The 266,632-nt window shown below is 40.0% G+C and overlaps 5 protein-coding genes and 1 long non-coding RNA gene across 9 annotated transcripts; 3 read left to right on the top strand and 3 right to left on the bottom strand.

The window, feature by feature from the left end:
• Positions 1-2,238: 2,238 nt before the first annotated feature.
• Positions 2,239-21,035, bottom strand: nr1h3 (nuclear receptor subfamily 1, group H, member 3). Of its 2 annotated transcripts, none has more exons than XM_041788972.1 (10): positions 20,842-21,035; positions 13,056-13,138; positions 12,008-12,250; positions 10,083-10,349; positions 9,710-9,915; positions 6,989-7,168; positions 6,568-6,667; positions 6,083-6,196; positions 5,868-5,962; positions 2,239-3,940 (listed from the first exon to the last, which is right to left on the bottom strand). In XM_041788972.1, the coding sequence occupies exons 2-10, from the start codon at positions 13,096-13,098 to the stop codon at positions 3,794-3,796; spliced, it is 1,395 nt and encodes a 464-aa protein (XP_041644906.1). In that variant the 5' UTR covers positions 13,099-13,138; positions 20,842-21,035; the 3' UTR covers positions 2,239-3,793. The 2 variants fall into 2 exon arrangements, with proteins under 2 accessions (XP_041644906.1, XP_041644897.1); XM_041788963.1 differs by having other exon boundaries at positions 20,847-21,035.
• Positions 21,036-28,891: 7,856 nt separating this feature from the next.
• On the top strand, positions 28,892-35,663 carry LOC121511257 (ADP-ribosylation factor-like 14 effector protein). The gene is made up of 5 exons (XM_041789864.1): positions 28,892-29,062; positions 31,928-32,123; positions 32,236-32,361; positions 34,636-34,676; positions 35,117-35,663. Exons 1-5 carry the CDS (start codon positions 28,992-28,994, stop codon positions 35,343-35,345), a joined length of 663 nt encoding a protein of 220 aa, XP_041645798.1. The 5' UTR covers positions 28,892-28,991; the 3' UTR covers positions 35,346-35,663.
• Positions 35,664-51,411: 15,748 nt separating this feature from the next.
• On the top strand, positions 51,412-60,916 carry LOC121514029 (membrane-spanning 4-domains subfamily A member 12-like). Of its 2 annotated transcripts, none has more exons than XM_041794087.1 (7): positions 51,412-51,784; positions 55,461-55,574; positions 56,102-56,158; positions 58,473-58,562; positions 59,051-59,164; positions 59,751-59,832; positions 60,708-60,916. In XM_041794087.1, exons 1-6 carry the CDS (start codon positions 51,713-51,715, stop codon positions 59,826-59,828), a joined length of 525 nt encoding a protein of 174 aa, XP_041650021.1. In that variant the 5' UTR covers positions 51,412-51,712; the 3' UTR covers positions 59,829-59,832; positions 60,708-60,916. The 2 variants fall into 2 exon arrangements, with proteins under 2 accessions (XP_041650021.1, XP_041650028.1); XM_041794094.1 differs by lacking the exon at positions 60,708-60,916 and adding an exon at positions 59,966-60,024.
• A 1,237-nt stretch (positions 60,917-62,153) lies between these two features.
• LOC121512857 (gonadotropin subunit beta-1-like) lies at positions 62,154-65,990 on the bottom strand. The gene is made up of 3 exons (XM_041792366.1): positions 65,933-65,990; positions 64,141-64,351; positions 62,154-62,430 (listed from the first exon to the last, which is right to left on the bottom strand). Exons 2-3 carry the CDS (start codon positions 64,297-64,299, stop codon positions 62,227-62,229), a joined length of 363 nt encoding a protein of 120 aa, XP_041648300.1. The 5' UTR covers positions 64,300-64,351; positions 65,933-65,990; the 3' UTR covers positions 62,154-62,226.
• A 22,301-nt stretch (positions 65,991-88,291) lies between these two features.
• kcna4 (potassium voltage-gated channel, shaker-related subfamily, member 4) lies at positions 88,292-96,881 on the top strand. The gene is made up of 2 exons (XM_041792354.1): positions 88,292-89,861; positions 96,382-96,881. The coding sequence occupies exons 1-2, from the start codon at positions 88,292-88,294 to the stop codon at positions 96,879-96,881; spliced, it is 2,070 nt and encodes a 689-aa protein (XP_041648288.1).
• A 7,717-nt stretch (positions 96,882-104,598) lies between these two features.
• LOC121512866 lies at positions 104,599-250,521 on the bottom strand. Of its 2 annotated transcripts, none has more exons than XR_005992143.1 (4): positions 250,447-250,521; positions 208,464-208,542; positions 208,131-208,175; positions 104,599-104,665 (listed from the first exon to the last, which is right to left on the bottom strand). It is a non-coding gene; the product is annotated as an uncharacterized LOC121512866 (long non-coding RNA). The 2 variants fall into 2 exon arrangements; XR_005992144.1 differs by lacking the exon at positions 104,599-104,665 and adding an exon at positions 155,068-155,151.
• Positions 250,522-266,632: the final 16,111 nt, after the last annotated feature.

Genomic DNA, 266,632 nt, shown 5'->3' with positions numbered 1-266,632 from the left:
AAGCATCTGTATTGGTATCAGCTAAATGAGTTTGGAAATATTGGCATATCAGATCTGGGTGAAAATCCAATATTTTGCATCACTAATTATATCAACGAAAGGCAAAAAAAAGTTGCTGAAACTAGCGATTAACAGCCTAATCTCTACTGGTGGTGAAAATATGAAATGAAATGTTTATATGATAATAATATTAATATTGGCCACGTTTCACTCATATTGGCCATCAAATATCTAGCTCCTATCTGAACAGATTGGGCCCTGTAAGAGAGTGTTAGGACGAATCAGGAGTAAGAGGCAGTACTTTCAGGTGCGGTGGAGTCGTGATGTAAGCAAGCAGCAACAAGAGGCCGGTGCAATTATGGCAGAAGAGATTAGCGTGGATGCTGCTAGAGTGTCCCTTGTATCAGAACTTGACAACATTTCTTTGTTAAAAGAAGAGCAAAGAACAGCAGTGAGTTGTTTTCTTTTCAGAAATGAAAAAAGTCGTGTACTGATATGTCTATAGAGTTTACTCCTCAGTAGCGGTGCATGCCTACGAGGTCACTTGTTTTGTTGCTCTGTTTGGCCCGGAAACTCCCTTTCCCAAACACAGTCTATGGGAGGTGTGAAACAAATCTACCTGGTGTTTCAGGTTAGGAAATTGTAGAAATGAGTCTGCCATTAAAACATACAAAAATAGAAACATTTCTGTAACTGCCTTTGATTATCGGTGTATTTGATCAAGAAATTATAGATATAATTTGCTTTCATTGTCACTTAAAAACTCTCAGTATAAAAACCTTGATACATAAGTAAAACAAACAAAGATAACCATAAACATTTATGTTCACAGCACTAAAAACACTCCATTTTGGCTTACAATCTGTGTTTAGAGGATTAGATTAAGCATTACTATTTGCATTTGCCTGTCCACAATCCCCCAAGAACCAGAAAATCCATTTCCTGAGAGTGGCGTGGTCAGGGGCGGAGTCAGACAGCTAATTTAAGCTTAAAGCCACAGACACAGAAACAGCACATTCTGAATAGGGCTGAAATGGAGGGGCATAGACATGCAGAATATTCAACACTGGAGTGTTTTTTCAGCAACAAACTTCACAGGCATGTTTTGGGGACCCCGAGACTAATATAAACTTGTCTTAACCCTTTACCTACTGAGCTGATGCTGGTGCTGTTTTATATGTCTGGAGTATTATTACTGTAACTCTGTCAAAGTTGGTCCGATCAGAAAAATTCCAACAGTGTTGGAAAGCTAAGACTTGTGGGCATGCGCACATATATGGCTCATTAGGGTACTTGCAAACATATGATGTGGGCATTCATAGCAAAACACCAGAAGTATCGTGAGACCGCTACACTGATTCTCAACACTGTAACTCCTCGAAAGCTTGCTCAATCTAAAAAATTCCAACACTGAAAGAGAGCTGAGAATCTGTGCTTTCCGGCAATATAAGATGTGTGGTATATATATTACGGTAATGTCGAACAGCACCGCGAAAACGGCAGCTTTGGCAGAAGACAAGTGAGAAAGGAGAGTGAAGGAAGAGAGTAAAAGGAGAGCGAGCGAGAGTGGTGTTTTGTTTTCAGAAAATAGTGTTAGATAGTGGCATTTGTGCGTGTCTGTCATGTGCAATAACAATGTGTTACTTGAGAATTTGGAGAATGCATTTTTCCACCTTTATTTGCACTAATTGTCACCTATGTATGTAGTTATCTTTTGCAGTGTTTTGCACACCCGGAGTCCTAGACTCAAGAAATGACTGGTGATTGTTCTAAACATGTATAGGTTCACATTTCAAATGTCAAATCAAAAATTCATGAGCAATAAAAAAATTTCTTCTCATAAAAGCCATGAAAAACAAATCTGTTTTTGTGTTTTTCTTCTTTTAAACTGCTGACAATTCCATATAATGTGCAATATTCATTAATCAGATGTTGAAAAGTCAAGTTCAAGCACTCCTGGGAAAAGGGACCAAAGCTCTCAGACTTAGGGCTTTATCTGACTATTTTACAGTCATAATAACAAAAAATTTCCAAATCACCATTTTTAGACTCAGTAGGTGAAGGGTTAAAGGGGTAAAATATGGGACCTTTAAATTGAGAGTATTACCCCATCTGTGATGACTTTGCTCTTTGGCAGTGACGGTAAGCCCCTGAATAACCAAAGTTACCCACTCTGGACTATAATAATCCAAGTCTTGTGTTTATACCTGGAAAAAGACAGAAACAGACAGCACAGTGTTGTATTTGCATTGACATTCCTTTATCATCTGTTATGTATTTCAAGTTTACACTGCACAGGAGATTTCATGGAAAACACATCGTCTCTGTAGTCATGACATACTATTTCTACTCATTTCTTGTTCTCTGCTTCACGATGAAGAAGATTTTGGTACAGTTTTTAGCGAGGCTTTCCAGAATCTGACCAGTTAAAGCTGTTGGTTCCGAGTACCTGTTTGAGGAACATACTCAATGACTATGGTAGACCATTAATTTAAGCTAGTTTTCCATCAGAAATTCAGCTCACAGGTATTCATACAGTATATTATCAAAAATAAAGACTGTGAAAATCTCTATGTTACTCCATGTTTGTACATTTCTTTCTTCTTTAAATGCTCGTGGAATAAAAACAAACTATGTAAGTAACTGCACTGCTTCATTATGAAATGAACAAAAGTACATCGAACATGAACATAAAAACAAACAGAAGGAATTCTTTCTAGTTTGATCTCTGTCAGTAAATTGTTTTTTTTTTTTTTTTAAAAAGCACTGTCATAAAGATGTTTACTGGACCTTTTAAAACATCTTTATATGGAATTTAGAGAAATGTCAGTACCAATTATTCAAAGGTACTTGTGCTCAAAGTAAATTAAAAAAAATAATTAGTTGCATACCATTTCCTGTAAATAAGGGGTAGAATTTGCCAGTCTCCTGCAGGGGTTTACTTTCTTGTGCGTTAGTATGTGATTGTACAATCTTGAGGATACTTTACATGTGTGCACTCTACACATTCTGCCTGTGAAAATAAATATACAATTTTACACCAAAGTTAATGGGCATCTACAAATGACCAAAAGGGTCCCTTATGCACTGGAAAGAAAACTAATCTAGAAATTTAAGAAGCCTCTGATTCCCAGAGGTCTACTTCACATTACTTTACCTGAGCGACTACATCAACTCATCGATTTCTGCGCTTACTCCAAAAGGAACACAAGCCATATTACAATGCACAATACCAACCGGATGGTCTACCGTTTTACTCAAACATCAATAAAGTCATCAGCAGATCAGGGTCTGCTCATGCTTAACTCTGCTTTTATTTCCACCTATTGCACGGCTGCAAAAATCACTATTTCAACACAAGTTGTGGCTGCAAATCTGGCGTTGGAGGCAGCCACGGCTAAGACCTGCTCAGAAGTTTGATTCTAATTTTTAGAGGATGAGCTCGGAACTGCACTAGAGATCAACAGAACTTTCAAATAGTATTTAATCACTGGCTATGGAGCCTGATGCCGGTGTTCAGTATCACCATAATAATGTCAGCATCTACCCTCAAAGAACAACAAAAAAGCTCAAAGAAAAAAACACTAGGTGTCCATAATCGTCCATATGAACTCAAACCATTCAGCAGTCTGTTTGAGAACAGAAGATATTTTTTGCTCTCCTCCCATCAAAAAAAAAAAGTCAAACATAACCAATCCCTGACAAGATGGGCAGAAAGGAGTCTTTGTTTTTGCTTCATGCCAGGTCTGTTTCAGGCTTCACAGAGATGCAGATAAGGAAGTCAGGTTCGCAGTCACTCAGTGACATCCCAGATTTCAGAGAGTAACGGGGGAAGCTTCTTGTCCTGGAGGCGAAGGGCAAAGACCTGCTCCGAGTGGACACTACTTAGTGTACGAAGGCTCACCAGCTTCATCAGCATACGGGGAAACATCAAGTGATCCTGAAGAAAACAAAGTATTTTTAAAATACAAGCACAAGGGGAGACTTTCCATTCTAAAATTAAATATGTCAGAAACAGGTAGAATTAGAGTCAGGCCAACAACTTAGCACGTTACTGGGGCTTTTAGAGATTGTTATCAGCATAAATGTTATCTGCTATGCATGGATGGAAAACTTTTATAAAGGGTAAATTATGCAGAAAAAGTTGGATTAGAAAGACATTATGTTTCTCCAGCAAAGGCATGCTCTGACTCAAAAGCCTACAATATTCTAGGCACTGTCTGCAGCAGATGTAGAAACAAAGCCTGAGCAGACAGCAGTCCAAGCTAGACTTAGCTGACAATTCATTTAACAACCATACAAGTTTTCCCTGAAGAAAGCCGCATTCTAGCTAAGTTTGCATTAGCATATTATGTGAAAGTTAGTTATAAACATTTTTTTAATCATTTAAGCTTAGAAAAAAATCAGACTATCTGCCATGTTGGTTATCAGTGAGGTTTCATCTGTTTAGCTTCAATAACTTTAAAAGGTAAAAGTATTTATTTACACTCTTTTTTTCAGTCTGAACTTATCTATATTTCAGTCTTGGCTTAAACGAATATACATAAATATTGGCAGATATCAGCAAAAATCCAATTTATGCATCCCTGAAAAATAAAAAATTTTCAGCAGCATAGCATGAATAACCTTAACATGGAAGCTTTAATCCTCCTCCATCAGCTGCGCATTGATATGTAGCCAGTGGGGGAGGAGACGGGGGACTCTACGGGCTGAAGTTAGTTATTAAAACTTAAAGAAAAAGAGATAAAGTCTCAATCATTTCCGAGAAGCAGATATATAGGACAATAAAAATATCATACTGAAAAAGGGCTCCAGCTGTGCTTTATGAGAAAATCCACGAGAAGTTAAGTTAAAGGCCAAAATGATACGTTTAAAGGCTCAAAATCTCAGATAAAGAGTCAAACTTATTAGTTATTAGTCAGCACACAAAATTTAAAGTCAAAACAGGTCAATATATGAGATAAAAAGTCAAATTCATGGGTTTAAAAGGTCATAATATGTCTTAGAATTTAAACCTGTAAATCTTACAGGTCAAAATATGAGCTAAAAGTCAAAATTATGAATTGAAAAGGTTAAAAAATTGGATAAAAAATAAAATTCAGAATCTTAAAGGTAAAAATCTGAGATAAAAGTCAAATCCATAAGTTTAAGTCGTAATTGTGAGATGCAAAATTGAAAATGTGAAATGAGAACATGAATTAACTTCCTTTTTTTTCTGACTTTTTATGTAATTATTCTTCCTCTTTTACTTTTTAGAATTTTTTGACCTAACAAGGGTATTTTAAATCATCAAGGTTAAGTTTACATTTTTATACTGGAGGAAATCTGCAGACCTCATACGAGTGGGCCACTTGGAATAAACATATGATTTTGCAGGCCGGCTATAACTACCACAAACCAGATTTGGTCCCTGGGCCTTGAGTTTGACACCCCTGTGTTAGGGGATGGAATAATGCATACAGAACCCAAGTGTGTATCTTAGCCCCCCCAAAACCCCTGTAGACCTCTAAGTGGTAAATATAAAAACGTTTTAACTGTTAATTATCATAGTTATTACTCTTTTCACATTTTGCAGGAACTTTATTGGGTTTGGAGACAAATATTTGATTTTGTTTTACACAGATTTTTAAGTTACGGTGAAAACTAACAGGGGGTAGCTGGCCTACATTTAATGATTGCAATAAAGTAAAACTGTTCCCCTTAGCCAAACAACCGCTTCTGTAACTGTGTCACCCTCCACCACCAGTCTGGACAAAATAGATCTGACCTCAGCCCTGACCTGATGTGCTTGTGTTGATGACGATGGCTAGGTTAGGCTGACATTGTCAGTCAGAGGAGAGGGGTTATGTGAACAGCAGGGCACTTACATTTGGTCTCTTTATCATGATGTAAGAGCGCAGGGCGTCCACATAGGGCTGCTGCAACCGCTCCACCAGATCGTGGTCCTGTACATTTGGCCGATCTGAGCAGAGGTGACCGAACAAAACAGGACAGCTGTTTGTGTATGGTTTTATCTTAGATTTTTTTTTAAGTAAGCATAATTGAGAATTAACTGCAGGTTCTTAAATGAGTTATTTCTGACCTGCAGAAAAGATGTTAATGGCAATCAGCAGGGCATATTCAGCCTCATCCAAATGCAGGTCATTCATTCCTTTTGAGAACTCAAAAATGGGGTTAATGAACTCGAACTGTAGTCCTGAGGAGGTGAGAGTTGAGAGACACAGAGAGAAATGTCACTTTAAAGAAGGAAATGTGGTGCAATAACACTGTAGGCTTCAGGTTTTCCTTAGTAAAGCACATATACTTATGAAAACAGTGGGGCAAGAGAACAAAGATTCTTTTTATAAACATGTATGACAAACATAGACTTGTCTTAAAGCTATATAAAGCATTCTTAAGTCATTTTATAGCACAATCCTACTCGGGTATGAACAAAAAAGGCTTTTTACACTGGATGAAAGGACTAGAAAACCATAAAACAAATGTGAAATACATGCAGTCAGCTAAAGTGTCACCTAACAGTCTCTTTTTTATAATAATTGGAGAGATTAAAACCAGTATGTTCACCTGCTTTGGCGAAATCCTCCTTATTATAGCTGAAATCCTTCAGAAATGTTATGCTATCGATAGCAGGGTTGTACCGCCGAGATGTCTCTAGCAGCATAATCTGAGGAAGACAAACACATTTTTATAAATGAAATACTAAAATAGAGGCATACTAATATGCAGGTGTCTGAAGTGGTCAGCAGGTAGCAACATATTTAAAATGACAGCACTGCTTTGGAGAGAAACGCCTGCCCTCTGCCAAAGAATTAAGAGATTTTTCCTGCTGTTCTTTCGTCTTAAAAGTCCTGCAGCTCTCTTGAAACATATTTTAATATTGTGGCTATGAAACCAATTATGAACGATTACAATGCCATGCATTTAAAGTAAAGCAAACTTGAAAACGAAGCTTCAGCAAACAGTCTTGTGATAAACCATGACAAACCTCAATAGTAGACGTCTTCAGCAGAGCGATCTGGTCCTCCCTTGTGAGCTCCAGGAAACCAGGAAGCTGCTTCGCAAAATCCACAATCTCCTGGACCGACATGATCGCGAGCTCAGTGAAGTGGGCGAACCGCTGCTGACGTACTTCTCGATTCTGCAAGTCCTGACTCTGTGGCCATGGCTGTTAGACGCACACACAAAGAAAAAGTATGAATTTATTAGCATGAAGTTAGTTTAAAATCAGCAAAGCAGTAAGCTCTGGGTCAAACATGAACAGCAGTAATAATAAAATAAAAATCTGTTTTGACTGTACGTGGAATCCAAAAAACACACTCAACATCTCTTAAGGCTTTGTTTTAATAAGTCAATTTTTTCATCTGTAAAAATAGAATATTATATTTTGCCAATCATGCTTGCATAACCACTCTGTCAGCATCTGTCCAAGTCATTTAAATGACTATTAGTATTTAGAACAGTGTCTGCAGCTCCTTCACTTTAGACACTGCTTCAACCACGTAACAAAATAGATAAATGCCAAAATTTGAAGTCAGCCACATAACAGAGAGGCGGAAGAAAAGTTGCACCATGACACCTGGGCTTGTGAAAATAACTGAAATGTATGAAAGGCTCTGTTAGCGTGGATGGACTCTGTGTTTTTTCCTTTTCAAAGAGTAAAAAAAAAACAAACAAAAAAGAATAATTTTCACCTCTTTATCTTTTATCATTGCAGTGTGAGACTATTTGCCTTGTACTTCAAATGTTTACAATAAATAGGAAAATAAATGCATCAGACTCAGTGTGACATTTTTTTATTTGACACTGGATCCAAAATTGGCACTGAAGCATAACAGACTCAGTACACAAAGGCCTTTATGGCCTGTGTCCACAGCTAGCAGCGCTCATTTTCAATAAACAGCCAATAAAGTACAGTGGTTTAAGAGTGACGCTCGGAGGGAAAACAAACACCCTCAGAGTCAGCTGTTTGTCACTGCTCTGAGCGCTCCAAAACAGTCAGAACTTTTTAAACAGAGCCGTGCACGTCAGTGTCACTTCTCTCTCACTGGCCAATCAAAATTACACTATTTCCCATGAATTACCTAGACCACTGATCATCAACTGGAGGCCTGGGGCCAAGTCAGGCCCCCCACAGCTTCCCAGCTGGCCCCCAGAAGATTATTACATTCAAAAATGTGTGGAAAATGTGTTATGGTATTTGTGTCTTTTCATAGAGCCATTGAAGGAACCCCAAAATTAAGAGAGACTGAAACATTTGTCTGGATTGGCTTGATTCTTGAAGAGTTCCACAAAAATCTCCTATCAGCCGTTATTCATGATTATTATTATTCATGACAAATTCATACTCATCAGTCCATTCTTGATTAAAGCTTCTGGTTACAGTATCTACCTACCAATTCAGGTGCTTTGAGGATGTGTTTCCTTAACTGGATATCAAAACCAAAAGACTAGTGTCATGCTTGTGTTTTTCACCAATCAGGATTTGAGATGTTTGACTCAAATCCACTGCTGAACAACGTCACAGTCCAAAAATATGTGGCTAAAATATCTCAATCGCCCCCTTGTGGCTGGGTGCCGTTTAAGCAAGAGGGACTGAATTCACAGCTAATAGCTAAAAAAAGGTACATTTCAAAGGAAATTAAAAAACATGTAGATTGAACTAGTTTGCTTATTTAACAATCTGGTCCCCACAGTGTCTGCCAAGAAAAAATCTGGCCCTTGTGCAAATGTCATTGGTGATCCCTGACCTTGACCATTGCACTCCACCATAATCTAATTTGCACCACCAATGTCACTTTTTCATAAAGCCAACATCTCTAACTGCTTGGCAGTGAATCCATATGCTGCCAACACAAAGTGAACTACACTGTGTGACTGAGCTTTAGACACTTAGGGTGAATCCCATTTCTACCCCTAAGCCCTTATCTTAACAGCAATTGAACAGCAATCAAGTGGCGTTTTGTTCCTTAAGGGAAGGTTTTCACCCCTTCACACTTTGTTTCAAGGATAAGGGGTAGATGGAGGGGAAGGGTTAAGGGGTAGAAATGGGATTGGCCCTTAAGCTACACCTCAAAACATCTCAGGGGAAACATTTGTTCCTCTCCACCTTATATCCATGAAAGTTCTGCGTATCCGTATGGATTCACCCACTACATCTGTGTCTCTCACACGGGTGTGGGCTGCATAGCGCTCTACCTACCCTATTTTAATATGGCATAATTCAAACAAACATTATGCAACATTGATATGTAATGGAGCAAGTACGAGAGTGATTTTTTTCCCTGATCTTGTTTTCATCACTGTTAGGAACCAGAAATGGTTGAGATGCAGGTGGCCTAGTGGTTAGGTCGTTCTCAATGTATGCAGGCAGCCCAGGCTCAAGTCCAGCCTATGGCTCCTTTCCCACATTTCTCTCCCACTCTCTTATCCCCGTTCCCACTATATCCACTCTCCTCCTCTCTAAAATAAAGGCATAAAAATCCCCCAAATCTATCCTTAAAAAAGGACCAGAAAAGGTTAAACCTGGGGAAAGCGTTTGCTTGTACTGACAGAACAGGCAAAATGATGTGCTTGGTTGCTTAGAGCATGATAAAATGGCCATAAAGTATCATAAAAAGAACTTGGAAGCATAAAGACATCCACAACTATGCAGTTTATATTATATAATAAAATAAAGAGGTCAAAAACCACCCAGACGTCCACTTACCGTCACTTTTGGTCGGTCAAGGAAAGACCTCTTGTTGCATTGCTTCTGCATGGCCACCAGCTTCTCAATCATCTCCTGCTGTTGGGGATCCAGTGCAGCTGCTTCCTGCGGAGGGGTGGGGGTGACCACTGTGGACGTGCGGGCTGTTTCCTCCTCCTGCTGCTTCTTCATTTTCTTCAGTCGGATTTGTTCCTCAGAGAGCACACCTACAGGTCAAAGAGGGAGGCAGATATTGACAAAAGTACAATCCCCTGACTTCAAATGTTCCTTTATTCTCAAGACTTTCACTCTGGCTGCAAAAACCACAAGCCAAAAAATGCAGTGGGTTCAAAAGTTTCTCTATCGCTGATTCATCTGGCACACAGACACTCACACTGCTCCAGCATGCCCGCCTCCCGACACTTGCGCAGGCGGCACTGCTGGCACTTGCGGCGCATGTACATGTCCATTTCACAGCGTCCGTTGTTTTTGCAGGAGTACTGGGCACTTTTAATGACACTGCGTCGAAAGAAGCCCTTGCAGCCTTCACAGCTCAACACGTTGTAGTGGAAACCAGAGGCCTTATCACCACAAACACTGCACACCTCGTTGCCCAGCATCTTTGGAGCAGGCCCCTTCTTTCTTTTCACCGGCTGACCATCTATACATGCACAGGAGAGAAATAATAAAGCACTTTCAAGGAATTCTCTGGTGTAGAAATCTGCATATTGAGAGTTTCAGTGTATGCTGAAGGCAATGTCTGCTTGTCTTTCCTCATTTGAATGAAGAAAAGGTGAGTATTTCAAGGCCTCTTGTCTAAATAGAGCAAAGGTAGAGACAGCTCTGTATGCAAAATACAAAAGCACATTCTGCAAGATAAACTATGCAAATTTATGACTCAAGCACATCCTGTCTCGAAAGTCTACACAATCTGAAGAGGAAAACAATCAATCTTAAATGTAAAAAAGCAGCAGTCTTGCTTTTTGGAGGTTGTCTTTGAAAACTTAGAAATCAGTATCAAAGCTTAAATCAAAAAACTGCTTATAAAACAACTGAAATGTCTTAAATGTCCATAAATGATCATGATGACTTTTTTCTAAAGGTTCACTCAGTTTTGTTTGACTTTCTAAATAACGCTGGTATCATAATTAACATGTTTGAATTACTACACCTCAATACTGTTAAAAGATGCGTCAAACCAGTATTTCAATTAGGGTGAGCACTGAAATCAGGTACCAATGTGGTGCTGTGTCTGATACCTACTGGCCAAATCAAAACTACGATTTCTGTGCTTCTTTTTAGCACCCTACTCTTCCAAAGTGACCCCTGCTACTCCAAATGACAGGCACAAAATACCATATGGAATTAACATGGATTATGTAGGCCTAGGCTCTTATTATTTCAGCAGAGCATGACTGTCTTTTATTCATATGCCTGCCTAGAGAAATTCAAGAATGGAACCAAAAAAGTCTGTTTACTTTTGCATGAATACAACAGGGTCCTCAGTTCAAAACAATTAAATAAAACAAACGGCTCCACTCATCATCTTTTATTGTTTTGATTGAAAGAACCTAGCAGTAGAATGTATATACTGAGAATTTAGAGCATTTTTAAAAATGATAAAAGTAGACTTTGGAAAAAACAGACAAACAATGAAAATGTAAACATTTTTAGTAATTAAAAACACCAGTTAAGACTAGAACAATGTATGTAAGTATAAAACACAGTTGAAAGACACTAAAGAGTGAAGTATAATCATTAAATCAGTACTAGTAGATCAGGATCTACAGGGTGGTGACCGCGCTGGATGGTAACTTAGTTAGGCTGCTTAAGACTGTAATTATGAAAATAATTCCTCCATTAAAACAAATTTAAAAAGTAAGTCAGCAGGCATGACACCATGAAAAAAACACCTGTGGGTAGGTGGAGATTAACAGAATAAAATACTGGTTGTTCTCGTCTCAAGGAAACCCAGTCACACACTGATGCATACTTGCAGAGACACGTCAGCGACACAATACTATTATCCCCATTTTTACTGCATCCTGTCCAATGTAATCAAGAATGGACATCATAAAAGTCTTACGTTCTCAATTAAGGCCTGTCAGCTCATATATTTTTATTTTCAGTATGCACTGAGCAAGGATGTCCTTTCATCCCCTTAACAAAGACAAATGATGGGGACAAAAGCAGGAGGATAACAGTGTAATCTTTTCTCTACCAGACACAGTCTCTGAAAGGGTTAGCAAAATTTGACATTGTTTTAATCCATTTAACACAGGACTCATGTTTTAACCAGCTGTTTAAATTGTCCCTCACCTATGCTGGCAGATGTGTCGCCTGCAGCTGGATCCAGCTTGATATCGTTCGGCTCCACCAGCAGAGGGCTGCTCATCTCCGTCAGTGCAGGGCCGTTATGAGGGGGGACGGGGAAGTCATCTGTCTGCGAGAGGCCAGCCAGCGACAGCAGGCCTTCGTGCTTCATTGTGGTGCTTCCACTGCTCTCCTCAACCATGCAGTCCAGCTGCAGCTCAGAGGCCCCGTCAAACACCTTACTCTCATCTGACGGAGGAACACAAACGCATTCATGTTCAATAACAACCACTGATTTCCTCATATGAACAACAGATGTCCATGGTTAGTGTGAGATTTGACAGCCAAAAGCTTGTTTACAGCACAGAAACCAATGCACTTTAACCAGATTTACTTTTATAAGTCTTAAATTATTGACTTTTCCTTAAAGTGCTTTTATTGTTCGAAGATGTCCTGCTCAAAGCTCTCATTGGTATGGAAGCCCAGTTCTACCAATTAAAAAAAGAAAGATGTGGAAGTTAGGCATTTTAAGAAAAGAAATCCTACTTCATAATTACATCATATTAATGAGATTAGAAAGTCATAATCATGAGATAAAAAAGTAATAATTATGAGATTAAATAGTCGCAATTATGAGATAAGTAAAGATTTATTAGATATTTATTAATCTCCTAATTATGACTTTTTATCTTATCACTTTTTATCTCAAAAGTATGACTTTTTATCTCATTATCATGACTTTTTAGCTCATAAATTAAACTTTTTATGTCATTATTTAAACTTTTTATCTCATAAGTATGACTTTGTATCCCACATTTTCGACTTTTGATCTCATTATTATGTTTTCTTTAACTCATAATTATGCTTTGGGATTTTTTTTCAAGAATTGCCTTACTTTCACTTTTTTTTTTTTTTTGGCATTAATGGGCTTCCATACATTGGTATTTCGGAACACAAGAGAATTAACAAGAGCTTTACAGCAACTTAAAGGAGAAAAAAAAGAGTATTTGCAGAGCAAAGCCTGTTCTTGACTTCACAACACAGTTCTTCTTACCATGACCAACATCTGGGATATCAGTCACAGACAGCGTGGACATCTTCTGCACAGCAGCTTGTCATTACGAAATCAACGTGTTCCTGCAGATCAAAAATCACAATCAATTATCACTGCAAACTAACAAGTACCCAGAATTATAAATTGCATGTGTAAGTAAACCACTGGTTTTTGGGATTTTCCAGAGGGAAATAAAAGTTTGAAGTGTGAAAATTTTAACTGTGTAAAGCTAAGTCTGCAACATGCTGTTTGTTTACAGCTGTGTAGGTCTTTCAGTATCCTCTGTCTTTGCCAATGAGCAGTGGTTCCACATACACACACATACACTCGTATTTAGAAAAGCTAAGGCTACCCAGGACCCACTTGGAGAAATTAATAGGTTTTTGCCAAAAGATCTATGTATGAACTATCTATTTTCTTCTGGTTATTTCAAGACTTTTTAAACTCTGAAATTCTGACTTTGGTTTCTTGTAAATAAACACCTTCATACTCTAAAAAATTCCAAGTTTTTCCCCCAAAATTAGAACTTTTATTTCTCAAAAATTCATGGATCCTCTGTTTTTTTTTTTTATCTTTTAGAGCTGGCCCAATATGCTGTTGAACATTATGTCTTTTGTCATGATTTTAAAAAAGAAATACGCACTTCCAATTTTGACAGCATCAGAGCAGACAAGGCCGCATGCCACCCCTGAGATCTTTGCTGCCCTCCAAGGGGAGCCCAGACCCCAGGTTGGGAACCACCACCATAGAGAGTTTTACTAGAGTATGATATCTAAGCTTTCAGCTTGGTGAAGTCAAAAGACTCCTTGTCTTTCAATGAAGAGTCTTTCCAATCAAACCAGCACTTCACAAGCTCTTTTTACTTATCAGTACTCCTCTGTTTTATTTAAATGCAGGCTTATGACCCAATGAGGGGCAAAAGACTGTAAAAGTAGCTCTAGCCCTTATCAGTTTGGTCCCAGCACATTCTGAACTATGAAGCAGCTGCTAACTATGTTCAATGAATATGGCTGGATTTTCAATCACATCAGTGTGTGATGATGTCGGTCTGCTGTTATGGTCTTGACGGCGCATGCCTCCACACATTCTACTGGTATACTGGTTGCACTGGTATAAATGCTCTCACACCCCCTTCTCCAGGAAAATCAGGCAACATACAAGCTTATGTGAACTGAACTACAAGCCCGTCAATTAACACAAACCTTCAATCTAGAAAATATAGAACTATTTCATTTCAAGGAAAATGTTCTGATCCACATCCAGCCCGGAAGAGTGACAAATGACTCCTTTTTGTTGTATTTTCTGCATAAATTATTTGTAGTCACTCAAGAACAGGAGTATTGTTTCAGAGTGAAGAGAATCTTCATTGATTCATGTGGTTATGTAACTACAGTAATAAACATTAACAGACACACAGCATGATTGACTGTAATAAAAAAGCAGCTATTTGATCCACTAAATGTGAGGACATTTTACATAGTAACCTTGAGTAGCCTGTTCAGAGACTGAAACCAGGGTGTGGTTCAGTCACACCAGTGAAAGTGCCATAATTATTATCTCATTCAGCATAATTGAGTTCTTCGAAAGTAGGACTGCACGATACTGAAAGAAGCTGCCACTGCAGTGTTTTTATGAAAATATACAAATCTTAAACAGGAAAAATACAGAAGTGCAGTAAAAGAAAAAAAGTTTTATGTCTACCTACTGTTTCTTATAACTTATGAAATACTTTTGTTTGCAACAAGACAAAATAGACCTGATTTGCTCAACAAAACTGGTACCAGTGATTTTTACGTCCATTTTCAGATTGTAAATTGTTGCAGCACATGTCAGCTCCAGTTCTTGTCTTTCTTCATAAGTGTTACCTAATAAATCTCCCTACAAGATACCTAAAAATTTAGAGTAAAAGCATTCTGTACACCCAAGCTGAGTTTATCTACAGAAATGCTAAGCGGTAGTCTATCAGGCTATGCTTATCATCCCTGTGACATATTCTACTGCTGTGGAGACAGATGAAGCCTGGGTGACGTCAGCCGTCTGCTTACAGTAGGCGAACTGCTTTTGAAGCCAATCCGCAGCGGCTTCCATACTGAAATCGTGGTCTCAACCGAACTTTGGATCAACCTAACAACCTGTATGGTTTTTTGAACCAGGCTGTAAACCAGTTTATTTCTAGTGTAAAAAATGGCTTTTTAACAGGTGTTCAAACAGAACTTCCTGTTCCTGCAGCCAATCCCAAGTGGACACTCGCTGTATTGCAATTTTTTGCACTTCCGCATTGGCTTCATTTTTCAGGACCAGAGTTTGTCGCTTGAGAGCAACAGAGAAACTTATAGTTTAGAAACATTATTACATAAACACATTTTGACTCTTGGGCTTCATCAGGGTAATCCAGAAACAAAAGGCAACCATATTCTACAGACACATCTGCTAAAACAAGGTAAATAAGGCTCTCTGTTATATAATTTCCTGTCTATTTGGGCCAAGAGTCACACACAGCTGATGGAAAAAAAATAGGCAAGCCTTTGATTATCAGTGCATGAGACATGAGACTCAATGCTCACACAGCCAGTCTGAAAGCCCTGATTTACTAACATCCATCAGTCCATTTTCTATACCGCTTATCCCTTTAGGAGTTGCTAGAGCTGGGGCCTATCCCAGCTGTCACTGGGCAAGAGGCAGCTTAAACCCTGAACTGGTTAGTGCCAATTTTGTCAACTAAAACTATGACTACGACAGCCTTTTATCCAAAAAACTAGACTAAGACTAACAAAAATAGATATGTGATTACTAAAACTGACAAGAAGTACGTCTAGTTTTTGTCAAGATGACAAATTTTCCACTGTGAGAGTAAATCTGTCAAAAAAACAATCCATCTGTAGCTCTTCTCCCTCTCAGCTGTAGAAAGCAGGGACCCCAGGTTTAGCAGGCTGCATAGAACACACGACCATGATTTGGTACCAGATTTACGCATGCTTGGACTAAAAGTAAAGACTAAAGCGTGAGGACATTTTATTGACTAAAACTAGACTAAAATGTTTTGAGTTTTCGTCGACTAAAACTAAAAAGGATAGAAATAACTAAAATGGGACAAAAACTAAAAGACATTTTGTCTAAAGACTAAGGCTAAAAATTAGAAATAGCTGCCAAAACTAACATTGCAGTCAATCACGGGGCTGACATATTGAGACAGACAACCAGGCACACTCACATTCATACCTACGGCCAATTTAGAGTGACCGATTAACCTAACAAGCATGCCTTTGGTGGTGTGAGGAAGCCCGAGTACCCGAAGAGAAGCCACACATGCACAGGGAGAACACGCAAACTCCAAACAGAAAGGCCCTGACTGGGAAGCGAACCAGGGACCTTCTTGCTGTGAGGCAACAGCGCTATGATTTAATATCATGTAGATAAAAATAAAAATTAAGCCATGATGCAGTCATAACACAGTCACCGTGAGCCCGGTCTGAAAGGGCCACAAGTAGCAGGTAGTTTCCTGAAGCGTCATTTGACTGCACTGACTTGCAGTGAAAACATGTGCACACACTGAAGAAATAATTTATTTGTTATTTTGTATGCATCAAGATATAATCCAAGTCTTGTGATAAGTTTATAGTAAATACTCATATTGTGATGGCATTATTAGGAAAGAAAATTTAGAAGAATATTGTTCTGCTCTATTAATAAGAGTTTAAATATGTCAAGACGTGAAATGGGCTGATGCTGCCGTGCAGGCATGTACAGGATGGCCAACTGGCATTCAAAGCAGAAGTGAAAGTTTGTCATGCGCCTCATAAGGATGCATTTCAGGAAACTGATTCAGCAGACGCACATGCATGATTTCTGGATATTTTTAACTAGCGTGCATAAAGGTACACCCAGTTTAAAAACATATCATTTCTGCAACATGGTGCAAGGAAAACTCCTGATTACAAAATTATAACTATGGAACATTTTACAAACATGAAATAAAAACATCTAGGCTATTTTATGTATCTGGCATTGCTGTTAACTGTGTTACACTGTAATCACAAGTTTCTTTTATCACCTACCCTCAAATAAAAAAAAAATTGCAACCATAAATGCAAACGTTTTTACCTATAAATAAAATTAATCAAATACCTGAAAAGTAAAGATACATATAAAAATTATACTGTTCTGTAAAACAGTCCCTGTTGGGTTGGAGGAAAGAGACTACACATCTGTCTAAACAGCATAGAAATCTTTTTAACAGCTGCTTTATTTATGTAATATCACAGTATAAAGCTTAATGTATTAAAACAAAAACACATGAAACATTAAGAGGAAGAAAAGCAGAGTTCCCATGTTTAATTTAATGCTCCCAAACACAAAGATGAGCCTCTAATCTTGGTGTTTTGATTTCTTTATCCCTAGATTTACAGAGCATGTTCAAACAGCGCTGCGCAGCTGTGCTGGGTGTCAAAATCAAACAAGCTTCATGTCGGACTTTTGTGACCCGATCCACAGGTAGTGATAATCATGGCAATAGTGATAGGAACAAGGCCAGAACTCCTGCAAATTGGCAAAACAACAAAATTCAAAAGAAGTAATGTACCAACCGACAAGTTATAAACAACAATAATAATGATAACATAAGCACTTGTTTTTGGTTTTTACTGTTTGGCTCATTTGAGACAGTATTAAAAGATTATTTGGGATACAATCAAACAAGAGCAAGTCTTAAGTCCGTCTGAAACGCCAATTATGAGAGACTGTTTACATACTTATCTCACGTTCTGCATCAACTCACTCACATTTTAAAGAACACTTCCTTTCTGATAACCGCATTATTAAAGTCTACTGAAAAGTCATAACTAGGGTGTCTTAACAGTATTAGATGCAATAAGTATTTACAATGAAATCTGCTTTATTACATTGTTTCCTTTCTGAGAGCCCCAACAGCCTGCTAGTGATTCTGAATGATGTGTAGACATGACTGAGGGACAGACCTGCTTAGCTTGTTTTTCAAAAGTGAGATAGTGGTGCATTAATAATATTCATATTCTGACTGTTGCACTCTGATGTGATCATTAATAACTTTCATTTATATATAACCTAAAAAACATGTTAACAAGTGTTTTGAGGGACAAAAAAGCAGGTCTTTCTCAGAAAGGTACCATAACGAGCATCAGTAGTGGGGCGAACAGTGTGTACTCTATGAAATTCAAATGAAGGAAGGAAGAAAATGCAAAAGCAACAGATCAGCAAGAATGAATGCATATGAAAAAGAAACCATAGGTCTTAAAAGTCATAAAATAAAGTAATGCAATTGCAGGGTATATTTGGACAATCTGACATTAATCTCATAGTTTTTACTCCTATTTTCAAGACCCTCTTCATACATTTTAGGACAATTTCTGACCTGTTACATTAGGATATGGTTTTGTATATTTTATGCTGACTGGATGATAAGAATTGGACTACATAGAAAAGAAAAGGCCAGTAATGTTTCTCATTGCAGTATGCAAGTTAAGTTTTCTTGAAGCATTTAGAAACTAAAATGTGAGGAAAAGACCTCAGTCTGATACCTTCAGGTAGCTGACAGAAGGAGGTCTAATTTTTTTTTGTTAAATGATGTAAAGTAGTCGTACCAGTGCCTCAAAGTACCTTTTTATTAGTTTTGCCTCCACTGAAACTACAAAGTACAACAGCATACATTTAGTTTTAGAGAACAGAAAATTTATTCCCATTTCAGCATACTTAAAACATTTTTAATTCACATTTTGATGCACTGTGTCCATGATGACTTTACTGTTGCAGGTGATAAGTCATACCCCACTATAGTTCAGTTATATGAATTTTAATAGTCTGGTGGAGTAGGGCTGAACGATTTGCAAAAATGATCTAACCTGATTTTTTCCCAAATATTGCAATTGCGATTTGGTATGCAATTATTCTTGGGTTAATCTTATGTATTTTGTCAAATTCAAGCAATAAATAATTCCATAAATAAGATCATGTGTATTGAAAACAATGAAATCATTTCTGAAGCAATTAATCCATAGTAGCATGAATCTGAATACGGGGGTGCAACAAGCTTTAAGCTATAAAAGGAGGCGGCTGGGGTGGGGGAGGTGAGGCTGACTACCAGCTGATCGCAGCTGGGGTCTGACTTTAGTGAAGTAATGCTAGGCTTCATCAGTTTTATTTAGAATGAGCTAACTATTTTTGCTTGTATTACAAATGTGATGTCATTTGCTTTCTTTAAGGGCATTATCATTTTTATGTCACTCATTTTGATTAAGAAAAACATACATAAAACACAAAAAGGAGGATTTCTGTAAACTATTATAAAAAATTTGACACTTGAATTTGCATAATGTGCATAAAATCTCTGTCACTGCAAAAAATGTATTTATTAAACTGGAATCCTGACATATTTCAAGTGAAAGAAATATTGCAACTTCTGCAATTTAAAATCCCAGCAGGCCATATTGCGATTTAATCTAATTTGTGATTAATTGCCCAACCCTATGGGGAGTTCCAACAGAACAGGCTGTGTGGAGCATAAGCAGAAAAAACTAATTGCAACCTTGTTTATAGTATAGGAAGATATTTTTAAGTAACACAATTTAAGACCTCATGGTCTTTAATTTAAGACTTTTTAAAAGCCTAAATTTTAGCTAAACTGATAAATCAACAACTACAAAGAGGTAAAACTTCTTGGAATACTACTGTCAATAAAAAGCATCATACTTCTGTTTCTCTACCATCTGAATAAAATCACTATGTTTGATTGTTTATGAGGTAAAACTGAAATTTGCAAAGCAGCATAGTAATAAATATTGAACTTATGTGGTGTGGACAGGGAACATCCGATGTCTCACAGAGTAAGCCATATCTGATGCTTGTGTGCGGTCACTGTAAGTGCAAAATTTATTGGTAAATGCACTCAACAGGTAGTTTATGCCACAACAGCATTGTATTCATGTAGTTTGTGACTTGCTCATCTTTTCTCCATAGTCAAAAATATTTCCATACTGCTACTTTATTCCTATGGGAGGCTTTTGCTTGGCTGCTTGCCACTGGAGGAAAGAAAGAAATACAGACTTGCACTAGGAGTTTCTAAAAATAGGCTGTCTAGAAGAAGAAGATAAGGATTGGTGTTTTTACTGTTATTGTACTTGAGACAATGACCACTTAATTAATTCACTGAGCCTTATCAATAGGCTGGACATCCCTTGTGTGTTAGCAAAAAACTATGGAAATATTGTTTTTGTCATGCCACCTTTTTTTGGCACCACTGGCAGTTTTTACAAATAATATGAACAAGTAAAGCACAGTGACTGTTCTGTCAACCAAGAGCTGGTGTAAAGTACCTGCCTGTTAGAGGGACGAAAGTGAAAATGCCATAATAATAAAACAAAACACAAAAAAGCCTGCAATAGCATGAAAGGAAGTAATTTTTAACTCCCCACGGATAAGCCTCTTAATAACAAGTAAGGTGGTTATTGTTGCAGCAATCCAAGATAAAAGCTTTCTCTCAGGAGGTAATAATGAATCTAATATGCTCATTTGTATTTAAAATGAAGAAATATTGCAATAAAATGAGGCAGGACACGGCTATGGCTGAGCAATTTTGCAAATTATCTGTGCAAAAAATAATGGGATTCATAGGGGAAAAATTACCACTCAAAACTTTCCACCCAGAACCAACGCTCTTCATAACATCTCACTGTGACTAAATGAAGTCTAAGGATGACTTTTAAAGTCTGATTAAACTGCAGCAGTGATTCTGTGACAGGCATGGTGCTGGACTGACCTTACCTCTGAAGTTGATGTCTTATTTAGTGCCTATCCATCTTGCCCACAACCTCAGTCTGTCGATATCCCTGCGCTGATGGAGGACTTGCTTTCCTTGAAGATCCTTGAAGATGTCGAAACTCCCTCAGGCTAATTGGGTGGGAGCCTATGACTTGATATCTTGAAGAGAGTGAGTAGGAGAGAAGACGAGTCCCTTTCTACAATGCCCAATGGGAGACAGGAGGGAAAACAGAGGGAGGGGAGGAGGGAGGGAGGGGAGGGTGAAAGAGGGAACACAAGAGGTTACTATTGGTCATTTGCAAGGCTCTTAAATCCCCACAGGCCTGTGCTGCTCCAGCCTTTTCCTCTTTGACTTTTTAAGACAATTTTTACTCAAATAGTCCCACTGAACACAAACACAAGAGCACTTGTTCTGTCAAAATATGACCCATATTGTGGTCTAGTATCTGCAATCCCAATCTATCCGTTCTGCTCTATTTAAAGCCTTTCTTACATAAAATTTCACATATAAAGAGTATGCAGAGAAATTCCCTTCCATACATATTGAGGCAGGTCTTATAGAGTAAAATATAAAATAGTATGTCAACTGTTATATCTGCACATCAGTCTAAGCTTGTTTAACTACAGAGAATAACTCCAGTAATCAAAGGTACCAAACTTTATTGGGTGAATCTTGATTCTGAGGCTGTAAAAATGTTTTACTCTGCCTGTGACCTCATGTCATCCCTGCCGCTATCGCTCTGTCCAAGTCCAATGTCCCCCTGCGTCTTATCAGCCAGTCACCTTTGTACATCTCTGTGTTTTGATAGACTGCTGGAAATTAAATGACAACACCAACTAAGTCAATAAACCCTACAAAATCATAAGCTCTGATTACACTGAACAGCCTACTTCACATTAATAATGACATAATCTCTACACCTAATATTCTCTCAGCACAGCCAGGATATTTAACAACAGTGAGGCAGAGCACGGCTTACTAGCCATCAATATTTCAAAAATCACGTTTCTTCTGTTAAACTTTAGCATCTAAATACAGAGATGGTCTAAGTTTTTACCCTTCACCCTCTTTAATTTTGATTCTTTCCTCTAATAATCAAACATAACCAATAATACAACTAGATTAATGATGCCAAGACAAATCAGACTACTGTTTGGGCATGCAAATGTAGAAGTAACTAATGACTACAGCAATCATAAAACCAGAATTTAAGACTTCAGGTATTATAAACAAATCATCAGTACAAGTCCTAGGCACCCAATACTGGGACATTTCTGGATCTTAATTATAAGAAATTGCAGACAAACTCCTGCACATTGTCTTAACTGCACAAGTATGGCATCAATAATTTTGCAGCAATGCTCTCGTCACATGCTGCAGCTTCTGGTTACATTTTTTAAAACAACTGGTCCTTTTGGATCTCATTATTTATCAGAAGTTGCAAAGATTATATCTATTTAAAACATGGATGGAAAAGCACCGATGTAATGAAAATGTATCAGTGATCTGAGATTATTTTTTTAACTCTAAATTTCACAAGATCTTGAAATGATCATATTTAAACAACTTTTTTCTGATGCAATAATTTTTTGCCTTTAATGTCTCAAATATGGCCCAAAACACAAGGCTGGTAAATCTTTATATGCTGGTTTTATATGTGGGTTTAATAAGCCAAGAAAAATAAGTGATAGTCAAGAATGGGAGTCTTTTGGAGGGGAAGAATCTAACATTTATCTGAGCCACACTAAACCAAGTTTTGAGTCAAGAGGGGCCTTGAGACCGAGGTGCAGCTGATGCAAGCTCAGCTTGTTTAAAGAAACTCTGCTTGTTTCTGATTAGAGATGTTTTAAATGGAAATAATCTGTTGTTTTAATTATTGTTAGCATGAATCTATAAAAACAAGTCTGTCTGTCATATCCCAACCAAAGCCTGAAAGGGGAAAGAAAAGTAGAGTGGAAAATGTGTGTATGGATGCAACATATTTGTGCAATTTTGACTGTGCAGATTTTTAGGGGCATTTTTGAGAAGGGTCTGGCTGTTGACTACCCCTCTCTGATGCCCCCTCCTCCAGACCACAACCTTCATCGGGATAGAAGTAATGTAGTTTGCTATTTTAGAAAGTGAGCAGTGGCTATCTTTTAGCTGTGTTAGTGTGTTTTCATTGAGCCCTTTTCTGTAAGCACACTGTTCAGTTGGATATATCAAATGTTTTTTTGATAGGTTTTGTAATAAAATGGGAAGTTTAACTGTCATTCAGGCTGTTCCTAACCCACCCAGCAGTAACCCTAAACCTTACTAGAGTTGCTAGTATTGGCATGATATCAGTATCGGCACATGTTGATTTAAAATGGGAGTTATCGTTATCAGTATATAAAACATTTCTGCTGTATTTACAACCAATATTTTAGCTATAAAAAATCTGCCTTTATCAGCTGTAAATTTTGGTCATGTGAACAAATAAGTCAGCAGAGTTTTAGGCTGCACCAACAGACCTACTTCAGTTGAGGACTTTCTCTTTATTCCAGAGTTCCTGCAGATCCTTGAAAAGTCTTAAACAGCACCTTTAAAATTAAAGGCCAAAAAAAGTCCTAAATATTCTGATTTTTTTGCCTATCTTTGTTTTCGAGCCAAACTTGTAAAATTTTAATCAACTTCCTCCATAAACCGTTGCATAAATATTCTCTATAATTCATTGAACTCAGTGTTGGTTGTTCTAAATTTCCTGGGGAGGACCCACAGTGCCCCTCTCTTATTTTATCTGACTCATTGTGATTAATTAAACTCTGTACTGTTGAAAAACACTAGCCCAGTTCTTTAATATCTGGGCTACCAGGTTGCCCACTTAGATATTCATGCAGCCCACCCTTTTTTTTATTTATTTATTTTTTTTTTTTTTTAACAGGTCCTTCCTGACAAAAAGTGTTATTCTGCTTTTTAATAGTGTAACTATTTATAATCAGCTCAGCACTGCAAAAAGTGTTACAATAAATTTCACCATGGCACACTGGTAAAACAGGGGCTTCGAATGTGCCAGAAATCATCAAATTTGGGACCAAAAATTTGTTTTGCCTTATACCATTTGACATTTCATGAACAGTACCTCAACTCCGAAAATTCAACCCTGGTCTGGTGTACTGAGAAATCTCATGTCTTTTTTGTTTGATCATTTACCATGCAAAAAGTAGAATAAATTGTTCCTAGTTCAGGTCTTAAAAAGGTTGTATACAGTCTTAAATTTAAATTTTTAAAAGTGTGTAGGAGCCCTACTATTTATAATCATATTTTCCACTAATTAGTATTTTGTGGCCATGAATTAGTATTTTGAGGCCATCAATTGGTGTTTTGTGGCCATGAATTAGTATTTTGAGGCCATGAATCAGTGTTTTGTGGCCATGAATTAGTATTTTGAGGCCATGAATTAGTATTTTGTGTCTAAGAATTAGTGTTTTTTGGCCACAAATTAGTATTTTGAGGCCATGAATTAGTATTTTGTGGCTATTGATTAGTGTTTCGAGGTCATGAATTAGTATTTTGAGGCCATCAATTGGTGATTTGTGGCCATGAATTAGTATTTTGTGGCCATCAATCAGTGTTTTGTGGCCATGAATTAGTATTTTGAGGCCATGAATTAGTATTTTGTGGCTAAGAATTAGTGTTTTGTGGCCATGAATTAGTATTTTGTGGCCATCAATCAGTGTTTTGTGGCCATGAATTAGTATTTTGAGGCCATGAATTAGTATTTTGTGTCTAAGAATTAGTGTTTTGTGGCCATGAATTAGTATTTTGTGGCTATTGATTAGTGTTTCGAGGTCATGAATTAGTATTTTGAGGCCAGGAATTAGTGCCTTGTGGCCATGAATCAGTATTTTGAGGCCAGAAATTAGTGCCTTGTGGCCATGAATTAGTATTTTGAGGCCATGAATTAGTATTTTGAGGCCATGAATTAGTGTTTTGAGGCCATGAATTAGTGTTTTGAGGCCATAAATTGGTATTTTGTGGCCAGGAATTAGTATTTTGAGGCCATGAATTAGTATTTTGAGGCCATGAATTAGTGTTTTGAGGCCATAAATTGGTATTTTGTGGCCAGGAATTAGTATTTTGAGGCCATAAATTAGTGTTTTGTGGCCATGAATTAGTATTTTGTGGCCATGAATTAGTATTTTGAGGCCATGAATTAGTGTTTTGAGGCCATAAATTGGTATTTTGTGGCCAGGAATTAGTATTTTGAGGCCATGAATCAGTATTTTGTGGCCATGAATTAGTATTTTGAGGCCATGAATTAGTATTTTGAGGCCATGAATTAGTGTTTTGAGGCCATAAATTGGTATTTTGTGGCCAGGAATTAGTATTTTGAGGCCATAAATTAGTGTTTTGTGGCCATGAACTAGTATTTTGTGGCCATGAATTAGTATTTTGAGGCCATGAATTAGTATTTTGAGGCCATGAATTAGTATTTTGTGGCCATGAATAAGTATTTTGAGGCCATGAATTAGTATTTTGTGTCTATGAATTAGTGTTTTGTGGCCATGAATTAGTATTTCATGCTAACGTTATAGCTATATTGTGGCCACAATCTCATTTTTTTTTGACCATGTCATATCTGGGGCTTGTAGAGACACATTTAAGGTTTAAGAAATATTGCACCCTTTGTGATTTGACAATCACAGCAGGCCATATTGCGATTCAACTTGAATGACAATTAGCTGCCCAGCCTGAATTGAGATAGTTTTATTTTCGCTAGTACTGCATATAAGTATACACATCTGGTATTGTGACAACAACCCTGCTGTGGTTTTGGAAGCCTCCTTTGCAGAATGCCAAGTGACGGTGTAAAAATACCTCAGCCTAAATGGGTGGGAAACATTCCTTTCTAAAACTCTCAGAGTCTGTCTGTCTCTACTAAAGCAAAAATGGACATTCATACTCAGCAACAACTCCTGGGAAAGCAAAGAGTCAGTGTTTTCAGAAGTCACAGGCTCTACAATGTATTCAAGTTCCCACCAACACCCTGATGGAAGAAGAAGTACATTCAGTACCCCTCGGTCTCACAGACCCACCCTGATGTTTTCACTTCTTCTCACCAGAAACATGCTCAGGTTAACATTGGGTGGAGTTGTTTTAGGGGAATGTCAGGTCATAATAAATTATGAAAAATTAAGTAGAAAGGACTCATCTCAACCTAACAACAGGTGTAACATCTGTCCAGGCTACAGCCGCCTCAATAAAGCAGTGGAATAAGAGGGAGAACCAGAGGATTTCAGTTTCACGTTATAGATTTCATTTAACTGTTTCATTTCATTATTGAAGCTGTGAGGCGTTTTACAGCATATTTAAGCAAGTTTATCATTCAGCTGTATTTATCAGATCATCACTTCAGCGCCTATACACTTTAACACCACATAAAGTTAGCAGTAGAAAAGACAAAGACAGAAAACAATCAGACATGCTACCTTTACATCTCCTTTACATTAGCATAGGTGTTTAGTTAGCAAGTTGTCTAGTGTCACTGCGTTAGCACTGTTAGCATTGTTTCGCAATGCTGTTATGTAAACATACAAAGACGAAACTTGTGTTGCCTTTGACAGTTTAAATGTTAAACGTGTAAGCTTTGTTTCTCTCTAGCACAGAGCAGACATTAACCCCAGTTAAGTTGTTTAATTGGCTAAACAGCCTTTGTTACTTAACTAGTGGCTAATCAAAGAAACGTAGCTAGCTGTAAGTTTGATATGTAAACATTAGCCACCAATGACGTTATTTCAGTGTACAGCTCCTTGACCCTCGCACAGTTTAATTATTACACGTTAGGTGCCAAAAACAAAGCGATGTTGGGGTGAAATAACCTTCGCAGTCAATCCAAACAAGGCCAACACGTTAGCTTAACACCCCCGCACTCGAAAGAAACTCCCTTTCAACAACTTCTACTTGGCAAGCTAGGCTAATTTCACACACAACACACGCGAAGAAATGCACGAAAAGCTTGACTTGCCAGAAACTCCGCCAGTTTTTGACAAGTTGCTGGTTATTGTAGGCTACTCCGTCTGTTTGTGGCTGTTGACAGCGGCTTTGACATCCGAAGCTAGCATGTTAGCTCTTTAGTGAGCGGAGTTATATCATGTGATTCAGCAGCAGGCCGGGTAGCTCAGGCTGGAGGCGGCTGCAGCAGCAGGAGGTGGATTTCATCAGGCTCAGAGGAAGGTTGGGACTTTTTACCCTGCGTTTAGTCTCACAGGCAGCCCCGGCAACAGCAGTAAGACCTCTTCTACACGTTCATCTGAACCGGGTTTCATTTAAATGCCGAGATATACTTTAAGAAGAGAAGATCCCATATATTCTATGTTCATCGTATACAAAATGACATATTTTATGGCGTTTTTTTGTTTTGATATAAATGATAACAGCTCACAAAATCAAAAATCCATTATCTTAGAATATTAGAAGGTCACAAAACATCAGTCCCAAAAATATATTCAGAACTCAGTTCTTGGTTGGAGCTCCTTTTGTTCAAATTACTCCATCTATGCCAGTGATACTTAACATGTGGCTTTGGAGCCACATGCGGCTCTTTTGTGATTATTTGTGGCTCTTTTATGTCTTAATTTTAAATATTATTACCCTAGAAAACCTAAAAAATAGGGAAACTTTTTGCCACTTTCACCATTTTTGCCACTTTTCACCCATCTAAGATATCTTCTGCCATTAAACACCCCTTTTCCCTAATTTTTTTGACCATTTTTGCAACTTCATTTTGACACTTTCCCCATTTTTGCCACTTTTATCCCATTTTTGCCCTTATCACCATTTTTTTTTTGCCATTTTTTGTCCAAATAAGCTACCTTTTGCCATTAAGTACCCTCGTTTTTCCTGTTTTTGCCAATTTTTGCATCTTCTTTTTGCCCATTTAAGCTATCTTTTGCCATTACATACCACTTGTTTCCTATTTTTTTTTTCAAGTGGCAGAAAAGTTTCAAAATGTAACAAAAAAATAACAAAAATTGGTTAAAAAAAAAGGCTAGACAAAGTGGAAAAAAAATTGTTGAACTACACAAAAGTTGTTGAAAAGGGGTGCAAAAGTGGCCTATAAGGGCAAAAAGCAACAAATATTGAATAGCAAAACGTGACCTAAATAGGTTAAAAGTTGCAAAAAGAAATGGCGAAAATGAGTTAAAGTGGCAAAAACGGGCATATTTAGTGGTATAAGGGGATTCAGAAGTGGCTGAAATGGAGCCAAAGTGCCAAAAGTAGGTGCAAATTTTGTGAAATGGGATGAAAATTGATATAAACTGCCAAAAAATGGTTAGCTGAGGCGGATAAAGTCAGAAACTGGCAAAAATGGGCATATCAAACTGTGAAATGTGGCTTAAAAAGTGGTAAAAGTGGTTAATAGTGGCAATGTGTCAACAGAGCCAACAATAAACAGAAAGTTGAAAGATCTGGGTTAGAAGTGGCAAAAACTGGTAAAAAAAAAAAGTTGTGGAAAGGCTTTAAAATGGACAAAAATGGGTTTGAAGTTGCAAAATGTGTTAAAATTTGGCAAAATTGGTGTAAGTTGCAACAATGTCATTCAAAATGTTCTTAGTTTTTTAAGGCATCTGGAGACCACCTCTCAGTGTCTTGCGACCCCCAGTGGGGTCCCGACCCCAACGTAGAGAACCACTGTTCTAGACAATAATCAAGTCAGCAGTCTTCCCCTATGATTGTGGTTGTTTGTACTGAACCAGAGTGAGAGAATGAAGGCTCAGGAAACCTTCGCAACTTGGACTTTCCCCACAATATTCCAATGTTCTGAGATAGTGGATTTTGGTTTCCATAAGTCATCACGATTGAATAAAAAACAAGTCTTGAAATGCTTCACTTTGTATGATATAAATCCATAATTTATAAACGTGTAACCTTTTGAAGTAAATCACGGAGATATATCCATGATACTCCCATTTTTTTTGAGATACACATCTGTTGTGAATGATTTTCGGAGCCACCACTAGAGGGCGGAGTAACACAAAACAAAGCCGGTAGCGGAAGTCGTAACGTCATACTAACGAAGAAGAAATGCAAAGGAAAACAATCGCCGAACAGCGGTGTGGGTCGCTTTTTCTGCATTTTCTTTGAAGATTTGTGGGATTATCGCATAAATTTACTTAATAGGAACCATGCCGGTTATATGTGCGGTATCGGGGTGCAACAATAAGTTTGTGAAAGGGTCAGAAATACGATTTTACAGGTGAGTTATCGCTGTTTGAGCTTAAGTTCTCGCTAACTCCATCAGCTTCTCTTTGAGCATGAAGAATAAAAACCGACTTAAACGCTGTGGTTTTACTTTTATTTAGTTAGATACGTTTCATTTGTCCATAGCATGATTATAATGTATGATTGATGATCTTCAGCTGGTGTATGGTCACCCACCGTGCTGAATCAGAACTAACGCCAGTCTTTGTGAATAATAATTAACAATGCCTGATTAAATTAACCCTTAATGCAGAATTAACACCGGATTTAACTATTTCTTAACTCCAGTACGATATCTATCAGCATAGGGCTCACTGTACAACTTTAACATGGTTTTCTAATATTTTTGTGACAAATACATGAATGAAAAGTACGTCAATTTATGAATTAATACGTTTTATTATAATTTTGTGAATATGAAATTGCATAATATCCCTTTCCTTTTATTTATGTCTTCTATATTTAATGATGTCAAACATGAGAAGCTAAAAGTAAATACCACCCTCTACTGGTTGAGAACAGTTGCAATTATTTTATTGATTAGTGGTTTAAATCGGCTTTAATTCGTGCCACTTAGCCTATATATTTGCATCACCAGATATTATAACACCCAGAATACTTACCCCAAAACCCTGCTATATGAAGTTGCCAGATTTGATTTGATATGTAGATTCCATGTGTTTTTATATGATACAGTTTTCATTATTCTCACAAGCGTTAATATCAGAAGTATTAAATCTATAAAATCTACATCTTTGACTAACGCAGGTGTGCTGAAGATGACTGAATCCATTAGAAACTGGAAGTTGTCAATAGGGCTGGGCAGTTAATCGCAAATTAGACTAAATCCCAATATGGCCTGCTGCAGTTTTCAAATTGTAGAAGTTGCAATATTTCTTTCACTTGAAATGTGTCAAAATACCAGTTTAATAAATACATTTTTGCCGTGGCAGAGATTTTATGCACATTATGCAAATTAAAGTGTCAATTTTTTTATAATGGTATACAAAAATTCTCCTTTTTGTGTTTTATGTATGTTTTTCTTAATCAAAATGAGTGACATAAAAATGATAATGCCCAGAAAGCAAATGACATCACATTTGTAATACAAGCAAAGATATTTGGCTCATTTTATCTAAAACTGATGAAACCTAGCATTACTTCATGAAAGTCAAACTGCAGCTGTAATCAGCTGGTAGCCAGTGTCACCTCCCCACCCCAGCAGTGTTAATTTTGGCAGCTATTTGTAATTTTAGTTTTAGTCTTTAAATGAGATACGTTTTAGTCCCATTTTAGTACTTTATACCCTTTTTAGTGTTAGTCTAGTTGTAGTCGACGAAAACTCAAAATATTTTAGTCTACTTTTAGTCCAAAAAAAGTCCTCACATTTTAGTCTTTACTTTTAGTCCAAGCATTTATTTTTTTGCCTGAATCTGGTACCAAATCATGGTAATGTGTTCTCTGCACCCTGCCAAACCTGGGGTCCCTGCTTTCTACAGCTGAGAGGCAGAATAGATACAGATGCATTGTTTTTTTGACAGATTTACCCACAGTGGAGAAATATCACGAATTTTGAATGTGCGACAAAAACTAAATTACATTTTATTTTAGTTTTAGTCATCTTGACAATAACTAAATTTAGTTTTTGTCCATTTTAGTCATCACAGATCTATTTTTGTTAGTCTTAGTCTAGTTTTTGTCATGATAAAAAGGCTGTGGACGAATAGTTTTAGTCATAGTTTTAGTCGACAAAATTAACACTGCGCCCCAGCTACCTTCTTTATATCTTAAAGCTTGTTGCACCCCCATATTCAGATTCACGCTATGGATTAATTGCTTCAGACATAATTTCATTGTTTTCAATACACCTGGTCTTATTCATGGAATTATTGAATGCTTTAATTTGTCAAAAAAAATACATAAGATTAACCCAAGAAAAATTGCGTATTAAATTGCATTATTTTTGCAAATCGTTCAGCCCTAGTTTTCAACATTTACAAAATACGATAGCAACCTTTTAGTGCCACAAGAGATCAGGAAGAATGTCTCGCCCACTGCAGGGTTCAAAAATCCAAGTTATTTATTGCACCAAAGTAGTGGCATTTCAAGCACAGTTCCCCTTCATCAAACTTAAGTACCAAGTGCATAGTGCCTCGGTATGTGCAGGTAAAGGTAATTACATGAACAGTCACATGACCATATACATAAATCATCACATGAGAACGTTTCAAAAGCCAGAGGTGGAGAGTAAATAATTACATTTCCTCAAATTACTATAATTGAGATTTTTTGCTTACTTGTACCTTTTTTGAGTGCATTAAAATGACTTATTTCTACTTAAGTAAGCCTTACCAGAGTAACTGAACTTTTACTTAAGTACAATTGTCTTGTATTTTTATCCACCGCTGTTGACCACGCAGTAGCACACAGCTAGAGAGTGATTCCACATCACATCCTAAAACAGCTGTTGTTTTTCACTTTTTTGTAAAGATGTGACTTTACCTGAAGAACCTGGATGGAGATCAATATTCTCATGTTATTGCTAGTAAGGAAAGTTAATACTTAACTGTACAACTCCTCAGTAGCTACTGAGTCTGGGAAATTACTTGCAATTTAAATTAAGTCATCATATGACCAAATGGGATTTTCAAATTGACTTTGTCAAAATGTATTTGTTACTTGTAATTTTCAAGAACTAAAAGTTTACCGAATATAGAGTCACAGTTCCTTCTATTTTAGTTGCTGTGGTATTGAAACAGATATCAATGTAATCATGTCCAAGCTAAATATTCTGGTGTAAAATTTAACTGCCTGTACAAAGTCTTGTTTGAAACCGTCGCCTCTCTTTTATGTACATCAGGTTTCCACTCAGCAAACCTCAACTTGCCAGCAAATGGGTGCAAAGCCTGGGAATGAGGAACTTCATCCCAACTGCCAACACCTGCCTCTGCTCGGAGCATTTCAGAGCTGACTGCTTCAGAGACTACAACGGGAAACAGTTCCTGAGGGAGGATGCGGTGCCCACCATATTTAACAATGGGAAGGATTCAGGAAAGGTGTGGAGTCACAAGAGATGAAGCTGTGTTTTTTTTCTAACAATTTTAATCCAAACAGTACACCATGCTTTACTTCTATGCTAAGTAATTTTTTTACTGTGAAAACCCACAGATTGAACTTCGTAAGAGAGTGGCCCCTAAAGAGACAAATGCTGCGAGCCCGGTGACCACACAGTCAGAGGGAGACAGAGCGAGAGAGGCCGCTGGTTTTAGGAGAGACAAAAGAGGAGGAATAAGGGTGAGTTACTGTCAGTGGTGGTTAATTATGTTTTACCGTGGGGTTTTAAGCATCAAATCAGAGTAGTAATGACAAAGCTCTTTTTCATATAATTGAATGAGTCAAGATCAGTGGCACTTTCCATCACTTTACTCAGATACAGGCTTTTCTGTGCAGAGTTTGTATGATCTTCCTGTGTGTGCCTGTGTTCCCCGGCTTCATCCCACTGATCAAAAACATGCTTATTAGGCTCATAAATGTGAGTGTGGATATTTATCTGTTCCTAAAGCACTGTGATCAGACGGTGGCCACTCCAGGGTGTCACCCAGTGACAGCTGGGATTGGCTTCAACCTGCCACAGCTATGTAGGTTCTAAGCAGAGGACGTCATGCAGCAGTAGAAAACGCACTGTGGGGGTCAGGTAGGGATTTCTGCATGGAGGATGTGACCAAAAAGGCCATATTTTTGGCTGTCTATGACTATGACAAGTGTTCAAAGTACAAAAATATAAGCATTCTTAATTCTTAAGCTGCTGTTGTGTCCTGAAAGTAATGAAATATTCAGGCAACAAATAAACTGAAACATCTGCATGCAGGAATTAGAAAGCCCCCTTTTAAAGTTTGGATGAGCAGTGTCACACAACACCCGTGTTTGGTCTGTTTCCAGACCTTCAGTCCAATTTTGTCATGGTTTAGCACACTTAACTTTGGGACTTCTGACAATAGTGTATAATCTGACTCATCTTTGTCTTCTTTTTGAAGGCAGTTTTAAGGTCTGTAGTGGCTGCCTGTGTCAGGGCGGGATTCCTGTACATTGTCTGCATGTCTGTGGTGTGGTGTTTCCTTGAAATACAGAAATATGAAGCACATAGAGCTATTTTAAAATAGGGCTGGGCAATTCATCGAAAATTAGATTAAATCCCAATATGGCCTGCAGCAATTTTCAAACAGTGCAATATTTTTTTAACCTGAAATTTGTGTCAAAATACCAGTTTCAGACTTTTTTTGCAGCAGAGATGATATGCGTTACATAATCATTCAATCATTCAAGTGCCATTTTTTACAGTAGTCTGTAAAAAAAAATCCTACTTTCCTCATTTTTTGTACCTTTTTTCTTATTGAATATGAGAATGACATAAAATAACCACTTGCCTCAATACAACAATTCATATCCTCTTTGGAATAAAAGTTAAAACCACAACAATAAGGGTTTTTTGTTTTTGTTTTGTTTTTTGTTTCTTTTTTTTAAATTTCAGCGGTAGTTTAATCTAGTGTTGTGTTGGTTATGATATAGAATGATTCATTGCTTATGTTTGTTGGAAAATACATACAATGAGGAACTTAAGGAATAATTGCGTTTCAAATTGCAATTGCAATATTGGGTAAAAAAGATCACAATTAGATTATTTTTCCAAATCGTTCAGCCCTATTTTAAAACCACGCTATAGATTATCCTGAGGAACGAGGGATTCATTTTTTGTAGCATAGGAATGCTAATGAGAAGCATTCTGAAATTGATATTATCAGCGCTGCCAGTGCTTAAAAATCCAGTTATGGACACAGGCCCTAAATGTTTTTTTTCTCTCCAGAATACAAGAATTTTGAACTCACATCTGACACCGGTACAAATCAAACACTATCAATAGCTCTTTTGGTGACATGGCAAACAGTGATAGGAGTCCTTGGCTCACAACACTGGGTTTGTTTTTATTTTCAACCAGCAAAAATGTTGCCTAAAAAATACTGATATGTTGACATCATAAATCCAGCAAGTTCATTTTGTCTTCTTATTCTGAATATTATTCTTTGGTTTCTTTTTTCAGACAACTAATTGTAGGAGATGTTTTTTTTATCTTGACATGTTTTGACTGTCATCTGCAGTCTTCCTCAGAAGCGTCATCTGACTGCATATGAGGACACGTTACAGCAGTCACCTGACACTTCAGAGGAAGACTGCAGATGACAGTCTAAACATGTCAAGATGAAAAAAAATCTCCTATAATTAGTCGTCTGTAAAAAGAAACCCAAGAATAATATATTGACATCACATTTGTGCCATTTAGACTGCTCTCTCTCTCGCTCTCTCTCAAGGGCAGTTTCAGGTTTAAAAAAAAAACAAAGGCCTATAGTTCTTCAACTGTTCTTCCTTCTTACTTACTTACTTACTTATTTAACTATAGAACATACAATAAAAAGATGTGCTACAATTAAACGTAGTATCAAAAGTATAAATATAAAATGTGTGATCTTGAGTCTGGATTATTCCCTTTAAATTTCCTCTATTTTTGTCCTGTAGGGCGGACGAGGAAGCCGTGGAGGAAAACAGTTCAGTGACAGGTGAGACAGTGTGTTTGTGTGTCATGCTGCAGCTTTCTGAAATTCCAAAATAAAGAAAATTCTTGAAGGATTTTTTTCTACCTCTGTAACACTGTGAAGTGAATGTTTGCTCTCTGAAACAATGAGCTCTGTTCAGTGTGTAGCCTTTCCCAGTTAAAGAAGTGTTTGATTCACTCCAGCGCTGCATATACAATACTTTTTTGAGGACATTTGATCCTAGTGTAAAAATTGTCCCTTCTGACTCCACTGTGAAACTTAAAATATGCACAAAAACATACTTTGGTAAAAGTAAAAACAGCAGTCATGCATATATGGGGTTTTGAATATAATTTTTAGCTGTTTTTACTCTTTTGAGAAGGTAAAACCAGACCCAATGAAAGCAGTTTATGCATAGGTGAACAACCGGTCATTAACATTTGTCTTTGATGTGTTGTATGCAGACAAGCATTGGCAGCAAAGAGCAGAGTTTACGACAGTAAAGGGCGACTTCTCTCCAACAATAAGGACATGTGTGACTGTCTGGACGTGGACTGTATGGGCTGCTTCTACCCCTGCTCCGAGTGCGGCTCACGGAAGTGTGGAGTGGAGTGCCGCTGCGACAGGAAGTGGCTTTACGAGCAGATGGAGGTGGAGGGAGGCGAGATCATCCGTAATAAGTTTGCTTTCTAATCAGCAGTGACTCTTTAGATGCTCTGTCATGATACCAGGGAGTCTTCTAGGAATCAAAATGTCCTCACTCCATTTATTCAGCAACTATTAAAGACTGACGCTTCAAGGAGGAGATGTTCCAGAGTGTTTAAATGATATTTATCAGAGTTTTGAAGCTACAGTCTGTGGTAGAAAGCTGTGCAGATCAATGTTAATATTCAGCTCAGTCTTGAATGTTCCTTTTGTTGCTCACAAAGATGATCCCCCTATTTCCTTCCTGTGAAAATGTTACTCGATTGTTGCTTTATTTTGTAAATAAACCTTTTTTTGTACTTTTAATGCCTGCTAATTGTTGTAGTGCTGCAAAGTCTTCTGAAGTGAGTGACTTGATCATATCAATTTAAACTTTCTCTAGCAAACTCAGGGTAAGAGAAGAACCAAAACAAAAACACAGAATTCAACCTTTAACAGTCTTATCAGAGGTCGTTACAAAAACTCTTGTCACATAATTTATTTAACAATTATTTTGTAAAATAGATCTAGTTTTACTTGTCGGAGAAGGCTCTGCTCAGAAGATGCTCCTTGGGTCAGTCAAGCAGTATGCTTTGACTTTCCAGGGAGTGCATGACTAGAAAGGCCCACATGGATCGAAACATTAATGACAGTGCATGTTAAATACAATGAAATTAGCAACAAAAATAATTAAGTTTATGCTCACATCACTACGCTGTGATTAATCATGATTGATCACAGTATATTTTGTTTTTTAGCTTTTTAAATGTTATTGTCAAGTGTTTTTATTTATTCTTTTAATTCTATGTACAGCACATTAAAGTGCTGATATGAGTCCTTATCAATACCACTATCGATACTTTCTATAGTTTGGTGGAGAGAAAAAATGAGGACAAATATTGAAACTACAAGTGGTCTTAGCTGAGTGGAGCTTGAGTTAAAAAGCTATGATTCAGTCTGTCACATCTGTTGTATATCCCTCACATATAAACACATATTCACAACTGTATTGAAGTTTCTCATCAAAAACTTAATTTTCTCATTTTTATGTGACATTTGAACACATCATAATGTATAGAATATAGTCGTCTAATTTACTGAGGTTACCTGAACGCATTATGTTTTCCGTCTTGAGCTGGTAAAGTTTGCTATTTAACTTTAATTTTGCCGATTCCACCACGGATTTCTACACTGGAATAATATTGCAAACAAACAGGACTTATTCAAAGTTTTGGAGCACTTTTAAGCATTTATCTGAGCAGCTGAAGAAGAAAACTGAAGGTGGAACTTCAGACTCGTGCTTCAGTGTAAAGACAGTTCATCACTGCAGCATGTACCCACAGTTTTGGTTTTATCTTAACTAACATTCTCCTAACCTGACACGCCAGATGGATGTGTTTCACACATCCATCTGGGAAAGCTTCAATAGGAAGCGTTTGAGAAAAGGCAGAGAATTTGAAAAAAACTCAGAGTGTGATTGGATGAATGTTCTGTCTATCACATCTCTACGGGCCAATAAGAGCAACAAAACGAGTGACGTAGCAGTTATCGAGCTGCACGTGTGCAGCTACTAAGGAACAACGTGAAACATGGCGGCTATAGACATGTAAGTACTCAACTTTTGTCATTTTTGAAATGAAAACAACTCACTGCTGTTCTTTGTTCTTCTTTCAAAGAAGAAATGTTGTCAAGTTCTGATAAAACTGGCGCTTTAGCAACATCCACGCTAATCTGTTCCTCCATAACTGCACCAGCTCTTGCTGCTGCTTGTTAACGTCACGGCTCTGCTGCGCCTGAAAATGCTGCCCCTCCTCGCTGATTGGTCCTGTCACTTTCTAATTGGGCCCAAATGTTTCATTTGGACGCTTAACAAGATGGATTTGCCAGTGAAAAACAAAGAAATGGGCGTGTCCATCTGCTTTGCAAGGTTAACATTCTCCAGCTTTTAAAAAAGAAAATTACCATTAAGCAGACCTGGGTCTGTCTCCTCACTCATCACTGCTGGCTGTGTCTGACCCTCTCACCTCTTCACCCCCAGGAACATAAACAGGCTGGAGGACTATGGGAGCAAGTTGTGGTCAAACTTAGTCGTATGATTAAATTGTGTTATTTGTTTTTAAGCATTAAGGTTTCAAGATAAATCACAAGCGTAAACGCGTTAATGTTAGTAGAAGGTATACTGTCTGTCCGTCTTTTAGCATGACTACTTTAGTCCGTTTATATCTGACCAGTTTATCTGACAGCATGAATAATCTTTGACAAATACTTGAATACCAACCTCACCTCAAAGTCACGCTTCCATCCTAGTACTTAATGACCTTCCAGATGTTACATGGAGGCTTTCAGGCAAATAAAGGCATTCTGAAGTTGTCTTTTTGAGTCATCCATCTTATAAATGAAAATGCTATTGATTTTATTTCATTACATCATTTCATCCTGATTAAAACAGACTGAACACACCAGAGGATGGTCTGTTTTTTTATTCTCCTACACACTGACCGAAGGCAGCGTGACACAGCAGTCCATCACGCTGAATAAAGAAAGAGCTGCAGAGACAGTAATGTCTCATTTATACACATCCTGCTGTCCTCTAGCTCTGCTCCAGGTCAGGAGTCATGCAGTCTGGGGTTTCTGCCAAGTCTAAACTCTGAGGAGTTTCAACGGTGGATATTTATGTGAAAATATATGCAAGAAATCCTCACTGCCACTGGGGGTGTACACAAGGTGAGCCACATCATCGCAAACATTTTTTATATTTTTTATTCTTTTTTTTTTTTTGCTAAGTTTGCTCTGCCACTGTCTCAGTAATCCATTTAAAGCTCATTTCAAAAGGGCTACTTATAAAAGCAGTTTATTAATATTTATAGAATCCAGTCAATAAGAGCAGAGAGCTAGTCAATGTAAACAAGTCATTCATCAAAGCTGCGCGAGTTTTTCTCCAAACTTCAATTCAAATTTTTTTTTCCTTTAGGGCAGAAAAATGTTTCAAACCTTCTGGTAGGAATATTAAACATATTAATCACTGCTCTGTCAATGCTGGCTGCAGATTCAGGACATTTTGCTCAGATATCACTAAGAACGAGTCCTAGACGGTGTGTCAGATTTTCAAGTTTCTGAAAAAAGTTCAGCTCAGCTTAAGTGTGACACACTGGAAATGAATCAGAATCAGAATAGCCTTTATTATCATCATACAAAGTATAACGAAATTGCAAAGAGCTGCTCCTTTCACAGTGCAACCAACATCCTGTGATACAATAGTGCAATATTGCAAAAGAAAGTGCAATGTAACAAATAATTGCGAAAATGCAGTGGGTTCACAGTTATTATGAATCAGTAATGTGAGAGTTTAAGGTTGTTATGGCTCTGGCAAAGAAACTGTTTCTGAGTCTGTTTGTCTTGGCTTTGATACACCTGTAGTGCCTGCCGGAGAGCAACAGGTCAAACAGATGAAACCAGGGTGTGAGCTGTCCTTGATAATGTTCTGTGCTCTGCTGAGGCATCAGGAGGTGTAAATGTCAGTCAGGGAGGGGAGGGGGCAGCCAACGATCTTCTGTACTGCTGTGATGACCCTCTGTAGCCTCTTCCTGTCTGCCTCAGTACTACTCCTGTACCAAGCTGTGATGCAGTACGTCAGCAGGCTCTGGATGGACGAGCGGTAGAAGGCTAGCAGCAGATTTGTGGACAGATTGTTCTTCCTAAGGACCCTTAGGAAGTGTAGTCTCTGTTGAGCCTTCTTGGTGACCGCAGTGATGTTGTCTGTCCAGGTGAGGTCAGCAGAGATGAGGACACCAAGGAACCTGAGGGTGTGGACCCTCTCAACAAGCTCCTCCTTAATGTGGGGGGGTGTCAGATCTCTGCTTCCTGAAGTTCAGGACCTCCTTCCTGTATGCTGCCTCATCCCCTCCTGAGATCAGTCCGACTACTGTGGTGTCTTCAGCAAATTTGACGATGACGTTGTTTTTGCAGTCGTAGGTGTATAGACAATACAGGAGGAGACTCAGCACACAGCCCTAAGGGGAGCCAGTGCCTAGGGTATGGGTGGAGGAAAGATGGGGGCCGAGTCTCACAGTTTGGGTATGGTTGGTTAGGAAGTCCTTTATCCAGGTGCGTGTGTCCTTTGTGAGACGTTTTACCCACAGAGGCCACACTGTGCGATGGAGGGCATGTTAGTTCAAGGTCCCGTATTTGACCCCTTTAAGACAAGTTTATATTGCTCTCAGAGGTCCTCAAAACATGCCTGTGAAGTTTGTTGCTGAGAAAAACACTGCAGTGTTGGATTTTTGCATGTCATCCAGGAGGACACTAAGCTCCCAGAGAACATTAAGTGTCTTATTTTGAAAGATGTACCTGTACTGCTCGAGTTACTTCCTGTATTTAAGGTGCCCTTCTGCTCATTGTTCACAACGCTGAAGAAAACCACGAGTCGAAATGCACCCATTGTGCCTTAAAGCCTTAATAATCTGATCTAAAGGACATTTTGAATGCTGACCTTCTCAGTTCTAGTTGATCTTGTTTTGGTCGTGCACCTAATATATAGTTTAGTATTGGGAGGGTGCTCCTTTTCCGTTTCTTTAGTAATCTTGGGGATCGCTCATCTAAATTTAATGAAATGAAATGCGGTGTTCCCCAAGGTTCAATTTTAGGCCCTACTCTAATATTTTTAAGCTACCTTTAGGAAATGCCATCAGGAGGCATGGCATCTTTTTCCAAAGCTATGCTGACGACACAGATTTTCAGTCTGTTTAATAAGAAGTAAAACCCCCTCATGAGCTTAAAGTGATGCTTTAACCTTTCCTGCATTATCAGCTGTCCAAACATTTTATGAGTTGGAGAGGTATCTAAACATTTACAGCACTACTGCCAGGAAATGTAGTTCAAATATGAAAGACACCAAGAGGACACTTCCTTATAACTTTAGAAATGCCCTGACTTTCCTCTGGTGCAGATTACACTTTCACATTTACTACTTTTAGAGGGATTTCTAGTTAATACCAGTTAGACTGCCAGTAAATCTGGTGCAGGCATTCATGCTCCCTGTGGAAAATAACTGAATAACTTTGATGAAACTTAAACCTCGTATAAAAGCATTCATAAGGTCAAAGTTCTGATTCATCCATTACATTTAGGCTATAAAGTCATTGTATTTAAGAACATTATGCATGCTGACATTAGCATTTAGCTCAAAGCTGCTCTGTGCAGGAGAGTCCCACAGAGCTGATTGTAGACTCTCAGTCTTTTAATAGACAACATCATTGGATTTGCTAACACAAATCAGTCATGTTGCTGTGGGACAGAATAAATTACCGATTAATTCTGCAGTTCTGGCATTAAACATGGCAGATTGTGGGGCCTCCTCCACACAGGTTCTCTTAAAATCCCACATTAAAATCATTCAAGCTGCAAAAGCAGGATATGTCGAATCAAATCAAGACTTGTTTTCTCCTCCAGACTCTAGGAAACTGCATATTCATTTCCCTACTCAAAGCCCTTAAAGTTGTTTATAAAAGGCTGGACTGCATGTGCTGCTCGTGACCTTAAGAAAAACTGACCTTAACTTTTATAAAAATCCATCTAAATGAGGGATTAATCACAAAGCCATGGTTCCATGGCCGTGTCCCCTCAGCAGACGCAGCAGAGCATCAGACGGCTCTAAACTTGATAAAATGTCTAAATCTTAATATTGGCTGCAGGCAGCAACATTAGTGTGGATGATGACAAACTACTTTTAAAGGACACCGATGACCTGAGAGGACTGAAATCTGGATATCCAGACTGCAGTATGAAAACTGCATGGACTCAAGGTCCAAAACAAAACATGAGCACAGCAGTTAAAGGACTGTGGGAGTATTGACAGTGGAGATTCAGTGAATGTTTTGTCCAGTGTTTCTCCAGCATAAATATGCACTAATGATATACTTTAATGAATCTGAATAAAGTGCTCTACTCACATTTATTTATAAATAAATAAACTGCGAGCTTTTGAATGTTTTGTGTAGTTCTGAATAAGTAAAGGGCTCATTAATTTTTACTGATAGTGATCAAATCAATCAGAAATGGAATATTGAAGTCAATTAAAACAGGTGTAACCAGAGAATAAGAAGTTAATAAATGACCCAAAGAAACAGGTTCATTGATTTTTAAAGATCTTTGTGTTGATTTCTGAGCAGACAAAGAAGCTCAAAGCAGATCTTCCAAGGTTAAAGGTCACATATGCAAAATATGCTTTTTCAGGCTTTTCTTACAAAAAATATATGCCCCATGTCCTGTCCACAGTCCCCCCAAGAATCAGAAAAATCCACCCCCTCCATCTTTCAGAAAATGTGTACTAAAACAAGCCGTTCTCAGATTTTCACCTCATGATGCCATGTGGGGAGTTAGCTCCGCCCCCAGGTCCGGTTGGCCCTCCCCGCTTGGAAGAAAGTTCCTCCCTCCTCTCCTGATCCTCCAATCAGCTGCCAGTTTAGAGAAGGATCAAGAGAGCTACATCCATAGATATCTATAGAACACTAGATACGCCAGCGCGCTGTAGCAGCCTGCTAAGCAACGTGCCTACGTGGCGGCCATCTTGGCGGGGGGGACGTTCTCATTAAAGGCAATCCATGTACATTGAAAATAAATCATAACTTGCTCATTTCTCAACCGATTTTCATGCGGTTTGCTTTATTGACAACGTCAAAACATGTGCTATTAATACAGAACATTTGATTAAAAAAAAAAAAAAAAATGGAAAAGGGCTTTCTACCAATGTAGCCTACAATTTTAGTTATTTTACTCTTTAAGTCCAGAGGTCTGGGAGTCGTTTATGTTAAGCCATTATATATTTATAAATGTACATACATAGACATATAGTTTTATGTATAAAAATAGAAAGATAAAAATATACATATATAGAAAATGTTTTTAGATCTAAAGATCTAAAGCTAGATCTAATTGTAAAGTAATCAAATAATCATTTATATTCATTTATTTTTCTCTCTCCCCCTCCTTATCTCTCTCTCTCTCTCTCTCTCTCTCTCTCTCTCTTTACTTATATGTTTATAGAAACAAACACACTGTGGAGATAGAATAGAGTTTATTGCCATTTGTACAAGTTAGAAACAGGTACATTAAAATTGTTGCGTGTGTCACTGAGTAAATTGTAACACTTCACTTCACCTTGGACTTAAATAACGTATATAACTATACATATAACTATAACGTATAACTTGCATAACTACTACTACTAGTAGTGGTATTACACCAACTACTACTTCTGATACTGGCACTGCTGATAATACTTCTACGGCTCTAAAGGCTATACTACTGCTGCTGCTTGTACAACTATACTACAGCTACTATTAACCGTCTGGTATTTGGCTGTCAAGCTGCTAGCTCGTGTTAGTGTTTTGCTAGTAACCAGGTAGTTACTGAAGCTCTCAACAAGATTTGATGAATGATGAAATGATGAAAAAAGAGCCAAAAACTATTTTAACCTATGAAAAGTTATTCCCAGTTTCCTTGTTTCAACCGTACGGCGTAGTGTGCAACCGTATGCAGCATAATGTGCAGGCATCCTTGTTGTTTTAGTTTTCGTGGCATCTACAGCCATGGAATGCCCCGACACTTTTGCCCCGACTAGCTTAGCCTCGCCGTGTCGTATCTACTCTTCTATATATATCTATGGCTACATCCATGAAGCCACATTCATTTCCTGAGAGGGGCGGAGTCAGGCAGCTCATTAACATTTAAAGCTACAGACACAGAAACAGCTCGTTCTGAGCAGGGCTGAAACAGAGTGGTTTTTAGACATGCGAAAATTCAATACTGGAGTGTCTTTTCAGCAACAAACTTCACAGGCATGTTTAAGGGATACTTCAACATTTTGGCAAATTTGCCCATTGCCATAATTCCTATAGTCTTAGTAATAGGTTCATTTCCTTTAGTTGTCGGTGCAAGCTGTTTCTAGATCTGGGGGGAACAATACACCAGCTGCACAGCTAATGCTATGTGAGCAGACGGTATTTTTTGCTTTCCCTCATCAAACTCATCAAATACATAATCCAACAACTCCAAAACGCTCTTGTGGACAAGTTGTGACCTGTACATTCACCACGCTATGATATAATCATGGAACATTATGAGACGGAGATGTTTTAAAGTTAAATGCAAAGCCGGAACTACACTCCAGACATGGCTGCTGCACTGTGTCACTCCGCCCAGTGGTTTACTCAAGAAATAGTTCCGAGTATTTGCTTCATGTGTTGTAATGTTACATAATTATAGACTATTATTTCATAAAATAACTACCTAAAGGGGTTAAAAGTTCTCGTATATAGATTGGAGAATATATATATATATCCCTAACCCTAACCAACTCACAGTAAGGACACAGGTTTGTTTACTGAGCAGGCAGGAGACATGGTTCCAGTTAACAAAAATATTCTTTATTACAACATAATTCGATGAATAAGAAGTACTAAAAGCTTTTTAAAAGGGAATGACGGAAAGAGAGGCCAATAAGAAGCTGAGGCTTGGGGGGGATGTGAAGAGAGGGGTATTCCAAAATAACAGAAAATAACTTAAATCACCCCAGATGCTCGTGCCAAGCACACACTCACTCTCACTGATGTGTAGGGGGGGCTAGATTTTTCTGATTCTTGGGGGGATTGTGGACATATTTTGCTAGAAACCCTGAAAATGTGTATTTTTTTGCATAATCTGTGACCTTTAACACTATAGTCTAGTATGGCCATTTACTCCAAGATGTGTTTAACTACAGTACTCAGGTAAATTTACATTGTTAGTGTCCACTGCTGAATGAACCCAAAACTGTAGGTGGTATTCCAACTATGTCACTGCTCTGACGGTATTTCACTGCTACCTTTGTCTCTCTTGTTACTCTCATTCCTTCATGTCATATTTATCTTCCACTCCTCCCCTTGCTGTTCGCCTTAGGGTGCTTAGACTACAATAAAAATGTGATGCTGTGACAGAACGGGCACCCTCACAAAGAACCATCCCCCCACGGTCCATGTCTGCACACCAGTACAGGTCAGCTTGGCCTGCAGGGTCATCATCACTCTCTTGTCTCTGCTCTCCTCCTGGCATCCAAACAACAAACTGAAAACTTGTCTGTCCAAGAAATCCCTCAGCCAACTCTCATGTGTCTCCTTCCTGAACTTTTTTAAGTTTCCTGCTCCCCTGAAAGTACAAAAAACACTTTCTGTAAACTCTCTTGAACTTATTTCTTTAGCAAACTCTCTTCTTCTTATCGATCATTCTGCTCCATTACGTTCGATCAATCATTTCATTGATTGCCCCATTTCTTAGGTGGCCCTACAATGGTGACCTGTGCACCACTGGCCGGCTGAAATATTGATTACCTTTAAATACAAGGCTCCTACAGTTGCATAAATTCAAAGTCTCTCCTGATTAGGTTTGGCTAAATTGTAATAATACAATACAGTAGTGGCTCCCAGTCTTTTTCCTTTGGAGCCCCCCCCCTTCAACTGGAGCCACCCCAGGACCCACACGCTAAAAACCATTACTTTGCTTTAAGAATAAGCATAAATTCTAATTTATTTCATTATAATCTGAATTAAAAACAATGCTTACTATGGGTCGGATATGACAGTGTATGACAGTTTGACACTTTGCCGCATCATCCAGGCCTGCACCATCTCTCTGGGTATCCTCCCTCTCCTTGATGCATGTAGCCACCTCGGTGTCTGAGCCAACCCACCAGGTTCTGGGCACCCAGTATGCAGAGAGCTGGACCAGTCTGGGTCTTCCCCAAGGTCTCCCAGACAGATGTGCCTGGAATACCTCCACAGTAAGGTGACCAGCAGGCAACCCGATCAGATCCCCGAACCACCTCATCTGGCTCCTTCCAATGCAAAAGAGCAGCAGCTCTACTCATAGCTCCCTCCGGATGTCTAAACTCCTCACCCTATCTCTAACCCTCAATTTCCACATAGGATGACGGTGCCTCGCATCGAAGCGCCGCGGGTTTGGTCAGACTGAAGGCGAGCGACCTCGCCCACTGGAAGCGTGTCTAGAATGCTGCGCCGCGGCGCACAGACCTGTTCAGCAGGAAGAGATCATGGGAGAACTGCGAGTTAACACAGGAATAGTATGTCAACAGAGGACTATTTTACCTTTGGAGCTCAATTTATCATCCTTTCCAGTAAAAGTCCATGATATTATTGCTTCCGCCATTGGGTGAGTACATTAGGGAGTTAAAAGGTTAATGTTAGCTCTAGGATCTGAGGCCTTGCCCACACGGAGATGAAAACGATATATTGCCGTTTTGTTTTGGAGAAGTTTTCTGTAAAGACGGAGTCATTTCAGGAACCACTGAAATGACTGAAAATGCTGTAGTACATATGCCAAGCCTGTAAGTGATGCTGTAAGGCTGCCATGGAAATGCACCAAAGTAGAAGAGGAATATCACAGAAAACTAACACAAACTTTCTTCTAGTTGCCCTTCTGGTTGTTCTCCGCATTGGATTTAAGAATATATGATTTATGCCTTTCACGGTGGTGGTAAAGGAGCATCAGATTTTGCTGTAAAAGCCATAACAAGCTGAGTAGCTTCTGCAGCACGAACACAACCCTGTAGTCAGCCATTGTTGTTTTGGCCGGAGCCGCGCAGGCGCCTTAAGAGAGCTACGCTCTGTGTGACGTAATCGTTTCAAGAAAGATGCAGATAGGCATCCATATGGAGACGAAACGGTAGTCGTATACAGATTTATGCACTCTGGGACCCGGTTTCAAAAAGTATCGTTTACAGTCACCCAAAACTTCGTTTCCGTGTGGATGAAACGCTGATCTGACAAAAAACTTTTGCGTATACACCTGAATTTGTTTCCGTGTGGACAGGGCCTGAGTTTTATGTAAAATTCTTTGGCTAAATGTCCCAAAAAGTTAACTTTTCCTCATCAATGGTGCCGTTGTAGCTCTGTGACCCATTGACCTCTCGGTGACCCTTTGCTCTCGCTGCAGAGTGAGACGTAATGTTGATATTGTGATGCGTTACTCTGGGAGTCCATGCATTGTGTCGTATTTTGAAAGAAGAAGCTTTTTGATTGACTGGTATTGATGCGGTTTGGCAGCAGCTAGCGATAAAAATAGACCTGCAGCGTATCTTGAACGAAGCGGAGTGAAGTGTCGGTCCAGGCATGTGCCACCGCCGGTCTGGAGCGCCAGTTGTGGAAATTCTCTGATAGACTAGAGAGGGAGCAATGTGCTCCGCAGTACGATTCGCCGGCGGTTCGCGGCGCATTCACTGTGTATGGAAATTGTAGGTAAGGCTGAGCCCTGCCACCCTCCGGAGAAAACTCATTTTGGCTGCTTGTATCCGCGATCTCATTCTTTCGGTCATTACCCAGAGTTCATGACCATAGGTGAGGGCTGATAGGTAGATCGACCGGTAAATTGAGAGCCTTGCCTCTCGGCTCAGCTCCATCTTCAGTACCATGGTCCGGCACAAAGCCCGCAGTACTGCTGATGCTGTGCCAATCTGCCTGTCAGTCTTACGCTCCCTTAACCCTCACTCGTGATCAAGACCCCAAGATACTTGAACTCCTTCGCTTGGGGGAAGGACTCAGTCCTCACCCGCTGGGGGCAATCCACCGTTTTTTGGCAGAGAACCATGGCCTCAGATTTTGAGGTGCTGCAGAAAGAAAGAAAAAGACATAAGCCTGCTTAGAAACTTTCATACCTCAAGGCAAACATTCTACACTAAACATGCTGTTTTTTGCAACGCTTTCCTGCCTTGTGCCAACTCTGACAACATATTACACCACAAATGTGATGTAAATGTAAAGCTGCTGTCACTATAGATGCTAATTAACCATCTGTCATGATAAAGAGAGAGCTCTCCATCATTAACAGAGGCCTCAGGTTTGTCCATGTCTCTGAATAATAAGATGTTACGGTAACAATCTGCTTCAGGCTGAAAACAAGACTGTTCATTATTGTTTCATAGAAATGATGCTAGTCTGCAAAGGGCCTCAGGATGACAGCGGATTTATTATCCTGCTCATTTTTCTGCAAAGATGCTCATAAATTCAGCCGGTGTGGAGTTCAGAGGAGTGTAGCTGCAGTAATTTCTTTATTAAACTAATATGAATAATATCTATGCTAATTTTGCTGATCAGGTCTGGCTTTTTTTTTTTAACCATGATGTGAAATGTTAGTGTGCATGAAAACCTTTAATGCCACTTAACAATGTACAGCTGCAGCAATGTTGCTCATTGCACACAGTGCAGAACAAATATTAGCATCATCCTCTGTGTGATGATACAGTAGTCACCCTTCATGTTTTGTAACATTAAGTATCTTCTGTTTTTTTATCTGCTACACCCAAATACTACATGTGAGAGTTGTGATGAGAGGGAGATTTTGCCCACTGAGCTCTTTTCTAAATTTAGCATCGCCCACTCACGAGAGCCGCTGATCAGCAGGCTCTTCAGAGCAGCTTCTGGATGCACCGCAAGCTCCATACTGTCATTTCCACAAGTTAGAACAGAGGAAAGGCCTCTTTTTCCTACAGATCCTCATCTGAAAGTGTGAAAAGTTAAAATCAGTGAATCATTTAATGTGTGAGGTGTGTCATTTTAGTCAGGAGAGAAAGGGAGCAGATAATCTTATTACTTTAAATTTATTCTGGCCTGTCTGCACTTTCTTACCATATGGTATCTATGTTTGAGGGATTAACTGCAGATTAAAGACTTGAATAAGGTTGTCAAAAAATTATTTGGACTTCTTTTTAATCCCACTCATTTTATAAGATCCAGTCTCTCTTCTTTTAAATCTTGACAGAGTTGAAAAGTATACGAAGCTTTAAAAGAACTCAGTTCAGTATGGTGGCTCAGCTCAGTTAGGCTGAATCCCAATTCCCCCCTTAACCCTCAATCTTACTCTCAAGCTCAGTCTTAACCCACCCATCAAAACCAAGTGTAAGGCCCATCTCATGACTTAGAACTGGGACATCCCTGTTAGGTTCTCATAAAACTGGCGCTTTAGCAGCAGCCACACTAATCTCTTCCGCCATAATTGCACCAGCCTCTTGTTGCTGCTCGCTTACGTAATGACTCGCCACTCCTGAAAATACTGCCCCTCCTCACTGATTGGTCCTGTCACTTTCTAACCAGGCCCAAACGGTTCAGACGGGAGCTTTGCAAGATGGATTCGCCAGTGAGAAACATGGAAACAGGCAAATCCATTTGCTTTGCAAGGTTAGTTACAGTCAGGAGTAGAACACGATGCAGCATCACACTGCATGGACTGTTACAGACGGTGAGAGCAAAAAAAAAGGTAGGTAACAGGTTTACTTTTATCCAGTTAACTTTAATGTGACCTTCTTATTAAGTCTATCACTCTGTGTTTGAGAGAACAGAAGGATTTCTACGTTTATATTCTAAACATCAGTTAGTATGTGAATATACACATGGAAGTGTCTTAAAATGTTGGAAATATCTGACTGGTTAGTTATTCTATATCAGGGTTATCTAAGCAACGGCTCCTGGGCCAACGTTGGCCCTTTTTCAAAAAATTTAAGTTTATTTCTATTAAATTAGTTAACATTTTATTCATTTACATCAACAAGTCACTCTTTTTTATGGTTGAATTAGTGGAAAGGTTAAAAATTCCAAAAATTAAAACTGAATTTGGAAAAAAATAAACAGAATTTGGACAGCTTTCATAGTTTCAACAATTCTCTTGGATTTACTGCAGGATGACATGAGCTTATATACAGTGTGTCCCTCAGTGAGCTGGACCCTCTTTTACCTTATTTTAAACCCACAGTTTTAGATCTTGTTGTAAAGATTGACAATGATTTTAAGTTGGATCAACAAATAAATTCTGTTTTTAAATCCAGTTTTTATCATCTGAGGCTTTTATCCAAGATTTAATCGGTTTTATCTTTTAACAACTTTGAATGAGTAATTGATGCTTTTATTTCTACACGGTTGGACTACTGTAAAGCTCTTTACGTTGGTGTTCATCAGACATTCCTCGCACGCTTACAGTTGGTCCAAAATGCTGCTGCTCGTCTTTTAACAGGTACACGAAAACATGACCACATCACTCTGATCCTGGCATCCCTCCACTGGCTTCCCGTTCATTTTAGAATTCATTTTAAAATTCATTTTAAAATTGTATGGTTTGTTTTGAAATCTTTAAACAGATCAGCACCCCAGCACATTTCTGACCTCTTAAATGTCTACACGCCCACCCAGTCCTTGAGGTCTGCAGGTCAGCTTCATCTCGTCACCCCTAAAACCCGATCAAAAACCCCAGGTGATCGAGCCTTCTCTGTGGTGGCTCCCACATTGTGGAATGAATTAACACTAGAAATTAAAACATCCCCCACCCTACCGACATTTAAATCGCATCTTAAAACTCATTTTTTATTCTTTGGCTTTTAATTCAGCATGAGAGTTACATGATATCTGTCCTTTTATCTCTTTTATGGTCCTAATCCGTGTGTTTTTTATGGCTTTTTTTGATTGTTTTATGTTTTAACATGTTTTTCTTTCATTTTAAATGTTTTTACAGTGTTCTTGGCTGCTTTTATTTCCTTCCTCCTGATGCTTTTACTTCTTCAGTGATTGTGATTTTTGTTTTTTTTTTGCAGTTTTTACAATAAAGATAAGGAGAAGAGTTATACTGAAACTCAAAGCTTGATCATCAGATGGATGATAAAAATACATATTTCATGTGTTTTTGTATTTATATCGATTATTTCTGATTAGGTCTATATCTTGTATAGAAATTCATAATAATAATTCAACAATTAGTGACACCTGGATCAACCAGTCACAAAGTGACTGGTTGATCCAGGTGTGACTGGTTGATCCAGGTGTGAACGGTTGATCCAGGTGTGACTGGTTGATCCAGGTGTGACTGGTTGATCCAGGTGTGAACGATTGATCCAGGTGTGACTGGTTGATCCAGGTGTGACTGGTTGATCCAGGTGTGACCGATTGATCCAGGTGTGACTGGTTGATCCAGGTGTGACTGGTTGATCCAGGTGTGACTGGTTGATCCAGGTGTGAACGATTGATCCAGGTGTGACTGGTTGATCCAGGTGTGACTGGTTGATCCAGGTGTGACTGGTTGATCCAGGTGTGACCGATTGATCCAGGTGTGACTGGTTGATCCAGGTGTGACTGGTTGATCCAGGTGTGACTGGTTGATCCAGGTGTGAACGATTGATCCAGGTGTGACTGTTTGATCCAGGTGTGACTGGTTGATCCAGGTGTGACTGGTTGATCCAGGTGTGACCGATTGATCCAGGTGTGACTGGTTGATCCAGGTGTGACTGGTTGATCCAGGTGTGACCGGTTGATCCAGGTGTGACCGATTGATCCAGGTGTGACCGGTTGATCCAGGTGTGACTGGTTGATCCAGGTGTGACTGGTTGATCCAGGTGTGACCGATTGATCCAGGTGTGACTGGTTGATCCAGGTGTGACTGGTTGATCCAGGTGTGACTGGTTGATCCAGGTGTGACCGATTGATCCAGGTGTGACTGGTTGATCCAGGTGTGACTGGTTGATCCAGGTGTGACTGGTTGATCCAGGTGTGACTGATTTATTGATTAAGATAGAGAATATATGTGATGTGTATGAGAGTATATGTGTATGTTAGAGAAGAATGTAGAAATATGAGAGAAGAATGTATAGGTAGGTCAAAAGGTCCAGAAGGAATTATGTTTCACACAACCCTCATAGTCACCTGCATAGTTACACATTTATTCTTAATGATGCTCTCACAGCAAATGGATAGTAGACCCGTCTGTAACACTCTGAGGGTGTCATCAAATCTGTCTGGCCCATTTTTTGAGTTTTGTGTAAAATTTGTCAATTTTGGCCTTTTCCTTCTGCTTTTTTTGTGTTGCATTAATGAAATAAACATGTTTACCAAAAACATTTGTAATTGCAACAATTCCTGGAAGAAATGGACTTTTGTCTATGACTGTAAATGACAGACCTGTAAAGTGAGTGAGCAATCAATAATTAACCAAGGAGCACATATAAGGAAGTCCTTTAGAGTCAACTCACTCGCATCACCCATTGCCTGATCTGAAGCTATCATACCTGGATCAATCAGTCACACCTGGACTGACAAATCACACCTGGAACATTCAGCTACACCTGGATCAATCAGCCACACCTGGACTGACAAATCACACCTGGATGAATCAGTCACACCTGGACTGACAAATCACACCTGGATGAATCAGTCACACCTGGACTGACAAATCACACCTGGATCATTCAGCTACACCTGGATCAATCAGTCACACCTGGACTAACAAATCACACCTGGATCAATCAGTCACAGCTGGATCATTCAGCTACACCTGGATCATAAATCACCCGGACAATGTCTTCCTCAACATCATCCCCAGGAGTTGGAGGTCAGATGGTCACTCAGGTGAACATGGTCGCCCTTGGGGTGAGTACCTGAGTGTGAAGGTTCAAACAATATAAATACACAAACACAAAATATGTAGTTTTACCAGTATTACTCTTCTTGTCTTTATTCCCTAGAATTTCATCACCCTTTTGGCACTCTTTTATTTTTTCATTTGTTTAATGTCATTAATGATTTGGTCTCTTTTATTGCTCTCATTCTTTTTACCTCTTCTATTATATGTATGCATTCTCCTTGATATTCATTTAGCTTTATTTGACTTGGATTTTTTCCCCTTCATTGGTATTTTTCTATTTTTACTGGCTCTTGTTCTGTTTCACATTTGACTGCTTTTACCTTCCTTTTATTGTTTTTTATGTCTCTCACTGTGTGTATATAATAATAATAGTAATAATAATAATAATAATAATAATAATAATAATAATAACTTTATTTGTACAGCACTTTTAAAAACATGGGTTTACAAAGTGCTGTGACATGTGCAGAACAGAGGAACAAAGCAACAAACCCAAACAAAAGACAAGAAGACAGAATGTGAGATACTATATATATATATATATATATATATATATATATATATATATATATATATAATTTTATGGAAATTTTGATTTTATTTGATTTCAGTAGAAAGTGAAATAAACATTTCAGTTTCAAAAAATGAGAATTTGAAAGAGAAACAAAGAGGAGTAAAAATAAAACAGGAGATAAATGAGAAAAGGCAGTTAAATTTAAATAAAGGGGGCAAAATCCGATAGTAAAGCAAGATAAAACAGCTCTAAAACTGCAAAAGCAGGAAAGTTGATAAATATAGCAAGGCAGACAAAAGGGAAGCAATAAAGACATAAAAGCAATACAGTGAAGAAGAAAGTAATGATTAATAACAGGCAAGGGGCAAGGGAAAAAAAACAAGGTTGACAGGGAGTAAAGGTGAGATTAAGAGGAAATAAAATAAGATGAGAAACTAAAATAGGTAAGAATCTGTGAGAAGATAAAAACCAAGTCTATAAAAATGAGTTTTAAAAAGTGATTTAAAAGATGTCAATGATTCTGCATGCCTTATCTCCTAGGGCTGGTCTTTCCAAAGTCAAGTGGCAATAATGGAAAAGGCCCTATCACCTTTAGATTTGAGTCTCAACTTTGGAACGACCAGGAAGCCCCCGCCCGAGGATCTAAGGCTGCGGGTTGGCTCAGGTTAAAAGTTCTTGTATATAGGTTGGAGCCAGGCCCTTTAGTGCTTTAAAAGTAATTAATAAGATCTTAAAATCAATTCTAAAACTAACCGGTAACCAGAGTAAAGATGCTAAAAGGGGGGTGATGTGATGTCGTCTGTTACAACCAGTGAGAAGCCTAGCTGCTGCATTCTGAACAAGTTGGAGGTGAGAGAGTGTTTTATGGGAGATATCGGAGAGGAGTGAATTGCAATAACCTAATCTGGAAAAGATGAGAGCATTAATGAGTTTTTCCAGGTCCTATTGAGTCAGTATTTTTTTTTTATTTTGGAGATGGTACATAATTGGTATTTAACAACTGATTTTATGTGACGATCAAATGAGAGATTATTGTCAAATAGCCTGCCTAAATTTCTGCCAGAGGGTTTGATGTTTGTTGCTGCTAGGGGACCAAGATGGCTGTTGATGGATGGGGGGTAGTGGGGATTAAACCATATAATTTCTGATTTTGAGTTAAGTTACAAGAAGTTCTGTGCCATCCAACAGTTTACATAATTTAAACAGTCTGTAAAAGCAGCTAGGCTTCTCGGGTCCCCAGGTCTCAGGGGCAGTTATATCTGTGTGTCGTCTGCATAGCAGTGAAAGGAGACTTTATGATTCTGGATTATTTGTCCAAGGGGCAACATATAAGTAGAAAATAAAATAGGACCTAAAACTGAACCTTGCGGTACACCATAAGTAAGGGTAGAGGTTGAGGAGGAGTGGTTACCTATGGTGACCGCAAAGGTTTGCTCTCAAAGATATGAATAAAACCAGCTAAGCGCAGTGTCCTGAGGGCTACACTATATTGCCAAAAGTATTAGCTTACTTGCCTTGACTTGCATACAAACATCCCATTCTTAATCCATAGGGGTTAATATAACGTCGGTCCACCCTTTGCAGCTATAACAACTTGAACTCTTCTGGGAAGGCTTTCCAAAAGGTTCAGGAGTGGGTTTATGAGAGTTTTTGACCATTCTTCCAGAAGCGCATTTGTGAGGTCACACACTGGTGTTGGACGAGAAGGCCTGGCTTTCAGTCTCCGCTCTTATTCATCCCAAAGGTGTTCTATGGGGTTGAGGTCAGGACTCTGTGCAGGCCAGTCAAGTTGATCCACACCAAACTCTCTCATCCATGTCTTTATGGACCTTGCTTTGTGCACTGGTGCACAGTCATGTTGGAACAGGAAGGGGCCATCCCCAAACTGTTCCCACAAAGTTGGGAGCATGGAATTGTCCAAAATCTCTTGGTATGCTGAAGCATTCAGAGTTCCTTTTACTGGAACTAAGGGGCCAAGCCCAGCTCCTGAAAAACAAGCCCACACCATAATCTCCCCTCCACCAAACTTTACACTTGGCAACCTGGCAACCACCAAAACCCAGACTCGTCCATCAGATTGCCAAATGGAGAAGTGCGATTGGTCACTCCAGAGAACACGTCTCCACTGCTCTAGAGTCCAGTGATGGCGTGCTTTACATCACTGCATCTGACGCTTTGCATTGCACTTGGTGATGTATGGCTTGGATGCAGCTGCTCAGCCATGGAAACCCATTCCATGAAGCTCTCTACGCACTGTTCTTGAGCTAATCTGAAGGCTACATGAAGTTTGGAGGTCTGTAGCCATTGACTCTGCAGAAAGTTGGCAACCTCTGCGCACTATGCACCTCAGCATCCGGTGACCCCGCTCCATCATTTTACGTGGCTTACCACTTGGTGGCTGAGTTGCTGTTGTTCCCAATCGCTTCCACTTTGTTATAATACCACTGACAGTTGACTGTGGAATATTTAGGAGCCAGGAGATTTCACCTCTGGACTTGTTGCACAGGTAGCATCCTATCACAGTACCACACTGGAATTCACTGAGCTCCTGAGAGTGAGCCATTCTTTCACAAATGTTTGTAGAAACAGTCTGCATGCCTAGGTGCTTGATTTTATACACCTGTGGCCATGGAAGTGATTGGAACACCTGATTTCAATTATTTGGATGGGTGAGTGAATACTTTTGGCAATATAGTGTATCTTCAAAGTGGTTCATCGGATCAAGATGTAAATACCTGGAAAGAAAAGCTGAAATGTTGATCTCTTGTCTTATATTCATCTTTTGATGAATCTACAGCAAAAAAGGAACTTATCTCACCACTCCAATATTTTTGGAGGGTAATGTATAATCTCTTTCAGGCCCTTCATTTAGATGTATTTTCAGGAAGTCCCCATTCCAAACTAATTAGATAGCCCAGCTCTAGATTTTCTGGGTCAGTTGGGTTCCTTGTTTTTAAAAGTCTGATGGCCTTTTGCACCTCCAAACATTTCCTTTTAATCAACATCAGCGTATACATCTTGCTTCAGAATTTCTCAACCAATTTTAAAAAACAGTCCTATTTGATTTAATTTCAGCAGGTTTCTCATTTATAAAGAAACAAGGCATTCTTATTTTCTAAATAATTGATTAAGAGACTTTGTGTAATTATATATTTCTCTGTTTGCAGGTGGTTCAGATCATGATCGGTTTGGTGGTGTTTTTGTTTGGGATCCCCTTCGCACTTGAAGGGTGGTCTATTTTGGTGACGCATAGTGGTACATTTGTTTGGGGAGCTCTGCTGGTGAGTCTACATTTTTTATAATTTATTCATAGTTTATTATCAAACATAAGATAATTAAATTAACAACTGTGTTTACGTGGGAATTAGTGCCCCAGTTATGAGCCCTATCCTGGTTTGGTCTCCTGGTCACTTAGAGAGCTTATCCTGTTTTCTGAATCAGGATATGATGTTTACACAACACAAGATACTTGAAACACCCAATCAAAACACACTGAACAGTTACTCATAGCTTCTCTAACATTGAACTTTATGATGAATAGTTCCATTATGATAGTGTTAATAGAATAGAATAGAATAGAGGCAATATCAATAAACATGATTTTAACAGATATGATGAACCATCAGCTATGTTACTCATGCACTGTGTAGCAAACATTTAGTTGATTTCTCTATTTGATATCACTGATTATATGCTCATGTAGTAATAATGTTATACAGAAATTTTAGTGGCTTGTTGAAAATATTAGACCACATTCTAACTCATATTTCATTTCTGTTCTTCTTTAAATATTCGGTTTCTGTCTCAGTACATGGTCACCGGCTCATTAACACTGGCTGCTGGGAAATTTTCTAACATCTGCATGGTGAGTAACTTCCTGTCCTGATATACTCCAGTGTGTCCTTTAAAGAAGTAGTGAACACTTAACATTTTTTTCAGCCATTCACTGAGGTATCTGACTAAACTATGATAAAACATCAATGCTGGTGTTATTTCTGACATTTGACCCAAACTGATAAAAATCAGAATTTTATGGCTTTTAATTACCAAACAGACATCTGCTTTGAAAAATCTTTCCTGTAAAGGCGTGGCCTATGTGATGTAGAAATCTACCATCGGTATAAAAGGTAGAACGTTGCCGCCTCTAACCAACTTTAGCATTCAGAGACCACTCCCATCCTCTCCTGCACCTGCACTGCTTTGGCTCTGAGAGCTCCAGCTTTAGTAATGCTAGTGCTGGAGCCAACAGCCCAAGCAGGTAGAGCTCAGGACCACCAAATTTCTGAAGTGGGCGGAGTTAGGTCTAAACTGGGGGTTTACTTACACTTTAATGTAAAACTCAGATGGCCCCTAAAACATCCGGCCTGCTCCTACTGGAGCCTATGCTGGTCCTCTTTAAGCCCAGTCCTTTAACTTTAGATACAAACTTTATAAACTTAGCACAAAAAGTTAAAAGTTATAGAAGTTATTAAAAATGCTGTCTTTGTTGTAACAATGCTTCTTGGCAATAAATCTTATACTGTTGGAAAGCCTGTTTATTACCCTTTTAAATGATGCCACATTTGTAAGGAACATGCATTTGTGGGATGAGCAGCAGAGCTGAGTAGGTGGGTTGCACCCATGAAAAATTTGCCAAATCTTCCCTGCCAATGCCAAACAGTTTATTCTGCCATTGACTCTTGTTTAGTGTTTGGTGGATTGGATGATTAAAGTTTGACAGAACAAGACATATTGACAATTTAACAATTTATTCATTTAACAAACAGGAGCCCCAGTAGTGTGTGGAAGAACCATACACAGCCACAACAGCCTGGCTCCTCCTCCTCATGCTGGTCACCAGCCTGGTCACACACTGCTGTGGGATAGCATCTCATTCTTCAACCAGCATTTGTTGCAAGTCAGCCAATGTGGTTGTGTTAGTCACTCTGGCATGAACAGCACACCCAAGCTGATCCCACAAGTGTTCAGTGGGGTTAAGGTCAGGACTGCCGGCAGGCCATTCCATCCTCTCCACTCCCAAATTCTGGAGGTAGTCTCTGAAAAACCCCAGACTGTGGAGATATGGGACTGCCACTGGTGGCAGAATCTCATCTTGATATTGCTCTGCATTGAGATTGCCTCCAGTGATGACTAGCCTTGTTTTTCCAGTGAGGGAGATGCTGCCCCACACCATCACACTACCTCCACCAAAAGATATTGCTCTATCGGTGTCTTCTTGGGGTGTCGTCTTCTTGGGACGCCTACTTTGTGGGCTGTCTCTGACATCTCCCGTTATATGGAACTTGGCCTTCAGTTTGGAGATGGTACTAGGGCTCACTCAAAACAATGCTGCAACTTGGTTTTGCAGAATACCAGCTTGAAGTTGCCCTATCATACGGGCCCTATCCAGATCAGTCAAACGTGGCATGCCGATTCTTGGAGCAGACAGCTACTGACCACTGTAGCAGGGCCCATGCTCACAGATGCTGCCAGTCAGGCACCTGATTGGCAGAGTTTTCCTCTTCTCAACTTGTAGCCACAGAGAGGCAAGTCTCTTGCCCACTGGGAGAACTCCAACACTGTGGTGCTAAGCTGGGGACTTGTGAGTATCCCCTCACCTGTCTGATGCCTCTCACCATGGGCGACTCTGGAGTACAAGAGTGCCCAACCCTTCTCCAGAAGTGTGGTTCTGGGTCCAGAGGAGAGCCCAACTATATCTAGTCAGTATTTCTCCAACTCGAGCACTAACTTTGGCACCTTCCCTGCCAGAGTGGTGACTGAAAACCAGTCTGTGCTGTCGGGGGTCAGTACGTCTACCCCCTCACCGGCTATCCGGTCTCCATTGCAAATGACCGTCATGCCTATCTCTGCAGGTGGTTGGCCCACAGGTGGAGGCTCAATGTTGCCTTTTAAGGGCCCCTATGGGGTGAAGCCCAGCCACCAGATGCCCTGATTTCCCTATTCCAGGCAAGATGACTCCAGACCATGCACTCCAAATCAGTGTATTTCTAGTCAAATTGAATTTTACGATAGGTCTAGATAGACAGACTGACTGACAGATCGATACTTTATTTAAAAGTTCAAGAAATCCAAATTTATTTATTCAAATTAGGTCTGCATCAAGAAAGGCTGTTTTGAATTTGCTCCTTAATAAAGCTTTCTTCTTTTCCATGTCCTCCAACATCTGCCGTCTCTTCTAGATGAAAGCTGCACGGAGCTTAAGCATATCTTCTGCTGTAACTTCACTGATCACAGCTGTGCTTCAGTCTGTGGATGCGTCAGTGGCACCGGTTTGTATAAAACTTGATTTCCAAAAATTTTAATACTAAAACATGACAATACAACATGACAATAGAATAATTAAACATTATAATAATTCATTGAAAAAAATTATAGATGATCATTGACTTTATCAGTGATTTTTTCCGACTACCTGATGAAGAGCTCTTTTTTACTATGGCTGTAAAAAATACTTAATGGTCACTCACACCTTCACACACATCAGAGTCTGATGCATGCTGGAAGAAACAGGTCTGGATAGAACTCATTTCAGCATTTTGTTTTTACAAAAATTTAAAAGATGTTGGACTTAAACGAGTCTGTTAGGGCTTTTCCACTCTGACTTTTGGCTGCATAGATCCAAACCAAGCCATACTGGGCGATACTGCAAAATTTAATAGTCTGTTACCAAGTAAATACAGGGCGAGTATCAACAATACTGATACTCAATACCAATACTTCACAATAATTATTTGTTTTATGGTTGTGTGTGTCACAGAGCACGGAATTCCTGGGGGTCCTTTCTGTGTTCCACTTTCTGCAGTGTGCTGTCTCAATCACGGTCACTGTGTTCTCTTTTTTAATTATCGGTGACTGTAAATGTGACAAACAGGTGAGTTCATACACATTTATTCAGTATTAATGATCATCCAAAGCACCACTGTTATTTAATAATTCCTTTGAAGGCAGCAGGAATCCTCGCCAGAACTGAGCACATGTCTATTAAAGACCCTGTAAAGTGAAATCTGAAGTTTGTGTCTTAACACACTAGATATGTTGGAACATGGTTGCTGTAAACATGGGAAAACTCTGAGACCTACATGTGACTAAATTCTAGATTTGGACCGTTAGAACTTTTTTCACCTCTTTCCTGGCTTAGTTTAATGTGGGCGAGGCCGATATTTGAGCCCACAGCAGGGAATGACCCCGCGCCTCTAACAAGCCAGTTAGAATGTCTATCAAAACCCTTTTCAGTTCTATTTTCATCTTTTTTATAGTGAGGGCAAACAACCTCCATCAGTTTAAAAAGCTTTTGGATAATCAACAACCAATAAAAAGGTTAATGGCGTACTTGCTGTATTTTGAACAGACTCAATTTATTATCTATCAGTGTAGATTGTAACGGATCAGTTTGGCTAAATAAATAAAGTACAAAAAGGATGAAACACTGAGGTTCTTTCCTTGTTTTTGTGCTGAAGGCTCCGACCATCACCTTTGCCAATGGAAACGCATCAGTGGCTGCACAGGCTCCGCCTACTCAAGCCGAGCTCCCCTGAACAGGTGAGCTGCCTACCAGTGGGAGGGGCTTCAGAACACAGCGTTCCCATCATTCACACAACCATGACACACTGATAAAAGGATGTTAGATACTGGTATTTTATTTTGTGTTTTTTGTGTTTCTTTATTAACATAGGAGGAAGGTGGATCGAGTCATTTTTCAGCATAAAAATGCTTTTACTGCAGTTGTTGAGACGTATATTTAACGAGGATTTACTGTTCCAGAGTCACTGGTGTTGAATTTGTGATTTTGACGACTCTGGATTCCAAATAACATGGAGTCACTCCGCCCAGTATTATAGGAACAAAAATAATACCAACAAAGCTTGTACATATCTAAACCTTAATGTTGACACTTGATGAGTTTATGCCAGGTGTAATTCCTGTATATTTAGAGCAGGGGTCATCAAGAACATTCGCATAAGGGCCAGATTTAGTCCCGACAGAAACTCTAGGGGTCAGAATTTCAAATACACAAAAACTGAATCAATATTTTGGGTTTGATTGAAATATTATTGTAGTAGTATTTGTATTGTCTTTCAAAATGCAGGAAATTTTTAGGAATTACCAGTGAGACTAACCAACTAACTTTGAGTTGTTTCTTTTCAAAAAGGACAAAAGTTGTTTACTGACATGTCTACAGTCGCTATGGTTTGCGTCATACAGTTCTCTGTGGAGTTTACCTCTCGTAATTCGTTGCGCTGATTGGCCCGTAAAGATGTGACAGACAGAACGTTCATCCAATCACCCTTATTTTCTTAGGGCTAAGCCCTTTCTGAAACACCGTCCATGGAAGGTTTTCCAGATGGATGTGTTTTATTTATAGTTAACTATAATAACCTTGGACTGACCTGATTTCAATGTTTTTCTTTTTCCAGATGTCTGAATGTTCAACATAAAGTTAGATCAGCTGAAGAGACCACTGATTTACCAATAATATATCATTAAAAAGAAATGATCAATACCCCATCACTGTATGGGATTATGAACATGAATAAATCCACTGAACATGCTCTCTTCATACTCTGATCACACCACAGTGGTTATTAAATCTATTAAATTTCATCATCATTCATCTTTGATCAGTTTTAACAGCATAAACATGATTTTCTGTCTTTAATATTCTTTGAATAAAATTACTTTTCCTGTTTGGATGACTGGTTTGTTTGTATTTTTTCTGCTGATGTTGAATATCATTACTTTAGGAGCAATAATAATTGGATTTAAAGCACTGTAAGGAATAAAAGAAGCAAATATATAAAAACAATTCCAATATTTTAATCATCCAGTCACTGGACTCCAAATCAACATCAATGATTTTATCACTTATAAGTCAAATATGTGATCTATATGATAAAGTGTCCCTGTGGAAAAATGTATATTGGTGAATAATATATTTCTCAAAGAAAGAATCACTGAACACAGCAGTGCTATTAAAGAAACGACACCACTAGCCTTTTTCAGACATTTTCATGAACTCAGACACCCCATGTCCTTATTGTTCTTAGGTACAGGAGCCATTAAACCAAATCTGAGAGGTGGCAACATAAACTTTATCAGGAAAAAGAGAGAAGCATTTTGGATTATTTTACTGGGATGAATGAGGATTTTTCTATTAATGGGTTTCTATAGTTATTTTTTAAATTGGGGATCTTTGTTAAGGTTTTATCTCTAAAAGCTTTTTATCGCCCAAAACTGTTATTATGGTTTCATGACAATCTTTTTATCTGTCATTCTGCAGGAGCTTTACTGATTTTTTTTTTTTTTTAGCTATAAAAAAGTTTAGCATATATGACTAAATATATATTTATATAACTTTATCATGAAGGCTTTCTTTAAATGTTTGCTCATGCAACAACCCAAAAGAATGACATGATGTCCATAAAAATCTCTAGATTATTATATACATACAGTGCCGTGAAAAAGTATTTGCTCCTTTCTGATTCCTGACTTTTTTGCATATTTATCACACTTGAATGTTTCGGATCATCAAACCAAATTTTATGTTTCAAAAGGCAACCCAAGTAATACAAAATGCAGTGCAATATTGACCACGATTAAGTAATATAATCAATAAAAGGCTAAAACCTCTTTATAGGTACTGTAACTGCTGAATCGTAGAGATTTTTTCATGGCAGAGAAAGTCATCTGTAGGACAAACTCAGGTTTGTTTTCTTGGTCAAACATGAGAGAAAATGTTGTCTTAATGGGAGTGTTGAACATTAGCAGTGCTGAGATAATGGGCTGAATGTAAATTTCAAACAGTGAAATCAGTTTCAGCTGTGATTTGTCACGTCTAAAAAAACAAAGACAAAACATGAAAGTTAGCGGACGCATGTTTATTTTAGCATCACTTTCTCTATCATCATCAGTAAATCAAGGACAACCAAGGATTCTTTAAAATGGCTGATAGTTTGGTGCGTTCCCAGTGAAGCGCCCGCAGTGTGTGTTTCCTGCATCACATGCTTTACATTCGCAGTGTGTAGCCACGGGGTAGGTGACGCTGACCGGACATCCTGGGATCTGTTTCACCTCATAGATCCAGTTCCCGTTACAGACCTGCTGCTCAGCCCAGTCATCGTGTCCAATGTAGACCGGGTCCTGTCACCAAACAACAGCAGGAGGGGCAGTGGGATCAAACACAAATATGAAGATAATTCAGTCAAGGGGAGAGAATCCACCAAATTTCTGATTCTTGGGGGGATTGTGGATATACCAGGGGCACATATAACCTTGCAAAGCAGATGGATTCGCCTGTTTCCTTGTTTCTCACTGGCGAATCCACCTTGCAAAGCTCTCGTCTGAACCGTTTGGGCCCGGTTAGAAAGTGACGTCTCAGGGTGGTGTGATTGAGCGTGTTTCATCATATAAATGTCTTGGATTCTTGATCGATGACTCTTTGACCTTAAAGCAGTGATACTCAGTGTGTGGCTCTTTAATGTCTTAATTTGACATACTAGTCCACCAGAAAACCTTAGAAAAGGGAAACTTTGACCTCAGAAATTAATCACATTAATCAGTTTGTTTTCCAGACTTTTACAGAAGGTTTTAACTGTCAAACTTAATTGTCCCATTTTGCCCCTTTTCACCACTTTTTGCTACTTTTCACCCAATTAAGCTACCCTTGCCATTAAATACCACTTTTTTCCCTACTTTTTTGCCCATTTTTGCCACTTCTTTTTAACCCCTTTTCACAATTTTTTTTGCTACTTTTCACTCATTTTAGCTACCTTTTGCCATTAAAAACCACCTGTTTTTTTTTTTCTTTTTGCCCTATTTTACCACTCGTTTCTGCTTTTGCCCATTTTAGTTACTTTTCTCTCATATTTTTACCATGTTTTTGTCACTTCTGGACAATTTTTGCCACCTTTAACTAATTTTATCGCTACTTCAAGCCGTTTTTGCCACTTTTCACCACTTAGATTGTGGCTTTTGCAAAAGTATTTTTCAACAATTTGGCTCTTTGGTTGAGCAGGGTTGAGTAACACTGCCTTAAAGCTTCATATTGAACATCTCACAAAGAAAATAAAGTTGGGGCTGGGTTTTTATTTCAGAAATAAGTCTGTTTTTTGTTTACTGCTAAGAAAAGACTTGTTTATGCCACTTTTTTGCCCCTGATTGATTATGGTGATGTTTTATACATGCATGCATGTTCCCAATGCTTTAAATGTCTGAGCCTGGACTTTTTGTCTTAAAAAGTGTGGAAAACATCAAGCTCTAAATGTCCTTTTTTTTAAGGACAAACTGGGCTTTGAGAATAAGTGTGCTGCAGTAATGCCACTAGAATTTTTAGAAATGTACTGCACTTAAAAAATAAATAAATAAATGGAAAATAAACCTTGACATTTTATGCTCAAACTTTTCTCCAAATGTAGGGAACCAAAAAGTGAAAAAAAGAGAAGTCTTCTGTGACAAAAAATAGTCAAAATATTCACATTTTTCAAAACAAAAAACAAACAAATAAAAAACTTGCACATTTTTGGAAATGGCTGATAGTGAGCCATTATTCAAAGCAGGCCCTGACTGCAGAGACACAGAGTATCACATCAGGGCATTTAGAGATTTTTTTTTTTTTTTTACATTTTACAACATTTTTTTTTTTTTTTACTATTTTTGAATTTTTACAACCATATCCTCACTTCAGACTAAAAATACAGTTAAATCCTAATTTTGTATTACCAGTAATACCCTTGGCAGTTTTATAAAGGTCTAAATGTTAGAGCAGACATTTGCTTTAATGAGTATTTGCTGAAGTTCATTCTCCTGATCAAACCTGGGTGCTCTGCGTTTAATCCTCTAATGTGCCGTTACCTTGTTGAAGCACTGTCCCACACATGCCGTGGTGGAGACGGACTCCTTGCGACCGCAGCCCTCCACTTGGATGAGCATGCTGGTGAGATGACAGCCGGAGCTGCAGACCTGCCTCGCCCCTGCTACAGCCAGCACTGCTGCCATGACAACCAGCTTCATTGTCTGTCGGGTGCAGCGCAGACGTCCGCCACAAGAGGGGATCAGGATTCACCTTAGAAGGAAAGTCACAGGGTCCAGTGTCATGTAGTTACTGGTATCTCCCTGAATAATGACTGTTTGTTATTCAAACATCATTTCACACTGGACTGGAGAATCATCTGTCATATTTAAGTCAAAATCATTCCACTTTCAATCATTTCTCTCATTCTTGCACTATTACACAGCTGCCCAGGTACAGCTTATGCACATATTTTATACCTCTGAATATGGACCAAAAATCAGATAGATATTTTTAGCTGAATGGTGATACATAAAAACATAATAAATGGTCAACAATATAACAGAATGATAAAATTTGATTTAATCCGAGTAAATTCAGTGGACTCAGAGGAGGTCAAAAAAATCAATATCCACTTAATTGTTCCATTGATAATACCCTAAAACGGCTCTACACATGTTTTTCTTTGACAGAAGACCTCCGTATAAACTACTTCCTTAGTCTTTTATCATGACTTTAATTCAAAAATGCAAAATGAATGAGGACCATCTTAAAGCAGACCAAGCCTTGTGGCCACACCGAGTCCCAGACCCTACCACTGCTCTACGTTCTGTACTTCACTTTATTTTTAATAATCCACATTTTTTTGTGTTGATCTTTTTATTAATATCAGACCTGATCATTAAATTGAATACTGATAATTTTTGAGAAATTTATACGGTGGCATATTGCATTCACTTGAAAATAATAAAAAAAAAAATCCTCCTGTTTTTACGACATAACTATCTCGTTAAAAACAGGATTTTTTAAAATTTATTTTTGATTTCCCTGTTTTGATGAGATACTCTCTCGTTAAAAACAAGAATTTATTTATTTTTGATTTTCCTGTAAAAACATGAATTTATTGACTTTTGATTTTCCTGTTTTAACAAGATACTATCTTGTAAAAACTAAAAAAAGATCTTGTTTTTGTTTATCAGAAATAAATAAATTCCTGTGTTTATGAGATAGTTATGTCATAAAAGCAGGAGGATTTTTTTTTATCTTTAAGTGAATGCAATAAGCCACCGTAAATTTACGCCTTTCAATTACAGTTGAAGTACAAAAATGTCATATTTGTTATGTAAAAAAAAGGAAATATTTTTTCACACTACATGCAAATTGGATTTCCTTGACAGGAATGATTACAGCCTTGAATATGTTACTAATGAGCAAAAACTTAAACTTGTGTACATTAGATTTCTTTACTCTAAGGTTTAAAAATTAGGAAAAAATCATGCCATTATGGTAAAATGACTAACAGGAAAAACTGTGAAGTTGAAGTAGTGACTCCAGAATGAAAGCCTGATATCATAAAACTTATGTTGTTTTACTGCAATGACTGGAGGATCGAAAATGGTGGTTTTAATAGTTTCAGGGAGACCGTGTTTAGAAAAAGTCTTCAGACTGTTACAGGTTCTGATAATTTCAAAAATTTACTGCAAAATTTAAATTATGAGCATTAACATGGTCAAAATAACAAAAGAAGGAAACAAAATATGACAAAAACAGCTGCAAAATGGCCTCAACTCTCTCTATGGGTTAAACATTACTCAGTTCATGCTACTAAAATATAAATATTTATTTGAAAAGTACCTTTAGAGTTGTGTTGCTGCTTCAGTCTGAGTTGCTGGTCTTGTTTCTTCAGCTCTCCTTGCTCCAGTGTCAGACCTGAGACGGTGGCGTTTTAAATACTGCTCTTCTTTAATCCTTTTAATCATTTTAACCCTGAGCAGGGTGGAGTTTCCTCCTACCCGTTTAGACTTCCCTCTATCTCCTCATCTCTTTCCTTCAGCTGTTCAGGGATCCCCGTTGGTCGAGGCTTTTATCTTTCGTGAAGAAAAGATGAGTATCTGACTGATACTGTGTTTATAAGACACGATGGAGAGGCTTAGATGGACACCATTAATGAAATAAAAGCAACCCCCAGATGGAAAACAGTGACACCAACACTGGGAGATGATTCCATCTTTCTGCTTTGTCAGAGGCTACAGTTCCTAAAGCACATGGTCCGATTTGGCCTACTTTACCACAAGTCACCTGCCACTCTCTCCCCCTGATTTCAGATAAAGGACAACAATTCAGAGTTAATGTGTTTTTTCAGTGAAAATTTAGTAGAGTTGGCCGCTTTCTGCATCAGACCATTTTCCTGGGGTTAAAAATTCTCAGATCACTTATATTAATCTATGTTACACTTTGTGCTGAACTTGCATCAAAAATAACCAACAGCTCACGCTCAGTTTACTTATTTCCACAGAGTACGATGGTTAAAAACCGCAGTTTTCATCCCTCACAAAGTTTTAAGCCACACTTCTATTTGCTTTCTATGTCAATAAAAGATGAAGTTATCATTTAACTTGTTGAAAAACAGCATCATCCCAGTGAACACTGCTCCAGACTGTGAGATAGAAGCTCATTTATCTCAGTGAGTCAGATTTGGAGACATTAAAGTGCTGTAGTAATGGATAATAACACTCAGGCCAGGGGTCATCAAGTACATTTGCACAAGGGCCAGATTTAGTCTTGACAGAGTCTCTGGGGGCCGGACTTCCATATAAAGAAAAATTAAATCAATATTTTGTTCTGATTAACAGTTTATTTTATTAGTATTTCTATTTTCTTTCAAAACACAGGACATTTTTAAGCGCTACCAGTGAGATCTATCCTGATCTACAATGCCGTAGACCAGAAGGAGACAGGCATGCCCACAGAATTGGCTGGAAAGAATGAACCCTCAACAATTATGATTTAGCACCAATATGAACTCATGTTTCACACTTTTCACTACTTCACTGCTTCATTCTGCCATTTCTGCAACATTTTGTGCCACTTTTATCCCATTTTTGCCACTTTTTGCTATATTTATCACTCTTTAACCCACTTTCCTGCCTTTTCACTGCTTTGCCATTGGCTATTTTTGAACTGATTTGCCAGTTTTAACACATTTTTGATACTTTTTGCCTTTTTTTCTCCCTTTAACACATTTTTTCCCATTCTGTAATTCCTTTAAGTCACATTTATTGCATATCTTATCCCACCTTTTTCCATTTCTGCCACTTTTTGTCCATTTTTGATATACTTTTTGGCCCTTTATTTCTTTCATACTAAAGCTTTGCCACATTGTAACCTCTTTTCACCGTTTTCCCCGCAAATTTTTGTCTCTTTGTGCCACTCCACAACCCATTTGGATGCTTATCACCCATATTTGCCACTCTTTAACCCCTTTTCACCATTCTATCTGGCCATTTTTTTTCCAGTTTGAACCCATTTTTGATACTTCTTGCCCTGTTTTTGCCTCTTTAACCCAGTTTCTTGCCATCCTTTAACTCCATTAAACCACTTGTCTTGTTTTATCCCTCCTATCAATTTTTGCCACTTTCCGTCTATTTTTGCCACTTTTCATTACTTTTTCCATTACATGTTATCGCAAAACAAAAGCGATATTTCTTAAATTTCAACTAAGTACAGTTGCGTTTTGAATGTGAATCCACTGAAGGGAGTTTTGGGCATGAGACTCTGCTGCAAGAAGCTGGACATTTAAAACCTGCTGCATGTTGGTATGGTTATGACTACTTCTATAGTGGTTGCTTTGACAATTTTGAACAAAAAACGAAGGCAATGGGTGACAGTTCAGAGGCAAAGTTCGTATGTACAGCAATAGCCATGTTTAAGAGTATAAGTATGATGTTAACAAAAGTCTTGTCTCCTCTTCTGTCCAGTCTAAATCTCTGACAGAGTCTGGTGTAATAAACCACTGCAGAAAACAAAGACTCTCAAAAAAAAAAGAGTTTAGGATGAACTAAGTTTAAAGAAAGGTCATGCTGGACATATTCCCTGTATTTCTGGTTAGATATTGATTAAAATGAGTGAGAAATAAACATGGCTGGTTATTAAAACGCTGATAAAACAACAAAGCAAAGGTGGTTAAAGACTTGAGCTCAGAGCTGTATAAAGTATCGAATAAAAGTGCAGAGTTAAAAGCACAAATGTAGTTTAGATGAATCTGGCAGCATACAACAGAACTGTAAAATACAAGTATCTGGGATTTGTACAATAGAAGAGGACTTTAAATGTATCTTACTTTCGTGTCAGACAGCTGAGGCCGCCTCCAGGCCTGCGACTGTCTGTTTTTGATTTATTCTGTAGACTGCAGCATTCAGTACAAAGTTAGCACTGCACCACGAGCCGGACGATCTGCAGTGACAGTACAATATAAAATACTTGGGCTGCAGCCACAGTTCATTCACCTGCTCTTCTGTCTCCCCTTTCAGCCCCCCGGGGACTCGGCTCCTCAGCAGCCTGCCTCACCTGCCTAACAAGGATGCAGCGACTTTTACAGAGTGTCACCTTTGTCCTCTAAGGCACCATTTCCTTTAGGAAACCTCAGCGGAAATGCATCATTGTTAGCGTGCATTTCGTCCTTAATTAACACCAGTCATAGTTGATTAATGCTGCATTCAAAGCAGAACACATCATTAGTCATTTTATGAGGGCTCTGAATAACAGCTGGTATTCTTTTCCTAAAATCAGCACATCTGCACTCAAACTTGATTTATTAACGATGGAAACAGATCCATTACGGCCACGTAAGCACTGGGCTGATGTGCTAATTACGTAAATATTTTCAAAAAGTCAGTATGGAGCCTGTAAGGGCAGAAAGAATTTAAATAAAGGTCAAAATTATGTTTTGACCATCAAACCAACAGGGACTGTGATACAAATACATGCACTTTAATATGGTTGGACCCCCCTCTGCAGCTAAAACAGCCTCCACTCTTCTTGGAAGGCTTTCCAAAAGATTTTTGAGTGTTTTTGAGGGAATTTGTGCCCAATCATTCTGCAGAGCATTTATGAGGTCACGCACTGATGTCGGACAAGAAGGCCTGGCTCTCAATCTCTGTTCAAGTTCATCCCAAAGGTGCTGGATGGGACTGAGGTCAGGGCTCTGTGAGGGCCAGTCAAGTTCTTCCACACTGAACACATCAAACCATGTCTTCATAGTCTTTGTGCACTGAAGCACAGTCATGTTGGAATAGAAAAGGGCCTTCTCCAAACTGTTTGCCACAAAGTTGGAAGCATAGCATTGTCCAGAATGTCTCGGTATGCTAAGGCATTAAGATTGGCCTTCACTGGAGATAAGGGTCTCGCCCATCCTCTGAAAAGAAGCCCCATACCACAATCACTCCTCCACCAAACTTCACAGTCAGGTAGGTAACGTTCTTCGGCATCCTCCAAACCCAGACTCATCCATCTGACTACCAAACAGAGAAGCATGATTGGTCACTTCTCAAAACACATTTCCACTGCTCCACAGTCCAGTGTCAGTGTGCTTTACACCACTCAGTCTGCTGCTTGGTGTTGGACTTGGTGATGTGAGGCTTGCATGCAGCTGCTCTGCCATGGAAACCCATTCATGAAGCTCCCACTGCACAGTTTTAGTGCTTGCACTGAAAAAATGGTTACAAATGACAAAAATAGTGCAAAAAAAGTGATGAAAAGAGTCTAAAAGTGGCAAAAAATAGAAAAAAGTGGCAAAATGGGGATAAAACATGCAGGAAAAGTGAGTTTAAATGGGTTACAGAATGGTAAAAAAAAATGTGTTATAGAGGCAAAAAGTAGCAAAAATGTGTTGAAAGTGGCAAAAATTGGTTCTAAAGAAAATAGAAATACCACTACAATAATATTTAAATCAAACCCAAAATATTGATTCAATTTTTGTGTATTTGAAATTCCAGCCCCCAGAGTTTCTGACGGGACTAATTCTGGCCCTTGTGCGAATGTTCTTGATGACCCCTGATCTACAGACACTGGAGACTTTTACACACCATGGCTGAGCTTCTGCTGTTCCTGAACTCTTCCACTTTCTAATAATATCACCTACAGCTGGCAGCAGGGATCAAATTTCATCCACCCTTATTGCAAAGGTGCCATCCATCACAGTACCACACTTGAAGTCACTGAGCACTTCATACTTAACAACAATTGGGTCATGCAATTTTGCATATTTTTAGATCATGTATAACTGTTACATTAAAAAAATATGTACAGTAAAATAGAATTAAAGATTCTATCATTGTGTCATTCTTAATCAGGCATATTTGAATGCTGATAAGTGTAAAATTTAACATTTTATCTTCTGGATTTAGCACCCAAATGTTTATTATCATGCTTGAGATGGCTCTTAGATTTTGTTCTTAGGTAGAAATTGTTACAGAATGAAAACTTGTCAAAATCTTCTTAAAAATATGGTTTTAAAGAGGACATATTTTACCCTTTTAAGACAAGTTAATATCGGTCTCAGAGGTTCACAATCATGTCTGTGAAGTTTGTTGCTGAAAAAACACTCCAGTATTGGATTTTTACATGTCTAAAACCTCCTCTGTTTCTGCCCTGCTCAGAGCGAGCTGTTTCTGTGGCTTTAAATGTTAATGACTCCGCCCCTGACTCCGCCCCTCTCAGGAAATGGATGTGGCTCTCCTAATCCGAGAGGAGGCTCAGGAGAGGAGGGTGGAACTTTCTTCCAAGCAGGGAGGGCCAAGTGAACCTGGAGGCGGGGCTAACTCCCCACGTGACATCATGAGGGGAAAATCTGATAACGGCTTGTTTCAGCACACATTTGGAAAAAGAGAGGGGTGAGGGAATGTATTTTTCTGATTCTTGGGGGAATTCTGAAGCCTGAAAAAGAGTATTTTGCATTATATGTGACCTTTAAGCCTCAGATGATCTTAAGAACACATTTCCTCTCAAGAATAGTTGGTGAATGAGGCCCATTGACGTCAAGTTTGAATGACTGAGGAAAAGGTTTGTGCTTTGAACATGTAGCTTTTTGGATGTTGTGTTTTCAGAACATGCAAAGGTTTTCTCACAGTTGTGCATGTTGCAAACTTCTGTTCCTGCAGCCATTTATAGAAGCTGGAGGCATCAGGCACTCCATGTGTACATCATTTCCATTTGATTTTCCTTGTAAAACATGCCTCACATCTTTAAAACACCAATAATCCTCCTCTAACGTGTATAAAATGAAATCTTCCGTACAACCTCAGACAAAAGTAGCGCTGAAGTGCCATTTGTCAGATGTCTGTTTGAGCATCTCACCTCCTTTTCCCACCTCCTTAAGTGGAGAGAGCTTCTGGGAATCAATTTGGAAATGATGGACGAGGTGAGGCTTTCACTGCTCAGGATGATTTTCTGCTTCATAACTCTAAACTCTAAGATAAAATAAGCTCATTTGGGTGTAACAGCTCAAACAAGCTTTAAATGAAGCCAGCTCCCAGCCGTACATCTTGCTGACATCTCAGTTTTGAGTCGTGGGTCATTGGTTTTGAGCTCTGGATCAAGGTCCTCTCAGTTTTTATAAACACGATATAAACAATGGCCGCCAGAACAAGACTGACGAAACCACAAACCCACTCAGTCACATCTTGTTCCCTTCTCTGCAGAGCCTCGCCTTCTTTACCGCTGTTGTCTCGGATAACAGCAGAGCACTCACCAAGGCCAAACTTCAAGAGTACTTTAGCAGAAAGTCTGACAATAGAGGATGGTTGTGGTTAGAAATACATAACAAATTCAAAAAAGATAATTAGTCAGTAATTCTTTAGGATGTTTTAGACATGGACAGAAGAAACAACTGATAAAGTCAACCCTTCTTTTACTCTATTTAAAGCTGGAGAAGACATTGAAGGAGAAGTGAATCCCTCTGCCTCATTGTTTTCCTTTTCTTTCAGCCACACCTGTCTGCAAGCTTTCAACTGAGAGCTGTAAGACAAACCAACGCCTCCACAGCTCCGCCAAGGACGACACTTCTGTTTGGTGGCTGTGCTGGCGGTTTGTGTGTGCACGCTGAGTGTAGACGTAGGTGGTTAGGTGTGTTTTATCTGTATGATGACTGTTCACTGTCCTCTGTTCTCCTCTTTCTCTGTTCTCTTTCCATTTTTACATCCATCCCACACTATATGTAAAGTTACATTTCTCTTGTTAGAATATCTCACACGTTTCTTTGTCTGTTCATGTATAATGTCTATAAAAAGTATTTTATAAATCAATCATTGTTAATTTTTATTTGGCTTTTCGACTAAGAAAACCTCTTTAATGTCAAAGTGAAAACAGATTTTTAGAAATCAGTGTCAATTAAATAAACACAGATGATGTAAAATCAGTGACTGCATAAATATTTACCCCCTTAAGTCAGTATTTAGTAGAGTCACCTTTGGCTGCAATCACAGCTCTGAGTCTGTGTGGATTCTTCTTGGCTGAACTGCTCCAGCTCTGTCAGGTTGCACGTGGATCAAGCACGTACAGCTCTTTACAAGTCCAACCACAAATTCTCTGTTAAACTGGGATCTGTGCTCTGACTCGGCCACTCCAGAACATTCCCCTTGTTGTTGAAACCATTTCTGTGTAGCTTTAGCTGTATGCTTCAGGCCATTATCTTACCTGACTCAGCCAAAAATGAGGATTTATCTGCTGTTTTTGGGAGGAAAAGTCCCAGAGTTCAACATTTGTTTCCAAAAGGATGGGGATTAGCAGAACTTTTTCTACATAAGATTGCTCAAATCCATCCATGCATTCATGCATCCATCCATCCATCCATCCATCTCCTCCCTGAGGTCTCCTCCCATCTGAACGTGCTCAGAACACCTCCAAAGTGAGGCATCCAGGAGGCATCCTGATCAGATGCCTGAACCACCTCAACTGGCTCCTTTCAATGTGAAGGAGCAGAGGCTCTACTCCCAGTTTCCCCCTGGATGTCTGAACTCCTGACCCTCTCTCTAAGGCTGAGCCCAGCCACCCTCATTTCGCCTGCTTGTATTTGCGATCTCATTCTTTCAGTCATAGCTTATAATTGCCTGTAAAAATACATTAAAACAGCAAATACAGAGGACTGTTGAGAACAACGATACATTTAAAATGATATAAAACCAGTCGATGTATTTTTATGCATATAATCCTGTTGATGGACTCAATGTTTGACTGGATTTAGATGGTAGGGCGGGGGTGTCAAACTCAATCACAGCAGGGACCGGATGCTGGATTCTGGTCTAACCTGAGGGCCTAACAGGGTCACCTTTTTTAAGCTACGTTTTTCCGTTAAATACCCCCTTTTTTCCTATTTTTTGCCCATTTTTGCGACTTCTTTTGACACCTTTACCACATTTTTGCCACTTTTATCTTTTTTTGCCTTTTTTTAACCATTTTTTGCCACTTTTTATCCAAATAAGCTACCTTTTGCCATTGAATACCACTTATTTCCTATTTTTTGCCCATTTTTGTCAATCTTGACTGCTTTTTGCCCATTTTAGCCACTTTTCACTCATTTTTTTGCCATGTTTTTGCCTTTTCTTTTTCCCACATTTTTGCCCCTTTTCAACATTTCTTTGCCACATTTTGCCCATTAAGCTACCTTTTCCCTCTATACCATCTATTTTTTGCCCAATTTTTGCCAATCTTGACTGCTTTTTGCCCATTTTAGTCACGTTTCATCCATTTTTTTGGCCACTTTTGAACAATTTTTTGCCACCTGTAACTCATTATTTTGTCACTTCTCACACATTTTTGCTACTTTCTGACCATTTTCCCACTTTTTTCTCCCCATTTTCATCCCTTTTCACCCATTTTTGCTGCATTTGACCATTTTTGCCACCCGTAACGTTTTTTTGTCACTTTAACCCATTTGTGGCTCGTGCAAAAGTATTTTTCAACAATTTGGCTCACTGGTTGAGCAGGGTTGAATAACACTGACTTAAGGCCCATTTATGCTCAATGTTAAATATGAATCCAGATATGGACGGAGCCTTCTGTCTGTGCTCTGTGTTCATTTCGTCTGTATTTCTGCACGTTTCCATAAACCTTCCGGATACGGGCCAAACGGAGCAGTACCACTGGAAACCATGGGGGCAGTGTTGCTGTCACTACCCAGATGTAGCTCTAGTGAGACACGAAGAAGAAATAACAATGGCAGAACTTTTTGAGGAAAAGGTGTGCGAGTTGGTTAGAAACACTGCCTCCATTTTTGTCTTCTATGCAAGAGGTACATTATGAATACCTCCTCCACAGTCGCCATGTTTGTTTTTGAGTTTGTTGTTGTCATAAACTTTTGACTCTGGGCTGCTCCCCCTGGTGGATGTATTGGTTAACATCCATGCCAACATAAAGGACGCATGGAAGTATGTGAGCAGTGACGGTAACATCGTTTGAAAAGGGCGTATACATTTTCGTGCGTAAAGGGAGTATAAATGGGCCTTTAGAGTCATTAGGTGACTAAATAACACTAAACAGGTCTAGGTCTATTTATCACTGACCTATCATGAGGACAGGTCAAATTCTCATCATTTCAAGGTGATGGATAAACCTGAATTGTCTACATAGTTTAGTTTGTTGATTTTTATGCAGCACTGTGAACCTTGGCTTCAGGAACCCGTACCTAAGCGAGTGAAACCTCCCAATGACGCAAGACCTGACTTTCCATCAAACTGACAAGGTTATTGTTGCATCATTAAGTCTCATACTTTAAGCCAAATGTCTCTTTCTCTCTTTTCTAACTCCATCAGCAACTTTCTGTCTCTTGTTTTGACACAAGGGGAACACAAAGGAACAATAAAAATTTATAATGGTTACAATGGCATTCATGAAAAACAGCTGTAATCTAAATGAATACATGTTATGATGAGCCTTTATGTGACACTCTGCTTGACTTTGAATGTTAAGTTTGGTTTTTAAAAATGCATCACCAGCAGGATTTGTTCATATTTAAGATGCAGTGAGATTTAGTGAACAGATGCCGCCGTGTTGCGGCTCTGGCTTCAGTTCAAAGTGCAGCTAAACTTGTGTGTAATAGGCCTCCTTCCCTGCTCACTCCATCACCTCTTATTACTACTGACCTCACAACTCCCCCTGGTGCTGACTGAGGTGGATGCTCAATGAAGTGCAGGGAGGTTTGTGTGTGTGTGTTATGGCGTGTTATGGCGTGTGCAGTGGGTGGAAGGTTGCCTACATGTTGTTCTGATGAGAAAAGAGCTGCTCTAATGTTGGAGGGGAGAATCAGCTGCACTCAGAGACAGAGAGAGATGAGTGTGAAGACTGGCTCTTCAAAGAAATGTGTGAGTGATATTTGCACCGTCAGCAGGACTCATTATTTCATAAGCCTCTGCGTTGGATTTTACATTTCGTTTCAGATTTCCTCTTATGAAAACAGCGATTGTGTAATATGTTTGAGACTGCGAGAGCAAAACTCCTACAGGAATATTACATCTAGAGATTAAACAAAACCCCAGGGAATGATCGGGGTCCCTTAGAGGAATATTGCATCAGGTTTCAGGCCTACAATAACAGCCTGTTCTTGTCCTAATTAGAGTTTTTGAGTCAAGCGGATACCCAAAATGAAACGCCTGGACTGGATGGGCTTCAGCGGCTGATTGCTGTGTATCCTAGCCCCCGGCCTGAGGTGGTACCTGCAGAAAAACCAATTATCTGCACAATCAAATTAAATCCAGGAGGTTTTAAAGGTGTAATGAATAAGACTTTTACTGTCCCATAGCGCCAAAATGATCCAAATAAATCTGAGGTGGCAAATAGGAACGACGATCAATACCAGTGAGTCGACACTTACCTCGCCAGGTGCTGAAATGTCTGGGAAGTTGGAAAAGGCTATGTGTAATTTCAACTTCTGAGGGAATGATCAACAGATTCTTTTCTACATTAGTTAGACAATAATGCAGCAAGATTATGGAGTATTCCCTGAGTCAAAGCTAAATGTCAGACAGAGACATGGTTTTAAAGATAAGATAATCATACTGCAGTGAAAGCATGAGCACCCATAATATATATCACACACTAGGGTGGAACCATTTTGACAAATTATCTAATTGTGATTATTTTGACTCATAAAAATAATCATTTATATGCCATTTTAAATTTCAATAAGAGAAAAATAAAGACAGTAGGAATTTTTGCAGACTATTGTAGGAAAAATTGAACTGACACGCCAGGTAGACTGTCTCTAGCTGCATTGATATATTTCACATTCATCTAGAAACCTCCCATACAAAGCCTTTAGGGAAGGCCAGCACTATTTAAAAATTTCTCTGAAGATAATTGGACAAAATCTCCGTCACATTCATGGCAGGGCCAATCAGAGCGACCAGACAAAATGAGGTAGGCATGTGCAGCTGCAGAGCTAACCTTAAAGGGATACTTCAACATTTTGGCAAATTCGCCCATTGCCATAATTCCTATAGTCTTAGTAATAGGTTTGTTTCCTTTGGTTGTCGGTGCAAGCTATTTTTAGATCTGGGGGGACCGTTAAAACCAGCTGCACTGCTAACGCTATGTTAGCAGACAGAATTTATGCTTTCCCTCATCAAACTCATCAAATACACAATCCAACAACTCCAAAACGCTCTCGTGGACAAGTTGTGACCTGCACATTCACCACGCTATGAAATAAAAACGTATAATTATCTAACATTACGTCACATGAAGCAAATACTTGGAACTATTTCTTGAATGAACCACTGGGCGGAGTGACACAGTGCAGCAGCCGTGCCTGGAGTATAGTTCCAGCTTTGCATTTAACATTAAAACATCTCTGTCTCATAATGTTCCATGATTATTTCATAGCGTGGTGAATGTGCAGGTCACAACTTGTCCACAAGAGCGTTTTAAAGTTGTTGGATTGTGTATTTGATGAGTTTGATGAGGGAACGCATAAATTCCATCTGCTAACATAGGTTAGCGGTGCAGCTAGTTTAATGATCCCTCCAGATCTAGAAACAGCTTGCACTGACAACTAAAGGAAACAGACCTATTACTAAGACTATAGGAATTATAGCAATGGGCAACCAAATAACATTTATAAACACCACAACCACGGACATATTCAGCTGAAAGTCACCATGTAACACAACACACCAGTTGTAACTCGTAGGCTTGTCCATGACGGCACGGTTACCGGCTTACGATTGTAAACATAAAAGTAAATTTTACGCTACAAAAAGGTAACTAATCCATAAAATAACATTTAACTAAGATATTGGAGTGGTTTTCATAATTTTTAGATCTCTATTAACATAGAAATTTACATTTGTAGCGCAATTTCTTCCCCGCATTCATCGCCATCTTTCTTTGAGTGATAACCCTCAATACCAAGGGAGCTCCAGGAACGTCTCAAAACTGAGGAAGATAAAGCCCTCAAACTCGCCCTCAACTCAACTCTCGGGATAATTGGGACAGCCCTCGCACTTCACTGGAACATGCATTTTGAGACTGAGGGTTAAATTGGAGGGTTAAGGGGAGAATTGGGATTCAGCCCAACAGTGCAACTCAACCCTCTCCTTCCCATTATGACCACAAACTCATGCTGAAGCATGAGAAAGCTTATTTCATGCAGAAATGTGGTCTAGTTCTATTAAACTGTACAAGGGCTTTAATAAATTTGATTAACTCATTAAAAGGGAGACAGCACGTTCATAAATATAAGCCCAAAAGACAAATCTGAACATGCTGGAGTTAGCAAAACTGCTATTTTACATCTCCCTATGTAGGCAACACAGAGAGATGTGAAGAGAAGTGTGCAAAAATGCAATAACAAGCTCAAAGTAAACTGTGCTGAATGAAGTGCATGGTATAAAGGGCTATTTTAAATGCAAGGAGTAGTTTTTACATGTGTTGCAGACACAGGTCAACTACAAAAGTTATACCAAATCAAAATTTAGATTGAATCGCTATATGTCCTACTGTTATTTACAAAACACAGAAGATGCGATCTATCTTTGACCTCAGATGTGTTTCCAATTGCCAGTTTCATGCTTTTTTTAGGCAGAGGTATCAATGCAAAATCTTATCTGTTCACCCACAGTTAGACTGGTATGAAAGGAGTTGTGGTCCATATAGTTCAGTCCTACCACGCTTGACGATGGAGTGGAGTATGTGAGAGGTCACCGGCTCATTATCTCCTGCGCTCAGTTTGCTATGCAGTACTGGAAGGATCTCTCTCTGTGGAATCATGGCTAAGATCTCCCTCAAAATCTCTATGACATCTTGACACGACCCAAAAAAATCTGACCTATTAACAAGGACAAGATAAAACTACTTTTAATTATGAGCATTTCTGTCCCCAGAATAAAGCTTAGGAAATGAATTCAAAATTCTTCTGCTGTACAACATAGTGAAGTTCAGTTTAGTTCAGTATTCACATTTTTATCCCAACCAACCAAAAAATTCATTTTAGAGTCTATACTTGTAGTACAATGTCAATAATTCAAAATAGAAAACACAAATAACACATTAAAAAAGTCTCAAATGCACTTTTAAATGATACATTTGAATCCTACTGTAGAAATAGTGCTACTAGCGGTAGAAGTAACACATTATGCAAAATATACTTTTTCAGGCTTTTTCAGCTACATTTGCCCCTGGCCTGTCCCCCCAAGAATCAGAAAAATACCCCCCCCCCCAGAAAAATGTGTGCTAAAACAAGCCTTTCTCAGATTTCCCCTCATGATGTTTTGTGGGGAGTTAGCCCCGCCCCCAGGTTTGGTTGGCCCTCCCCCTGGGAAGAAAGTTCTGCCACATCCATTAAGCCACACCCATGAAGCCACACCCATTTCCTGAAAGGCTGTGGTTAGGGGCGGAGCCAGACAGCTCATTACTTAAAGACGCAGAAACTGCTCGTTCTGAGCAGGGCTCAGAGGGGTTTTTAGACATGCAAAAATCCAGTACTGGAGTGTTTTTTTCAGCAACAAACTTCATAGGCATCTTCTGGGGACCTTTAAGATCAAAACAAACTTGTCTTAAAGTGGTCAAATATGTGACCTTTAATATCACACCAGCAGCATTAGGATTAGGCTGCAGATTAACACAAAAACAGAGTAATAGCACATACAACCCATTTATTAATTTATGACCTTGACCTTTAACCTAAAAATCATGTCAGTTCATCCCTGAGTCCAGGGGAACGTTTTTGCCAAAGTTTAAAGAACATGCAGTAAATCTTTCCAAAGATATTGAATTCACAAACAAGGGGTAAACATTACACCTCGTGACCTTGACACTCTACTGAAGTCCTCCAAAGCTCATCAGTGCATCCTTGAATCAGAGTTGAAATTTATGTAAAGTTTGAAAAAAAAAAAAAAACTCTTAAAAGCCTGGCCTGGACAGACGGACACCCCAAAGACATCAGGCCTCTGGCCTCAGCGATCACATTCAGGAAGGCTTTACACTCCTACAGGTCTGAGTTGAAACTCTCAAGATCAATTCAGAAGAGTTTTTGTGTTCCTAAATTAAATGGAAAAGCAAACAACTTCATTTACTAGATTAATGATTTTGCCTTTAAGAGAGAAACATAAAAATGTGTTTTCTTCCTTTATTGTTTCTCTGCTACAACACTTAGCATCACTTTTATGCCTGCAGCAAAGTAATATTCACTAAAAAATCCTTCATTCTGAATGCTTTGTAATTTTCCAGAGCATTAGTTTGCATATCTGAAACATTTCTTTACGCATTGATTTGCTTTCGATGTTTGTGCTCTTGTGACGCTCGGCTCTTCTAAAAGCAAATTCCCTCTGAAGAGGACAGTGAAGTTGGATTGTAACATAAAAGCTCATTACTTGTACAAGCAAAAGCTGATTTTACATCCGCTGAGTCACCAAATTCTCAGGGTTTGTCTCTGTTTTCTGTTGACTGAACTGTTCAGGGACTGAAGAAGAAGATATTGAACAAATAAATGCATTTCCTCCTAAAAGCAGGGACATACACCTATATGTGCCGTCTCTATACTCGCTCAAATATTAAAGAGATTGTAGAGGACGGAGGACTTTTATCTTTCTAGTTCACCACAGTGAAGCTGCATCGAACGGATATTCTCTAACGTTAGTCAAACATAGACTGAAATATCGTTCCTGGAGGAAATATATATTCAAAGAAAGAGAGAGTTCTGAAAAAAATAACTACAAATGAAGTTTTTCTAATGTTTAATATCACATATTTTGAAGATCAAATGTAAAAAAGCATGACCATGTGAGGTTTATTCTATAAGGCAGGGGTGTCAAACTCAATCAAAGCAGGGACCGGATTATGGATTCTGGACTAACCTGAAGGTCTAACAGGGTCACCTTTTGAACCATAAACTGTCAACCTCATTTCACCAGTAATAAAATATGGGGAAAAAATTAGCACTGATGATAAACGATTTAGAAATTTGAAAAATTAAAAAGATTAGTTCAAAGGCTCACAATCTGAGAAAAAAATTATAAGTTCAAAAAGGTCAAACATGAAATTAAAAAATAATGTTTTAAAAAGGCAAATCTATTAGAAAAAAAGTGAAAAACATGAGTTTTAAAGGTCAAAATGTGAAATAAAATTTGTAATCATGAAATTAAAAGTCATTATATGATTCAAAATTTAAATTGTGATTCTTAAAGGTCAAACTATGAGATTATAAAGACAAAGTTTGGAGTTGAAAATATGAGGTAAAATACAAAATAAATGGTTAAAAAGGTCAAAATATGACTTAAAGTTTAAAATTATGAATTATGAAAGCTCAAAATATGATATGAGAAGTCAAAATTCTGAGTTGAAATGCTCAAAGTACAAAATCAAAATCCTAAGTTTGAGTTTGACTTGTGAGATGCTAAATTGAAAATATGAAATTAAAACACAAATCAATTATTTTCCCACATTCCTGACTTTTTATCTTATTTTTTTTTTACTCCTTACTTTTTCAAATTCTATGACTTAACAAGGATATCTTAAATCATCGAGGATAAGTTCACATTTTTATACCTGAGGAAATCTGCAGACCTCAGACTGATGGGCCAGTTAGAACAGAAATATGAGATCATCTAGCGGGCCGGATTTAACTGTTCCACGGGCCGGATTTGGCCCCCGGGCCTTTAGTTTGACACCCGTGCTATAAGGTCTCAATAAAACTGGGGTGGGGGGTGGGGGTGGGTGGTCCTGTGACATCTGTTCAATCTACAATATAGTTTATATTTTCATTCCTTCATTTTTGCTGTAGACCAAAAACATTTGGGTTTGACATCAAAAGATGAACATGAGACAAGAGATCAACATTTCAGTTTAAAAATTAAATTGGCTGACAACAGCGTGGTAGAAAGAGTTATCTCATATATCAGTTTGGTTAGATGAAAATCTTTCACACATCGACATGCTTTTATCAAAGCTTATGCAGAAGCTTGGCTTTCTCTTTAGAAATAATTCCTGCTCTCCCTCATTTACAAGGAAAAGACGCTGCCTTCTCTTTCTGTGCGGGACTATGGAGATGTTATCTACAGGACAGCCAGTTCAACAGTCCCAGAAATTTGCTCGGAGCTGGGAAGATTTTTTAGCTTTTATGCCCCAAACACTTGGAATCTGTGCCAAAAACATTTTAAATCGTCCACATTAATACCAATGACACAGTTCCAAGTTTTAATTGCTGACCTCATTGATCTCAGCTGCCATTGCTTTTAATCTCCTTAATCATTTCATTGATTTTACCTTTTAATTGTAATCCATGCCGTTCTCCCTTATGCTGGTGCACCTTTTCCTACCACACTTTTTTCTTCCACTCAACTTTCTGAACAAGCAGCTTATTTAGCAATGACCTTTTGTGGCTTACTCTCCTTGTGGAGGGTGTCAATGACTGTCTTCTGGACATCTGTTAGTCTGCAGTCTTCTCCATGGTTGTGTAGCCTACAGACCCAGACTTAGAGACCGTCTAAAGGCTCAGGAAACCTTTGCAGGTGTTTGGAGTTAATTAGCTGATTAGGGTGTGACACCATGACGTTCCAATATTGAACTTTTTCACAATATTTTAATTTTCTGAGACTCTGAATTTTGGGTTTTCATTATCTGTAACCCATAATCATCAACATTTCAAGAAATAAAGGCTTGAAATATTTTACTCTATGTGTAATGATTCAATGTAATATATGGGTTTCACTTTCTGAAATGAGTGACAAAAATATTGAACTTTTTCATGATATTCTAATTTTTGGAGATGCACCTGTATTCATGTGAATCTCAGAGTCTGGAGGAAGATCAGAGAGGCCCAGAATCCATGGAGTACGAGGTCCAGTGTTTCCAGACTCCACAGTCAATGATGGTTTAGGGTGCCATGCCATCTGCTGCTGTTGGTCCCTGGTCTTTGTCAAGTCCAGACTTGAACCTCATAGAGGATCTCGGGAAGATGAGAGACACCAGACTCGACAATCCAGACAGGCTGAAGGCTGCTATCAGAGCCTCCTGGGCTTCATAGCACCCCAGCAACGGACTGATCAGCTCTACGACATGAGCAGAGATGCAGGAATTCATGCTGAAAGAGCTCCAAGAACTCTGGTACTGAGTGATAAATGAGCAGAATATTCCAGAAGGTCAACTTTTCTGTATTGCATTTTTTACTTGTGATATTTTAAAATTCTGAGATAGTGGATTTTGATGTTTGTAAGCTGTGAGCTGAAAAGATCAAAATCAAAAGTCTTAAAATATTTCACTTTGCAATGATGCATCTAGAATGCATGAGGTTTCCTTTCTTGAATTAAATCGGAGAATATAAACTTTTTCAGGACTTTTCTAAGTTTTTGAGATGCACATGTATATGTGAAATAGTTTTGATTAATGAGACCTGTATTTTTAACGTCATTAAGGAGCCAAAAATTGATTTAAAAAGTATAAAAAATTGTTTTTATTGACAAAAAAAAGGGTCCCTGACTCCAACAGAAAGGTCCCTCAAAAAGCCCAGATACTTCATATCAAGCTAATCCTATTAAGGTAGATCCTTGTAGACATACTGAAAAAACTGGTGGATTTCTGTGTACCAAAATGACATGCAATAAATAAAATCTACGGTTTGTGGCAGAAGAGCGGATATTGCACAAATAATGAGCATACATATTTTATTCTTACCAGTTCCACCTGGCCTGGAGACGTGATGAATTATTTAGATGTGGTGAGTGTGAGTTATGATGCCCTTCGAAGAGGTGATGAAGTACTGCTGGGTATTTGTGTATCAGATTTAGGAATGTCCTGTAGCACTCTGGTTTTCTTCACCAAAAAAAGATGCTCCAAAGTATTTTGTGCACTTGCTTTGGTTGAGTTGAGCTGAATAGGAAAGGGCCACGACATCAGCGAGTAGGAAAGAGAAGTGATCAGGGTTGCACTGATTTTTGAATAGTTTTTCCTTCATTAGAAATTTCTTTAAGCAAAATATAAGAGAGGTTTTCTTTGTCTGGAGCCTACATGACAAAATCTAACCTTGGTTTAGAGCAGGGGTGTCAAACTCACACAGCAGGGACCGGATTCTGAATTTGGGTCTAACCTGACAGGGTCAATATTTAACCACTGAGTGTCAACCTAAATGATTTTGAGATTATAAGGGCAACATGATAAGTTAAAAACTCAAAATCTGAGATAAAAAGTCAAACTTGAAAGCTTTAAAGGTAAATCCATAACATTTAAAGTCAAAATAATGTTTTTAAAAGGCAAAATATGAGATAGAATACTGAAACCATGGTTCAAAAAATGAGATAAAAGTAAAAATCATGAGTTTTAAAAGTCAAAATATGAAATAAACTTTTAAAATCATGAGTTTTAAAAGTTAAAATATGAGAAAAATTTAAAATCATCAGTTTTAAAAGTGAAAACATGAAATAAACTTTTAAAATCATGAGTTTTAAAAGTGAAAATATGAAATAAACTTTTAAAATCATAAGTTTTAAAAGTCCAAATATGAAATAAACTTTTAAAATCATGAGTTTTGAGATAAAAAATAGATACAAATCAAAGATAGGAGTTTAAATGGTCAGCAAAACTAAGATAAAATTCAAAATCATGATATTTAACAAGCAAAATATGAGATAAAAGTGAAAGTTAGGAATTGAAATGTGAGCAAAACTGAGAAAAAAATTCAAAATTATATTTAACAATCAAAATGTGAGATAAACATCAAAATCCTGAGTTTAAAATGTCAAGATATGAGATTAAATTTCAAACTCATGAGTTTTATAAGTCAAAATATGAAAAAACATTAAAAATCACACGTTTTAAAGGTAAAAAACTGAGATAAAAGTCAAAGCTAGGAGTTGAAAAGGTTAAAATATGAAATAAACTGTCAAAATCATAGTTTTAAGTCAAAACTCTGAGATGCAAAATTGATAATACAGAGAAAGCACAAATTTCTCCCATGTTCCTGACTTTTTTTAATCAATTTATTTTATTGTTTACTTTTTCTAATATTTATGACTCTACAAGGACATTACATATCATCAGGGTTAAGTTTACATTTTTATACTGGAGGAAATCTGCAGACCTCATTCTGGTGGGCCAGTTCTAATAAAAATATCATATGAACTGGTGGGCCGGGTATAACTGCACCATGGGCCGGATTTGGCCCCCGGGCCTTGAGTTTGATACCCCTGGTTTAGAGGAATTGCAAAGCAATATTTAACTCAAAATAAAGACTACTGATAAAACAAAACTGTCTCATTATCCACACGTCTTCAAACTGGGTGCATTGCCCAGCCCTACTCCACACAGAAAAAGCAGCATAAACGTCACTCTATCGTCAGTGGAGGGTAGTGTGTTACTTTTGGGGGGTAAGGACACCAGTTGCCACCCAGCAGTGCAGCTGAAGGGCAGAGGAGACTCGGGTGTGAGACTGCAGCACGGTGCGCAGTGACCGGCTGCATCCACTGGGGGAGGACCGAGCACCGCCTGCACGCGCTGCAGTACGGAGAACGACTTTCTCACCGAGCCTCTCCATCATCACTCACACACACACACACACACACACACAATGGAAAAAGATACAGGAGTATAGGTAGGGCTACAGCGGCAGACAGACAGATGTGTGATGCTCAGACTCAACCAGGGGGCCTTCTCCCCTCGCCTGCTTGACGGTAAACTTTTACCCACCCTCGCATCTTGTTTTTTTTTTTCTATTCACGATCTCACGGAGCTGCCATTGATGCCAACTCCACACCTGCTCCATTCCCCCTCCTCTTTAATGATTATTGCTGGGAGCGATGCAGCAGAAACGGGGGCTGAAGTGGCGATAGATCCTGTTGAATTGTAGACACAAGACGTCGAGACGCAGCCAAAAAAGTGTCCAGCTCAGAGTGCGTCAGAGCACGGATGCATGTTGTGGATGATATGCTCGCTGCTTGGATACCACTGAGGAGATCTGTGATATTATCCTCCAAAATCAAGACGGGGATTTGGGCAACTGCATCCTCACCTAGCCTGCCTCCTCCTCCTCCAGCAGATCTGTTAGTGGGGGGGCGATTTCATCTGGCCCCCTTAGACATGTAAGTACACATATTAATATAAAGGGGTGCGAAATCTCGTGCGTAATAGCCTTTTCAAAGCTTCCGTGCGATGATTTCTGCTCTCTGCATGTGCACACAGTAATAATAGCAACAACAGCAGCGACACTAATGATGATAACAGTGTGCAGAATTAAGTTTTACCGCCCTCAGATTGCACAAAATGCGTAGTATCCTGGACTATGCAGTCGCCAAAACAACAGACACCAATCTGAATACATCATCAGATTTCACTGATTTCTTTAAAGCCTGTTTTCTCTTCTCTCGTTTCAGCTCAACAGAGGAATAATAAAGTCGTTTCAGCTCCATACACACATCCAGTGTGTGTTTTTTTCCCTCTCTTCTATCTCATCGCATAAAATGGCAACCAGGAGTGACCACGGAGGATCAAAAAAACGCAAACTCGTGGAGGATTTAACCACCTGATGGGCACGAGAGGAAGCGAGGAGGAGAGACTGTTTTGGTGTCGCTTGTTGACTCGGTGATTTATGATGCTGAGCAAATAAAACGGGCAAGTTTGCCACACAGCGTCTGCGTAACAGGCTATGCCACCGGGCCTCACGGATTTTTTTTTTTTTTTTTTTTTTTTTGGTTTTGGTAATGATGTCATAAAATCTTACAGGCCCGTGCCTGAAAGGGATCACATCTCCTGCCATGTAAGTAGCCACATGGGCTGCACTCATGGACCTGAATGAGGTGTGTTTGTTTTTTGTGACACTCATATTCAACCGCTGATTGGTGGAGCCTTGATGCCTCATTTTCTCCATCTGTGCGCTTCTTTGAGCTGCAACTTTTCTCCTCTGGCCTGCGGTAGGGCTGGGCGATATGGGCCGAAAAAATCGTGATATTTTATAACTGAACGCGGATGTTTTTTTTCTTCTGCAAAGATAAGAGAAACAAAGATGCCGAGTCGAATCCGACAGGCTGCACAACATCGACGCACGCAAGGTGGCAGGAAACACCTCCGTGAGGGGGAAGCAATCGACTAAAAATCTCTGCCGTTGATTCCTCCTGTAAGCAGTCGTTTCACTGAGCGTCCCTCCAACTCAGAGCTCACGAATTGGAAGATGAAGCTGGGAAACTGAACACAACATAGTGATGACTGAGCAGGCGAGGAAAAGCTCCAACCATAGACTGTAGAAAGAATCGGACAAACGCCGTGTGACGTCAGTCGTCTGCTTACAACAGGCGGACTCAAACGGCTCTTCAAGCCAATCCGTGGAGGCTTCCATATTGAAATCGTGGTCTCAACCGAACTTTGGATCAACCTAACGGCCCGCCCACTGTCAGCTAGCTAGCATTCTGGTTGACAGAAACAGAGCCTCTGCCTGCCAAGCTATCTGTCAATCAAATGAGACGCCCCAATCAGCTTTCATCTTAAATATAATCCAAACGATCGTGGTAGAAAAAACATTCACCCCCGTACAGTGGGAGCACAATAAGACACTAGCTAATGAGACACGTTTGGTGTTTTGGTGACCAGTTTATATCTAGTGTTAAAACCAGCTGTTTAACAGGTGTCCAGACTGGTGTTCCTGCCTCAAGTGGACACTCGCGGTATAGCAATTTTTTGCACATCCACATTGGCTTCATTTTCAGGACCGGAGGTTGCCGCTTGGCTCCAACACAGGGATCTTTAGTTTGACAGGAGCTTTCTAACATCTCACTGCAATGGCATAAATGCACAATTATGAAATTATTAGGGGTGTAAATCGACAGTTTCATCACAATATCGATTCTCAGAACAACGATTCGATATTTGCTGATGTCACAAAGTCTGCCACGACTCAATTTAGAGGCCTGCGATCGATATCAGACGACCATCTACCACAATCTGTTACTTATGAAGGAGAAAAAACACAACACTGACACTCTCTTGGCTGCTAGCCGTTACCTGCTATCCGCGCCTCAGCGGTGTTGTGACTCGTGGATGAAACTGTCATAACCAAGCACGTGGGGGCGGACTTTCAAATTAAAAGGTTAAAAATGGTGATTAATATCGATGTTTATACTTTCAATCGATTTGACTGAAACAATCAATGTATCGACCCAGATCGATGAATCGACACACCCCTAGAAATGATCAGTAACTGAACAAAAGTAGGACTGTAAGACTTAACTAAGCATCAGAAGCCCCATGAGCCTTTGCTCTGGCTGCTCAAGAGTGGAAAGTGGTTGATATTTGCTCAAATTGCTGTAACTGAGTCGTTTTTTTGTGTTCTGCTGCAGAAGAGTTACAAATCTGCAGTTTAACTTTTACTGGAGAGTATTTTGGGGATGTAATGTTATTCATTAGGTTTTTAAAAGCATCGATTTTGAGCAAAAACAGCTAAAAGGTTCTAACTTCCTGTCGGAAACTTGTAGTTTGGCTTTATGGGTCACAGCGATAGAATGACTCCACGTTACATCCAGAAACAGCAGCTGCATTTCACTTTATTATAGAAACCGGCACAGCCTGCATGGGTATTTAGATCTTATTTGGCCATAAAGTTAATTCTAACCAAAGTAACCTTCACGTGAGTGCTTATCTCTGCCTCCAGAATCAATGTAAACAATCCTTCACCCTCTCTAAAACTGCTCTAGCTTCTAAACTCCACAGATTGCCCAGCCCTAGCCTGTAGCGCTCATTCACTCAAACATGGAGTTTGCCATGGTGGGCGCGGACGGCTGCAACAGCCACCTGCCTTACGGGTATGCCCAAGCTCGCGCTCGGGAGAGGGAGCGCGAGAGGGAGCGCCAGGTAGCCCAGTCGAGAGCGGCGGCAGCAGCTGCAGCTGCCGAAGGAGGAGGAGGAGGAGGAGGAGGAGGAGCGGAGGGAGGAGGAGGAGGAGGAGGTGGAAGTAGCGGTGGCTCGAGCGCACATCTCCTTAACAACCGGCAGCATCAGTCTCGTGCCGCCTCCTCCTCCACGAGCGCCAACATCAGCAGCAGCGGTACCGCCTCGCGCCCCTCCTCCTCCTCCTCCTCTTCCTCGCAGCAGCAGCAGGAGCCCGAGCAGCAGCACAGAGTTCTCAGAGAGCGCAAAAAGCAGCGCGGCGTCGGACGCTGGAGACGCAGCCGGACGCAGACGCTCGGCGGAGACTTGCGCCACTCGGAGCTGGCGCTGCTCGGATCCGAGGAGGACATCATGATAGAGGAGGAAGAGGCCGAAGGAGCCGAGGAGGAAGAGGAGGAGGAGGAGGATGAAGGCGGCCGGGGGAGCAAGAGGTCGAGTTTTCTGTGCAACATGGATGATGATGATGATGATGAAGAGACGGTGTCGCTGACTGACAGGCGTCCTCAGTCCGGCTATGAGAACGTCTACAGTGAGCTGGGCTGCTGTGAGAGAGTCGTCATCAACGTGTCCGGACTAAAGTTTGAAACTCAGCTCAAAACTCTCACCCAGTTCCCGGACACGCTCCTGGGAGACCCGGACAAGAGAATCAGGTACTTTGACCCTCTACGGAACGAGTACTTCTTTGACAGGAACAGGCCGAGCTTTGACGCCATTCTCTACTATTACCAGTCAGGAGGGCGCTTGAAAAGACCCGTCAACGTCCCCTTTGACATCTTCTCCGAGGAGGTCAAGTTTTACGAACTGGGCGAGGAGGCGATCCTGAAGTTCCGCGAGGATGAGGGCTTTGTGAAGGAGGAGGAGAAGCCTCTGCCGGAGGACGAGTTCAAGCGGCAAATCTGGCTCCTGTTCGAGTATCCGGAGAGTTCGAGTCCTGCCCGGGGGATAGCGGTGGTGTCCGTGCTGGTCATAGTCATCTCTATCGTCATCTTCTGCCTGGAGACTCTGCCGGAGTTCAGGGATGAGAAAGAGTACCTCCAGCCACGAGTCAACTCCACTCACCCTGACCACGGATTTACTCCTTTCAACGACCCCTTCTTCATCGTGGAGACGGTCTGCATCATCTGGTTCTCCTTTGAGATTATAGTGCGCTTCTTCGCGAGCCCCAGCAAGACTGCTTTCTTTAAAAACATTATGAACTCTATAGACATCGTCTCCATTTTGCCTTATTTCATTACTCTCGGCACGGACCTGGCGCAGCACCAAGGCAACGGGCAGCAGGCGATGAGCTTCGCCATCCTGAGAATAATCCGCCTGGTCAGAGTGTTCCGCATCTTCAAACTTTCCAGGCACTCCAAGGGGCTGCAGATCCTGGGTCATACCCTGCGCGCCAGCATGAGGGAGCTGGCCCTCCTCATATTCTTCCTGGTCATAGGTAGGGCTCACTCATGCACTCACCTCCACGGAATTAAGACGCTTTTTTACAGACAAGCAGGAGGACAGCTTCTGCTTCCTCGCACCATGTATTTACAATAAACACAGGCTGCATTTCTTTAACGCTGCAGAGAATCTCCTCCATCACTGCTGCGTAAAGCAGCAGATTTACTTTTGTATTCAGGTACTGTGAGCTTTAGCTTTAAAAGCTTCAGTAAGGCTCGAAATAAAAAATAGAATGGAATAAATTTGATCAGATTAGAGCAGGGGTTTTCACAGTGTGTGAGAGTGAGCCCCCCCCCCCAAGAGAAAATTATTCATTCAGTGGACCCCCACCAACATAAAAATTCAGACTGAAAAAACACTTAACCATCGGTTTAATTTTAAATATTTGTAACATTTTTATATCTTTGATATTTTGGTCTGCAGGTGTCTTCAGGTAATCTGTTATTTGGTTTCAGTAATGGATTTACTGCCAATACTACCTGATTACTCTGCTCTGATAATCCTTAAAGCAGCGTTACTCAACCAAACAGCCAAACTGTTGAAAAACACCTCTGCAAGAGCCACAATCTAAGAGGTGGAGAGTGGCAAAAACAGCTTAAAGTAGGAATAAAAATGAGTTAAAGATGGGTGAAAAGTGACAAAAAAAAATGGTCAAAAGGTGGTGAAAACAAGGCAAAAAACGAGTAAAAAGCAAAAAGTAGGAAAAAAGTGGTATTTAATAACAAAAGCATGCTTGAGTGGGTGAAAAAGGGCAAAAATTGGAAAGAAGTGGCAAAAATGGGCAAAAAGTAGCAAAAAGTGGTATTTAATGACAAAAGCATGCTTAAATGGGCAAAAAGTGACAAAAAAGGGTGAAAAAGGGCAAAATTTGAAAAAGTGGCAAACAGAAGTGGCAAAACTGGGCAAAAAGTAGGAAAAAGAGGTATTTAATGATCAAAGGTAGCTTAAATGGATGACAAGTATCAAAAAATGGTATAAATGCCAAAAAAGTTTCCCTTTTTTAAAGTTTTCTGGGGGAATAATATTTAAAATGAAGACATCAAAGAGCCACTGATAATCACACGTTTAGTTTCACTGCCTTAAAGTTACTATAAGTCTATTCATTTTGCTCCATGCACAGCAGAAGTTAGCAAAGCCAATCACCCTTTTTTTTGTGGTTTATGGTTTTGCGCCTCCCCTGAAGTTCTGCGGCGCCCCCCAGGGGAGGCCCGCCTCACACTTTGAAAACCGCTGGATTAGATGATTTTTTTGCACAACCCTTGGCTAACTCTAATCTCTCCATGGACCTGTTTGAGGTTAATTAGGGGTCTGCACACAATAATACTACCTGGGCTTCCCAACCTGGGGTGTAGGCACCCCCACCAGGACACCAAAAATCTCAGGGGGGTCCAGAATAGATGTATACATTTAAAGAAAATCAGGATTAGAAACCAAGTGCATGGCAGCTTATTAGGGCCAGCCTTTAAGAAGAGATAATCTGTGAATTTATGAGCACAAAGCCAACATTTTTGGCTGAAAATTAAATTTGTCTAGATTATAAAGTCATATATTCACAAGAAAAGCAACCCAGAAGTTTGACATTAGAAACTATAATATTCTGTGAATTAACAATAGTGTAATATCAAAAAATGACATGAAACCAAACTGAGAACAGAGGTTGGAGTTGAGACTTCTTATCTCAAAAAATGAAAGTTTCAGTTCATCCACATTTAGGACTTTTAAATCAGAAAGTTCTATTTTTTCTAAATGAACCCCTTAAAGCCTGTTGTATCATATTTGATACATACTTTTGTGATAACTCTATCTGAACAATATGATCAATAAATTACAAAAAACTTATGAATACAATCTGATAAATGATAAAAATGCCTTCAAGTGGATTATCAGTTACCAACAACACCTAATGTATTAAATGAGATACAATAAATATATATAAAAATATACATTTAAATACATTTAAATAAAATTATATATATATAAAAATTTGATGGAAATTTGGATTTTTTTGGATTTCAGTTGAAAGTTAAATAATCATTTCAGTCCCAAAAATTAGAATTTTCTGGCTATGATTTGTGTTTTTAGGCTTTAATGTTTAATAATTTTTTAATCTGCCTTAGTCACTGTTGTTAATAAAGCAATCTTCTGCTGCTAATCCAAAACTTTTTGCACACATTTTAGGCATTTTTACACCTAATTATCCAAAATAAGTACATATGAAATAAAGGCAGAGCTAGAAAATACCAGAAATACCACAGAAACATTTTAGCTTTACAAGAGGTTGTCTGAAATTTTTAAAGAACTTAATAATAAAGCTAGATTTTTTAAATGATATTATTGTAACAATTATTACCTTAATCAGTGAGAGCATCAAGAAACACCTGTGCAAACACATAAAAGTATCTTATGTACAATCAAAGTAATCGTGCATGGTTGTGCAAATTCCCAAGGCACACCTACACTGAGAAAAATCAATCTGGGCAAAAGTAAATTTAACTTCATTTAATCTGTGATATCAACAATAAAACTCAGAGTTTCTAGCTTGACAGAAGTCAATCTAATTTTGTTGTCAGTTTCTTTTGTTGAAAATGCAGACACTGTGATTTTTTTCCTCAACAAGAATAATGTAAGCCAGCTTTATCCACATAAATAAGCCTGACTTTGTTACCTTAACTCAGTTTCATTCTGTGTTTCAGAACTACAAAAAACATTATCCATGAATAAATGACTCTGTGATGCATTGTTGGTATTCCAAATGATGATAAATGGCTTTTCTAACAATCAGGCATAGATGAAATGCTAACTGCAGACATGGCAGTGATGGTAGATCAGATTGGTGGGATTCAAATCTGGGGATATGTCGGCAGAATTTTCCCATGATGCCCTGGGGCAGAGTGTTCATATGTTTTTAGATGTGTTTAAATGTGATCAGGTGAGTTTAGATGTTTAATGTTGTACAGAGATCACTGCTGGGGTTCCTTTGTTCATCTTTCTGATGGATTATTGTTGATTTGGTTGGTCAACACGTCTGCACCATGAGTGAAAAGAGGACTTCCTGAAAATGAGTTTGACTGCCTGACTCAAATTTGTAGTAAATAATTTAACAAATCTCTGTTAATGTCATTGATGGGGGAAATCAAGAAGGTGTGAAAACAAATGCAGATGCTTCCTTTACAAGAATTGTTACAGGTCTTTCTAATAGATACCACTAGTGGGAGGCAATCATAAATTATACTATACATGTAACTGTGATAGACTGCACTGAAAGCATGAGTCATTTTAACAAGCCGAGATTGAATGAAATCATACATATTTCAAAGAAAAATTGAAGTTAAACAAAGGTTAGTCTTGTTGAATCTACTTGAAAATGTAAGTACATTTCACTCTGTTTTGTTCTTGAACTAGAACAGAGTAGTAGTTTTTATAAAGATTAATCTGGATAATCTTTTTAAAGTAGAGTGGGCTGAATATTTTTATCAGCGTACATAGATCTTTTAACAAGTGTATAGGCTGACTTTGCTGGGATATTGTCAATGAAATGCATTCAAATTTATGTTTAATTTTTCCACGTTGGTCTTGGGAAGAGGGTGGGATAAGGAAAAAAGCCATTTTGGTACTTTGATTAATTGCCCGGCCCTATTCAGTACACACAACCACAATCATGGGGAAGACTGCTGACTGGACAAATGTCCAGAGGACAAACACTGACATCCTCCACAGAGAAGGTAAGCCACAGAAGGTCACTGCTGAAAGGTCAGGCTGCTCTCAGAGGCTGGATCAAAGCAGATTTATGAGAGCTTAACTGAGATGAAAAGTGTGGTAAGAAAAGGAGCACAAACAACTGGAGGAAACAACATCAGTAGGAGACACAAATTGCTTCAAGTCCCATCTGATGCAGGTGCTGCCATGTAGCATTAGAGGCAATGCACGGCGTATGGAAGCGGTGTTTTCTTCACAAAGAGCTGGGCCTTAAACTTTCAGAAGCAGAGTGGGAAAATGTGAGCCAACTGAGAAGAAGAGTCCAGCTGAGTGCACAGTGTTACCCAAAGAGCTGGGTCTTAAAAGAAGCTGGGTAGTTCATTCCACCATCCAGGGAACCCAAGGGAGAAAAGTCAAGGCTAGCTAGATCGAGCTGAGGGATCGATCTGCAAGAAGTCCTTTAAAGCCAGGAGCTAACAGCACTGCAAATGACACAAACTAAAACCAAGGCATGGCTCTACATCTGTATGAAAGTACACAAGGCCAAGGCTCATACCACAACTCCTTAAACAAAATGCAGCACAGCTCTTCGCTGCTGACGCTGATAAAATCCGCTTAATGTCTGAGAGCACTTCTTCATATTGTCCTCACATTCCTGGATAGTAGAAGGCTGCAGAGTGATCACATTATCCCATCTGAGGTGTAACAGATGATGTTCACACATTTTAATCTGAGTCACTCTAAGAATTCAGATTAGCATTTTGTTACTGTGGAAAATGTCAGATTGACAGAAGGCATCAGAAAAGACACCCAGAAGTTGTGTAAAGTATGACTCAGGCTCGGAAGTTTAAACTGAGCTCAGATTGAAGCTTTTCCCTTCCACTATCTGGCATACAGTACATTCAGGAAGTACTCAGACCCCCTTTACTTAATTCAGATCTTCTTATGTTGCAGCCTGATGCTACAATCGAAAAAAACTACCATTTTTATTCTCATTAATCTACACTCAGTACCCATCATTACAAAGGGAAAACATCCTCAAATGGAAGAGGTTTGGCACAACCAGGACTCTTCCAAGAGCTGGCCAAATTGACCAACTGAGGGTGAAGGGCCGTATTAGGAGAGGAGACCAAGAGCCTGACGGTCACTCTGACTGAGCTCCAGAGATCCTGTGTGGAGATGGGACAGCGTTTCAGAAGGACAACCATCACTGCAGCCCTCCAACAATCAGAGCTGTATGGCAGAGTGGCTAGACGGAAAGCCCCTCCACGGTGCAAAACTCATGAAAACCTGCATGGAGTTTGCAAGAAAATAATCAATGAGAAAGCTTCATGCATTTTGCACTGAGGAGAGGCTTGCATACTGTATAGCCACTCTGTAATAAAGCCTAGATCAGTGGAGGGCTGCAGTGATAGTTTACCTACCTTTCACAGGCTCCTCTCTTACTAAGGCCCTTCTCCCTCAATTGGGTAATTTGTCCAGCTCTTGGAAGAGTCCTGGTTGTGCCATCTGAGAATTCTGGAGGCCACTGGGCTCTTGGGAACCTTCAGTGAAGCAGAATTGTTTTGTAGCCATCCCCAGATCTGCACATTTTTGCAAACAAATGTAAAAGATATCTAAGGTCATTTTCACACCTGATAGTCCGGGGGACTCGGTCCGTTTTGGGACAGAAATTACAACATTGTTGTACTTTCCTTTGGTTTGGTTTGCATTCTCACTGCTCTTGGTCAAACGGACCAAACCGTCTGATCACCTACAACCTCTGCTCGTTAGGGGCGCTGTCGTCTCAAACAAACAGCGACCAAGAAGGAAAGAAGGCATAGAAGAAGATGAAACTGGATATTCATCTCGGGTGGTCTTTTCATTCACATAAACAATGATAAAACACTGAATTTACGCTGTCTTGGGGTTTCTGCTTTTGCATTGGGGCGTTACAAGCAGCCAGCGAGGCGGTGAGCTGTCCAGCATGTCGAATAAATGAGACGAATAAATCAGCACCAACTACGACGTGTTGCTATGGCTACACAGACGCCAAGCGAGGTACCAACATGTATTTGAGTGAATTAAATCACATATAAATCCGTATATCATTATGCTACAACTTCCTGCCTTTGGTTCACAAGTTGGTTCTCAACTCAAACGAACTGCACCAGGGTATGTTTGGAAGCGAACCAAGACCCCCTGTTCTCAAGCGGACCAGAGTCCGCTTGTTTGGTCCACACCAGAGTTCATGTGAGCTTTCACACCACTCCAAACGAGGGAAAACGGACCAGAGTTCGTTTAAAGCGGACCAAACAGCTCTGGTGTGAATGCACCTTAAAATTCTGTGTTTGCTTTGTCATTAATTAGAATTAATTAGAATCAAAATGATGAAATTTTTCAACTTTAGCATCAAACTACAAAATAAGAAAACTGTCAAAAATCCAAGGGTTTCTGAAAACTTTCTGAATTCACTGTAAATTCAGTTCAAAATGATGATCACCTGGAAACTTTCAACACAAAAACATCTACATGAAAAACTCCAACCCACAAAATCACTAAATTTCTTCCCCCCTAAATATGAAAATATATAAAATCTCTGGGACTAAATGAAGTTGGCATCAGGTCAAATATTTGATATCAGCATGATGGAACAGAGGCCTCTAGTTTGGCTGTATTCAGCAATGTGACAGCCAACCCCAGTCTCCCCTACTCAGTACTTTAGGTCGATTTTAGACACATTTCTTTCTTCTTGTACCGGAGCAGATTTAGAGATCAGTAACTTTAGCTGTCCTTTTACTTGAGTGTAATATTCCTGTGCTCTTCTTCCCCGGTCATAGGAGTCATCCTGTTCTCCAGTGCGGTCTACTTCGCAGAGGCGGACGAGCCAACGTCTCAGTTCACGAGCATCCCTGATGCGTTCTGGTGGGCCGTGGTGACCATGACGACTGTGGGTTATGGTGACATGAAGCCCATCACGGTCGGAGGGAAGATAGTGGGCTCCCTGTGCGCCATAGCAGGCGTGTTAACCATCGCGCTGCCAGTGCCGGTCATAGTGTCCAACTTTAACTACTTCTACCACAGGGAGACGGATAACGAGGACCAGACGCCGGTGGTGGAGAGCATGCCCCCGGGCTGCCCCTACTTCCCGGACTTCTTAAGGAAATTCAAAGGCTCGCCCTCTGGCTCCTCGCTGGGTGACAAAGCAGAGTACATGGAGATGGAGGAGGGGGTGACGGAGTCGCTGTGTGGGCTGGACAAGAGCCCGAGTAAAGGAAACGGGACAGACATAGGCAGAAGAAACAGTACTAACTCTAAATCCATTCAGACTGACGTGTGATACAAGTAGTTTTTTAGGTGAAAAACGACCTACAGAGAGACTGTATGAGCAGGTGGTCGCCCTAACACAAGTTTCACTCACGCCTCAGACATAAACACGCTCACTCACGCTCATGAGTCACTAATTGGCAGGTTTAAGATATTTCATTCTCTCCACATCAGAGCAAAGATTCCTCCCAGATCCGCTCCACAACAAATATTTGACTAATGGGTTGATTAATGAAGTCATCTAACCTTTCCGGGCTTCCAAATCTGGCATTAAATCGAAATTCTAGACAAGACAGGCTATGCATTCGCACTTTATGGGTTTCATTTATCAATAACAGAAAGGGTAGAGATGATCGATTTGCTAATATGCAATAAAGTTACATTTTGTTTGCACTAATGTAGAATCTGCTCTGGGCTGGGCTGGTTTTTATTTTAGAGACAGAAACTGTAGGCCATGCAAATGGCAATAATTTAGTCCTCCTCTGACCACTTAGCTGAAGAATGTTGGAGGAACTTCCTCACAGAGAGCAAACTAAGGTTAGGAACATCCTCTTTCATATGTTGCCAGTAAAAATTGGACTCCAGAAAAGGAAAAATTTAGACATAAATTAAACTTTCGTTACTTCTCCAACTTTTACTATAATATTTCAACCTCATTCATAAGACATAGCATTTAGAAGTCATTAAATAAAGCAGGGCTAGACTTATTTCTATGACATCCACACAGACATGCTTTTCCACTACAGGCCAAGAAAAGCCTTGTGTTGTCGAGCCACCATGAGAGCTAAGCACAGGAATCACTACGAGTTCAAAACGGCTGGAGAAATGACTCGCCTCGCCAGGTTTTGTATGGACAAGCTTGGGGCCTTGGCGACTAAAGTTTCCCAAGCTTCATTTTAAAAACCTCAAACAGACAATATCCCTTTACACGGACGCAGATGGAAAGCTATAGCAAAAACGACTCTGTTGTGGAAACTCCTCCGAGGGGAGTTATCGAGCAACTTCCTCTCCTGTTTCGCTGGACTTCGTGCACAATTTTTTTTTTTCCTCAAGAGGACTATGATTATCTGCGAGCTCAGAGGATGGACGAGATGTGGATGTCTTCCAAGGTATGTAGTCTGCAGTTTGTGAGTGACAGTGATTTTTATGCAGTGATGATGAAAACAACTCGCAGTGTCACTGACTGAGCCAACAAAGCTCCTGAAAATATGGAGGAATATCTGAGTCATGATAAATACAACACTCTCTACTTTCAATATTTATACTTACAGCCTGTCTAATAACACCTCTGTCTATGATATTTGTTTTAAACTCTGGCTGTTTGCTACACTACACCATGGCACTTGATTATCTGTGTGTAAAACTCAGTTCAGATCAAAGTTTTGTGACGAGACGAGTTGAAACTCTCAACGCTCATAAAGCATATCAGTTCACACCGCTGCAACTGAAGGAGATGATAGTGGAGACTCTTACCATCACTCAGTTTAAAGTCATTTATCTCTTTAGTAACTGCACAATAAATCTGTCTCTACGATAGAGACAGTACTGAACATTCCCTGTTTTTCTGCCTTTTTGTAATCGTGATAATGCTTGTTAACATCAGGCTGTATGAGGATGCCCGAGGCTGAAGCTCAGATTTGTCTTATCGAATGTTTCTGCTGGGAGCATGGACAAATGTAGCTGCTACAGCCTTGAATTTCTCATGTATTAGCTCATATAGGTTGTTTGTAGTCACATGATCCCGCTGGGGGTGACAGCTGCTGGGAATGGGGTACAGTTAGTACTTAAACCCTCTAAGCCCGGGGTTGTCATGTACCACAAGAGGAGACACAATTTACAAAAAGTTCCATTTCCTCCGAAAGCCCTCCTTTGCGCCATTCTAATAATGCAATACATGCCTTGGTAGGTCTTACAAAGGATTTCTAGTGAGCCTGAAACTTGAGTGAGTTTCGGAGGTCTTTAAAGATTAAATCCACACCAGTAACTTTGACAGTGAACATCTTTTAACCCTTTGGGCACCACAGTTTCTTCAAGAAAATATTTAATTGCGATATCAAGATTTCAAAAGCAGTAGCTTGAAAGTGGTTAGAGATAAAGGCATAATGTAAATGAGTAAAATCTTCAGTATAACCCAAAGTTGTCCCCACCCAGGCCACAGTGAGGAAAAGCATCGGCTTTGGTATGTGCTGCTAGTGGACTCTCATAGTGCACAGACTCGTATTGGCTGCTCACAGAAGCACAGCAGTTTCAGTCTCACCGGACAACTGAACGTCGTGTATTGACCACCCCTGAAACCCCCACCATGTCCCCTCATTGGCATTCGCCGATTATTCCCACCCCTGCCCCAGTGAGGAAAAGCTTCGGTATGTGCTGCTTGTGGACTCTAATGGCACACAGAGTGGCTATGGCTCCGACGTCTTGGTCTCACCAGATGACTGAACGTCATCATCACAGGGGTGAATATTCCACTATTCCTCCCGAAATTGTGAGTATTCTCGCTAAATTCGCACCGACTACAACCACTCCCACCACTTCCTCGTCTCCTCGACTGGCGGTGCGTCTTCAAACTCTCTCTCTCCAAAACTTTGAATAGAAACACACTCACAAATGCTGCTGGGATTGAAGTTACTCATGCCCGCCATCTCCTGATGTAAGGTAGTAACAACAATAGGCACCATGTTTGCAGCTAGAGCCTGTTTAATTCAGCAATGTTGCTTGTTGCAATTTTGCGACTTTGGCGCTTAAAGGGTTAACTTATTTTATAATCCATTTTTTGATTGTCCCTTTGGCTAGTGGCTAATACTGTCTGCCAAATTGCCTGTTTGGATCCCATAATGCATTGTGACTAGGCTGTGACCACCAATGACAGACTGTTCTGTCGTCACAGCGGTTTTCTGATACCTCAATAAGTACCATACTGTGGACTTCTTACCGAGGTATTATGGTACCATAGGATTCTGATATCGTTACATCCTTATAATCAACAGAATAAACCTTCTGGGTTAGCGATAGGGCTGAACGATTTGCTAAAATAATCTAATTGCAATTACTTTCCCCAGTCTTGCAATTGCAATTTGATATGCAATTATTACTAGGTACCTCATGTTGTGTATTTTACAACAAATTCAAGTAATAAATCATTCTATATTACAACCTACACTTAGTCAAGCAGCATGTTTTGACTACATTTATGACAGTGTGCACTGACAATAATGAAATAATCAGAAGCAATGAATCCATAGTAGCATGGATCTGAATAGGAACACCTCTACCAAGCTTTATGCTATAAACTCTTTGTGGTGAATCCCAAGGCAGGAAGACTTCCAAAGAGAGGTGCCAAGGAGGCATCCTGATCAGAAGCCTGAACCATACTCCTCCTCCAATGCTCCTCACCCTAACTCCAAGGCCAAGCCAAGGTACCCTCAGGAGAGAACTCATCCTGGTACCTGTTATCTTATTCTTTCAGAGTTCATGACCATCAGTGAAGGTTGGCGGGTAAATTTTGAAGCTTTCCTGTCAGTCTCACGCTCCCTCTTACCCTCATTCGGGAACAAGACCCCTAGATACTTGAACTCCTTCAGCTGAGGCAGAAACCCACTCCCCACCTGGGGGGAGCAGTCCACTCTTTTTAACTTTTGATAATGGAAACACAAATAAATGTGTCCCATTCTATATTAAACTGAACTGGACTGCTAGGTGGAAACAACATTTAAAGGTACAATACGTAGAATTGATACCCTAATTTTCAAAAAGGATAAAAAAAAAGGCCTTTTTATACATTATGTTGAACCACAGATGTTTAGTCAGGGACTGCTACATAAAGAAGTCTGAACTGTTGCTGGAGGCTGCTGTATATTCATGCTTTGTGCTGCTGACTTGTGATGGAACATGATTCTCCTCTGCAGGAATATGGTTCACACACCCTTCAGCTACTAATGAGTAACTTTATGGACAACATTTCAATCCACAAGATCCTCCTCAGCACACAAATCCAGGTCCTTCCCCAGGCGTTGGAAGATCTTGAGTCATGGCTAGAGACTCCTGGCACCCCCCTCAGTGTCTAAATGAATGGGGCTTGGTGTACTCTGTGTTCACCAGGCAGTTTATAAACAGACTGCAATCATTTCCTTGCAGTTTTTCATGGGTTTAAATGATAAAACAGATGTTCTAAGTATTTTTCTGCTCTGAAAAGTAAAATTCTTGAATGTGGCTTTGGGGTATTTTGCAGTGTTTGGAGGCTTCAGTATTTATCTGGATCAATAGACATTTGCATTCATACAGTGGATCCCTCCATGCTGCCACTCACTCCATCAGCGCTCCCTCACTGCATCAGCGTCTAATCATTTCTTTCTCCCTGTGTTTGTTTCCTCACAAGAACTATTCATGCAAGATATTTTCAACACCTGCACCCACCACCAAACACACACAGAGCACCGTCATGGCCCCGAGCCAGCTCCTCTTGATACCTCACACTTAGCACTTACATAATGTGGCTTATTGCGAGAGGCGCAATCCAAAACGTTTGCTAAGCAAAGTGTGTGGGTCAGGCATATTCTTAGGCCTGTAGCTGCTGAGCCGAGGGTGAAAACAGCCCGTATCATCCCGAGCCACAGGACCGAGCTGAATGGTTTTGACTGTTCGGGGCGTCCTGTCGTCACGTGCGCGCCGTGTCTTTGTAGTGCAGATTTAGACCATATGGCCGGGCCATGTGATGTGACAAATGGAGGGTTATTTATGGTTATTTTTTCTAAAAGTATTCCATGCTTGTCAAAGGACATAGAGGAGAGGTGGGAAGAAAGTGAGCGTGTGGTTTGTAATGTTAGAGCGGGTTATGTAATAATAAAGAAGAGTACATGTGAGTGGAGCTGTTAACAGAGAGGTAATCCACAGTTTGACTAATCAATTTGAGACACTTTTCTGCAAGGGAAGCTTTAGATTTGAGAGTTGTAGCTTCTCTCTTGTGTTCATTTGCTGTGTATTTGAACAGTTTGTAAAAACAGTCGTGTTAATTTTTGCCTGTTGGTCGAAAAAGTAGACTATTTATAGGCAGAGTTATGGGTTGAAGAGGTGTCAGCTTTTTTGTCCTCTATAAACTCAGTGATATTATCAATAATAGCTGTTTACAGTTCTCCTCTGGTAAAAAGAACAAACAGTGATGAACCACACTGGGGCTTTTTTTGTTCACAATGCAGAACCAGAGGATGATTTCTATCTGGACAAAGTGGAGGAAAGGACTCCCTTAGTTACTTTTCATGAACAGTGATCCCACAGGGCTGCAGTAATCAATTCTTTTTGTAATCGAGTATTCTATCTTCTATTGGTTATTGAGTACGCTAATAAGGAATATTTAGGGCAGAGCATTTTTGAAATGAATCACTTTTGCCTCATTGAAGAGTAACAATAACAGACGAATGAGAAAACATGACAGGCTTCGTAAATTAACTATAACTTGTGAATTTAAAATGGCCATTATTGCACATGACAGGTTTTCTAACAAAAGTATATTTTTAAATGTGCATTTCAGTCCTAATGATCTTAAACTTGATTTGAAATTTAAAAGGAAAATAAATTACATTGTTAACTATGTTTGAGTGCTAACACTTTTTTGTTTTGTTTCACACATCCGTCTGGAAAACCTTCCATAGCCAACGTTTGGGAAAGTGCAGAGCTTTTAAAAAAAAAAAAAAACTCGGAGGGTGTTTGGATGAACGTTCTGTGTGTAACATCTTCACGGGCCAATCAGAGCAACAAAACCAAGGAGTAAACGCCATAGAGAACTGCATAACGTGAACCATGGTGACGGTAGACATCCCAGTACACGACTTTTGTTGTTTTTGAAAAGAAAACTCTCTGCTGTTCTTTGTTCTAGTTCACATTATGCAGCTCTCTATGGAGTTTACTCACCAGTAGCGGCGCACCTTGGTGTTCTGTTGCTCTGATTGGCCCGTAAAGATGTGACAGAACATTCTTCCAGTCACCCTCAGAGTTTCGTTTCAAAGACTCTGCCCTTTCCCAAACGCCGTTTATGGGACTGAAGTCGAGTCTTCTCGATTATATGCTTGCACTTTGGGGTTTTGTCACGTAAGATGAGAATTTTACCGTAATATTTAATGTAAAAGACAATAGGGTAGCCATGGCAGCTGGGACAGGCCCTGTTTTATCACCAGGGGCCCCCAGATCAGGTTTGGTGCAGCCAATCGTCACTACAGTCATGTTTTGTGTCCTATTATAGCAGCTAGTTAAGCAGCTGGTTGGTCTTTTTAGTAAACTGAACCCTGATGTACATGAACTTTTAACACCGGGCCCTACAAGTTCAGCCAGCTCCAGCTCCAGCCATTGCGGTTCCTTGGGCAAAACGAGGATTTTCTGCAGGGATCAGGCAGGTACAGTCTTTCAGCTGAGCTGTGCCACTTGCTGTTTGATCGTGAAGTCAACAGCAATTACGAGTCTTACCTTCCTACCTTTCTTTCCATTTGAATCAATCAGGATACACAGTGCTGTAGTTTCCCAACATGCACCTGAACGCCTCAACATCCCTCCTCTCTTCCATCTGTGTTTTGCTGGTTCATAAGTGGAGGTGAGCTGGGAGGTTGCCAGCTGGCTGCAGGTTTACATTTACATGATATTCACAGCAAAATCCACATGTGAGGCTTGTACCAGCCCCCCTTTCTCGGGAAGCAACCGCATAAATCTCAAGCTGACCCTGAGTTTATTGATGAAACTGCTGAGGGACTGATGTAGAACATGGCTTTGACTTTTGGGCATCTGTAATAGGAAACTTTTTCCACCTATTTTTGATGCTGCCTCACAGGTACACCAGCCTGTCTGACATCTTTAATATTTGAGTAAAATCACAAACTATCAGAGTTTCCTCTAACCTGGAGGGTCATTTCTGTTCAGATGAACCGGCTGGTTTGTGGGATTTTGAACGAACTCAGTAGGGGTGCTCGGTGAGATATGCTGGGGTTGTCCTACCATCAGATAGCTTTGCAGTAGCTTTCATGAAGTGTCTTTCATGCCTACCATGATAGGGAACATTTGGTTAGCTGTGTTTTTCAAGAAGGCTGAGTTTAAGTAGTTCAGAAAATGTTCAGTGGAACTAAAAATGGGATTATTTCTATGCATAATGAGCAGCCTCTCTGCAGTGATCTGGGCTCTACTGGTCTGAAATCCTGGAGAAGCTCTTAATACACGATGGTATCTTTAAAAGTAGAGTAAAACACTGCAGAATACAGAAATATCTCAATAGGAATCATTTATTCACTGCTCTTTCTCTGCTTCATGCTCCGTTCTGCTGAAGTGCTTGCACCTGTATGTAACAGAGTTCACACTCGCACAGTTCTAATGACCACAGGTTGGCAAAAGGTTAAACTACTTAAAGACGGGAAAGCTGAAATGTCTCAGAGTTAATCGGATCTCTTCAAACTGTGGAGATTAAAAGTAACAGGCCTGGATTTGGCTTTTCCATCCTGGTTATCACTCTGGCATCTACATTTACAAACGTCTGATTGAATTATGCTCCCCACGGCCTGTATTCTCCGTGACAGCACACACTTCCAGATTGAAACAACCTGCTCTGCATAACAGAAGCCAAATTGTGCTGACAACCACAGGTCAAAGTCACGACTGACCCTGTTGACAAATGGCTCATTGAGCTCCTCAAAAAATGAGTCCTACCTGCAGCCGAGACACCCATCCGTCTTCTAGATGAGCTGAAACCTGTTCAGGGTCACAGGGGGGCTGGAGCACATCCCAGGATTCACTGGGGAAAAGGAAGGGAACAGTCTGGACAGGATGCTGGAAATTCACAGAGCAGAAACAAAGACAGAAAACACATCAGGTTTATTTCTTATTCCTGAGGGGAATTCTGAGTTTTTAGCTTACCTAACCTGTATGACTTTGGACCAAAGCACAGACTCTTTCCTTTTTCTCACTAAGAAAAGAGAGAACAACTATGCAGTGGCAGGAGCAATGACAAACTGACGAGGTACAATGATGGCTTTAACCCTACATGAGCTCACATATGCAAAATACACTTTTTCAGTAACCTTGCAAAGCAGATGGTTACGCCCATTTCCTTGTTTTTCACTGGCGAATCCATCTTGCAAAGCTCCCATCTGAACCGTTTGGGCCCGGTTAGAAAGTCCAACTCCTTACTTTGGCTTTTTAATCCCATATTTTAACTTTTGAGAACTTGATTTCTTTAATTTTTTTCTCATATTTTGACATTTGCAATACATTTTTTTCACTTTTGATATCATATTTTTACCTTTTACAGTCCCAATTTTGAATTTAAGTGATATTTTTAACTTTTGAAGTCATCATTTTGAATTCTAGCTCATATTTTGACATTTTCAACCCCTAATTTTTGGCTTTTTAATCTAATATTTGGAACAATCAGACTCACAATTTAAAATTGTCATATTTTGACTTTAAACTCATGATTTCAAATTTGAGCTCATATTTTGACCTTTCAAACTTATGATTTCAACTTTCTCCTCATATATTTACTCTCTAAAAACATTATTTTTTCTATTTTTAATATCCTGTTCTGATCTTTTAAACTTAAAAAATTGGACTTTTTATCACAGATTTGAGCCTTTACACTTATCATTTTTACTTTTTTGAATTTCCAAATCAGTGCTGTTTTTTCATATTTCATGACTGGTGAAAATGAGGTTAACTGTTATGGTTAAATGGTGACCCTGTTAGGCTCTCAGGTTAGACCCAAATCCAGAATCCGGCCCCTGCTCTGATTGAGTTTGACGCCCCTGCTCTGCAGAATGAATTGGCACACAGAAACCCTCCACAATCTTGTGGAAAACCTTCCAAGTGCATGCATTTGTCATTACAGTCCTGTCTGGTGTGTTATACCTCATAAACTGGCGTCTGCATGTGTCAGACAGTAATGTCGTTGTAGATCTGATACCCAGGCAGCAACATGTGTCCAAATGTTTACATATTAGGTATCAGCAGTGATGAAAAGAATGATTCTATTTTCACAGATGAGAGCTGATAGTGAAATGTGATCTGGCTGTTACTGTAATAATAATACATCATGTGCATGTCTGTTTTATATTTGACCTCTGAAAGCCTGCTCTTAATTTGAAAGGCCCTCTGCAGAAAGACAATATTTTCACACTGAATTTTAATACCAATCTTTTCAAGATTTCCTCTTTAATCTTTTTCCCCTAAATGCCATAGCATTAATTTTAAATATGCACGTGCCAGCAGTCTTGTTCTTTCCTTCTCTGATACTTTTTTTTCACCAAAACAATCAACAGAAGCAGATTTTATGTGACTCGCATTCATGTGCCATATGTGGAAGATAAGATCAGCACATGAAAACATTGCTCTATAGTGGAGGGAACCTTTAACATGATACCAGTACCCCAACAAACAGCAGGAGGCCTTGTTTTATACAGCTGAACACCTTTTAAAAGTGTTTTTCATTGTTTCGTCTCTGTGAGTGTGCAGGGCTTCCCACAAAAGGCCACTCTAACAGGAGGAAAAGAGAGACGTCTTTGCAAACAATGCGTACATGCCCCCAAACAGCCCTGAGGTACATTCTTGTACGCCATAACAACAGAAATCACTGAAGGTATGCGGAGACATTTAGTAAGCACGTTACTGCAGAAAATAAACAACTAAATGGTAAAAATCTGACCTGGAAAGCTCTAATGTTTCTCCCACTGAGCAAGGCTGCTGATAAAAACATCATGAAGCAGTGAAAAAATGATCAATAAGGCAAAATTACACACTGGACAAACAAAATACACCCCCTTATTTAGAAAAAAAAGATCTTACATGCTGTTTATGACTATTATTGAAATTATCATTTTTTTATTTTAGCCATCATGCCTCTCTGATAAAATCTCTGCTATGAAATGGAGAAACTTGAAAAGAAAACAGCCTAAAGAAACAAACCTAAAAGCTCATGAAGCAGGAATGTCCTCTGTCCTGCCAGTTCATCAATCAGCCCTGATAAAGAGCCGTCAGCTCTCTGCGGCCAACATACACAAAAGACGATCAAAGCTGTGTGAGCATTCACGATAACCGTCGTCTCTTTAGAATAGGAGTCCTATCGAGCTAGCTTCTAACGTCATTAAGGGACGGTTCAAAGGGGACGTGACTTAGCGGGCAGTTTTAACCCCTGAGGTTAGCACTCACTGCTGTTATTGACGACTTCTTTGAAAAACTATCGGTCAAAGAAAGTTTAGAGAAAGGGAAGCAAAGGTGCTGATGAAGAACACTGATATGTCGACTCTTTTCATGCTACGATGGCATCGCAGCAGCAGCAGCTGGAGGCAAAACAAAGCAGGAGTGGAGACAACACCAACATAGGGTGGTGAGCCTCAAAGGAGCCTTAAAGTGCTGTTTTATTAATGCTATTTAAGGTATTTCTGCATATAAAATGTACACCTTTCATATGAAATCATAACTTTTATTGTTTATATTGTTTCAACTTAAATGCACAGCATGTAAAATTCCACCACCAGGGGGCTCTCAACCAAAACAGTAACACAGTATGACGAGCACAGGCATGTCCCATCTCTGCTGTTTACTTCTCCTTTCAAATTAAAGACTATTCATTTAAAAGCCCCTCTTAAGGCATATTTACTAAACAGAAAACTGGCGTTTTGTTTTTATTCGTAAAATTTTCCACAATAAGGGAAAAATGCACTTCCTGGTTGCAGTGGAATCAGCTCCAGAATGTGCATCTAGCGTTGCTTCCAGTACACATTCTGGAACCAGAAAATGTTATCCCTGCTGGATATTATTGCAGCTGTAAGTGATATTATTAGTTGGTGGAAGTGTTCAGGAACAACAGCATCTCAGCCATGAAGTGGAAGACCATGTAAATTCACAGAGCAGGTCAATGACCGCTAATGCAGACCGTACACCAGAAGACTTTGCTAAAACTCTAAAAAGACTGACATCTAAGACCCTCTCACATCTGAAGTCAATTTGTTGGCAAATCATTGAGTTTTTAGTCTCAGACTGAGCGAGCTGGAACTTTAGCAAGATTCCCATGATTTTACTCCGACTTTGGAATTTTGTCTGCGATTTTGAAATCAGAGGAAAAGTGGTCAGGTGTAAGGTTGCCTTGAGACATAAGGTTGTAAAAGTCACCAACACTGCTGACTCAACAGCTAAACAGTTCTGAACTGGCATGAATGTTAGCACTTAAACCGTATGGTGGGAGTATTATGCCTAGCAGCTGCATGCGAGCCTCACATCACCAAGTCCAATGCCAAGTGTCTGATGTAGTGCTGTAAAGCACACTGACACTTTACCTGCCTGTCTGTAAAGTTTGGTGGAGGAGGGATAATGGTATGGGGGTGTTTTCAGGGTTTGGGCTAGGATTCTATCCCCCAGTGAAGCCAATCTTAATGCTTCAGCATATCAGGACATTTTGGACAATGCTGTGCTTCCAACTGTGTGGCAACAGTTTGGGGAAGGTCCTTTTCTAGTCCTACATGACTGTGCCCCAGTGCACAAAGGACTACAAAGACGTGGTTTGATAAGGAACTTGACTAGGCCGCAGAGAGCCCTGACCTCAACCTCATCCAGCAACTTTGGGATGAACTGGAACAGAGATTGTGAGCCAGGCCTTCTGTTTCAAGATCAGTGCCTGACGTCATAAATGCTCTACAGCACTGATCATCAACTGGCGGCCCGGGGGCCATATCAGGCCCCCCAAAGCTTTCTGTTCGGCCCCCAGAAGATCATTAAATTCATAAAAGGAGGAAAAGAAGATGTTGATGGCTTGTTAAATCCACCCCAAAAATAATTAATATTGAAATTGTTTTAGAATGACTTAACATGTGATCGTTCTTTCTAGAAATTTACTGGTAAAAAAAAAATGTTTTAAATAGGGTGAAAGTTGGCAGAAATGTTACAAAAATGGACAGATAAAGTGATGACAAGGGATTAAAGAGTGGGAAAAATGGGTGATAAGTGGCAAAATGGGTTGTAGAGTGGCACAAAGGGACAAAAATTGACAGGAAAAGTGGTGAAAAGAGGTTTGAATGTTGCAAGACAAGAAGGGAAAAGGGGGAAAGAAGTATCAAAATGGGTCAAAAGTGGCAAAACAATGCAAAAAAGTAATCTAAATGGGAAAAAAGTGGCGAAAATGGATAAGAGTAGCACAAAGGGGATAAAACATGCAGGAAAAGTGGTTTAAAAGGGTTAAATAATGGAAACAATTAAGTTAAACTATCAAAAAGGGGCAGGAATATAGCAAAAATAGCCTGGCACAGTAGTTAGAAGATGTTAAAGAGAGGCACACAGGGGCAATAGTTATCAAGAGATTTGCAAAGGGGGAGTTAAAGAGTGGCAAAACGGGTGAAAAGTGGTAAAAGTTGGTTTAAAAGTGGCAAAAAAGTACTGAAAAGGGGTTAGAAAGTGGCAAAAAAATAGAAGAGAAGTGGAAAAAAATTGATAAAAGAGTAGCACAAAGGGGATATATCATGCAGGAAAATTAGTTCAAAAGGCATTAAAGAATGCCAAAAATTGGTTATAGAGGCAAAATAGTATCAAAAAGGGGTTAAAAGTCAAAAAAGAGTTAATACTGGTGCTATGCGGGCAGGCCTGCTGCTCAATAATATGCTAATCAGGCCAAAATATCGATGTAATTTTTGTTTATCTGAAAGTCCGGCCCCAGAGTTTCTGTCAAGACTAAATTTGGCCCTTGTGCAGATGTACTTGATGACCCCTGCTTTACAGAGTGAATGGGCACAAATTCCCACAGAAACACTCAAAATCTCGGGAAAGGAGGCTGCAAAAGGTGGGCCAACTCTATAGTAAGCACATGGATTTGAAGGCAGTGTAATATGGAGTTGTCAAGTGTCAGAATACTTTTGTCCATAAGGTGTACTTTCAATTTAAAAGCAGTTCTTTTCACTGTGCTGGTATGAACTTATGCTGCATCAATAATATTGTGCATCCCTATTATTTTGGTCTATCTACGGCAGATCTACTTTGTCACAGACCTTTAGGAGGACAACTTGCCCTTTCAGTGACCAATTACCTGCTCCAGGCTAATATCTCACTGGCTCCAGGCTATCATGTAATTGACAAAGACTGTTTGTCACCTCCCATGTCCCAGGTAAACTAAATGTTCACAGCCCAGGCTGACGAGAGCGCTTCATAAAGCACTATTGGGCTTACAGCCTCGGTGTAAGTCTAAACCAGCCTGCGGTTTCCATGAAGCAGTTACATAATGTCCCTCTATTGACAGAAAGCAACCTGAGTCTTTGCACCCTCCACTGTATCCCCTCGCTCTAATTGGCTGCATTAATCCGTCAGTATGTGCAGCTTTATTGTGTTTCTCTATTCTAGACGTGAAGATTGTATTGCTAATTACACATATGCCTCCGTGTTGAGTTTCTGCACCCAGAGGAAAATCATCTGCCGTGGATGCTATTGCCTTACAGCTATTATGAAAAAACTGCAGTTGTTGCATGTAATGTGCTTAAGAGAGAAAGGTTCGTTTGGCTTCAAACAGAGGGTGAAAAGTATAGAGGAGAAAATCAATGTTTACAATATGAAAAGGCTTACTGCTCTGTGAGTTTGCCTGCAGTGCACACACAGGTATGTTTGGTCAAAATGTTGATTAGGTTTGCTGTCACACACAGACAATCTGGGGCAGCAGAGGATTACAGATTTGTTGAGGCTTTAGAAAAGGTAAGCATTTCAAGGATTTGTCATATCAAGTTTTGGGTTTTTTTTTTTTTTTAACCTTCATTCTCCAGAGTGCTACCTTAAACCCCACGGTGCTGCAGCTTTTTTATGAACAAGCCGAAGATTTGATTAAATGCAGCAGCAGCTCAACCATAAAAGTTTCCTCTCGCTCTCCCGCTCCCTGTGAAGATGAGCCGGAGAGTAGAGGACGGGCACCCTGCTGCTCCTGTAAACTTTTTGAGAGGCCGCAGATGCTGATCCCGCTGTGGGACGCAGGAAACAGACACTACGCATGCATCAGGATGTGTCGACAGAATCACTGGAGAGTGAACTTGATAACCATGCATGCACTGCAGGAGCTATCTACTGTAAAATGCATCAGAAACAGCTCCATAAAGGCTCATTTGGTATTTTTAAACTTCTGGTGAAGTTTGCATGCACTGAGTGTGGGTAAATCTGATTACCTGGACAAGACACATGTACACATGGCTACTATCAACATCAGATTAGCATGATGTTGATTATTTGAGCAATCAGGGACAAAAAAGCTTCAAACTAAAATAGTATATGAGAAAAAGGCAAAGCAACAAAACTAAGCCTGCAGCTTTTTTGAAACAGTGCAGAGCAAAGCAGAAATGTTTGTGGAAACACAGTGTCAGCATTAATTTTCTGCAGTTTTGAAAGTTTCACAAAGTTAAACATGAAAAAGAAGTCCAAATGATCTTCAAAAATTGAGTTTTTCAAATAGATCTAACATGACCTGCATGTCACTGGAGAAAATCTGGCCTGCAGAAGCAAAAATGGATTTTGCTCTTGGCACTTTAAATGTCTTCTTTCCAAACTTTTCTCTGCATGTTCTATCACTGTGTTGGCACTGGATAAATATCTCTCTGAGACAGAGTGTACCTTTTTATTAACTGGGAGAGGGGTCTGGCTGCAGACCCCATATCTCAGACGCCCCCTTTGGCAGACCACTACTGTGAGACGTGTTTTGCTGCTGCATTACAGTAAAAAAGATTTTCTATCAATTAAACTTTATTCTTAAACAAAGTCTGACCGTTACATTAATGAAACCAAGGCTGCAAGCAGCACTGAAGGGCCCTCATACGGGGTGTGGCGCAACCGCCAGTGTGTGGCAATAGCGTGTGGCGTGCGTCTTTCAAACTCTTTAAATAGAAACACACCCAAAAATGCTGCTGGGATTGAAGTTACCCATGTCCACCATCTCCTGGTGTAAAGTAGTAACAACAGTAGAAAAGCACTCAGACAACGCAGACCTTTGCCATTAGCCCTATCTCCCAATAGTACAGAATCTTTTTCAAAATTCCTGGATCCAGACGGTGATCCCGATCAGTCCCAAAATCTAATCAGTTCTTCCTTAAGCCATTTCTGACATTTCCTGAAAATGACATTTCTCTTATGTTGCTAACAAACTAACTAACAAACCCACCTGATCACATAACCTCCTTGGCGGAGGTAATAATGGCATACTGGATAACAAAAGTTCAAAACTGTGCATGGGCGTAGCACAGGGGGGAAACCCAGGCCAGGATTACCCAGGCCCACAGTAGGAAGCGGCCCTTGAGAAGTTTGCAATGAAAAGTGTGTTTTTATTTATTAATAGTAATTTGTGTCATTATTGAATTGAAAGTGACTAAATGAAAAGAGTAAAATACAATACTGGGGGGCCCTGCTCCTCCCTTTAAAATGTCTAAATGGTGCAGTCCAGCGCTGTGAAATAATACAAGTAACTTGAATTTGACCATAGTGAAAATATTGCTCATAAACTGGGAAATTATGGGTCAAAAATACATTTAAAAAAATGAAAAAATGATGCAACATCTGTTGGTTTGCTAGCGGTTAAGGGGGGCCTCTGTATTATTCTTTCTGGGGGCCCTAAATCCCGAGCTGCGCCCCTGGGTGCTGTGTTAGGAAACAGTGGTAGCATGTTGGTGATGATGCATAAATCCACCACATGGAAGTCAAACAGGGTACAGCATGATGACACTGCATATTCATCGACTCCTACTCTGTTTGGAACTATGAGTTTGTATCCTGCTTAATGTTTCATGAGACCCATGAGTCTGATATCAGTTCGTCTTATCTAAGCTGAAATGACTTTAGCTAACGTATGCAACTCGTCCTTCTGTGCGTAAACATCTGAGAAACATTTACGGTCAGCATTTCACTTCACCCTGTTTTCGTAATCTCTCATTGGATCACGGGCGGTCACAACTTCAATTAAATGTTGTTTGTCTAAAAATACCTCCGGCTGCTTGTGATTAGATTAGACAACAGACAAATTCTCCTTTTCCTGCACAGCAAGGACTGGTGTAGGACAGGCCTGATGACGTGGGGGTCAGACAGCGCCTCACATCAGTGTGCCGTCATTGTCTACATAATAATGCATCAGACTGAATGTGATATGACGACCGTGCAGTTACTAATTTTTGCAAGGCAGAGCACATTCAAATTTGAGTCCCTCTGTCCTATTTCTAAAAGGAGAGTCCACAGTTATTCTGCACTGACTGAACCTGTAGGTTTCTAACAGCTGTGGAGCTTTTTTCAATGAAAACATCTGCTCTTTAGGCACATGCTGATGAATAATGTAACCTAAATAACAGGCGATAGCCAGGCTCTGACTAATGATGAGTCAAATGACATTAATTATGTAGATCTGCTATATCAGGCTGCAGCGTACATCTCTGCAGGCTTAACTTCAACAACAAAACGTCCTACGACTCCTCTCATTGTAGATTTATTCCCTTAAAAGCACCAGTCTGGAACGTCAAAGCAGGGCTGAGGATGTGTGTTGATCATTATTTTAGAGGCAAAGCCAAGTTGAGCCTTCTCTTTGTCCAGTATTTATTCAGTGATAAGGGTAATGGTTTTTGTAACACCCATTAATGAAGGCTCTTTTATAAATGCAAATGTGCATGCAAGTTTCTCAAAAATAATACTAACCCTGCATCTCTTCAGAGCAGTGATACTCAATGTGTGACTCTGGAGCCACATGTGGCTCTTTTGTGATTATTTGTGGCTCTTTTATGTCTCAATTTTAAATATTATTCCCCTTGAAAACCTTAAAAAGGGGAAACTTTTGGCCATTTTCACTATTTTTGCCACTTTTCACCCAGTTGAGCTATCTTCTGCCATTAAACACCCCTTTTTCCTATGTTTTTTGCCATTTTTACAACTTCTTTTTGACCCTTTTTTTTCCCATTTTTGCCACTTTTCATCCAAATAAGCTACCTTTTGCCATTAAATACCACTTGTTTCCTTTTTTTCTCAAAGGTTTGCCTCTTCTTTTTGTCATTTTTGCCCTTTTAAGATACCATTTTAGTCACTTTTCACTCATTTTTTTGCCAAATTTTTGCCACTTCTGGACCACTTTTTGCCACCTGTAACTCATTTTTTGTCACTTCTCACACATTTTTGCTACTTTCTGACCACTTTTCCACTTTTTCTCCACATTTTCACCCCTTTTCACGCATTGTTGCTGCATTTTGACCATTTTTGCCACCTGTAACTTTTCTTTTTGTCACTTTTACCCATTTTTGCCACTTTTCACCACTTAGATTGTGGCTCTTGCAAAAGTATTTTTCAACAGTGTGGCTCTTTGGTTGAGCAGGGTTGAGAAACACTGATTATGAGCTTTTAGCCTCTTTAGGAAGCTGGTTTTGACCGGACAATTTAAATGCAATTTACATCACACAGGTTCTGACAATCTCTCTCCATGCCTTACATCAAGCAGCTGAAGTAAAAGTTAAAGCTAACCCCTCTACATTTCATTGCTGGGTGATAATTAAATTGACTTAGATGATAATGGCAGATATCCAACCTCTGTTTGAGTTAGGTATATGGTGAGAAAAAACCCCTGCAGTTGCTGCAGATGTTCTCCATGTCTCTGGGGTGCAGATGCAAAATCTGTCATCCTTCTGCCATCAGCACCACAAACAGAGTCAGTGGACCAGAGGAACAACACACTATTTTAGCTTGGGCTTCTTGTGTTTGCTCTTGCAAACTGGCAGCAGAAGAGTTAGCATGCTGTTGCAAGAAGAGGATGTTATAAAAGGAGACATTTTATGATGTTTTGGCTCAGTGGGTAAACTCAGATCTATTTAAAAGAGTCAGAGAGTACAGGAAAAGGCCAACACCATGTGCCTGCATGCAATCCACCATGGCATATATATATATATATATATATATATATATATATATATATATATATATATATAGGTTGTTTCCACTGTTCAGTTTGGCATGGGATGCGGTCATTTGCATTTCCATTATCAAAAGTTGGAAGGGGTCCCAAATACCTGACCCATAGCTTCCTACTTTTTGGCACCCTTCCACAGGGGTGCCAAGCTCATCTATCTGTCCCAAAAGGGTGGAGCTACACACAACAGAGGGTTTGCACTGACATCACTTTCAGCAAGCGACACGACTGCCCAGCCGGGCTGAGTTGTGTGAAAAACAGACTCATATCTGCTTAAATTAGGGACATTTGGACTCGACAGAGATGGTGACACTGTCCACAGTCTAGAATCAGCAGTAACTTTCGCATAACAAGGGGAATGAAGGAAATAAAGATCATTTTTGCAACTTTGTGTACATAAATGTTGAACTTTAAAAGAATATTAACGGTGAAGAATAAATGCCATCATTTCACAACACACACAACACAGAGGTTTTTATTACCTCCTGGGAGAATAAACATATACTGATCTGTCCATTCATTTTAAACACTCTGTTTTCAAGCAAGCCATAATGTCCTGTCCAGAAATACACGTAGACCCCTCATTGACTTGCTGGCCGCATGTTAACGCCATACTGCAAGAGGCTGGTCCACTATGTCAGCCGTTTCCAAACTTTTCAGCCCTTGACCCCACAAAAAGGGTGTCAGAGATCAGGGACCCCTATCGTCCCTCGAGGGGGATAAAGTCCACGATATTGCACAAAGCATTGAGGACTAAACGTGCATTTTAGGTCATTTTTATAGCTTTTACTTGCATTTAAGCACAAATATCACTTAACAACTATGTTTTGATTTAGATTTGAATTCATGTTAATTTTTAAAAAATATATATTTTTTTAATTTTAGGGGCACACAGATGGTTGAGTGGTTTAAGGCGCGCCCTGTGTACGTGGGCGGCCTGTGTTTCGAATCCGGCCTGTGGCCCATGTCTCTCGTCCTGTCCCTGTTTCCGAGTCTATACACTGTCCTCCTCCAAACGAACACACCATCGAACAAACAAACCCACCTGATCACACAACCTCCTTGGCGCAGGTAATAATAAGTTAAAGCAGCAAAAAAAAATGGCAAAAAATGGGTGAACAGGGGTAATATAGGCAGAAAATGGTAAAAACTGGGTGAAAAGTGACAAAAAATGTGAAAAAAAAAATGGCAGAAATAGGTGAGACATGACAAAAATGACTTACAGGGGGCAATAATGGTAAAAAAGCAGCAAAATGGTTGGAGAAAATGGGAAAAAGTGACATGTAAGGGCAAGAGGCACCTTGAACAGGATAAAAAAGGAAAAAAATGCAATTTCCGAAAAGCGGGATAAAAGATGCAAAGACTGGGGAGAAAGGGCCAAAACTGGATTTAAAGTGGCAAAAATGAGCCGCAAAAATGGATAAAAAGTGGCAAAATAGGATAAAAAAGGGCAAAAAAAAAAAAAATGCAAATAAGGGCAATGGAAGTATACAGACAAAAAATAAAGGTTGACAATTAAGTTTAACAATTTAAGCCCAATAGAAGTGTGGGAAACAAATTGCAATGAATAATTCTGAGGTCAAAGTTTCCCTTTTTTTTTTTGGTTTTCTGGGGGAATCAAATTTCAAATTTAGACATAAAAGAGCCACAAATCATCACAAACGCTCTAGACCAGGGGTCATCAAGTACATTTGCACAAGGGCCAGATTTAGTCTTGACAGAGTCTCTGGGGTCCAGACTGCAAAATAAAGAAAAATTAAATCAATATTTTGTTCTGATTAACATATTATTTTATTAGTATTTCTATTTTCTTTCAAAACACAGGACATTTTTAAGCACTACCAGTGAAATCCATCCTGGTCTATAATGCCGTAGACCAGAAGGAGACAGGCATGCCCACAGAATTGGCTGGAAAGAATGGACCCTCAACAATTACGATTTAGCACCAATATGAACTCATGTTTCGCACTTTTCACTACTTCACTGCTTCATTCTGCAACATTTTGTGCCACTTTAACCCACTTTCCCACCTTTTCACTGCTTTGCCATTGGCTATTTTTGAACTGTTTTGCCAGTTTTAACACATTTCTGATACTTTTTGCCTTTTTCCCCTTTAACCCATTTTTTCCCATTTTGTAATTCCTTTAAGCTACATTTATTGTGTGTCTTATCCCTCCTTTTTCCATTTTTGCAACTTTTTGTCTATTTTTGATATACTTTTTGGCCCTTTTTTCCTTTTATACGAATGGTTTGCCAAATTTTAACCTCTTTTCACCACTTACCCGCAAGTTTTTGGCCCTTTGTGCCACTCCACAACTCATTCGGATGCTTATCACCCATTTTTGCCACTCTTTAAGCCATTTTAACCATTCTATCTGGCTATTTTTTCCCGTTTTAACCCATGTTTTTAATACTTCTTGCCCATTTTTGCAACTTCTTTAACCCATTTTTTGCCATTCTTTAACTCCTTTAAACCACTTGTCTTCTTTTATCCCTCCTTTATTCATTTTTGCCACTTTCTGTCTATTTATGCCACTTCTCATTACTTTTTTCACTATTTTTGCCACTTTTTACCCATTTTTGATATACTTTTTGCCTCTTATTCTTGTTATACTAATGTTTTGCCACATTTTAACCTCTCTTCACCACTTTCCCCACAAATTTTTTTCCCTTTGTGCCACCCCTAAACCCAGTTGGATGCTTATCGCCCATTTCTGCCACTCTCTTACCCCTTCACACCACTTTATCTGGCAATTTTTGGCAGTTTTAACACATTTTTTAATATTTACTAATAATGGCTGATAAGTGAATTTCTGTTAAAACAGATCAAATATTAGTCATTTTTAAAACTATCTGAATATTAATTGCTTTTGGGGCTGATTTAACAGCTGCAGACATTTTAAGCCAAAAGATACCCTTAAAACCAAAACATTTTCTTTTCCTTCTTTTTTGATTTTAATGATCTTCAGGGGGCCAGACAGGAAGCTTTGGGGGGCCTGATTTGGCCCCCAGGCCGCCAGTTGATGATCATTTCTCTAGAGCCACGTGTTGAGTATCACTGCTCTAAATAGTTTAATTCAGCACACATCGCCTGGTTTTGGCTGATTGATTCATGCACAAAGAGAAAATTTCTTACACTTCTTTTAATGTGGATCATACAGCTAAGAAGACAGATCTTTCCAGAAATATTTAGCCTTCAGTTTCCCTCTCAAATGCAGATCTGTAACTTCATTTAACACTTCGCTTAAAGGCAAACTTCTAGTAGTAATCCCAAAAATGTGCTCTATTGAAAGTAAACCTGCCAGTAAAGATGATAGAAAAGTGCTCCTTAGCGTAGAATGACTGGAAATCTTTGCACTTAGTTTTTCTAAAACTTCTGAGTCTGCAACACTTCTCGTTTTTTCTCTCTGTCGGGTATGAGCTTGACAAACTGCAGCAGCTTGACAAAATGTTTCCCTGATTACATCCTACACAGTTGATAGCAGTGTCAGAAAGCAGTATATCACCATTATCTAACAGACATTACAGATGTAATGTATATTACTCACTCGCAGAGCTGTTCACAGAGACAACTTGAGGGTAAATTCAGATACAATCAGAGCATTATTCATCACAATGACGCCTCGCATCTCAGCTTTTCTCCCCCCACAATCTTGGACGGATAAACGTTAAAGTTAAATGATAGGTAATATCCTCTTACATAAGTGCCACGTGCAAAGTCAACATCAATTAGAGGCAGACAACCTCAAGTTTCACTCCGTGGTCAGTCTAGGCTGGCGTGGACATGGAAAATACAAATCCTAGTTGAGCCCGGATCAGGGGGCGTCTCCTCCTGTATCGATCACTGTTATGTAAACTTAAGCCCGGCTCTCTAACATTAAAGCGCGCTCGGCTTTCGTCCTGCCCCAGCAGCGATTGAACGTGCAGGAAAATGGCTGCCATGACCAGACCTCCACAGACCTCGTCTCCCACTCGTTCTCTCTGCTCTCCTGCTTTGGAGTGACTCGATGCTTTTATGTGGAGTGACTAATGCTCGCTCTAAAGGGCCCGGGGTGTATCTGACTGCGCGGTATTGTGTGTGTGCACGTGAAACGCTGTACGCGATCTATCGACATGGCAGGGCTTGACTCGCTTACATGAAGATGAGCCAGATTCTGGGTCTGCAAGGGCCGAGAACCCCCCCCCCACTCGCCCCTACACACACTTCATCCTGATCCATGCAAAGAGTTTGATTTGTATTGTGCAGCAGAGTCAGTGCATGCCGTTATGCTGTACTGCCAATTCATACACATGTGAGGATGCTCTGATGAGACAGTTACAGTGAGAGCAGCAGGTCAAAGGTCAGGCGGACGAGCGCAGGATGCCATAAACTATAACATTCAATGTGGGCCTGTTTTATACTGGGAGAACTGGAAGATGATGCTATTTGCGTGCTCACAGAAGTTAACAACATGAAGAACAAAAGGAATATTAATACTGTGAGATCATGGGGTTATAAATAGCTGCATGTGGTTAGATGAGATTACAGCATGCTTGCTTCATTCATTCATACATCCATAATTCATCTTTAACACTGAAACTTCCATGCTTCAGACTTCTTGTCACTTCACAAGAAATGGTAGCTTGCTCTCAACATTTCCCCCATTAAATTCTCTTTCCTGTAAATTTCACTTTCCCTGATATTCAGCACTTTTAGTTTAAATGCAGAATAACGTGTGGTGCTTTGTGTTGATGAGCTGTGAACTGCATAGATTTACCTACATATTGACATACATTATATTGCCAAAAGTATTCGTTCACCTGCCTTGACTCACATATGAACTTAAGTGACATCCCATTCTTAATCCATAGGGTTTAATATGATGTCGGTCCACCCTTTGCAGCTGTAACAGCTTCAACTCTTCTGGGAAGGCTTTCCACAAGGTTCAGGAGTGGGTTTATAGGAATTTTTGACCATTCTTCCAGAAGCACATTTGTGAGGTCACACACTGATGTTGGACGAGAGGGCCTGGCTCTCAGTCTCCGCTCTAATTCATCCCAAAGGTGTTCTATAGGGTTGAGGTCAGGACTCTGTGCAGGCCAGTCAAGTTCATCCACACCAAACTCTCTCATCCATGACTTTATGGACCTTGCTTTGTGCACTGGTGTACAGTCATGTTGGAACAGGAAGGGGCCATTCTTTCACTGGAACTAAGGGGCCAAGCCCAGCTCCTGAAAAACAAGCCCACACCATAATCCCCCCTCCACCAAACTTTACACTTGGCACAATGCAGTCAGACAAGTACCGTTCTCCTGGCAACCGCCAAACCCAGACTTGTCCTATCAGATTGCTAGATAGAGAAGCGCGATTCGTCACTCCAGAGAATGCGTCTCCACTGCTCTAGAGTCCAGTGGCAGTGTGCTTTACACCACAGCATCCAACGCTTTATATTGCACTTGGTGATGTATGGCTTGGATGCAGCTGCTCGGCCATGGAAACCCATTCCATGAAGCTCTCTACGCACTGTTCTTGACCTAATCTGAAGGCCACATGAAGTTTGGAGGTCTGTAGCCATTGACTGCAGAAAGTTGGTGACCTCTGTGCACTATGCACCTCAGCATCCACTGACCCCGCTCCGTCATTTTACGTGGCCCACCACTTTGTTGTTGAGTTGTTGCCATTCCCAATCGTTTCCACTTTGTTATAATACCACTGACAGTTGACTGTGGAATATTTATGAGCCAGGAGATTTCACCTCTGGACTTGTTGCACAGGTGACATCCTATCACAGTACCACACTGGAATTCACTGAGCTCCTGAGAGTGAGCCATTCTTTCACAAATGTTTGTAGAAACAGTCTGCATGCCTAGGTGCTTGATTTTATACACCAGTGGCCACAGAAGTGATTGGAACACCTGATTTCAATTATTTGAATGGGTGAGCAAATACTTTTGGCAATATAGTGTAAGTGAAAGCATGACATTTCAAACCTGTATACTATCTCCTAGCCTTGCAAAGCCGATGGATTGGCCAGACTGTCATCAGGCAAATCATTTTTTTAAAGCATCAATTCACAACATTTGTACCATAATTAACACTGTTCAGACCAATCAGTGTTAATTGAGGAGAGCAAGCCTATAGCTACGGGCAGAGTTTAGTTCTACTGTGAGCCTATAGCAATGGCTGCCGTTTGGTATAGCATTAGCTCAGATGTAGCTTCAGTATAGCGGCTAGATTTCTTTATTAAAGCAAGTAGAAAGGGCCACACTGAAAGCTGATGTTAGCAGACATGATGTTTTTGTAAATCGATGAATGAGCTCCACTGTTCATGCTGGCATTAGCCTCTATAGCTGAGAGAGCGTTAGAGCTGCACGTGTCTACTACCTTATCTTGTCGCTCTGTCGGGCCTGTTATTAATTTGACAGACAAAATGTTCGTCCAGTCAGCCTGTCCACAAAGTCTTTGTAGGGGAGGTTTCCCAGAAGGCATGTGGGAGACTCCATGATCAGGTGGAAGACAGTTCTTTGGTCTGATGAGACAAAAAATGTAGCTTTTTGGCCAACAGACAAGATGCCAAACACTGCACATCATCAGAAACACACCATCCCTACTGTGAAGCACATCAGTGGCAGCATCATGCTGTGGGGATGCTTCTCAGCACCCAGCCCTGGAAGGCTTGCAAAGAAAATGAATGCAGCATGAGGGAGGACAATCTTAGTCTGCAAGAGAACTACAGCTTGGGAGGAGATTTATTTTCCAGTAAGATAAAGAGCTGAAGCATACAGAGAGAGCTACACAGACATGGTTTCAATCAACAGGGAGAATGTTCTGGACTAGTCGAGTCATAGCGGAGACGTCAATTCAATAGAGAATCTGTGGCTGGACTTGAAAAAACTACTAAACACTGACATGAAGGGGGTGAACATTTATGTAGTCACTTTTTTTTTTACATTGCATATATTTTTAGTTAAAAAAGCCAAGTTATATTTACTGTGATTGATTTATAAATCAAGAAAAGGATGGAACATCCAAGGAGGATAAATACTTTTATATACTGTATCTGCAGGAGGCTTTAAGGCCAGAAAACCTGTTTTTCTTTTTAGCTGTAACAGGGCAGGTGTTTAGACAGACTGTTTATCATTACCAGGGAATCTTAAATTATTAGGCTCATCTGTAATGGCCGCTGAAATGGCGTGTGTTGCTCTGAAGCATACTGTCTTATGATAATTGTGTAAGGCTCTAAGCCGCGCTTCTCTGAATCCAAATGTTTGATTTGGGCGATGCCTGAAGGGGACATAAACCGCTCCTTTTTGTACACTCAAGCATTTATTTCTGCACAGATGAAACAAAAGTTATCATAAAGGTTCATATCAGTTTACTTGTAAACAGATAGAGACATATGCCTTTCAAGTGTGAGGGGCTGTAAGATATTTTTTTTATATATTCATAATGTACTGAACTGGACTGCTAATCTGGCATACCGGACATCTTCCTGGCGGTCCGACACACTTTGGGGCTGGCGCTGAATTATTTTCTATTTTGATTTATTTATTTATTTACTCTATTGCCTGGCCACATTGCAGGGGCAGCGGTTCATTGGCCATTTTCTTCATACTGGCTGTTGTCCCTAAAGAAATCTCGCCAATGAGATGTAGTGGAATAGAAATGTAGAGCACCATAACATTTAAATAAACCAAGCACATTAAGGAAGGAAATTTGTGTTTGGTAGATTATTTCTTTGTTGAAACAATGCCTCTTTGCAATAAATCCTCTACTGTTGGAAAGCCTGAAAATTTTTGCCAAATCTCTGCCAGTGCCAGACAGCTTATTCTACTTACTCTTGTTTGGTGGATTGGATGATTGAAGTCTGAAGAAACAAGACATACTGGCATTTTAACATTTTATTCATTTGACAAGTGGAGCCTCAGTAGTGTGTGGAAGAACCATACACAGCCAAAACAGCCTGGCTCCTCCTCCTCATACTGGTCACCAGTCTGGTCACACACTGCTGTGGGATGGCATCACATCCTTCAACCAGCATTTGCCGCAAGTCAGCCACCATGGTTGTGTTTGTCACTCTGGTAGAACAGCACACCCAAGCTGATCCCACAAGTGTTCAACAGGGTCGAGGTCAGGCTATTCCATCCTCTCCACTCCCAAATCCTTGAGGTAGTCTCTGATGAACCCCGCTCTGTGGGGGCGAGTGTTGTCATGTTGGAGGATAGAGTTCAGTCCCAGACTGTGGAGATATGGGATTGCCACAGAATCTCATCTCGATATCTCTCTGTGTTGAGATTGCCTCCAATGATGACAAGCCTCATTTTTCCAGTGAGTGAGATGCCGCCCCACACTGTCACACTGCCTCTATCATTGTTAGTCTATCGGGGCAGCAATCAGCAATCTAACTGTCTTCTGTAGGCAGAATCTGGACTTATTGCTGAACATAACGGTCCTCCTGCAGCTGTTGCAGACACCAGTGTAACCACACCCATTTCAAAAGAGGGGGGCGGCTTCAGGGTGGAGTCAGACAGCTCATTATGCAAGTGCTCTGTCACACTGACAGGCTGAAGAAATGGTCTTCTTTGGGTGTCGTCTTCATGGGACTTCCACTTCATTGCATGTCTCCAACATCCCCTGCTATATGGAACTTGGCCTTAAGTTTGGAGATGATGCAACCCACATACTCAGCTCTGCTGCTCATCCCACAAATGCATGTTACTAAGAAATGTGGCACCATTTAAAAGGGAAATAAACAGGCTTTCTGAGGGTATAAGATTTATTGCAAACAAGCGTTGTAATGACAAAGAAATAATGTACTAAACACAAGTTCCCTTACTTGTTGCAAAGTCTATTATCTTTGCAGGATTTCAAATTTTAATGATTTTCATTATTCCTGTAAATGTACTTGAACATACTCCTTTATTTTATTTGTAACGTCTCATCATTTTCATCTCAGTTTGTAATAGTCTGGGAGAATGATGTCGTAAACCTGTCAAAGGGGGGCACTGGGATGGTGTACATTTATGTCATACTCAGCTGATTGTGAACAGCCGCTTTCAGCCACAGTGCCTGGGCCTGAGTTTCATCCCATCCAGCTCTGATCGTGCATGACTGAGTAAATAGTTACAGGACTGTTGGTTCATCTTCCTGGCTGCTGATCTCTTAAAACGCTCTCTAAGAGTCCCTGCTTAAGAAGCCATGCTGCTTTCTTCAGCATCAGAATCCATTTCTCCCACTGACTTATTTCAACCAACACAATCTTCTTATTCTGTATAAAACATAAATGCAGCTATCATTACGTAGGTGGTACAGCACAGTTGCTCAGTGTTTGGCTCTATCATCTCACAGCATGACAGTCGTTGGTTGGGCCTGAGATAATGACAGCATGCATGGCTTATGGAGGTGATTTACTCAGCAGTTATTGGTCTGTCTGAAACTTGTGTTTTAAGTTCGAGAGCACAGCATGATGACTGTATTTCTGTTGGTTTTAACTCTTGTGTATGTGAGGAAATTTGAAGTGCTTGTGCTATTTCTCCTTGATTTCATCATGTTCCTATCCTGGACCTCATATTTGCTTTAATAAAACATTCATAATGCATTTGTTGTCTGCTTAGATGAGGTTAAAGCAGGCGTATGAAAGCGAGATCATGGTGGGCGTCATATATTGTCTTTATCGCATTCCTCCATGGAGCACTGTCACTGTAAACAGAAACACAGAGCTGAGGGGAAGGAATAACATTTTATGGAAATAAATTCAAAGCAGCAGCTGGCCGACGGCTGAATCATTGCACTGAAGTATCAACCGACCGATTCTTACGCTTTTTATCTCTAGCAAAGCATGTTCCTTCTGCATCTGTTTTCTTTAACTCTGTTTGCAAGAACTAGTAATGTGTTTACCTACGGACGTGAGGGGAAATCTAACCGCTGTCTAAATGATGCTCGATGATGTATTTTTTTAAGCAAAGGAAGAGCCACAATTAGTTTCATTTAGAGATCACAGAGGAGATGGTGGGATGCATTTTGGCAGCAAAAAGTCCAGCTCTTCACTCCAGGGGAGGCGTTTGAGGCTTGAATCATGCATGCAGGGGTGTAGCTAGAGATTTATGGCCTCCAGGAAGAGTATCACCCAGGGCCCCCTTTAACCAGCTAGCCAAGCGGCAAATTTTGCATCATTTTTACAAATATCCCTGCATTTTAATGTACTTTTGAACTGTAACAACAACAAGGAGAAAGAGTGGCTGAGTCAAAGCCCAGACCTCAATCCAATAGAGCACTGATCATCAACAGGTGGCCCGGGGGCCAAATCAGGCCCCCCAAAGCTTCTTGTCTGGCCCCTGCAAGATCATTAAATTCAGAAAAGAAGGAAAAGATTTTAAGAATATCCTTTTGCTTTAAATGTCTGCAGCTGTTAAACACATCCCAAAAACAATTAACACTGATATAGTTTTAGAATGACTAACCATTTGATCCGTTCTTACAGAAATTTACCGTCAAAATTAGTCTATATATAAAAAATGGTTAAGGTTGGCAGAAGTGTTGCAAAAATTGGCTGAAAGAAATTTGTGAAAAGAGGTTAAAATGTGTAAAAAAAAATGGTAAAGGAGGAAAAAAGGGGCAAAAGGTATCAATAATTAGTTACAAATGACAAAAAATTAGTGCAAGAAAGTAAAGAAAAGGGGTTGAAAAGTGGCAAAAATTGATAATGGAGTTGCATAAAGGGGATAAAACATGCAGAAAAAGTGGTTTAAAAGGGGTAGAAATCTTTCAAAAATTGGATTAATGAGACAAAAAAGGGGCAACATGTATCAACAATGGGTTAAAAGTGAGAAAAAAAGGGTTTAAATGACAAATGATTAGTGCAAGAAAGTAAAGAAAAGGGGTTGAAAAGTGGCAAAAATTGATAATGGAGTTGCATAAAGGGGATAAAACATGCAGAAAAAGTGGTTTAAAAGGGGTAGAAATCTTTCAAAAATTGGATTAATGAGACAAAAAAGGGGCAACATGTATCAACAATGGGTTAAAAGTGAGAAAAAAAGGGTTTAAAGTTGCAAAAATTGTTGAAAAAAATGTAATGAAAATGGGTTAAAAGGTGGAAAAAGTAGATGGCAAAAATGGATAAAAGAGTGCCACAAACATGCAGGAAACGTGGTTTAAAAGGGGTTAAAATCATTCAAAAATTGGGTTAAAAAGACAAAAAGTATCAAAAAGGGGTTAAAAGTGTGAAAATGGGTAAATATAGGTGCTAAATGATAATTCAGGAGGGCCCATTCTCTTGGAGTTTAAGGGGTTCAGCCAATCCTGTTGTCAGGCCTGTCTCCTTGTGGCCTGCTGCGTGATCGATAATAGGGATAGATCTCACTGGTAATGACCAAAAACATCCAATAGTTTATAGGAAAATACAAATACTACTGCAATGATATTTATCAGACCAAAGTGTTTATTTAATTTTTGTGTATTTGAAAGTCCAGCCCCCAGAGTTTCTGTTTAAGCTAAATCTGGCCCTTGTGCAAATATACTTGATAAACCCTACAATAGAGAATTTGTGGCTGGACTTGAAAAGGATTGTTCATGCCTGATCCTCGTGCAACCTGACAGAGTTTGAGCAGTTTTACAAAGAAGAATGGAGTAAAATTTCAGTGTCCAGATGCAGGGATGTAGCCAGGGATTTAGGGCCCCCAGAAAGATTATCACCCAGGGCCCCCCTTAACCAGCTAGCCAAGCAACAAGTGTTGCATCATTTTTACAAATATCTCTGTATTTTAATGTATTTTTTTCAGTATTTTGCAGCGCTGGACAATGCCATTTGGACATTTTAAAGGGAGGGGCAGGGCCCCCCCCCCCCCTGTGCTACGCCCATGCCTGCATGTGTCATATAGGAAACAACAGCATGGATCATGTTTCAGCTAAATAGCTTTCTTTTTCTCACTATGCAATATCTTTCACTGCTTTTTATTAGGGATGCATCGAGGCATGAACCTTGCAAAGCAGATGGATTTGCCCGTTTCTGTGTTTGTCACTGTTGAATCCATCTTGCAAAGCTCCCATTTGGGCCCAGTTAGAAAGTGACGGGACCAATCAGCATCGAGGTGCAGTACTTTCGGGTATTGCGGAGTCATAATGTAAACAAGCAGCGACAAAAGGCCGGTGCAACAATGTCAGAAGAGATTAGCGTGGATGCTGCTAAAGTGCCAGTTTTATCACAACTTGACGACATTTCTTTGTTAAAAAAAGAACAAAGAACAACAATGAGCTGTTTTCTTTTCAAAAACGGCAAAAGTTGTGTACTGACATGTCTTTCGTCGCCATGGTTCGCGTTATGCAGTTCTCTATGGAGTTCACTCCTCGTTAGCGGCTATATCACGTGTTTTGTTCACTTATTCTGTTTTGTTCACACTTCCCTGAGGCTGCTTCCTCTTCTTCTCTGGTGCTGGTCATATACAGTGGTGTAACCTACTGTTTCTGAATGTGTAGTCTTCTGAGAAACAGAACTGACTCCTTTATTATTGCTAGATTTTATCAGTTAATATTTTATTATTGGGATAATAAAAATATGTCAAATAAATGCAATATTAACTGATAATTTATCTGTACTGATAATGAGCGTGTATCCCTGCATCTTACTTCTATAATTGGTGTCTGTCTGCAAGCCACACTGTTGCTCCAGTTGTCCTGTAAATAAGTCAAAAGGCACAGCTTTAATGCTCCTCTTACTGCATTGGTGGCCTTTCACCCCAAACTGGCCTATTTGCATTAAGCATCTAATAATAATGATGATAATAACTGCATAAATACTGTTGAGTAGAGATTAACCTACTGTCTGCGAGAGCTGATGGAAGTGCGCTGCAGTTTTTATGATGCCTAAACTTTCCAGAGATCAGGAAACTGATTTCACCTTTGTATGACTTTAAAATATGCACATCTCCATGCTCATATTTAACAAGATATTACAGGAGATGTGTCACACAATAGGGTTAGAAATCAGGGTTTATTCATTGGTTGTAGTTGGCTGTGCATCTCCATGAAGCCAAACAGTGTGATGCTTTGTTAAAGGTCCACAATTAAACACCCCTTTACATGCAAATTGGACTCATTGCATTAAACATCTAATGGTGAGGATGGTAACAGCATGGTAGGTAAAGTAGGTAAAGATTTACACTGTCTGTGAAGTGCGCTGCAGTTTTTATGGTACCTAAACTTTCCAGAGATCGAGAAACAATCTCACCTCTGTATAAATTAAATAAACAATGTTTAAATAAGCTTGGTAAATATCCCTTTGACTTTGATTTTACTAATCCATTCCTGGAGTTTAAAAAAAGTCTGCGGTTCTCTGCTGTTTTTTAATTAATGTGTGGCACCGTTATGCATGATAAGGGTGTAAGTGTTACAGTGTTTTCTTAGGTTTTCCTTCACTCAGGGAGGAAACTTTGTGAAGGTGGTGGCACTGTCTGTTATTCTGAATATCTAACATGGATTATTGGACTCTGTGTGGGATCCGGGTGGGGTTGGACAGACCTGTTGCGGGTGCTTGCAGGAGTGGACAGCACGGCTGCAGGCGTTGATGGTCAGAAATCCAGCAGACGTGGGATTAAGGCCTGCAGTCTCTTTAATACAGAGGTGGATTTGTGCTCCTGAAGAGTCTGTGCATGTCTACAGTAAGCCATCCTGTTTTCATCACTATCTTCTCCTGTCTTGTGTAAATATGTGCTGAATGTAAACTGGAGACCAATGTGATTAACCAAACTGAACGACTGTTTCCCTCGGTGGCACCTCGCTCCCTCCCTCCCTCCTTCCTGGCTTCCTTCTTTGATCACGCACACAACACACACTCCCTCCCACCAGCTTCTACAGGTTCAGCTTTCCTTTGATTTCATTTACTGCAGCAGGTCGCTTTTCATTTATTTATGCTCCTTTACCTCTCATTCCCATAATTTGTTATCGTGCCTCCATGCTCCCTGACTCGCTCTGCTGACTTTTTTCCAATTTAGCTCCAATTAATGTGTTCTTGATGATGTCTTTGGAGGTGAAAGCTGTGGTTAAGTTTTATTTTTCAGCTGATATTTACAAATTATTATCCTCAGAGGGCATTTAGTTGGCTCTGCATTAGCAGCAGGCTTATGCATCACTTTTTATTTGTATATATACTGATAATGCAGTTAAACATACAACTTTAAATGCAAAGAATGACAACACTAGCTGTGAGACCCTCTGTAGCAGGGACGTCAAACTCAATCCCAGCAGGGGCCGAATTCTGAATTTGGGTCCAACCTGAGGGCCGAGCAGGGTCAACATTTAACCATAAACTGTCAACCTCATTTTCACCAGCAATGAATTATGGGGGGAAAAACCTTAGCAGTGATGATAAATGATTTGACATTAAAAAGGTCAAAATGATATGTTTAAAGGCTCAAAATCTGAGACAAAAATTCAAATTTATAAGCTCAAAAGGTTCAAAACATGGCATTTAAAGTCAAAATTATGTTGTTAAGGGCAAAAATATGAGAAAGAAAGATGAAATTATGATTCTTAATCGTCAAAATATGAGATTAACTCAAAATAATTGGTGTAAAATGTCAAAATTTTATTTGAAATTTAAAATTGAGGATCTGAAAGGTCAGATAATGCCTATGCCTATCCCAGCTGTCATTGGGCTAGAGGCAGGGTACACCCTGGACTGGTCGCCAGTCAATCACAGGGCTGACATAGGTCCAGTCCACACAGAGACAAAAACAATATATTGCAGTTTTTTTTGGAAAAAGTTTTCCAAGACAGGATCGTTTCAGGAAATATCCGCGTAAGCATGGAACCACTGAAGACGCTGTAGTGACTATGTAAGCCTGAGTGTGGCGCTGTAACGCTGCCATGGACATTCGCCAAATGAGAGAAGAAGATCACAGAAAACTGACACAAACTTTCTTCTGGTTGTTCTCTGAGTTGGATTTAAGAACATATGGTGTGTGTGTTTCCCGGTGGTGGTAATGGAGCATCAGATTTTGCTGTAAAATCCATAACAAGCTCAGTAGCTTCTGCAGCATGAACACAACCCTGTATTCAGCCACTGTTGTTTTGGCTGGACCCACGCAGGCATCATAAGAGAGCTACGTTGTGTGTGATGTAATCGTTTCAAGAAAGATGCGGGTAGCCGTCCACACGGAGATGAAACGGTAGTCGTTTACGGATTTATGCACTCTGTGACCTGTTTTCAAAAAGTATCAATCACCCGAAATGCCGTTTCCGTTTGGATGAAATGCAGAGCCGACAAAACTGTTGCGTATACACCTGAATTTGTTTCCATGTGGACGGGACAATAAAGAGACAGACAACCAGGCGCTCACACCCCAGGCCAATTTAGAGTCACCTAACGAGCATGGTTTTGGTGGGCTCCGCACAGTAAGGCCCTGACCAGGGAGCGAACCAGGGACCTTCTTAATTGACAAATTCATCCGGCATGTTTAAAACTTCTCTGTAACTTTTACAAAAACATGGCGTAGGTTAAAACAATAACTCAGTGTTGACTTTTTGTTCACCCGGGACATGAGCCCTGGTCCCTTCAGCGCCGCTGACCCATACATCAACCCAAACCACCACCCTCGGCAAACTCTGTAACTCTTTATTCAATGTCACCTTACTTTCCACACACTGGATGAATGACGCGGTTGCTCTGAGCATCAGAAAGCACAGTAGATGGGTGGGCATTGGAGTCAGTTGATGCTGAACGTCTGACCTTTGACAGTGGTGAAACAGTCATGAGAGATAAATCCACCTGTTAAAGGTGGTCTGTGACATCATAAATGATGTGATGAACTTGTGACAGCAGAGGAGAACATTTTGGAAGAATACTGCTTTTTTGCTGCTAAAATCTGAACTTATTGACCCTTGATTTAATTTGTTTGTTTGCTTCTGCATGTGTCTGACATCCTCTGGAGGCCTACAGTAGCTGAATTTACAGGGGGATGTTTTGGAAGTTTGTCCCTCATTTTATAAATGCCTCTACTTATTATTAAAAACAGGATGTGAAATTAATTCTCCCACTGGACAACTGTGTCCACGTCTTGCCTCACTCATACCTTGGAGGATGAAACACATCTTTATGTTCAGGGGACTTTGCAGTTTCATTTTCCTTGGGCCAGGTCCACGCTGCTATTTTGGACCGCATTCACTGACGTCTGTTGGATTATGCAGAAAAACCACAACGTGCTCTTTTAGGATTTTTGTTTTACTTCTCAGGCCACCAACAGTAAATCCTTTCTCCCTCCAGCCAACTCCCTGGTTTTATGCAGTCATGGTTTTCTGCCTCTTCATTAGATGTTAGACTGTGCAGTTGGCAGATACAAACTGCTGCCACAGCACTGATGGAAAATTCCATTTAATTTTTTACTGTTAACGAACGGTTGATTTTATGATTTTTCCGGGAGCTACAGTGTCTTTTTGTGTGTGCCAGAGATATTGCACACAAATTCTCTGATGTGCAGAAAAACAGAAAAATATGTCAAAATAAAACACCAGACAAAGACCGATGAAATAGCCTGTGAGGGTTGATTTACTTAAATGTTGGAAAAAAGAAAGAACCTTTTAAAATAAGTTAAATGACAGGATTATCATGTCTTCATTTCTAAAATAATTTACATTTATCCAAAAGCCAAAATTTTCTATCATCCTCAGGTGTGCTTAAATATTCACCTCCTTCAAGTCAATATTTAGTAGAGTCACCTTTGGCTGCAATCACAGCTCTGAGTCTGTGTGGATAGGTCTCAGTCAGGCTAAAACTTTTGGACATGGGCTTAGCACAAGGAAGGAGGGGCCCTTGAGAAGCCTGCAATGAAAAGTGTGTTTTATTTATTTATTCTTAGTAATGCAGTCCAGCACTTTGAAATAATGCAAGTAACTTGAATTTGATTATAGTAAAATATTGCTCATAAACTGGGAAATTATGGGTCAAAAATACATTAGAATTCACAGATATTTGCATTTGCATTACGCCCTTGCATCTGGACACTGTAATTTTACTACATTCTTCTTTGCTAAACTGCTCAAGCTCCGTCAGGTTGCACAAGGATCAGGCATAAACAGCCCTTTTCAAGTCCAGCCACACATTCTCTACTGGATTGAGATCTGGACTGTCACTTGGCCTCTCCAGAACATTCTCCCTGTTGTCTTTAAATCATTTCTGTGAAGCTTTCTCTGTATGCTTTGGCTCATTGTCTTGCTGGAAAATAAATATTCTCCCAAGCTGTAGTTCTCTTGCAGACTAAATAAGATTGTGTGTGAGAATTTTCCTCTAAATTGCTGCATTCATTTTACCCTCTACCTTTGCAAACCCTACAGGACCGGCTTCTGAGAAGCATCCCCACAGCATGATGCTGCCATCACTGTGCTTCACAGTAGGAATGGTGTTTGTGGTGGTGTGCAGTGTTTGTTGTCTTGTCTGATGACCAAAAATGCTCCATTTTGGTCTCATCAGACTAAAGAGCTTTCTTCCTCTTAACCATGGAGTCTCCCACATGGCTTTTGGTGAACTCTAGTCCAGACTGAATCTGAGTTTTCTTCAACAGTGTCTTTCTCTTTGCCACTCTCCCATAAAGCTTTGACTGGTGAAGAACCCGACCAACAGTTGTTGTCTGCAGAGTCTCTCCCATCTCAGCTGCTGAAGATTGGAACTCCTTCAGAGTAGTCATAGGTGTCTTGGTGGACTCTCTCACTAGTCTCTCAAACATTTAAGTGGATGAATACTTTTATATGCACTAGCATACATTAGATTGAGAATGAATGGATGTTAAATCATTAGATAAATAAAAATAATGATTGAATGCATTAAAAGAAATGAATTAATATCATCACACAAACTCATGAGCAACTGAATGGCACACTGAAGAATAACTTCAGGGTGAGTATAAGGGGATGAGTGCAGTAAAAGTGTCAGCAGAAAAAAAATCATCAGTGAATCAAAGGATCAGAGTTTGTGAATCAAGGAGAGCTTCAGTGAACAAACAAGAGTGAAGAGGAATTTAAACCGAGATAAAAGAAAATAAGATAAAGATAGGTTCTACTTTTAAGAGATTTTTCCTTTCAGGATTATTGAAAATATCTACATTTATGAGTGATCCAAAAATATGTGAATGCGATAAAAGAAAGCAGCCATTTCCTGTCAAATCTGTTCTTTAAAGCACCAAAAACAAACCTGACGGTTTTCTAAATACAAGCATCACATTGCTCAGATCTGCTCTTATATGAATATAATTTATTGTTGTTTTTAATTTCTCAGATTCTTCCTCCAAAGCTAAAATCCTTCTAGACTTGCAGAGCTGCCTTGTGGAGCAGTGTGTCAGCGTTTGGGGAAAGACAGTGTTATTAGTTATCTCAGGGTTTGCCTCTGTGGGTTTCCTGTGAGCTAATTGGAGCCCTCCCATGAAAAACTGCATGTTTGTGGTTAAAAATAGGTTAGCATTTCCTGCTGTGCCAGGGACGGGATTTCTCTTCCAAAAGACCCCACCTCGCCTCTGCTTAGTGGGTCTGACAGCAGCAGCGTCTATTTGTCTGTAATTGTGGAAAAATGTGAGGAGAATGCATGATGCGCTGCAAACAGGACGTTACTGTTGACTTCAAACTCATTTCTGATGCAGCGCTCAGGCACATGGACATCATTTAATTTTGTTACCAACAGAAAAAAGCCCACAATAATAAGATAGAATTACTAATGCATCTGCTGTTTCCTTACTGACACTGTACCAAATACAGGCACTGATCACTTCATTAGGTATACCTGTTAACACAAATATCTAACCAACCAATCACATGGCAGCTGTGTAGTCATGGTCAGGATGACCTACTGAAGTTCAACCGAGCAGGATTTTCTGTCAGGAGGTGGTGAGGTGTCCCTGATGTTGCTTTTATTGTCATTCACTATGACACAGGATGAAACAACCAATTTTCATTGCCAAGGAGTCCTGGAACCCGTCGACTGTCTGATCATGCTTCAAACGTTCAGTCATACTTTGACTGTAGACAGTTTATAAACTGAACTGATATCCAGTAAATGTATTCAGCTGTCAGACTCTGCTTCTTCTCTGTTGCTTTAAGACATTAATTAGATTTTTGTGCAGATCACCAAAGCATGCAATTATGCTAATAAACACAAATCCCACAGAGTCTTCAAAAGAGAATGACAGGTAAAATTGATTCAGATGACTCAGCTAGTTGCAGCCATTCTCCAGCTTTTAAAATATATTTTTTTGGATCCATCCTCTCCTCTGAGGTGCCAGGCCTGCCAATGGAGATGACTGGGCCACTGAAAGGCCCAATGGGCCCTCCCCTGATGCCGTTTAATAATATCAACACATGCATGTTGGATCAGTAGCATCAGTGCTAGCCACCTGCTTAGGATTCGGCTCCTGGACCTGGATCTGGATCTGACCAGCTGTAGAGCTACAGTGCACTCAGAAAGTATTCAGACCCCCTTCACTTTTCAGCCTTCTTATGTTGCAGCCAAAAAACATTAGTATAACCTGGCAAGCCAGATGGATTTGTTTCACACATTCATCTGAAAAACTGTCCATAGATGGCGTTTGGGAAAGGGCAGAGCCTTTGAAAAAAACTCAGAGGGTGATTGGATGAACGTTCTGTCTGTCACATCTTTACGACCCAATCAGAGCAACAAAACACATGATGTTGTAGAACTGCATAACACGAACCATGGCGACTGCAGACATGTCAGTACACGACTTCTGTCGTTTTTGAAAAGAAACAACTCACTGCTGTTCTGTGTTATCTTAACGAAGAAATGTCGTCAAGTTCTGATAAAACTGACGCTTTAGCAGCATCCACGCTAAGCTCTTCTGCCATAATTGCACCGGCCTCTTGTTGCTGCTTGCCTGCATGACTCTGCTGCGCCCAAAAGGACTGCCCCTTGTCACTGATTGGTCCTGTTACTTTCTTACCGGGCCCAAACTGTTCAGATGGGAGCTTTTCAAGATGTATTCACCAGTGAGAAACACGGAAACGGGCGAATCCATCTGCTTTGCAAGGTTACACTCAGTACCCAATCATGGCGAAAACTTAGAAATTTTTGCAAATTTATTAACGATAACAAATGGAAATGTCTCATGGACATAAGTATACAGAACCTTCCTTCCATTTCTCTGGATCTTTGCTCAGATGTTTCTAGCACAGCTCTGGGGAAGGCTGCAAAAAAACATTTCTGCCGCACTGAAGATTCCCAAGAGCACAGTGGCCTCCAGAATTCTCAAATCAGCGATGTTTGGCACAACCAGGACTCTTCCAAGAGCTGGTCACCAGGCCAGACTGAGTGATCAGGGCAAAAGGGCCTTTATGAGAGAGGACACCAAGAACCTGATGGTCTCTCTGACTAAGCTCCAGAGATCCTGTGTGGAGATGGGAAAAAGTTCCAGAAGGACAACCATCGCTACAGCCCTCCTCTGATCTGGGCTTTTTGGTAGAGATGGAAGCTTCTCCTCAATCGAGAGTGACACTTTGAAAAAAAAATGTGACCACAATTTGAAGAAACATGAGCCGCATTTTCATGCATTGAAATTTTGCTGCTGGTGTGAAGGCTTGTATCGAAACTAAACATGCATGAATGAAAATATTTTCATGCAAATTATTTGCATTAAATAAAATGGCTCCATTGTGCAAAGACCTTAAGAGTCTCTTTCCTTCCTTCCATTTTATTTTGTTATTTAATCTGGATTTAAAAAACAGACAGGTGACAAATGAAGGGCCATTTGAAGACCAAAAGACCAGTTCTTATTACTGAGCTGAGCCAGATGATCTGGATCTCAAAAAAGAGACAAATTTGGTTGATCTTTGTTCCAACCAACAGCCTTGAGCTTTGGGTAATTACCAAAAAATTAAATCATGGATTCATAGATTCCTCAAGAGGGTGTCTGGGCTCTGCCTTAGAGATAGGGTAAGGAGTCGAGACCTCCAGAGAGATCTTGCAGTAGAGCCGCTGCTCTTTGGAACCAAAAGGAGCCAGTTGAGGTGGTCCAGGCATCTGATGCCTCCTGGTCACCTCCCTGTGGAGGTCTTCCGGGGGTGTCTAACTGGGAGGAGACCCAAAACTTACTGGAGGGATTGTAAATCTGTTCTGGCCTGAGAATGCCTTAGGATCCCCCAAGAAGAGCTGGAGAATGTTGCTGAGGAGAGAGAAGTCTGGGTTGCTTAGCCTGCTGCCACTGCGATGCATGGGTCTTTCTTTGAGTCCTTTGCATCATTATCTGTTTACTTATAAGCTTATCCAAATGACTGAATGGATTGCTAGTAAATTTATTCAGCAGTCAGGCCTCATCTCTTTGTTGCTTAAAGCCATTCATTAGATTTTTGTGCAGATCACTGAAGCATACTCTTACACTAACAGAAACAAAACCCCACGGAAATGCTCAAATGTCAGTGGCAGGTAAAATTTGTTTGGATGACTCAGCAAGTTGGAGACATTTTTCAGCTTTGGCAGAGTTTGTACTTTTTGTTTATTGTATTTTTTGGGTCTATTGTTGTCAGAGTGTTCTCCCTGTGCACACCAGGCTCTCCTCTTAGTGTCAGACTTGATCAATTGGCTCCATGCGACGCTCCTCCTGGGTTGTATTCTCATGCATTATGTTGAAAACATTTTCCCAAAGGATGGGGCGGAGGGCATCATAAGTCAGAAAGGAAGAAGATTGTGTTTGGGCTAAATGTAATCATTGCCACAGCAACAAGAAATGGAATCCTTAATAGGGGCTATTTGTCCATGGAAACATTGTCTAGAGTGTGTTTCCTTGTGTGGCCATGTGTTTGAGATTGCAAAGTGTTATAAGAAAAACATCTGTGAGTGTGGACATTTGTGCTGTCTGTAAATCTGCACCGCTTTCTTTCCATGTCTCACCCTCTTTTAGGAAATTGTGTGTTTTGGAGAGATTTCCAAACAGAGTCCTGGCAAACCGGAGCGCTTTAAAAGAATCTATGAATAACTTTTTTATGTGACTCAATCTGGTGCACATTCTGGAGAGAAATTCAAGCGCTAAACGGCCTGAGAGGAGCCTCATGATATCAGTAACAGTTCAGGGTCTGGGCTGTCGTGCTACATGCTGTTTTTAAGTGGCTCTCTGTAACAGCTGGGGAGCGGGGTTTAATCCACAGAACGGCGGGGCTGAATTATGCATTATACTGAGAATATTACACCGTGTCTGTTTGAATGCACCACTTGTCCTGTCTTCTCGGGGTACGCTATTTTTCTGCAGCTACTCAGCTGTGGATGTCACATGCAGAGGGAGAGCTGCTCCTGGTTAATATGCAGAGTTTCCTCTCAGCTTCAGTACTGGGATTTACTGGTTTTAACATTGTGCAGCAATCTTTAACCCCCATCTATTCTTCCTTACGTTCTCTTTTGCTTGAGTTCTCACTCTTTATGCCATACCTCTGGGTCTGTGAGCTCTGTGCAATCATTTAATTAGATGAATGACTCCCAGCTGGATGAGCGTCAAAAATAGGCCTAACCATCCTGACCTTCACCGTTTTTACCATAGCAGTAAAGTCTATTTTTAAATCCCAAAATATAGAAATTACTCTTCTCCAAATAGAGCAGTGTGATGTAGTTTAATGTCATGGTAAATGTGTTAAAATTTACTGGGAGATAAGAGTCAGAAACCAGGGACAGAGAGGGTGGGGGTGGGCATGCAGGAAGGAACTACAGCAGTGATACTCAATGCATGGTGCTCTGTTTCGACGTGTGGCTCTTTTAAGTCTTGCTTGGAGAACTCATCCGCCCAGACAACGTTATAAAAAAAAAAAGAGAAATTTTAACTCAGAATTTATCAACAGCTATCTTATACAGTAGGCTATAATTGTCAAATTCAATTGTAAACCTTTATTACCTCCACCAAAGAGGTTATGTGATCAGGTGGGTTTGTTAGTTTGTTTGTTAGCAACATAACTCAAAAAGTTACTGACAGATTTTGCTGAAATTTTCAGGAAATGTCAGAAATGGCATAAGGAAGAACTGATTAGATTTTGGGACTGATCCGGATCACCGTCTGGATCCAGGAATTTTTTAAAGGATTCTGTACTATTGGGAGATAGGGCTAATGATGGAGGTCTGCACTGTTACCACTCTACACCAGGAGATGGTGGACATGAGTAACTTCAATCCCAGCAGCATTTTGGGTGTGTTTCTATTCAAAGTTTTGGAGTTTATAGAGTTTGACAGACGGACGCCCGGTCGAAGACACGAGTCGGAGCGTAACAGAGAGAAAGACAGCGAATTGTAGCGAGAATACTCACAATGCTGAGAGGAATAGAGGAATATTCACCCTCTGCCATGACTTTCAGTCGTCCGGTGAGACCATGGGTGAGACTGTCAGTGCATCTGTTAGCACCAGCAGGCAATGCTTCCACCGTGACAGTCCACCCCTAGCGAAGACAATGCTTTGCCTCACCATGTTTCCACCCTACCGGGGAGGGAGTAATCGGCAAATGCCATGGTGGGGGGCACATGGGGACGGATCAAAGAATATTTTAAGGATTCTTCACCATTGGGAGATAGAGCTAATAATAGAGGTCTGTGCTCTCTGTTTTTGTGTGTAATTTACATTGGACGTGGGCAAGAAGGAACATACAAGACATACTGTATATCACTTGTTAAGAGAAAATAGACAAAACAGGCTGAGTTCTGATCTGGCAGTTTGGTGTGGAACAGATTTTTAACAAATCCTAAATATAGATTTTTGATAAATTTCTTAATTTTCTGGTCTGACACATGTCCAAAAAGGTTGATGACCAACATTTTTGTCATATTTTTATTGACAAAATTAGCACTGCAGTGAAAATGACTCAGGCACATTCCCTGCTTTGTTGCAATAATTATACTCTGCTTCTTTAATAACCACTCCATCAGTATTATTCGTACAGAGACAGATCTATAAAAGTAGTCACCCCCTTAGATGTTTGACCCTTAATTAGTTTTATAAATCAAGCATGGTCAATAGAATCTCTTTAACATCACAACGAGAGCATAAATGTTCCCACCCTCCAGGTCAATATTTAGTAGAGTCACCTTTGGCTGCAATCACAGCCCTGAGTCTGTGTCGATAGGTCTCAGTGAGGCTTGCACATCTGGACTCTAATTTTTCTCCATTCTTCTCTGCTAAACTGCTCAAGCTCTGTCAGGTTGTCCAACCACAAATTCTCTATTGGCCTGAGGCCAGACCTCTTTGATTCAGCCTCTCCAGAACGTTCCCCTTGTTGTCTTTAAACCATTTCCTTGTAGCTTTCTCTGTATGCTGCAGCTCTTTGTCTCACTGGAGACACTCTTTGTCTTCCAGCCGTAGTTCTCTTGCAGACAGAGTAACATCATCCTCCTTCTGAGCTTCCGAGAAGCATCCCCACAGCATGATGCTGCCACCAGACCAAAGAGCTTTCTTCCACTTGACCATGGAGTCACCCACATGCTTTTTGGTGAACTCTAGTCCAGACTGAATCTGAGTTTTCTTCAACAGTGTCTTTCTTTTTGCCGCTCTCCCATAAAACTCTGACTGGTGAAGAACCCGGCCAACAGTTGTTGTCTGCAGAGTCTCTCCATCTCAGCTGCTGAAGCTTGGAACTCCTTCAGAGTAGTCACAGGTGACTTGGTGGCCTCTCTCACTAGTCTCCTTCTTGCTCGCTCACTCAGTTTGTGAGGACGGTCTGATCTAGGCAGATTTACACATGTGACATATTCACTCCATTTTCTTCATGATGGATTTAACCAAACTGTGGTGGATGTTCAGAGCCCTGGAAATGCTTTTGGATCCATCCCCTGACTTCTACTTTTCAATAACCTTTTCTCTGAGTTGCTTGTTGTGTTCCTTTGCCTTCATGGTGTAATAGTAGCCATGAATACTGATTAACCAGTGACTGGTCAGTCACTTTAAGGGGGGTGAATATTTATGCAGTCACCTATTTTGCATGATATATTTTTGTTTAGTTGACATAACTTTGTAGAAATCTGAGTTTCCTTTGCCAAAAAAGCCTAATTATATACACCATGATTGATTTATAAAGTTATCAAAAGGGTAAAACATGGAGGTGAATACTTTTGTATAGAAACTGGCATTGATGCAATCATGGTCTGTGGTAACCTGGTGTACGTTTCCAGTTAAATACAGCTTTCGATCATTTGTAACTCTCTACAGCTGACGTCATTTAGCCTGTCCTCTTCAGTTGCACAGTGAGGTTTGATTACAGCTCCACAGACGGCAGATAACAACTAGAGTCCTAGCTCGACGTGTTTGTGTAACAGGAGGTGTTTATCCTAAAAGTTATCAAGTTACTGATCACGTTCTGTGAGCGAGGCAGAAACCAACTGGTGCAGTCACGCGGCAGTGGAAGAGAAAAAAATATTCATCTCAGTCACCATAACCAATTTCATTTAAATGTTTTCATGAGGGACTGCTACTGCTTCAATCCTGGGACTTGAGTGGTTATGAGTTCCTGCAGAAAAAGTATAATTTCACACTCTGCTTTGAGAGGCTCTCTTTAAGTCCCCAGACCCCGTTAAAGTGTAAATAATGAGAGAGAAGGAGAGAGAAAAGAGAATTAAATAACAAATAACACCCATAGTGTTCACAGGATGTGTAATATGCCTGGTAAAGAACATGTGAGCAGAAATAGAGCCTAAAAAGGTGCTTTGCGGATGAAAAAATTTATTTTTGTACCACAGAAATACAACAGCCCTGTAAGCTTTGTTCAAGGAGTGAAAAATAATAAAACCGCTGTAGGAAATGTGGGACTACATTTGATTCAGATCTCTGCTCTGAGGTTCAGGTTTATGAATGTCTTCCAGTTTGCTTCTTTTAGCTGCAGGGAATTTCCAGAATCAGATAATTTATTTTTTACAACTGAGAGAAAAAGCTCATCCAGGCTTCCACTGTCTCTGGACTATTTTAATGCTCTATTAGAGCGGTTATCCGTCTCAATATTTAACAGGCATTTAGAGACAATATGAAACCATTGCTGCAAACTCACAGACACTGTACAAAGTACAACAAAAAACAGATTAAAGTTGAGAATACTTGTAGAGAATCACATGTACAGGTAAACGTACAAATGAAAAGGGAAACACTAGGAATTACACCAGAGAATCTTAGAAACACTAAAGAGGTCAGAGGAATGGAGCTTAGCTTCCTATCTCAGTGAAATCATCCGGAAGTATTTGAGTGTCGGTCATGATAAGAGCTGTTTGAATTCTCCAAAAGATAAGAAAGGAGCCTTTCTGCTTCCTTTATTATCTCCTTTAGTAAAGGATAGTGTAGATCAGTAATAAACAACTGGCAGCCACATCAGGCCCACATCTGCCCGTACGGCCCACAGAAAACTATCAAATTCAGGACATGTGCAGAGGGAAATATATATTGTGGTCTTTCATGTTTTTTTTCCCCAATAAACCCCCAACAGCTATTAAAACAACTCCAAATATAATTGATACTGAAACTTGTGAAAGTTAATGTTCCATTCATTATTCAGAAGTAGGGCTGGGAAATTAACTGCGCATTTCAACAAGGCCTGCTGCAACTTTCAAATCGCAGACGGTGCAATATTTCTCTAACCTGAAATTTGTGTCAAAATACCAGTTTAGAACTTTTTTGCAGCAGAAATGTTATATGTTACGTATAATGCGATCATTCTATTGGCCCATTTTTAAAATAGCGTCCAAATAAATCAAATTTTCTTCATTTTTGTATGTTTTTCTTGTTAAATATGAGAATTATATTAAAACAATCATTCCCTTTGATACAACAGTTCACATCCAATTTGCTAAATGAGTCAAAATCATCACAATTAGATATTTTTTTGAAATTGTTCAGCTGTAGTTTAATCTAATATTGTGCTGGCTATAGTATAGAATTTATTATTGCTTGTTTTTGTTGGAAAATACATGAGACGAGGAACTTCAGAAATAATTGCATTTTAAATTGCAATCGTACGGTGGCGTATTGCATTCACTTGAAAATAAAAAAAAATTCTCCTGTTTTTACGACATAACTATCTTATAAAAACAGGATTTTTAATTTATTTTTAATTTTCCTGTTTTTATGAGATACTATCTTGTAAAAACAGGAATTTATTTTTGAATTTCCTGTTTTTTCGAGAAAGTAACTCCTAAAAACAGAATTCGATCAGACCTAGGGACAGAGAACTGTTACGTGGAGCAGTTGATATTCCTGAGACATGATCATGTGGATGAGTTTTCATGCAGATGCTATTTGTATGGCTCAAGCAATCACAACCAATGCATAGAGAACTGGTGGGGATTTTTGAGGAAACAATATGCACTGGATCAACATCTGTCAGGATTTGAAAGATTCTGACTACTTCTTAACCCCGCAGCTCTAATTACTGGCTGATAAATGCAGCAACCAGTCATGCAGGAGAGCGTCAGGGGAATTTCCTGTTTTTAAGAGATAATATCTCATAAAAACAGGAAATTCAAAAATAAATAAATTCCTGTTTTTATGAGATAGTTATGTCGTAAAAACAGGAGGATTTTTTTTTATTTTTAAGTGAATGCAATATGCCACCGTACAATCATAATACTGGGTAAAAAAAAAAAAATCTGAAATATCAAACATGTTTGATATTTACAATTTAGGGTCTGGGAGGCTACGACGTGATTCAAAGCAGTAAATGAATCGTGTTGACACCACACACATGCAGACTACTCAGACAATAATCATTTGCAACAAGGCTCTGGTCAGTATACACCCCCATGATCGTCAGGGGAGTCAAATCCTGGCTAAAATCAGGCTTAAAATCTTGTTGTGTGGCCGGCCTAAAACTATGACGAAAACTTTTCGTCGACAGCCTTTTCTTCATGACAAAAACTAGACCAAAACTAACAAAAATAGATCTGTGATGACTAAAAGTTTAGTTTTCATCAAGATGACTAAAACTAGACTAAAATGTAATATAGTTTCTGTTAGACAAACAAAATCTGTGATATTTCTCCACTGTGGGTAAATCTGTCAAAAAACAATGCAGCTGTATCTATTTTGCCTCTCAGCTGTAGAAAACAGAGACCCCAGGTTTGACAGGGTGCAGAGAACACACTACCATGACTTGGCACCAGATTTAGACAAGAGAATAAATGTTTGGACTACAAGTAAAGACTAAAATGTGAGGACATTTTAAGGACTAAAACTCGACTAAAACTAAAGAGCACTGAAATGACTAAAATGGGACTAAAACTAAAATGCATTTCATTTAAAGACTGAAACTACAATTAAAAATAGCTGCCAAAATTAACACTGATTAGAAAAGCCTAATTTTAAGAATTAAAAAATGCACACACTCAGGATTCTTACAGAAACACAAAGGAAGGAAAAAACCAAACACTGGAGGAGGCAATGGGAACTAGCAGAAATACAATCTGAAAATAGCTACAAATAAAATCATGACATTGTCAGTTTATGAAGAAGTAATGATGATAAAGAGAGAGGACATTGGCACAGACTTTTAGAGTCACGTCAGCCTGTATTCATTCAGAGCAAAGCTCCAAACCTAAGTCCTTGTAGTTGCGTCTCTGATTGAAAGTTTGGCACCCTCAGGTTTTAAAATTAGTTTTTAAAAGAAATCCTCAACGGAAAGATTCACTTTTGAGTCCAGAATGAGACTTAATGACGGTCTGGGAAGCTGGCCCATAATCAATCCACTAATCATCCTTACCTTTATACTAAAGCAATTAACCTCCAGTATCTAATCAGGCAATATTGGAGCACAGAGAAAAAAAGACCTTTTTCAGTCGTCCGCAGAGCTCGTCTTTTCCTTCCACCTCTTTCACCTTTTCTCTTTTGTTAATTAAGTCCGAATGTTTGAATCTGCTGCCTTGACCAAACGCCAGCACTTCTTCTCTTTCTGCTTCCAAAGGAAATTATTATTATTACCTTCATTTTTCCTCCCTGTGTTACATTCAGCTACTTCATTATGCATGTAGATAACACAAACGGAGCTGGCTGCTGTGAAATAAAATCAAACACTGTTCTGATGCTTAATATCAAAACAGAGAAGTGAAAAGAAATATTTTCTTAATGTGGCATAGAAGCGAAAATTATGCAGAGTTGAATCCAAATTTCTCATTGTACCATACAGCTATAAAGAAAAGCAAAACAAAGCCTACCTCAGCTCCCATTTCAAAGATGGAGTTCAGAGGATTTTGGTCCTTGGTACTTCAGTTACATAAAGAGAAGGCTTTACTTATTACAGCTCCCATCATCATGGGAGTGCAAGCGTGCAAATGCATGTTTCATAAAGACGTCTGTCAATATACTACGTTTTATCATAGCATGATCTGCCACATCTTTAAGGAGTGTTCCCACAATCCAGGAAGGAATCCAGTAAGTTCTTTGGCTGCTGGAGTCGTCCTTTCTTTCTCATTACTTCCTGCATCTGTTTGCAGCGTACTGACCAATTAAAAATGCCTCAAGTATCTATTGTGTCGTGTTGAAGACATCTCTTTGATGAACAGGCAGAGTCAGCCCTAACCTCGGTGCCAGTGTAATGCATTTCCAGTGACAGCTTCTCAATAAAAGCAGGGCTCTGCATTATGAGAGGCTCCATGCCCAGACACACGACTGAAAGACTCTAAGCCAGCTGATTACACATTCCACTGACCCGCTCAGACCAGAGAAAATTTGGCATGTGATTCACAGTTTTCATAGTGTTTTGTCCACGATCGTCTTGATAATTATTGCTACAGTATCATCTTTTCATAACAGCCTGTGTGAGAGAGTCATAGTTGAAAAGTAGTCATCGCCAAGTGCTTTATTGCTGTCACTCCTGCAAGCACGGGCAGAACCTTCAGGTTTCCTGTCATTAACCAGTTTGGTTAAGTTGATGGAAAAAATGACAAGACTATAACCCAGCATGCAGGAAGAGAAAGAGAAGATTCCACCAAAATCTGTTGATCAGTGCAGAAGCATGTGGACAAATTCCATCCATCCATCTTCGCTTATCCAGAGTCGGGTCACAGGGGTAAGAGGCTAAGCAAGTCCACCCAGACATCCCTTTCCCTAGCGACACTTTCCAACTCCTGCCAGGGGATCCGGAGGTGTTCCCAGACCAGACAGGATATGTAATCCCTCCAGCACATTCTGGGTCTTCCCTGAGGTCTCCTCCTAGTCGGGCGTGCCTGGAATACCTCCACAGGGAGGGGTCCAGAAGGCATCCTGATCAGATGCCCCAAACACCTCAAGTGGCTTCTTTCAATGTAAAGGAACAGCAGCTCTACTCCTTGCTCCCTCCAGATGTCTGAGCTCCTTACCCTGTCTCTAAAGGCTGGCTCAGACTGCACGAATTCAGCCAGATTTAAGCCCTACTGCAACATTGCAGCTCATTGTCAAAACTTGGGCCCGATTTAGAGCATCAGGAATGACTAGCGGTCTTGTAGTGTGACTAATTAACGACACATCCAAGACGTGATTCAACGTGACTAGCATGTCAGAATTTTTCGTACATCATCGTCTAGTTTGACACCCTGACCTGATGTCAACTACGGGAATCCTGACGTCTACTAACAGGAGGGCATTTGCTCCTTATCTTTGCATCATCATTTACAAGATTTACCACTTTTGATCCCCTTTTATTCCCTAAAACTAATGTGTACATTTTATTTTATTTTATTTGTGTTATCACATGCATACCTTAAGTTCTATCTGAAGGAGAGCCAGCCCACATTGTCCTCCTTTTTATACATCCATAACTGTTATCCATAATCCAATCCACAGTTGTTTCTTATTTTACTTTTTAAAAGCAGAAGACCGCTACAGTCACACCGAGCGCTTCTGTTGCAGAGTGATTGACACCCTTTGGCCCGCCTCCCGACAACCTGTGAACTTGCACTCAGTCACAGAGACGGTGGTGACGTCAGCATACTGTGAGCGGTCGGGATCACTCTTGTAGTGTGGCCAGCCTGTCCGCTTAGACAGGACAAGATTTGGTCACATAGTCTGGCATGGTGCCATTGTGAACGACCAAAAAAATCGTGTGGTCTGAGCCGGTCTTAAGGCTGAGCCCAGCCACCCTCCAGAGGAAACTCATTTCGGCTGCCTGTATCTTTGCTCTGTAATCAGCAGTAATGTTCCAGGGACAGTGTGCATTTTCTGGGACTTACAAGAAAAAAAGAAAGTCAGATCTACTATATTTTAAAGACTTGAATGTTAAATATCCAAACTGTTAAGTCTGGTGGAAATGACAGATTTGGTCTGTTCAGCTACTTTCAGACACATGGCAGCTGAAATACTGGTAAGGTTTCCAAAAAGTTAACTGTTTAAGGCAAGCATGGCCAAGATGTCCATTTTTAGTTTTCAAAACTGTAGTTCAAGAACAAATAGGTGAAAGAGCAGTGGAAATATGCAGAACTTTTTTTTAAATGCATAGAAGCAGCAGCAGCTAATGTTTGGTTTAAATTGACTGTAACTGCAGGAGAATGCACAACAAGACTGAAACACTGCAGGATTACATGCATGCATCATTCTTGTGTGGCTGTTTCACACCTAGAGCCACATGATATGACCTGAAATTTAGATCACAGTATTTTTTTGCTCTTAGTGCTAATAGTACTATATTATGATTACAAAATTAAGTACTTGACTTATGTCTGTGCAAGTCACAGAAAGATGCTTTAATAAGTCTGTCTGTACTCAGTACATCTTAGCTTTTTTTTTTAAGGATGAGTATTTTTGGAGGTCAAATGAAAGTCCCAGCCTTGGCACAGAGTGCTTGAAACTCTCTGTACCACCAACCATGAGCTAAAATTCAGTCTCTAGAGTGAACTGCACTCACATTTAATAAATGACTTGAAAACTATACAGAGCAGTTCCCTATTCAACAAAAATATGAACGCCTCAATTACGCACGTTCAGGAACAACACTGCAGCACATAGACGGACCACAGAGCTCTTCCTGAGCTTTACATTGTGGCTGAACTATCATTTTCAAACTGCAATGATGACTTGTGCCTGCACAATAGTCACATGATATGTCACATGACCATAAGCATGTCACACTGCCACTCCTGTGTTGTTAGTTGGAAGCCTAAACTGTGCCTTGTTTCGGAAGCTAAGCAATAATAAAATCAATCTGACATCACCATCAGTTGTCAGAGAACTGTTCATGGAGTCTGTGTTCACGCATGTACAGTCAGGCTGCAGGCAATGCTGCTGCAAGCACAGATACACCGACATGATGCTCCAGGCAGACTCTATTAATCCAGCAGTGATGATTTACTGCATTGTGTTATTTTTTTAAGTTGACCAGATGCTTTGCATGTTTTTCCAGCTGTCTGGATCGATTTGCTCTATGCGGATTGATCCAGTTTAACAGTGTGTATCTTGAATGGAGCAAAGTTGATTGGCGTTTCTGGGACATTTCAGAAATGGCCTTGGTTTGGACTAAAAAAGGAAGCGTTTTTCTCTGCAGTGCGCGTCGTTGCAGCACATGTGGAAGATGTGGAAACTGGAGGTTACGCAAGGTCAGTTAGTTTAGTGCCTCCTTGGTGACATATTGTGCCGCTGGTGCTGATTTAAAATAGGGCTGAACTATTTGCAAAAATAATCACATTGCGATTTTTTGCAATTGTAGTTTAATCTTTGATTACCATTAGGTACCTCATCTTGTGTATTTTTCAACATATTCAAGCAACTAATCATTCTATATTACAACCTACATCCAGTCAGGAACATGCAAATCATAGATTTTAACCATTTTTTTGCAAAATGGATCTACAGTTTTACTTGCCAGAGAAGGCTCTGCTCAAAAGGTGCTCTCTTGGGGAGTCAAGCAGCATGCTTTGGACTGCCAGGGAAGGCATGGCTAGAAACCTCATATGAATCTACATTTATGACAACGTGTATTGAAGACAAATTATTTCAGAAGTAATTATTTCATAGAAGCATGAATCTGAATATGAGGGTGTAACAAGCTTTAAGCTATAAAAGAGGAGGCTGGGGTGGAGGAGTTCAGCTATGCCAGCAGCATCAGCATGAGTGCAAGCAGAGATTATTGACAAGTATGTCATATTTAAATGGAGCACTGTGTTGACACTTGAATGGTTGCATAATGTGAATAAAATCTCTGCTCCTGCAAAAAAAGAATATATTATACTGGTATTCTGACACCTTTCAAGTTAAAGAAGCATCGCAACTCCTGCGATTTGTAAATTGCTGCAGGCCATATTGCGATTTTAATCTAATTTGTACTTAATTTCCCAGCCCTAATTTAAAATCCAGCTTTGGTTGTTTGGATGGATCGGCTCCTCCTTGGTCTGCAGAGCTAACGTGAGCTGTACCTGGGTTCCAGTCTCTTGAACTAGTTTATCTGATGTCTGCTGTTTAGCCGGGTGCTTCGTGAGGTTAGCAATGACTGTTCTTGATGGAAAGTTTCCTTTCCTGCACATAAACTACAACTCACCCCAATATTTTTGTCCTTTCTCTAAAGAAGGAAAATTAATGCGGGTATTTCCAAGACAGAAAGCTCACGCTGGAGTGCTCAGCCATAGTGTGTATGTGCTTTTCTGAGTGTTTGTCGGTTTGTGTGTCTTCAAAGCAAGCACTATCCTTTTCCCCCTGCAGGATGCTGTGCTTACATCGATCTCACATCATCCACCGAGTCTTTATCCTCAAGTCGTCGGCTGTATATTAACAAATTCTGTAAATTCTCTATAATTGTAACGGCGTTAATGACTTAAGAAGAAATACTGCAAGTTACCAAAAAAGTAAGAGTTACTAACACGACTTTGTTATGGGTTACTCCCAACACTGCTGGTGACATTTAAGCCACACAATAATGAACATTTTAACTGTTTTAGGAGATGAGTCACTCTGTCCAGTTTTCTCTGTCCTCCTTTCTTCCTCCTCCACGTGTCAGAGCTGTGTTAGACTGTCACTAAGGCTGGACTGGTAATCTGGCTGGTGCACATTGGGGTTTTTTAAACTTATACTCCCATGATTATCTCTGACAACAAGAGTCAGTGAAAGACTGAGTACACATCTTATTATTTCTCTATGAAATGTATTTCTCTGATTTGAAGAAGTTTGGGGATTTGATCTGCTAGAACTAGTAAAGGACATGAAGGAAGCGTGTCGTTATGTCTGACTGGGGTACATTACATAGCACTGCAGTCCTATGTGTGGTATCTGAAACCCAAAATGACTTAAAGAGCCAATGAGAAAACATACATAGCTGTTGATTTAAAATCAATTAACGTAAAAAGAAAGGAATTTCTTCTCTGGTTCCATTTCCTTTTTATGAAAAAAAAAAATCACAATAAACTGTATATTGCAGAAAGAAGTGCCAGTTTTAAAAGGTGTTGTCAGCCAGTGTCAGTAAGCCCTAGCGGGACCAAATTTGGTCCTACTCATCTTGATCTGAACAAACTTGCTCTGCACACTCTATTTTTGCACAAACATAGTCATGTTACACATCAAGTTAAACAGAAGAAGCTCAGCTACAAGCCCAAATAAACCATTTTACCTAAACCACATCCAACTCAAAAATGACTCAAATCAATGACCACATATCAAAGTGGCCATAGTGCTACGTAGCCAGAGACTTACGCCCCCTATGGGATGGTGCCTGGTACTACAGACACTAACATGGTCTCATTTGAAAGTCCAGCCTCTACTGAAAATTCTAGTCATGTTTGTGCAGTTTCCATTTGTTTTAACAGTTTCTTTTAGTTTTCTGCACTTTATTTATTTTTTCATTTATTTTTTGTGTCATTGAAAATAAATCTGCTCCTCTTGGTGTCAAACTTTAGTTCCTTTGTGAGACTTTCTTTGAAAGGGAACTATATGGAGGTCTGGGTGATTGGGGTTCCATGACGCTGTGAACACCTATAATGGCATATGAGTTTAAAAAAAGTTTGATATCTGAGATTTTTCAAATGGCAGAGATTGTGCCAAATTGTGCTCAAATGGCAGAAGAGGGGTTGCACCTGGATATTTTTTTACTAAAATCTCTCTCATTTTGTCCTGATAACCCTCTAGGCATAAAAAGTGAATCAGTTAATGTCAAAATGTGGTGCTTTGGCCTACTGGAGATTTTTGGACTTCAACTTCATTTTCTCTATGGGATATACAGTGCTTAACAAATTTATTAGACCACCCTAACCCTAACCGAAGTAAGGTTTATGCCACAGCTGCCCTAAATTAACAGCATTTATGTTTCTGCAATGGTTAATACACCAATATGTAAAAGCTCTCTAACCCAAATGATTTTTTTAATGCTAAAATATAATTATTATTGTTATCCATGAATTTTCAAATGTACTGATTTCCAAAAACAAACAAACAAAAAAAAACAAACAAATCCCACAACTGCCCTCTTCATAATTGTACCTTGATCATTCGAATAGAACTTGTAGTTACAGAGTTATATTCATTTAAAGATGGGCATGAAATTTAAAGCAGTAGCCTAATAAAACAGGCATGGGCTTAACAGGTTAATGTTACTTTTATTGCAGACGTTGGACTTGAAGAGAACGAGCTGCACATTCATCTAAAACAATGACACCTGGATCTGATATGAAGAAGAGGTGGGCGGGCTTTGTTGCTGTGCACGTGCATAAGTGGTCAGATGGTCTGGCTCTGAATTATGCTGAAGACCAAATCTGAGCCGCAGCCTGTCACAAATCCCTTGATTACTCCTCTTTTATGTGTCCACCACTGTAGCTGGTAGGCTGAGCTATGGTGGCATTCATTTTGTTTTTAAAGATATTTTTTGGGGTCTTTTGCCTTTAATAGGTCGGACAGCCGAAGATAGACAGGAAATATGAGGAGAAAGAGTGTGGGAAGACATGCACCAGGATTGCTGTGACCAGAGGATTGTAGTCTCTGTGTATGGATGTTTTTTGTCTCCACCACAGTTGTGCTGTAAACATCCATAATATGGCAGAAATGATGCTGGTGATGCTACTGACAGTATTTACTGCTGCCTCTATCAACAGCTATCCAAATCTTGCATGAAAGCGGCAGATTTTGCTGTTAACACATACAAAGAATGGATTAATGATGATGATATTCGTCACTGATGTGAGAAAAGCCAGTTGAGTTTGAACTTGCCCTGATAAAAGCTCCAACACAGTTGCTGGTTGTTGTTTATTATTGCCAAACTGATTGCATCCATACCATTAGATTAGTTTTCTCAGGCTTAATGCTGATGCAGGTGTTCATTCAGGCAAGGAGTGGGAGCAATTATTGAGTCTACGATAGAGAAAGAAACAAGTATTATGCATGAGGAGGGGCTGTGAATGAAGAAAATAAATCTGCAACACTGAAAGGAAAAAGGCTTTTTGAGACGAGAGCAGAAAATCTACAATGAGCCGTTCAAAGAGGCGGAGGCGTTTGTGAGGAGCTGTATCTCTCCTTCAGTTTCATCAAAAACGCACAGAGCTTTAAGTGCAAATACAGTATGTGCTCTATGCACGGAGAGGCACTTTTTATAAAGCATAAAAGGATTATGTGAAGACAGAGCAACAGAAACACACAGAGGTTTGACATTGAAAGACTGTTACGGAGATGCTGCAGGATAATCGACTGTCCTTTATTCACACAGAGGACGAAAGACCTGTTCCCAGGTGACAGTGGCGTATCCTTCCCTCAACTTTTTTATGCAAAATACAAAGTGCCGATCAAAATTTCACCTGATTCAGTTTGTAGCCGGAGGAGCTTTACTATTTTTTACTCTCAAAAGTGCATGCTTCATTTCCAATTGTAGGTGTGAGTTACAGAGATAAATGCTTCTCCTCTTCTGAGCATGATCAGAATACTAATGCTAACAAAATGTGAGATAATATGCACAGTGCGGTAAACAGCCTAATTACAAACACATCATCATCATTATTACTGTAATGAGAGCTTAACTGTCAACAGGAAATGATTATATCTTTGAGGTAGATGATACTACACTCCAGTGGTTTCTACTATAGGGGCTGGGACCAAACAAATACTAATTTTAGAGGTGATACGATGTTAGCGCGAAGTCAAGGACAACCCTGATATCACTCAGTACAGAGTACCATTAAAAAACATCCCATTTATCCATGTATTATTTAAAACATGCAACTGATTATGATGATTATGCTATCATTACAACTAACCAATATTTATACCAAAAATGGATGTCCTTCATGTACCTTAGGTGGCTTTCACACTAGGGGCCCAGTCCCGGATCTGAGTGCACTTAAGCCCAAAGTCTGGGTCCTCCTTTGCGGGGTTGTAAACCAGCTATGTGCATACCGCCACCCGCTGTTTCAGGGCGAATAAATACGCAAGTGCGCCCTGGCACGGTTCGATGTTGCTAGTGTGAAAGCACACCGGGGGGGAAGGGGGAGGGGGAGGAATTGTGCCGTGGCGCGGTTCGAAACAATTGGGCCTAATGTGAAAGCGCCCTAAGAAAAGCGGAGCCCCCCCAGAACCCAAGAGAGAAGAAATAGTGACACACTGCCACCAAAAAGCAACATAGATTTTAATTCTTTCACTGATAAAACCCTAAAAAGACCTATGCTTGCTTTTCTTATTAAAAGACCTTTGTATAAACTACTGAATAACTGCTTTATCATGGTTTTGGTCAATACTTGCATATCTCATTTTGACAGCCTCAGAGCAGACAAAGCCTCGCACCTCCATTCGTAGAATGTGGCAAATTGTTTTGTACTGTGAGCCTGTGGCTCTGTTACTCCTTTATAATCCCGCTGGATCCATCCTGACAGAGAGCTTCATACAGCACACGCTCATGTGTCATAGCGCTGATCCAAATTGGAGAAACAGAGAGACAGCAACTTTATAATTCTGTCTCTGTTATGACCTTTGAGTAGGTTACAGCTCATGCCTTTATCTGTCATATTTCCATGACTGATATCCACTTAATACTAGTTTAGTTTCATCTGACCAAAGGACATGCTTCCAGTATTCGTAATCCTTCTCCAGGTTGTCCTTAGCAGACTTCAGTCTGAATTGAAGGGGTCTCTTCTGTAGAGGTGGACGTTTTCTTGGTTTTCTTGGTCCATTCCTGTGCAGGACTCTCAGACTCTCAACAAGCTCTCAGGCTTGTTCTGGACTGCGTGGCTCTCATTGAATTTCTTGATGATCCTCCTCACTCCAGTTCTTGGCTCTTGGAAACGCTGTGATAACTTTCTAGATCCTTCTCCTGCTTTGGGAGCATCAACAATTCTTTTTCTCCAGTCTTAACAGATTTCTTTTGGTTTTAGCATAGTGCCTTCTCCAGTTACAGCTCAAACACTTTCTGAGGCTTTTATTCTGTGTGTAAACTGGGAAATAACTGTTGGTTTTATAATAATAATACATTTTATTTGAGAGAGCCTTTCCTAACACTCAAGGACACTTTACAAGGATAAAAAACACAATAAAATAACACAATAGTAAATAAAACCAAGAAACAAAGGAGCACAAATTTAAAATGAATCAGAGGGATTTACAGAGAGTAAGCAATTTGAAAAAGATGAGTTTTGAGACTTTATCTTGATTTTACAAGCTTTGAGCATTGCAAAGTTAAGGCACATCATTGACCAACAGTGGTCAGTTCTAAAGGGGGCTAATAATTTAGACCCTTGTAGTTTTTGGTTTTAGTGAAATAATTTTGTTTATGTGAGCAGAGTAAAATAATGTAAGCATCCAAAACAAAACCAGGATGTTTAGAAAAGCTTTGTTAAAAACTCTCCACTCTGTTTGACAGCACTTGGGAAATACTTGAGAAAAACTAAGGAGATGGATAATTTTGTCCTCATGTGTATATTGTCAAACACAATCAGCTTGCAGCAATTGTCTTTGATTCTTAGAATTGAGGCTCTATCTAACTTGTAATCAGGGTGAAGAATGTTTTACTGAAATCTTCAAAAAGGGAATGATTCCACCTTACTTGACACTGCTGATATTGATATTCCAATAGTGTTGTACATCCCTAGAGGAAACAGTTGACCATGCACAGAGCACCTAATCTATGAGATTGACATGAACACAGAGGAGTAAAATAATCCTCAACCACTAAAACTGTTCTGTATCTAATTCCACAGACTGACATGTTTACATGCATTTTCAAAGTCCAGCTTTGGAATGACTTACACCAGCAGTTTTCAAACTTTTTTGCCCAAGGCACATCTGAGATTGAGCCTAAATGTCAAGCCACCCCATATTCATATCCATGCAAAATAGCCTCTTAAAAAATGTGTTATAATATCTTTAGTTGTTATGAGGGTAACCTTGCAAAGCAGATGGAACTGCCCGTTTCCAGAAAGTGACAGTGGCAGGACCAACCACCAAAGAGGGGCAGTACTTTCTGGCGCGGCGGAGTCGCAGCAGTGAGTTGTCGTGTACTGACATGTCTATAGCCGCCATGGATTGCATTATGAAGTTCTACATGGAGTTTACTCCTCGTTAGCGGCTATGATGTCACGTGTTTTGTTGCTCTGATTGGCCCGTAAAGATGTGACAGACAGAACGTTCATCCAGTCACCCTCGCTGTATATGAGTGGTTTTCCAGACAGTTGTGTGGTACAAGTCCCATGGCACACCAAGGCCTGCCTGAAGGCACACCATTTGAGAGAACCAGTGAATTACACAATACTTTGACTCTTTCTACCTGCATGCAAACACACTGCCTGAGGTAATTATTTGTGTGTCTGAGCCGCCAGTTGCCTTCATTAAAAGGTTCACAAAATTAGAAAGCACCGCAGTAATCAATTACAGATGAATAAAATCCTCCTCCATCAGGTTACACAAGCTAGTATGACCTTCAATATGCACCAGCTAAACACTTCTCAGTGTGCTTCACACTAGCACAGACTTAATATCAGTGTACTCTGGCTGGCTCTGGATTATTGCTTCATTATTCATCCCTGCAAATTGCCAAGTGCAGTGGAGGTGAGCTGAGTCAACCCAAACAGGTGATCAGGGCCAGTGTGTGAGTCACCGCTCTCATGTTCATGCTGGGCAGCTTTACAGATTTGTTATGACTAAAATATGTGGAGTAACAGCTTTGAAAAAAAACTGTTGTACACGAGGTTAGCAGCTGCACACTTTATTATTAATCTGGGAGGATTCCGGCACGGGAAATGTTGCTTTTTCTGCTCTAACCCTGAGCGCATGACCAGAGTTCCCAGCTGGAGAGGAGCGACAAAGAGGTTTGCCATCTGGGAAAAGAGCCAGCAGTTGTGGGAAAGACTTGTGTAGGAGAATTTTGGAGAAGGGTTGCCATGTTTCCCCTCCAGATTTCTCTACCTCAAGGTTGTTTATATTTTGCTGCTGCAGCAAAAAAAGAGATGCTTGATAAGAGAAGACTTCGGGGTGACGTTTATTAAGATTTCCATGTAGGAGAAAGCAGATGAAGACTTTGGAGGACAGGATGATGTAGGGCAGACAGGAGACGCTGTGGGAGATGTGACAGACAAATTAATTCAGCAGTTTGACAAGTCACTGTGTTGTGGTTTCAGAAAACAGAGCACACTGACAGAGAGTCGAAACGTGGCTACAATGCTAGAGTAACCATAGGAACAGTGGCTGTCGTCAGTTTCCAGCTTCTCCTGCTTTATTGTGCTGCAGAGGCTGAGTTTACTTTGGATCATACAGTTTGTTGTTCTGACTCATGTGGGTCATTTGAACTCTGAACAATCATCTTTGGAGCATTTCTTAAACAACCACAGTAGTAGAAAACGGTTTATCATACAGTGAGAGGACAGATTATGCCTGTGAAAACAAATCTGTTGAGTCAACAGTTGCTTTTGCTAATCGCTGGTAATTATCCAAAGTTAGTCAGATGTGTAGTGTCATGAAACGTTCACACACGAGTGTTTATAGTTGCTCAGGCCATTGACCCCTTGCCCCGTGTGTCCAAAGCACCTTTCGTCACAAGTTTTTTCTTTGTTTTTTTAATTGAGCGGCTCCTCTCCTCTAAAATCGTCTGTGCGTGACTCTGCCAGCAGATGTTGAGTGGGCAGTAATGTGATGTCTGGTCTCATAAAGCTCTCCGCAGGCCAAGAAGACCGAGACATCGGTTACAACGGGGCAAAAAGGGCAAAACCATCAAATTATGCTTAGGCAAGGCTCGGCTCTGCTGCTCATTTAATTACAAGGTGAGCAATACATCAAAGTCTGACTGTCTGTGGCACTCGGCTGACACGTGGGTTAAAAACTCTCCTCCAAGCTAATTCACAAGTAAAATTATGCATAATCACAGAGATAGAATTAACATGCAGATCTATCAAGCTGTAGGTACCGATGCTTCCTCTCGTTCAGGTGGAGGCGAGCATGATTTCCACTCCCACAGCTACACGCTACACGGACGCAACATCTAATCTAATCACTTCAACTCCTGCACAACAGCAAACAAACAACTCGCCGTGTTTACAAGTCAGAGATGGTGTGTCTAGCGTCTTTGGCAATCCATGCAGGTGTGAATGGGAAGAGATGCGGCAACAGATGGGTGGGAAGTGCCAGAGAAAATAAATATCTCTCCATCTAAACGCTCAGACTAACCATGCTTGCAATGATTTTTTATTATCTCAAGATCAAAGTTAATTCTCTAATTTCTTTGGAAAATTTGCTTTGTTATCTTGACACAAGATAATTAACTCTTCATCAAGATAAAACGAGGATGATTACTCTTATTATGTTTATCAGATGTGTCCTGACAACTTAAGCAATGATTTAAGCTGATAATATCTGATTAACTTTACAGCACTGCTGCCTTTATTTTGGTAAATTTCCCAGCTTTAGCTCTTAAAATCAAAATTGTGTGAGCTTATACAATATAGCAGCAGCAAACTGTACATTAACACCTTGACTTAATGTTTGGTTATATAGAAGTTTCTTTGTGGTTTTTGTCTCACTAACTTCAGAAATATTCCTCCAATTTTCTTAAGATAAGATAAACAAGCCTTTATTTGCTGTGTTAAACGGATAAATGTTTTTCAAAGACCTTTACAGATTTACCTGGTAGTCAACATGCCAAACAACAGGACCGCTCCAAAAGCAGTTATGTTTGCATGTCTTACTCTTGTGTTTCTGGTCATTTGTCTTAGAAAGATTTAGATTCTGACTGCTGTATGTGTTTTAGTTCAAAAGCTATGGGTATACTGAAAATTCACAGGTGTCATAAAGAAGCAAAAAATAGGTCTACAGGAATCTCCCTTTACCATATAAAAATACATTACACACTGTTTTACAATGTGAGCAAAAAAGTGAGCCACCATTTGTGTAACTACTTCTTAAACAAGTCTAAATAAAACTTAATCTCAGATTAGACCTCTGAACTTTTTTTCTGTTTAATTTATGAATTTTTTCTTAGTCTTCGTGCTTTCTGTGTGGTTATTCCATTATTGTAACTGCCAGACTTTGTTTACTAATAAATCTGAAAATATATATTTTTAAAATTATAAAATGTAGCAGTACATTACGTCAGACAGAGGCCACATCTCACAGTAGTGGTCTGCAAGAGGGGCATCTGAGATCAGTGGTCTGCAGTCAGATTGCTCTAAAAAACAGAGCTATTGCAGCTGTGACAAATAATGACAGATGCAAAAAAGGCTAAAAATGAGCCTGTTCTGAATAAAAGTACAACAGGAAATAGTTTGTCAATGTGCAAATATGATTAAGATATAACAAGACTGAATTTCTATTTTAATGTGTTGCAAAATATGATTGGAAAAAATAGTAATTAGGAAGATTAGAGACGTCTAACAGTCAGAGTTGGGATTTAAATGCTCAGTTCTGGTGGGAACTTTGCCAACCAGTGGAACTCTAAACATTATGTCATTTGGTACTGTACGGATAAGGTGGAGAAAAATCCGTGGTGTCTGTGGAGGAGGACCCTCCTTGTGTATAAATAAAAGGCTCTGAATTAATATATTCAGGTGATTGAACACATATTAAAACATGCTTTTAAATATTTTGCTCCATTCAGCTAAATGCTACTAAATATTACACACTGTGCCTTTAAGGAAGAGAATGATTCAGTTGTTTTTGTCTATTCATCAAAAATGTGCAATAGATGACAAATACTTTCTACTGGCCTCAGTCCTAATCGTATGCATCAACATCAGAGCTAAAGAATCCTGGATGAAGACTCATCAAACGTGACTATAATAAGACAAACAATCTGGATGTAGAGAGAACTTCTCTGCCTTTTTAAAAAAAACCTGAAAGCCAACAAGCATTTTTTTCCCATCATCTCTTTTTCAGATTATTTTTTGGTTTAATAACATGCCAAATTTCTTCTCTGTTCAGCGGTTAATTCTTTAAACAATTCCTCCTCAGAACTCGATCGCTTCTGTCTGAATATCTGCAGATCATGGAGCTGAATTAAAGTGCTACTCTGAGATTTTATTGCGTTGGTTGGAGGTCTGGTGTGGCTGAAGCATCAGTAACAAGTAATGAGATTGAAAAGTGCTGCTGAACAGCGTGTTTATCAACAGGCTGTGTGATCAGTGTGATTTATCCAACATGGCCGCCAGCCTGAAACCTGGTGCAGGGCAGAGACTGATCTGCATTATTACTGTACAGTTTGATTATATGTAGAAATGTGATGATTGAAATATCCGCTCTAATTGGTTTTTAATATTTATATTGAATTAAAATGCTTTAATTACAACACAAATAACAACGATAAAGACATAACAACACTTGTTTGATTTTGCATTTGTGTGGTTTTGCTTATTTAATTATTACAACCTGAAAAATAGACTAATTATTTGTTTGAAGGCTATTGCTGCATTATGCATATTTTCACTGATAAGCAAAGCCACATTAAAACTTGCCTTTTAGGTGATTATTTTATGATTTGAATCTTTTGTTGAAAGAGAAAAGCATTAACAACAATGGACCATAATCCAGTGTCAGCCATGTTTCTGTGATAAACTCTGATATTATCAGGTTTCTTTGTTATGTCACAGTTAAACACCTATTCTACCCATCAGCTGGTGGTCTGATGAATTGTCCTGTGTCCCAAAAAGGATTATGAAAACAATCACACGCCGAGTTAAAGATTACAGCCATGGTGTGATTAAAACCACAGCCCGTACTCTGAGCTGTAAACGTGATTTTGGCTGGCTAGTGTGGACTTAAGTCACTCACATCAAAAATGCTTGATCTCAGCTAATAAGACAAGGCAAGTTTATTTGTATAGTAGCACATTTCAGCAACAAGGCAAGTGCATCACACGAAACATCCAAACTCAACGACAAAGGGAAAAAAAAACACAATAGACATTTTGAAAAGTAAAAACACCAAATTACATCCACAAAAGATAAAAACAAAGATTACTGGACCCACTAATGGCAACTAAGAACTATCACAAAACTTGCTTTAGCTTTGTTAGCTTTAACTAGCCTAGCCTTAGCTTAAGCTAATGTAGCTGCAATGGCTGAGGTGGTGACATTTACTTCCTGGCTAGTGAAACAAAATTAGCTTTAGCTTAGGCTTACGTTGTAACATCATCTACCTGGCTGGTGAAGCTATTTTAGCTTTGGCTAAAGCTAATGTAGCTGCATTAGCTTCAGTTGATCTATTATCTACCAGGCTAGTGAAGCTTTGTTAGCTTTAGCTAAAGCGTACATAGTTCTCTTGTCTTAGGTGGTGTATTAACAACCTGGCTAGTAAAGCTATGTTAGCTTTTGCTTTAGGTAATGTAATTGCATTGACTTAGGTAGAAACATTATCTACCTGGCTAGTGAATTCATGTTAGCTATAGCCAAAACTTTGAAGATTTTCAGCTTACGTAGCTGCATTGCTTCAGTTGTACTATTATCTTCCAGGCTAGAGAAGCTTTCTTATTTTCAGCTAAAGCTAACGTAGCTGCATTGGCTTAGGTGGTATATTAACTACCTGGCTAATGAAGCTGTTAGCTTTAGCTAAAGCTAATGAAGCAGAAGTGAGCCAGCATTTGTGTACGTACTTCTTAGTATCTGTCTTTTAGCGTGTGTTTGAGAGTGAACACCATCTCCTCTCTTGCATTGTGGCGGAGTGAGCGTGTGTGTTATACAGGGGAAGTGATGTAATGTTGGCGAGGCGGGCAAACTGAAGCAAAGGGGCAACAGTTCAGGAATTAACAGAAAAATCTTACCTATTTATGATTTTTTTATGGCACCATATTTGAACTAGTAAACCCCAAAACTCTTCGGAAAGGTATCAAGTGCAATTGGGGCAACTAGGTGGCGTGCAAATCAAGACAGACAGACCAATAGTAGTAAGATATCAACTCTGAAATATCATAAATAAGGGCCAAATTAGCTCAAACAGCCACATAACAAAGAGACTGAATGGAAAAGTTGTGCCCTGTCTCTTCAACTTTGCATAATGCTCTGAAGCTCATGCCAAAATCAGTTTCATTTTCTTTGCAGCCTGAGATGTTTCTCTTTGCATAGCGATAGAAAAATAAATGTATTGGAGTTGGTGTAAGGATTCAGTGTGTGATTACAAATCTGAAAAACTGATCCAGTAGAAGTTTGGATATTGTGATGTTGCTTTCAGTTTTCCTTTAACATATTCTGGCATAGAAATATTTCAGTATTCCTGCTGAGTTTGTTGTGTTTTCTGTGTTTTATGATGTTACCTGGTTAAGGAGAACATTTTCCTAAAGGGGCAATGAAGCTGAAGTTAAACAAATCCAAAACAGTCTAGGAATGAAAAAAAAATCAGTATTATCCAATTTAAATGAGGGGGGAAAGTGCTAATCGATTACATTGATCCATTCCCATTGCGCTTTAGCAAAGGTAACATCAAGCATGGAAAAAAGATTGCTTTCCAGATCCAGAATCACAAGAAGCCACTGAACTTGAAGCTGTGCGAGCCTGAAATACCTCGAAACAGCTGACACTAATGGCCCTTCCATGTAGGCAGAGTAGCTCCTGCTTATCCCTGCAAGCAAAACGGCAGCACAGTCAGGCAGATGCACAAATGAGGAGGCATATTTAGAAGTCAGCTAAAACTTAGATCACCCCAGGATTTTGGCCTAATTATGGTCAATACCAAACCCAGCTGTCCCCAGTCATTATCAGACAAATATTCAGTATATCTATTAATAGTGGTGTCTGATCTGTAAAATCAAACATCTATTAATGTGGTGGATACACATCTGCCTTTTTGCACCATTTTAAATGGGTAGGTTGCTGCTGAAGAAGCCTTGCAATCCTTTTTTCTTCCTCACAGATTGCACTGAGGATTTAAGTAGAGATAGAAAAAGGGAAACGTATCGTACTCTCCCCTTTTACTGTATTTCATGAAGTTGTTCCAGGATATTAGGATCCATCTAATGCCCCGCGATTTTTAAGACTAATAATCAAATTACCTAAGCACATCTCCTATGGGTCACTTGAGCAAAACCAGTTTTATTTGTAATGCAGATTGTAAATTGGGGGATAGATTGCCAGCAGCTACCATTATCAAGGGAAACAACATGGTAATTTTTCAGCTCGGCTGCACAACTGGCAGGCATCTGCATCTGCTGTTGTTAAGTGATTGTAGGCGTTTCATTAAGTCACTGTTGAGGAGCACATGTGAGAAAAGCCTGCGGGGGCACGAGATGGAGGAGGCTGGTCTGGAGGTGGTGCGATGTGAGTGACAAGGATGAACAGATAATGATGGTTTTTATTTGGAGGAAACAGCTCTGAGCTTCTGTTAACACAGATTAGGCAATTGTGCTCAATGTAGCATGACCACAGTTAAAATCTGTGTGTGAAAAAAACATCAGGAAAGGAGCAATGGCTGAAAATGCTGCAGCATTTCAGTGGCAGGGTAGCGGAAGGTACTCCTGTTTGTCTGGGATTTCAAAGACTTTACAGGTTTGCTGTGATATGATATACATCTAAATATTGAGTCTGTGGAAACATGTGAAATTGAGCTGGAGGTACAAATGTGTGAAAATGTTGTCAGGGCAGCAAGATGTTCAAATGTTCAGCTATGCTGTTCAGCAGGGTCAATTTAAGAGTAAAACTGACCTGACCAAAGTAACGACGGCTGTGACTGAAGTTTGAAACCTTCTTTTAAACAATAACCGATCCAGCCATCATCTATACAGCTTATCCTGGGGGGATGGCTAGCTCCTATCCCAGTTCTATCCAAACTTCATGTGGCCTTCAGATTAGCTCAAGAACAGTGCGTAGAGAGCTTCATGGAATGGGTTTTCATGGCCAAGCAGCTGTATCCAAGCCATGCATCCCCAAGTGCAATGCAAAGCGTCGGATGCAGTGGTGTAAAGCACGCCACCACTGGACTCTAGAGCAGTGGAGACGTGTTCCCTGGAGTGACGAATCGAGCTTCTCCATCTGGCATTCTGATTGGGCGAGTCTGGGTTTTGCGGTTGCCAGGTGAACGGTACTTGTCTGACTGCATTGTGCCAAGTGTAAAGTTTGGTGGAGGGGGGATTATGGTGTGGGCTTGTTTTTCAGGAGCTGGGCTTGGCCCCTTACTTCCAGTGAAAGGAACTCTGAATGCTTCAGCATATCAAGAGATTTTGGACAATTCCATGCTCCAAACTTTGTGGGAACAGTTTGGGGATGGGCCCTTTCTGTTCCAACATGACTGTACACCAGTGTACAAAGCAAGGTCCATAAAGACATGGATGAGAGAGTTTGGTGTGGATGAACTTGACCGGCCTGCACAGAGCCCTGACCTCAACCCGATAGAACACTTTTAGGATGAATTAGAGTGGGGACTGAGAGCCAGGCCTTCTCGTCCAACATCAGTGTGTGACCTCACAAATGTGCCTCTGGACGAATGGTCAAAAATTCCATTAAACACTCTTAAACCTCGTGGAAAGCCTTCCCAAAAGAGTTTAAGCTGTTGTAGCTGCAAAGGGTGGATCTACGTCATATTAAACCTTCACTTGCATCTGATAAACCACCCATAGAGAGTATTTGGGAAGGGCAGGACTTTCTCCAAAAATTCTCAGAAGGTGATTGGATGAACTTTCCTTCAGTTACATTTATGACGGGCCAATCAGAGCCACGAGACAAAATTAGTAGATAAGTTGTTATGTAAAACATAAGCTCTCTTTATTTCTGACTTATGCAGCAAAAAAACCCAACAATCTTGATTTGTTAAGCATGACAGCGTGTTATTTGTTTTTATGTCTGATTTGACACAATTCAGCTGAATTCTTGTTTAGCTGATCAAAATGTCAGATTTACCACTTGCCAAGATACTGAAACTCATTTCAAGGGAAAAGTGGGAAAATATATGTCAGGTGTTTGTGTACGTTATACTTTTTTGGTACACAGATGTTTAACAAAAAATAACGTCAGAATAGATTTTGTTTTTTATGTAAAAACGAGTGATGTCAGTTATCATTAGTAATAAATATCTTTTGCACACTACATAATTAACCCCTTCTTACCCCCAGATGTGCATAAATACATTGAATAACCTTCTTTTTTAAATCAGCACTTGTTAAAAACTAGCGGTATTGGTTCAAAAAATACTTACCGTGCATCACTACTTTTTTGACTGCATCGTCAGGCTGCAACATAAGAATATTCAAAAAGTGAAGGTGGTCTGAATGCTTTCTGAATGCACTGTATATTGTTTATAAGAGCAACTGGAATGAGCTAAAAAGTCCAGCTGAGGCTGATGCCAGGACATAAGTTTTGCAGGTTTTTGCACAGACACCACAGTGTTGGATAGGGCAAACCTTTGGAATGATGCTGGACCTATGAAACAATCATCAAATTGATTGTAATTCTTCCCTGAGGCTAATGAACTCTTGTAGAAATATCATTCTATATCTTTTTAAACTGTTGTGAGAGTTAGAGAGACATTAACAACCTGCAGAGACCTTATGCATGCCCAAAAATAAGTAAAACAGGTTGACATAAGAGTAGAGATGCATTCACATTGGGATATAATTTTTCTCTTTGCTGTATCACTTCATCAGACCAGCTCTGTAGTTCAGATTTTTTTTGGGTTTCCTTGTCCTGCATTGCAGCCTTTTAAAGTCAGTAGTCAAGATGTGTTTTCAGGACTGCAAGCAGTCTTAGCTCTGACATTTTGGACTCCAAACCATTCGTTCTGTCAGTAAGTTGTGGGGCTAAGAGATTAGATAAGAGCTGCTGTCCGTATCCATCAGTGTCACAGACCAGAAAACATCTAAACTTATAGATTATTTGGCTGCTGGCATGGAAGTAATTGGCTCCAACCTACTTTTTCATTGGCCTCTACTGTGTCATATCATGCAATATGATACTGTACGTTTGTTATGTAACTATGACTGATCATTACATTTGGACTGTAGATGGATAGACTTAATGCTTGAGAGCAGCATTATCTCACTAGAACCTTCCACTGAGGCAGGACTGTAGCCTAGATGTTTTGTTTAGAGCGTTCCAGAGCTTCATCATGGCATTAATGTCATCTCCTGACCCCTTCCTCTATTTGTGTCCTGCCTTTAATTCACTGTGACAGTCCGCCATGGTATAATGTGACTCGCTGGGATGCATGTGCTCTCCAAACATCACCTCTCACCCTCAGACTCCCAACATAAACACAACACCTGAAGCTCGGCTTGTCACGCTGCAGCTAACACGCCTAATGAGTAGACAAGAAGATAACGGCGACGAGTTTGAGCTCACTAGAACACATTTGTGAACAAGTCTGCCTAAATGAGCAGCAACAGACGAGCAGATGTGCGAGTTCTTTTTTTTTCGCTGCCACAGAAAAGTGCTGACAGTGAGCTCGGTGGCAGGCCAGAAATAAGCACAGCGTGTGTTGAGTCCCCGGCGTACATTGTGCTGCACATACCGCCGTTACTGGCCTGAATATTTATAGTCCGTCTTGTGTTCATCTGTGTATGTTTGCATGCGTGTGTGTGACTGGGAAAGCCAGTGTGGATCTGAAAGCCCTGCAGGGGTGTGAGGCAAGAAGCAGCAAGAGGCAGAAAATCCCCGCTGCCTTTGGATTAGTGTCAGCAAGCGGAGAGCCAGGCGCCGTGCTACACGTGCAAGTGCATCCTTCTAAAGTCAGTCTCTGCAGGATCATTTTAATTATTTTATTATTCTGTCGAGGTTTGGATGCACCATCATGACTTGATTTAACTTTTTTTTTTATCTTTCTCTCAAAGTATTTTACCTGGAATTGCCTTAAACATCGACTTCGTGCTGCTATTGTATGCTTTTATCTTAGAAACCCAGCCTTTTAGGTACCAATAAAGAGAGGAACCTTGTCTCCCCTGATTTAGAGGCTACTTTTAATAAACTGCTTGAAATGTTCGTTTAATCATCAGTGATAAAATAAAAACTCCCTGGGATGACGGAGCATCTAATTGTTGATGTGAGTCATTTAGTCAGATTGATAATTGCCTAAAATAACAGTAATTTGTGGAATTTGCAGTGCAGGCATTACCCTATTTTGTAGTCATAAAAAATGCATTTTTCAAGCTCTGTTGCTCCTGCAAAAAACATCATCTTTTGATTTTAAATCTTTCTGAAGGGTCGGTAAACATTTGTGTCTCGCCGCCGCCCGCCAAAGAGCAGCACACGCTCAGATTTTGTGGGTCACGATCGTTCATCATCTGACCTCTCGTTCTCCAAGAAGCCGCACAAACACTGATAACAAATAGCGTCTGAAAGCCCCTGCAGAAGGACGGCCAAAGTCACGGGGACTTATAATACCATCTCTTAGAGATTTCTGTTTTCTTGGACGGCGCTGCGGTGCTTCTTTTGGAGAAAAACGTAACAGGTAAATTGCTTGTGAAGCCCCCTCTGGTGCTTTGATGTTGATAGTTTAGAGCGCTTGTGACACACAGATCAGAGCCAGATTTAGAAGAGTATTAAGAAAAATACTTTGGTGTCAGAGAGGATATTCTCAAAAGAGAGAGAGCTTAAGAGCAAACTGTCATCATCGTGCAGCTTTAGTTAAAATAAAATTAAAGGCTGAAGGGTGAGCTGGCAGTCTTTTACCTGTAGCAGACTCAGAGGGTTTTTTTGGAGTGTTTTGTTGCCAAGCTGAATATCAAGGTGTATGTGAAATAAAAGCTGAGCACAGTGGCACAGTACTGATATCATGAGTTTATAGCCAGTGGGCATTGACAAAAACCCATCCCTCGCTGCAGCAGTACATCTAAAAGAGAAACTGCTTGTACATTGTCCTGTGAATGAGAGAGCTCTCAATATTTCATTGAATGATGCTGTCAGAGGTTCTCCATCCTGATGTTCCTTTTCAAAAGCAACAGTTATTCAAAGAAAGTTCAAGGCTGTTTTCAAATTGGCCTACTGCATACTCCTGCCAAACGCAGTATGCAGTATGTATACTGTGTTCAACAGTAGTATGCGGTATGACTGCTAGTTGGACATTATTGTGTAGTATGCTTGGCCCGGTTTAGCTGGTTTCCAGTATACAGAAATACGTCATACCCTGGTCAATTGCAAACGACGCTACAGTGTTTTCCATCCATTTATGTACAGAAAAAATCTAGGAAGTGTTTCAATTTGATTTTTCAGGATTTTTATAGCCGATGTTTTTAGCTTAGCATATATAGTGCAGTGAAAGGACACACTTGACAGCACCTTTCCGGGCGTTACGAGCTGTAATGGCAAAACATAAACAACAGTGACCTTATTACAACTTATTTTGCTATAGTACATGTTTAAAAGGTAAAGATAAAAAGTAATGGCACTTTTTGTAACCATCAGCCACTTTGCATTGTGGGTAACAGTAGGTGAAGCAGACTGGTCCAATGCATACTGTGAAATTTCCCAAATAAGTACGTCATCCGGGTATTTTTGGCATACTGCAACTTTCGCATTTGTTTGCATACTGCATACTGCATACTTCATATTGGGCAAATCAGTATGCACTGCTAGTATAGTAGGCGAATTTGAAAACAGCCCAAGTTTTTACCAGGATATACATCTGATTTCATTAGCTTGATGCTAACACAAAGGAAATTGCCATCAGTTGGCTAACAGATTTAGTATTGCCTTATACCGATTTTAATTCAAGAACCCAGCTAAACCTAGCAAAAAAAGTAAGTAAATAAGCCTCTGCTAGATTATTTCTTTATCTTAATGATTCTTAGTCATAAATCCTGCACCATTGGAAAGCCTGTTTATTCCACTTTTAAATGGTGCCACATTTGTAAGGAGCATGCATTTGTGGGATGAGCAGCAGAGCTGAGTATGTGGGTTGCACTCATGAAAAAAATGCCATCCCCTTTGCCAATGCCAAACAGCTTGTTCTGTTGCTACTGACTAGTGTTGTACTTAAGACCACACTATCCGAGACCAAGAATTGCCCGAGACCAGAGTGCACAGAGACCAAGACAAGACCAAGACTTTTGGGGGTCGAGACTGTTTGAATTAAAAAAAAAAAAAAACACGACCAAGGTTGAGCAGTTAAAGAGCATTCTCTCTTTATTTTTAGTTTTGTTTATAATAAATTTTAGATAATAAAAGGTGTATGCAACTCTTTCAAATCACAACATGCAAAAATCTCAAATCTTAACAAATTTGTTCAACTAACTTCTTATAAAAAATAAATCCTTGTATGTATTTAAAAGCCACTGACAAGTCTGGAATTATTTTAAAATCTGAAAATGAGATGTTTATCTAGATTTGTCTGCTGAATGGGGCCTAAAGTAAGTGTTCAGAGGTATTTCTGACTAGAAATAAGATGGAATGATGTCTGAGTTTTTGCAGGTGTAGCTATTTCTTGTTTTAGCAAGTGCTTCTCCTTATTATCACATTAATGAAGTCAAGGAATAGCAGATCAGTGCAGGTCTCGACCGGTCTTGATGGAAAATCCCGAGTCCGTCCTGTCTGAGTCCAAGACAAGACCAAGAAATTCAAAACAACCACGACCATTCACACTACCATTCATGACCAACACTACCATATTGTCAAGAGAAATGAACTTTTTGTAATACATCTTGGTAATAAATCTTACACCATTGGAAAGCCTGTTTATTACCCTTTTAAATGGTGCCACATTTCTAAGGAACATGCATTTGTGGGATGAGCAGCAGAGCTGAGTATGTGGGTTGCACCCATGATTTGGAAAATTTTTCATACGTGCAACCCACATACTCAGCTCTGCTGCTCATCCTACAAATGCATGTTCCTTACAAATGTGGCATCATTTAAAAGGGAAATAAACAGGCTTAACAACAGTGTAAGATTTATTGACAAGAAGTATTACGACAAAGTTTATTTCTCTTGACAAATGGAGTAAAATAAAGCATCTGATTGGTCTGTTTAAGTTAAGAGATGCTAAGTTAATTTCTACCTCTACAGTCTGTACAACTGTGGACATTAATGCATTCTTCCTTATCTGTTATCTAATTTATTTACAGTTCAGATTTCCCTGTCTGCATGTACCTCATACAAGGTAACAGACTGGTATGTTGGCTTTCATCTGGTTTTAAGATTTATTTAACCAGAAATCATTAGAGCCAAAGAAGTGTTTCTTTTAAGCATTGAGAGATAACACACACTTCAAAACGCCTTGAAATCGCCATCTGACCATCTGTCCCCTTATTGAGTTATAGAAAGCCTTTACAAAAAATATTTTTAAATTTTAACAGATGTCTAAAATGTGAGATCCTCCCACATGCTCATGTAATTATAGATGTAATATTTTGTTCCTAAAGTGTGCGTGGAGAGCAGTGATCTGACCAAAAAAGCCATTTTTTTCTTTAAATTGGGTTGCAGTTTCTCATGAGGAGGTGGTGATGGGTCCTGATGCCCAACCAGGTATGAACCACTGTTATAGCGTATAACCTATCCTCATTCCAGCTACTAAAATAATCATGCTGATAACATGAGCACCAAAAGGAAGGTCTTTGAAATGTGTTTTACAGTGTCTGACAGTTGTGATCATCCAATCAAGCCTAAATTAGTGTAGAGATTCTCTTAAATCAGTGGTTCTCAACCTTTTCAGCCCATGACCCCCAAAATAAAGGTGCCATAGGCCAGGGACCCCCACTGTAACTGAAGGTGGCTGAACACAGCCATGCACATTCAAGAATAGTCCTGTAGCGACAAGGCCACCCATTGGGGAGAGTTTCCTGGGGCTCAGCCAAACCAGCAAAATCATGGCCCATTATGAAGTTGGTGTGGTATTTTATATTTAACCTGAATAATAAGCACTCTTATCAAAGAAACAATTTTTAATTCATTTGTGTAGTAAGTAGCTCTCTTGAAAATGTAAATCCTTTCATTAAAAACAGAATTAAAATACGTTAAAAATAGATAAAGTGGGTTAAAATGGCGGGAAAGGTGGTGAAATTAGATTTTAAAAGTACCAGAAATGGGTTAGAAATGCCAAAAATAACCAACAAATTCAAAAAATGGGCTAAAGTGGCAGAAATGGGCAAATTAAGTGGTAAAAGGGATTCAAAAGTGGCTGAAATGGCGTTAAAGGGGCAAACATAGGTGGAAATTTGGTGAATTGGGAAAAAAATTTACGTAAATTGGCAAAAAAGGGTAAGCTGAGGCAGAAGTAGTCAGAAACTGGCAAAAATGGGCATATCTAATTGTGAAATGTGGCTTAAAAAGTGGTGAAAGGCGTTAATTGTGGCATTAATGTGTCAACAGAGCCAACAATAGGCAAAGAGTTGCAAGATTTGGTTTAAGAGTGGCAAAAAGAGGCAGAAAAAAGTGGTGGAAAGGGTTTAAAATGGACAAAACATTAGATTTTAGCTGCAAAAATGTGTCAAAATTGGTGGGAAAAAAAGTGATGAAAAGGGGTTAAAACTAGGCAAAATTGGTGTAAAGTGGCAACAGTGTAATTCAAAAATGTTCTTAGTTTTTTAAGGCATCTGGAGACCCCTTTCAATGTCTCACGTCCCCCAGTAGGGTCCCGACTCCAATGTTGAGAACCCCTGTCTTAAATGATATTCTGTAGAAATCCTAGTCCTGACAGTCCTATGATGATGGTGTCTCTGTACAACCAGATCTTCACACATAAATTTCTGATTAAAAATGTCCTAACTCATATGTGGTTTGGCTGAGAGGACCGTGGGGCTGAATACCAGATTGTCACATGAAGCTCTTTCCAAACACAGTTAAAAATACACCCGCTTAAATAAAAGATATATGAGTTCTTTATAGAGCAAATCTGTCCAGACTGGAAAATTATTCACAGCACAAAAAATAAATCTAACAGCAGACACTCTACATGGACATCATGTTAGATTAACATGGCCATAACCTGAGATGTGAAAAGAGATTAGCCTGCCTTTTAGGGGAGATTTACCTCCTCAGAGGTTGCAGGAGGCTGCAGGGTTGACGTGCAGGCAACGGCAGCGAGTTATGAGAAGCTGTTATGTCTCATTTCCCAACTCCATTCAGCAGAAATAGTATTTACAGCCGATGTCCTCACCTATATGCCCTCCTGAGGCTTCGTTTCCCAGTCTGAGGTACAGACATTTACTGCTCTGTCCAAGTGGAAACCTTTTTTTTAAAAGCTTCACACATCTCTACAGGGGCCAGGTGGGATAAATCTCTGCGTAGCTTCATGTTGGAAATGAATGCTGCACTGGGCTTGAATAAAGCTCAATCATTGTGAAACCAGGCTCAGATGAATGAGCCTGATTCAAACCTCAAGAATTCTGCAGACACCATGCATTCAATCAGCTATTTCAACATCAGTAGCTTTGTTAAAATGGGTCGGCATAAACACTTTCATTCATTATCTCTGATGCATCACTGAGGTCACGTTATGCAAAGCCTCAGCTATTTATAGAAGCTCTATAAGCATTAACTAATCACACATCATAAGAAGTGATTTCTTAATCAATGCTCTTCTAATTCCTTCTCAGCCTAGTGGATCTCTGCAGTAAGCTCAAGCTCTTGTGTTATTCCTCGCCATCAGATGGCCACAATGAGGGAGCGGTGAGTAATCTGGTAATATTGGCAGGCTGCAAAATTGCAACAACACTGTTAAGACTTCAGCTCAGCTTTTGTGCCTCTTAAAAACAAATAAGTGCTCCAGTTTAAGAGCATAAATGGCCTACTTAAAGCAAAGTTTAACAATAGTGAGAAGCTCAAAGGGAGCTGACCTTTCCTTTTACTTCATTCAGTTAATCTGGCGTCGATTTAGTCTACTTCTTGTTACCTTGGGGCGTAATTTTGTGGGGTCTCCTCAATCAATTCAATCAACATATGTACTATGAAAAGGTACAATAAAAGAAGAAAAGTTCAGGTGCAGGTGCATCTAAAAAAAATTAGAATATCATATTTTTTTTCACCGTCTCAAAATATGACAATATCACAAACAATCCAAGAAAGGATTTATAATACAGAAATGTTGCCCGAACGGAAAAATGATGCTTATTTAAGCACTGAGTAGGAGGTTGGAGCTCCTTTGCACAAATTCCTGCATTTCTTCTGATGTCACAGAGGCGATCAGTCTGTGGCACTGCTGGGGTGTTATGAGGCCCAGCTTGCTCTGATAGCAGCCTTCAGCTAGTCTGGATTGTTGAGTCTGGAGTCCTCTTCACATTTCCCCAGAGATTCTCTACAACAGGAGTCATCAACTACATTTGTAGCATTTCTAACAGTGAGATCAGTCGCTATATTGCAACCAGCCACAAGGGGGAGTCTGAGATATTTTAGCTGAATATTTCTTTTGCTGTCATGTTGTCTCATTTAGTTTAATGCTAATATACTGTGAAATAATACATGAAAAACTCAAGCAGGATTTTTAAAATCAAGAATAAACAGATTTGTGTGCAACGTGCTTTATATTTGCTAATAATGGCTGGCTGATGGATTTCTGAAAAATGACTAAAACATAAAGTCATTCCTGATTTAATTTTTTCAATCTTAATTATTTAGGGAAACATTTCCATAACTGTAGTGAGTTCAAAATTACCACGGCATGTATTTCCTCTGCACGTTTTGAATTTGATAATGTTGTGGGGGCCGGATTGGAAGATATTGGGGGCCTGATGTGGCCCCTGGGCCTCCAGTTGATGATCACAGCTCCATGGGGTTCAGGTCAGACCAGTTGGCAGGCCAATCAAACACAATGGTCAGTTAACCCATTTCTGGTAGTTTTGGCTTCACTGTGGGCAGGTGAAAAGGAAATCAGTATCTCCATAAAGCTTCTCGGCAGATGAAAGCATGAAGGGCTCTAAATCTCCTGGTGGATGGCTGACAGCGTGGACTCTGGACTCGATAAAGACCAGTGGACCAACAGCAGCAGATGGGATGGCACCCCAAATCATCACTGACTGTGGAGACTGACAACACTGGACTTTACGCTCTGAAGGATTCTGGACCTTTTCGAATCTTCCTCCAGTGTCCGGGACCTTTTACAAATAAAGATTTACTTTTGTCTGAAAACAGGACTTTGGACCACTAACCACTGACCACTGACATGGCTCCACTATAGGATCACAACACTTGTAGTCCATTTCATAGACCCGCCAGTGTTTGATGGATCTTGATCCACTGACTCAAGTCTCGGTCCAGTCCTTGTGAAGCCCCCCTAAGTTAGGGAATCTGCTTAGTTTGACAATCCTCTGAAGGCTGAGCTCATCCCTAATACTTCTAATACCTTCCAGTCAACTTTCCATGAATCTGCTTTGCTGCAGCCTCTGAGAACAGCCTGACCTTTCAGCAGTGACCTTCTGTGGCTTACCCTCCTAGTGAACGGTGTTAATGATGGTCTTCTGGATATTAGTCAGGTCAGCAGTCTTCCCCATGATTGTGGTTGTGTACTGAGCCAGAGTGAGAGAATGAAGGCTCAGGAAACCTTTGCAAATTGGACTTTTCCACAATATTCTAATATTTCCAGGTAGTGTGTTTTTTTTTTTATTTTTATGAGCTGTACGCCATATTCATCAAGATTAAAACAAAAAAGACTTTAAACTCCATATTAAAGTACATGCATTTGAACACAAGGTCATTACAGTCCCTGTTGGCGTAACAGTCAGGCGTCTGAAAACTTTTGTCCATATGGTATATGTTGATCAAATATGCCCGGGTGGTTTGTCAGCAGGTGTTTAGACTAGAATCTTAAGAAGCATGGTGCTGCTCCCAAAACAGTAGAGTGAGTTTCAGAAATCAGGTGAAATAACTGTTGAGTCATTTCTCTCTCTTCACTCCATCAACCCCCAGCAGCTGCTTTAATAACATTTTGAGGTTTGGGGCTGTAAAATCCTCATCATTATATTGTTCCTGCAGATTCTGTCACATCTGGTCGCTTTCTGCAAACATAAAAACAACTTTAAATCCAGTTTCATGGAAACAAAACAGCCTCTGGGCTTCTAAATTTTGAATAGTGAGAGCTTCTGGGCAGCAGGTGGGTTGTAGATCTGAGTGTTCGCAGCTTAGCCCTGAGGAGGAAGTGCTCTTTAGTGATGGAGGAAAGATTAATGGAGCTCAGTGTGAAGGACAGGAGAGCTATCTATACTTCTGCTGAGCCCCAGAAGTCAAAGTATCCATGTGCAATAGGCAAGTTTTAGAAATACAAAGCAGAGACGTGTCCATCAGGTAAAATGGTGACTCTAAATTGACCTGATGTGTGAATATGAGCATGGCTGCTTGTCTGTGTAGATCGGCACTGTGATTGACTGGTAAGCAGGGGAGGGTGTACCCCACCTCACCCAGTGACAGCTCAGGAAGATACTGTGGGATGGATGGTAGGCATCATAGGATGCTAAGGAGGAGGATAAGCATGCATCCAACCCTTACTCTGCCCCAAAGGTTTGGACATTGATATTTTTTACAGACTATTCATCCATGCCACTGGTATTATGCAAGGACATCCAGAGCACTAAGAGGGTTGTGTCAATCCTCCCTCCTGCCTGATGGTGCCCTCAGGTGGGCTTACTGGCCTAAACATGCATAAAAGTTCTGCACAGTACAGTTTATCATGCATAGATGTTTGCTATTACATTGGTAGCAAAAACAAAAAAGTCATGATTGAGACATCCAGAATGTGAGTGTAGTCAGCCTCCTGCCAAATGCAGGGCAAATGTTGGCTTCAGTCACGTCTCATGGCAGTTTCCAGTGTCTGTTGAGTAGCAGGTAAGGACAAACATCACTCTAAGTCTTGAATTCGACCCTTTAGTATCTGTTCCAGCTGTTGTTCGCCTTTTAAAGCCCTCTGTCCACTCTGGCAGCCAAAAAGGTGATCCTTGCAACCATTTCTATAATCCCCCAAGGCTGTCAGGCCGCGCTCCGTTTCCATTAATCATCATCAGTAAAGTCGGTGCAGCAAAGCTCCTCACACAGAAAATGACTCACTCTAATATCCCAGCCTCCCATTAAAAAGAAATTTAGCTTAATTTGTTGTCATGAAGGTGCCTTTTTTACAATTTGCAGCACACAGTGACAGCTTACCTCGGCGAGGCTCTCAGCCCAGGTATGCTGAGCTCAAAGAGAGCTGCCCTGGATCACATGATCACTTCCTCTAACACATAACCAGCTCCACTTCCTGGGAAGATAATGTTCAGAGGCTCAGATTTAAATGAGCTCTATGAAATTAGGGGCTCTTTCACTTTATTTTTGGCTATTGGGGGTCTTTAGGAGTGATAGATTGCCACATGTGGAAGTGTGTAAGTAAATTTGTTCATTTTTATTGTTATGCCACTGTGCAAAGCCACACAGTTACAGCAGTGTTCACTCAGAGCCCCATCAGGTTTTTAGTTCTTTGAAGTTTCTTTTCTTTAAGTTGGAAATAAAGTGAAAAGGTGAAAAGGAGATTTATGTTTTTCTCAGCTCATAGAAAGAAATCTTGTGACTGATGCTGCTTTGACTCATGAAGCTGCACAATCATCAACATTTCAGGGTTTATTTAGGTGCCATAGTCCAGTCCTGATGAAGCCCTGTTTCCCTCCTGCTCTAGGTTGCAAAATTCAAACTTTACACCCTCAAACAGGCTCCGGAGCTGTTTTTATGCCAACAGAACGGTTTCACCTCATCACTGAGTATGTATGAGTCGATAAAGAAACCTAACTGGATGTCCTTGTCCCAGTATACAAGCACCAGGGTGGAATCAATGTCTTCATAGCAGGACACGCCTCCTTTTATCGTTCACCAGCACCACCTCAATACGGCTCCAGCAGAAAGAAAGTCCTTCAGCACCCTGACGACCCTTCACACCAGCTCCATCTGCTCCCCTCAGACAGAAACTTCACAGTACCGCTGGCTTAAAACAAAAACTTACAAGAACTCAAAAATTTCTCAAAAATCAAACTCAAAAATTTGCACTATGCAATTTAAACTAGATTAGATAGACACAAGGGATGCACAATTGCATTGGTTTAACATCAGACACGTGCAAGGTATGGAGGCTTGGACCGACCTCAGTAGCTGATGTTTATCTGTTGTGTTGCATTGATTCAGTGCTGGTGTTTAGCAACAGGAAGGCCTGTTTGACAAACTATGATCTGTTTCAGGATCAAAAAAGAGACAAAATGTTGGCATTGTGGGCGTGTTATGAAAACACATCAGCTAAATTGTGATTGTTAACACTGGTATCAGCTTTGGCTCCTAATTTACCTCAGTGCATCTCTATACACTACTTTTAAATAGAATAAAATCAACCTAATATGAGTCTAATGAGTGAGGATGTTGAGTTTTGTTGAGCTTTTCAACAAAGGTAATTTCTTTTACCATGTAAGAGACAATTTTTCTGCATCTGCAGGCAGCCACCAAGGAGGTTATGTGATCGGCAGGGTTTGTTAGTTAGTTTGTTAGCAATATAACTCAAAAAATTATGGACGGATTTTCATGAAATTTTCAGGAAATGGCATAAGGAAAAACTGATTAGATTTTGGGAGTGATCCGGATCACCGTCTGGATCCAGGAATTTTTTGATGGATTCTTTACTATTGGGAGATAGGGCTAATGGCAGAGGTCTGTGCTCTCTGAGTGCTTTTCTAGTTTGTTGCTGTAATGTGAAATATTACAATTATGCATAAAGTAGAAGATTTTAAAATGATTAAATGTCCTTTAATGACAAATTGGAAAATAAGAATAAACCTTTATAGAAGAAATAAAGTGTTGGCACCCAAAATTTCCTGGTAGAGGATCCCTAAAACCCCAAATATGGCATAATCTAATGTAACTATTTAACTTCCTTTCCTTGTAACTATCAGAAATGTAAATTGCCATCAGAACTTCATTGCACTCTGTAAAATATATTTTCTTTACAGAACCTGTTAGTACCAATTTTTAATAAAGAAGTAGCTCATTTAAGGTGCCCACCTTCTTTTCTTATTTGTCTAGTACTACTTCTCTTGAAAAAGCAAAAGTGACTAATTGAAAAAAAGCAATATTTCTTATTAAAGTAGAGAAGAATTGACAGAGTACTCGACTATAAAAAGAATCGATTACTGCAGCCCTAGAAGACTTTATTCATCCTCATTCCTTACAGTTTAAGGACTGTAATGTGTTCATCCTCCAATAAACTGTTGTGTTTTGAGAAATTAAGTTTAGGTCTGAACACTATTTTCATATTGATATCAGCTAGAATGAATTTGTTAATATCAGCGTATCAGATATCTGCAAAAGACCAACATGGTGCATCTCTGAGTCTATGATAACACAGTTTTAGCAGATTGTCCGTACATGCTATGTCTTCATGATTAGAGATTGTCCTATCATGCATTGTCAGCTTAAAAAGAAATGAAGGAGGTAAACCTAGAATAAGGCCTGTAAATGCAGTACTTTATTCATTTTTTAACAACAAAGTGAAACGGTGACCTCCGTGAACTGAACCCTAGCTCGGTATTTCCCAAACTTTTAAGCCTGTGACCCCCAAAATAAAACCCTCAGAGACCTGAGATCCCTACTACCTAACTAATTAAATGTGCAACATCATATTAACTTTTTTTTTGTTTTTGTTTTTGTTTTTGTTTTTTGTCTTTTTTTTAAGCATCCAGCACCCCCTTCTGTGTCTTGTGATCCCCCTTAGGGTCCTGACCTCCACTTTGGGAACCATGCTGTAGCTCAGTGGTTCCCAAAGTGGGGGTCGCTAGACAGTGAAAGGGGGTCGCAGAATGCTTTTCAAAATTTAATATGATTTAAAATCATACATTTTGTATATTATTGTAAAAGAAGTTATCAAAATGAGTCCAATTTAAAATGAAAGCATGATTATTTTAGTGATATTTGTGCTTAAATGTAAGTAAAAGTGATAAAAAGTACCTAAAAAGTAAGTTGCTTTGTGCAACATCACACGCTTTATGCCCCTCAAGGGAAGGTGGGGGTCCTGGATCTCTGACACCATTGTTTTGGGAGTCACGAACTGAAAAGTTTGGGAACCCCTGCTCTAACTTATGGTGATGGGCAGCAAAGCCACTTCAGCTATGAGTAACATTAATGCTGTTTAATTTCTGGGTGGAAACTGAGCTCCTAGTCCAGTACTGAAGCATATTCATGACAGAGTAAACTGATTTTGAGAAACTAGATTCATGATGTCAGTTAGACTGCCACGCTGAAATTTAAAAGTCCAGTTTTACTCTAACACAATAATTCATCTTTTTCTCCCTGCATGCCACGCTGAGTGAATTCCCCTGATTTAAATGTCTCTACACTCTGTCTACTCTTATGTTTATCTTCCACTTGAATATTAAATCCTGTGTGTGTTCTCTTATCAATACAGGTGTCATGTTTTAAAGAGAAAATGCAAACACAAGTGCTCTACCTGTGCGCTGACAAAAGCTGCTCTCCACTCTCTGAAATGTAAACAAGCACAGGTTGAGCTCCAAAGTCTTAATAAGAGAATTAGATTTAAAAAAAAAAACACTCAGTGTGTTGGTTGTAATTGCCTTGTGCCTGCTGCAGCTCTGATTGCATGCAGACTGCCTCCAACTCCAGGGAGACTATGTGGAAATTCTCAAATTATCGAGGTGGAGAATTATACAACAGCTGCTCAGTTAAAAGAGGACGCTTGTCTCTAATAGTCTGCGTCTTAATAAGCACAAATAGCTATGACACACAACAGTTATTCTGTGAAATGTTCTGCCCTGCAGGGGGGAGCCAAAATAACGTAAACACTTCATGAAGGGAGGAATTTAAATTTGAGCTAAATCAGCATCACGAACAGCTACAGAGGAGCCAGAATGCCACTTAGCAGCAGTTGTCAACATTTTTTTGTGCAGCGCTCGTCTGCCGTGTCTCTGTCGGTTTGTTTTAAACTTGTGACCACTGGGTCTAGTTGTCGCTGCCGCTTTCCAGTTTTGTTCTAGACTCTGCTTTAATTTTTACAGGCTCATTTCATGACAAATTATGCCCCCTCTCAGTGTTTCTCTCTCCTCCACCTGCAGTTTGGGCACGGAGGATTTGGCCTGCTTGGTGCTCTGTCATTTTGCTCTTTCATAGCACTATCTCTACATTACCCAGCTGTACTGCTGCCTCGTTTAAAACTCTGACTTTGTGGATTGTGTTCTTTCATCATAGTCATAATGTAAGAAAGACACTAGGAAAGGGTGACGTGTTGGACAGGTTGTTTGTAGAGTCACCTTTGGCTGCAATCACAGCTCTGAGTCTGAGTGGATAGGTCTCAATCAGGCTCAAACATCTGGACTCTGAAATTTTACTCCATTCTTCTTTGCTAAACTGCTAAATCTCTGTCAGGCTACACAGAGATCAGGTGTGAACAGCCCACTCCAGAACTTTCACCTTCTTGTATTTAGGGATGTAACGATATGAAAAGTTCATATAATGGTTATTGTGACCAAAATAATCACGGTTATCATCATTATTATCACGGTATTGTTGAAATGTGTAAAAAGTACTTATACACACACTGAAATCATTTAACCAAGTTTTTTTTAATAAAATAAAATAACACACACAATGTACTTTGTTGGCAGAACATTAAAAATATTAACATAAAACATACAAATGTGCATTAAAGATGGCACCTTATGGCCATAAGAGGTAGCTGCACTTGGTGCAAATTGTAGATAACATCCAAGAATACTTTTCTTCACATTCAGTGCTCAAGACTAGATCTAGTCTTACAGATCTAAGAAAAACTGGTACAGAAAGAACACTTTCACTGTTTCATGTACCTTTGTGTACAATCTCTCTCTCTCTCTCTCTCGCTCACTCTCTCTCGCTCGCGCTCTCTCTCTCACTCTCTCTCTCGCTTTCGCTCTCTCTCTCTCTCACTCTCTCTCTCGCTTTCGCTCTCTCTCTCTCTCACTCTCTCTCTCGCTTTTGCTCTCTCTTGCCATGTTTTCAAACTGCGCACGCACACCAGAGTCTCAGAGAGCGCTGCTCCTTCTTCTTCTATGGTGTTTAACAACAGCTGGCATCCATGAAGTTGCATTACTGCCACAGAGCGCTGCGGCTTCTCCAGGAATTGAACAGTATCACCGTGAGTTTACAAAGTGCGGTAATAAAACACGGTTTTAATGGTAATTAAAATTTTGAAACGGTAATACTAACAGTCACGAATTTTACCATGGTTTATAGTGATACCGGTTATCGTTACATCCCTAGTTGTATTTAAACCATTTCTATGTAGCTTTCTCTGAATGTTTCAGATCAAAATAAATCTTCTCCCAAGCCGTAACTCTCTGAATAAGGTTGTCCTCCAGGATTTTTGTATATTTTGCAGCATTCATTTCACCCGCTACCTTTACAAGCCTTCCGAGGCCGGCTGCTGAGATGCGTCCCCACAGCATGATGCTGCTGCCATTGTGCTTCACAGTGGGGATGATGTGTTTGTAGTGATGTGCAGTGTTTGACATCTTTTCTGATGGCAAAAAAAGCACCACTTTGGTTTCATCAGATCCTCTTGACCATGGAGCCTCCCACATGGCTTTTGGTGAACTCTAGTCCAGAATGAGTCTGAGTTTTCTCCAACAATGTCTTTCTCTTTGCCACTCTCCCATAAATCTCCGACTGGTGAAGAACCCGGCCAACAGTTGTTGTCTGCAGAGTCTCTCCCATCTCAGATGCTGAAGCTTGGAGCTCCTTCAGAGTAGTCATAGGTGTCTTGGTGGACTCTCTCACTAGTCTCCTTCTTGCACGCTCACTCAGTTTGTGAGGACAGCTTGATCTTGGCAGATTTACACTTGTGCTATATTCCTTTGATTTCTTCGTGATGGATTTAACTAAACCCTGGGGGATGTTCAGAGCCTTGGAAATATTTTTGTATCCATCCCATGACATATATTTTTCAATAACCCTTTCTCTGGGCTGCTTGGAGTATTCTTTTGTCTGCATGGTGTAATGGTAGCCAAGAATATTGAATAACAAGTGACTGGATCTTCCAGGCACAGGTGTCTTTGTACTACAATCACTTGAGACACATTCACTGCACTCAGGTGACCCCCATCTCACTAATTGTGATACTACTAACACCAGTTGGACCTCTGTTGAATTAGGTCAGTCACTTTATGCAGTCACTTATTTTACTTCACATATTTTCATTTAATTGACATTACTTCATTACTATTGACATTATCTTTTTGTCACAAAAGCCAAATTATATTGACCATGATTGATTTATAGAACCAATAAGAGGGTAAAACATCCAAGGGGTCAAGGACTTTTTGTTGCAACTATATGAGACCTTTGTTTTTACTTTGGTGGTAAGATGATGTAATTGCACCTGCAGGGATTAATGAGGTACAAATTGAAAAGAATTTCAGCGTGCGTGCATGCGTGAAAGCATGCTTTTGCTTTGACTTTATTATGTGAATTCCTCTTTAACACCACCATTAACCATGGATGTTCATCATGCAGACTCGTCTCTGCAAACTCCTGCTTCAGAAGATTTGGGACCTTAGAATAAGTAAAGCTAAGGCCCGCTGGGTTGACCAAAGGTGCCACATACAGTATGTAATTGAAATGAAATGCAGGAGTTAACATTAATTAAACAGCCTCCATGCAAAGAGACGTACAGTGAATTAATTCAACCTCCAGAAGAACAAAAGCTAGATGTTATCATGAATTGAAAGTGCCTTCCTCTAAAACAATCTAACAAAGAGTGCATTCAGAGCTCCAACATGAGTGCTTTGACATCTACAGCATTAACATTTGGAGGAACACGGCAGGCATTTAAAAAACTGATGATTCCGGTACTTTTGCTGTGGTCGATTGTTTTAGGGTCTCTAAATAATACCACAGAGAGAGCTCTTCTGGGTGCTACAGAAAAGTGTTGATTGATTGATAGATTACAGGGCTTCCACAGACACTTGGAGTAGTCAGTCAGTGGGAAAAGATGCCAAATTTAGCCTATTTTTCTCTCTGCCTCTGTGACAGCCAGTCTCGATTTAAATCTTTAATCATCAGTCTGAACAAGGACAGTCTACGATGGGTTCTGTGGTGCAGTTTGCAGAGAGTTGGATTTTTTTGTTTGATCAGACGCTGAAACACTGATGAGTTAAAATGAGAAAGTAGTTTTGTTGAAACTGGTTAAATCACATCAATAATCAAGATGCATGATAGTGGAGGCGAGCAGGTGCAGGCATGGACGGGAGAGGAACCCTTTAAAACTTACTGTGCAGGCGTTACACCAAACCGTAATTATTCTGGTGATAAAAACAGCTCTTAATGTTGTCATGTCAGTGGCCACCTGTGTAGTAAAAATTTCTACTGTGTGATTACTTAGATTTTCATCACTTACTGCAGCGCCTGCATGCACACACTCAGGGCTGACAGGAAACACACACCTTTAGAACAGCAGCTTCCAATAGCAGTTCCCTCTATTCTGTCACAGTCTTTCACATAACATTCAACATTTACATTGCAATGATAAAGAGTCTGTCATGATAGCCACTGTAACAAGATCTGTCCTGTTACTATCACCCGACTATATCTCTGGCTTATAAAAACTGTTGGGAATATTCGAGGTAATGTAAAGCTAAAACCTATAACATAGGAACAGGCCTGCCCACAGGGCTGGCTGAGCCCCCAAGAATGGGCCTTTGTGATTTATAGATGCTTTTTTATGTGTGTTGGATCAGTAGCATTGGAGCTAGCATCCTGCTAACAAAGTCATTTTGAGCTGAAAAGGGTGTCAAGCTATAATTGGGTCTGATGTTGAAGATATCTATTTTTGCCACTTTTATTAGCCACTTTCATAAATTTTGTGCACAATTTGCCACTTTCTACACATTTTTGCCTCTTTTTAACCCTTTTTCATCTCTTTGTGTGTTTTCTGTTGTTCTGCTGTGTGTTGTTACACAACTTACACCCATTTTGCTCATTTTAACTAATTTTTGCCACTTATAACCTATTTTTGCCTTTAAACCTTTTCCACATTTTAACAATTTAAACCTATTTTTAATCCTATTTCACCCATTCTGCTGCATTAAGCCAATGTGCATTTTCTAACCCTTTCCAACACTTTTTTCTGCCCAATTTGCCTCTGTTACCACTGTATATCACTTTTTTTGCCATTTTTTTTGCATTTTCAAGTCAGTTTTGCCACTTTCCATCATTTATTTTACTTCTGCTAAACAATTTTTGCCACTTTTAACAATTTTGCCATTTTCAACCTAATTTTTGCCTACTTTATCCATTTTGTACCACTTTAAACCATTTTTTTCATCTTTTTAACTAATTTTTGCAACCTTTAACCAATTTGCACCATTTTTGTAACTCTATGTTGCAATATTTAACCATTTTGTGCCACTTTAAACCCAATTTTGCTACTTTTAACCAATTTGCACCATTTTTGTAACCCATTTTTGCTATATTTAACGATTTTGTGCCACTTTAAACCAATTTGCGCCATTTTGTATCTCTTTGTTGCAATATTTAACCATTTTTGCCACTTTTAACCAATTTGCGCCATTTTAGTAATCCATTTTTGCTACACTTAAACCAATTTGCACCATTTTTGTAACCCATTTTTGCTGTATTTAATTATTGTGTGCCATTTTTGTAAGCCATTTTTGCTATATTCAATAATTTTGTGCCACTTTTAACCAATTCGTGCCATTTTTGTAACCTTTTGTTGCAATATTTAACCATTTTGTGCCACTTGAAACCAATGTGCGCCATGTTTTTAACCCATTTGTGCCATTTTTGTAACCCATTTTTGCAATATTTAACCAATTTTTAACCCATTTTATTCTGTTTCAAGAAAAGGGGTTTACATTTCGCAGAAGCCTATAGTTAAGCATGAATAAGTTGATAAATCATTTGTTGTTTTGGTAATGATGGTTGTTATTCAGGTTAAAAACTATATATATATATATATGTAGTTATCACAGCTTAACTTTACAATGGACTAAGATTTTCCTGACCTCCATGGGCTCCCCATTTGGCTGGGCCCTGGAAAGCGCTCCGCTTTATCCTCCCTTATGGGCGGCCTTGCATGGGAGCAGTAACTTTTTTAGAATAAATATAGACATTTCAGTTAAACAATTCTACTTTTTTTAGCTTTAAGTTGTAATTTTATCCTTTATTTCACTTTATTTATATGCAAGAAAGCTAAAAGCAAAGAGTGAAAAGGCAAATAAGATGACTTTAAGAACTTTCAAGGGGAAACAAAATGGCAGAGTGTGTTCAGAAGCCAATATTGAAAAAGTATTAGTTTATTTAACAGTATATAATCATTATTTAGAGTATGTGATGAAGGAACCTCAGACCTATATCCTCTCTGAGAGCTTTAGCAGGAATTGGGACTTAATGACCCAGATCATTATCTCCAGTGTGATGCATCTCTCCTATCCTCCAGGGTGGGATGAGAGTAAATGCATATTTTGCATTCGAGCAAACTGCTCCAGGTTCAGTGTGCCTATTCCTCACAACAGATGACAGATTTTCATCCCTGTCCCGTTTTTCTCTGTCTTGCAGCGCTGCCAGTTACAAGGAGAGGGAGTTTCCCCAGCATATCTGGAAATTGCAGACAACAAGCAAAACAATGTGACTCGCCGTCTTGAGCACAAGCGGAGACCGAAAAAGCAACAAGAACTGAACAGGACTCGGCATTTGGACGAGCGGGGACGGGAGCTCCTCTGTGACATCAGTAAACAAAACAAACTTTAAAAGGGTTAAGACTGGAGATGAGAAATGAGTAAGTCACGGCCCAAAATGATTGCCTTAATTACTACACATATACAGATGTATGAAGCGATGAAACTAAGAGACTTATAAAGTACAAAGATGTTTTATTTACATGTGAAAAAGTGTCTTGTAAGGAACAGATGTGAATATTTTACTATGATAGAGATAATGTTTGGTTGTAACGTCGACATAATGTTTTAGTTGGGTCGGCTTCGTAGGTGTCATTGGTTCCTAAACGGTGAGTTTGCTCTCTGCTGGCGTGCAGGCAGCAGTGCGACTTAATCTATTTTTATCTTGTTTCATATTGTCAACCAAACAAGGCTGGCCTGAGTTGCTCACTCAAACGCTGGCGACAAACTCATATCGTGTCATAACACATGAAAATCCTCATTCAGAAAGTGTATAGAGGGGGTGGGGGAGATATATGAGGCGTATATCGACGGGCTGAATGCTACACACTGAAATACATCAGAAGAATATCCTCTTACATTAAGATCCACATACACTTAAGCAAAGATGTCAGGCACATAAACACCGTCATAAATATCTGCCACACTCACTTTCTATCACAGAAAAACTGCAGATAAAACTCGCCGGGATCGTCGGCGCAGAGACGATTACCTTAGGTTTTTTTCTCAGATGCAAATTTAGAGCTGACCAGCTGCTTTGTTGATATGTTTTCACTTTAACTGTATGCAAAAGTAACATGGACGTGTGTTCTCTATTTTTTTAAACCTAGCCTTGATAATTACATAACCAAAGGTGAAACCCTGAATTTATTGTATGTTGTGGACTTCTGGAAAATGTTGTGAAATAGATGCACACTGAATAGGAAAAAAAATGTACATAGCAGACATTTGTACCTGTGTGTCCTAAGACTTGTTGCAGATAGAGACTTTTTACTTTCTTTGACTGTTATGACCATCGACCATTATCACCTGTGTTTGCTTTGTCCTCACTCATGCAATCCTTTTGCTTGTATTGTTGCGATGCTGCTCCAACATTCATTACTGTCTGTTTTTTTTTTCTTCTTCTCTTCTGTTTGCTCTTTTCTTTACAAACTGGCCATTAAAAATCCACCCGCTCACACATGAACATAAAGTTGCTGGCGTTGTTTGTGCAGCTTTGTCCGTCAGATTTTGTTACCTCTCTTGGACCTGCAGTGTTGCCTGATTAGAAATCACATGCTTTTTAAAAATATTTTTGCATCTTTTACATGCTGTGCTGGCAGATTCTTAAACACTGATTTTTTTTTCTCTGTTACGGAAAATCCAAAGTTCACATTCCTGCTCTTTATTTCCCAAAAATCCTATCTGTAATTACCTCAATAGTAGACTCCCTCAGAGAGCAGTTTACTGAATTTTACTGATATTTCTTTGTGTCAGGAACCACAAGGTAGCCACAATATTTTTTAAATAGATGTCAGACGTTTGCTTTGGAAATCCTCAAAGGGAGTATGCTTTTACTGGCAAAGAGTAGATGCAAATTAAGTTCATCATTTCAGAATTCTCAAAGTTTTACCAGAAATGCAGCCAAATTTAGAGATTACCAATCTGTGATGTGGTTTCTTCATAAAAATGACATATCAGGGGGGTGAAGTAAGAAGGAACAACTCCACCAGAACAGAAGAGAATGGATCTGAATGGCAGAGAGTGAAAATGGAAGGTCATAGGTGAGAGACCAAATCTTTTGAATATTGGTTTGAGAATATTGGAAGGTTTTGGGCATTATCTCGACAGGTTGCTGAGGTTGATGGCCAATCCTAATTCTAACCCTTCCTCTACCCCTAGCCTTTGCCCCTTTAACAAGGCCATCCATAAGGGGGATAAAGGGGCGAGCTTTCTGGGGCCCAGCCAAACTGGAAGAAAGCTTAGAAAAACACGTTTGTTTTTTTTAACCTGAAAAATAACCACTTTTATTAAAGCAACAAAAAAGGAATCTAATCTATTTATGCTGGAGAAAAATATAGCATTTTTTAAAACGTAAATCCATTTTATTAAAACAGAAATACAGAATGAGTGATGTTAACGTTGTAGATGGAGAAACTGAACTATTAGGAAAGTAGTGTTAGACTTTAATGTTAGGATGCCAGAAAATGAGATGACTTTAATTGGAAAATAATAATAATAATAATAATATTTTATTTATAAAGCTATTTTCATAAAACTCAAAGACACTGTACAAAGCAGAAATGATAAAATCATATTCACATACAGTAAATAATTGTGGAAAGAGACATAAAATGGGTGAAAAGTGGCAAGAATTGGTTAAAATTGTTTAAAAAAAAAAAGATATTGGCGGTAATGAGTTAAAAGTAGCAAAAAAGGCAAAAATGGTCAGAAGTTGCAAAAAGTGGCATGAGTTGGGATAGAGGGCTTTAAGAGACAAAATGGGCTAAAGGGGGCAAAAAGTTGCTAAAAGGTGTTGCAGAAATCGGCAAAAAAGGGATAAAAGTGGTGAAAAATGACAGAAATTGATTAAAAAGGGAAAAAACAAGATAATAGCTGCAAAAAAAAAAAAGCAAAAAATTACAAAAAGAAGCTAAAGTGGCAACAAGTTGCTAAACGATGTTGCAGGAATGGGCTAAATTGCAACAAAACAAAAACAAAAAACAAAAAAGCAGGCAGATAGGCAGCTGAAGTTCGCTTAAATTTGCAGTGACACTGCAGAAATTGGCATAAATTGTCAAAAAAAAAAAAAAATGAAAAGACAAGAAAATATGGTTGAAAAGTGGTTTAAAAAAGTGTACAAAATGGGTGATAAAGAGTAAAAATGGGATAAAAGTGGCAAAACATGGCAAAATTTGGATAAAAGGGTTTTTTAAAGTATTGGTGGTAATGGGTTAAAACTGGCAAAAAAGGCAAAAATGGTCGGAAGTTGCAAAAAGTGGCATGAGTTGGGATAGAGGGCTCGAAGTGACAAAATGGGCTAAAAGTAGCAAAGGGCTAAAAGGCTGTTGCAAAAAAACCTGCAAAAAATGGCAAAAAGCAGCTTAAGTGGCAACAAGCTGAAAAAGATCTCGCTGAAATGGGCAAAAGAGGGCAAAAAGTTAAATTGGGCAAAAATGAGATAAAAGCTGCAAAAATGGACAAAAGCAGCAAAAAAATGGACCCCCCAAAAACAAACAAACAAACAAACAAACAAACAAACAAAAAACCCCAGACAGATAGGCCAGACAGGCACCTGAAGTTGGCTTACATTTCTATATAGATATTGCAGAAATTGGCAAAAATTGTCAAAAAATTAAAAGACAAGCAAATATGGTTGAAAAGTGGTTTAAAAAAGTGTCCGAAATGGGTGATTAAAAGTAAAAATGGGATAAAAGTGGCAAAACATGGCAAAAATGGGTTGAAAGTGTGGCTAGCGTTGACAATGCTAGACAGATTTCTGTTGTACTTCCAGCTCAAGTCAATAAAAACTGGTCCCTCATTGCTCTGGTGGATATGCCAGATTAACCAGACACAGATTACATATTTAATCCCAGTTTTCTAGATCAAACACAGTCCCACTGCTCCTTTGAGATGCTATCTGTTTACTGTGCTGCTTTACATCCACACAGTAGAGCTGAGAAAGCATGCCCGTTAGCTCGGGCTAAAGCCAGACTACGGCTTCAGCCCTGGGAAATGGGCTGAGATAATAATAGAATATTTGACTAGCACTGAGGGCCACCATATAAAAATGGTAGTCAGAAGGTTCTGCCATTCCTATAGTCAGAATAATATCTATTAATAATAACAATAGCATCTCATCTACCTAGAGCTCAAACTGCTCTGAATATTAGATGAGTCAGAGGCCTGTTAACCTGGGATCAGTCAGGTGAGGCCTGCTTTAAGACTGAATTTCGGCACACTTGAAGATCTGAACACTTCTAACCTGGATGCAGAATCACCAAACAAACAGCCAATGGTGGCCAGAGGCTGGGCTGCAACAACACTGATAAATTTACCACAGACAAATGAATCTACCCACTAATATGTCGAGCTACGTCTGGGTATTATCACGGAGCGGGAGAAAAGACGCTAAGCCAAAGACTAACGCGCCCACAGGTTAATAGAGACAACAAGAACCAGATCAGCGTGAGGAGTGAGCCTCGCGGCCACCACATCCAATCAAGCAGAACAAACAAGCACCAGAGGACGCTGCAAAAAATAGTCTGTAACCCATTTCCTCAATCTATGAATTAAAACTATTTATCTGGTTTGAGGCTGCAATTATGTCAAGTCTCACTGATACAGCGTCCTCACTTAATTCTGCTGTCATCAGGAGATCAGCCGCGGCCCAGAGGAGGGAGGTGTACTTTCACATTTGAAATAACATGGGAATAAAAGCCGGTGGGGGGGTTTTGATGCAGATTCAGTACTACAGGGAGGGGGAATTATCCCTGTGTATGAGGTTAATAAGCAAAGGTCATAATCCACATTAACACGGATGTTTATCAGGAGGTCACCCTGGACAAACCAGGAGTGAAAAATATCCCCAAGACTAAATAAGATATTAGCTCCACTTACTAATTGGTACTGCATCATTTCCTGTGGATTTTAAATGAACCACGGTAGTAACCTTAGTGATACAGGGAGGTAAACAGCCCAGAGGAGAGATGGAGATCCTTCATTTTTACTGATATCGATACGCCTATCAATAAAGCTAGGAAAACTGATGGATTAGCCAGGTTCCATGGAAGTCACCAGGCTTATCTATCTGGCAAAGCTTCAAGCTGAAACATTTGTGCCGAGTCTGAGACTAAAGAGACTTTTAAAGGAAGAGCAAAGAACCGCAGCGAAAGCTTGTCTTAGTGAGACTGTTTTAGAGCTTAATCTACCGGCTGACTCCACTCAGACATTGATAACTGTCTCTCCTGCTTGTGTTTTTTAGTGCACTCCCTGTGGCTGTGCATGCCTACGTCATATGTTCTTCACTCTGATTGGCCCGCAGTAAATAGAACAGACAGATCATTCATCCAATCACCTTCCAAGAAGGTTCTGCTGTTCCCAAACACAGACTATGGGCTGTTACTCAGCCTGCTGTTTGAAATGCATTTTTAATTTCTCATACTTGTTTGGGATAAGTAGGACCCTGACAGGGAATTGTTGAGGCCAAGCATGAACAAAATTACCAACAGGAGTTCACAATTTATTGGAAATGTTCCTTCACAAAATCCACAGTAATCCAAGAGATTACCTGAAAGTTTCGGTGAAAATTCTTAAACATATTTTTGAAGACTCCCATAAAATGTGACTCAAAATTTCTTAAAATATTCCCCAAATGTTCCCCATAAAGCCTTAACAAGAAATCCAGTGTGGCTCGCTGCTCCCAATTTTCCAAAGAATTCAATGTACACTTCTACAAATTTTCAAGCAAACTTGCAAATATGCTGTAATACACTCAGAAAATTTCCCGAAAATGTAGGAAAATTCCCCCAAAATCCAAACAAATTCCCAGAATTTGCATGAATTTTTTCAATTTATTTCCAATTAAATTCCAAAAAATGTACAAACAAATTTTCACAAGTTCTTGGATGCCAGATTTCCAAAATTACAAATAAATTTCCCCAATTTCCATGAAAATGCATGAAAATGTCTGAATTTCCCAAACATCCAAACACATTTCACAGTTTCTCATGAAAATGCCCCAAAAATTCAAGCTAATTTCACCCAAAGGGCTCCAATGAATCTCTCCAGAAATATAAATGGCAGCTGAGAGGACGATCAGGAGAGGAGGGCAGAACTTTCCTTCCAAGCAGGGAGGGCCAACCAAACCTGGGGGCGGGGCTAACTCCCCACATGACATCATGAGGAGAAAATCTGAGAACGGCTTGTTTCAGCACACATTTTCTAAAAGGTGAAGAAAGAGAGGGGAGGGAATGGATTGTTCTGGTACTTGAGGAGATTGTGGACAGGCCAGGGGCCTAAGCTAATGTATTTATATCAGAACCCCGTCCTTCTGGATCTGGGGTTTGACCTTCATGCTGATTTTGGTGACTTTAAATAGAAACACAGTAAAAGGTGAGATGAGTTTATATTATCATCACCTAAAGCTGAAAAACCCACAGAATGCTATGTGTTTAGAGTAATTTCTGTCCAGAATAGAAAGAGAAGATTCACTTAGCATAGATTAATTGCTGTCTTAAAACAGCTTAAATTTCACAGCAGAACTAAGCTTAACTAAGAAAACTCTTGTTGGGGATTGATTTCATGCTAAGATGGGCTCTATCTGTGTGAGAATGTGCTTTTCTGTGATACTCACATATTTCTGATGCGTCTTAGATTCCCACACAGAAACACGGTGAGATTACCTTTTTAAATGAACGTCTCTCATTATCAATAACAAAGGATTTCTTCTGAAAAACCAAGTTGAACACAAATCTTAAGCCGTGCAAACCGCTGTTTTGTATTCACCAGATTTAGAGAAGTGCTAACTTTATACTGTTTTCAGTGTTGCCAGATTTGATGAAAAATCAGCCTTTTTTTTCCCCTAAATCTGCCCAACGGTCACAGTCAGATTCTTAATTTCTGCTCTATAAAGGGAAGGAGCCTCAGCTCATTTTCTCTTCAGCTTTTTGAGAGAGAACCTTTGCTAATCCCACATCAGGGACATTTTCAGTGTTAGGGTGATTTACCAAAGTCATAAAAGAAGAAGTAGCTCAACTAAATCTAGAGATTAAACACTTAAACATAAGAGAAACAGCCTTTTTTTTTTTTACCCCGCTGGGATTAAATGAGATATCTTCTATTGATAATCTGCTCTCAGAGGAGAGGAGGAGCTGTTCCACTCGCCTTTCAAAACTGTCAACTCACGACTCTCCTCTTCCGTCTTCGGTCTGTCATGGCCTCCAGTTGAATCGATTTCAGAGAGGGAGGGGGATTTAATTTTCCTGAACCAATCACTAGAGACCAGCGGATCTGCCTGAATAATGTCATATTATGTCCACACTATAGCATAGAGATGCCAACACAGTAATTCTGCCAATTAGGCTTATTTGACTGAAGACATGCTTAATAGCTGCGCCCATTTCTGACAGCCATTCAATAACTCACTGGTGTTACATTATTTTAAGATGTGTTTTTAAGTCTTCCTAACTTTTTCCCTTCTAAAATGTCAACCTGGTGACCACCCGGGTGTCACTCTCAACCTGAATCAAAGGAAGGTGGATCTATTCTTCTTCTTCCTGTGCTATTTGGCAGTTGCTAAACCAGCTTGGTGGTGCTTAACTGCCACCATCTGGACTAGATTGAAACAAGAGGAGATTTAGGGTTGGCTGGCTACACACTAGAAAATTTTAGGCCTAAATTTGGGCCTGATTCAGGATTAGGTGTCCAAATAATCCTTAGGTTTGTGGTGTCACTAAGGTGGTTTTACAGCTCCCAACCAAGTCAGCACCTTCCCTTTCTAGAATCATAAGATCCTCAAGTTTGATTCTCACGGTTCCATATTAGTTTGCTCAGAAAGAATAACCACAACAACCAACGAAAGCAAGCAGACTGGGAGAAATCACCAACTGGATACTGTACATTTTTACAACTCACAAATATAATTGGGAAAATGAATAAAACTGCTTCAGTGAGATCATCCGTCTGTGGGATCACCATAGTAAAACTGTTGCTATAAACAGCAGGTGTGTGGTTCGGCCAAGTAGTCGTGCATTTGGAGGATTATAATGGTACTTATCAGTTGAACTTGTCCTCATCGGGGTGCAGACAGCCTAACGCAGGGGTGTCAAACTCAATCACAGCAGGGGCTGGATTCAGGATTCAGGTCTAACCTGAGGGCCTGACAGAGTCAACATTTAACCATAACTGTCAACCTTATTTTTACCAGTAATAAAATATGAAAACAACCCAGCACTGATGATAAATCATTTGGAAATTTAAAAAAGTTAAAATGATAAGTTTAAAGACTCACAATCTGAGATAAAAAAAATTCCAATTTATTAGTTCAAAAGATCACAATATTAAAAATAGAAAAAAAAAAGTTTTTAAAAAGAAAATATATGAGGAGAAAGTTGAAATCATAAGTTTGAAAGGTGAAAATATGAGATCAAATTTGAAATCATGAGTCAAAATATGATGTAAAATTTTATATTGTGAGTCTGATAGTTCAAAATATTGGACATTAAAAATATGACTTAAATTCAAAATGTGGGAGGGTAAAAGGTTAAAATATGATATCAAAAGTAATAATTAGTCATTTAAAATGTCAAAATCTGAGAAAAAAATGAAATCATTTTTTTAAAAGTCAAAATGTGGGATTTAAAAGCCAAAGTAAGGAGTTGAAAAGGTCAAAATATCATTTAAATTTAAAATTGGGAATCTAAAAGATAAAGATGTGACATAAAATCCAAATAATGAGTCGAAAAGGTCAAAGTATGAAATGAAAAGTCAAAATCATAAGTTTGAGTCGTAATCTTGAGATGCAAAATTGAAAACATAAAATAAAACACAAATTAATTTTTTTCCCCACATCCTTGACTACTCTTTACTTTTTCAGATTTTTATGGTTTAACAAGGATATTTTAAATAATCAAGTTGAAGTTTACATTATTATACTGGAGGAAATCTGCAGACCTCATACTGGTGGGCCAGTTAGAATACAAATATCATATGATCTTGTGGGCCGGATATAATCGTTCCACGGCTGGATTTGGCTCCCGGGCCTTGAGTTTTAACACCCATGGCCTAGCGGTTAGGTCATGCCCCGTGTATGCAGGCAGCCTGTGTTCAAGTCTCCACTCTCTCATGCAAAGGCAAGAAAAACAAACAAACAAACAAACAAACAAACAAAAACAAATCTTTAACCAGGAGTCAGCTGATAATGATTTTCAGGGCTAATACCAGTCATGACCATAGGACTCCAAGTAACCAGCCACAACACACATTTGTAGTCATGTTAGACATGCTCCTGATTATGGATAGATATAATTCCTGCATGAAATCAGAATGAATGTGTAGTTTGTGCTGAGTAGACTGTTTCATATCCATTGTTTGGATATATTTCACATTCATCTGGGAAAGCTCCCATACGAAGTGACAGGGAATGGCAGGATTTTTTGAAAAATTCCCAGAAGGTGATTGGTCGAACGTTCTGTCTGTCTCATTCATGATGGACCAATCAGACCGAGGTAGTAGACATGCACAGCTCTGGTACTAACCTGAGCTACACAGGCCAGCTCTGCTGTAGTGTCTCAGCAGTGAAGCTTGGTGGTTAAAATTCATGCCAAAGCCCATCAGGAGACACGCAAAAACATCTTCTGTGCTCAGAGGAACTTCCAGTGTGGCTCTTTGCTCTTGTTTTAATAAAGAAATATGGTGAGGGATAGATTAAACTTAAGGTTGGATATCATTTTGGTTTTTTCTCATACCAGTGCTTGTGTTGTGCTTTTGAAAGACTTAAAAAAAAAGGGTTTTTAAAGTCAGTGGGAGAATAAAAGCTGTCTGGGTGACTTAAATGATTTGCAAAAATAGCTTTATAGTTAGTTAAATACCCAGTTAAACACAGGGTAGGAACGGAAAAGCCGGCGGAACAACCTATCAATTACACATACTCTGTAATGTTTTTGAGGTATCAATAGCTGTCAGGTAGGTTTCGGGTGTGCTGGAACCAGTATTACGATGGTACCAGATTTGATACTAATCCCTAAAAATACTGCTGCTTTTCTACAGGTACATCCAAGCTAATAGCTACCATGCACCTGCAGTACTTCAGTACAACAGATTTTCCTCTCATGATGTCATGTGGGGAGTTAGCTCCACCCCCAGGTTCAGTTGGCCCTCCCTGCTAAGAAAGTTCCGCCCTCCTCTCCTGAGCCTCTGATAAGGGGAGCCACATCCTTTTCTTGAGAGGGGCGGAGTCAAAGACACAGAAACAGCTTGTTCTGAGCAGGGCTGAAACCATGGGGTTTTTTTAGATATGCAAAATGCTGGAGTGTTTTTTCAGCAACAAACTTCACAGGCAAGTTTTTGGGACCTCTGAGACCAATATAAACTTGTCTTGAAGGGGTGAAATATGTGACCTTTAATTACTTCAATCTCATGCAATGTCCTTCCTACAGTTAAATCTAAATAAAAAGGCCATCAAGCTAAACCACCGTCAATGAAATGCATAAAAACAGGCGTAATAACAAAAGAACAGCTCTTTAAAAAACAAACTGCTTGACTGATCGTATAATTATATTTGTGTCTAAGAGCTGCGGCATCTTAAAGAAATAACCAGACTAAGCTTTGTATCTAAACATTACAACCCGGCGGCACCGCAGACATTTCCCCTCCTCACGGCTCGGTTTGATATTACGGCCAAACACACAAATAAAAGAAACGCATTAGTGTGAGGATCAAAAGTGGAAGTGTTGACTGCAACATCACAGGGTTAGATAACACCAGGACCTGTGCAATGTCTTAATCTCCTTATGAACAAGGTGGCTTAGGAAGAGATTTGTACAACTGTTGAACTGTGACGTGGTTTGTATTTGTTTACTGGATATTTTTTTTAACAGCTGGGATTTAAAGGCTGCTGCACCCTCTGCCTTCTGCAGAACACTTTTTTAGTGCTCTCCCCTGCAAATACAACAATTACAGTGTTTGTCAGGTCATATCTGTATTTAGGAAATTGTCTCACATAGAAGATAAAATGCCTTGCAGGACTGCTGATGAAAGGCTTTGGTAGACACAGCTAATGTCAGCAAAGTGCTCAAATTACTGGGTTCATAACAGGGTCAGCTCACGTCACTTAATCTGGGAAAAAAGTCACTGCTTAAAGTTGTCCTTTAGGGAATGATATCGAGGATTTTCAGATTTATTAGCCTTAATCTCCCCCAATTTTATCTTAATCACTTTAAAATACCTTTCATTCTCATGGCTTATAGCGTGCTAAAGGAGGAAGGATAAAAACCAACATGGGCGATGATTTCATAACCCTTTACTGGAGATAATACATGTGTTCGGTGCGATTTGGGGGGGCGCACGTTAACAGGCACATGCAGAAAATCGTGAGATGAGAGCTCAAACCTGGACAGGTCAGTGCTGCCAGATTTTCTTTATCTAAGAAACATTTTTAAACTCCAGGGCTGATTTTTCTGGCTTCTACTGATTATGTCCTTTCAGTGTGTTTCAATGGGGACAGATGGCTGAGCTCCTACAGTAATCACAGCAGCCTTCAGCCATCAAGCTTTCTCATAGGGCTGAATGATATTTCAAAAATATGACAGTGATACTTTCCTTTTTCTGCCATATAGGTGCGATTATCGGATTTAAAGGGAAACTATGGCAGATAAATATAAAGTACTTAAGTTACATTTTTAGTCAATTATATTCTATTATTTGGGTCTCACTCATTTTTTACTTCAAATCTAAACTGCTCCTTCTTTCAGCACACAGTCCTGAGGTAAAAGATGAAAAATGGTGAATGTCATTAGAGGGAGTGACATTTTTCCTAGCTTAAACTTTATAAATTCACTTCTTATTATGCTGCTTTAAACTATTTTAAAGCATCGTGAGGTTTCCATCTTCAGCCGCCTGCATACAGTGCTGTGAAAAAGAATTTGCCCCCTTTCTGATTCATGATGTTTTTGCATATTTATTACACTTACATGTTTTGGATCATCAAACCAATTTTTATATTACACAACAACCCAAGTAAGTAGAAAATGCAGGGTTTGAATGATTAAGTTTTTTAAGGGAAAAATCAAGATCTACCTGGCCCTATGTGAAAAAGTAATTGCCCCCCTTGTTAAATCATGAGTTAACTGTGTTTAACCACAGTTCTTGGAAAGCTGAGTTCACTTTTACTGGCCCCACCCAGGCCTGATTACCGCCAGATTTGCTGAATGAAGAAATCCCTTAAATAGAAGCTGTCAGACAAAGTGAAGTAGGCTACAAGAAAGAGATCATGCATCATGCCACAAGAACAAATGAGAAACAAAGTGATTGAAATCTATCAGTCTGGAAAAGGTTACAAAGACATTTCCAAGGCTTTGGGACTCAAGCAAACCACAGTCAAAGCCATTATCCACAAATGGAGAAAACTGGGAACAGTGGTGAACCTTCCCAACCAAATGACTCCAAGAGTGCAAAGACGACTCATCCAGGAGGTCACAAAGGAACCCAGGACCACATCCAAAGACCTGCAGGCCTCACTGGTTTCAGTTAAGGTCAGAGTTCATGACTCAACCATAAGAAAGACACTGGGCAAAAATGGCATCATGGGAGAGTTCGAAGGCCAAAACCACTGCTGACAAAAAAGAACTCAAAGGCTCGTCTCACATTTGCCAAGAAAAATCTTAATGATCCCCAAGGCTTTTGGAGAAATATTCTGTGGACTGACCAGACAAAAACTGAACTTTCTGGAAGGTGTGTGGCCCATTACATCTGGGGTAAAAACAACACAGCATTTGATACAAAGAACATCATGCCAACAGTCAAACATGGTGGTGGCTGTGTGATGGTCTGGGGCTGCTTTGCTGCTTCAGGACCTGGACCACTTACTGTTATTGAAGGAGCAATGAATTCTGCTGTCTACCAGAAAATACTGAAGGCAAATCAGTTCATACCCTCAAGCTCAAACGCTTTTGGGTTATGCTGCAGGACGACCCGAAACACACCAGCAAGTCCACCTCTGAATGGCTCAACAAAAAATTACAAAATTGAGGTTTTGGAGTGGCCAAGTCAGGGTCCAGACTTAAATCCAACTGAGATGCTGTGGTGTGACCTTAAACTGGCAGTTCATGCTGGAAAACCCTCCAATTAGTGAGACTACTCTGTGAAGAAGAGTGGGACAACATTCCTCCACAGCAATGAGAAAGACTCATCACCATCACAAACGTTGCATTTCAGTTGTTGCTGCCAAGGTTGGAACAACCAGTTATTAGGTTCAGGGGGCAATTACTTTTTCACACAGGGCCAGATAGGTTTGGATTTTACCCCCTTAAGAAATGAAATAATCATTCAGACATTGCATTTGGTGTTTACTTGTACTTTGCAATGGCAGTGCCATTAGTCTCCAGAGGTTTCAGTGTGCACTACATATCCAATCAGGATGCCCTTCGTGAAGATAGCCCATACAGCGTCTATCTGTAGTATCCCACATTTTTAAAAAGCTACATGCGATGCTGCCACATTCAGATTCACCAGCAGGATTCACTCAGTTATCCAAGGTGGATCTTGAGAGTGTGTATTCCCATTATCAGCATTGATACTATCAGTTAATCTAGATTTTTTCTTTCAAATTCTATGCCTATATTTCACAAAATGGGTAAAATATAGAATTTGGAATTGATTAAAAAATATTTGTGGTTTTATTCTGGCATGTTTTTTTTCAGTGTCTCATGACCACCATGGGGGTCCCGACCCCACGTTGAGAACCACTGCTTTAAAAAACAGAGCAGAAGAGGATGATAAGAGGCTGCTGTACAGCCTGAATAGTCCAATTACCATGTTAGCACATGTTTTGCCATGTTACAATCTTCGACATTCTCCCTTCAAAAGGGTTCACAATGAACCCTCCAAGAATCACTATGTATGTGTAATTGTATCTGTCGTACAGTGTATAATTTAACACTTTTATGTTCCTTCTCGCTACAATAGAATCTGCTTTTGTGGAAAAAGTCTCACTCATGAAAAGAGGATTTTGTTGTAGTTTCAGTTTTTCACTGCAGAGGCAGGACAAAGGAGTGAAAGTGTGTTAAAGTGAAAAGTACAAGGGTTGTCACCATAACAGACCATTAATGCACTTGCTTTAGCTATTGCTATAACTCAAAATGCAGTAAAGATGATGCAAATTGTGAAAATCATGATAGAAGAAAGAGAACTACAGCATTTTCCCCATGTAGTGATGCAGGGTTGGAATGAAAGGTTAAAAACGGGAACTGCAGGGGACGTGCATCTCTGCGTTTACACGTTGCCAGCCTCTCCCTTATGTGTGCGCATGCCAAGTGATGCAGGAAATTATAATTAATGTAAACTTCAGCACGCTTGCGCCTTGGTTACAGCGTGTTTTTCAAAAGGTTTCTGCATCCATGCATTAAAGGAGACCACACACTGATAAGAAATAGAAACTAATCAGTCAGGATTCAACATGTCATAGGAGCAGCTTTACACCTTAAAATTTGCCCTCAGGGTCAGGGGATGCTGTTAAAAAAATCTGATTTTATATGAGATTAACTCACAAACAAAAGGTCTGGTTGAAAAAATTAAAATAAACAATGTTTGGACAAATAAGAGCATAGCTTTCATGCATGATTAGACAACTGTGGGGATGATGGAGCTCTAGTTGTTTCTAGAATGTAAAGTCCCAGATACTTCATGAAATAAGTGCCCTGTAAAAAAATAGAGATAATTTGATGGCAAATTGGAGCATAGAAATAAATGTATAAAACTTTATATCTGTTAATATTCAAAATTCTACAGTAGAGTACCCCCGAACCTAATCATAGCATTTTTTTTTTTTACATTCTAATTTCCTTTTGAATTCCAAACATATTCTTGTAAAGTGTCCTTGGATTTCTTGAAAGGCACTATATTACTTCAAGATATTATTATTATTATTATTAAAATATACTTTTGTTAGAGAACTTGTGTCATGTGCAATAATGCCCATTTTAAATAAACATTTTGAATTCATTTAAATCCGTGCTTTCCTTAGGGCAGGGGTGTCCAAACTATGGCCTGAGGGCCATTTCTAGAACTAAAATGTAGATGTGGCTAACATTTGAAAACAAAGCTTTTGCTCGACTATACTGTACTGAGCACAAGAAAGTGCTACCGTGCTAATTCTGTAAACAAACATCTTGTCAAGAACAATTTATTGATGTGTTTTTTTGTGACTAAATTGAGAAAACTCTGTATATGGTTAACACACTGGAAACCAAAGTAATATGAATATCTTGTTGTCTAACTCCCTGATAGGTTCTGGCAGCAAATAGATGTACCAATAGTATTCCGGGGGCGGAGCCAGTGGTGGCTAGGGTCAAACAGGCTCCCTTGAAATCTGATTGGTATCCCCGAAAACCTGGACATTAATGTCCATTTGCCATTAAATTGAGAACTGAGAATCAGTATAGGCAGCCAACAGAGTCAAGCTCTGCCCGGATCAGCAAATCCAATGCAAGCCCTCATCAGCTGACGACCAGCTGATTTGCTCTAAGCACCTATTGTCCAGTCGCTTGCTTTTATTCTGCCGTATTTAAACTGCTCTTGCCTGGCCTTTCTGCAAGCTGCTAATGCAACCCTCCTCCACCCCAGCTCCTCCTTTATTCTGCTTCTGACTTAATCAATGTCATATACCTCGGCTTGTGGATATTACAGTGTCCTTGATATCTTTATATATTTCTGTATGTGGGCCTCTATGGAAAAAGTTTGGACACGCCTGCCATATTAGGATGTGCTACGAAATGAAATTCAATTTTGATCACTTTTATTGAAAAAATCCCAACATTACAGGCCTACTGTATCTGTAAGTTTGACCCAAACCCACTCCGCCCAGCCCCCTGACCCACCCACCCTTACGGGCAGAATGCATCATGAGTAAAAGACACTAGTAGAACAGAAAGATTTATGTACCCAGTATGCACTGTAGAAACGCCATCTTGAAGGTTTAAAATAAGTAAACACTGGAGGTTAGGTCAAAGTGTAAAAGTAAAATATCATTAAACAGAATACAAAATAAATTGAAATGAGGAAAGAAATAAACAAATAATAAAAGGGTGCTGTAATGAGAATTAAAGACGATAAAAGGTAGCAGCAATATGATCAAATGGGGAAATTAAAAACTTACAAAGAACTTGGGAAAATAAAAAACAAGAGGAGAAATAACTAAAAGATAATTCTGAAGTTAAAAGACAATAAGATGCAACCTAAATTACTAAAACAGATTAAGATGAGTATATTAAATTCAGGTAAAAGCCAGACTAAAGAGGTAGGTCTTGAGTTTGCTTTTAAAAATATTAACATTAATATTACAACTGTCTATTAGAGCCACTGTAGACAAAACAATGATAAAAGAGGAGCTGTTTATTTTCAATAAAAATATTTTAAAAACTAATTATCAGTTTTAAAAGTCTTTCATTTAAGAGGTAAAATTATCAATTTTTAACTTTAAAGTTAAGAAGAATTTTTGGATTACAACATGAAAAATTCAATTACGTGAAATGTGAAATATTTGAGTTTCTAATGTCCAAGTTTAAGACTTTTTAAACTTGGAATTTACAAGTTCTTGCAAATCTCTGACTTTTTCATCTCTGAAATTCTGAGTTTGCTTTCTTGTAAATATACAACTTTAAAATCTTGAAAATCGAAATTTTTTCCCCCAAAATTTTGAATTTTGGATTCTCTATTTTCAAAACCTTTAGGTGTACCCCGATGCACAGTCAAACATTTTGTTTTTTATCATGAAATAAAAAAAATACATGTGTCTAATTTTGACAATGTCAGAGGAGACAGGGCCCTGCCCCCCTGAGATCTTAGCCCCGCCCCCTCTAGGTTGGGAACCACTGATTTAAGAGACCCATCTTTTCTCATTGGTCTGCCACCATTTCTCTCGAATGAGGCTAAAGTATGACATACTCCCTGTGAGATAACTCAATAATTCAACAGAATAATGGATAACAGAAAGAATCGATGCCCCCAGCTCTACTATATATCATTACAAAATAAGACTGCATCATTTTAAAACATGTGGTATGGGACAGTACTAAAATATGAACAATTCTGACATCTAATTTAAGTATAGAAGCAAAGAAAAAACACACAAATGAAGGTATTCAGATGTGAATTTACAGGACAAGTCTGGGGGTTCAAACCTTATGTTATCAGGCGTCTATGCAAGCAGGAGCAGTTTGGTCAGCCAAAGCCACGGTCACATTAATAAATGGGTCATGATCCAGACAGCTGGTCTACATTATTCATCACAGTCCTCACAGTCATGTCACCTGCAGAGAGGTAAACTATCTACACGCAGACATTGCTGTATACTGATGTCAATAATCAGGACTGTTGTGTTTTGGGATGGTAGCAGTAATAGGGGGCACATTGTTTCAGCATTACTGCTTCACATCATGTTTGCTGAATATCAGAACTCTTCATTTGCCTTGTCACTCATGATGACGGAGGGAAATTCTGGAAAAGTGACGGTAACTATTAACGAACATGTAAAATATTTCTACAGTTCAGGTATTGAGAAATATCCATGTGAGTTTTGGCCAGCCTTGCTTTTATTCTGCATGATGCTTTGTTTTGAGATAAATGCATCCTAACCCGAGGTATGTTTGTATTCTTTCCCTGAGGGAACTCCTTTCCTTATATTTCACTCTCTCTCTCTCTCTCCGTATCTTTGGAACTTGTCACGTCTGACCTTATTCCCCCCCTTTTTTTTATTTTTTTGATTTATTTTATTTTTTTGGTAAAACCTTCCAACTTCTGGATTTTCTACATTCATAACATTTTGTAGACAGCAATATGAGATGTGATTGAAATGGAATATGTGCAATGTTGACTAAAGAAAAATATAATATATTCAATAAAAATTCAGAAAATAAAAACATGTACAAGAGTGCTTTTTGAGTTAAACTGCTTATGACATGTCTCCCCCGCAGTTCAGTCAATCCATCATCAAGAAATGAAGGAATATGGCACATGTGTAAATCTGCCTAGATCAGACCGTCCTCACAAACTGAGTGGACGTGCAAGAAGGAGACTAGTGAGAGAGGCCACCAAGACACCTATGACTACTCTGAAGGAGCTCCAAGCTTCAGCAGCTGAGATGGGAGAGATTCTGCAGACAACAACTGTTGGCCGGGTTCTTCACCAGTCAAACCTTTATGGGAGAGTGGCAAAGAGAAAGACACTGATGGAGAAAACTCAGATTCAGTCTGGACTAGAGTTTACTAAAAAGCATGTGGGAGACTCCATGGTCAAGTGGAAGAAAGTTCTTTAGTCTGATGAGAGCAAAATGGAGCTTTTTGTCCATCGGATAAGGGTGTTTTCACACCTGCAAACGGACTAACAGACTTTACATGACGAAGCTACGTGGTTTGCGTGTCTCTGTAGTTTACATTGATTGGCCATTTGGCCTGCAGGCGTCTCACGTCAACACGAATAACGTGAGTCTTGAATGTTGTAAACAATGAATAAAATCGTCATTCCCACCATCATCATATTATTGTTCATTTTCTGCTACCAAAAGCAACAACTTGAAGAGCTGTAAATAAGACTGGTCAGAGTTCGTCTTATGAGTTTTATCATTAGACAACAACTTTATCGTCGTTGACAGGAAAGGAGAAGAAAGCATGCAATCCTGTGAGCTATTGCAACACCGACTCGGGAGAGAAGGTATGTGTTGTAATAGTCTTGAAAAGATGAGCTGTCAATAGTGAGCTATAACTTTATCTACAATTTTATGAAATTTTCCATGCTTGGACAATCCCCATTTAACATAATAACAGACACTACTCCTCACGTAACGTAAAGGAGCTACTGTTAGCCCACCCTGTCCAGGCTGCTGGTTAATTTCGGTCGCGTGAGATTGTTGTGGTCTCTTCCGTGGCTCATTTTGTTTTGGTGATGGATTTAGTTTGCCGGTAGTCATGTTGGAACTTCCTGTCATTGATACAAAGGTCCAAACTTTTTCATAATAATGCTTCCACACTGGGCATGAACCAGACCGGGGTTCCGTTTGGTCCGGCCCGAGATCGCTCCTTTTGGTTGGAGCAAGGCCGGCTGTTTGGTCCGGACCACGGTCCAGGGGGCGTTTCACAGCTATCATTTTGGTTCGGACCAAACAGAAAAGTCTGAAAGTCCGGACCAAACGACGTAGGTGTGAAAGCCCCCTAAGACGCCAAAGTGTGGTGGCAGCATCATGCAGTAGGATTGCTTCTTGGCAGCTGGCCTTGGAAAGCTTGCAAAGGGAGAGGGTGAAATGAATGTGGCAAAATATAGAAAAATCCTGGAGGGCAATCTTATTCAGTCTGCAAGAGAACTAAAGCTTGGGAGAAAATTCTGTTTTCCAGGAACACAATGTCCCAAAACATACAGCAAAAGCTACACAGAAATGGTTTAAAGACAACAAGGTAGAGTGGCCGAGTCAAAGCCCAGACCCCAATCCAATGTGGCTTAACTTGAAAAGGGCTGTTCATGCCTAATCCTGGTGCAACCTGACAGAGCTAGCAAAGAAGAATGGAGTAAAATTGCAGTGTACATGTGCAAGCCTGAGACCTATCCACACAGACTCAGAGCTGTGATTGCAGCCAAAGGTGGATCTATAGACACTGACTTGAAGGGGGTGAATATTTATGCAGTCACTTATTCTGCATACTGTATTTTTGTTTATATATTACTTGATAGAAATATGTTTTCACTTTGACATTAAAGATTTTTTTTTTGTCAAAAAGCCAAATAATGCTGACTGTGATTGATTTATCAAATCAATTAAATGGTAAGAAATACGATTTATGGTTCAAGAGTTGTTTAACTTTTTGTAACCTGTGTCTCTTTGGTCATAGATGACCTCTGTCTCAGCAGATTAACCAAGAAAAGAAACATATATAAATTAGAAAAGCACTCGGAGAGCACAGACCTCCACCATTAGCCCTATCTCCCAATAGTAAGGAATCCTTTAAAAAGTTCCTGGATCCGTCCCCATGTGCCCCCCACCACAGCATTCGCCAAATACTCCCTCCCCAGTGGGGTGGAAACATGGTGAAACAAAGCATTGGCTTCACTACGAGTGGACTGTCATGGCGGAAGCATTGCCTGCTGGGGCCAACAGACACACTGACAGTCTCACCCATGGTCTCACTGGACAACTGCAAGTCATGGCAGAGTGAATATTCCTCTATTCCTCCCAGCATTGTGAGTATTCTTGCTACAATTCGCTGTCTTTCTCTCTGTTACGCTCCGACTCTCCTCTACCTCTATAAACTCTATAAACTCCAGAACTTTTAATAGTAACACACCCAAAATGCTGCTGGGATTGAAATTACTCATGTCTGCCACCTCCTGGTGCAAAGTGGTAACAGCACAGACCTCCGCCATTAGCCTGATCACCCAATAGTAAGGAATCCTTAAAGACCCTGTAGAGTGAAATCCAAAGTTTTTGTGTTAACACTTTAGAAATGTTGGAATATGGTTGCTGTAAACATGTGAAAACTCTAGGATCTACATGAGACTGAATTCTGGATTTAGGCCATTTCATCCCTTTCCTGGCTTGGTTTCATGTGGGCAGGGCCAATATGTGGACTCAAGATGTCATGAGCCCACAGTAGAGAATGACCCCGCCCCTCTAACACTACAATATTGTGGAAGAAAGTCACCTGGAGCAGGGACTTCTGGTTCTTTTTGTGCAAAGGAATTCAGTCTTGCACTCTTGTACCATTTTATAATGTTCATGTTTCATTGCAAAGTTATAGTTATGCATGTTTTGTTTATTGGTTCATGTTTTTAGGGGAAAATATTTTTCCAAGTATGACACCATGAGTGAGGGGGTTAATGCTGCAGACTACCCGAGTCCTGAGTGGGCACGGTTTCAGCTCATTCAACAGACACGCCCACACCATCCTGGAGCAGATTTTACTGCCTCATTTTCATGATTTGAAGCTAATTTTATAAACCTGGAGATGCCTTATGTGACTGAAATTTGACCTGGGGGTTCATAACACAGTGATCTATCATACGACAAACCTAAATACAGATTTATTTTTTACTTTACAGGGTCTTTAAAAAAAATTCCTGAATCCAGACGGTGATCCGGATCACTACCAAAATCTAATCAGTTCTTCCTTATGCCATTTCTGACATTTCCTGAAAATGTAATCAAAATATGTCCACAACTTTTTGAGTTATGTTGCTAACAAACTAACAAACAAACTAACAAACAAACTAACCCACCGGATCACATAACCTCCTTGGCGGAGGTAACAACCTGACAACTCACAATAAAAAACTAATGTTATTATAAATAATTGTTGTAATAGTTTATGTCAGGCTTTCAAAGTGATATGTCTTTATACGGTAATTATAAATTCATTGGCAACCAAAATGATCATTCAAAGGTGGTTTATATCTTCATCCACATTTTTTTCGTTAAATTTAGAATGATAACAGTAAAATGTATACTTGTTTTTTTTTTAAGGTATTTCCACTTGCCAAATTATGACAGTGAGAGAAAAATCCTCCTTTCATGCAGCAGCTCTGCAGGAGATTCCTGCAGTCAGCATAATTACTGAACCCTCCCTCTAGTTTGAAACATCTGTGGAGTTCTGTCGTGTAGTAAAACGGCACATTTTAGAGTAGCCTTTTATTGGGACCAGCAGCACACCTCAGTTATAATCATCCACTTTAATCAGCATCTTTATATGCCACACCTGTCAGGTGGATGGATTCCACGGGGAAAAGTGCTGAGCAAGCAATGCTGTTTTATAAACTTGTAAATAAAATCAGACACAAATAAGCCTTATGTTAGCACAGGGGATGTCTCAGACCCTCTGCTGCTTGGTGCATGCATATTTTTGTAATATAAGTGAATATTTTTCAAACTTTGATCAGTCATAGCACAATCCAAACAAATCATACACCAAGGACTTCACTGCTTTGTAATTGTTCTGCTGGTCAGAGACAGTAGACATTCACTTTGATGTTTGATAAAAAAGAAGCCTCACTGTCAGCTACAGAGCTAATCCAGACCAGATTAGTTAGACTTTATTGTCCAGATGGGAAAGTCACCTCAAGCAAAAGTGCAGAGAAAAACTGGAAATTCATGAAAGTAAAGAAGGTGTGAGATCGACAGGTGGATCGGTGCAGCATTGCAGACGTTGTACTGTACAGTTACAGTGAAGAGGGAGCTGAGCCAGAAGGCAAAACTCTCAATTTACTGGTGGATCTTCATCCCAAGCCTCACCTATGATTTCTGGGTAATGGCTGAAAGAATTAGATCAAGCAGTTGAAATGAGATTCCTCAGGAGGGTGGCTGGGCTCAGCCTTGAGCCTGTTTAATGCTTGACGCAACACGAGGTCACAAGTGTCTGCGCATCGAATGTGATGTCAAACATTACGACACGCCCCTTTGGCCAATTGTCGTCTGGCCGCGCACATCCACAAAATTCTTACAGACGCGGACATTAAACACACGACAGATGTGATTCTTTAAGACACTGCCCCCTAGCTTTAGGGAGAATATCAGTTTGCAGCGAAGAAGAAGCCAGCATTAGGTATAAATACACCAGATGTTTCCGCATCATGATTCCGCATCAGTTTTTGTCCGTACGGCCATCAGCGCGGAAAGCATAATGAGCCTTTAGAGATAAGGTGAGGAGTTCGCACATCCAGAGGGATCTCGAAATAGAGCACCTCCTGTGGGGCAAAGGAGCTAGACGGTCATTCAGGCATCCGATCAGGACACCTCCATGTCATCTCCCTGTGAAGGGTGTTCCAGGCACGTCCAAGTGAGAGAAGAATCCCTCCAGGACTCACTGGAGAGATTATATATCTCATCTGGCCTGGGAATGCCACAGAATCCCTTAGGAAGAGTTGGAATATGTTGCTGGAGAGGGGGATGTCTAGGCTGACTTGCTTAGCCTGCTGCCTTCGCTACCGGGCCCCAGATAAGTGGAAAAAAACTGATGGAGGCGTTTTATCAGCCTCTGGTTTAACTGTTTTTAGCTCCTTTTGTTACCTCTAATTTCCACTACAACGACCGCGCCGGGATCCACCAGCGAATCTTACTGCGGAGCACATCACTCCCTCTCTAGTCTATCAGAGCCGTACCACAGCCGACACTACGGTCTGGCAGTGGCACTTGCCTGGAGCACGACCCCGTTCCACTTCGTTTCAAGATACACAGGTCTATTTCCAGCGCTGGCTGCTGCCAAACTTTGTCAAATCCCGTCAATCTGAAAGCTCCAAACAGAAAGTCTCCAGCATAGAATATTTGGTTCTTTCAAAATACAACACAATGCATAGACTCCTATATCAACATTACGTCTCATCCTGCAGTGAGTGCAAAGCGTCAGCAAGAGGTCAGTGGATCACAGAGCTACAGTGGTGCCATTGACGAGGAAAAGTTAAGACATTAAGACATAGCCAAAGAATTTTAAATTAAACCACAGATCCTTTAAGCAAACATTAACCTTTAAACTTCCTAATGAACTCACTCAATGGCGGCAGCAACAATTTCATGGACTTATACCTGAAAGGATAATAAATTAACCCCAAAAGGTAAATGTCATTCGCTATTGACATACCTTTCCTGTGCGAACTTGCATGCTCTAGACACACTTTCAGTGGGTGAGACCGCTCACCTTTGGTTGGAGCAAACCCTCGGTGCGCTGTGCTTCATCCTATGTGGAAACTGCGTGTTACCAGTCCTTTGGGCTTCATTGGTCAGTTTAAATGCATTTAGCTTTTCAGTGCAACTCCATTTTCATTACAATTCAACCTGAATCTTGACTTAAAAAGGGACAAATCTAGCATGAATTTCCAGCCATTGGATTGCACTCACTCTTGCTTTTCTTTCCTTCCCGTTGTTTTGCAGTGGAGGTCATGGTGTGACTAATGTGAAAAGACAGGGTGATGCAGGTTATTCTCCTGTCTGGTCAATTGGCAGTTTCAAGGATGAAAAATTCACCATCCTTTTGCTTCAGCCCCACAGAAAACAGCACCAAAACAAGAACGCCATTGCAAGAATTATGCTTGGACTATATCTCATTCAGAAACACAGGCCGACTGCTTTATTTAGCTGCTGTATTCTCCGAGCTTTAAAGCAGAGCGATAGTGTCATGCAGTACAGCTCTGGGTGTCTGCATATAGAGAAGCTAATTTGTTAAAGCTCAGCAGATCTCCCACCACTGTATCTGTTTTGTTTGCTGCTGGCTGAACTGTTGGGACGTGTTTGTGTACATCGCATGTGTGCCTCAGACAGAATGGGCCCCGTCAGCAGCTGAGTCTCACAGCGACAGAACGTTTTCATTGGCAGTGGCCTTTTACGGTGGCTGCTTTTTGAAACGCGATGCTCGAGCCATTCATGTTTGACACTGTTTAAATATTTTAAATGGGTCTGTTGTGGTGCAATTACTTGACTCTTGGACAACCACCAGTTCATCCATCAAACTAGTGATGGACACATCGCAGCCAGGCTGCTCCTCCTCACTGCTGAAACAACACACAAGTTGTGTGAGGATAAAGCCTTAACAGAAGCCAAAAACAGCAAATAGTCAACACTGCTTATTATTTTGTCGCCCCAGAAGCCTTTGAGAAAAGTTCGCCATAAGTTTGTTGTCTGTGACAGCCACACTGAAAGGTCCATGTCTGACTTTGGGATCAGGTCGCAGCAGGGAAAAGTAGACCAGCGTTAAAGATATATATAGTAGCTCACCCTTTACAGCTGTCTCTACAAAACCAAGGTCTATCCGACACAATCACACAGAACAAGCCACAAACAGCAAGATGTTTGCCACACTCACCCAGACGGACCCGTTCAGATGAGTGCCTCGTCATTGTTATCCAACCTGAAAAAGCAGCGACGTGGAAAACATCATTCCATGTTTTGCTTTTGTGGTTGCACTTTCATAAACCATGAACATGAACAAATATGCCACTCTGAGAAGGCTGCCTGACATTTTAGACTTCTGGGATTTTTACTGGCTTGTTTTTCTGTTTTCAAAGTCCAAATTCACTGAAATAAAACAACATGCTGTTGATTTTTTATGTGCAGCTTTAAAAGCCAACAGATTTATTTATTCTCGCTTGACAACAATTCTGTTTTTTCAAACCAGTGTCTAAAGGGTCATTCTTACCCAGAGCACTTTCTGACAGATTCAGTGGATGCTTCTTCACGGATGGCCAGCTGCAACTGCAAATATGTTTTTTCACAGCCTGGGAAACAAGCAGATTGGAAAAGAGTTCAAGCCAAAGTGCAACAGGTATTTCTACACTTCAGTGTAGACCAGGGGTTTTCAAACTTTTTCAGCCCAGGACCCCAAAAATAAAGGTGCCATAGACCAGGGACCCCCACTGTACCTGAAGGTGGCTGCACACAGCCATGGACATTCAAGAATAGTCATGTGGAGACAGGGCCGCCCATTAGGGGGAAAAATGGGAGAGCCTTCTGGGACACCGCCGAACTGGGGGCCAGCAAAATCATGGGCCATTGTAAAGTTGGTGTGGTATTTTACATTTAACCTGATAAATAACCACTCATCTAAGAAACAAATTTTAATTCATTTTTGTAGTAAGTAGAAAAAATGTAAATCCTTTCATTAAAAACTGAATTAAAATATGTTAAAAATAGCTAACATTGGTTAGCAAAAAAAATGGCAAAAAATGGTGGGAAAGGTGGTGAAATTGGATCTTAAGCAAAAATGGGCATATTAAGCAGTAAAAGGGGACTCAAAAGTGGCTGAAATGCTGTTAAGGTGACAAAAATAGGTGGAAATTAAGTGAAAAGGGATGAAAAACAATATAAACTGACAAAAAGGGTTAGCTGAGGCAGAAATAGTCAGAAAACAGCAAAAATGGGCATATCAAATTGTGAAATGTGGCTTATAAAAGTGGTTAAAGGGGATACAAGTGGCAATAATGTTTCAACAGAGCCAACAATAGGCAGACTTCAAGATTCAGTTTAAGAGTGTCAAAAACAGGCAGAAAAAAAGTGGTGGAAAGGGTTTAAAATGGACAAAAATTGGTTTAAGTTGCAAAAATTGGTGGAAAAAGTGATGAAAAGGGGTAAAAATTTGGTAAAATTGGTGTAAAGTGGCAACAGTGTAATTAAAAAATGTTCTTAGTTTTTTAAGGCATCTGGAGACCCCTGTCAGTGTCTCACGACCCCCAGTTGTGTCCCGACCCCAACATTGAGAACCCCTGGTCTAGACTGCTCACAAAGTGCTTCAAATCAACCTTTAGGAAAGTAGGAAAGGAAAGTAGTCTTTCTTAACTGCAGATGTCTAACCCCGTGATATCATGTTTTATCATGCACTATGGACAAGACTATTTGGACACCATCCTACCATCAGGAACTGTAATGACGTTGGATTCAAATTCATGTACATTCATACCTAGCTATAGCAGTCCCACTCTTCTACTCTTCAGGCTTTCTGCAAGATGACAGAGGCCTTCAATGCCCATTCATTCTGTAGAGCAGGGGTCTTCAAGTACGTCTGCACAAAGGCCAGATTAAGGGCCCATTTATGCTCAACGTTAAATACGAATCCAGATACAGACGGAGCCTTCTGTCCGTGCCCCGCGTTCATTTCGTCCGCATTTCTGCGCGTTTCCATAAAGCTTACAGATACGGACCAAACGGAGCAGTACCACCAGAAACTGTGGGGGCAGGGTTGCTGTCAGTACCCGATACATAGCTCTAGTGAGACACGAAGAAGAAATAACAATGGCGGAACCTTTTGAGGAAAAGTTGCGTGAGTTGGTTAGAAACACTGCCTCCGTTTTTGTCTTTTATGCAAGAGGTACATTATCAATACCTCCTCCACAGTCGCCATGTTTGTTTTTGAGTTTGTTGTCATAAACTTTTGACTCTGGGCTGCTCCCCCTGGTGGATGTATTGGTTAACATCCATGCCAACATAAAGGACGCATGGAAATATGTGAGCAGTGACGGTAACATCATTTGAAAAGGACGTATACATTTACGTATGTAAAGGGAGCATTTAAAGGGAGCCTTTAGTCTTGATAGAGACTCTTTCAAATAAACCAAAATTAAATATTTTGGCCTAATTAACATATTATTGTATTATTATTTTCTTTCAAAATTCTTTTTAAATGCAGCAGGCCACTGAAAATCCCAGAGAGTGGGCCCTCCCCAGTTTGGATTTAGCACTAACATTACTTCATTTTTCCATTTTCATGCCAATGATTTCCCCTGTGTGCCACTCTTTAACCCTTTTCACTACTTGATCATGATTAATCACGGCATAGTGATGTGATTAACTTGATTAATTTTTTAAAATAAAGTAACCGCACTTATTTTTACTTCCTTTTTGTCTCTTGCATAGTGTAATTCCTCTTTTCTACAGCGTCCGGACATGCACATGGCCAATTATGTAGTTATGCAAATTAGGTGGTGACATCATTCAGCAACTTTTCAGGAGTTTGCAACCCTCTCTTAAATCATCTTATCTACCTCTTGTAAATCTACCCACATCAATGCTTGTTTTATATTCTAATTATGTCCTTGTACCCTTGCACCCATACTACCAATGCACACGAACTTGCATATACTATAGAAAATACCTACAAGAGCTTATCCATTTTTAAGTCTTAATTTTTTTTCTTCCCAGTTTTATTTATGCATTTAATACACTGAGAGCAAAGCTAACCAGAGTCAAATTCCTTGTTGCATACTTAGCCACTTAAAGCTGATTCTGCACTGTTCTTGGTGAATTTATGATCAAGCAAAACAGCACAATATTTTTATTGAGTTGTAAACAATAAACAGAAAAACAAGCCAGAGTGCCGCCACAGTGCTGTCTCAGCTTCACACTTGTCACAGCTTCTTCTGCTTCTGTCACCGTCTGCTACTGTCTTCCAAGAAAAGACCCCATCACTCAGAGGTGTAAGACTACACCTGACAGGAAACAATATCTCCACACATGGTCCCAGGCTGCTCTCATATATTCATGCCAGTGAATTTGGCGTTCGCCGTTTCCCCTCCGCATAGGAAACCCAACACCAGCCGTACTGCACGCCGCCCGGCTCCTGAAACCCAATCGGCCAAATCCCAAAAGGTAGCTGCCCCGGTTCTTTACAAACCGCTGTTGCAGGGCTGCGGATGGAAAAGTTGTCAGCAACAATTGTGCTTGCAGCTATAGACAAACTGTTCTTTTACATCTAGCAAATGTCAGTAGGCCTTGCGCCAAACAAATACAGCATGACTCAGGGCCAGTGACCTCCCCAGTGGAACATTTACCGGCTTCTGCACTTAGATCCAGTGGCGCCGACCTTGGATTTACTCCCTTGGCATGCTCCTTTCATTCTCAATCTATAAAACTTGACAGCCAATGACACTGGATGGATGTGGTGTAAAGGAAAGATACAGCAGATTACAGTTTTGCTGTCACTCTAAATTTGCCTTAGACAAAGAAAAATCTATGACTAAAGACGGATAAACAGACAGGTGAGTGAGTGACAGTTGGACCAACAGATGTTTAAATTTAAAGGCACATTCACAAGATGAAACATCCTCTCAAACTGAAGTGTAAGATCAATTATAATCTAAAGCAAGTGGAAACCAAAGCTGCAGAAAGAGAGGAGAAACAACAGCCCAATCCCAAATCAACTGAGTTACATCAAACCATCTATTGGATTTATCTCTCAGCCCAACAGCTGCTTTGAAGTCGAGAGGCTTAAGCAGCTTGTTAGGCCTCAAATCTTTCTGCACATAAATAGAGAAGAAATCACAGTTTGGTTTGTCGGGATAAGGCGTTATTAGTCTGATAAGACTGTCCTAAGTGTGAATGCAATTCCAATGTGCTTCAGCACTCTGCGCCTTATTACCAACACTGAGGAAAGGAAAACTCAGACTGTTTTTGCTCCAATCACACATATTTACCCATGCCGATGAAATCGGCAGGGGGGTTATGTAAAGGGTTCCGTATCTTTGTTTGTTTGTATGTGTACAAGATAACCCGAGAACAGAAAGTCGGATCTTCACCAAACTTTCAGGAAATATTGGGATAGTGACAGGGAAGAATCGATTAGATTTTGGTGATGATCTGTGTACCCGTTTGGTTTTTCTCTGACTTTGAAATTTTGAACACCATCGTAATCAATGGGAGTGTAAGTTCCTCGGTGGCACTGCTTAGGCGTGGGTCTGCCGCCTCAGACAGCCATTCTAATTTCATCATGTTTGCATGTTCTATATCTGATTGGTCCTTAGCTAAGAAAATGACTGTAAAGAAAGAATGACACTATAAAACTATAAAACTTGACTTTTAATTCTGTTGCACCACATTTTTGTCAATTTAACACTTTTTATCAAATGATATGCACAATTGCATGATATATAAATATGTTCTGGTATTAATTTAAACATGCAATGTTAGATCTTACCTGCAAAATGGTAATTTATGAATATACAGTGCTTAACAAATTTATTAGATTTTATTTAGATATTTGTCTCAGAGACCATCCAGCATCATGAAGTGCTTTAATGCAGACTCTTTCATTTTCAGTGAGCTCTCCACGTTTTACCATTTTGAACAGGAATGAGGGATTTCAAACTGAATTAACCCAAATTTGAGCTGGCTCACTGGGCTTCTCTGAGAAGTCAGAAATTAGTCAAGCATAACATTCAACCACTAAAACTCATTTTTCTGTTCAGGAATGCAAGTAAATAACTATAATTTGACATATTAATCAAGAAATAATAATGTGCTTTACTATTTTTTCAATTTTTTTGTAAATCAGTACATTTGAAAATTCATTGATAACAATAATAATTATATTTTAGCATTAAAAATGTCATTTGGGTTAAGGAGTTTCTACATATTGGTGTATTAACCATTGCAGAAACATCAAAAATGATTTTGGTAATTACCAATGCTGTTAATTTAGGGCAGCTGTGGCATAAACCTTACTTTGGTTAGGGTTAGGGTGGTCTAATACATTTGTTTAGCACTGTAAATTCAGTAAATATGCAGAGTTTTTATTATTGGACACTTTTTAGATGAAACTTTAAATTTAAATGTGCTGAAATGATGCTCCATCGTTCAACAGCATCAGTCTGAGAACTCATGAAATCATAACCTTGCAAAGCAGATGGATTCACCTGTTTCCTTGTTTTTCATTGGCGAATCCATCTTGTTAAGCTCCCATCTGAACCGTTTGGGCCCGGTTAGAAAGTAACAGGACCAATCAGCGACAAGGCGCATTACTTTCAGGTGCAGCAGAGTCGTGACGTAAATAAGCATCAGCAAGAGCTGGTGCAGTTATGGAGGAAAAGATTAGCGTGGATGCTGCTAAAGCACCAGTTTTATCAGAACTTGACTACATTTCTTTGTTAAAAGAAAAACAAAGAACAGAAGTGAGTTGTTTTCTTTTCAAAAACGACAAACGTTGAGTACTTGTATGTCTATAGTCGCCATGTTTCGCGTTATTTCTCAGTAGCTGTGCATGCGCAGCTCGACAGCTGCTACGTCACGTGTTTTGCTGCTCTGATTGGCCTGAAGAGATGTGACAGAAAGTTCATCCAATCACACTCCAAGTTTTTTTTCAAAGCCTCTGCCTTTTCTTGAACGTTTCCTATTGAAGCTTTCCCAGATGGATGTGTGAAACAAATCCACCTGGCATGTCAGGTTAATGAAATCATACATCCACTATCTTAAAAGTATTTGAATATTGTAGAGAAGTCTAATTTGCAAAGCTTTTCTGAGCCTTTATTCTCTCACTCTGGTTCAGTGTTCAATCAAGAGTACCACAATCATGGGGAAGATTGCTGACTTGACTCTTGTCCAGAAGATGATCATTTGCACCCTCCACAAACCGGGTTAGCCACAGAAGGTCACTGCTGAAAGGTCAGGCTGTTCCCAGATTCTGTATCAAAGCAGCTTCGTGGAAAGTTCACTGAAGGGAAAAGTGTGGTAAGAAAAGGAGCACAACCAACAGGGATGAGCTCAGCCTTCAGAGGATTGTCAAACAAAGCAGATTCAGGAACTGAGGGGAGCTTCAAAAGAAGTGGACTGAGACTGGAGTCAGTGGATCAAGAGCCACCACACAGACAGTCCAGGAGATGGACTGCAGGTGTGGTGTTCTTGGTGTCCCAGAGTCTGGAGGAAGATCTGGGAGGCCCACAGGTCTTGAAGTCCAGTGTTTCCAGTCTCCACAGTCAGGGGTGGTTTGGGGTGTCATGTCATCTGCTGCTGTTGGTCCACAGGTCTTTATCAAGTCCAGAGTCAAGCTGGACTGCCTGGGGTTTTCAGGTCCCTGAGACATCCACAGCACAACCCTAGCCCCCATACTTATACTGTATACAGGCATACTGCCTCCCAGTGTGGTTCTCCAGCTGCACTGCTCAGGAGAAAACAGCTCTCCAGAGGATCATCAACACAGCACAGAAATTCACAGGCTGTGCTCTCCTCTCCTTAGAGGAGCTGCTCAGGTCCCGCTGCCACAGGAGGGGCCTGGGCATCCTGAAGGACTCATCCCACCCAGCACATCACCTGTTCCAACTGCTACCCTCAGGAAGACGGTTCAGGACAATAAGAACCAAAACTAACAGACTGAAAAACAGCACATACCCCAGAGTAGTTTCAATATTAAATGAGAAACTGCTCGAGCACTGAATGGAACTGCAAAAATAATTTCATTGTACAAAGACAATATAAATGATGATGATGATGATGATGATGATGATGATGATACTAAAAAAACCTTGCTTGTCGTTCATGCACATTAATACACTGTGGTCACCTCTGCACAAGCTCTTGCCAACCCTTACCAGCAGGGTTGTGTCAATCCTCCTTTCCACCCAGTGGTGCCCTCGGACAGCTTATTCACTTAGCGTCGCCTTACTGCAGCCTCAGATTTTGGCCCAAACATGCCTGCACAGGACTGTATATCTATATATACTTCAAAAAACACAAAATCTAAACAGTGAATATTTGTTTAAAAAAAAAAACTTTTCTCTTTGAAAATATAGTAAATGCACAATTTAATAGAATCACAGAACAATTGTGCTTTATATATATATTCTATTATATTTAAACTATGTTTGAACTCATTTTCTCCTTTTCTTATCACAGCATGATGCACCATCTGAACTTATGATTCAGTTAATTTAATATGTGTGTAGGATATACTTAACCCTTTACCTACTGAGTCTAAAAATGGCGATTTGGACATTTTTTGTTATTATGGCTGTAAAATAGTCAGGAAATGTCCTAAGTCTGATAGCTTTGGTCCCTTTTCCCAGGAGTACTTGAACTTGACTTTTCAACATGTGGTTAATGATTATTGCACATTATATGGAATTGTCAGCAGTTTAAAGAAGAAAAGCACAAAACGGATTTAATTTTCATGGCTTTTATGAGAAAAAACGTTGTTATTGCTCATGAAGTTTTGATTTGACATTTGAAATGTGAACCTATACGTGTTTAGAACAATCACCAGTCATTTTTGGAGTCTTAGACTCTGGCTGTGCAAAAACAGTGCAAAAGAACACTATATACATAGGCGAAAATTAGTGCAAATAAAGGTGGAAAAATGCATTCTCAACATTCTCAAGTAACACATTGTTATTGCACACGACAGACACGCACAAATGCCACTATCTAACGCTATTTTTTTTAAAACAAAACACCACTCTCGCTCGCTCTCCTTTTACTCTTTTCCTTCTCTCTCCTTTTCTCTCTCATCTTCTGCCAAAGCTGCAGTTTTCACGGTGCTGTTCGACATTAACGTAATATATATACCACACATCATATATTTCCAGAAAGCACAGATTCCCAGCTCTCTGCCAGCACTTGAATTTTTTTAGATTGAGCAAGCTTTCGAGGAGTCTCGCGATACTTCTGGTGTTTTGCTATGGTGTGCTGCTATGAATGCCCACATCGTATGGTTGCGAGTACCGTAATGAACCATATATGTGCGCATGCCCACAATTCTCAGCTTTCCAACCCTGTTGGAATTTTTCTGATTGGACAAACTTTGACAGAGTAACAGTAATTATACTCCGGACATATAAAACACAGCGCTGGCGCTGGGTCAGTAGGTAAAGGGTTAGGATCCCCTACTTCTGCTAAAAATCAATGAATTCCTTTTTTGATGTCATTTGGAAAACCACATCCAATTTAGAACCTGTGAATTATTTTGAAGTATTGCTGCTGTTTTGATGGTTTAATTTAATTTGGGAGTTACTGACATCTTGCTTTTTCTCTTCTCACTCCTGTCCTGTGACTGCCCTGCAGTCTTTTGCCCCTATATGTGCATAAAAGGGGAATTTCTCCATGCTAAGTAGGAGAAATGTGAATGTGCTTCAAGCTTAAGAGCACCTGTTGTTCTTCAATTTAAGATTACGGGTGCAAATTATTCAACCGTGTGCCATGAATCTCAGTTAGGTTCCTTTTAGAAACTCTCTTAGCAGCAAATTTTATAAAAATGGTAGGAGGATGTTGCTGAATGAGACTTTCAAACCACATAAAGTAGCTTGGGTTGTCAGAATGTCAAATCTCAGACACTTCGAGCTGAGCTCATCCCAGAATAGAACCTCTGACAGATCTCCATCCATCTCTGACACTTTAAGGTGTGAGAATGGAAGAAGGTCATGGGTCTAAGTGTCCAAAAACAGGTCCAGGTCTGGTCTGGCATTTGTGCTCAGCAAGTCTGGCATCTTGGTGTCGGGGCCTCCCACGATGTGAAAGTGTATCCTCGCTGCCAATCATGGCGGTCGTCTCCAAGGTAAGGTGGAGGAGAGTCTATTTCTGTTTGCAGACCAAACAGAAAAATGTGTTTTCTCCGCTCATGTGGCGAAGGAAGCTAAACAGGTGACTGAGTGTGTCCTCTCCTGCCTCATCCCTCATCCCTTCACTGCAGGCCAGACAGAGCGTTTCCCTCCACAGCGTCCTCAGACCATGATGCATGATCGCTGTGCCACAGCTGGGTCGCTGCATTGACATGTCGGTGAAAAGCAGCTCAATTCATTCTGTTGCAGATTGTACAATTCAGTCACCGGCGGAGAAGCCTGCTCTCAAATTGATACTGCTTGAAAAGAGAGAAGAAACGAGGCAGTGATCTCTCTGACATCTGAATTAGTCATGTGATCGGTCTCGCTCTGCTTGTCTGCAGGAGATCAATTGAAGTGTATTCCCCAAACTCCCGAGGATGCTGGGAGCTGAGAGGCGGGTAGTAACTTTGAGGGAGGAGAGGGGAGGATGGTTTCAGTGTTGGAAAGCACTTGTGCGAAGTGTATGGAGGGAAATTTCTGTTTGTTGTCATGGTAACAGGCAGTGTGGTCTGTAGCAAAAACATATCCCTTGCACAGAGGCTTGATCAGGATCCAGCGGCTCCTCGCTGCACGGCTCCCCTCCTCCATTTTGAACGTGGGAACACTGATTGTTCTGCAAATGTTTAATGATCCGTGATGCTCTGAATCATATGAAACATACAGATCAACAGAGCTCAAGACGAACAGGGAGAGTCTGGTGTAAAAGTCAGCTATAGTGCTGTCAGGGTGGATGTAGGCTTTGTAAATGGGCGGTGACTCACTGAGCTGTTGTGGGTAGCGTGATAAAGATGCTTCTTTTTATAGGGTCGAATTTCAATGTAATCATGCAGAAAGGTGAGAGAAGAATAACGTCACCAGCAGCAGCAGTAGTGTTTACAGTAAGGGTGATACCTAACAGGAGGAGAGCCAGACTTTAGCATAAAGCATTATGGGTAAACACTAGTCTGAGGAATAAAACCACAACAGTTATGGTCAAAGGCCTAAATGGTCTTAGAGTGCTTTCACATTAGTCCCAGTTGTTTTGAACTGCGGCATGATCCCCCCCCCCCCCGCTGGCGTGCTTTCACACTAGCAATTTCAAACCGTGCCCGGGCCCACTTGCGTATTTACTCAGTCTGAAACAGCAGGTGGCGGTATGCACGTAGCTGGTTTACAACCCCGCAAAAGAGGAGAAAGAAGAAGAAGCTACCATGGCAACCACTGGGGTCATGACCTGAGCGAAGACTGCTTTGTTTTGACCTGGCAAAAAGTCCATCCTGCAGCCATGGATGATTAAAATCACTTTTTAAGATGCCAGCAACTTTGCTCTTTGTATCTGCACATCTACTACAGCTCAGAGGATTAAATGGGCTCATGCTGCATAGATACAGATGTTTTTGAGGTGACAGGAGACTTTTCTTGCCTTCGCACCTCCTCTCACTGACTCCAACTAGTGTTGATCAGTAAGGTGAGTGACAGCAGACCGATTATCGACTGGATTCTGATGATTTCCGCTTTTTAATGAGGAAAAATGTGATTAAATTGCCGTGCTTTTGAAAGAAGTTTAGTTTTTACAATGATATCATAAAGCTGATCTGATGCTCTGTCTTGTATCCGAGCGCAGTTGCATTCACATTTCATCCGAACCATGTCAGAGTCCACTTGAATTGCACCCGAGACCACCTCCCACCACCTTCTGGCTTTGATTTGTGAGATAATGGTTCAAAATGTCCATCAAAGTTGATGTAACCCGCAATTTCCACATAGGACGACTGCACCGCGCACCAAAGCCCCACAGGTTTGCTCCAAGTGAAGGCGAGCGACCTCGGGAGTCTAGAGCGCTGCACGCAGCCCTGATCAGCAGGAAGAGATCACGGGGGAACTGCGAGTTCATGCAGGAAAAGAATGTCAACAGCAGAAGAAACTGAAAGTGTATTTTAAACAACAAATACCAGATTTCAATCTCCATCCCTAAGCCTTCAATACAAAACTTTATCATTGCTGTAATATGCTTCAATACACGAGGATCGTAATAACTATGAGTGAAAAATGTAGATGTGTGGGTAATCTTATTTGAGGGTAATTATGATCTTCTGACCAATATTATAAAAAAGGGCGGAAACTCTCAAAAGCAAAGCTGTGCTATTTGGCAGTGAGTGACAAACAGAGTCATTGTGGCTCCTGGAAAGGAATTTTGTCTATTTGTCTCCTTAGTAGAAGAAGGTTGAGTACCAATGCTCAGTAGTGTTGTTGTTTTCAATATGTTGTCATCTTTGCCATTCCAGTCATTGCTTTTCTAAGAATGCTAAAGCTAGAAATATGTTCTTTGATTTAACGCCTCCAAAATATGCCTTTCATTTTACTCTATTACTGGAAATTCCAAGCAAAAACCCTTTATGATGACACAACCAATAATAGTTACCCATCTGTCCTATTATGAACCGACTTTACTAAAACAGTGCAAGTGACGAACAAAGATTCTTGAGATTATTGGACAAAGGAGGACATAAAGTAGATGTCACCTTAGAGGATTTTGGAGCTCTTATAGAAAATAAGGTCAGGAATGGGGGCATATTCCAGTTTGGCACCTTGGTTCTATACTGCTCCAACCTCCTGCTGGCCATCCTTCAGGGCAATGCCCAGTCTCTCCAGGTATCCCCCCAGCTGGCCCCTCCAAGATGCACGTGGGCGCCCCCGGTGCTTGGACAAGCCTGCTGGAAATTTGAGCACATCTGCATTCGACCCAGAAATGCACCGAAGAGAAGGTGCCACAAAGGAGTTCAGCCAGGAAACATGCATTACCTTCAGCCTCCTCACTCTGAGTTAAAGGGGACATATTATGCAAAAAACCTTTTCAGGCTTTTCTAACAAAAATGTTCCCCTGGCCTGTCCACAATATCCCCCCCAAGTACTAGAAAAATCCACCTCTTCCTGCACCTTTCAGAAAATGTGGGCTAAAATGAGCCGTTCTCAGATTTTCCCCTAATGATGTCATGTATGGAGTTAGCCCTGACCCCCGGTTTGGTTGACACTCTCTGCTTGGAAGAAGGTTCCGCCCTCCTCTCAGCTAGCCGGATCAGGAGAACCACATCCATTAAGCCCCATCCATTTCCTAAGAGAGAGGTATGGTCAGGGGTGGGGTCAGATAGCCCGACACCTTGTTCTGAGCAGGGCTGAGAGGGGTTTTTAGACATCCAAAAGTCCAATACTGGAGAGTTTTTTCAGCAACAAACTTCACAGGCATGTTTTGGGGACCTCTGAGACCAATATAAGCTTGTCTTAAAGGGGTAAAATATGTGACCTTTAAGAGCTCACACAAGGACATCTACAGTCTCCACAAGGATCGCAGTATCATCAGCAAAGTCCAAATGACACTCCACAGTTCTCCGCCCCATTATCTAGATTACAACAGGTACTGAAGAGTGCAGGGGCTAAGACCCTGCCTCTAAAAAGTTTAGAAAAATGGTTAAAATGCTCGAAATGATCATTAGTTGCTGCCCTGGCTGGGATCTGCTCCCCAGGACCCTGAGAGGAGTAAGAGGATCTAAATGATGGACAGACAGATGAAACAAACCTCAGCCTATGATGACAACTTTCAAGTCTCCAAGTTCAGAAGATGAAACCTGCCAAGTGACAGAATTAGGATTAATTTTAGGTTAGGATGGAGATTAAAGTGTGGAGTTAGAAATAGACAGGAGGTTTAGGTTAAGGAGGGGGTGTTGTCATCGGAGGTCGTCTGAAGTGTAGTAAGACAAACGTGTGAGTTTGAGCGTGTGCAGAGAAAGATGCGGTGCCTCAAAGAGCGGGAAAGCCGCCTAGTTCATCTACAAAGACACAGTGTGAGATCTGGGACTCACCGCTTTAGAATCTGACAACTTTCAGACTTCACTGAATGAAGCAGACAGAGAGAGACTTCACCACACACCAAAAAACACACTCCTCTCTTCTGCCTCACAAACACACAGAGGGAGACAGAGCACGTGCCTGCCATTCACTCCTGACTGTAATCCGCTGCACAACAGCCGGGTAAACTGTCACAACTCCGCTCTGATTGTCTGTGTGCGTTTCAGGGAGAAGCTGCACATCTCCCTTCCAATCAAAACGACAGGGCTAAAATTAGCATGACCTTTTAAGAATCCTGTTTTTCAAGCACAAAAATAGAAATCAAATGGCTGGAAGGGGAAACAACAGCCTTCCTCCATTCTGAACATCACAGTCTGCGCCTGGGAGCTCAGGCTTTGCATAAAATGAGCATTGATAAATTTAGCAGTGCTTACGTAACTCACACTCAGTTTGAATCTTCCTGATGAGGCAGAAAAAGACGTTTATTTCATTCCAGCCGCCCTTCTTTAATGAAATGTGGCGGCAAAGCCGCAAACATGCAGCAGCGGTGACAGAGGCGCTCGACAAGGAGCGGGAATGGAGATTCACTAAGCTGACGAACGCCACACTGAGAAGGTAATGTTGTAGCAGTGTTTGTCAGGAGTTACCACCCTTCTCCCCAACCTGCAGCCTCCACACCAACATCCACAAGCATAAACCTCAGAGGAGCTGTCGCAGGGTTTTGGTGTTAAATGTGCTCAACTTCTACTATGTAGAGCAAATGCTTGTGGCAGAGATTACCCCCAAAAAACTGAAGTGCACATTGTTAATATTAAAAGAATTGCTACCAAAGAAAGGTTGTTTTACAAATAGCTCTGACAGTAAAAGGAATAAACCCTGTCAGTTCTGCAGGATGTGTTCTTTTCCCTCCACTGCATCCGGAGGCAAGAAACGCTCAGACGCACTGAAGCATGATGGTAAAAGATACCCATCAAAGTGTGCATTAGCCAATGACAAACCACCCTCCTTCACTTTGGATGAACAATCCTGAATCAATTTGAATTGTGTTGCAAACATCCACAGCTACAAATCCATATATTGTATTAATTCATGAATCAGGTGATGCATTTCATTCACTCTCCACCTCTCTGGGCTTCTGTCGTCGTTAGAGAGGGCAGACCGGAGAGATAAACAGCACAGCTGCAAAGCGAATGTCAATTCATCTCATCACCACAAAGCAATTACCTCTCTCTAGACTGTTGCTTAGCTGCCTCTGCTCCACAGAAACACCCAGAGACTCCAAGGGAGAACATACTGAAGGGCTGCACACAATCTCTTCCAATTCTCCCCTGGCAAAATGACCATCCAGCCGTGCCAAATGTGGATCAGGAGCCAGAGAGAGAGAGATGAGCATAACACAGGCAAAAGGAATTCTGGGTAGCACAATGCCAGTGATAAGCCTTTAGATACTCCTCTGTCCATTTGGTTCAACATGAGCAGGCACTGTGATGGTTGTAGGCCTACAGAGGACAAGGTGGGCAAAACGGTTTCACCTGCAACTCCTGTTCTGTTGACGCAACAGCAACAGGAGGTGCAGCAGCAAAGGGCTCGTCCTCTGAGCATGCACGTTTATAAAATAAGTTCACTGCTCTAAGTGTGTGCATTTGTGAGACTCAATCAGTTAGCTGTTCAGGGATAAGAATCAATAGTATGTAAGATAATTGGCTATTCTCATTTATTGCAGACAGGGGTGTCCCGATCACCAGTATCTGATTGGAGCCAAGTAAGCATTTGTAATTGACCAGAGATCAGCAATTTGATTCGACCAACCCAATTCTTCATTTACATCAGCTGTTGTGAACGGAGCACGATTTGAGGCATCTTAAGGCCGGCTCAGATTACATGAATTCAGTCAGATTTAAGCCCCACTGCAACGTCGCAGCTCGTCGTCAAAACTCGGGCCCGATTTTGAGAGTCAGGAACGACAAAAGGTCTTGTAGTGTGACATAATTAACGACGCGTCCAAGACTCCTTACGATTCCTCACGACCACAATTCAACAAGACTAGCATGTCAGAATTTTTCATACATCTTCGTCTAGTTTGACACCCTGACCTGATGTCAACGACGTGAATCCTGACATCTAACAACAGGAGAACATTTGCTCCTTATCTTTGCATCATCACTAACAAGATGTGAACTCGCACTCAGTCGCGGAGACAGTGGTGACGCCAGCGTACGCTGAGCAGTCCGGACCACTCTTGTGGTGTGGCCAGGCTGTCAGCCAAGACGGGACAAGATTTTGGTTGCATAGTCTGTCGTGGTGCAAACACAGTCCAACAACCACATGCTGTAGGTGTAACACAACCCTCTGACGAGGCGGTAGCAGCAGGGCTGAGTTCGATGCTACCAGTTTGATCTGACATCTCCGAATTAAACATGAAACAGAGTACGGTGACTTCACCACAGCGACAGAGGAGAACGCTGGACTTCTGGAAAACCTTTGATATACAGTGTTTGGGAAAGGGCAGAGTCTTTGAAAAAAAAAAACGTAGAGGGTGATTGGATGAGCGTTCTGTCTATAACATCTAACATCTAACATCTTTATGGGCCAATCAGAGCAACAAAACACCTGACTTCATCGCCGCTACCGAGGCGTGCGTTCGCAGCTATAGAGGAATACACTCCATATATATATATATATATATATATATATATATATATATAACGCGAACCATGCGACTGTAGACATGTCAGTAAAAGAAAACAACTCACTGCTGTTCTTTGTTCTACTTTTAACGAAGAAATGTCGTCAAGTTCCAATAAAACTGGCGCTTTAGCAGCATCCACGCTAATCTCTTCTGCCATAACAGCACCAGCCTCTTGTTGCTCCTTGCTTACATCACGGCTCCGCTGCGCCCGAAAGTACTGCCCCTCGACGCTGATTGGTCCTGTCACTTTCTAACCGGGCCCAAACAGTTCAGATGGAAGCTTTGCAAGATGGATTCGCCATTGAGAAAGAAGGAAACGGGCGTATCCATCTGCTTTGCTAACCATTGAAACTCTAATTTACGATCAGATCAGGACTCTGAATCTGAGATAACCAATATTAAAGCAGTTGCAATTGTTTTCTTTAAGTAGCTCCGACACCACGTGATACCAGAGAGGTCAGTCTAGCTGTCATTAAAAATTATTCAACCCAATAGGTGCAACAACACTTAAGGCAGTTCTACCCCACTCACTCTAAACAATGGTGTTTTTGAAGTGATCCAGTTCTGAGATCCGGTAGTATATTTGGTTTTAATGGGGTGTAGCATTGGTTTAAGATCAGTAAGATCTTGTTGGAAAAAGAGTGTAACCCAGACAAGGCACAACTGTGTGAGGCTGCTGAGAAATAAATTTTGTATCGTCTGCACAGAGATGAACTTTACGGTACCTTATATTCTCTGCATTGTTGATCATGTATAATGTAAATAGAAGCAGACCCAAAATTGATCCCTGGAGGATTCCTTTGCTGATCACCTTGAAGGTAGACCTTAAATTGTCTGCAACAACAGCTTGAGTCCTATTTGTTAAATAATTTAGAAACCAAATCATCAGCAGTATTATCAGCACCGACTCTAGAAAGCCTGTTTAATAGAATCAAATGGTCAGCTTAGTAAAATGATTAATTGATAAAATGCAAGGATTTGTCAAAGCAAGAAAAGGAAAGTTCAGTTTTGAAAGACCCTTGAATCAATACAGTCGTGAAGACAAGGAAATAGTTTAAGCGGTGTTAAACATGCATTTTATACACTGAATATCAGGTAAACAAATACAGTTTTAACAAGAACGGAATGTGTCTTTCCCTCTCGATGACTAATGTCTGCCATATGCAGAACTGATCAGCAGCGTAAATGATGAAGGACAGGCGGTGCACCTGGAGCTAACTATACAGTGACCTGAGACAGATGTTGTGCAGTTAACACATGATTAATACACACTATAACACACACATGCACCAGTAGACTGTATTCTTGGCAATAAAGCTCTGACAGGCAGCCAATCAAACTTTCTTCATCTTGCTAAAATTTGAAGGACGAAGCATGTCAAACCCAGGCAGATGGGAAGTGTAGTCCCCAAAGCCCACTTTGCTAATTAATGTCTAATGATATGCCATGTTAAAATCTCCTCCACTAGCTTTTTCCACCACATGTTTGGGTACATAAGACTCATAACCTCTGCCTTCTACAGCTGCTGTTTCCAAATGACCCTACCTGGCCCTTTCCTGGGTTTACTCCTGGTCCAGAGACGAGGAGGGGAGTATAAATGAACACTGTTGGCTGTACACTGCGGATGCATAGTTAATGTCCCATCTGCACTCACTGCAATCCAGTCCAACTCTCCTCCTGTTATCACATTGCTCTTGCAAATATTAAATGTCAACAAGGCCTTTCCCTGAAACACTTAAGGTGGTATGAGTTTCAGAGGAGATCTCTTTTCACACTAACTATGTTTACATGTATTTCACAGCACCAATTACCTAGAGTAATCACCTAACTCAGTGTTTATGGTTTATGATGTTTATGTGCTGCAGAGCTCATTTGTTTATCTAATGAAGTGGTTTTCATTAATTGGGAGAGCAAAAAAAAGCCTCAAGATCTTAAAAAAAATCCCTTTAGAGACTCAAAAATTTTAGCTCACACCTACAACCATGTAAATGTAGCAGCATGGTGTAGCATCAGTGCAAAAAAGTTTTTGTTAAGAACTCGGAGAGAAATGGTAGCATGGCAAAGAAACAGCAGCACAGTATTGTCCGTTTCCACACAGTGGTCCAATTTGGTTCAGTCAAAATTTGTCATGATTTAGCTCATTAAACTCTGATCTTGCTTGTGTTTCCTCAGCTTCTTCTTCTTCTTCTTCTCTGAGTTTGTCTGAGTTTTTTCCAGTCCTTCCCTCAGTGTATTGTCCAACTCTTCCCCAGTGATGTCCTCAATGTCCAGAAATGTTTGTTTCCTCAGCTGGTGTCTGTCCAGCCTCTCTTGTTGTGATGGGAAATCCATCTCTGTTTAGAGATCCAGATCACTTGGCTCAGCTCAGTGGAGCTGGTTGCTTAGCTCCCAAACAGTTCTTTATTTGGTACCTGTTTGGTTTAATTAATGTGGATTGAGTAACGACAAAGGATGGAGTAAAGGAAACTGGCGCTCAGACAGGAGCTAGCTATGATGGCTCACATTAAAGAGTGTTTTTGTAGAGCAGGCTCATTCGTGAAAGACACATTATGACTTGGTCAATCACATCATAAAGGATTATTCGGTTGATAGTATATTGCTGTTTCAATCAAACGCATGTTTGTGACAAAATGAGAACTTTTTATATGTGAAAGAGGCTCAACTGGACTCTTAGCTCAGGACAAGACTCTTCTAGACTCTTGTCTCCCTTTTAGATGGTGTTAGATGTTAGGAGGTCTTCAGGACTGAGTAAATTGTGTTATTGATCACCTCCATGCTGGGTAAATCGGTTAAACTCTAGAAAAAACACTGTTTTTTTTTAAGTGGAGGGATCATACTCAATGTAAATAGAAACTTTCTGATGCAGTGTACAGGTACTAACTATCCACTTCCTGTTTCCCATCATCATTTTGGATCACATTATTACAAACAACCAAGAGTGGCCTCTAGTGGCAGGCGGCTGCATTACAGTCTAAACAAATGATGTGATCTTGATTGTGGGCCTGAACTGGCAAAAAATATCAATAATTAGTTTATCTGACTTGAATTTCTGGTACCAACGAAAAGATGAATTTAACCATTTCAGTCAGGAGCACTCTCGTCATAAATTTTAACATTTTAGTGCAAAATGGATATACAGTTTTACTTAGTGGGGAAGGCTCTGCTCAAAAGGTGCTCCCTGGGTTAGTCAAGCAGCATGCTTTGACTTTCTAGTGTTGACATAGCCGTAAACCCGCATATGGATAGTAAATGTACATTAATGACAGTGCATATTGACATACTGACAATACACCACTGTGTTTAGAGAAAGAGCTGTGATTGGCTGTGGGAGCTTTGAGGCGATGATTCGGACCACGGCTAGGCTAATTCAGCACAACCTTAGAATTACTAATGACTTCACCCTTTAAGCGCCAAAGTCGCCAAATTGCGACAAGCACCACTGCTGAATGAAACAGGCTGTAGCTGCAAATATGGTGCCTAATGTTGTTACTACTTTACACCAGGAGATGGCGGACATGAGTAACTTCAATCCCAGCAGCATTTGTGGGTGTGTTTCTGTGCAAAGTTTTCGAGAGAGGGAGTTTTGAAAGACCCACCCCGAGGAGACGAGGAAGCGGTGGTTGTAGTTGGAGCGTAATGGAGAGAAAGAGAGCAAATTGTAGTGAGAATACTCACAATGCCGGGAGGAATAGGGGAATATTCACCCTCTGACATGACGTTCAGTCGTCCGGAGAAACCATGAGTGAGACTGATGGTGCATCTGTGCACCATGATAGTCCACAAGCAGCACATACTGAGGCTGATGCTTTGCCTTTCCATGGCCAGGGAGGGAGCGGATGTGATGGGGGTATTGGGGTGGTCAAAACACCGCTAATGGTGACGGAGATAGGGAATGCAAAACACCGTGGAGGTAGGGGCAGCCTTGTTAGAAGCCATGGGAGAAAACGCACAGCCAATGGCAGTAGGGGCCACCTGGTGATGTCAGAATATGCAAATTAGATGAGTGATTTTCCCCCATCACAAACTTTGGGTCATAATGAAGATTTTTCTCATTTACAGTATGCTGTTATCTCTAATCACTTTCAAGCTACAGCCTTTTGAAATCTTGATATCATAATTGAATATTTTCTTGAAAGAACTCTGGCGCCCAAAGAGGTAAAAATTGGGATAACGGTGGGGTTGTGCTCTCTACCTGACTGTCTATGAAACCGAGTCAGACATGGTGGTTTATGGGAGGACGTAAAACAGGAGAGCATAAAGCCTCCACTACTTGGATGCAGGAGAACAAACTCAATCAAGAAATCGAAGCCTCTCAGCACGTTTGACGCTTCAACACTGGTGTAATATAGAGCTTTCTCTGTAAAAGTGTCAGACACCACACTCTCAGCACACACAGATAAAAGCAGAGGATAACACACACAGTCATCATGCCCTTGCTCAGACATAATGTGGTGATGCAGAGAGAGACGAAGTGAGACAAAGAGAGAGACGGTAAGAAGCAGTGAGACAGAATAGAGAGGAGGGAGTTGCAGTGTACGCCTGCAGCCAACACAGCCCTCCCCGTCTAGACTAAACCAAACACCAATACACAGCGAGTCCCCGCTGGCTGGAAGCTTTGAATCATACTCATAAACAAATGCAGGCGTTCTCTGCTTGTTTGATAGTACTAAACTCTTTCTGCTGTGTGCACATTTACTTTTATTACCTTTGATTTCTTTCCTAACTCTTTAAAAGAACACTTTATGTGGAGGAAATGGGTTTGATTTAACAATTGGACAGACAAATTGTTTAAGCCTATCCAACTCAAATTTTCAGAAAAACCAATCAAATACAGGTCAATAAAAAAGTATTTGGCCCCCTTCTGATTCATGATTTTTTGCACATTTATCACACAGGAGGCATAATAGGACCAGATAGGTTTGGATTTTTTGATTTTTTCCCCCCTTAACCTTAATAAATAACATTATCATTCAGAAACTGCATTTTGTACTTACGTAGGTTTTCTTTGTGAGATATTAAAATTAGTTTGATGAACTGAAACATTTAAGTGTGATAAATATGCAAAAAAAAAAAAAAAAAAATCAAGAATCAGAAAGGGGGCAAACACATTTTCACAGCACTGTAGATGTAAAGAGTCAGGACATCAGCGAGGGCCGCAAATACATGGATTATTGTCCCCTTTCTCTTCTGAGCTTCCATGTTAACAGAGTACTTTTTAAAGTGCTTCATGTTTATATAATCCCACAAATATTTACACCCTTTTTAAAAAGCTTTATTTTATTATTTACTCATTTTTATATTCTTTTTGTGTTTTTGTCTTCTGTTAAAACCAATTTCTTTGCAGCTTTGCTGCAGTGAGAGAATTTCCCCACAGGGATCAATAAAGTTTCATCTCATCTTATCTTTTATGAATCTGTGCACAAGGGCAAAACCCTCAGAAACATAACAGACACAGTAACTGTGAAGCTGGCGACAGAGATTTGACCAGGAAACCACTGCAACCTTTTGTCCTGCCCTCCCGATTGTTTATATCTTCCCAAACATATTTTTCCACAGGGATTTGATGCAAAACAAAGATTTTCTCCCTTTAATGCATTAAAGAAAACATTAAGAAGAAAGAAATATCTGTAGAAACACACTGCCAAGTATATTTCTTCACTATAATTGGACCAAGCTGCCAAAATATGATAACCTTGACTTAGTAAAGCTTTAAAAGTATGAGCGTAAATGATGTCCTTCTTATTCTTTCTGATACAGTCACGTTTTAATCAACAGCTTGAATGAAGATGCAGCATCCCCTAGAACAGAAGGAGGCAGGACAGCAACATAATTAAGCCGTCAGCTTATGCCACTGTTTGTGCCCGTTATCTGAACCACTGATCTGGAATTGGATTTCTGAAATGTCTATTTTAATTGTCCATTACATAGAAACAGGGCTACATGTCTGCAGCCACATTCATGAGCCCTGCGATGCTTGTAACACATCAGAGCATAACATGGCCGGATGGTTAAAAAATGAAGACCCAGCTCTGCTCTTCTACTATGAAAGGTAAGGAATACAAACATCATGTTAGAACAGAGGGAAGGACATGATTGGTGGTGTAGTGCAGGGTTTACCACCTACAGAGTATGCCCACCTCTAAATCCCCTTTGATGCACACCATTCAGTGATATGACCCCAGACAGAATGTTCATCCAATCACCCTTCGAGTATTTTTTTAAAGGCACTGCCCTTTCCCAAACACCATCTATGAGAGGTTTACCAGATGGATGTGTGAGACAAATCCATCTGATGTGTCAGGTTAGCAAAAATCTCAAATCCAAAAAATGTTTTACACTAACCTCTTGTAAAAAATAAATCCTTGTGTGTTTTTAAAAGCCACTGACAAGTGTGGAATTATTTTAAATATCTAATAATGAGATGTTATCTAGATTTGTCAGGTGAATGAGGCCTAAAGTAAGTGTTCAGAGGTATTTCTGACCAGAAATAAGATGGACTGATGTCTGAGTTTTTGCAGGTGTAGCTATTTTTTTGTTTTAGCAAGTGCTTCTCCTTATTATCACATTAATGAAATCAGAATAGTAGATCAGTGCTGGTCTCGACCAGTCTTGATGGAAAATCTTGAGTCTGACCAGTCCGCGTCTGTCCAGAAGACAATCACTGACACCTGCCATAAGGAGAGTAAGCCACAGAAGGTCACTGCTGAAAGGACAGGCTGCTCTCAGAGGCTGTATCAAAGCAGATTCATGGAAAGTTGACTGGAAGAGGTGCTTAGAGTCCAGCGTTTCCAGTTTCCACAGTCAGTGATGGTTTGGGGTGCCATGGTCCACTGGTCTTTATCAAGTCCAGAGTCCACGCTGTCAGCCGTCTACCAGGAAATTTTAGAGCCCTTCATGCTTCCATCTTCTTTATGGAGATACTGATTTCCTTTTTACCTGCCAACAGTGAAGCCAAAACTACTAGAAACTGATTTGCTGACCGTGGTGATTGGCCGGTCAACGGGTCTGACCTGGAATCCATAAAGCAAGCTTCCCCAACCATGAGTATGCCGTGTCCTAATTTGAGGCCTGAAAATCTGGGGTCCATCAAAAAACCCTGTTTTTGTTTTTAAGATACATTCACATTACTTGGAAAGTGTTTTGGGGGTCACAAACATTTAGTGAGTCACCGCCATTAATTTTGTTACGTAAATGAATGAATTAACATTTTCTTTTAGAATATTTATCCATGTAAAAGTACTTTTTTTCACCTGGAAAATGCTTCCCAAGTAGCACTCGTATCTTTTGTAGACAGAATAAATGATAAAAAGGTGGCATGAGTCAAGATTTCTGTCTTTTTGTTACTTCTATGATTTTTAGTTATTGTAATCGATTTTTCTGAGCCCATACAGACCCCCTGGGGCCCAGCAGTGGGCCCTGGCCCAGCCTTTGAGAAGCACTGCCATAGAGAATCTCTGGGGAAATGTCAAGAGGAAGATGAGAGACACCAGACTCAACAATCCAGATGAGCTGTATGCTTACATTTGCATAATTAGGGTCAGTGCCATGCTGACTGACAAGTGAGCTGTTTTAGATGTTTGCCAGGCAGCTCAAGGCCCGCCTCAGTTCTCCCTCTTTCTCTTATCAGACTGAAATTTAGGTACAAATAGCATTTACAAAACTATCATTTTTATTTACCTCCTCACAAAACAATGGTCAATGTCACAGACAGACTATAAAAACATTATGTTAGTGATCAAATATTTCAGAGCTGATATGAATTAAAGTATTTTCCTGGAAAACAGGCTGCTAATTGTGGGTTTTCATTACATCTGATCATATATAATCTTCAAAGGTATCCAAAGTGTCCTTGTTTTCACAGAGCGGGCTCATGATTTCTCAGTAGACGGTTTATTTTATCGATGATGAACAGGATTCTGCAAAAGGCCAGAGAGATTAAAGAGTAATCTATGAGTGCCTACCAAAATGAGTTGGCACACTTTATAAGTTTTGAGAGGGAGGCTTCCAGCTGCCTTCTGTTCGCCTCCATTGATCATCAGAGGAGACAGACTGGCAGGATAGGGATGCTGTGCTGGTCCAGGTCCCCAGACTGGCAGTGCAGTAGAATTAATGCCACTGCTGCTTTATGCATGGACCGGCTAATGAGATCTGGACTGATCCTGGTCTAAGGTACTGTAGTGTTTTAAGCCTGGACTTTTACCTCTGTTGTCATCTTGCCTGCAGTGTTCCTGCTCCCTATTAAATTTGCAATGCTTCAAGTGGGATTTATATACTGTTCTCTGAAGCCAGTGCATGATGGATAGTGCTCCGAAAGGATTTGTTTGATTTAAAGCATTTAATGGTCATTTCAAGAAAGAGGGTAAAATAACTTAAAGCACAGAAAAATGAGCTGGTGTGATAATAATGTATTTTAGAGTGTGTGTGCTTAAATGTGATCCATCTAAAACAATGAAATGGTCTCTTTCTCTCATGCTGAAGGAGAGCATGTAGTGACTGCACAGCCCAGACCCTCATACCTCGTATGGCTCTTTGTGGATTTATGGATTTTGCCGAGTGTAGCAGGGGGTCTTAAATGTTCCCACTACCACTGGAAGCTGTCTCACCCATGCAGCCACAAGAACACCACAGAAAGTTTTACGGTTTGGAACCATTGAAGTAAAATTGAAAGAAGCTAAAAGTTCAGTGTTGTCCACTGAGCTCTGCTATAATACAGCCTAATAAAGCTCTAACAGGACATCCAGACGACCCCAGAGCTGAAGGTCAGACCTGCCCACAAAATTCACTGAAAACCCCAGAGAATCGTCCCCCCCGCGATTGTGATTTAAAGATGATGTTAATGCATGTGGGTTGGATCAGTAGCATTGGTAATAGCATGCTGGCTAACAGTTACCTCATCCTGGAGCTGAAGCGGGTCGAGCTATTATTGGGTTCTGATGATGGAATTATGTATTCATGTTAGTTTTAAACCCCTTTTAAACACTTTCACACATCTATTATTGCCCCTTCTTTCATCACTTTTAACCCATTTCTGCTGCTTTTTGCCCATTTTTGCCACTTTCTTGAAACTCTATGCAAATTTTATGCTGTTTTTGCTCTTTTACACCCATTTTTGCCACTTTTTTAACCACTTTTGTCCAAATTTGCATTTTTTACCACTCTTTCCCACCCTCATCCTCATTTCTGCATTATCTTTAGCAACAGTTTGACCATTTTTGCCACATTTTGCCAATTTTTTTTCCAATTTTTGCTACTTTTTCACCCGTTTTTTCATAATTTTTGCCCATTTTTGCCACCAATTTATGCAACCTTACCCAATTTCACCACTTTCACTTATTTTGATGTTTTTTCTGCAGCTTCTTTTTGCTACCTTTTAAGCAGTTAATGCCCCCTCTTTGTCCTTTTTAAACCACTTCATCCATTTTTGCCACTTTTTGCCCATTTTTGTAACTTGGTTACAGCATTTCACCAATTTTTGCCCATATTTGCCACTTTTTCAACTATTTTGCCCTTTTTTGCAACTCCTTTTTGTATTTTTTAAACAAATATAGCCACTTTTAACTCATTGTTGCCACATTTTGCCCTTTTCTGCACCTTTGTTTTTGCCATTTAACATCCAATTTTCCCAATTTGCCCTTTTTTGCATCTTTTTTTTTTTTACCCATTTTTGCCACTTTTTACCACTTTGGTCCAAATGTGCATTTTATGCCACTCTTCCTCATTTCTGCAATATCTTTTTGCAACAGTTTGACCATTTTTGCCACCTTTTGCCAATTTTCTTCAAATTTTTGGCCCTTATTTCCCCCATTTTTTGCATTTATTTTGCACATTTTTACCAGTTTTTTGCCACCAATTAATGCCACCTTACCCCATTTCAGGCACTTTCACCTATATTGATGTTTTTTGCCCATTTCTGCAACTTCTTTTTGCTACCTTTTTAGAAGTTATTGCCTCTCTTTTCCCTTTTGTAAACCACTTCATCCATTTCTGCAACTTCATTTTGCCATTTTCACACATTTTTGCTGCCACTTTTCAATGATTTTGCCCTTTTTTGCAACTTCCTTTTGCATTTTTTAAAATAAATTTAGCCACAATTTGCCCTTCATTGCCACCTTTTTTAACCACTTTTGTCCAAATTTGCATTTATTGCCACTCTTTGCCACCCTTTTCCTCATTTCTGCATTATCTTTAGCAACAGTTTGACCATTTTTGCCACCTTAAGCCATTTTTTTCACCCATTTTTGCATTTATTTTGTCAATTTTTACCAGTGTTTGCCACCAATTTATGCAACTTTACTCAATTTTGCCACTTTCACCTACTTCCGGTGTTTTTGCCCATATCTGCAACTTCTTTTTGCCACCTTTTTAAAGTTTTTGCCCCTTTTTGCCCTTTTTTAAACTGCTTCATCCATTTTTGCCACCTTTAGCCCACTTTTTGGAACTTCATTTTGCCATTTTCACATACTTTTCAACTATTTTTCCCTTTTTTGCAACTTCCTTTTGCCTTTTTTAAAACAAATTTAGCCACTTTTTGCCCTTTATTGCCACTTTTAACTCATGTCATGTTTTGCTCATGTCTGAACCTTTGTTTTGACATTTTCCACCCATTTTTCCCAATTTGCCTTTTTTTTTTGCATCTTTTCACCCATTTTTGCATCTTTTTGCCCCTTTTTTTGCCACTTTTAATGCATTCATGTCATTATGACTTTTTTTTTATACAGTTTTTGTCTCTTTTACAATTATTCTTATTATTCTTTTTCATAAAAAAGTTGTCTCTGTTTCTTCTGCTGAATGTTTCCTGACATTGATGCACATTTTGATCTAGCTATGAAGTCTGACTTTACTTTCCTAATTATTTAGTCCACTGTACCCTTCTACGTTGTTAACATCACTGATAAAAAGATAATTCTGTTTCATACATAAAATGCATTTTTTGTTTCTTTGATAAGAGTGCTCACTATTCAGGTTAAAGAAGTTTTGTTTTTATCCGTTTTGTACAGTGTCCTTGGGTGTTTTTAAAGGCGCCTTTAAATAAAATGTATTACTATTATTATTATTAAAGAATAAAAATGGTTTATAGCTTAACTTTACAATGGACCATGATTTCACTGTCCTCCATGGGACTCAGTTTGTCTGTTCCCAGAAACCCCTCCCTTTTATCCTCCTCAGCCGTGGCCTTGCTGCAGGTTCTCCTCTGATATTTTAGAATATGGTTAAAAAAAAAAATCTGACAAGACAGCAGATGCAATTGCACTGATTCTTTCTTTAAATGTACATGAAAAGCACCAAGTAATACACATACTTTACAGTATTGAGCATGAATAAACATGCTGATGCGATGGCACAGTGATTATTTCTCCAGATTCACATGAAGGATTCATTTCTGCAGATTCTATTATGTAATTTCAGTTGTTTGTTATTCGTGACTGTGGTCACCTGGGCAGAAATAACAAACCCCAGAATGTCTTAATGGGCCAATCGGCATTAAGAATGTAAAAGTAATGAAAAAAGACAGTAATAAGATATTAACCTACAAACAGTGCTTTCTTTGTATAAATTTTATGCTCCATTTTACAGGGACCATCATGTCACCATCATTTATAATCTTGGACAGTGAGACCTTTTAATAAGTAAGTAGGGCAGGAAAAAATGACAAAAAAATCTCAATGACTGAGAGTCTTAATAGTACTTTTTGGCAGAGTGCAGGGGCTGTCAGCAGCTAATTGGATCTGCCAAATTTGGTTTGAATTTAAGTTACATTTGGTTCATTATCTCTGCCAGGCATAAGCCTTTAGGAAATCATGCATTTAATGGTGACTCTTTGTGACTGTGTGTATCTGAGTGTGCTGTGTGTGTTTGTGCATATTATCATGCATGCTATCTATGGAAATATGAGGCCAATTATGCTTGTCTGCTCAATGACCTCGCATGAATGCAATGATCTTCAGTTGTTGAATTAACTGTTTTATTCTTTTGCTGTGCTTAATACAGCTCAGTTAAACTATTGCAGGGATTTTAACACAACATCAGCTCTCTTATAGACAGTGGCAAAATTTTTGTTTCTTTCATTTTTAAAGAAAATAGTCTAATAAGGGCACCAGATGCCTAAACTCTCACTAGGGCTGCAAGATGTTAGAAAAAATAATACATTGCTGTATCTTTTCATTCAGTGATGTACACTGTATGGACAAAAGTATTTGGCCACATCTGTTAATTGTTGGATTCAGGTGTATTAAATCAACCACCAAACATCAGTGATCCTAAATGGGTTGTTCTGAAGAGCTCAGTGACTTCAAGTGTGGTACTGTGATGGATGCCATTGTTGCAATAAGACGGTTTGCGAAATTTAATCCCTGCTTGATATTCCAGTCAGCTGGAAGTGATTTTACTTGAAAGTGGAAGAGTTTAGGAACAACAGCAACTCAGCCATGAAGCAGAAGACTATGCAAAATCAGATGGGTGAGTCTGGGTTTGGGTGATGCTGGGAAAATGCACGGTGCCAACTGTGAAGTTTGGTGGAGGAGGGATTATGGGGCTTCTTTTCAGGGGTTGGGCCAGGCCCCTTATTTCCAGTGAAGGCCAATCTTAATGCTTCAGCATACCAAGACATTTTGGACAATGCTATGCTTCCAACTGTGTGGCAACAATTTGGGGAAGGCCCTTTTCTATTCCAACATGACTGTACTCCAGTCCACAAAGAAGGACTATAAGCCATCCAGCACATTTGGGATGAACTGGATTGGAGATTGCGAGCCAGGCCTTCGCGTCCAACATCAGTGCCTGAACTTGTAAGTCTTGTAGGTGAGTGTTGTCATCTTGGAGGATAGACTTCTTGCTGACAGGGTGAGAAAACAGTATTCTAGGGGTGTCATCTTCTTCGGACGCCCACTTTGCGGCCTGTCTCTGACATTCCCCGTTATATGGAACTTGGCCGTCAGTTTGGAGATGGTACTAGGGTTCACTCCAAACAATGCTGCTGCAGCTTGGTTTTGCTGAACACCAGCTTGAAGTTGCCCAACCGACGGGCCCTATCCAGATCAGTCGAATGTGGCATGCCGATTCTTGAAGCAGACATCTACTGACCACTGTAGCAGGGCCCATGCTCACAGGTACTGCCAATCAGGCATCTGATTGGCAGCACCAGGGGGTACCAGAAGCTCAAAACAAGAGTCAATAGCAACAGCAAAATAAGCTGTTTAGCATTGGCAGAGAAGATTTGGCACATTTTACAAGGGCACAACCCACATACTCAGCTCTGCTGCTCATCCCACAAATGCATGATCCTTACAAATGTGGCATCATTTAAAAGGGAAATAAACAGGCTTTCCAATGGTATAAGATTTATTACCAAGAAGCATTGTTACAACAAAGAAATAATGTACCAAACACAAATTTCCTTACTTTTTGTTTCAAGTTTGTATTTAGCCATTCCAGTTTCTACACCAATTACTTTTCAGCCTTTATTAAAAAATATCTATAAATAATCACCATCTATGCTCGAGAGAGGTGTCCATTTACAAATTTAGTTGAGGAGCAACATTTCATGTAACCGTTTCAGCTCTTATTTTGTCATTTCAACATTTTTTTCTACAGCTGCTCACTGCCGGTGTGATCCTGTATTTCTGCACTCTAGAATGATGGTTGCAATACTCCACCTTGTCAACAATACGCCTTCATACACGCAGCTCACCTGATGCAATTACTGAATATTGAGTGAAACCTTTTGAGAGGCAAGTGATGATACAACACTGCTGTTAAGATTAGACAAAAAGCCAAAAAGCATATTTTTTTTTTACCCCTAAATGCTTCCTTTACAGTGTGATTATTATAGATTCTGCAGAGTTTTTATTGCAAGACAAACAATACAAACAACTACCAAAACATGCAACAGGACAGGATAGAAAACATACAAACAGACTGGTTTTACAGTTTTGGAGAAAGAAGGAAAAACAAAACAAAAAGAGGCTGTTCCCTGTGTGTGTGAGGGTATGTGTGTGTGTGTGCATGCAGACTTTCTGCGTGAACAAGTCCTCAGGATTGTCAAAGAGGTTATAGGTCGTCAGGTAAGAATAATAAAGGAACATCCGGAAAAGAGAGGTTGCAGCTATGGTGATTTTCCAGATAATGGAAATAGTTACCAGAGGAATTGCAACTCATCCCTCCCCCAAAGCAGCCAGCCTGGACCTGAGCACAATCATGTTGGATAAAACTAAGCCAATAGAATGACTGAAAGGTCACATCCTTTTTGAGCAAATATTTGTGCCCCTGGCCTGTCCACAATCCCCACAATAATCAGAAAAAAATGCTCCCTCCCACTCTCTCATTCTCCACCTTTTGGGAAGTGTGTCCTGAAACAAGCCATTCTCAGATTTTCCCCTCATTATGTCACATGGGGAGTTAGCCACGCCCCCAGGTTCACTTGGCCCTCCCCGCTTGGAAGAAAGTTCCGCCCTCCTCTCGTGATCCTCCTCTCAGCTGAGGATCAGGAGAACCACATCCATAGAGCCACATCTATTTCCTGGGAGGGGTGGAGTCAGGGGCAGAGTCAGACAGCCACAGACACAAACAGCTCATTCTGAGCAGGGCTGGAGTTTTTAGATGTGCAAAAATCTAATACTGGAGTGTTTTTTCAGCATCAAACTTCACAGGCCTGTTTTGTGGACCTCTGAGACCTAAATAAACTTGTCTTAAAGGGGTGACCTATGTGACCTTTAAGCAGGGTCAAGTGCTGGTAATGAACTTGAGGACTAAGAGCTGAGGATGGTCCCCAGACAAACAAGCCCCAGGCCCTACAAGTTCTCTAAAGATTTGGGCAGAGTTTAGTCTCTTGGCAAACTGCCAGTGTTTCAGTTGCAAATGCTCATACTGCAAATGTGCTTACCTACCCCCAAACCACATTGCTAGAAAATGGACTCATGTCACTATCTCAGGGATATAAATCCCCTACTCATGCACTCTCTGCTGCTGAGGGCTGGAAAGGGGCAATGCAGAGCTTTTAACAATGGTATAAAGGACCCACTCAGTGGGCTATAAAGATGGCTGGTGGGGAGTCTCAGTGCATGCCCTTTATAGAAAAACAACCGCTGTATGAGCCCAAATATGGTGGACAAATATGCTCTAATGCAGCCATTTCATCACTAACACTAGATGACCTCTATTTAAGCTGATTTTGATTCATTTTGAATTCTGTCAACATTCAACACCAGCCTCCTCCTGGAGGATGAGAACTTATTAAACTGCTGTGGTTTTAACATCAGTTTTGAGCAGGGGCTTGCAACATATTTTAAAGGTAGTTTTGCTATATGACAGCATGATAGTTACACATTTAAATTAGTTTAATCTAATCACTGATTATTCATTTAGTTGCTGCCACCATTGCTCGAGTAGCCAGTCTAATGTGGATGCCCCCGTCTGTTTACTTAACACAGTTCTTAATGTGTTTTGTCACCATTCATCTTGGTTAATTGTTCCCCTCTCTTCTCTGCAGGACACCGTCATGGAGCTGGGTACACTCAGAGAATGTGGAGGCAGAACAGGGGTCATCAACTCCATTCATACAGGCCAGTTTTTCTTGACAGACACTGAGGGGGCCGGACATCGAAATAAACTAAACTAAACTAAAATCAATGTTTTAGTCTAATTTACATATTCACGTAAAAAATATGAGTGAAGGAAGAATGAAGTGGGAGATCGACAGACGGCTCGGTGCAGTGTCAGCAGTGATGCGGTCTCTGCATTGGTCTGCCATGGTGAAGAAAGAGCTGAGTCGAACGGTGAAGCTCTCGATTTATTGGTCGATCTACGTTCCTACCCTCACCTATGGTCACGAGCTGTGGGTAGTGACTGAAAGAACGAGATCGTGGATACAGGCGGCAGAAATGAGTTTCCTCTGCAGGGTGTCTGGGCTCTCCCTTAAAGATAGGGTGAGAAGCTCGGCCATCCGGGAGGGACTCAGAGTTGAACTGCTGCTCCTCCATGTTGAGAGGAGCCAGATGAGGTGGCTCGGGCATCTGGTCCAGATGCCTCCTGGACGCCTCCCTGGTGAGGTGTTCTGGGCAGGTCCCACCAGGAGGAGGCCCCGGGGAAGATCCAGGACAAGCTGGAGAGACTATGTCTCCCAGCTGGCCTGGGAACCCCTTGGGATCCCCTGGGAAGAGCTGGATGAAGTGGCGGGGGAGAGGGAAGTCTGGGCTTCCCTGCTTAGGCTGATGCCCCCGCAACCCGACCTCGGATAAGTGGAAGAAGATGGATGGATGTGAAAAATATGATTTCTTTCAAAAATGAATGGAATTTTAAGCTTTTAACAGTAAGGTGAGATTCTTATCACCTCTTATATCCTTATCACCTATACTGAAACCAGCCACAAGGGGGCGATTGAGATATTTAACCCTTTAAAACCTACCATCGTGCAGGTCTGCCAGGACATATTCTTACATTTTTACATACTGTAGTGCCATTTTTGGGAGTATGTTTATTTGCTTTACATCAATATAACCCTTATATCCCAGGTTTTAATAAATGTGTTGACTTATTTCTTAACTACTACAATAAATTGCAATAAACCTAAAAAAAATGAAAATCGTTTTTGGTTTTATTTCACATATATTTCAAAATACAGAAATTGCACAGCTGTATCCCTCAAATTTGTAAATGTAAAAAAGTTGCACAATATCTTTTGGAGCTACATGAAATTTTTTTGGAGTCTGTACATAAGTTACTTTTTGAGATATAGTCAGTTTTGTAACCTGTAAAAAAACCCGAGCCAGATGAGTAGTTGGACTCTTCATCTGACGCTGTAACTAGTTCGAAAGCTTCGCGTCAGCTCTAAAACTGTGAATCCATAACTACATATGTGTGGAAGTGTGTCAAAGGTGTGTGTGATGGATGTCTGGTGTGTGTGTGGGTTGTGTGTCTGAGTGTTTTAGTAAAAAAGTACGGGTGAAATGAGAGAGAGGGCGAGTATGTGTGCAGGCTAAGTTCTTCAATGTATTCTGCGGAAAAAAATACAACTATGGGAAAATACACCACTTCCTGTTGTTGGGGTGGGGAGCCTATGAGGTACTTAAGAATCATCTGACAGGCCCACAATGTGATGACTTTAATTTCAACGTTGGAAGTTCTGCAAATCCCCGTGGTCTCAATTATAAAGATTTTTGTAATGTGCGCTGTATTGTGTATTTTTACAAACCCATCACTGCAATAATAAAGCGCTCTGAAACATGGTGAATGTGTGAAATGTTAGTGCAACTCCCCAGGTTTTACATGAAAAAAGAATGATCGATCTATCTTATCCGGTTTCAAATCTACCACCAATCAAAAATGGATATGCTTATCGTAGCGCCGGCGCTACGCTGGGTTCTATAGGGTAAAGCTACATATTTCTTGAGCCATCTTGAGTTCTGTCACTGAGTTTGAAGCTAATACACTGTGTTGTGATTGGTCAAATACACATGCAGGAAACAGATCATTTGTGTAGATTCTCAGAAAAAGAAAATTGCTCTCCAAGAGCCTTAAAAAATGCAGTTTTAATACATTTTTTTTCATGCCAAATTACGAAATACTTTATCTTTTTGCTTCTTGTTTGAAGGTTTTATTCAAGCTTTAAGAAAAAAAAGTTGAACAAGAGCATGCCAGACTTTTTTCCATCTCAAATTTCCTGAGTTTAAAAATCCTCCAGGGGCCGGATGGGAAGCCACAGGGGACCTTATGTGGCCTCCGGGCCGCCAGTTGATGATCACGGTTGTAGAGTATATTTCATACATACCTGACACACTCCTGAATTGGCCTCCTGTAGGAGGTTACATCACGGGTGCATTTTATTTTTCAGCAAAAGAGAGAAACTACTCGACTTATTTTAATAAAACTGAAAAACATCATCTTTTGTAAGTGGTTTTCATTAACTCGAGGCCTTTTGAAGTGAGGGGATCAAAGAAGCTGTGAAAGAATCCATGCGGATATTTCCTGAATATTCAATGCTAATTTGAGTTATTATATAACCAGTTGTGTCCTGTGCTCGTGGGCATAAGGAGACACATTTCATTTCTGTTTATGGCACCTATTCACAAACACTGCAGCGAGACCAAAAACCACAGACTGTCAGAAAACACTGCTCTGGTCCTGAACATTAGACTGTACAGAGAAATATTAGAAAAAAAGACATCAGTGCAAGTTCAGAAAAAAAATCTTCTAGGAAGGATGAAGAACCCTATGACAGCATCCTGTAAAGAAGATGCAGCTTTTACACAGATCTCTGAGAAAGTTTCTGTTTTTTTGCTGCACTAATAATAAATCATCATTGAAGGAGCATCAAGTTGGATGTTGCACAGTTCATTTAACCCCCTTCACTTCAATATAGTGGATTAGAGCTGCAGAAGAACAACAACAGGCAGAGTAAAGTACACCGACGCTCCACTTAGGGACTAAACATCAGTGACATGGGCACCCACTGCTTCTCCCATCATCCCTCAGTGCATAAACAGTACAGCTGATATTACAGGATCCTGAATTTTAACATTCAGCCATTTTATTTTAGGTGTGTGATCAGTCTCTGGTCTTGCTAGGTCACATTGTAGAAACAGCTGTTGCCTCAGTATAAGATTTTAAGGTCACATATTGTGCAAAAATCATTTTTTCAGGCTTTTCAAACAAAATATGTGCCCCTGGTCTGTCCACACTCCCCTCAAGTATAAAATCCGTCCCTCCTCCCCCCTTTCTCCTCCTTTCAGAAAATGTTTGCTGTAACAAGCCGTTCTCAGATTTCCCCTCATGATGTCATGTGGGGAGTTAGCCCTGCTTCGTATCTATGACCTGTCCTATTTACTGGAGTACTGAACTACATTTACATTCCCTAAGAACGTTATGGGAGTAGAATGACTATTCCAGCTATAAGTCAAGCCCTCCGGCGTGGGAAAGGAATTGTTGTTTAGTAAAACTTTCTATTTTGATCGTAACACGTATGTCATTATAAATTAGTTTTATTAATTATTTTTGTTGGCAAGTGACCATGGTACAAGGGGGTTAATGCCCTTCAAAGTGTCTAATTATCAGAGATTAATGGACTTCGCGGAGGCAACAGTCCTCTGCTACGTGTCTGACAATTCAGGCCTCCACATTGTCCAATAATCTCTGATATCTGGACATCTTGTCTTGCATTAACCTCAAGTTAAACTCTTGTTACCTGCAAGATAAAGCCCTCAGACATTGCTATATTTTCATCTTATCTATCATCGTTTTCACACCTGATAGTCCGGGTGACTCGGTCCGTTTTGGAACGGAAATTGCACCATTGTTGCACTTTCCTTTGGTTTGGTTCGCATTCACACTGCTCTTGGTCAAAAGGACCAAACTGAACACCTACAACCTCTGCCTGCTAGGAGGGCTGTTGTCGCACACTTTTTTCCACATAAAAAATGAAAAAAAAAAAAAAAATGACTTTATGGCATCTTAGGGTTTCTGCTATTGCATTGGGGCGTTATAAGCAGCCAGTGAGGTGTTGAGCTGTCCAGCATGTCGTCCTTTACATGAGACGAGCAACTCTGACTAAGACGTGTTGCTACGGCTACACAGACACCAAGTGAGGTATCGACATGTATTTGAGTGTATTAAATCACATATAAATCTGTATATCATTACGCTTTATGCCTCTTCCTGCCTTTGGCTCACAAGTTAGTCTGCTTTGCTTTCACACCTCAAACGAACCGCACCAGGGTTCATTTAGAAGCGGACTGAAACCCTCTGTGTTCAAGCAGACCAGAGTTCGCTTGTTTGGTCCACACCAGACTTTATTTGAGCTTTCAAACCACTCCAAACGAACTGGACTATCCAGGAGAGTGTGTTTAAAGCAGACCAAACAGCTCTGGTGTGAATGCGCCCTATATCTATAGATATCTATTTGTCTACAGCTATCTGATATTTTTTGATAAAGACGGCAAGATCGAGCCATCATGTGAAAGCCTCTGTGAGGCTCCTCTCTCTGGGCAGTCCAGGACAGGCGTCTTATGAAAACAGCATACAGTTTACATCATGAGCTTCTCAATTTGACCCATTCCAGAACAGGAACATGCTCCATCTTGAAAACTTGCCAGGTTGAATTACATTACAACCTACATTCTGTCTATCCCTGTCTTGTCCTGCTAAGGACGTGTGTCCTCATCTATTTTCAAGCAGCCATGCATGAAGCTCTGAATTGTTGCAGGATCAATGCGTGCCAGTCCAAAAATCATACTGTCAGCAACACATTAGCAGGATTTAGATGTTGCTCTCTTTCCTTTGTTGCAGCTTTTGGCTAAAATATGAATTAAGATCAAGAGTCATTTTACACCACGGTGCATTTGATCCTGTCATTTACAGAGACAACATTTAAAGTATTAAAAAGCAGCACAACATGTAAAATTCCGACAGACTGTTCAAATAATCATTTAAATCTTGCCACATAGGACTAATCTAGATCTACATTGCTATGCTGGAGGGCATGAAAGTGTTTGAATCGATCTATAGCAGTCCATCTTATTGGGGGTCAACAGCATCTTAATCTATGGAAGCTCCAGGGCATGCATCACAAACCCCTCAAGCAAAGAAATAAACAGCCTGGTCCGGTTTGCTGCAATAAAGCGGTCTCTTTCAAAGTAAACATACCAACAAACTAACATGGAGACTTTCAAGGTTGTGTCAAGTCCACCCATACATTCTTCTAAACAACCTCCTCCACCCACATGTTATACAATCAGAGTTTACATTGTGCCATGAAGCTGCTCAGTAAAGCGTCCACACTGGCTTATACTACAGCTCACATGCTTCTGTGTTTGTGGTTGAGCAGCAGATGAAAAGGGGGCAATTTATTCCTGATGATCAGCTTTGCAAAAGGGAGCTTCACAGGACTGACCTTTTTCTTTTGGTGTAGTTCCCCCAGTTGTTGAATTATTTTAAGGGTTAATGGGGTAAAACTCTCATGAAGCAGAATACAGATTAGCATTAAAAGCTGAATATTTCTCCATCAAATCCAAGGGCGTACGGGGGCATGCTAATGCTTTGTTTCTCATGTAAAGAGGCATTTGTCTCCCTGTTGAAATGAGGGATAATCTGTGAGCCAGTATTGTGTGCATTGTATACTTTCAGTGTCTTTGGCCGGCACACAAAAGATGTATTAGTTGCAGTTAAAAGCCAAAACTTGTCAATGGGGAACACGCAACGTCACTAATAGGCTTTGAGCTCGTATTTGAGCCGGTTTATGGCTGCTGGGATTCCCCACAGACAGCTGATGCCATCCAGGAGAACGAAAATCGTGTCATGACTGTTAATCATTGCAGAGACGTGCTTTTAAATTTATCTTTTAACTTAAGCAGCCTCTTTGTGATTCATAAAACACTCTAATAAAAGCTGCAAGTAAACATTTGGGTGATTCTGCTCTGTTAAAGTTTTAAAGATGCTGAAAGACAGCACACAGAAAAAGAGCATTAAAAAGTCTGGTATAATTTACAAAGGAAAACTATACACCAGGGTGATTTTGTGAGCAAAAAAACTTTTGCAAGAAGGACAATTTTATTCAACTCTTTGAACCAGCAGCTAATTAGGGCCTGAGCAGAGAGAGTGCAAGGATCTTATTGAAATTGTAGGCACCATTGTTCTGTCAAATAAAGGAGCTATTTTGGGCCTTAACATGCTCAGAAACTCAAACCTCACAGAAAATCTCATGCAAACCCATCATGTGGAAACTCCACAATGACTCCAAATACACCGCATTCCAAATTATTATGCAAACTGGATTTTAGTGTCATAAACATTCAATTTTTTTGTTTTTCAGTTAAACGCATGGATGGTTTGTGTCTCAGGGCTCTGTGGATCACTGAAATCAATCTCACACGCCTGTGATAATTAGTCTGTCAGGTGAGCTCAATTAAAGGAAAGCTACTTAAGAAGGACGTTCCACATTAATTAGCAGGCCACAGGTTTCAGTAATATGGGAAAGAAAAAGGATCTCTGCTGCTGAAAAGCCTCAAATAGTGCAATGCCTTGGACAAGGTATGAAAACATCAGATATTTCACGAAAACTTCAGCGTGATCATTGTACTGTGAAGAAATTTGTGGCTGATTCAGAGCACAGACAGGTTTGTGCAGATAAAGGCATAATGAGGAAGGTTTCTAACAGACAAATTCATGGGATTAAGAGAGCAGCTGCTAAAACGCCATTACAAAGCAGCAAACAGGTATTTGAAGCTGCTGGTGCCTCTGGAGCCGCACCAACCTCAAGGTGTAGGATCCTCCAGAGGCTTGCAGTCGTGTATAAACCTACTATTCAGCCACCCCTAACCAATGCTCACAAGCAGAAACGGTTGCAGTGGGCCCAGAAATACATGAAGACTCATTTTCAAACAGTCCTGTTGACTGATGAGTGCCGTGCAACCCTGGATGGTCCAGATGGAGGATTAATGGATGGGTGGTGGATGGCCACCATGTCCCAACAATGCTGTGATGTCAGCAAGGAGGGGGCGGAGTCATGTTCTGGGCCGGATTCATAAGGAGAGAGCTGGTAGGCCGCTTTAGGGTCCCTGAAGGTGAAGTATATAGAGTTTCTGCCTGACCACTTTCTTCCATGGCACAAAAAGAAGAACTGTGCCTTCCGTAGCAAAATTATCTTCATGCATGGGAATGCACCTTTAACCTGGTGTAACTCCTGTGTACAATATTCTATGTTCTTCAGCATTCTCAGGCAACACAACAGTATCACAGTGAACACATCCACAACAAACATCTCATCATTGTCCCCTACTGGCAACAGGAAGTGACACAGTCGGGCTATCTCTTTATTTTGCTTACTGTACAGAACCTATCAAGCACTGGTTTTATAAGAACATTCTCAATATTTGTCCACAACACTGACATGTTTCTTAAACACACACCTCCAAGGTGGTGGTAAGCATTATGATACCTCGCCAGTTTGACAGAAAGTAGCCATAACTCTGATATGAGATATCTCGCTTCACTCAAATGTCACATGTATGATCAAGGTCTGCCCCTCTACACATTTAAAGTGTAATTATTTCTTTTGTTCTGGCACCCCTACTGCCAGCAGGAGGTAGCACAAATTCTTTATTCCTCTTACTGAGTTGAATCAATTAAGATAAGATTTTGTAAGAAAGGCCCCAATATTTGTCCACAACACTGACATGTCTTACTAAATGATGCCTCACTACTGATGGTAAGCATTTCAATATCTCACCATTTGAGACAGGAAGTTGGCATGATTCAGATATGGAACATCTGATCAGGATCTAACCCTTAACACATTTTATTGTAAATTTCATGGTTTTGCCTTAATGCCACCTACTGTACAACACCCGTACAATCCTTTACATAATATGCTTCTTCTTCTTTGAATTTTATGTGATAATTATCAGTCCTGTCCAAATAACATCTACATATCAGCCCTTTCCTTTGTCACACTGCCTCCTACTGTTGATGGGCTGTACTACCTCATATACAGAGTGCAATATCCTCATATACTTACAGTCCTGAGTGTATATCTGCATGGGCTCTCTGCTGCAGGTATCACCAACACCAGGCGGTAGCTGAACCTGCAGTCGCCTCACACCCCAACATGCACCAGAGTGTAAAGGCCTTTAGTGCTGCTTGCATCCCTGTTTTTACTTAAAGTCCAAATCAAAAAATTCCGAGAATCTCACTTTTAAATTCCTGTCTACACTTTTTTAGACTCATAGAGCTCTTTAAACCGTAGCTACTCTAGAAATAATGAAAAAAGCTCCAACTATGACTTCCAACTGGGTCTTTTTCCCACATGAATTTATTCCTTTAATGGTTAGAAAAGCACAGCTGTTGCTATTAGCTTTAATGATGGTTAAGTTCATGTGTGGAGCAACAGTCGGGGGGCAGTGAGACAACTGAAGGAAGTGAAGTTAAATTAGCCATCTTTTTAAAATTTAACTCTGAACTTCTGCTGCTGTGCTGTATGATAATGCCCTCTGTAAAATTGTCTTTTTCTTGTGCTTTAATGTGAAGAATATCCTCCCTGAGGCTTTTTAGGGCACCTCTGCACATTTTGGGCCCCTTATTTGGTCTCCAAACATCAGACTCATGGTGGCACAGGCAGCGATTATCATTGTGGCCCAAAAAACTGACCCACATCTGTCAGCTGCCAATGTATCATTTGCTGAGAGAACAGCAGCAGCCAGTGATGAATGGACCTGCCTCGTCTGCTCAATGTGACGCTGGCTGGCTTGCTGTCCAGCACCGGGACGCCTGACAAGATTCGCCTGAGAAAAACAGCTCTGCAAGTGTTCACTGTTTGGTATTGTTGCAAAACTGCAGAATTGAGTGAGAAAAAGGCCAACTTTAGAAAACAAATCAAAACTGTATGGGAGTTTAAACTGTCATGATGCCCCTGTATGGCCTACAACTACTAGACCATAAGATATTGATACTGACGACAGTCATTCAGCCCCCAAAGGCTACAAAAAATATCAAAAGGAGGAGGCCTCCTCTTGTTTTGCTTCATAACTCGGCATAAATTTCTCAAAAAACATCAATAATGTCATCTTTGTTGTCAATTTTTCCACAGAGACTGTCACCTACATGTTTTCAGAAATCAATGTTAAGTGAAAGTTTGTTAGGAAAAGGCATGCCATTTAAATACTGACATTTCTGAGAGGACAATTAGTCACTGTTCTTTAAGTGGAAAAGTCTTCCATTCATGCAGATTTTTTCTGGTTGGAAAATCATGAAAAACTTGAGTTGTGCTTTACAAAATATTTTTTAGAGCAGATTGTATGAAAGGCTGATGGGGAAAAGGCCGAATATACTGCATTATTGCTGTATACTGACCTGTGAAAGAAACATGCAACTCTGAAATGGCTTGACATCCTTCCTCTGTTCCACTAGACTGCATTATACCATAACAAAAATAATATGCCATACAAAGTATGATCCTAGAACCCTCTACAAACAGCACAGCAAATGCTATATCTTAAACTAGAATGATTATTTGAGCACAGAAAAACCACAACTCCCATAAATTCTTTTTAAAAAGCACAGGATAGAGCAATATTTTAACCTGACCTTAAAGGTCCCATATTCTACCCCTTTAAGACAAGTTTATGTCGGTCTCAGACGTCCCCTAAAACACACCTGAGAAGGTTGTAGCTGAAAAAAATACTCCAGTATTGGATTTTTGCATGTCTAAAAACCCCTCTGTTTCAGCCCTGCTTAGAATGAGCTGTTTCTGTGTCTGTAGCTTTAAATGTTAATAAGCTGTCTGACTCCGCCCCTCTCAGGAAATGGATTTAGCTTAATGGTTGTGGCTGTCCTGATCCTCAGCTGAGAGGAAGATCAGGAGGAGTGGGCGGAACTTTCTTTCAAGTAGAGGGGGCCAACTGAACCTGGGGGTGGGGCTAACTCCCCACATGACATCATGAGTGGAAAATCTGAGAACGGCTTGTTTCAGCATATCACAAAGGTGGAGAAAGACGGGGGGGGGGGCCTTTATGTTGAGCATTACCTCAGACCACTGTTGTTAGCTTTATAATTCTCACAGCTGGTGAAATCAAGTTAAAATGAAGGTTATCTTCACATTTACACACTTTAAAAACTTCAGCGAGGGTTTGAGCTGTCACTGGAGACAGCATCATGGCAAAAATTAAATAAATCAGTTCAGATTGGGGAAAAAGAATCGTTGATGCTCACAAAGCAGGAGAAGGATCTACAAAGTTATCATGGCATTTCCAAGAGTCAAGAACTGGAGCGAGAAGATCATAGAGAAATTTAAAGAGAGCCACACAGTCCAGACCAAGCCTGGCAGAGGTAGGAGGAGAAATATTTCAAATATTCTGGAGAGAAAACTAGTGAGAGATGACCAAGAAAAAGTCCACTCCTGCAGAAGAGACACCTTAATGCCAGACTGAAGTCTGATAAGGAAAACCTGGAGAAAGATTATGAATGCTGGAAGTGTGTTTTTAGTCAGACGAGACCAAACTAGAGCTCTTTGGCCGTAGAGACGTTGGAGATGTTTGGAGGAAGAGGGGAGAGGGGTATAACCCAAAGAATGTTGCCCCACAGTTGAACACAGCGGTGGGAGTATTGTGCAATAACTTCAGCCAATTAAATCTCTGATTTCATGTTGAGAACCCAAATATGATAAACCAAAGATAACAGAATCTGTTTTCTGATTTTCATTTGAAATTTAGGATGGACTTGTGGGTCACATTGAGTCAGGTGGAGGGCTGCACGTGGCCCCCGGGTTGCCAGCTGCCCACCACTGAGCCGGCCTCTAGTCTCCTCTGTTCTGCAATTTTTAGAAACATTTCTGGCCAAAGCAGCCACGGAGCAAACAATGGCAAGTAACAGGACTGCAGGAAAAATAACGCAAAATAATGCAAACTGCACAGAACAAAAACTGTGACCTGTTAAGCAGCTGAAAGACACCAAAAAGAACAAAAACATAAAAATAGTTCAGCTAATAGCAAAGACAACTGTACCACTCACTGTAGTTGGATATGGGAAGCAGAACTATATGATAAACAATAAAGAACCCATGCTAGCTGTCTGTTACCTCTGGAAAGCTGTAACAATTAAACATTACATGGCTTTTAAAAAATGTTCGCTGAATATCATTAGTGGCGGTCAGTTTTATTGTTAGGGATATATTTTTGGGGCTTTTTATGCCTTTTTTCATAGAGGGCAGAGGATGTAGTCAGAAACAGGGATGAGAGAGCGTGGGAGAGATATACAGCCGGACCTGAGCAAAAATAAACTCATACATAACACCAAATAAACGTGTTTTTCTTTTGAGTTTAAATGAGACATGTACTCACAGTCTTAGGTCTCACAGAGTAGACAAACTTTCTCTAGGTCGATCTTCTCTGTGATTCCAGCAGCCACAAACAAACTTCAGTCCCTGCTGGAGATGAACACACAGCATATAAAGGATGCACTTTTCATCACAATCTCAAAGTAAACGGTTCAAACAGACAGACTTACTTCAGTGCAGTGGCGGCATGTCCACAGACAAAGGAAGAGCAATGACCACGCCCATCTCTTATATAACCGCTGAGCTCCTCCTCCATGCTCTGCCATGATTGTGACGCTTCCTGTTTCAGGGAAGGCTCGGCCTTTAGGCCCTGTTTGACACGACAACGTTGTCAGGTGAAAACTCAAAACTTTTGTAGCATTTCCGCTGCCCGTTCACACGAGAATGACGTTTGGTAACTGAACAATTTGGAAGCAGGCTCCAGAGTAAAAGTTTATCAAAACGTCTCCATGTGAACAAGGAAAACGACACTTTCTGAAGACACACATGTGCACTATGGCTGCAGTCAGTTGTCAAGTGCAGCTCAAGTTGAGCCGTCTGGTGTAGTTACAGACAGCTGGATTTCGAAAAGGGGGAACATTATTCTTGTTTGGAGGGCTAGCAATGCCAGTTTCTTTAGATAAAGCCATGCAAATAATTTTTTAAATGATTATATCAAACCTTTTCTACAATGTTACATTGTCATTTAGGAGACTGTTTTATCCAAAACAACTTACATCCAACAGGTAGACAGGTGTCCCAGGAGAGCTAAAGCAGGGTACAAACATAAAGATAATCGGGCTGTTTTTGCCCCGATTTTCCCCCTCCCCGACCAAGGACAGCAAACACCCGATTTTCTTATGTCTTATAAGATTATCCTATAAGATTATCCTGTGGTCTGAGGTTTGTTGAGAGTGAATTTGTCCTGATAATCAGCTCCGAAAACAGTTGGGGCCAACAATTTCACGTGTGTGGGGAAAGCCAACCAATCAAGAAGCGAGCTGACTGAGGAACAAGGAAGCAGGCATAAATAAAAACAAGCATGGCTGACCTGCTGAAGCATGATAAAGTTCAGTGGACTTCTTTTTTTAGTTTGAGATTTTTCCATTAAAAATAGTCCCAAGTCCTCTTTCATGTTGCGTGTTGTGTTTTCTGGTTGTTGCTATATTTCTACTTCTTCATTTTTGTTAGATCACATGTGATCACATGAGATTCCTGGCTTGGAGGATAATCGGTGGTGGGACAGAGTCATGATGTGTGCGGTGTGCTGTGTTGAGATTATTGGAGCACACCACACACACAGTACGATCAAAACTGTTCAATGCCTGATTTTTTATCTTCATTTGTGGGGTCTCTAACAGATAAAAAATCTCTTAAGATTTAGAAAGTCCTTATGTTTGTGTACCCCGCTTAAGGACCTTTCCCAAGAGCCCAGGCTGGATGTTGACCCTGCTCTGACTGGGATTAAAACTATTGATCTCCCATACTAAAGTCAGCAGTGTAACCCACTGACCTAGATAGCCCCAGTGATCGATATCATGAGTGAAGCTGGAGCGTTTTTGGTCAGTGTATTTTCTGGCAGATCTATTTCCTGGTTGAAACCAGACAAAAAATGGGAGAAACTCTCGTTATTTTATTTTTGACCAAAAATGGCCGTGGAGTTTTAATGATGCACTTTGTGTGGGTGTTATTGAATGTTTGCATGTGTGGACTAGAGATCCAACAAACAGTCCAGCAGTCCAAAGCTGTATTTTCACAAATAACCAATATTGAACATGTCAGTGGGATTCTGACTGAAGTTCTTTTTCTATGTGCTTCACTCCAGATCAGTGTGATGTATTTAAGTGCAAGATTTCTGTCACAAGTTAAAAGGCTTACAGAAGAACCTTAGATCTAAAAAAGAAAGGGGGGGAAGAAATATTTTCCCCAAAGCAGGTTTGAGCCTATCTTTTGATGAGAGAACTAAGAGAATTGATTCTGAAAGCCCATCAAACTTAGTCATCCTCCTCATCTCTTATTACACTGGAGCTAAGCTGCCTGCTGGAGGAAGTGGATTTCCCTCAGGTGCTTTTTCTGCAGCGTGACTAAGTCCCTGTTATTTCTTCCCCCAACTACGACAATAACAGCGTTGGTCTGCGGCGCAGACACCGGAGAGGGCAGTCTAGTGGATGGTGACAGTGGGGTGATGTGCCGATCACCTGCAGGTGGTTGCCCCCATGTACTCTTTAGTTTTTTTCTCCCCGGTCTTTTGGCTTTAGGACCTCTGTGTGCGTGACATGAAATTCTCCAGCTCTTAAAATAACAACCACCAAAAACCCTACTGGTGAAAAGTCCCAGAGATGAGGGATGACACATTTCTGTTATTTTCAGTTTGATGCAGGGCTGATTTCTTTATTTGAGCCACAATTTATCAAACTGTTACCCCCGTGAGGTTCACTCTGAGATAAAACCTTGGGGATGCCCAGCCGCTTATTAAGTTGTGGCATGTAAAGTTTATGGAAGGTGTTCAATCCTCCAGCTAAACCCTTATTTTAGGAGGAACGATATATTTTCCTTTACCTAAACACACCCCTATTTTAATGCTTTTCTGATGTGTTGTAATATCAACGTTTTAAATACAGCACTTACCACGGTGTTTCTCTACAGTGTTGCTGCTTTTTCAACAGTGAATTCTGCAGCTCCTTTCCAATACTTACCGGACGTCTCTGATCAGTAAAAGGCCTAAAATAAATGTTATCTCAATTCTGGCTTTTCTCAAAAGCACCTTTTTTCCTACTTTCTTGCCCATTTTTGCCACTTTTTCCAATCTTTGCCACTTTTATCCCATTATTTCCCATTCCCATTTAAGCTACATTTGCAATTAAACACTCCTTTTTTTTGGGTCAATTTTTGCAACTTTTTTTGCAACTTTTTCTCGATTTTTAGCCACATTTATCCCATTTTTGCCCTTTTTCACGATTTTTTCTCCCCATTTTTAAACATTTAAGTTACCTTTTGTCCTTAAATATCTCTTTCTTCCTTGTTTTTGCCCATTTTACCCAATTCTTTTTGCCACTTTTATGCCATTTTTGCCCTTTTTCATCACTTTTCACCCATTTAAGCTACTCTTTGCCACTAAATACCACTTGTTTCATATTTTTTTGCCCATTTTTGAAACTCTTGACTGGATTTTACCCATTTTAGTCACTTTACACTCATTTTTTGCCACAGTTTTGCCACTTGTGGACCATTTTTTTGCCACCTGTAACTCTTTTTTTGTCATTTCTCACCCATTTTTGCTACTTTCTGACCCTTTTTCTCATTTCCCTCCCCATTTCTGCCCCTTTTCACCCATTTTTGTTGCTTTTTGACCATTTTTGCCTCTCTAACTTATTGTTATTGCTATTTCAAGCTTTTTTGCCACTTTTGATCCATTTAAGCTACATTTTGCCATTAAATACTACTTTTTCCTACTTTCTTGCCCATTTTTGCCACTTTTTCCAATCTTTGCCACTTTTATCCCATTTTTGCCCATTTAAGCTACCAGTTGCAATTAAATACCATTTCCCCCCCCACTTTTTTTGCCAATTTTTGACACATTTTTTGCAACTTTTTACCAATTTTTTTGCCACTTTTTCCCACGTTTGCCCTTTTATATCATTTTTCACCCATTTAAACTACCTTTTGCCACTAAATACGACTTGTTTCTTTTTCTTTTTTTTTTTTTTTGGCACTATTGACTGCTTTTGGCCCATTTCAATCACTTTACACTCATTTTTTGCCAAGTTTTTGCCACTTTTGGACCATCTTTGGCCACCTGTAACTCATTTTTTGTCATTTCTCACCCATTTTTGCTACTTTCTGGCCCTTTTTCCACATTTTCCTCCCCATTTTTGCCCCTTTTCACCCATTTTTTTGTTTTTTGACCATTTTTGCCTCTCTAACTTATTGTTATTTCTACTTCAAGCTTTTTTGTTGCCACTTTTCACCACTTAGATTGTGGCTCCTGCAAAGGTATTTTTCAACAATTTTGGAGCTCATTCAACAGACACGCCCACACCATGCTGGAGCAGATTTTACTGCCTCATTTTTCATGATTTTGAAGGTTAATTTTACAAACTTAGAGATATTTTATTTGACTGAAATTTGACCTGGGGGTTTATAACACAGTGATCTGTCATACAACAAACCTTAATACAGATTTATTTTCACTTGACAGGGTCTTTAAAAGAAGAGCAGAGGACCAGACTAGACACATGGTTTTTCTCTTCTTCCAACCAGCTCTGACAAGAGAGAGATTTCTGACCTGGCTGTTCTGATGGTGAACAATCATACCAGCTAACTGTCAAGCTTGTGTTATGCATGCCTACATCATGTGTCTCTCCTCTTATTGGCTTATAATAAATGTGACTGACAAAATGTTTGTCCAATCATCCTTTGAGCCCCATCCTCCTGTTCCCTAACCTGGAAAACCTTGCATAGACGGTGTTTGGGAAAGGGCAGAGGCTTTGAAAAAACCTCGGAGTGTGATTGGATGAACATTCTGTCTGTCACATCTTTACACTTCTCACGTCACTTCTTGTCCCGTACGACAGCACCAGTCTGGAAGCAATCTAACGATCACATTCATAGAAAAACACCTTATGCAGACACCTTTCTTTGCTGCTGCAGTGGCTCCTTTGGTTCTTCTTCGCTGCTCTAAAAACAGTAGCTCATGGATGCAGTATTTAGAAGAATTGATTTCCAGTTTATAGTGGTAATATTTAGCATGGCTAATGAAGCAAAATATGAAGCTAAACCAAATGGTATTGAATCTGTGCATAAACTCAGTCTCGCGGGTTTAGCAGTCCAGCGGGGCTGCTTCGTGCTGCTCTGGGAACGCCGTAAGTAGGTGTCAACGGATGGCGGGGCACGCTGTCAAACTGCAGAACAGCCGAGCTGGACCCGAGACATATGGGGTGTATTTTAGTGGTCAGTATGGCAAAGTAAGCTGTCTGGCATTGGTGGAGAAGATCTGGCACATTTTTCATGGGCTTAACCCACATACTCAGCTCTGCGGCTCATCCCAAAAATGCTTGCTCCTTACAAAAATGGCACCACTTAAAAGGAAATAAAAAGGCTTTCCAATGGTGTGAGATTTATTCATCACATCTCATTCTTAATCCATAGGGTTTAATATGATGTCAGTCCACCCTTTGCAGATGTAACAGCTTCAATTCTTCTAGGAAGGCTTTCCACAAGGTTTAGGAGTGTGTATAAGGGAATTTATGACCATTACTACGGAAGAACATTTGTGAGGTCACACACTGATGTTGGATGAGAAAGCCTGGCTCTCAGTCTCCGCTCTAATTCATCCCAAAGACATTCTATCAGGTTAAGGTCAGGGCTCTGTGCAGACCAGTCAAGTTCATCCACACCAAACTCTCTCCTCCATGTCTTTATGGACCTTGCTTTGTGCACTGGTGTACAGTCATGCTGGAACAGGAAGGGGCCATCCCCAAACTGTTCCCACAAAGTTGGGAGCATGGAATTGTCCAAAATCTCTTGGTATGCTGAAGCATTCAGAGTTCATTTCACTGGAACTAAGGGGCCAAGCCCAGCTCCTGAAAAACAAGCCCACACCATAATCCCCCCTCCACCAAACTTTACACTTGGCACAGTCAGACAAGTACTGTTCTCCTGGCAAGTGCCAAACCCGGACTGGTCCATCATATTGCCAGTTGGAGAAGCGCGGTTGGTCACTCCAGAGAACGCGTCTCCACTGCTCTAGAGTCCAGTGGCGGCGTGCTTTACACCACTGCATCGGACACTTTGCATTGCACTTGGTGATGCATGTCTTGGGTGCAGCTGCTCGGCCATGGAAACCCATTCCATGAAGCTCTCCATGCACTGTTCTTGAACTAATCTGAAGGCCACATGAAGTTTGGAGGTCTGTAGCCATTGACTCTGCAGAAAGTTGGCCACCTTTGCTCACTCTGCACCTCAGCATCCACTGACCCCGCTCCATCATTTTATGTGGTCATAACACCACTGACAGTTGACTGTGGAATATTTAGGAGCCAGCAAGTTTCACCACTGGACTTGTTGCACAGGTGGCATCATATCACAGTACCACGCTGGAATTCACTGAGCTCCTGAGAGCGACCCATTCTTTCACAAATGTTTGTAGAAACAGTCTGCATGCCTAGGTGCTTGATTTTATACACCTGTGGCCATGGAAGTGATTGGAACACCTGATTTCAATTATTTGGATGGATGAGTGAATACTTTCAGCAATATGGTGCATGCAACAGTCTTTCTGGCATGTCAGTTTAGTTGTGGAACAATTTAGAATTTAGTGTAACTTGATGGAAATAAAAAAATGAAGGTTTTTGCTACATTTCTGTTTACATTCTGATGAAGCACTTTGCTGCTGTTTATTTTAGAGGTGCTGATAAGAAATATGGGTTGTTTCAGCACTCCTTGGAAGGGTTTGAGATAACTTATGGTTAACTCATACACAAACAAGTTGATCAACAGCTGATCTTACTGTCTGACTAAGTTGGATCATTCTAAACAGGTCAATGATATATCCTTGTCCTTGTCAGACATGTTTTAGTTAGAGCAAAGGAGAGTTAAAAGTGGCAGCTGATATTCAACAAATAGGTGAATGCACCACTGCACTTTTCCCTTATGCCCACAAAGCGTCCAAAATGCAATAAAATTGCTCTAAATGGCTTAAATAAACAATGAAAATTGCCTGTTCTCTGGATTATGTTCAGTCTACCACCTGAATATGGTCTATTTGTACCTGGTTGCACATTCAAAACTGCAGCAGACATTTTTCTACAAGCTAAGAAAAATGGAGCAACCAGCCAGCGAGCTGACAGCTAATATGCATACGTCTATTAACGTCAGTGAATGAGAGATGATGATGTTGAAGCCTGGAGTAAAGCTAAATGTTTAATGAAATCTGGATTAATGAAGCCTGAAAGGAGAGGTATAAACTATCTGATGAATATATTGATTTAAAAGAACACTGCTGGGAAAAATATATGAGTCTGCAGCAGGAAAAACAGGTAAAAAATGATGATTTCAGCTCTGGATGTGGGTCTATATGGGTCAGACCTGCAGAGATGCATGCTCTGATGTGGCTGTATATGTTTGAGCTTCAGAAGAAAAACAGCTATTTGTGTATGAAAGTCAAAAATGTTCGTGTTAAATCATTCTCCAGAGCCGATGGGTGTCACATCAGAGTACTGTAAGTGCAGTAGCCCCGTCCTGCTGTATGATGGTTTGTCCCGGATCATCAACGATGCCCAAAATGCTGAAGAATCAGCGTGACAAGCTGTGAATTACATCCGGTCATTTATCTGTCAGAGCCCGGCCAAGTGATGACCAATTCCCCACAAACGCAGTCACAGAGACACCTCCAGCTGTCCGGCTGAGCAGCTTACAGAGTCTCAGAGCCAGCGCTCACAGTTCGGGCGCTCTGACTCATAAACTTTATCAGAGGATGATGTCACTCCCAGGACTTCAGCAGAGGAAGTTCACTTTAACACCTGGCTGCCACTTCGTCTTTTAGTCACAGAGTTTATTTGGCAGCCTCAGCAGGATTTTTTTTTTTCCCTTCAAGGTTTATTTTTTTACCGACGTGCACAGCAGATATCAGGGCTAAAAACTGTAGTGAAAGCAATGTTTTATGTGGCTTTTCAAAGGAAACAAATGCATTCTTCCTGCAAAAGCATAGTCAAAAATGCAGTGTACATATAACATGGAGTGTTACACATGCTGAAATCTAACCAGTTCTGGTCATTGATTTATTAACTGAAGGGTTTTGTTGCTCATCCTTTAGCTTAAATCTGTACTGGGTCTTAGCTTTTCCCACACTGACCTCTTCAGTTACTTCAGAACAATCTGGATGAATCAAACAGTTATATATGTTGTAGTCGATCTCTCTGGTATCAATCATGTTTTCGGTCGTGCATCTCTGAAAGACAAAAATTCCTTAACCCCGGTTTTTAACCTTCAGGCATCACTAGGAACATTTTTGTCCATTTGGGCAAACTTTTCCTCTTTCTCTGCACACCATTTTGGCTGTGCTAGTGCATATGGTCTATTTTTTTGGAACAAAGGTTATTTCTAGGCTAATTTTCAAATTCAAATTTCAGTTGCTCTAATAGGTCAGGGGGACACTGTGAAAAAAATGTACCACCCTTTAAAGCCATTAAGGACAAAAATGTCCACTTCCAAAAAGCTGCTATAAAAACTTAACAGATTTATATTTTTTTCTGCTTTTTTATTCATAAATCTCTTAAACAACTTCAGCTGTGCTCAAAACTACCAAACATTCAATCATTTTGAGGATTTTAACCCTTTAAATGCCAGTTTCAATACTTAAGGTCAATGATTTTTATAAAAGGAAAAGTGAAGGATGTGATATCTTCCTTAAATCAAATGTTGGATGGCTGGGGCATTATGTCTAAATCCAGTGTGGATCAATGATTAGCCAAAATATTGACTTTGATGTGTTATTAGTTTTTGTAAAGCATCCAATTTAAAATTTACTACCTTTGTGAGTCATTGAGGACAAAAACGTCCACTTCCAAAAACCGTAATAAAATCGTACACATTAAATTTTTTTTCCTGCTTTTTTTGTCAAATCTGTTTATCAACCTCAGTTTTGATCAAAACTACCAAATATTGAATAATTTTCAGGATTTTAACCCTTTAAATGCCAGTTTGATTACAGGATGGTCATATTTCTTTAAAAAAAAAACAAAACAAAAAAAAAAAACAGACACAAAACAGTAATTATTTTCCAGATAACTTATGTTAGCGGGGTGGGGAGTGTTTTTTTTTTAACTCAGTCCTGGGTATGTCGAACATTAGCCAAAATATTGACTTTGATGCATTTTTAGTTTTTGTGTATCATCCAATTAAAAATGTACTATACTTTCTAGTCACTTGTGGACAAAAATGTCCCATTGACCCATTTAGTATTTTTGAGCATAGCTGAAGTTGTTTAAGAGATTTATGCAACAAAAGCAGAGAAAAATATCAATCAAAAGTTTTTATAGCAGTTTTTTGGAAGTGGACATTTTTGTCCTTAATGGCTTTAAAGGGTAGTAAATGACAGTGATGCCAGGGGGTTAAATAGTCTCATCAGCTGACTGGGGTCACAGCTCTACCCAGCATCCCTGGATGCTAGACAGTTTGCACCCTTTAGATCATGGGTGTCAAACTCAAGGCCCGGGGGCCAAATCCGGCCCTCAAGTTTTGATCATATTTTTATTATAACTGGCACACCAGTATGAGGTCTGCAGATTTCCTTCCTATAAAAATGTAAATTTAACCTTGATGATTTCAATATTCTTGTTAAGTCATAAAAAACTGAAAAACTAAAGAGTAAAAGTTCATCAGATAAAAAGTCAGGAATGTGAGGAAAAAATTATGTATGTTTTCATTTCATACATCAATATTGCATCTTAAAATTACGACTTAAACCGATAATTTTGACTTTTTATTTCATACCTTAACCTCTTCAATTCATAATTTTAACTTTTCTCACACATTTTTGACCTTTTGGATTCAAAATTTAAAATTTTAAGTCGCATTTTTATCTTTTTAACGAAATAAATAAACTAAATTTCATTGCATGTTTTGACCTTCCGATTCCTAACTTTGACTTCAGACCTCATATTTTTACCTGTTGGACTCAAAATGTATGATTTGAACTCATATTTTGACCTTTTAACTCATTATTTTGACTTTCTATCTCATATATTTACTTATAAAAAAAATTATTTTGACTTTTAATAACTTGAGAAAAATGTGTCTTGAATGCGCTGTTACTGATTTTTAATCGATTTTAATGGTTGATATTTCACACTTTTTTGTGCTGATTGGTGGAATCTTTAGCACTTTTATTTTCCTCTTTTTCATAGTTTTTAATAGAATTATGGAGGATTTCCTTTAATTTTCTGTTGCCTTCCTGGCTGTAAAATAAATCTCTCTATAAAGCAACCCCACACCTGAACCTGCTACCATTAGATTTTAAATGACGTTGGATTGCATTGGTTTGAATTAAAGTAAAAATATATTAAACTAGATCATATTTGAATGTTAAGAATGCACAATATTTACATTAAGGCTGTCAAATACCTTTCAGAGTAGTGCACTGACATCTGATTCTATGGACTGATCTACAGATGTTACTTGATGAACTATACTTAGATTTTTGTGCTGCATGCTCCTGCATTTATACTGTGTGCATTCACCTCCTAGGAGAAGCAATTACAAAGTCAACGTGCAATTGTGCAATGACAATAAAGGCTTTCTGAGTCTATGTAGGGAATTAATATCAGTATAAAGAAAACTGCCTTTCTTTTGGGTTGACTCAGATGTATGCTTGCCACTTAAATTAGGTCCATATCTGATGAGATAAGGGGAAGATTAAGTATTTATCTGATCCCTTTAAGTTAAATATTGATTTGAATTAGATCCTTGATTTATTCTGGGATAAGACTGGGTTTAAAGGTTGATTCAGGTGAAAAATGTTTTGTCAGATAAGTTCTAATTGGATTGGATTTACCTGGAATAATCAGAGTAGTCCTTCTTATTTCAAAAGCACCTTACAGCTCCTTCTCATGTGAGACAATTTCATAAAGGACAACTCAGCAGTTACAGAGTTAATGTGATGATCACTCAGCAGTGACAGAGTTACTCTGATAGAGGAGCTAGACTGGGATACCGATGAGATGTAAAGGAGGTGGCTGGGGTGAAGGAGGGTTCCAGTATTCACACTGAAACAGCCTTAAATGTGAAGATAGGAGAAAAAATTTTACAGAACCTATCAAGTAAAAATAAATCTGTGTTTAGGTCTGTTGTATGACAGGTCAGTGTGTTATGAACCCCCAGATCAAATTTCAGTCAAATAAAACATCTCTAAGTTTTCAAATTAAGCTTCAAAATCATCAAAAATGAGGCAGTAATATCTCCAGGATGGTGTGGGCGTGTCTGTTGAATTAGATGTAGCCACGCCCACTCAGGAGAAATACGATCCTCTCAGATTAAAAAAAAAAGTGCTACAATCTGAATGTAGGAAAGCTCCGACACCATTATCCTGCCTCTTGACCTTTTGTTGACCTCAGAAGAGACAAAGTCTGTTTTCTGGCTCAAATCTCTGTAATGATGCTTTCAATGATCCACTGTGGCTCCCACTGTGGATCATTGAAAGCATCATTACAGAGATTTGAGGCTGTGGCTGATAGATTTAGAAAATTTACCCCACAATGAACAAAAAAACAGCATTTAACTGACTGTTAACTTTCATTAAAGGCAGTGACATCAGCTAACAACAGACTGGACTGAGATGAACTGCTCTGTGATTTTATGTTGTAGTGTTAGAGGGGCGGGGTCATTCCCACTGTGGGCCGGTGACATCATGACCCCACATACTGGCCCCGCCCACATGAAACCCAGCCAAAAGAAACGGTGAAAACTTTCTAACAAGCTTAACCCAAAATTCAGTCAAATGTAGATCTTAGTGTTTTCATGTTTACAGCAACCATGTTCCAACATATCTAGAGTTTTAAGACACATAGTTTGGATTTCACTTTACAGGGTCTTTAAAATATGTCAGTAGCCGGATGAATGGATGAAGAGAGGTTGTGGTGAAGTCGGATTGGCTCATTATTTAAGTGAGCAGACGTCCATGCCAGCCAATTACAAGAGCAAGAAAACAGAGTGGCTAAAGGAAGACATGTGAGTGAGGCTTTAATAGTGAATGAAAGGGTGAATGAAAGTGAAACAAAGCGCTAAGCTACTAGGGTACATGAAAAAGCCAAAAAAAAAATAAAATAAAATAAAGGAACAAAAAAGCCAAATTGTCAATGCATCAGTTACAGGAAAATGGAAGAATAATTCTCTAGAATTAAAATTAACAACCCTTTACCAAAGCCTCTTTCATTTAAGCATTTAAAATCATGACATAGATCTAATCCAGCCCACTGTAGAAGTGCTGATTTCACTAGAACTCCAGGGAAACTCCTTTTGAATATTTGTGAACCTGTGTATCTTGTTTTTGTAAAGACAGAACTACAGAAACAGCCACAAACACTGACAGCAAATATCAAAGCAAGCAGGAAAAACCCCTGCCTGCTCCCACCACTGTGGTCTAAAAATAGCGAGTGTAAAAATTGTGCTCATGCTTAAATAACACATATTCATTCAAACATTTTGTTTTATGTGACATGTAAATAAGAAAGAACTGTCAGAACAATCTGAGCGCCGTGGATGTTTTTGTAAAGACGCTCAGATTTCCCCCTCAAACACAGTGAGTCATTATGCATAAATAAACCTTCATCCAAAATCATCACTGTAAACTAAAAAATAAGTCAAAACAGGCCAGGGCCTTCAGCTGAGGAGACAGGGAGCCTGAGGTTGAACTTAGTCTGTGTTTTGACCTTATATATGATCTGGTGTCTGTTAGGTCTGAGCCAGTAAGCCTTTTGAGGCATGTTTAAAAGATTTTACTTCTAGATAATTGTGGGTCAGATTCCCCTCCCTTCTGACCAAAGTCAGCAAACGCCTGATTACCTGACAGTTTTAGATAATCTTTGCAGATTCTTCCTGTGGTGTGAGATGTGCTAACAGTGATCTTTCCCTCTTCAGTCTGCAAGGACGATGATTGGAGATGCTTTTATCTGAAATGATAAACATGTTTAATATTTATGATCACAAATCCAGTCATGTGAAGGGAATCACAGATGACAGCAAAGCAGACACGAGCAGCCAATTAGGCTAAAACTGTTGTGAAAATGAATGGAGCAGGTTTTTCTTGTAATCGGTTGTTTGCAATCATGTGATCCCGAATGCTCCATGGGGGAAAGAAGAGGGGGTAGCTGCTGCATGCTGCAATTATTTTCAGAAAATCTCTTCATTCATTGAGTATGATCACTTCACTTTAAAAAAAGTGCTTTTTCACCTGTTGTGGAAGTAAACAATATCACAAATTACTCGGCCCTGCAGACCTCCTACCTTCATTTGCAAGATGAGAGGAGACAAGAGTCTTGTACTGACCTGAGAGGCTCTCTGAGACTCTTTAAAGGGAAGGGATGCTTCAACATTTTGGCAAATTTGCCCATTGCCATAACGCTATGAAATAATAACGTATAATTTTGTAACATTACGACACATGAAGCAAGTACTCTGAACTATTTCTTGAGTAAACCACTGGGCGGAGTGACATAGTGCAGCAGCCATGTCTGGAGTGTAGTTCTGGCTTTGCATTTACCTTTAAAACATCTCCGTCTCTAAATGTTCCATGATTATTTCATAGCGTGGTGAATGTACAGGTCACAACTTGTCCACAAGAGCGTTTTGGAGTTGTTGGATTGCGTATTTGATGATTTTGATGAGGGAAAGCTGGAATACCATAAGACACCATAGTGTTAGCTGAGCAGCCTCTAACTCAGCAGCACTGATCTAAAATAGCTTGCACTGACAACTAAAGGTAACGAACCTATTAGTAAGACTATAGGGATTATGGCAATGGGCAAATTTGCCAAAATATTGAAGTTTCCCTTTAACATAAAAAATCCTAATTTTGTCATAAACATGCTTTTAATTGAGATAATGATGCACTATCAACAGAAAGAACTTGTGGGTGAGTGACTGAGTACAAATGCGCCATCCATGGCCAAGCCTGTTCTGCATAAATGCTCTTAAATGTGAGCCACTGTGGCTAGTTCCCTTTTAAGTGCCAGTTTCTTTCCTCCATGCTTTGACATCATTAAATCCACATTTAAAAATCCAGACTGGAACAAGATGAAGAGCCGTTTGGGAGCCAAACAAGCAGTTTGATTGGGCTGAGCCAAATAATCTGGATCTCTTGAAAGAGACTGATTTCCCATCTCGTTAAGCGACATTTGATGAACGTCAGCTGAGGAAACATGGGCAAGATGGGAGTTTAACCCTCTGAGCCATCAGGTGTTTTCTTATCCTGGACTTTTATCGTAAAAAGCTTGTCAAACATCAACCCTGTGGAGCACAGTCAAGCTCTTAACATCCTTTTCTTTGGAAAACCTGGGCTTTAAGAATATGTGTGATGCAGCAATGTCACTAGAACTTTAAGACAGTTATGGGGTTATAAAGACAAGAGAAAAAAGTAACACACCTCAAAAAAATGTATGTATTACACACATTAACCCTTAGAATTTACAGCTAGTTTTTTCACCATCATGTCTCGCCTGGACCTTTTTTTCTTAAAAAGCTTGTATAACATCAACCCTGTGGTGCACAGTCAATTTCTATACATTTTTTTTTTCAGGACAACCTGGGCTTTAAGAATATATCTACTATAGTAATGTCACTTGAATTATGAAAAAGTTACAAAATAAAAAACAGATCAGAATTTGAAACTCAAACTCAAGATTTTCATTGATAACACACAGTAAACAATGTGACAAAGCATTTTCTTTGCATAGACTTGTTCTCCCATCTCTTGGGGACAAAACAGTGAAAAAATAAACATTCTGTGACTAACGGTTTTCAAAATATCCAAATAAATGCAAGAGAAAGTCCATGTACTTTTTTGTAGTTAGATTCATTTGTGCCGTTCCTTTAAGCAATAGAGAAGCAACTGGTCGAATACAACTCCCACAATGCATTGCATCTAAATGTTGCACTCAACAAATATGGCACTGCCCACCAAAGAAAGCCAAAGTACATGATCAAAAATGGATTCAAAATGGACAAAAAGACGCTTATAATCAGATTTAATGCCATGGATTTAATATTTAAAGACCCCGAAAAGTCACCAAAGTTCCTGGCTGGCTAGAATGGCTTCCTTAAGGGCTACAGAGGTCAGCAAATGAACAGCAAAATGGTCAGCTTTCAGACAAAAAAAAGAGTGTCTACGATGTATGGTTCAAAAGTTATCAATGTTTCTCTAATCTGTGGTGCTTCTTGTTGTATACGACAACTCTGTCTTCAGAGACCCCAGGAAGTCAGCCAAGTTCTGAGCTCACTAGAAAATGTTCTGTAAGAGCTACAAATGCATGAAGAACATATATAGAAAAGCACAGCACAGCACAGCGCTTTCACAGGAAAAAAAGTTAGTGCCTATGACATACAGTTCAAAAGTTACCAACTAATTTACAAAGGGGTATGCCTCCAGCACAGATCTGTGCTGCTGGAGCTCTAAGGGTTAAACAAAAAGGGTTGTTTTTTGCACAAACTTGTTTTCCCATCTCTCAGGAACCAAAAAAAAACAAAAAAACAAGTGCAATCATTCTATGGCAAAATGTCTGCACATTATTTTCACACATTTACTAAAACTTCCCTGCCCTTTTGGGAACTTTAGTCATTATCTAAAGCAGTTCCCGACTGCAGTGACACAGAGGAACGCATCACAGCCTCTCTTTATCATGAGTCATTCAGTCTCTCTTATACAGTTTCTGTTTGCTCATGCTCAGAAATGCATGACATGGCTACAGAACATGCCATTGGTCGTCACAGCCCAGTCACAATGCATTGTGGGAAACAAACTGACAATATGGTGACAGTCTTTTGCAATAAAAAAATGGATTGAAAAATGAATAAAAAGTCATTCAATATTGGAGTTGCTGGTGGGGATTTAATCTTTTAAGGCCCCAGAAAGTCGCTCAAGTTTCAGGTTTGGTAGAAAACGTTCTGTAAGAGCTAGGAAGCATGGATAGCTTCATTACAACGACATATTTGAGGGCTACAAGAAAGTAGCTATGATTTATGCTCCAAAAGTAATTAAACTCTGAATAACATGCATCCCCTCATGTCGTATTCTCAGGGGGTTAATATGTTAGATGTGTTTTTTAAAACAAAAACCAAAGGATATTACACATCTTTGCAGTTTACCTTCTTATTTTTCTATTTATCTTGCTGTAAATCACTGACTGACTTTCTGTTTTGGTTCTTTTTCACAGCTCTTGTTAGTGTTGTTTCCAGCAGGCAGCAGTTTTCACCAAAAACAGACCAATAAATCCACTGAACACCACTGCTCCAGCACCAAAAGGCATGCAGCCAGACACTGATATCGACTAACTGGAAACATAGTGGTGCATTTTAAAGCAAGCAGAAATGAGAGAAGACTGAATAGTGAGCTTAAATTTTCCAGAGACATGACTCAGAATGAATGCATCATGGTGCAGCAATGCAGTTACGGTAATTCATCCCTAAAAAAGTTACAAATGTTTTTGGCTTCATCATTAAGA

The sequence above is a fragment of the Cheilinus undulatus genome, linkage group 1 (genome assembly GCF_018320785.1).
Source record: "Cheilinus undulatus linkage group 1, ASM1832078v1, whole genome shotgun sequence".
In the NCBI taxonomy this organism is placed as follows: domain Eukaryota; kingdom Metazoa; phylum Chordata; class Actinopteri; order Labriformes; family Labridae; genus Cheilinus; species Cheilinus undulatus.
This window is presented reverse-complemented; position numbering and strand designations above follow the sequence as displayed.

Coding starts and splice junctions, on each gene's coding strand:
- nr1h3 (XM_041788972.1), bottom strand. CDS start 13,098: ATGTCCACGCTGTCTGTGACTGATATCCCAGATGTTGGTCATG. Junction 12,251..13,055: donor TATCCCAGATGTTGGTCATG/GTAAGAAGAACT, acceptor TTCCTCCGTCAG/ATGAGAGTAAGGTGTTTGAC. Junction 6,197..6,567: donor GGAGGATTTCGCCAAAGCAG/GTGAACATACTG, acceptor TCACCTCCTCAG/GACTACAGTTCGAGTTCATT.
- LOC121511257 (XM_041789864.1), top strand. CDS start 28,992: ATGCCGGTTATATGTGCGGTATCGGGGTGCAACAATAAGTTTGTGAAA. Junction 29,063..31,927: donor TCAGAAATACGATTTTACAG/GTGAGTTATCGC, acceptor TATGTACATCAG/GTTTCCACTCAGCAAACCTC. Junction 34,677..35,116: donor GGAAAACAGTTCAGTGACAG/GTGAGACAGTGT, acceptor TGTTGTATGCAG/ACAAGCATTGGCAGCAAAGA.
- LOC121514029 (XM_041794087.1), top strand. CDS start 51,713: ATGTCTTCCTCAACATCATCCCCAGGAGTTGGAGGTCAGATGGTCACT. Junction 56,159..58,472: donor AATTTTCTAACATCTGCATG/GTGAGTAACTTC, acceptor CGTCTCTTCTAG/ATGAAAGCTGCACGGAGCTT. Junction 59,165..59,750: donor ACTGTAAATGTGACAAACAG/GTGAGTTCATAC, acceptor TTTGTGCTGAAG/GCTCCGACCATCACCTTTGC.
- LOC121512857 (XM_041792366.1), bottom strand. CDS start 64,299: ATGAAGCTGGTTGTCATGGCAGCAGTGCTGGCTGTAGCAGGGGCGAGG. Junction 62,431..64,140: donor TGGGACAGTGCTTCAACAAG/GTAACGGCACAT, acceptor GTTTGGTGACAG/GACCCGGTCTACATTGGACA.
- kcna4 (XM_041792354.1), top strand. CDS start 88,292: ATGGAGTTTGCCATGGTGGGCGCGGACGGCTGCAACAGCCACCTGCCT. Junction 89,862..96,381: donor CATATTCTTCCTGGTCATAG/GTAGGGCTCACT, acceptor CCCCGGTCATAG/GAGTCATCCTGTTCTCCAGT.